General features: G+C 36.8%; 2 protein-coding genes across 2 annotated transcripts; one reads left to right on the forward strand and one right to left on the reverse strand.

Annotated features, from left to right (window-relative positions):
• Positions 1-29,103: 29,103 nt before the first annotated feature.
• NDUFA4 (NDUFA4 mitochondrial complex associated) lies at positions 29,104-32,964 on the reverse strand. The gene is made up of 4 exons (XM_055709713.1): positions 32,775-32,964; positions 32,003-32,091; positions 31,240-31,300; positions 29,104-29,324 (listed from the first exon to the last, which is right to left on the reverse strand). The coding sequence occupies exons 1-4, from the start codon at positions 32,814-32,816 to the stop codon at positions 29,268-29,270; spliced, it is 249 nt and encodes an 82-aa protein (XP_055565688.1). The 5' UTR covers positions 32,817-32,964; the 3' UTR covers positions 29,104-29,267.
• A 22,520-nt stretch (positions 32,965-55,484) lies between these two features.
• On the forward strand, positions 55,485-229,407 carry PHF14 (PHD finger protein 14). Its single transcript, XM_055706704.1, has 19 exons — positions 55,485-55,633; positions 56,156-56,266; positions 70,308-70,957; positions 75,765-75,909; positions 86,918-87,077; positions 94,533-94,644; positions 96,877-97,014; positions 98,904-99,050; positions 102,662-102,932; positions 103,488-103,594; positions 105,095-105,190; positions 106,750-106,853; positions 108,256-108,387; positions 117,307-117,475; positions 132,613-132,663; positions 132,855-132,976; positions 166,888-167,005; positions 188,996-189,109; positions 229,171-229,407. Coding segments are annotated over exons 1-19 (2,970 nt in total). The 5' UTR covers positions 55,485-55,632; the 3' UTR covers positions 229,393-229,407.
• The last annotated feature ends 14,386 nt before the right edge of the window (positions 229,408-243,793 follow it).

Raw genomic sequence — 243,793 nt, forward strand, 5'->3', positions numbered from 1 at the left:
GCTAATGTCTTTGATATCCTGAAAGACAATTCATTGTCAATGCATGACGTAGTGTAATTCTTCATGCAGTAAGAACAATACTCATTACCATTCCTGTTTGCATCAGCAATCACTCTTCGGCCCCTATTGTATCTGAATCAATCTGAGCTCATTTATATTAATCATGAATTGTTTGTATAGAAAAACCCAGTTGCAAATTGTATGCATAGGTACCATACAGCAAAGGAATATATAGAGAGCTGAGTATTAGAGAAGATAAAAAAGGGAAATGAAAAGGATGTTTTCTTTTTTTAGGTTTATAAAGCAAATAAATAGATTAAACAAACAGCATATAATTAAATTTTGAGAAATAAAATGTTCAGGAAATCTAATGTGAAAATGCAGATAAACTCATTTAAAAAAAATTGGCTAAGAACTTTCAAACTGTCAGATTTTAAAATTCCCTTCCAATCTGCACTTTTGAAGAACTGCAATACAAATACTATGAGATATTGCATATACCTTTTCAATGGTATGGTCTCTAAGCTATAGCTCTGAAACAAGTTCAATGCATTTGCACTGAGATTTATCAACCTCCTCTTGGAAGCTGGACATTTATTTATTTTCATTTCCATTATTAAAGGTTTCTTATGTTATACATTAGCTACTGGGATGAATGCGGTATTCTGTTGCTTATAAAAGAAGATTAGTTGTGACTCTTTGGTTTGTAATTAAAACTAAATATAAAGGCTCCTTGCATTTATGTGTTACAAAATGCATATGCCTAATTTTAAATAAAAAAATAATTTTACATCCAAAATAGTAACATTGAAATTAAGTGTTCCATCAGAAGCGAGCTATATCCTTAAATAATTCTCTGACTCATGGCTATTGCAGTTTTCCATGGATATAATGTCATAAACCAGTGTATTTTAAAGATGATAGTACAAAATAACCCTACATAATATTTCATACGAACATTTCTCAAGGCATAGTATAACACCAGGGTGTAAAAGGTGCTATATCATTTAGAATTAACTGAGTCAAGAATTCTTATTTTTCTTATTAGCTTTTAATATTTATTAACCTGCCAACTCGGAAGCAAACCAAGGCTGATTTCCATATTTCTACTAATGACTTAGAAATTTTCTTTTCCAGTCCTAAACCTTATAATGGAGTAGCTCATAAAGAGCAGTTTCAGACAAAAATAAGAGTAATCTAAAAGTACAGTTCAGCTACAACCATACTTTTTACATTGTCAGTCCCATTTCAGTTCCCACAGAGTATTCATAAAATCCCTTGTATGGTTAATTCCCATTAAATATTAGGAAACCAAGGGGAGAATGTAAGCAACCTTAATATCAAGGCAATATTTATCAGTAAGCTAGTTTAATATATAGCAGAATATTAGCGTTAAAATAATTGCAGGCAACAGAAGAATGAAAACACACTGGTTTAAGTTAAGTCATTGGCTGACAGTTTGGTAACCAGAGCCAGTAACAGTGCCACTTTAAGTGCCATGAGGATGCCTTTATTCTCTTCAGTTTTTATTCACCAAATACTCACAAGATACAGCACCTTCAAAGACATTCAAGTCATACATTTCTACGTGCTAATGCCCAAATGCAAGTTGCAGCTGAGGAAAGGACTCAGACTGGGGAAACAATCAGAACCTATTCACACTGAAAAACTCCTAGTACTGCAAGGCTTGTATCATTATGCAAACTTTTCAATGAATTTTTCATCATTTTTCTATTTGTTTGTTTTCAGTAGTTTTTAACACAGAAAGAAAGAGGTTGTCCCATTACTTTCATATGTGAGAAACTGAAAATATTGCACTGGCAGCTGCCCTCAGAGGTAAATAAAGGTGGTTTCACTATAGTAGTGTGGTTACACTGGACTTGGATTTCAGACTGAAAGTTTCAGTAAAGTAGTAATAAAGGCATTTAAGGCACAGCAATAGTCTCACCTAAACATTTCCAGGCATGACTTAGAGTATCAGACTGTTACGAGCACTGGGTTTTCTTAGGAATAGCACATAGAAAAATTTTATCAAGGTTGAAGTGAAAAAGGCTTGGCCTGAAAGGCATCAGTACTAATAGGAATTATTGAATGGATAGGCAAACCATTAGATTATTACAAGATACAAAAATGTCTTTAAAGATCCGATCCATCTGAAACAGGATTGGAAAAATATTACTGAAGACATTCTCTTTGAGCTGTATATATGTTCTGCAATGTGATTTATGAAATAGGAATTCCATCATCCTCTTTTTTGTTCTGCTAGCTAAAAAATAAGACTTTGAAATGTCAGCTTTCTTCTAAAATTAAGATTTATTGAAGAGATAATCAGAAAGATTAGACTTGTCAATGTCTCCTGGATGTAGGGTCTGAACAACTCATTTTTCATTTTGCCAACAATTTTTTTAAGCCCATAACAAGTTTTCTCAAAAACACCCTTCTTTGCATGAAGCATTATTTCAGTAACAAGGTAGCCACCAGATTTTTAAGACATCCAAAATAATCCAAGACTCCTAACAATTCTTACATTGCTTCCAGGACTATAAGGCGAAAAACCAGTGCCTTATTCGGTTTTGTTTCTATTTATTCCTTTATTCAATAGCTTTAAATAAATGTATATAAGAGAAGCCTTGATAAAAGCACATTATGTTTCTCAAATAGAAAGAAATTCTACTTGTATCTTCACTATTTCATTCACTGTATTAATTAATAAGTTTAGTCACATAATAGCAGCCCTGAAACATGACAGGGAAGTAAATTGCTCCATGTTGTAAGTGGTAGGGTATTTACATATTTGTCCAATTTTTCCACTGATGTGGAAACATCAATACAAATAATATAAACATATTAGTGCTTTACATGAATTTTTTACTTTGCAACTTGCACATAAGGTTTCTACCTGAATATCATGTAAAAGCTTACAGCAAGGCTTGGTGTTTTAAAGGAAAACTTTTCTCACTTAGCAACAATTCAGCAACCAAGCCTAAGACCTCCTGAAAACAGCTGTAAAGAAAAGAGTGGATATTCTGGTTTTTTCACTTGCTTTCTGGCTGTCATTTAGCAACACTATGGGGACCAATTATAACAAGAATAAACAAGATATCTATTCGGGGTTTTCATTATTTGACTACTGCAGCTCCTTTTCCCCTGTTAGAGGTTTTGAGCTGAAAACACCCTGTGGTTTTGCCTATAAACAGGATTTTGGAAGCATACCTAGAGTCTTCACTGGTGCAGAATAAATTCAATCATAATGTTAAAATGAAGTCTTTGAGTTTGTTTCTGCACAACTGCGAGCTTAAGTGTGAATTACAGTCTGGCTGCACCTTACACTACCTTTAAAAGAGTAATAGCAGTGCTGCCCTCTTTCAAAGACTTTTCCAGAGAAGAACAGCTTTAGCCAGTGGTCTCCCACAGACCATTCAGGAGATGTACTTCAATTAAATAATAGCTATGCCTATGCATTCAGGTCAATGTTGTCGAATTTACAACCTCTGTCAAAGGCAAGGCCAAGTCTAGGCTTTGTTGGCCTATGACTTATGACTTAACTTGTATATCCTTATGGCTTACAGTATTTGTCCTGCTAGCATAACCTTAGAGCACTACAAAGAGAAAATTTTGCCTATGCTACAGCTGCTTAGCATTGATTCACTGACACATTTAGACTTAAGTCTGTTGATTCTTTTGAGTCAGCATGGAGGATCTTTGTGGGTTTTTAAAAAAAGAACGTAAAAGATGTTGCACTCAGCCTGCCAAATAAAGTAATTTATACCATAGCGAGCCTTTAGCTAGTGGTTGGGCATAAAAATTTGGTGAAAGGACCATAAAAATTAATATTTTTTTTCTTTTTCCTTTGATACTCCAAACGCAGGCTGGATGCAACCCCAAGGTTTGGCCCTGCCAGAGTTATTTTTGATGATTGTGATCCTGGCCATAATTTTCTATTAAAGTCCAACAATTTAATACAATCTGGACAAGAACTCAGAATAAAGGAAACTATTCATACATCTGTTCACGCTAATTAACACTTACAAGATCTGTGAGAATCTTTGTGTAAAACTTTGCATTCTTGCTTTCATCTTTTTTTTTATTATTTTATTTTGTATGAAGTTTTCCTGTCTTTAATGTTTATATACTTCCAAGTTAATTTGTCTCACAGCTGCCCCATGTTTTTCTAAGTCTGTGAAATACCTCCTTCCTTGTCACCATATGTGGAATTCTTCTAGAAGACCAAAAAACCACCAGCCTACCTATCATCTCATTATCAGAAACCAGTGATAACATTCATATTAACTATCAGTAATCACGTAATAGGATGAGTTACTGTCTTTGTTAAATGTCATTTCTTATCCCCCATATGTATTTTATATAGAACATAAATCTTCCAGACAAGAGCCCTTCCTCTGTCTGAAAAAGAATGAATAGTTGTAGCTGTATGTTTTGAATAAAAGTAGGGCAAGGACAATAGTAAGGATGATGTCGTGGTTTGCACATCACAGTTTTTGAGTATAACTTCATGGCTGCTGGTTTTGTGATGATGTGTACGTTAGTCTGAAGCCTCATACGCACACAGTGCTATCAAAGTAGGTTGCCAGATTCTGTGCCGAAAATTGTATATGTAAAGATGATGTCCTTGGGGTATTTCAGCCTACTTAACTTTGAACTTTGCACTTGCTTGAAAATATCTGTTTCTTATTAGAAACCAACTAAAAATACTATTTCTTCATATAAGCTTCAATACAAACAATTTTGTTTCTATATTGTTTAATTTTGTTAAATTAACTTCACATTTATATTGCACAGACAGTATCTCTACACTTGACAAAAAGCCTAAAAGAGTACAATGATTCCATTTCATGTGATTATTACTACAATTTTACTTCCCTAGAGAATAAAGTGCAAAGAAATTTATGAACTCTGTTCCAGGTTCAGAAAAAAATATAAAGGATGATCTTCACCCAGTGAATTTATCAGATCTATGATGATTAACTATAGGTGAGGTTCTAGCTTAGGGTGTTGGAGCAGAAGGTAGGAAATACACCACTGGAATTTCAATTTGGCTTTGGATTTCACCCAGTATCACTTACTAAGTTTATGAGGGTGCTTAGGGAGTTAAAACCAATCTGATTGTGGTATTACGACACATGTTTATGAAGCCTATCCTTCATGACTGACTAAAACTAATAGAGAAACATGAGCTTCTTATTGATGAGATTGATACTAATGATTCTCAAGAAGTTAAGCAGCCAGTTCCACATAAACAAGCACAACATTTTGCTAAATAAGTCTTCCTCACCTATTAACAATCTCACCAGCTGTCATTCCTTCTTGAACTTGGCAGGAGTATAGAAGTCACAAGGTCTCTGTTCGGCTATATTTTTGTTGCACACATTTATGTTGTTTCTCCTAATCTAAGTTTGTAACTTCATAAAAGACTCCAATGACTAGATATTTATGACTCATAAATACTTATTAGTCACAAATCAGAGATATCTATGAATATCTATGCAAGCTGTACTGTTGACCACTACCAATTCACTGCAAGACCTTACAGAAGTAAATAGAAAGGCTCATTAAGGAGTTCATTTATCACTCCTGAAAAGGCCCTGAGGTTAATACTGTAGAACTGCTTTTCTTCATCTGGGTCTGTGTATGCTTTGCTCTTTATAATCATGTCCATCTTGTCATCTTTCTCCTTCACTATAAAGGTGAATCCTAGATACAGCTCTCAGAAACCTTTCCAAGTGCCTTACAAAGAGAAGAAACTAGATTAAAACAGCTGTACGCATTTTAACAAAACACAGACATGCAAGTTAATACAAAAAATATGTACTATACCCTGAAGAGATCACAACGATTGTAGATAAAATCCATTAGAACTATTGCAAAACCTGGATTCACACCACCAATAGCTTACACGGTATGTGGCCATCTGGGAGATGATGTCTGTCCAGTGAATACCTCACAGTGACCACCTACACCTTTGTCACACAGCATCTTCTTACTAGAACGAGAAGGGTATTTTGAAATCTGACTTGTAGGCCCACGTCAAGCAGCACTGCTATTCCCATAACTTAAGTGGTATTAATTTGTAATGCATCTACTTAATGCTATCTCTTGCGGTTCCTGTTTATTCTTGCTTTGATTTATGCATTTGGCTGTGCTTTTTAAAATCCTCAGGTTTCAATGAATCTTCTTACACTTTTTACTACTTTTCTAAAGAAAAGCAGAAAGCTTAACTTGGCATAGATGACACAAGGTGTTCAGTTTTGAGCCCCTCACTACAAGAAAGACATTGAGGTGCTGGAGCACATCCCAAGAAGAGCAACAAAGCTGGTAAAGGACTGTATAGTGTTTGCATGGCAAGGTTTTGGTAGTGCAGTGTGGGCTACAGAGGTGGCTTCTCTAAGAAGCTGCTAGAAGCTTCCCCTATACCTGATAGAGCTAACACCAGCCAGCTCCAGGACAGGCCTATCACTGCCAAGCCCATCAGCAGTTATGGTAGCACCTCTGGGATAACACATTTAAGAAGGATTAAAAAAACTGTGTAATTGCAGCTGGGAGAGAGGAGTGAGAATATGTAAGAGCAACAAGTCTGCTGACACCAGGGTCAGCAAGGAAGGAAGGCAGGAGGTGCTTCAGGCACCAGAACAGAGATTCTCTTGCAGCCCCTGGTGAAACCCATGGAGAGGCAGGCAGGCTGTGCCCCTGCAGCACATGGAGGTCCACAGTGGAGCAGGTGGTTGCCCAAAGGAGGCTGTAACCCCACAGGAAGCCCATGCTGGAGCAGGCTCCTTCCAGGACCTGTGGCCCCATGGAGAGACGAGCCCATGCTGGAGCAGACTGTTCCTGAGGGACAGCACCCCATGGAAGGGACTTCCGCTGGAGCAGTCTGTGCAGAACTGCAGCCCATGGGAAGAACTTGTGTTGAAGAAGTTCATGGAGAACTGTCTCCTGTGGGAGGGACTCCACAATGGAGCAGGGAAGGAGTGTGAGGAGCCCTCCCACTCGGGAGGAAGGGGCAGCAGAGACAGTGTGTGATGAACAGACTGAAACTTCCATTCCCCACCCCCCTGCACCACTCAGAGGGACAAACTAGAGAATTCAGGAGTAAAGTTAAGCCTGGGAATAAGGGAAGGGCAGGAGAAAAGTGTGTTAAGATTTGATTATATTTCTCATTATCCTACTTCGATTTGATTGGTCATAAATTAAACTAATTTCTGCATGTCAAATCTGTTTTGCCCACAATGGTAATTGCTGAGCAATCTCCCTGTCTTTACCTTGAGCCACAAGCCTTTCCGTATGTTTTCTCTCCCCTGTCCAGCTGAAGAGATGGAAGGATAGAGCAGCTTTAGTGGGCACCTGGCATCCAGCCAGGATCAACCCACCACAGGGGTCTACAGAAAAACTCTTACAAGGAGCAGCTGAGGGAACTGAGGTTGTTTAGTCTGGAGAAAAGGAAGCTCAAGGGAGACCTTGTTGCTCTCTACAGCTACCTGAAAGGAGGTTGTACTTAGGTGGTTGTTGGGCTTTCCTCCCACTTAACAAGTGGTAAGGCAAGAGGAAACAGCCTCAAGTTGTTCCACGGGAGGTTTAGGTTGGATATTAGGAAAAAAGTCTTCACTGAAAGTTTTATCAAGCATTGGAACAGGCTGCCCAGGGAAGTGGTTGAGTCACCATCCCTGGAGGTATTTAAAAGACATGTAGATGTGGCACGTAGGGACATGGTATAGTGGAGCTTGGCAGTGCTAGGTTAAACAGTTGGACTCAATGACATCAAAGGTCTTTTCCAATCTAAATGGTTCTATGAATTTTTCCCATTCCTTGGTTGACTTCAACTGCTCCTTTAGCTGAGGGCTCCTACCTCTGAAAATAGACTTTTTAGACCTTTATAGAGAGACTCTTAGGCTTGAGGCAAAATGTTTATTTCCTTTAGAATTTAATGCTTTTGTTTCTGTAATTTCCATACTTCTTATTACTTTCATACTTAACAATTGCTACAGCAAAAGCAAATGAACAGTGTTTGATTTGATTGAGAAACCGCAGTGCTTGAGGCTTATTATTTGCAAGTTAGAGCAACACAGCCAAACAAAGCTGCTTCTTTTCAGCCTGTTTCCCTAGAATTTCCATATGGAGTCCTTACTCTCAGTGCAAGGATTTATCTAGATAATAATGACATTAAGAGAAATTCTTTATTGGGTTTTGGTGCATCTTTGGACAGTTTTTGTCAACGTTATCTTACAGAAGGAGAAGGATCAGTCATTCTCAGGATGCAAAGGTCAAAGACAGCAAAAGCTGCAGTGCACTGGTGGAAAACTAGCAAAATCCAAAACTATAATATAAAGAACTAAAGACAGTAAATGCTAATTAATTAATCTAGTTTAATTAGTCTATACAGATCATAACCTTATCAAGTTTTTTGACTTGATTATGCCAAGCTTCCTGAGTCTACATTATTTTTCTCTTATTCTGTGCACTGAGTTTCCAATGTTCTATCTGGAAGCCTACTGTAGTAGAAGTAATGATAGAGTCATGCTTGCTTTATTTCATCCTAATTTAGTGGCTAGGAAAAAGGTTTCATATGGCCCATATAATAAATCCAAAATACTACAGATCTAAATTACACTTTTTCCCCATGTTTTTCAGTATTTCTTGAAAGAAGGATGAGGTTAGGAGGAGTAAAATCTCTGTGCTGTAGCGAGAATTAGATTTTGCAGTTCTTCCTCCTGCAAAACTGCACAACTTATACATTGTACTGAAAGAGGAGACTTTTATACAAAGCATTAATAAAGAAATTCCCTGAACAACAACAGATCTCTATTTGTAGTTTGGGCACAGGCTAAACATTGATATTTTGGTAAAGTAATTAAAATAATTAAAATAATAATTATCTCAGTACTACTTTGACATGGAATAGAGCACTCAATAGTAATGAGCAGTCACAAGCCAATGAAGACAATTTCAGTCATGTAGGAACTATTTTTCTCTGATAAAACTTTTCTAGATTTATTGGTCTGATGCCTCATATATGGCAGCAATTAGAATCAGGGGTCTCCAGGAAAACAGCTAATAGATTATGAGCAGTATAATGGTACACCTAATCCTGAAAGATGAATGAATGACATAAACAGTTCCAGATAAAGGTTTGTTGGGGCAGAGAACTCTGCAAAACATTGAGTTATCCTCCAGTAAAGCCATTTCCACACAGCAGTAGGCTCTTAATGCTATTCCAACTTTATAATCCAAATCTAGTAGTCTCTCTCCATTGCTGAGAAACATTTTGATAGGTGTACAATGCTTAAGAATTATCATTATGATTGATTAAACTTATACTGTGCCAAAATAAATAAAATGTATGTAGTGACTGATTTTCTAATCAGCTTTTGAAAGTAAATATAAGTTTCTTATAAAAAATATGACTTTGTTTCTATACCTGCCCATCTCTCCTTCCCTACCAACATGTAAATCTCTTGATCCACTTTTACAAGACAGAAGACAGTGGTTTAAGTTTCTACAATTACTAGTTTACTACAAGTGTCACAAAAATTGGAAGAAAGAGGCCCAAATATGCCTCTCTGATGTGAAGGGAGACAGAAATTCAGAAGTCAGTGGCTGTGGTTGGAATCAGCCAAATGGCCATGCAGGCACGTGTCTAGCACTCTGACTAGCCACAGCATGTACTTCTGGTGGATGTCATGAGATGACGGAAAACTTGAGCTTACTTTTCTTGGAAGAGTTAGGGGACAAAGATAAAATCTGTAGGCAATGAGGCATTAATAATTCTACTACTCCCAAAATATTCACTTTTATTGTGTTTATACATGTACTTGGTAGTTCAAAAATGTTAGGGAGTTTTGTATTTATATGTGAATATTTATTACTAACATATAAAAAACAAACAAATTGCTCCTGGAATAAGTGGACTTTAATGGGGTACTCTCAGAATCACAGAAAAAGTAATTTCTAACAGTGAGTAGAGAATTGTATAAGAGAAAAAAAGTGTTATTTTCCCAGAAACTAATTCTCCATCTCCCTGCCTCACTGCAGAGATTCTGACTGTAACCTTTCCCACACCTCCTTCTCCCTAGTTCCTTACAACATCTTAACAGAGGGAGCCTGTCTGATCCTATTGTTTCACATGCAAATCTTTTGAAAGAAATACTACATTTGAGAGAAGAAGGAAGAATCTTTTGTCTAGCAAATTTGTTTAGTTATTATTTATACTATTTACTCTTATAGCTGCTTCATGCTATTTAAGAGATAAACAAATAGTAAAATAACTTCTAGAGGAATGTAATAGCTGCAGAAGGACTGAGAAAATATTCAGCATTGTGTATTAAATGTGTTTTTTAAAAATTATTATACCATTTCTTATGTGGCTCTAACATCAATACATATGGAACATATATCTACTTACATAGAACCCTGGAATTTTTCTATGTGTTGCAATTCTGCTTTTTCTTCCTTCCAAAATGCTGAGATTTACTATGAAGCTACCACTGTCTCGCTAATGTGTTCCAGTACAATCGTCCTCAGTACCAAAAACTGAGGATTTCTGGCATAACTGCTAAACTTCCAAGGAGTTGCTTGGGATTTACAAACACTGCTTTCATTGACTTTAACAAGATTAGTGAGACCCCATTGCATGCAAAGCTTTGAAAATTTAGGTGGAACCATTAAACATTAATGACTGCAATGGTTAGACTTAAATAAACTAAAACAATTGAACTAATAATACCATAGTGTCTCAGCAGAATTTTATGATAGTTTCTCATAAAATAAAGAATAATTCATCAAGGAATTTTATTTTGTCCTTCCTTCAAATATTACTTTTTGATGTTTCCTGTCAGCCGTGACAAATAATTCCCACAATAGTGCTGTTTACTGTACTGGTGCTGTAGAACTGGGTAAGCTCTTCTTTGTTTTCTGTTGTTTATAGATAATTAGAAGTATTTTAGAGCTCTTAGGAGACATTGCTTAAGTATTTGCCATTGTGGTATTACATCAGTTCCAGAATATATATATGTATATAGAGAGAGACACACACACATACATCTTAAACTTTGAGGAAACAGAAAAATACAAAAGGAAAAACGGAAAGTGGTGAACTAGTTCTGAAAAACAATATTTGTGTTAAAGTGCATCTAAGTGATAGGAATGGGGAAAGTGGTGGAGAAATAGTACTAAATTTCATTGTGGCTTGAAAAAAGGAAATAACAACAACAAAAAAAAATCAGGGGTGAAAAGCCGAAGTGTACAAACGTATTAACAAATAAATGGCAGGCTTTACTATGATAACTGAGGGAAGAAAGGACCGTAGCCACTAGGAAGACTGGAGTGAGAGAGTTTGTATACAGGGGAATGTGAATTCTGCAGCAAGATGCACACATCCAGCTGCATCACGGACGGAAGTAATGTGGACCTCACACACAGAGCTAGCTAGTGAGGAAAGCATTAAAACAGAGGAAATGTCCATCTTCTTTTCTGCTCATCTCTGCCTGCTCTTGTCCCTGACATATCTCTCTAATAGCCTGTCTGCAGATACTTTCCAAGAGACCTGTAGCTACCTGCTGAAAGCCTTCAGAAGTGGAGAACAGGAAGGCTGCTGTGATTGCTCAGTGGAAGAGGGTTTTGTATGACATTGAGGAAGCCTCAACAACAGAAGAAGACCATGACTGCTGTGCTGGTGTTTGCTGAGGTCTCTGCTCTCTGTTGAAAGTACAGTGAGCTCCGAAGTGTTGATCCTCCAGAAAGCTTTACACAGAACAGGACTGACTTGTCTGGGACACCAGACAAATCTGACCAAGCACAGCTCCATCTGCCATGAAACAATGGGACTGTGAATTTCACATGTGAAGCAGCTGGGAGAGAGTGCAGTCAAAGTATTTTTTTCTTGGTCAATGGCCCAGACATCTGGAAGCAGAAAAAATATGCACATTGCATTATCACCCAAATAAATTCTGTATCTGTTGTTTTCTGAGCTTTCCTAAGAAGGCATTTTATTAGCACCAGCTTTTAAAGTAACCATAGCATGTGACACAGATAAAGTGCTTTAAGTCCATGTCTTCTGGAGGGTACAATGAAGGGCAGTTAAAGAAGACAATTTTGTGTGAGTAAACAACAGTGAGTTCCATCCCATCTTAAGTTTCCATACCAAACAATCATGTTCCCTAGCCTGCAATTCACCACAAACCTCTACAAATACTTGGGGTGCTGCTGATTTGCCCCTGAGATTTATAGAGTGAATGATGGGATTCATGGGCTACATTGTGCTTCATGATAAAAGACAATTTTGTCAAATAGCCACATTAAATTTGTAACTGGCACTAACTGTGCAGTAGCTAGACTTAATGGGTTGGATCCTGTGAAAACATATGAAAGCAAATAACTTGCCTATTGATATATGGGTGCATGCCTTCATTTCGGAGAGGCTAGTCATGTAACTCAAGCTGTGTACGCTGTTTTACATATATTAAGTTGGATCACATTGTTATCTCAGTTATTTCTGTATTCGGGCAACATATTTATTATTCTTAAATAATCCTCCTGGTTAAACCACAAGAAAAGAAGTCACTTAAGACAATAAAGCTCTCCATATATTTTTTTGTAATTCACCTAAGTTTAAAGTAGCCGACTTCCCTCCTCCTTTTCTATATTTGTCATTCAAATAAACAAATAATTAAACAGAAAGTATTGCTTCTGGACTTAATTTTTTTGTCATTTTTCATCTTGAGACATTTTTTTACAAATGCATTAAAAGCTCCTCAAAGGTCTTCTAACGAAAGTGCTGATGTAGTTTGGTAAAAGCTTTGGTAGGAGGATGCTTTAATTGGTGCAGATGGATAGCTACAAAACTGTCAGTTTAGCTCCACAGCAGTCACTAAACAAAGGAGTTTATGTATAAACTATATTGTTTCCTCCTGAGTTAGTTTCATTCTGACATTTATTTCCACTTGTATTCATTTTGCTTCTCACTGATTAAATTATTTCCCAAATCACTTTGGTTTTCCCATCATTCCTTATGGTTAAGCACTACAACCAAATTGGTTTTGCTCAATTTACGTATTAAATACAGTAAAATGTGTTACCACAGAAATACATGCCTTAGAATGTGGCAACCTGGAAACACATAATTTTCTGTGTTAAAGTGGGTTCAAAACCTGTGAAATGTATGAGTTTTCTTCTTGCTAGGCAGCTAAATTTGCTCTGTTTCTAGTCTGCCCTGGTCAATTCTTAAAGTAATTTCTAAGCATTTAGCTCGCAGTAAGAGAAATGCTTTATTTTATAAAAAATAAGTTTATATTTTTAAATTTGAAGTTTATAATCTTGGCCTAATTAGGTAGTTATTCAAAATATTCTGAGGGTAAGTCAAACCTACACTAACAGCACTGGTGAAATTGCACTGATGAGAAAGCAACTATGTTTTAATTTGGTCAGAAACCTGAGTGGAAACAGTAGCTTCACTATAGACTTTAATGCAAACTCTGATTGTTAAGTAAAAATTCCCAATATTTCAATGCAAGTTAGCTAATTTGAGTTAATCAGATATGTTTGAAATATACAAAGATTACAGTCCTTTTAACTGTAGGCACACCCTCACTGGGCTCCTTAGGTCACTCATCACCACATTTTTATGGTGCTCATTCTCAGTCCTTCTCTGCCATGCTTTACACCAGAAGGATGTGTCTGTTCCTGCTTGGTTATAAACTGCAATACAGGAGTGTTTTAGGGCTTTACAGCATCTCTGAACCCTTTATGCTGATCCTTAACAGCACACTGATTCCTCTGGATCTGTTAGGCTTAAGAGAAGGAAGCTCTGAGTGCATCATCTGGGCAGAGTTAAGCATTTGCTACAGTTTGCAGGGAAAAGAAATTATACTGAGACAGAACCAAAGTGAAGAAGGATGAGTTGTGTTAATCCAAGTACCTATGTTAAAGAAGGAAGATAATATTTCATATTAAATAGGTACCGGCTTGTTCAATTTAAGGACATGTTCTCCCTTTAGACAGTATGCTATTAGCTCTACCCATTTCTAGAACAGAGGCTCACCTGCACCTCAGGTACCTGCACTTATCCAGGATCCTAAATGTTGTATACACACTATATTCATTAATAGCAATAATTCCATATACATTTTCTATCATGACAGCATTCTAAATTGAGAGTTAAAAGGATATTTTTGGCATTTTCATAAATGCTATTCCTAGTATCAGAATGGAAATTGATAAGGATAATTCCTTTCACTGATTCCACTGACCTTGGAGGTATTCAGTAGATCAGCAAATCTGTAAGTTTGTGTGCTACAGTTATTTTAGTTCCTTTTGTCTTATGCATGTATAAAAAGAAGTGCTTTAAAATATCAAAAGAAATTCTCAAAAGTTCAAGTTTTATATTCCTTTAAACCAATGTTCCTTAGTTTATCAGGAAGAAGTTTACCTAAAAGTACAGTTTAATTAAAATCCAGAATATGATTCCTTGGGGTTTCACTGAAAGGAGTGAAAACTCACCAAGCAGTTTCCCATTTCTCTCACAAAGAGAAAGCATCATTGAAAAAAATTTATTGCCTTTTTTCCTCCCCACCTTGGTAGCCACAGGAGATGGAAAGCAAGCCCTTGATCCTGGCCAGGTATCCAACAGTACTTATCCTGAAGTTTTCTTCTTAGTTCCCCCTTCTAACAGCAGATAAGTGCAAAGACTATCTGCATGCAATTACCAAGTTTGGGGGTTTCTTATAGTGACTTTGGTTTTATGTACCTTGGTTAAGGTACATAAGGCTAATGGAAAAATAATCAACTTCCTATTTCTGCTCGACCTTTGACAAATGATTCTCAGCTTTTCCTACAATTTACTAGCTACTCCAGTTTATACCCAGCAATGACACAGATGCTACAAGAAATGCTTTGAATCTTTTTCTTAGCCAGAAGGCTTTTATCCAACTTCATATTCAAGGACCATGGTTTGCATTTTTTCTGCAATAGGAACCACATTGCTCTATAATGTAACAATGCCTAGAAGGAAAATTAAGTTCTTGTAAGTGCCTGAACATTTTGTGCTGAACTATATATAATAGTTCTCTTTTTCCTTGTAGAAGGACTTGCTCAGGATAGGCAATAATACACCAGAAAAGCAAGTCTGTATGAGCTTTGGGGGCAGATATTCATGTATTCCTTGATAAGGAGTGATGGCTGCATGGTTAGGTATCTCTGGCTAACAAAATGCTTGCTCTCATTTGACCTTCCGTTTCTTAGGTCAATTAATTACATTCATTTTACAAAGTCATTTCAGCTTTGGCTTCCCTCACTAATGCCACCATCAGTAGTTAACTTCACTTAATGAGGCAAAGAGACAAGAACTCCAGGTACATGCAAACCTTTCTCTTGAATTATGTGTTTAAGCTTCAGTTTGAGAGACAATGGCATCTTCACAGAGATGTCCATGTTTAATTCCATACTCTTCAGTATTTTCAGAGGAACGGCCATTTGGAGTGTTGGTAGGTATATACAGAAATTAAATGAGTATTCTTAACTGAAACTTGATTATGTTTCACAGAACCAGAAAAACAGGAATGAGGGGTCATGTCTGGATGATTCTAAGGACATCTGGACTTACTTTGCATCAGGACTAACCTACAGGACATGTGGGTCTTATGAGTGTACAGGGCATGATATATATGACACACATCGGGCAAGACTTAGCACTGGATAGGGTTTCTGCTGAGCCTAGCCTTCATGAGAAAGTGCTTTATGCAGCATATGTGTATGTATATGTTTATGATATAGCTGTAGATGTAGATGTACATACAAATAGTATCCCTTTTTAATTCCTTGGCTGGTCTAGAAACATTGTTCCATATCTATGCTATCTGCTGTATTTTGGTTGTCTGGTCATTCCGAACCTACTTAAAAACAAGTACAAAACAATAAAATATTTACTGGTTTCTTCCTTTTTTTATTTCCTTCCCTTCACCATGCTGGTCTGTATATAAATTGAGTGGATGTTTCTTTCCTGCTCTTTTCATCCCCAGTGTAGCCGCAATGCTGAGTTTAGGGTTGAGGTAATTTTAAAAATATTTATCAGTTCCAATGTTAAAAATAAATTGGACCAACTTGGTGTTTTCAGCTCTTAGAGTTCAAAAGTGAGAATTATAACCAGCTATGCTGGGAACCAGAGATTCAGTGAACTCTAAGCTTTTCTTCAGGCAGAGGAAGCTACACTCATGCTTGTCAAGGAGATTAACAAGAAATCTGATTTAGTCTGGAAGACTATTGCTGCAGTGGATTACAAGTCTGATCTTCTCTTTTTTCAGGGATAAACAACCTCAAGGGCTAGGACACTGGCACTGAAAAGCAGATAATATCACTGGCTATGAAGAAAAAGTGTGGCCATATGGCAGGCCCAATAAATGAAAGTAAATGAAAGTGAAGAAATCCATTCAATCAAAGCATGGTTATGTACTTGTTGTTATGTATCTGTTGTACAAAATCATTACTTTTATTTTTGAATTCATAGATTAACATGTACTCTTTCTCCAGCTCCTTTCTATCTTCTTTATTCAGACTGCATATTCTTTGGGAAAGGCTGATCTAGTATCAGGAGCATGCATTGGATACTGGAGCTATCATAGTGCAAATGTTTAAAACTGAGTATTTGAATAATCAGCTTAGAATAAACACAGGGATAAAGATTTATAGCTTCTGGTGGAGTGTGGAATTTCTAAAACCACATAGTACACTACATAATAAGGAGGGAAATTGAGGAGAACTTAGCAGCTGACAAAAGAGATGTATCCCCTAACTCTTTGATCTCAAGGACTACAAGAGTATTCAGAGAACACTTAACAAATAAAAAAAATTATATAGAAAATAAAGAATGTCATAACTGATCATTTCCCTCTAAACTGTGTATGTTTCTGTTTCTTAAACAGGCCATATACCTGAATATAAAACCAAAAAGCCCCCAAACGGCAGAGCAAAAAAAAAGATAATGGCAAGAAAAGTAGGATTTCAAAGTTCTCCTTTGTAATTTTTTATTGTATTCAAAAGCTATCACAAGACAAATCATCACATACATATTCTAGCTACACTTATTTGCAAAAATAGGGCTGCCTGCCTACCCTAGAATAACACCCAAACAGTAAATCAGAGTAACAGCAAAAGCATTAATTTCAATGATAGCACATCTGCACTAAATGCAGCTTTCTCACTTCTCAGTGAATGCTTTAGGAGTAAGATCAAGAAAAGGATTCTGATCGTTTTAACTCTATCTAAAAGCAAGATGATCACTGAATCAGATAAACTATTAATCTGTTTAAAGCTTGTTACTTCTATTTTGCCAAGGCTGAGACGCTTTGCAGAGAAAAGCAGCCAGGACATTTTCTGCCAAGAACCAGATATCTCATGCATGTTTCATAAATATGCTTCTCCACTGAAAACACAAGGATTAAGCAAACACTAGTTCAGTTTGCAAAAGCTTCCACTAATGATTTTTAAATAACTCCAAAAGAAATCTTGGCTCTATTTAAATCAACAGTAAATTCTCATTGCATTCAGTATGTCCGACATTTTACCTTTAATTTTTAGCCACAACACAACCCCCTTCAATTTTAAAGGACAATAACAATAAATCATACCAGTGGATTGAATATGATGATGCCTATTTTTAGTACACTTGAATAACTTCTAAATAACCCAATGGATGCCTTTTTAGTATTAAGTGAAATCTTCTTAAAATTTAGATAGATAAATCCAAGCTTATGCCTGCATTAAATATTCATAGTAAATATTAACTGAAAGAGGCCAAGATTTCATAACATAGCTCTTCCATTTATAAGTAAGAACACCACACACCAAAATTTTGAATTAAATGGATCAGTTCTCAAGGAAGCACCTTTTATAGCAAGAAGAAAGACATTTCAACAAAATAGCAAGGCTATGTTTAAAATAATGTTGATAAAGAGTCCTCCTTTACTTCAAAAATCATAAACTTTGGGCAAGAATGGAGAAATAAATATAAACAACAGCAAGGTTTGCTTTTCAAGAATGATGGGATACGAACATGGAATATTAAAATGCACTAAGAAATAGCCTTATTGCCTGATACGCATTATGAGCATAATGACTACCACAGCACCTCACACACCTGGGAACCTAGTAGAGAGAAGATAAAGAGAATTTTTCTTTTTGAGGCAGTAAAATGGTGAGAAAGTTGTTCACAAACAGCCACTGGGTGAGTGCAGTAGCCTCCGCTGCTCTAATGATGCACAGATGTAAGTGCAGCTGGAAGGGCTTGGTGGGCTAGCGCAGCACACCGTGTGGTGGCCCGCTTCCAATCCTGGCAACACACAGCTCAGCCCTAGAAATCCTGCCTGCTGCTTGCCCAGCGTGACCTCTCTCAAGAACTGACATCCCCATACAGATTCAGCTGCAAAAGGACACTCCCTGGTCATGAAGGAATGAACAGCATATGCCATTTAAGTGCCACAGGAGATGAATGCCCTGTATCAGGTGCATGCCATATTAATATGTAACTTATCACCTGAAGCGCAAATATTAACATATTTCATGTGCATACTATATCTATATATAAGGCATGTATTGTGTGTGCATATGTGCACACTTTAGTAGGAAGTAGAAGTATACTTACAGCTGTACAAAAAAATTCACGTATTTATAACGCACGTTCTTCGTCCTGTTTGTATTTTGTAGTTCACAAACACACACACACACAAAAATCCTTGTGGCTCCGTTTTCTTCCAATCAAAAACCATCATAGAAATAGTCTAAATCATTAAGTATGTTCTAGACTGCAAACATTCAGAAGGCAGAGAGCAGTGCTGCACAGCGGTAATTGAGACAGCTCTTAACAAAGTGGCCTGGAGACCAGCAGCCGTGGCCTTACAGACGTGTTAGGCAGCTCTGGCCTGAGCAGGTGGAGTGTGCTATGCTCATGTGGCTAGGCTGCTGCTAGTGTGAAAAACCACGCTTGCTTTCCCAAAGTCAGACTGCTGCAGAGCACAGCATTTTGCTGAATAGGTTCCTTTAAGGCTTAGAGCATACTTGAAAGTGAACCGTATGGTCCCTTAACTGGCAGCGTTAGCCAGAACACATAAGCACACCTCCCACCAGAAATCAGAACTTAATTTTTCTTCTCTGTTGGAAGTTGCATGTGCTAATTAGTCCTAAGAAAATTAATATAGACAAGATTGCTTAAAAAAAGGAAAGTTTATTTGGCTTACAAAGCAGAGATAAAATCCAAAATAGTATACAATCTACAGAATTCATGTTGTTGAGTCAAAAATTTATGCGAACACTGACCTTGCTAAAGTTAAATGTGTGCATATGCAAAATAGTAAATATACAAAGTAGCTCTAGAAGTCACCTCTGACACCTTGGATTGGTAAAGCAGGTTTTGTGAACCATCTCTACCCACTGTGGTTTAACCCCAGCCAGCAACTCAGCACCACACAGCCACTTGCTCACTCCCCTCCAGAGGGACAGGGGGGAGAACTAGAAGGATAAGAATGAAAGAACTCATGGGCTGAGCTAAAGACAGTTTAATAAGTAAAGCAAAACCCATGGACACAAGTAATGCAAAACAAGGAATTCATTCACCACTTCCCATGGGCAGGCAGGGGTTCAGCCATCTCCAGGAAAGCCGGGCTCCATTATATGTAATGGGTACTTAAAAGAGAAAATGCCGTAACTCTCAGCATTCCCAACTTTGTTCTTCTTCCCCCAGCTTTATACACTAAGCATGACACCACAGAGTATGGAATATGCCTTTGGTCAGCTGGGGTCACCTGTCCCGGCTGTGTCCCCTCCCAGCCGCTGTGCCCCCCCAGCCCACCCACCGGTGGGTGGGTTGAGGAGCAGAGAAGCCCCTGGCTCTGTGTGAGCGCTGCTCTGCAGGGACTGGAACATCCCTGAATTACCAACCCTGTTTCCAGCACAAATCCAAAACATGGCCCCATACTGGCTACTATGAAGAAAATCAATCCTATCCCAGCCAAAACCAGCACACTACCCAACTGAAAATCCTATCCTAAAGGGTAATGTTGGTCTCATTCAAAGTAGTCACTATACTCCATTTCACTACAGGGACATGAAAATACCACCCTGGATACTCCTTCCTTCCACCCTGACCCTAAAATAGTCAATAGGCTCTTAATACAAAGCCAGTGGGGAAGCTGATGAGGAACTGTCTTCTAATTTCAAGAGGTTTTGTGTCACTCCTTGCACAACATTACACATACTGGTTAAAAGCAAGTAACATTGTATAACTCACGCCTGAATCTACAAAGGTATCTGCTTGGAATTAACAGTCTGTCAGTAGAAAACAAACCAAAACAGAATACAAATACTTTTGTGTCCTTTACAGATGCACTTTTAAGTCAAATTATATTTTATTATATTACTTGTATATCTGGTACTAACTCTTTTTGGTTTTAAGGTGCTAAGTCCCATATTCATACAAACTTGAAACAGCTAATAATCTTCTAGCTATTAATGTACAGTTAATTCACTTTTTCAGATATTGTTTTGGCCATGATATGATATCCCTTCTTTTTCAGGGAGTTCAGGCTTCCAACAATGATCCTCAGTTTGTTGGTAGATATTTTTGTTTCAAGCCAGTTTTCTGTCACGAGTTCTGCAAAGTTTTACTTGGTTGGCTTAACTTTCCTGCTTACTCAGAAAGTTGGTGTTACATCTGTAATGAGATGTTGATGGCAAAAGGTGTATTTCTTTTAAACACAAAAGTAGCCAGTGATTCTAGCATGTCAGGAAATAGCATAGCCTAACGGAAGGAAGGCTCCTGACAAGCAGAAGATACATGAGTGAAGAGGATTTCTCAGGCTAGTAAGCAGAAACCCTGGCTATCTAGCTGAGGAAAGGATGAAAATAAAAACTGAAGACAAGAAAAATTGAGATCTTAGGCAACATATCTGTACACATTCATATACTGCTGTCACTAAGCTTTTTTCACTTTCAATAAATGAAATATACAAACAAACAGAAAAAACATCCAATTTTCTATGTCAAAATTCATGTACAAAAACATTTCCCTGTGACAATAATTTGTAATGGAGGAATTCATTACACTTCCGCTGCACATTTTACATCCTCTACTTTCTATGCCTGAGTGAGTAGGCCACTTGTTTCTGTCTCTCCATTCTCCTTGCTTTGGATGTCACAAATCTCTTTCTGGGGTCTCAAAAAGCTCATTCTTCTTTCCCATAAAAGCTCTCTGTAATGACTAAGAAACACAGCAAAATACATCCAAGTAGAATTTCAGATTCACTACTCAACTGTTTATTTTGCATTTGATGTGCACACAGGTGGATAATGGAATATTAAGCTTCATCCAGAAGAGCTCCACTGTTGCTGAAGCACACTGTTTAAGCTACATGAGCCGGTGAATGCAGCTACATGACTCTTTTGACTGCTGGGGCAAGCACCTAGGCTTCAGGATTAGGATGTCTATTGCTATGTACAATATACATCATACCTAGCTGCCTGACCACTGCATGCTGTGCTTGGTGGTGGAAATATTTATTTGGCAAGATACTCTAAATTTGAGGATCCCATTTTAATTTTGTCCTGTATCCCCTACTCATTGTCAGCGCAAGTTCAGGTTATTAAATTGTAGAAGATGTAAAAACTTGAGAATTCTTTACTCCAGCTGCCAGGCCAGCTATGAAAGATTTAATGGGAATCAGGTGAGGTTTGAGTCTTTTTTATCCTCACCGTGTAAATGTTGCATGGCACTCTAGATCACCTTTAAACATGCAGCTGTTGTAGCCTGGGCCATTAGTCAGCTCCCAACCTTATTCCCCTCTTCCTGGGGAGAATATAAAATGATAAATTGTATATTGAATGATATTGAATAATAAAAGCAAACAATTGCCGGGGCCCTGGATAAAGAGCAGGTCAGGTGGTGGTTCTTCACTACCTGTCCATGCATCCATGCAAAAGACTTTTTTCATATTCAGATGTGTCACCAGCATAAAACAGCTCCCGGAAATTTTGTCTCTCCTTATTTAGGGGAGAGAGATATTAAAATGCTTACTTTGTTACATTGCATAACACAAAAAGTGCCAGGGTCCCTTCTCCAATGCTGAATAACAATTTGTCAAACAACTCTTTCCAGTGATGCAGGCCTTTAATTCTCATACATCAAAATTAAATTAGATTTAAGATGGGACATCTTCTGAAACCCTTTTCCTGTCTGAAGGTGTAAGACAAGCTTTGTTCAGGTACAATAATGTGAGGTGAGATATAAAATATTATGAACTTAAACTAATATAAACAGTTACTGACACTGAAATCATTAAGAGAAAGCATATCAAATTAAAATACATACAGTTCAAAAATGATTCATATTTGTAAAACATTCAAATAATGAAAAATATATATGTTAATCTTTAAAGAATGCCATTATGAGGCTATGTAGAAAGAAGGAATGCTATTTTCAAAATTAATCATAAACTTGTTTTTATTTCACACTACTGCACTAATTCAAACTTGTCATGAATAGTCTAAATGCAGAACAGGGTGCATCAGACCTTCTTCTGCAGTTATGCTGCTAATGCTTTTTTATTTTGAGTAATAATTTAAACCAACTGGAATAGCATGCTTTTGTTTTTACTCTCAGCTTAATTCTCACTGCATCCTAATAGGCCAAGCAGCCACGGTGTGTGTAATGAACAACTTCATTTGTCAAATACATGTAGAAACTGATGAACATAAACAGAGAAAGCTCCTGAACTAAAACCAAGAATGTGATGTAACTGATGTAAAAATTGATGCAGCTCCATGTGCCTATTCTGTCACATGTATATTGCTCATTTTTTTCTGGAATAATTCCCAAACCTACCTGGGCTTTTATAAAAGGGAGGGAGAGATATGATCTGCATGCGCAGAAAACTGCTTCGGTGATTCCTGGTCATTTTAAGCACACTGTCTCCATTGCAGGGATAAATTTTCCTCCCTTCAGCTTCCAGAACGCTAGGAAGTTAAATCAGTTTGATGCATCATGAAGACAAGAACATCTGAAGCAAATTATCCCCTTAATTTTCTATGAAAATTCCACAGACTACCACGAGATGTAAGTGGTACTAAAGTAGGAAGTTTGAAATTTGGATGAAATTCCATTTTCTTCCTGTTGATGAGTTCTGCTATTCTCCTGCTCTCAGTCTAGAAAAAAAAAAAAGAAAAAGGAAAAAAGAAAAAAGAAAAAAAAAAATAAAAAAAAAATGAGGAAGTCATATAAGAATCAACCCTATTTTTAAACAGCTGGGACCAAAATCTTTATTCAGACACACTTGTGTCACCCCATTAAATTCCAGCAGTGACACCACTGGTAAAGAAAGAATGGCACTCAGATTTTTCACCATTAAGTAATCTGTTTTCATTACCTTCTCAGCAGTTTGTTTCATTTGCCTGCAGTAGGGAAACTAAAATTAGAAAACATTTCATGTTCATAGTTAGTTTGCTTCCAATGTGAAAAAAAACAAGTCTATAAATTTGTTTATTGGGTTGTGTCTTATGCAGTTCCCTTGTAAAGTTGTCTTTACATTATAGTGATGAACTGTAAATGGCGTAGTGCATTATTTTGTCCAAAGTAATTTAAATTAATGACCCTAGAAATATTATTTGAGGTGTCTAAGTTATAAAGCATCGCCAATAGTCATATTACCAGCAAAAATTCTCCTCTCCTTTGTAATGTATGCATTGCCATGTGTTAATAAACTATTTTCTGATCATCTTCAGAACTTGCTGTCTATTGCAGAAATTCCACATGCCAGTCTTGTATCAGCTGCAGTAGCAAATGCACATCAGGTAAATGCTGATAGCAAACCATCAAAAGTTTGAATGCATTGGTTTTGCCTTTACTTGCATACTGAAGTTCTCATTTCACATCACCTAAAGTAATACTGATTCTGACTGAAAAGAAAATCGAAAAAAAAAAAAAAGAGCAAGTCGAAGTATGGTGATCTCATTGGCTCTTCAGCTTGTAACTGTGAGAATAACAATAGCTTAGAAAATTTACAAATTACTTTTTAGTTTCATTTACACGAAACTTTAAAAAAGGAGAAAAGGAAAAAAATTTAGAAAACTTTTCTAGTTTCAATAAATGTTGCTCTGGATGCTAAAAATAGATTTGCTGTTCAAGAGTGGAAGGGGGTGTATTTTCTTGCATTGTGCTGGCTCATGTCACTCTTACTAAGAAAGCGTTAAGCTTTACAAACCCTAGATAGTAGTATTTTGAAATTATTAAAAAAACCACACCAAAGTTCATCCAAGCCAGATGGCACGAGAATTAACACACATTTGGAAAACATGCCATCATACTGGTATCCAGAGACATGATTAAGAAGCTTAGAGATCAGAGAAGGAGATAAAATGATTTGAGCTTCATAGGAACTTTGCATGACTAAATACTGACGCCAAGACCACTTCTAAAGAAAAGTGGATGGATTGTGAAATCATGAAAGCATGAAGTCAATCAACTTCTGGATTTCAAAAGAGGGGACTGAAGAGTATTCTTCTGTATGAAGTAATACAAAAAACCTACTGTAGCAATGATGCAAGTAAACACCTATTTTTTTGAGTTCTCACAGACTTGCTGTGCTTCACTTTGTCCTGGAGAAGGGGTTTCCTACCTCATACAGCTGCTTTCATAGTAAGGCTGGCCAATGAGTAGAAACAATAACTTCGTGTGTGCTTGCACATATTTAATCTTTTCCAAAAACTCATTTTCTGTTCTAAATACCTTTTTAAAATCCCTGTAATAACTTTTCAACCTCTTCTTCTGACAAAGTATTACAGTTCAATCAGCATTAAACATACATTTGCTTAGTTTTAAAGGTCATTCAATAGTCACACACCAAACTAGCTTTAAAAGTAAAGCACAGCTTGAAAATAGATCTGGAATGTATTTTGCCAGATGACATTTGGCTATAAATCCTATGCAAAATTTAAATTATTCTTTTAATATCAGGCACACCCTTCTAATTTCTTAAAGGCAGTTAGATATTTTATACTCATGAGGAACATTCTTTATTGCATGCAACTAACATAAATCCTACTTACTGGCTATACTAAAAACACAACCGAAAGAAATACATTACAACATGCTGCAAGGAGTGTACGTTCACGTGCTAAAACTATGGAAGCATGTAATTCTATCCTAGCTAGGCAGAATTAATTTCAGATTTGATCATTCTGCTGCGTATCAGGATCACTGATAAGGAGTCACAGAATAACTGCATTAACAGAAATCTGACAGTGGCAAGCACAAAGCTGTATTGCAAAAAATACCAGACAATTCTGTACGTGGCTTGAGAGGTGGGCCCATGTGAACCTCATGAGGTTCAACAAGGCCAAGTGCAAGGTCCCACACCTGGGTCAGGGCAATCCCAAGCACAAATACAGGCTGGGCAGAGAATGGATTGAGAGCAACACTGAGGAGAAAGACTTTGGAGTGTATTGGAGTATCAACACGGCCCAGCAATGTGCGCTTACAGCCCAGAGAGCCAACGGAATCCTGGGCTGCATCAAAAGAAGCGTGGCCAGCAGGTCAAGGGAGGTGATTCTGCCCCTCTGCTCTGCTCTGGTGAGACCCCACCTGGAGTGCTGCGTTCAGCTCTGGGGCCCCCAACATAAGGAGGACATGGACCTGTTGGACCTAGTCCAGAGGGGAGGTCCATGAAGATGCTCAGAGGGTTCGAGCACCTCTCCTGTGAAGACCGGCTGAGAAAGCTGGGGTTGTTCAGCCTGGAGAAGAGAAGACTCTGGGGAGGCCTTCTAGCAGCCTTCCAGTACCTAAAGGGGGTCTACAAGAAAGCTGGAGAGGGACTTTTTACAAGGGCACGTGGTGATAGGATGAGTGTAATGGCTTTAAACTGAAAGAGGGTAGATTTAGATTGGGTATTAGGAAGACATACTCTACTGTGAGGGGGCTGAGGCACTGGAACAGGTTGCCCAGAGGAGCTGTGGATGCCCCATCCCTGGAAGTGTTCAGGGCCAGGCTGGATGGGGCTTTGAGCAACCTGGTGTAGTGGAAGGTGTCCCTGCCCATGGCAGGGGCCCTGGAACTAGTTGATCTTTAAGGTCCCTTCCAACCCAAAGAATTCTATGATTCTGTGATCATTGGGGGGGGGGGGGGGGGGGGGGGGGGGGGGAAACCAAAACCAAAAACCACAACACCAAAAAAACCAACCAGAAAAACCTGTCACAAACTGGGACATAGCAGCTTTATCTATCCTAGTTGAAACGTGAGCCAGCAGAGTATCAGTCTCTTGCAGATAACACCTGCTCAAGAAAAATCACATGCCATGCTGCTAATGAAGGGCCTCAGTTTTCCTGTTAATGATGGAATTTTGTTGTTTCATAAAAGTTAACAGCCAAAGATGAACAATAGAAGCTAAAATCCTAAAAAATCCAGACTCCAATTGTTCTTCATGCTGTCTTCAGGGAATACCATCTTTGACTTCATGAAGAACAAAGAGGTAGAAGACTGAAAGAAGCTTTAAAGATGGTTGAATATTTTAATACAGATAGAACACTGTCAAGCTGCAAAAACAGTTCCCTTTCAGAAACAGTAAAGTACAAAACTGCAAAGAAACGTACTGGATACTGATAGACCACTACCAAGCAGTCCTAAACTAGGGGCAGGCATATGCTTTGGTTTTACGTGGGGAAAATGGTTGCTCTGTCCCTGAGGAAAACTCACAGTAGAAAAAAGTAAGCAGCAATTTAAGGCCTTGTAGAACTGGAATTTTAAGAAGAAAACCAATATATGTGATAACGAAAAAAGAAGCCACGTACTAACAAAGTGCATTTGTATGTTAAATGAAAAAAAAAAAAACCCAACCAAAAAAACCCCAAACAAACAGAAAAAAACCCCTAACTACTGAGGAAATAGCAACAGATCACAGAACTGAATTAGTATGACAGGTCTATCAACCCTTAATTATAAAATATCAAAAATCATGGAACTTGTAAGAGATTTGAACACACACTGTCATACTACCAATAAAGTTGGGGCATTTCAATGCTTCTATCTCACAAAGCTGAAGATTTAAGCAAGTGCTTAATTTTTGCCCACCGAATAATTTAAGATTTACAGTAAGTTGGCCTAAAGTCTGTATAGGTGTGAAGGTTCAAAACCAAGAAAAACATCTGCAGTTAGAAATTAGTCCCATGGAACCAAAAAATAGGATAGTACGTTTGTATGTTACTGGTTGAGTTGCTAAGTCATACAAAATATGCAGGTATTCTTCATTTGACTCAGGTTCTTTTTGGAAATTATGTAATATTTTCCAATCACCGAATATTTCAAACATTAAAGATTGAGAAAAACCCAAAATCTTATGACATTTATTAGCTTTAAGTTTGGCAGGTAACAGCGACTATTGTCTGTTAACATTTAAAATAGGACAGATGCATACCCCTAAAAGGAGCAAGCATCCCCTCAAGATAATGGCCTCTATAAAGAAGTAAGATGGTTTTAACATGAAAAACTCAAAAGTTTTGTGTATTTTCTGCAGCAAGTTATGCTGCTCATATTTAAAGCTTTAAATAGCTTAAGTACTTGTTAAATATATTTTGAAGTATATCAAGGGCACACTTTTTCCTTTAGCTTAAGTACCTTACATTAAAAAAACCATGAGCCTATACCCTCTTCAGCTGTGACCAAAAGGAATAACCTCGTCTCCCTTATGAGGAATCACATTTATTTCCTGGATATTGGCCTTTCTTAATGTCCAAGGAAATGATCTGCATTTGAAGACCATGGTAACCGTGGTCCTTTTGGATTTTACTGCTAACTAGCAAGTTATAACACTTCCCATTTTTTTACACTACATACTTTTTAAAACTGAAGAACAAAATGTTCTACTTCCTAAAAATATTTGGATCCAGAAAGCAACCACAGTCCCCAAGGACACTTTCAGACTTTGCCCACCATTGTAATCATCTCTGTCCAAACCCATTTTCTTCTTCAGAATCTGTGAAAGCCTCCCAAACAAGTGAAAACTTTAAGTCCACAACTTCAATATTTAATGATCTGAACTGCCACCAAATAACACCCATACAGTTGACCTGTAAGACTCCTGTAAGACCCTATAAAATATGAAGCCTTTGCAAATGTTTGTTATTTTGCAATTACCACAGAATATTTTTCTTCTCCAACAAAAGTTCTTGCTGCTCAGTTTCTTTGACTTTATTCCTTACTATTTATAACAACAGCTATGATTATCTACATTCAGAGTCCACTTGGACTGAAATGTATCAAGATAGGAACAGCTGTACTGTCAGGCCAGAATTATATCCCTTACCCAAAGAAACACCAGATCTTCACAGAAAAGAAGAAAGAACCTACCATAAGTTATAAACTTATAAAGATATTTTCTTTTCTGTGTCCCCATAACAAGACTCTTACCACGTCCTGAAGGATGAGAATTTGCCCTTCCTGACAGCTATTTTTGTTCTTACATGAAAATCTGATTGTTTCCTAAATCCTGTACCCTATTCTGCTTACTGTGTGCTTCCATTCCTTAGAAGGGTGATCCACAGGAAATCTTGAATGTTTCTGGAATTTTATTTTTTAAAATATTTAAGATTTTCTTTTTGTTTATTAACAAACTGCTTATGACAAAAAAGAAAAAAAAAGACAAAAAACCCACCCAAACCAAACAAAACCATTTGCAGAGAGCTTGGCTTTCCCTCCTCAACCCCCACTCCCTCCAGCAACATATGGCAACATCTGCTGCCTTCGTGTCAGACAATGACTTGTTAGCATTGACTTTTCTGCTACCAGAACTTCTTAAAGTGGCAAGCAGAAAAATTCACGTGCAAGTAAAAAAATTATATATGTATATTTACACGTATATAAATACATGCTTTCAAGTTATTGCAGTTTGGTATAGCATGTGAATATCCAATTGTTTCTCTAAAGTTGACAGACTGAGTATAAAGCCCACCAAGACAACTTGCTTTCTTGTTGAGGAAACATGAATTGGCTTTTGCTTACTGTTTTACTGACCATACAACAAACTGTTAATAGGAGGATATTCTCTTTTTGCAAAATTAGAGAGTAGACACTTCAAGTTTCAGACATTTATTAAGCCTCCTCAAAACACTTTCAAACAGAAGACCAAGTGCAGCGTGAGGCAAGTTTGATTATTTCCTGGATGATTAAGCATGACAATTGTGCGGACGGCTTCCGGAAGACCTTTCTGTGCAGCTTACAGAGATGAGTGTGTTGTTCAGAAGTCAGGACGGTCCTTTTTCAGTCTACTGTAGTCTACATTAACCGAGTAGAACTAGGAAAGACAGATGAAAAAAATGAGTAAGAAGCTCAACTATCCGTTTTCCATGGTAGTTACAAAAAAACATGGATCATTTGAACCCACATCTGGAAACTGAAACCATAGTTTGAGCCTGTACACTAGACAGTAATAATTAAAGTTACTGCTCTTCAAAGTTTTTTTTGTTATTACCTTCATTCTGCATACAGCATTAGAAGCTATGCATTTTAAGCAAGGCAGTGCTTGTGTCTACAACTAGAGAAAACCCCCAGTACCTCTTCTTTAATCCCCAGAATTAAAGGTCCATTCACAGCAAGTTCTTACAGTACTGCTGAGTTTATCCTTTTTGCCCTAAATCTATGTGCTCCTGTATACCAAAGGCAACCTAACTTGCCAAGTGACACAAAGTGTGGTGTATGTGAACAGACAGTGTCACAAGGGAATGTTTTGAGCAATGCTGTAAAAGCCAAGTTTGGTTTCAGCAGCTACATTTAGAACTGCAAGGTGTAACAAGGAGGAAGGAAAATAAGAACAGATCCTTTCACATTCTCATTTTGTATCAATAAAGTTGGATCCCATTAAAAGCAATTCAAAACAGCCTAAATAGTCACTGAGGACAATGAAGCATACTTTGGCATTTCAGCCTGACATCAGGCATGAGATGCTAGTATTTCTTAATAAAAGCTTGATTATTTTATTTATGCCCAAATTTAACTTTTTTAACTTCCTCAGATAAAACAAAACAGCCTACAGCACATTCAAATGACAGGTCTCTGTGCAGCTCCTATAGCAATGACCAAGTCTTCAACTCTTTGGGAAAACTGAGGAAGTTGATATGACAAAGACAAGTTTACCAAAAAACCTATTTCATCAAAAGCTAAACTTTGTTATATCAAAGCTTTTTATTAAACAGACTCCCTCAATTTAAGAGTATCTGCCTTTCCAATTGCCACAGTGCAGACCTGGAAAAAAAACAAACCCCAATGATACACACACCCAAATATGGTAAAGCCCGAGACTGTTTTCATGCTAAGACAGAAGGGGAATGCTACACAAGGCATGCACTCTTTAAAAGAATTTCTGCTGCACATTAACGTTGAATTTGCTTTTTAGATATTTAAGAAACAGCAACATTCCAGAAGCAGCAATGAAAACAGAGTATTATGTTTCTTCTGGACCTTTAAGGGAACCACAACATATTTTAGTTTGGACTATGGGGTTTTTTTGCTTATTTCAATGATTGGAATAGTAAGATATGGTACTAAACAGACACTGCCTTTGAAAACACAGTAGACTGGCTTTTTTAGTAGCCTGAGGATAACCTTAAAATATTCTTCACAGGAATCTACTAAAATACCACTTTAGTAAAACGTGATTTCTGTAAACTACTAACCTTTGTATGCTTCCTTATTAGTTCAATGAAATAACTTGAATATTACTTAAAGAACATTTCTATTGCATCCAGTTACTTACAACTGGTTTGTTTTCAAACAATTAACTGTAGAACTGAATTAGTGTTTAACACTGACGTTTTCCTTTCCTGCTTTGCTTCTCATGAGTAAAGGCCAACAGTTTAGAGCTTAAAAAGCTTTAGTTCAGAACTTAGAAGGTTTTGTTCTTCTCCCTGTAGTTTATTTCCGAGTTTTATGAGCAAGTATATTCTTTCTTTCACATACAATTCCTCTTTTCCTCACAGTGCAATATTAAGTGACTGCTTCTACAGATTCCTTTCACCCCATTATCAAGCAACTCTAGGAAAGTTTTAAATCTCCAGCTTGATGCTCTCCGCTCTGAGTTCTAGAGACAAACAAATGTTCCACAGAAGAGGAAATACATCACTCAGCTACTTTCTAATATATTCAAACATCCTAAACCAGTAGGCTACACCTTTGATACTATGTTTCCTAAAAATCTGTATTTTTCATTTTACCTTGTACTGGTCGCTGGGAGACAGTTTGTTCCAAGGTTCTGGATTATTCGTCTTGTCCCAGCTATTGAAAGAAATGCAAGAGATGAGACATATCAGCAGATTAACAGAGTCATGCTATCTTTAAAATGAATAAAATCTGTATGTGTACTGTGGTGGTTAGGCCATGGAAAGTCACCCAATCAAGTAAGTTTCCCCAGAAAGACACAGCCCTTTGTTGGAAATCTCCAAATCAAGGAAATCTCCAAATCAAGGAAATCTCCAAATCAAGGAAATCTCCAAATCAAGGAAATCTCCAAATCAAGGAAATCTCCAAATCAAGGAAATCTCCAAATCAAGGAAATCTCCAAATCAAGGAAATCTCCAAATCAAGGAAATCTCCAAATCAAGGAAATCTCCAAATCAAGGAAATCTCCAAATCAAGGAAATCTCCAAATCAAGGAAATCTCCAAATCAAGGAAATCTCCAAATCAAGGAAATCTCCAAATCAAGGAAATCTCCAAATCAAGGAAATCTCCAAATCAAGGAAATCTCCAAATCAAGGAAATCTCCAAATCAAGGAAATCTCCAAATCAAGGAAATCTCCAAATCAAGGAAATCTCCAAATCAAGGAAATCTCCAAATCAAGGAAATCTCCACACGCTCAGTGCCAGTGATACTGGAGGAAGACATTAAGGCCTCCAGAAACATAAAGACCAGGGCAGCAAAGTTTACTTTAATATAGGCAGAAAGAGAACTGGGTGCCGTGAATTATTTTTATACATACCAGACATCAGGGTTGAACATTGCCAAACGCATGAGGTACAGGCCTGCGCCAACACCTCCAGACCCAATGATCAAAAAAAGAGGTATCAACTAGAACAAAGTAAAAATTACACGTCACACCACAATATAACAAAGCAGCATAGTTACATAGCACTTCTGACTACAGCGATGACAAACCAAAGAACACACTCACATACTTTGAGCCACAATGCATGGCACTCTCAAACCCTGACACAAGCTCCCTGTGTGCGGGACATCCCTGGGGTCTGAGAGGGACTAGCAGCTACGAAGAGACAGATATGAAAAAAATATTGCTGCATGCACAGCAACCAAACGTCCTGTAACATCATGTTTCTGAAAAACAAACATCAATCACTCCGCTGCCCAAAACAGCCCCTACCACCCGTACCCCTGATCATAAAGTAAGAAAGTGGGAGTGGGGGCCTGTAAGGAAAGAGATGAGCAAGAAGGAAAGAGACGCCTTGAGCCTTGCTGCTGCGGCAAGAGACAGCGCCGCACGTCCTAGCGGCGAGGGACCTGACCGTGCCTCGCCCACCACCCCGAGCCGCCCACACGCCGACAGCCCCGGCCCCAGGGGCCAGGCAGCCAAAGGCAAAAGAAAACGAAAAGCGATGAGGGGGGCGACCGGCGGGGCCGGGGTCACCGGCCGCCCGCAGGGGAAGACGCGAAAGAGGGGGGTGGGGGGGTACGGCCCGCCAGGGCCGAGGCACAGCAGCCCCCGCGCCGCCGGGGCACAGCTGCCGGGTACTCACGCTGGGGTGCTTCCTGGCGTGGCTGACCATAACGCGAAACATGGCGGCAGCGGGCAAAGCTCTCGCTCTCTACCAAGCTCCCCAGCCCGTCCTCCCCCTTCGGCTGCCGAGGCCCAATGTCACTGAGGCCCCCGGCGCGGCAGGTGCCCGCCGCCGCAGCCCGGATGTAGCAGCTCCTGCGTTCGCCTGTTCGCCCTCCGCCGCCGCAGCCCCACCCGGCGCCCCGCCGCGGCGCCGAGCGCCGACACCGCCGAGCACCCGGGCGTCGCAGCTGCTGCGTTACCGCGGCCCGCGGCCGGCCCGCCGCTCGGGGAGCAGGCACCTGGCGGGGCAGCCCGGCCCGCTGCGCTCGGGCAGCTGAGCAGGCGCCAACGCCGCCTCGCCCCGCCTGCGGCTGAGGGCGGCGGGTGGCGCGGCTGCGGGCAGGGCGCGAGGGCTGAGGGCGGCCGGCGCCTCAGGGCCGCCTGCCCGCGCCGGGGCCGTGCTGGCACCGGGCCCTCCTGGCACGCCGCCTTCGGGCCTCTGCCAGGCAGGCGGGGGGCAGAAGCCGCCGCAGCCTTCCCGAGAGGCGCCTGCCCCCTGCGCTGCGGCACTGGCACCGGCACTGCCGCGAGGGTGTGCGGCCGCCTGTCGCCCGCGGCCGCCATCTTCTCCTCCAACGAGGGAGGCCTCCTTGTGGAGGTCTGGCTTTACCATTGCCCCGGTTAGAGTTGAGGGGGTGGTTTAAAAGTGAGGTGAGAGTCAGGGTTTCATTGTCTTGGAAAAGAGTGGAAAGGGTTGAAATTCATCATAAAACAGCCAAGTGATTTTCAGCTACAGTCAGGATGGCAAAAGTTGGGTGCTTACGCAGGGTTGAGAGACACCTTTGATTCCCAGTTTCAATGAACACATGACATGCAGTGAAAAATCGGCTTTGGCAGAGAGGTTTGTAATGAAATGTTACATATTTTGGCCAAGGTTGGATTGGATTTCATTATTTTTCTTGTTAGGTAGCTCTAAATAAGTAATGGGGCACTTAAACTCTTTAATACTAAGCGTGACCAAGTGCTGCCCAGGTTTGGTCTCCATTGCTGTGTGTGCTGTTCCATACACAATGGGGAACCTCATGCCAGCTGTTGGGTAGGGTCACCAGCAACTTAGGTGCATGATTTCTTTCACAAAAGGTGACCCAGAAAGTAAGTTTGTACCCAATCATGAAGAAATCCATTTTTGGGTAGAGGGAATATCAGCATGCTACTAATGTAAGACAAAAGAGTCCCTTTCCTAGACTGGAAGCAGAATAGATTTACATGTATGCTAATGGTCTCTGTGGATGTATATCAAAGGAAAAATCTGAAGTAAAAGATAAATGGCAGAGAATACATGTATGTAAGCAAACAGATGTCTTTTATTTCCTTACCAGTTCAGACTGGATTCTGCTTGTTTTCAAGAACTGTCTCAAATTGGCCCTGTCACAATAAATTCTAAAAAGATCATATTCCTTGCTTATCATTCCATAATCCAGCCTGTTTCAGTTTGTCAGAGCCAGTTTAATCTGGCTAACAGATAGGTAACCATGGACAAGACAAAAATGCTGGCAGTTGACCGTATTCAGTAATCTGTACAGATATACCTGACAAGTCATAGGATGACACCAGAAAAATAGTAACACTCTTTTCTTTGGAGCAATGCAGTTGTTCAAGAATCTGTTAACCATTTCAGTATACACTATATGGTGGGGACAGTATTTTTCCATTTTTTCTAAATGAAAAGAACAATTTGCCCATGCAGTTAAAGGTATTGAAAATAATAGTATTGCTGCCATTTCTTTTATGAGAGAGAAATAACTGAAACCTCCATGAATGACTTGGTAGGTTGCACTGCTCACTCTCTACAAGTACAATAGTTGAACTTTTCACCATATGTTTGGATCGCAGGAAATCCTCGTTGCTGAAACGGCTGTACGATAACCAGGAAGAGACCGAAGGGTAGATGGATAGCCAGTAACCATGTGGGGACGCTCAGCAGAACCTGCCTCAGACCAAAACAGTTTGCTTTCTTCTGTGCAGCCAACACAAAACTAAGTGGCAGAAATTCAGAGACTTTGAGCAGCCTGTTTCTACAATACTAAAGGAAGACCATCAGGGATAAATTATTTCCACTATGTGGGTCTTGGGCACCGGTTTTTAGGAAACACATCATGTTTTTTTAATTCTTCTCAATCTATATATTTATTTCCTGGCTTCTTGTGCTTTTATTAATTTAAACAGAGGAATAGTACCGCATCAATTTGCAAAATCTGTCACACATTTTAAGGACTTTCATTAATTTTACCCATCAGCTTGTATTGCCTGGGCCTGTATGGCTCAGCTGGTTCTTTGTTCATATACATGCCTTATTATTTATGTTACTTGGATTTGTGTGTGTATTAATGAATTTTACAGTCAAAAAAAATTAAGGTCTGAAAACAAGCAGAAAACAGTCTTTTTTCATTATAGTTTTAGAGATCAGGAGTTAATAGTCTTCAAGTACACCCGGTGCAAGCATTGCTAAAAATGCAATCACTCCATTTCTTGGCTTGGTGGAATTCTGTGTATAGACTCCAGTTACCTCATGGTGTCTTGATGGTGGATCCATGCTTCCTGGAAACACCTACTTAGCTGCCATGTTTGTGTGCTTAAACTATGCTATAGTTGTATAAATTGTATATGTTAATTTATAGTAATGTTGTCAATATGTTAGCCATACTTGAAAACTTAACATTTTTCTGTTACTCATTAAGAATCCATCCATTCCCTTAAAGAGAGTGAACACTAGGTAAAAGTAGAGAATTTTACCACTCTTTTATCTGTCGCTTAGCTGCTCAGGCTGAAAGTAAACACATTTATTTCCTCTTAAAGTTTGGTGTCTTTGTGTTCACACCTGACAATTAAATTTATGATGCTTTAGTTGTACTAGTCACTTCTTTTATTCTGAGTAAAGTTATTTTTGTGTAGTTTTCTGCTTTTTAAATAAGTGAATCCATAAATCCTTCAGGTATTTTTGCAAGGTTTTGTGATGAACCGATCCATTAAGAAGTAAGGGGATAGATTTGCAGTAGTGCTCAGCACTGCTGCAAATCAAGTCCTCAGGTTATTCCAGTGCTTTATCATTTATTTTTTCCTCTTTCATTTTGTTCTCCTGTACAGCCTTACCTTGTGCCTTATGTCTCTCACTTGCCCTTCTTTGATTGCTATCATACCTTGTTCCTATCCTTGGGCTTATTTGAGCTTTTGGTTTCAGAATAATTTCTTCTATTCCAGATGCTTTGTTTTTGTATGTGGTGGCCTTCCTGTTTCCAAAGCCTTTCTTCCCTAAACCTTTCCTGTTATTATGAATCGTATATCCACAGATTTCTAGTCTGCTTAACATCATTTATGGTGTGCTTCATTTGATATAATCATGCCTGATCTCCTTGAAGGAATAAAAAGTCATCATAAAATCAGAGGTTATCTGAAGAATTGCATTCTTAAGGTTTGACAGAATCAGTTGATTAAAAAAATAAATAAATAACAGAGACATAATTAGTTACTTTGAAGTTACATATTTTGATTGGAGGAAAATAGGAAGGAAAGACTCCTTGGTTTGGAGGTGTTCCAATTGGTCACAGATCAAGGAACTAAATTCATTGTGAATTGTTGTATACCATCAGGACATGTCTCTGTTAATCAGAGAAATGTATAAGCTGAGGATTTTCTGTAGAACATACCAGTTTTGATAAAAGACAAAGACTTCTACAAGTAATTCTTAGCAGAGAAAATGAATTCTAGGAGAGCAAAATGTATTCAAAAACTTTGAAAAAAAATAAAAATGGAAATATAAACACTGGCTTACATGCAACAAATACACAGGGATATTTGTGATTTTAATTTTTTTTCAATTTCTTCTTGTTCCCATTTGTATGTCTGTTCCCTGTGTTCTAAGTCCTTCTATTCCTTTCTCTGCACTTTTTTTTTTTTTTTTTTTTTTTCGGGGGTGAGGAGGGGAGGGCCAACAGCAGAACAGTATATATGTATGCATACTTCTGCCAAACCCATTCGGAGTAGTCCATTCACATCTTCTTTAGAGTCTGACTTACATTTGGTTTTAACACTTGAAATGGAGTGGCTGCATACTCTATTCTTGCATCCCTGGCCTAAGAGCATTAAGGGAATTTAGGAGATTGAGGTGCATGTGTAGGGAGGGGCAGTAACATTGCCATACAGCATCTTGTGATAGAATCTTCCATTAAGTGTAAACACTGTAAATACTGTAACAGTTCTGGAAAGAATATCTAGGACTTTCAATATGTTACAGTTAGTTAAGTCAAATCTTAGGTTTACAAATAAAAAATCTGAAAGACAAAATTATGGCTGTAGACCAGGGGTGTTTATAAACTGCAACAAAATATGTGAAGCATTTAAAAGGTGAAAGGAAAACAGTTACTGGAAGTCTTGGATACTAATAAATAACACAAGCTATGACAAAGAAGAAATTAATAACAAATGGTACCGAAATATACTTCTCATTTATGCCTATCAAAAGTTTGGGTTGATAAAGGTTCTTTTCTCCATACATCAATCAAAAATGTACAATAATCTTAGTGTTATAAATAGATCATTATTTTATTAAAAAATATGGGATTTCAGTTGGAATGAGTTTATATAAAGACACATTATGCAGCATAAGCTGCTAAGCAACCATACAAGCAAAATTTGTTAAATAGGGGTGCTAGTGGTATGGAAAAGAAAAAACTTGGCAACAGTGGTTGTATGTCCTATTACTAAGGAAAGAATAATTTTCTAGAGCAGGGTTCCTCAAACTTTTTAACCAGGGGTCCGGCGTGCAGATGCAGTGGCAGGCAGTCATCTGCGGTTGCTTGGTTTCCCCCCCCAGACCCCGGGGGGGGGGGGGGAGGGGCGAGGAGCCAGGGGTTTCTGTAAATATGAGGGGCCAGTTTGAGGACCCTGGGGGGCCGTAGTTTGAGGACCCCTCTTCTAGAGTCTATAGTCTGCTCAGCAAGTCAGTAATATTCTATCAAGGCAGAAAAAGGGGGGGTTAGATCATTTGCATTTTTATATATATATATATATATATATATATGTATGTATGTATATTATGTATATATAACTGATGATTATTCATTTATATTACAAATACAAATTGTATCCTGGGTTTTTACAGTGCTATTTATACACTTAAATATACTAGCCCTAATGTACAGAACTTCTGTAATATTACACTTTTTATTAAGTGTAGTTACATAGAGTGCTGTAGCATTAAATTAATGATAATGACTTTAAAGCAAGTAAATTGTTACTTTAAAATAAAGGTTTTTATTTTAAAATAAAAATAAATACACTTTTTACACATAGATAGTGAATATGTGAGAATGTGCTATTTAGCAAAAATTAAATTACCAGTAATAAAATGAACCAAGGATTTTCTTAATCTTTCTTTCCTTAAGCATCTTCTGGCAAAATGTGGATATATGTACAATTATTTTAAATTTTTTCCTTGAACATAATTTTTATAAAATCCCAGTTCCTCAACTGTCATAAATTGTTATTGGGGAAACTACATAAAAAAATCTAGAGAGATGTTCTTTGTGTATATAGAGTATAAGAAGAATCATTGGGCAGGACATTTCTTAGCATAAAAATGCTCTTACGCATTCCTTGCATATAAAACCTGTTGAAGTGTATATTTCACAGGGAAGCAGGTGGCTATATGGGTTGTTCATAATGGAATATTGATGATTTTTACCTGTCAGTTAACAGATTCAAATCTGGCTCAGTTCAATCTATTTAGAGATTTTGGAGCAGCATGAGCTGAGACAGTAGGAAGCACCTCAGGTAACAGATCCCACAGGAGCAAACAGTAAAGCAGCTGTCAACAGCAAGAGTTCTTCTTAGTCTATTGAAAATAAAACATTTCAGTTGAAAGACTTCTGTTGTTATGGGAGAAAACCAGAAATAGAGATGTGTAAGAGTAATATGACATTCCAAAATACATGAAAATATTCAGGTTTTAAGTACCAACATTTATAAAATGTATGTTTTTTGTTAAAATGCAGTATCATTCCGTGACTATTAGAACAGAAAAGAAAGAGAATGACATGGCAAAAGCTGAAAATCAGATACTTCAAAGGAACTAAATAGTGGTCCCTGCTTACTGTTTAGGTTCCAGAGTGCAAATAAAACAGCTGGTCTTTATCTTAAAAATATATTTTATTTTAAATTATATAATCTGCCAAAAGTTACAGTGCAGAAGTACAGGCTCCACACAGCTTGCACCTGACTGGAAGGCTTGAACCTAACCAGAAAACCACAAGAAGTTGCTGGAACGTTCCCCCTAAAAACTACGCTGATTCAGTACCCTTCTACTTACCATGTCTTTCCTGTGATTGCATCCATAAATGGTAAGCTGCTCTTGTGTCTGATTTGAAAAAACATCTGAACTCTATAAATAACAGTTTAACGGCTCAATAGGAAGTCAAAATCTTCACTAAAAATAAACAGGACTAGTACCTGGCACTATTTCTAACTAGGTGCTGCTTCAACTATTTAACAATTTGTTAGACACAAAACTACTTCTGTTTCTTATGCCTGTAATTGTCTTAAGGTTTTTGATCTTTCATCTTAATATGGGAGGTTAAAGAATGCTTTTTAGGTTTTGCTATGGAGTAAGGAGAAGCACACTTGAATAATGCTTTCGACCGTTCTGTGCTGTTTCTTTTACATATGCTGGGGAAGAAATAGATAGTCCTTACAAGTCCTCTGTTCTGATGTTCAAAATTTAAGTTAGCCTTTGATTAATCTTTTGTTTGCTTATAGTTTATCTAAGTTTACTCAAATCTCAGCAGGTATTTTTTATGCTGGGAGTCTACACCGAGACGAGTAATGAATTTCCAGGGCTGGCATGACAATCAGATTCATGCTACCATAAAATGATTGTATTTCACCAGCTGTTGGCTAGTTATTTATAAAAAATTTGATCAGAGTTTGCTCTCTGAATAAAGCTGTTCTCCTATACAGGAAAAGGATAATTTGGTATTGACAGCCCTTTCCAGGACATACTGATGCTTAGGAGGAACTGATACAGCTGCTGCAGGAGTGACTCAAGCAGACAGTCTGGAACAGAGCAAGCTGCTTATAAGCAGCTTCTGAAATGTAAAAAGAGAAGGTAAAAAAAAAGGTATAATTGACTGTGCAACAGTTGTAAGGAATGATGTATGAGACCTCACATTCGCTATGTATTCCAAACATTTAAGAGAACAATATAATGTTAACAAAGAAATATGAAAACAGCATATGTTTACAAAGTATAGTCTTATTGCTGCGGCGTTATCTGCACACACTGTGCCAACAAAGGATTACACAGTTAGAAAACTATAAATAGATTTTGTATTCTAATTTATTTTCCCGTATTTTTTCTTTAATACAGAATGTCAGTATTTTAATGGACACACAATTTACAGAAAGAATAAGGCTCCAAATCTAACCCTATCAATAAGCCAAAACTTGTTCTCATTTAAGACAGTGATAGAGCCTTTAGAGGACAGGATGAGACATAATTCTGATCAAGCTATTTTCCACAAACCTAGGTTGGAGAAAATCTCATCTGTCTTCCACTAATGTGAGTCGTACACTTTTGTTGTCTTCATGGAAAGGGTAAAGAGTGATTCTTGCAGTTTATGAACAGGACAGATACTGCTATTTTGGAAGTAAGAATGTCATTCATGTACTTTCCAGAGAAAACATTATTTGCCTCTCTTTTCCACTGTAGTTTTTGGAGGAAGGTTAATGCTTGCAAAGTAGAAAGGTTTACCAAATAGAAATTGCAAAAGAGTGTTTTGCAGGTACTTTAGAAATCCAGTATGTTTTATGCATTGCAGCATGAAGAGACACATCAATCCAGCTCCTAATACCAGATGACAGAACTATTATTGGTTACTTTAGGAGTCTTTGAATTATGTTGCCGATCCTGACACTGTTGGGTAAAAGAGCTATCTGAAAAGCATGAATGCAGAGTACGCTTTGCTTGTGTTTCAGTGAATGACAGTGTAGGGTGGCAGTACATTTCACAAAACTTTAGAAATGCAGAAGTTGGGTTTAGTTTAAGCAAGTCTCCCTTCTGAAATCAGTAGAAAGATACAGGCGTCTCCCAGAGGCAATCTAAAATAGAGCTAGAATAAATCACTCTTTCAGGATGTCATTGTTGGCCCTTGCCAAAATCTCTGGAGATACCAGCTGATGCACAGGGCTAGACTTCAGCTGCATTTCAGAAGATCTTACTGGATAAACCTCATGCTTTCATTATCCTTCAGAGCAAACCCAAGATACCTGCAGTATCCTGGTATGAACCTGGTAAGACCTGAACAGCTTGTGCAGAACATCTAATAATACCTGTTTCTTGGTATTCTCGCATGGTTCACACTGTGCAAAAACATTAGTCTTAGGGTTCCTCCTACATGGACTACAATGTCAGACACTGCAAGGGCTGATCAGTTTTGTAAGCAGCCTGATTATGCAGACAGTGGCATTTGTAATAGAGGATAAACTACTGATATCTTGGCAGTGCTTTAAACATTTCAAGGCTTTGCCTCCTGAAGTACAATTTAGGCATAAACAAAATCTGCGTGGAATAGCATAGTGCCAGGTTCTTGTGAAGAAGCAAGTAGTGGATCTCCAAACCATCACCCTTTTACAATTACAGTATCTCCAATTATAACATTCACTTGAATCATTAGTACTTGGTGCAAATAATTTCTAGCACAGCAGAATATGAAATTCAGTCACAGCTTGCCTCCTTTCTGAGTATTGGCCACTAAACATATATACTATACTCACTCTGCTTGGGAGCAAGAAGACCGTGTTTCAGCCTGGATGCAGATTAAGTGCTGCATAGTACTCCAACTCATCTGTGACGCATTTTGAGAAATGCCATTTTTTGTCTGTACATGCATTTTCCTAGAATAGTACAAAACTCAGCATTCTAAGAATACAAGTGTCCCATGAACTCTCATAAATAAATCACAAAATCTTTATCAAAAAGTGCATGAAAAAGTAATTGCTTTGGCTACTCTATAGAGTTCTACTTGTGGGTTTTTTTGGAAACTTCTGCTCTGTTAAAAATGGTGTGATGTACCACCTATCAAAAAGTAGTATTCCCATATGATCCTTTCTTTACAGTTTCATTTAAATGTAGGGAATTCTATTACTGAATTTATGGGAGAATGATAATATGTTTTGATGTGTGACTGAGCCCATTCTTGTCCTTTGAAGGGTATACACAGGCTATCTTTAAGACTTACATTGTGTGATTGCATTAAGTGCATACCTGTAATAAGACTTCTGAGCAGGAATTTCTTCTTTTATTTGAACAACAGAAGCTAGACTGAAGTGAAAATTATGTCAAGGAGAATATCTTGACATTTTTTCTTGTATCTACTAAGACATCAAAAATTTTATTTGAGAACCAGCAGAACATAAGGTTTAATACATTTAATTTTATTAAATTAAAAGCTTCATAAAGTATTTTAATTTTTTTCTGTGAAATACTGTTTTCATCTTACATAGTACAAGAAATCAGATTAAAGACAACAGAATGTTCTGTTTGTTTACTTGTTTCAAAACATCCTTTGTCCAAAAAAGTTGACTACCGACTTTCCCTAACCCATTTATCTGACTGCCTTACAAGCTTATATATTTTGAGATGTTACTCCATTGATGCTGTCTCTGCCTATCTGTTTTTCCTCTTTGGGTTGCCCTGAAGAAACACCTCCCTCAGGCTGCCATCCCTATTTACGATGACATAAGCAGAACACTAACATTTGTGTGAAAGAGCTGTCTTAAGGAACACGTGTAGTACTACTAAAGTGTTCAGGCACCCAATACTCGTCTTTTCTCTATGGAATGCAGAACAGATGTAGATAAAATGAATAAATCTTAAAATTGTTATCTTTTGCAAGCATAATTTCAAATGCTGGAGCTCTGAAAAGCAATAGCCATAACAAAAATATGTCTTATAGGGGATACGTTTCACACAAGCAGTCCACAGCAGAATCATTGCTTATTAAAAAAAAAATAAAAATCCTGTAAGGAGACCAGTCTAGAGCTGAACTTTTTTTAAAAAAAAATAGTAAAATAAAGTGTGTTTAAAAGAACAATGACTTATCAAATGTGGATTCAGTATATTTGTTTGTAGGGTAAAGTGAGCTTTGATTACAACTTGGCCAAACTGAAATGACTCATGATTTAAAATCAGGAAATTCCAGTGCAGTGAGGTTTAAATGGAGTAATCCACACTGCATTTTCTAAAGAAACAGATGAGGACGGTGGGAATTTTTGCTTCCTGTCTCTTCCTCTCTGCTCCTCCATTTAATCTGGGAGGGGAGGAAGCATGATTTTCAAGGTCTTAGTTCTTTTAAATCACCTTGCTGGTATACTGTTTCATGGCCACAGAATCTGGAAGAGAGAGAAGAGTCATTTAAGGGGCAACTGAAGAGACTCTGTACTGTGGATTCCCCGAATCTTTTTTTCTTTAAAGCCACCTTGAGTCACAGAATACAAGTAATAGTAGTGAGAACACAGGTATGGTTTTATTACATGGAACAGTAAAGGATGTAGTGATTTACTAAGGCCAAGGTTACACAGTCATTTTAATTCACCGTAAGTCAAACGTGCTACTGGGAGAGACAGTTTTATCCCATAGCCCTTGGCTACTCGTGTGCCAGCACCAGGTCACCTAAAGCTGTGGAAAAGAGACGAAACAAAAAAAAAATATCTGGCTCAATTCCAGCTTATTGCTAATGCTAATTGCTACAGGATGTGATTGCAAAAAGCAACCAGGAGAAGCAAATGGGAGATGGGCGATGGGGCCGTAACCTCTCAGTGCAGGCCTCACTTATCTGATCGCGTAGCCACAACTGGCTCCATGTTCACGCCTGATCTGCCATGGACTGCTGGTGGGCTGGGCAGTCATGCCTGCTTTTTCCTCTCCCCATGTATTCCTGTCCCGGTGTCCCTGCCCCTGGTTTGCACTGCATCAATTGGTCTTAGAGCCACAGGGCTTCTTGGCAGGGTAGATTTCTGTTAGATCAGAATCTGGCTCACTGTATAGTTGGGTAATGGCAAAATTTGATACAGGTATTGAGAACGGAAGATGGCAGATTTCATGTGAAACTGCACCCTACCATCACAGTGATAGGGAGACATCATTGTGGTCAGACATTCTCATTAAAAATAGAAAAGAGTATAATCACGTCAACATAATTGAAAAGAACTTTTCTATTTTAATTTTTACAGCATTTCCCAAGTTTTAAAAATATTTAAAGCAATCTGGAAATTGATTCCATTCAGTGTTTGCAGAGAAAAATCCCAATTGCCTCATGTTTTTGTTTGTGTTTTCTTTCCCTTTCCAGTATAAGTATTGAAGGGACTGCATTTAATCCAGGGTCTCTTATTTGTCCCCTTCTCCTCATCTGGGAGCGGGAAGAGGAGGGGAATGAAGAAGGGGATACCAGTCCTTTCACAATGAACTAAAAAAGAAAAATAAAGCTTTTGAGACGTTTAAGAGGGCAAAGAAAGGTACAACTTCAACACCAGAATGTTGTTCCTGCTAAATTTTGGAGACTGTAACAAAAAAGATCTTCTCAAAGCTCCTCTATTATTTTCTAAAATTAGGCTATTTTCTGTTGAATAATTTAAACAGGGGGTTTCTGCTGTTTCTCCCTATAATTGTCACAGCTTAATACACGTACTTAATCTGTATAAGCATAAAAATGATCATTGCTATAGGATGATATTTAATGTCCAAATAGCTTCTTGGAAGATGGAGTAGAATCTTGTAGCTAGAAGTCTATTCCATGTTTGGGACTGGTGATGCTCATGTTTCTTGAGGATTTCTGGTGTACGGACCATCAAAATTACAGTAGGTTCCCTCTCCACTCACTGCCACTAAACCCTCCAAAAATGAGTACTGGCAAGCTAGATTTTGAATAATGTAGAAATAAGAATAATAAAAAAAAAGTCAAGTGTTTCTCTTTTTCACATGGAACAGGTCATCACTCTGAATGTTTGGCTCAGCAATATGACAACATGGAAGAAAATCTGCTTATTTTTCAGAAGTCCTGCAGGTGCAGGATTTTATTCCAGTTCTTAAGAAATACTTGAAATTGAGACTGACCTGTAAAATATTAAATTAGCACTATTATTTCTTAAACATGTATACCTTGAAATATTAATTTCACAGCAGCATATAAACCAGAATTACACAGAGACTTCTGAAGGTCCAGCTCTAACAGGGACTGTTCTGGAGGCTCTACCATCACTTAGGAAGGTAAAATCTCTTTCCCTGACCTGCAAAACCAGTTTGCCTCACCACAGCTGTTTTCAGGAACTTGTGCTTCTTGCTTCTTGCCACACAATTGACAGTCGCAGGCCATAAGACTGGCCTTAACTGTAGTCGATTTTCTCCCCAGCCACAGAATGAGATTAGATCTATCAGTTCTTACTGCACTTTCCAGGCAAGGTGCCAATATTTTTGCCATACGCCACCAGCAGGGTACGTTAACAAAGACATGTCTTAGCAATTGCTTTTCTCTTTTAAAAAACAAAGAAGACTGTGTATATATGTCTTGATGAAGTGGAGCTCTAACATAACTGAATGCCTTTTCTTTTGCAATGAATAGGGCCTTATATCAGCTCAAATTCTTAAAATACAGTTTTTCAAGAAAAAAAACTGCATAATTCAGCAAAAACAGATTAAAACCAGAGTAGTTTCTATAAAATCTGTGATAAAAGACATCTGTGTCTTTGCTACACGTTGTGCTAATTAGTGAAATAATGAATATTAGAAAAAGAAGCAACTTAATTCTTAAATGTCACAATTACATTTAACAGAGAACATTAAAAGCAGTTATTTCCTTTATTTATTTATTGCTTACTGGTTTTATTATTTCATTATAATTTTTCATACAAATCCAAACCAGGCCAGCTCAGCTTCTTTTGTTTACAGATAATAACTAAATAGAATTTAAAAGGAAGCTATAAAAAACCCTTCAGTAGAATTTATTTTATAGCAATTCACAAAGATTTTTGTCAGTATAGCTGAAGCATCTTTTGTCCTCAGCGAGACCAAAACAAGTTTCTATTGGAAAAGCTTTATGTGAAAAGGGTCATTGGCACTCACATTCAAAGTAATTATTCTTGTAAAATTAATTAACTTTAAAAAAAAAAAAAATCCAAGCCCTTAGAATACTTCCCATTAGTAACAGCAGGTCTGTGCTTTTTATGTTCGTTGTGGCAGATGTTCTTTACATCCCAGATTTTTTCAGAACAACAGAATGGTTTGATGGATGAAAGACTGCGTCTGGAAAAAGCGTATCAGTCAGAGTCATTAAAAGCCTGAGCCAGAGCCCACTGAAATCAGTGGGAATCACTGGCTTATGTTCACATTTTTCATATCTTGTTAAAAGAGAGTAAGTCTTGATTATTAAAAAAGAATGGAGTGACATTCTTTACTTATATTGCATGTAATTTCTTTCTCCAACAGTGAGGAAGAGAACGATTCTGTCGGTGGAAGAATCTGTCATTGCACCTATAGATGGCTGGGACAGTGATCCCTGAGGCTTGCAGGCTTGCACAGTGACTACCAGGTGGCAAACCCCCTTGGGAAGTCTGGCAGGCTCCTAAGAAGTGCTGGGAATTGGTAACTGGTTGTGGTGCACCAGTACTACTGACAAAGGGAAGAACATTTAATCACTTAAGGAAGTTAAAGACTAAGGTTTCTGTGACAGTATTTTGTAAAATGTTTCCTGCCCTCTTTGGGACCATGGGAAGAGGTAGAAATGCAGATTTTTTTACTGTCTTGGTCAGATAATATGTGTAGGAAGAATGCACATTCATCATGAATCAATAACAGTTTCAGAATAAAGGGGACACTTTATCTGAAATTCATCTGAATGAGGTGTCAGGGAGCTGCAAAAGGGAGTTGCTCCATAAGGGAAGGTGAACAAGGAGCTGGTGCTGACAGCAGGGCAGAGAGGGCACGGTGCCAAGGCCCAAAGAAAAAGAGCAGAGCAGTTCTGGTGATAGTAACCAGGGTCAGCCAGTGGTTTGATGGCTGCTAGCCAGGTACATAGTGATGAGGCAAGCTTATGGTCAAGCCAGGATGAGGCAAGATCCTGGTAAGAGCAGGCAAGGCAATACAGTGTTGTTCAGGCATGGACCACATGTAAGACCAGAGCTTAAATGCAGCTCCAGAGCTGCAGAACCTGCGCCCCCAGCAAGGCTTCTCCTGGCACTTATTCAAGCAGCTCTTCCTCCAGAGTCTGATCCAAGGTCACAGGGCTGTATCACTTCACTGCTGGTCTTCAGAACTGGCAGCCAAAGTGCCCTAGGAGGGAGAAGGGCCTGTTGGTCCACGTCCCCAACAAAGAGTGACACTGTGTGATTTTAAGTGTGACACTTAAAATCTAGAAAGTCATAGCTGAGCATTTAAACTGGAGACTGTTGAAGAGCTCACAAACACAAGAACACATGGCTCTGAAATGGCAATGCTGCTAAAAAGAAAAACTTGGAAGTTCTGCATCTTCTGGTAAAGGATTGGCCAAAGGATGTAAATACTCAGGTAGGAAATGGGAAACTAAGTGTTATTTAAATAAGTTTCCAAGATGGGAACAAAACAGAGGTACACATGCTTAGAGGCAAATGCTAGAAGTTCAAGAAATGAGATTGCGGAACAGGAATGTCCGCCCTTACTTAAAAAAATGACATAAACATCAGAAACTTGGTTGGAAGAAGACAATCAGTGGTGCAGTGTAGTATCAAGACAGAAAATATACATGAGATGATAGAATAAACCATGCCCAGGGCAAAGACATAGTATACATTCAAGAAATCAGAATCAAATAAAATCAACAAATTAATTACCTCACTGAAATTGTATGGATTGAAATTCCAGGCCTGAGTTGGACAGAGGTAGTACTGGGTCTCTCTTAATAACCATCCAGAAAGGATGACAACACAGACTGCAATGTTCTGAGACAAATCGGGAAGGCAGCAGCTGCACTGTACCACCCTTTAGACTGAATGAACGAGATACTGAGATATAAGCAGACATGAAAATGTTAGATGTTATGAATGACTCTTTCATGGAATAATTAGTGAGCCCACATCCAAATCTACAAACCTTGACTTCGTACTGAATAACTAGCAGGATCTAATAAAAATCTTATTGCTGAACTGCTCTTCTCTAACAGTGACGAAGTACTTTATTCAGCATTCCTACCAAGGTGGCAAATCTCAGAAAACCCACACTACTTCTCTACTTAAAAAGGGACAAATAGAAAAATGAGGATGCTTCTTAACAAGATATCTGAAAGGGATAGTCCAAGGAATTAAATTCCCGTAGGCATGTAAGCTACTGGAGAACACTGTATTGGAATCACAGCATTAGTGCTTATGACCTATGGAAATCACAGAGAAAATATAAAAGGAAGCTGAAATCACTTTCCAGCAAAGTCAAGGCTACTATAAACAGGCATGAATGCTTCAAACTGTATTTAAAACAAAAGTGTCATAAGTTCTAATAGATTAAATGTAAAAATACTATCAATTAGGCAGAATAGAAAAGTTTGAGAATCAACAAGATGCAAGAATCATAATTAGTACTAAGTCATATTCCAAACACAGCAAAAAACACGCCAGCATACACTGAACCAGAAGATGATTTGTATGAAATGTGTACTTAGGGAGATGATTTTTTTCCATTGGTATTTTCCGAAATTTTCTGGAAAAGAAATGAAGTTACTCCCATGCTTTAGTGGTATTCTCTGGGGGAAGAGGGCTCAGCAGACGATCTGTCTGAATTTGAAGTTATTGTGGAAGCAGCTACAGGTAAAATATTAAGAAAAAAAGATGAAATGCTCTGATAAAATACTAGGAAACCACCACTATTAGAAAACACCTGAAAGAACTCAGGTATGAAACAGTTCAACTACTAATCATGTAAACTCTTATTCGACTGGGCAGTAAAGAAGATAGCAGATGACATTCAATCTAAATAAATGCAAAGGAAGTGAAACACAGCATAGATAAATGCAAAGAAATCTGAGGAAAAACAATCCTAGCCTCACAAATAAAATTATAGACTCCTGAGCTGACTATTTCCACTTAGGAACAAGACCTTGGGATTATGATATTTTTATCAAAATGTCAGTTCAGTGCAGTCAATGCTCACTCCACGTCCCAAGAAAAAAAATCATAAAAATTACTAGGAAAGGAATAGAGAACAAACCAGAATTCATTATTGTTCAGATGAAGAAATGCACTATTTGCCTGCATTTGAGTGCTGTCCTTTCATTATAGAAAAGCTATATATAAAGATTGGAAAAGATTCATGGAAGGAAAACAAGAGTCATTGGAGAAACAGAAGTCTATCTCAGTCACACAATCAGAAATGACTGTGTTGGCTGGGATTCTTCAGCCTGGGAAAGAGGTGACTTGGGAGATATAGCAGAAGATGACAGGAGCCAGGTTAAAAACAAGCAAAGCAAGGTTGTTTTCATATATAAGGTAGTAGATCTGTGGCATTCCGCGCCACATAATGTTACAATACAAAATCTGCATGGGTTACAAAGGAGAATAGACAAGCTCTTAGAAGAAAGATTCATCACAGGCTACTAAATGGACAAACCACATCAGGATCAAGAAAGTCCCATAGCTGAAAATAATTGAAGTTGGGAAATCAGTAGACAGTACCATATATACTTGTTCTGTTCCTGCTTTTCTCTGGCTGTCCACTTAGGCTAGATAGACACTTAATTTGAACCAGTACACCTTTGTAGACTAATACTTTCATAATTCTTGATTATTATTAAGTATTTTTATTTTTTATACAGTGGTGCAAATTATATGTACCTTACAAACAAAAAGAACATGGCTTACTTGATGAGCTCACTATCTGAAAGCCACATGATAAAAAATATTAATATCGGTTCTATAGCTTTTATGCCTAGGAGCTTTAAGCATGACTCAAAATTCTGCTATGCATGAAATAAATCATAGACAGCAAAAAATACAATAATGGAAATACTAAGTCTGCCCCAAATGGATTGGAAAGACAAGCACAGAACAAGAAACAGAAACAGACAGCTGTAGCAGGGAAACACAAACTGAAACAATGTAAGAGACAGTATCCATTGGACCGTAACACAGTTTTTGGGAGCGTGGTGGTAGAAGGCTGTTCTGAGGGGAAAAATGAACTGGGTTCGCAGGTATTTACATGGGACACATTTTAAGTATGAAGGATGCTTGGGAAAAAGACCCACAGACTTGGCTGAAAATTGAACAGAGAACAGAGAATGTTGTGTTAAACAAATCTGTATGGCAAATGTCATCTGTAAAGAAATGGCAGATGAAAGAAAGAGTAATCTGTCAAGTGTACTGAAATCAAACCCAAGAAATTTATGACTGATGCAGCAAAGGCATATTCACTGGAGGGATAAAAATGGAAAAAAACCCCGAACCACAAACATGGTACTAGCTGAGAAGAATCATTACAATCGATAAGGCAACACTAGAATGACATTTTTGAAAACCAGAGAAAGGAATATTGATGTAAATGAGAAGGGAAATGATCCCAGACGAGAATTTTAGCTGAATGGGCAGATAGGAAAGCTGCATGTAAGGTATGTTTCGCATTGAATCTTTCAGACAACTTCAGTGCCAGGATCTCCATTGAGGTCTGGGTTGAGGATGGTGTCCTTTGTATGGGCATGAGTGATGGCTGATCTCATAGTGGCTGGGAAGGAGGTAGGCATATAGAGCCAGGGTAAAGGTGGGAAGATCTGTTTTAGCTCTGTCAAGCTTGAGCTGACAAAAATCTACACAATGAGTTTTTTTCCCTAAGTTAGAACAGCTGTTTAAGGGGTTTGCAGGACTCTAACTTAACACAGAGTAGGGAAGAGAGGGTATGGAAGGCAGGAGTCTGCTGCCTGTGACGATCTGTTTGAGCACAGATACCTTATGGGGGACTTGACTGCAACAAAAAGACATAGATCCATCTTTCCCAGTCCTTGGGTTTCACACCTGCATCATGTATCAGCAAGTAAAAGAGGGAGTACAGCCCATCTCTACCTAATCCTAAAAGACACACATTGGTTAGCATGACAGTTCACACAGAAATAAAGATACAGGAAGTGCTAATTCTAGTATTTCTTAACCTTTGCAATCTTTATATATATATCTAAATATATATTTTGTGAATTCAGAAAGCTCTTCTGTTGAAGATATATACTGGTTTTACTTTTCCTGGACTCTTCTACAACACATGTACCAGATAATGAAAAATCCTCATAATTAATGGACTGAGGCTGAGCATGGCTCAAGGAGTGCAAGAAATATCTTAGTATCTGATGAGAACATTCCCTGGAAGCATTTGACTGCAGTAGACCTCGTAGCAATCTGTAGTTTGTTATTACAAAGTCTTATTGTTCAGAAACTATTGATACTGAATTTCCTCCTTTTGTAATTTAAAACAGCAAGGACATCTGATTGAGTCTTTTTCTCTTTATACTTTACCATATAATACTAGACAAAAAGCAGAGATCACTGAGAGAGGTGCTTGCTCTAATGGCACAGTTAAAGAGTGAAAGCTGGAACGATTCTCTTTCGAAAGATATTTGAAGAAGTCAGCCTCCCTACTACAGATGGTGATGTTTTGATGGACACAAATAAAAAAAAAAAAGTTTGCTCTGTGGATTCAGACAGGTAGGTCATGGCTTTAACTGTCTGCTCACTGACAGGAAAAAAAACATACAAAGTTTCATACTATTATTTCTCTATTTACAGTTGGTGAGTGACTTAAAAACATACTTAGTCTTGAGTTTATTCCCTTTGTAAGGAAATGTTGTATTATTGTATTTCTTTCTTTGAAAACACTTTCATTAAAATAGGAATATTTTTAAAGTCATTTATGTTAGTGTGACTGTATTCTTTGCTGACTTGCTATTGTGTAACTCCTTCAAAAATGGTCTTTACAGAACCACAACAAAGATTCTTTTTTTCTTAGGGCAGAAGTACAGTCAGAAGATATTATTTTCTCTCTTTCTCCAGCAGCTGAAGAGCAGCATTGAAATGGAGATTCAGACACCTACTCTTGCAACAGGCTGTGCACTGAAGGCTCGATCTGAAGAGAACCACTGGAGTGCTGAGATAATTGACAGACCTGATGTGCTTGACATGACCTGATATACTGAAATATTTCTAGGCATTTTTTTAGGTATTATGTTAGTGATGGAGCTGCCATGACATTTTCATACTAGATGTACTATTTCACCTCTTCATAATTTTGCTCTAAAAATGACCTTTTAAGATAAATTTTTGTATGCATATGAGGGTAGTACTTAAAGGTGCTAAACTGACAACACTTACAACGTATTTAATAGATATAGCAATGTTGGTATTCTGCTCCCAGCAGTATGCCAGTAATACCTCATTTCTTCAACCAAAAAGGCAACTGAACATTTCAACATCCTTGATTATCTGCTGAGATCGGCAAAGACCTTGCAGAAATAAGGGGATCAGACATTCTCTCTGAAGGCTTCTTTCATTTGGAGCATGAATTTTCCCTTCCTTTCTCCCTATTAGAAATAGTCTGACTCTACAAAAGGAGGTTAGCATCTACCTAGGGGGACTTATCTTTTAATAGATGTTTTAATAGCCAGAAACTTCCAAAGAATAATGATCAAAAGATAAACTGGTAGTTCTAGTTAATTTCTATGCTGTATGTTTTATTAACTTTTAATTACTAAATTTGGAGGATTTGTTGGTAAGCCCTGTGTTTGGAATGCCTAGATGTTTAGGGAAACTGAATAAATTTTAGTTACTTCTCAGTTCTTTTCATTTTATTGATGTGTTTTTTCTCATGAGGAATGAGGGTGAAGTATGCAAGCTGACTACAGAAGATAACAAAGAATGTGTGCATGCTATTTTCAGAAATAAAAGTAATTGTGAATAATCCTTTGGAGAGGGAAAAATACAGAGGAAGAATAAAAAGGAAGATTTGGGACAAGGAAGAGTTAAGACAGAAGGGCTGAGAGGGCTAGAGTCATGGGACAGAGTACAGAGAGAAGGAGAATGGAGTGGCTGGGTGATGTGAGATGCTGCTGAGGAGCAGGGGCAGGCAGCTATTACTTAACTTCTGCTTGATCAACTATTCTTGCCAGAACTGTGTAGGCAGAGACTGGAATGATCCTAGCATTGCAGGCTGCCCCAGAGGGCTGAACTGAGAGCCAGACGGTCCATACATCTGCTTTGACTTTCATGTTTAAAGGAATCCAAAGTTCCTCCACTGCTCTACAGGGTGCTCCCCTCTCCTTGTCTGTGTTATGTGCTGAAAGCCCTCATTCTTCAAAGTTGTCTGCGTCCCTCAGTCTGCTCTTCTACATAAAGCCAAATGTGGGGTCAGTTCTGTTTCCTTTTCTTTCCCCTTACATGTGACACTTGAGTTGTCCTGTCAGTCACTGTGATTTGGACAAGATCAGGGGCTTGTCCATGTGCAGGCAGGGGGTTCCGCAGAACCTGGTGCTGCCCATGTCAGCATGGATCTGCAGAGTCTAAATGAAGGGATCTGAGACCTGCTGCTTGTCCTATTAAGCCTGAAATTCTATGTGAAGAGGAAGTAGGATGGCAATGCCAGTTAAAGGGGGAAAAAAAACCAAACCCTGAAGGAGTGAAAAGCTAAGACATATGCAACTTCTACTGGAACAGGTAAGCCGATCAGTTTTGAAGGAAAGACTAGACTGCACAGACCAACAGCGTATTTAGGTAGGGCTGGCAAAACCAAATTCAGGAAAGGAGTTCATTTACAGTTAAGCTACTGTTTGGTTTAACCCTGGCTGGTAATTAAGCACCATGTAGCTGCTCACTCACTCCCCCCTCACCCAGAGGGATGGGGAGAAGAGATGGAAAGGAATGTAAAACTCAGGGGTTGAGATAAGAACAATTTAGTAATTGAAATAGAATAAAAATGAAAGAACAATAGTAACAGTGATGACAATAAGTTATAATAAAAAGGAGAAGGGAAAGAATAACATCCAGAGGGAAGGGAAGAAAGGAACACGTGGTGCACAACACAACTGCTCACCACCCGCTGACCGATGCCCAGCCAGCCCCTGAGAAATGGATCTGCCCGCCCCGGCCAACCCCTTGGGTATATATACCAGGCGTGCCGTCCCATGGTATGGAATACCGCTTTGGCTAGTTCGCGTCTGCTGCCCTGGCTGTGTCCCCTCCCAATTCCTTGTGCCCCTCCAGCCTTTTGACAAACAAGGCCTGAGGAACTGAAAAGTCTCACATCAAAACCAAAACACAGCACCGTACTAGCTCCTGAGAAGGTAATTAACTCCATCCCAGCTGAAACCAGGACAGCTACCTATGTAGCCAAAGAACTGGTGGTCAAAACAGGAGGTACCAGTGTGAACACAACTATGGATGTGACAGTGTGCTAAAAAAAAAAAAAAAAACCACAAAAAAACCAACTAGGAAATTCAAGCACAGAATGAACATAGAATTCACATTTTTCTTTGGATTTTCAGCCCTTCCAAAATACTTAAAATCTGAAACACAGAAAATTATTATTGAAAGTATTTCAGATCTATAATTACATCATCTGCCAATCAGTCATCTCTGTGCTCTATTTAAAAAAAGATGACTAATACACCCATAACATACTACCTCTGCAATACCAAGAGGAGTTTTGGCTATGGGAAGGCTTGTGTGGGTAGCGCAGGCAGCGCTGTGCTAAACATACCACAGGCTCTTATGGACTGTGTAATTGCCAAACTTTATGTTCCCTCCACACTTCATCATTGAACTAGTTTGACCCTACTTGCATTTGTTCGTGATTAAACACACAACTTCCAATAACGCTCTTACAATTCTGTTGCAGGCGTTCATGTTTAGCACTGTTCTTGATCCTCAAGCTTTTGAAGCCATACCAGTGTGTGAGAGCACCAATTCTTTAGGATGTTCCCACTCTCCCAATTACAGAAACAAGTTCGGAGAAAAAGCCAATAAACGGATTATTCCCTCAGATTTTTTAAAGTACTTTATAAAGGTTTGCGAGGCTGGGAGGGAACTGGCCGTGCACAGGGGCCGTGGTGGCTCTTGTGATGGAGGCGGCATTGGGACTCTTTGCTAAAGGCAAGGGCCCTGCCGTGCTCTCCCTTGCCATCCACCTCTCCCCGCTGGGTTCTGCCCTTGGCTCCTGGACTCGTGTTGATGTGGTCAAACAAAAATCCCTGGCGTGCCTCCCCCCCGCTCCTCCAAATGAAATGGCTTGCTATTTTTCAAGACTGCAAGAATGAACTTCACAATGCAACGAAGCCCACACGGAACTCGGCGCTCAGAACTGGGGTTAAATAAAGCAGTTTCACACGGCTCCGCTCCCGCACAGGGAACCGCGGCGGTGCCAGACGGGGCGCTCAGCTGGCTCTCCTAACGGAGATCCGGAGCAGGCACCCCTGGGAGGGAACCGGCCTGCGCAAACGCCGCGCATCCCGAGCCCCTGCCCGCGGGAGGGGCCGCTCCGTGCCGCCGGGGCGGCGGGCGGCGGCGGCGGCGGGGGACGAGCGCTGCCCCCTCCTGGCTTCACCTGGCGCGGCGCAGGCGCGCTCAGGCCGCGCAGGCGCGGCGGGCCCGGCGGCGCAGGCGCAGCAGCGGGACCGGCCGCCGCGGGCGGGCGGGCGCGGGTCTGCATCCGGGTCGCCGCCGTGCCCATTGTCTGGGGAAGGGGCCCGGCGGCTCTTCACCCCAGGGCCCCTGCCCGCCCGCTGCTCACCTGCGCAGGCTTTAGTAAGTGATCCCCGGCGGCGCCTCCCGCCCCTGCCCCGGGGAGACGCCGGGGTGCCCGCGGAGCGCCCCCGCCGCGCTCCCGCCCCCTCCTCAGGGCGGCCCGCCGCGTCGCCGTGCCTCTGGCGGCCCTGGCTGCTCTCTCCCCGCGCCTCTCGCCGCTGGCGCTGATGGGTCACGCCAGGCTGCTGCGTCTGGCGGTGCCGGTGGCTCAGGGGGCCTCAGGCCACCCCTGTGTCCGCCCAGCCCCCCGGGGTTCCCGCCGGTGCCCGTTCCCCGGCACGACGGGAGCAGCGCGGCCCCGCTGTGGGCCCGCCCGCGCCGGTGTGCCGGCCGCCGCTCCCGCCCGCGCCGGCTGCGGGACCCCCGCCACTCGCACCTGCCGCCCGCGCTTCGGGCGCCGTGGCCGAGGCTGCCCCAGCCTGTCACGGCCCTTCTGCCTTTCCTTTTAATTTAAATACCTTCAGCGACGCCGAGTTCTCATTATGCCACAAAGTAACAATACTATGGTTTTTTTCCCTGCAGTGGACCGCAGTTCGAAGAGGAGACAAGTGAAGCCTTTGGCAGCTTCGCTGCTGGAAGCTTTAGATTATGATAGCTCTGATGACAGTGATTTTAAAGTTGGAGATGCTTCAGGTAAATATGCTTCTTCATCTCCTTGGTTAAGAACTACCTCGGTTTTGTTTTATGGTTGCTCATTTAATATCATACGGGAGACAGAATGCTGTAAGTGAACTGTTGGGACTTGGAACCACTTGAAGTTCGTTGACTGGATTGGATAACTTGCAATTCCTATGCTGTGGATAAGAAACAACTGATTAAACAAAACATCCATACAGTATTTCAATTGCAGTTAATTTTTTCTTAACAGAATTTTCATGATTTCCAAGTTTTGGCAGCAGCATTTGAATAGCTTCTGTGCTGACTGTCTCAGCTATATTTACTGATTTTTATTTCTTCAAAGAAGAGATAATTTTTGAAATATTCACTGCATTTAGTATTAAAATAACATTCTAAAGCCATTCTGTTTTGAATCAGTCTGGGTAATAGTTTGTTTTGGGCTTAAGAACTTGCCTCTTTCTCAAGGTTAGTTCCACTTGGTGAGTCAGAAGCTTAAGCGGAAAGATAATCTTTTCAGGTTTTTACTGTTTGTTACTGTAGACAAGGTGTCCACTCAGATAGCTATGCATAAAGGTGTTCACATTTCATACTAGAAGGAATGCCTTGCTTCAGACTCTTTTTGTTCTGCAGGCTTTTCTGTGTGTACAGGTTCCTGTATCTGCAGTGAACATCCACAGAAACCAAAAGTAAACAAGATGCCAAAAAAAAAAAAGAATAAATTCAAATATATTGGAAGGAAGGGAAAGAAAGGGCAGGAACATGTTTGTGAATAAACTGCACATGATGTTCAGTGGCATATGCTCAGGGAAATAAGCAAAGAGATCCAAGATGTGTAAGATTTAAGGGAACCATTATGACAGCTCGTCAAATAACTTCACTTTGTTATTCCTGCACTGGGGTTGCTGATCTATGCTTTCATGTGGCTGTATCATGCAAAAATATTCCCAATCTCCATTTAAAGGCTTATTTTTTAACATCTGGCAAACTCCTGCTTATTAATGAACCTAAAAACGCTTAATAATTTCTGCAGTGCCAGTTTTAAGATAAGTCCTAATGCTTTTTGTTTTCTTCCCCCCAAGCCTAGGCATATTTCCCTTGATTTGTCTGCTAGAAGCAGGCTGCGGTGACTTGAGAGAGTAAGACTGATGTTATCTTACCGATCTCATGCTAAGATTTTTGGGGGCCTGTTTAATTTACCTTTTAAACCTTGTTTTAGGGTTTTTTGATCTTTCTTTTGAGTAAGGCCATTGCCTGTTGAAAAGAAAGTTTGCCATAAAAAGTAATGATTTTTAGTTCCCAAAGAAAATCTCTCTATTCTGGAACAGTGGTGTAAGCAGGATTTAAGGTAAAAGGAAAACTGGAAATGGAGTATGGGAGAACGGACACATAATTCAGACCAATATATTATTTGATTAAAAGACAATCAGTAATTAATAAAACATAAGGGATAAAGCTTCCTGACTCAACTATGTCTAAATGGAGAGGATTCACTTGTAATTGATGCCCTTTTTGACTTTTAGGGTATGGTATGTGCATGTGGGGGGTGGTCAGTGTCCAGTCTGACAGTATTTTAATGTCAGTTTCACTTTGAGGAAGTTGGCTGGGTTTTCCCTTAAAAAAACAACATTGAATTGAAACAAGCATATGAGTTAACCCACAAGTTTTTATGAATATGAGATGCAGTAAGAATTTGAGAAGTAAGTACCTTAGGAAAGAGTCGGCATTTCTGAATTTTTGTATTCAGTCTCCTGATGCCTTGGTAAATTTTTTTCATTACATACAAAATGTTTTTATAATTGCTGTTTGGTGTTCATATATCTCATCTTGCACTGTTTTAACGTTTCAGAAGCTGTATCTATCACTTACAGTAGAAATTAATGTTCTGTTTAATAAAATTTAAAATTTGGTGAAAACACTTTGAAATAGCAGCAGAGTTTGGCATTTTACACTTCATTCAAAGATTTTCAGTATGACAGGAGAAAGTTGTGATGGTTTGGAGAACCTGGGGAATAGAAAGTTATTAAACATGTAACCTCTTAAGTTGAAAGAAAAAAGAAACATTTCTTATTTGTATTACAAAGTTCTGTTTCAAATATTCTACAAGTGTTTATTTAACATCTGTGCTGATTTAAAATGAAGCTGTTACAACATAGCCTTGAATTTGGTTGTACCTAGTCCATTTAGATTTGGATGAAAGAAGTGGTAAAACAAAAAAACCTTTTTTTACACACACACATGTATATAAATAAAAATAATTTTGAAGTTTTATATATATATATATATAAATGTGTGTAGATGCACAAACAAACCTACTAGACAAATTCTGGATTGTTGCTAATGGAAAACAGGTTTTCCTTTTTTGCACTGTGGATTCTGCCTTCAAAGCATAATGTTTATTTCTCCAGTACAGGCAGGGCTGTTGCTCTTTTTCTTCTTTCAATGGCTGTAGAGGTCTCTCCACACGCAGCCTGTTGCAAATCAGTGTTTAGTATTTGTTTGAATTCAGAATTTCATTGCATAGTTTGCTTACAAAGGGAAACAGTTGTGACAGAAGGAAGAAGCAGTCTTTCTGCATTGAAAATGACCATAACTTCCACTCATGCACTCAGAAAAGTCCTGTAAGTATGGTGATTTCACAGCTCTGCAATGTATATTTGATTCACAAATGCACATATAGGTGTTTAAAAAAACAGAACCAATTTGAAAATTGAAAGTTAAATTTAAAGGACTTTAAATACTGAATTAAAAGAATTCTGAAGTTGTTTACTCTCTGTTGAATATGTTGCATCGATGTGTATGAGCTTCAGGATGTTAACTGATATGTGCTGGTAGGTGATAGTGTGGAGGTCTAGGAGGACTGAGCCTTGAACATTTTAAGCTTTTACGCATGTTCATTGTTCTGTCAGATTTCTGGGAATATGAGATGGAGTGAGGATTTGAGAAGTTGCTATTAAGTACTTTAGGAAGGAGTCGGCATTTCTCAATTTTTGTATTCAGAGTCCTGATGCCTTGGTAAAATTTTCATTACAGAAAACATTTATAACCACCTAACCACCATTTCCAACAAAAAAAAAGAAAATATCCATAGGAGATATGGCCTTTGCTTACAGTGTAGTTAGTTTCTTTTCTTTTGGATTTAGGTCACCAACAGGCAATTACTGCCTTTTCCATTTTAAAGATCTTATCATTCTGACATCTCTTTAGGGAAACTGATTTTAGAACTGTTATAGTCTTTTAAATTTACTTTACATAAATAGTTTTCAGGCCTGTGGGCTTTTCATTATATAATACTGAATGAAGTAATTTTTTAATGGCTTCTCTGTTTCTGCATAATAGAAAGTATTAATGCCATATTTTGAAGTACTGTATTTTTCTGGGTTTTATAAACATCTTGAAAATTTGTTCCTTGAGTAAGAATGTCATGTAATCTTTATGTGGGATCAGTCAAAACCCCTGCCCCTTTGGAATCAGAACGTACAAATACAGGTGCTGTAATATACTCAACTGAAATTTTTAAATAATATGTTTCACAGTACGGATCAGTTATTTGAAGTTTTGCTTTTAAGTTAACGAGAGCATACTTTGGGTATTTTGTTGGTGGTTTTTTTTTTCCTTTAATGAGAGCAGCTGGAGGTATACTGATGTCAGAAAACAGTGTAGAATAATTCGCAGCAGGATTCCAAAGCAAGGATTTACCACTTTCTTTTCTCTATTTGGTGGAGTTGGTCAGTTTTGGCAGCTCATATCTGAAATTGAAATGATGCAGAGAAATGTTGTGTGGTCCCTGAACAATAACGATGTGTGACTTTAAAGACTGGCTTTCTATCTCAGTGTAGCTAAGAAGAGCATAGCTGAATGCGGCCTTGAAGAACTGGGTTCTGTCACTACTGGTGCAAGTCTTGTAGACTCAAATTTTTAGAGACATTTGTAAATGTTTGGGGTTTTGGTGTTGAGTGTGGAGCCTGACTTGCATAACTACTATGTACTGTTACTGCAAATGAGGTCAGTAGGAGCTCTGTTTAAAATACGTAATGATCTATATAAATGCATATATTAGGTATTCTGAAAAAAATGTGACTTGATCTAGAAATAAAAAGTTGCAATTATCTTTCTGTAATTCGTTTTCTCTTAGCACAATGGAGATTCCACTTTTGCTTTCCTGTACAGGATATTGTAATATAAAGGTTTGTGAAGCAGCAAAATACTGTAGTGGTAAACGCTACTGAAATATTGATGAAAAAACTCATACATTTGCTTTTGAGAATAAACTGAAGTGATATGCCGTAGAAGAGCTGTAGGGTGTTTCAATAGACAGCAAAGGTAAGATAAATTATCATAAAGCTAATAATTAGTAAATTATCACATAATTGCACTCTCTTAATTGTTACGATTATTTAAAAACTTGACTTTGCTGCTGTAATGTGTAGTCCCTCAGAGTGGAATTCCCAAGGGCTTTTCCCCATTGAGAAAATGGAAAATACGGGCATTATGTTCTCTTGCGTTATCTTCATCCCAAGTGAGATCTTTTATCTGTACAGATGTCTGCCACTTGAAGTAACACTTTGGAGTGACTGACGAGCATTTTGAACTTGCATTCTCTTTGGAAACACCCGAGTTTTTGGTTCTTCCATGTGTTTACTGACAGGAGTAATGTAACAGAAATCTAGGCTTTCATTCCAGTGTCCGGGCAGGGTGGATTTAGTGATGGGATGACATTATTTTTTGTTGTTTTCCTCTTATTGTGACTCTGTGCCTTGTCTTTACAGTCTCTGTCCCTTACCAGAACCCTTGCTCACCAGTTCAGTGTCATTCTACTTGTTCAGTCAGCCTTGAACAGCATTTTCATGGTCTCCTACTTTACTACTCTGTCTTGCATCTCCTCTTTTTTGTGCGTATGTCCATCTCTTGTTATTTCCTGCCACATGGAGAAGATTCTTCTGTGCTTTGTTACCTGCAGTGTGGTGGATGGTCTGTTTGCAGCCTGGCTACTTCTGAGAGTCTAGACATGATCAGTGAGGATGGAATGTTTCAGGTGTTCCTTGAGCATATGCTTGTTACAGTGTCTCAGAGACTTAGACTTAGCATGTCCAACCTACATGTTCAGCAGTCTCCCAGATGTCACTTTCTTTGTATAAGATGTGAAGCTCTTACGAGTTTCTTGGAAAAAATATATATTCTAGCTCACTATTCAATAATTTGTATTGGAATCAATTTTTTTGGATTATTTAGGACTGCAGCTTTGCTGAGGGAAGACATGGGATATGGACTACTTCATCCCAAAGAAGTAAAGTTTGGTAACATTAAAAATGAAGAAGGTGAGAAATGTCAAGCAAATTCAAGACATAGGATAGCCAGTTCCATCTGTGTTATCTAACATTGGATATAAGGCAGTTCACAACAACTGAAGTCAAAAGTTGGCAACCTTTAGTTTTGAGTGCTTTTATGGCTTGAATAGACATCTACTGAAACACTGTGTGATATAATTAATGCTAGTGATACCATTATTCACTAATGCAGAAATGAGGAAACGGCTTACTAAACTTCCATTTATGTTTCTCTTCCATCCTTTTTTTTTTGTTAAATTAAACACTTCTGAAACAAGTGTAATCACAGATCAGTGTTCAGTTTCATTTCCTACTCTGCCCAGTCTACATCTGCAGGTAATACGGATTAGATACTTTCTTTCAAAACATGATTTGAGAAGTGAATTTCACTCCTTAGATCAGTAATATTGTAATCTGTATTGGTTTTGTTTTGTATGTTCTTAATCATGTTAACTTTGGATGGTTCCATTTGGTTTTAACTGCCAGCATTACCAGTGTTGAATTTCCACTAGTCTACCGATGTTTAATCTTTATACTTGGCAAAATAGCTTAGAAAGCCAGTGGTGTATATCTAACTGATGTTAGATTCTCTTTGAAGTTATGTTTTAAGTGAAGCATTAAGCCTTCTCAGTTCTTACTTTCAGTATAGTTATGTCAGTCTTAACATAATGGACCTCTGTGGCTTTAGTCTAATAGACAATTGTGATCAGGATTTTGCTGGTTATGTGACTCTGCCTTTAACAATCTAAAAGTTCATATTTTCCATTTATGATCTAGGTTTTCCTGCCTTATTTTTACATTCGGTTATTAATATCAGAAGTTTTAAGCATTTCCTTAAGGTATTTTTGAGTCTTTAGAATTATTTGCAATTTCTAGATCAGATGTACAGGAAGTCCAGCTCCTTTTACACATATGGTGTAGCACATGCGCAAAGGAGTTTTTGTGACTTGAGCTGTTCCTGCAAGGAGATTTATGGGCAGAGGTTGTTGCCAAAAAACACTTTCTGCAACGCTTTCCACTTTCCCTGTCTGTCAGGATGCAGACATGTCTGGGTGAGGGATTGTCTATGGTGTTTAACATGTGTTTTAGGAGACATGCCTGCGTAATTTCATGTTGTCATGTCAAAGACTTTTTTTGTCTGCCTTGTGACTGGGAGAAAGGAGGCTAAGGGATCACTAGACGGGGTGATGGTGATGGAATGGATTTAACCTCCAAAAGAATGAAACTCACTTGTATCCTGTTTTTTGTTACCACCCTCGAAAAGAGGGTACTGTGAAGCATGCTGTGGGCTGGATAACTTGTTACAACGGTTCCTGTAGATTATTATTGAACAATATTATTTAGTAGAAGTAACTTAAGGCATGGTAGTTGTTTTCTGTATTGCATGCTTAGTTTTTCATTTTTTTTACTCCTTTTCAATGTTCCAGAATCCTAGATTGTATTCTTCATATGTAGCTTTGAGCACCTGGGTAAAGGCTTAACCAGATGAGACTCAGTGGAAAAAACCACAGCTTTCTAAAATTATTCCAGATGCTTCTCTTCTGCTATCTAGAGTTGGTTAGGCTTTGTTAGTGGAAGAGGCAAGCCCAAGATTGAGTCTGTGATTCCCTGTAAGTAGGTTATTCTTCAGAGTTCACTTATAAACAAGCAATAAAGCTGCTTTTACAGAGTTACTTGTTAAGCTTAATACTGCATGGACATGGAAGAATCAGGCAGTCTTCTGTGAGTGGGTGGCCATGTACCTGTGTAGCATTTACTGTCTATATACATGAATTCTGTTAGAATTTAAAAAAAAAAATAAAAATCATGAGGTACCATGTTTAAACTTGCTTGTAAAATGGTCCTGAAAAACTCTGGGAGGATTTTTTTTAACTGCTGTAGTGATTTGGGTTTTGAAGTCTTTTGCATAATACATATTATACAAGACTTAGCTGATGTGGAGATTAGTAGTTACTTTTGTTTATCTTTATTACTCTTTTTCTTATGTTAATTCTGGAGCATAATGTTCCATCCTGGAGAATTCCTCTCAGAATTATCCTCTTTGGATTTGACTGCCACCTGCTGTTGTGCTTGGTAAAGCTAAAGATCCAAAGTGTACAGGAATAAATGATGCCTGTCTTACAACTGTTCTCTCATATTTGTTCACAGTGGAACTCTATCTTCTTCACTGTTTGATGGCATATCTGGCCCCATCTTTCATTGAGAGTAGCTTGACTTCTCTCCCATAGGGAATAACAAGATACGGTTGCCAATTTGAAAGAGTAATTTTTTAGAAATTTCTTTCAAGGAGAAAATTGTATACTACAGCCTCTTCCTAACTGAAAGTGCATCTGACAGAACACCACCTGCAAAAATAGCTGTTATCACAGAATAGCTCCTTCTAGAAAAGCACCTATCACAGCGGATGCATTCAGACAGAAGAGCGATATCCCTTACTATAGGTGTCTCTGGTGTGTACATGCATGTAGAAAAGAGTACAAAGCATTATGTGCAGGCAGAAGGCAAAGAGAATTTGAAGAAGTGAATTAAACTATGTTTATTTGTCCTCTGCTTTATATTGTTTGCATGGCATAAAGCAGTTAGTATTCTCAGTGCTGTAGTATTGATGTACCATAATCACTGTTGGTAGAGTGGTGCTAAAGGTTAAACTATACACAGACTAAGATTCCCCCCAAAAATGACATGCAGACTTAAATTTACAAGAAAACTAAGCATATTTAGAAATGGAACAGCACAGTTAAAGCATCCAAACAAAATGCTGTAATGGAGTTATGGTGGGAAAGTGAAACAAAACGGTATAAGGTAACTTAAAAATCCAGTTAAATTAATTTCAACATGGTAAAACCATATACTTCCTATTTACAGTGAGACAAGTAGTGCACATTGACACTCAACCTGTGAAATAAGATACAAAAATGCATTTTGCTTTTAAACATACATATGACATTTAATCTATAATATAAATGCCTAGTGTGAGAGTCTAGCTTTAGGAGTTGTAAAGTGTTTATGAGAGCTGCCAAACATCATAGAATCATAGAATCATTTAGGTTGGAAAAGACCTTTGAGATCAAGTCCAACTGTTAAGCTAGCACTGCCAAGTGTACCATTAAACCGTGTCCGCAAGTGCTATGCTATGTTAAATACGTCCAGGGATGGTGACAGAACTGCTTCCCTGGGTGGCCTGTTCCAATGCCTGACAACCTTTTCAGTGAAGAACGTTTTCCTGATATCCAATCTAAATCTCCCCTGGTGTAACTTGAGGCTGTTTCCTCTTGTCCTGTTGCTTGTTATCTGGGAGAAGAGACTGACCCCTACCTGTCTACAGCCTCCTTTCAGAGCCTTCCCTGAGCCTCCTTTTCTCCAGTTCCCACAGCTGCTCCTCATAAGAACTGTTCTCTAGACCCCTCACCAGCTTTGTTACCATTCTTTGGATACACTCCAGCACCTCAGTGTCATGTAGTGAGGCACCCGAAACTGAACAAAGTATTTGAGGTGCAGCCTCACCAGTACCGAATACAGAGGGATGATCACTTCCCTAGTCCTGCTGACCACACTATTTCTGATACCAGCCAGGATGCTACTGACCTTCTTGGCCACCTCAAGCACACTGCTGGCTCATACTCGGCCAACTGTCAACCAATACCTCCAGGTCCTTTTCCACCGAGCAGCTTTCCAGCCACTCTTCCCCAAGCCTGTAGAGTTGCATGGGGTTGTTGTGACCCACCTGACACTTCTCCTTGTTGTACATCATACAGTTGGCTTTGGCCTGTTAATCCAGCCTGTCCAGATCCTCCTATAGAGCTTTCCTACCTTCAAGCAGATCAATGCTCCTGCCCAGCTTGGTGTTGTCTGCAATCTTACTGTGGGTGCACTCGATCCCCTTGTCCACGCTATTGATAAAGATATTAAACAGAACTGGCCCTAGTACTGAGCCCTGGGAACACCACTTGTGACTGGCCACCAACTGGATGTATCTCTGTTCACCACCCCTCTTTGTGCTTGGCCATCCAGCCAGTTTGTAACCCAGCAAAGAGTACCCATCCAAACCGTGAGCAGCCAGTTTCTTCAGGAGAATGCTGTTCTGGAAATGGTGTCAAAGGCTTTGCTAAAGCCTAGGTAGACAACATCCACAACCTTTCCCTCCTCATCCACTAGGCAGGACACCTTGTCTTAGAATGAGGTCAGGTTAGTCAAGCAGGACTTGCCTTTCATAAAACTTTCATAAAACTGACTTGGCCTGATCACCTGGTTGTCCTGTATGTGCTGTGTGGTGGCACTCTGGATGGTTTGCTCTGTAACCTTCCCCGGCACCAAGGTCAGGCTGACAGGCCTGTAGTTCCCCAGATCCTCTTTCCAGCCCTTCTTGTAGATGGGCATCACATTGGCTAACTTCCAGTCTTCTGGGACCCCGCTAGTTACCCAGGACTGTTGATAAATGACAGAAAGTGGCTTAGTGTGTGATGTGGAGCCTGAATCAGGTGCAGCTTTGTGCCTTCTTAACTCAACCTGAACAGCCTTTCCACACATCCTGCCAAGGGCCCTACAATGGATGATAGGCATGGCCTTTTTGGTTAAAAACAAAATGGGGGAATTGTAGAGGAATGAAGGCAGTGGGTTGATTTGCATTGATAATATGCAGCTGTGGCCTTGCCTCAGCGGCAGTGGGTTGATTGAGATGGATGATGTGCAGCTGTAGCTTGTTCTGATAAGTAGTTTAATAACACTGAGGATTGTGGGAGAGGTGGTTGAATGTAGGAGGAGCAGTGTGGTCTGACCTTTGGAGGAAGAAGAAACAGCATGGGTAGTGGGATCTGACTGATGGTGAAACCCTTGTTGCAGCCTCCTAGTTTGTTTTTGCTGCAACAGGTGAGCACTTCCACCAGCTCCCTCAGTACCCCTGGGTGGATTCTGTCTGGTCCCATAGGCTTGTGTGTGTCTTAGTGGTGCAGCAGGTTGCTAATCATTTCCCCTTGGATTATGGAGGCTTCATTCTGCTCCCCATCCCTGTCTTCCAGCTCAGGGGGCTGGGTAGCCAGGGAACAGCTGATCTTACTATTGAGACTGAGGCAAAGGTGGTATTAAGTTCCTCAGCCTTTTCCTCATTCTTTGTCACTGTGTTTCCTCCCACATTCAATAAAGGATGGAGGGTCTCCTTGGCACTCCTTTTGTTGCTGATGTATTTGTAGTAACATATTGTATTGTCTTTTATGGCAGTAGCCAGATTAAGTTCTAGTTGGGCTTTGTCCCTTCTAATTTTCTCCCTATGTAACCTTAAGACATCCTTATGTTAATCTGGAGTTGCCTGCCCCTTCTTCCAAAGGTCATAAACTCTCCTGTTGTTTCCTGAGTTCCAGCCAAAGCTCTCTGTTCAACCAGGCTGGTCTTCTTCCCTGCCAGCTTGTCTTTTGGCACATGGGAATGGCCTCCCTTTAAGATTTTCTTCTTGAAGAATGCCCACCCTCCTTGGACTCTTTTGCCCTTCAGAACTGTGTCCCAAGGGACTCTGCCAACCAGGCTGTTAAACAGGCCAAAGTTGGCCCTCTGGAAATCCAAGGTAGCGGTTCTGCTGACCCCCATCCTTACTTCTTTGAGAACTGAAAACTATAATTTTTTGGTCGCTGTGCCTAAGACAACCTCCAACCATCATATCACCTACGTGTCCTTCTCTGTTCACAAACAGCAGGTCCAGCGAGGCGCCTTCCCTAGTTGGCTTCTCACCAGCTCTGTCAAGAAGGTATGTTCCACACATTCCAGGAACCTCCTAGGCTGTTTCCTCTCCGCTGTATTGCATTTCCAGCAGACGCCTGGTAAGTTGAGGTGCCCCATGAGAACAAGGGCTAGCAACTGTGAGACTTCTCCCAGCTGCTTACAGACTATTTCATCTGCCTCTTCATCCTGGTTGGGTGATCTATAACAGATGGCCACCAGGATATCGGCCTTGTTGGCCTTCCACTTGATTCTTACCCACAAACACTCAGCCCTGTCGTCACCATCATTAAACTCTAGACAATCAAAATGCTCTCTAACGTAGGGGGTTACCCCACCGCCTTTCCTTCCTTGCTTGTGCCTCCTGAGGAGTTTATAGCCATCCATTGCAGCACTCCAGTTGTGCGAGTCATCCCACAGTGTGTCTGTGATGGCGACTATGTCGTGGTTTCCCTGCTGCACAATGGCTTCCATGTCCTGCTTGTTGCCCAGTGGTGTTGATGCACATCAGCTGGGCTACTGATCCGACCGCCTTTTTTGGATGTAGAAGCCCTAATTGCTGTGTGACCATTCTCCGGCACTTCCATGGTTTCTAACACATCAATAACCTTTGCGTCTTTGCTGCCACATGGATCTTCATTCCCTACCTCCACGGCAGACAGAAGAACCTTGCTAGCACACTGTCCCTCAAACACTGGCATGCTGCTCCCAGGTTTTATTACTTTCCCCCTTCAAATCAAATTTAAAACTCTTTCAGTGAGCCCTGCTATCTTGTGTGCAAAGATCCTTTTCATGCTTTGAGGCAGGTGTACCCTGTCTCTTGCCAGCGGGCCTGCTGACCCACAATCAAGACCCCCAAAATTCTGCCAGTGACACCAGATTTGGACAGAATGGTTTTGGTTGCAAAGGACCTTTAAAGATCATCTAGGCCAAGCCCCTGCTGTGAACTGGAACATCTGTCACTAGATCAGGTTGCTCAAAGCCCCATCCAACCTGATCTTGAACGCTCCTAGTGATAGGGAATCCACATCGTCTCTGGGCAACCTCTTCCAGGGTTTCACCACTCTTATTGTAAAAGGTTTCTTCCTTGTGTACAATCTAAACCTTGCCGTCTTTCAGGTTAAAACCGGTCTTCCTTTATCTGTCAGTACAGGCCTTGGTAGAAAGTCTCTTTCTTATAAGCCTCCTTTATATACCATAAGGCTGTGATAAGGTCTCCCTGGAGCCTTGTCTTCAATAAGCAGAACAACCCAAGTCTCTCAGCCTTTCTTCATAGGAAAGGTGTTTCAGCTATCTGTCCATTTTCGTGGCCTTTCTCTGGACCCCGTGTAACAGGCCTATGAATACATATCCAAACAAAGCTACTGTAATGTTAAAAGAATTTTTCAGTTTGCATAGTAGTTAATATTTGTTTTTATTTCCTAGGCATGCCTGAAGAGTGTTCTGATATTTCAAAACTTCAGTGAATGATGTTGTACTTCCATTACTACCATTAAGGCCGGTAGGCGTAGGGAAATGACTGATTTACTCTCTTCTCAAAAGACTGTACAGTAACTTATGTTACTGCATTCTCTCTCCCCTCCCTCCCTCTCCCCCTCCCCCTGGCTCTATAAAGTTTAGAACATTTGCAGGAAACTTTTACTTTCTATTAGCTTGTAAGAGGACTGTTAACTTTACTGTCCTCATCAGTAGTAGTAGTGGTGATGGATTTATTTTTTTGTGGATAATTATGTGGTCTCCTCATCAGATATTTCCACATACAGGTATACGCAGAGAAAGACAAAACTGACCATTATGTCAAAGTAACAAGTGAGTTACTGGCTAGTCATAGTGTTCTGTGGGATGGAAATAAATGCCATGTGAAGTGTGTTAGCACACTGGCCCCATTGTTTATTTAGCTGTGTACAGAGATGGATGTCCAAAGAAATTCTTTATGTAAGGTAAAAGAGTTGTGGGGTTTTGTGTGGTGACTGAATTAAGAATTTTTTAAAAAATTTTCAAGTCTGAACGTGTTTCTTCTTTATATCTATGTGACAGTGTGCCTCAAGAACTTGGTGATGGCTCTGGACAAAATGAAAACTAGGCATAGCCTTACTGATCCCTGTGTTGGATCAAGCAACCTTGTATTTTCTTGTTAATTTTAAAAAATATTTTCAGAGGTTTTCTTCATTAAAACTAATACTGTAAATGAAAGGTAGTAGGTGAATATAAGTTGAAAGATAGTAAAGGTGGATGAGGTTTATAAAATTTAACAAGTTCACTTGCCATTTTTTTCAGTATTTTTTTGCATGTACTTAATAGTACAGTTGCCTTATTTTTGTAATTGTTTTTTCATACAAATCCTCTTCTGCTCTTTTCTATTGCACAGATTGGCCTGTGCTAATGGAAGTAGTGACTACATAGAGAACAGTACCTACCTTGTGAGTGGTATAAGGTTAGAATTCGTGCATTTGTTGTGCAGCTGCAACACTGAATGAGTCATAGTTTATGTGGGATTAATAAGTGAAATGAAAAATTAAAAGAGCCCCCAAATCTAGAAAGACAAACGTATATTAAAAATGAAGGTGTGGGATTATTCATACTATTGGTAGTACTTGTTACATAAACTCTTCATTTTGTAATTTCAAACCTCTTCTATTGGATAGCTATTTTATTTTGAAGATTTAGAAAGCAACTCCAAAAATTAAAAACTGGAATGCTCTTTCTTTAAGATGTGACTTCACATGGAAATTATTCTGTGCTACTGCTTATTGTTAATATGAGCTGCAGTTCAAAGGAACATTTAACCTTCATTTAATAAATTCTGCCATCTTTTTTTTGCCATCTTAAAATGCACTCATGTTTAACAGATTCTCAACATACCACTCGAAATAGCAGTGTTTGGACACCAGCTGAAAAAATAGGTGGAATACCTTATGAGGGAGGAACATGCATCATTCTTTTGTTTAGCAACTTGCTTCAACAGATTTTATTTTTGGGGGTACATTTGTGTCGGAACTTTTTTTAAATTTTCATATGCTCAACAGATTCTGAAGGAAGTGGTCATGGGAGTGAAGATGCATCAAAGGACAGTGGTGAAGGTTCCTGTTCTGAATCAGAAGAAAATATCTTGGAGGAGGAACCAGCAGAAGAGAAAGTAGAAGAACAACAGCCAAAAAGCTCCACTGAAGAAGAAGTGCCAACAGCAGATAAAGAGGTGATTAAAACTGAAAAGAAAGAGCAAGAAGATGAAGAAGAAAAGCCAAAAAAGAAGAAAGAGAAGGAGAAAGCAGCTGAACCTGATGCTGTGGCTGATGAGCAAACAAATGAGCCAAAAAAATGGAATTTGCGCAGGAACCGACCTTTGCTGGATTTTGTGTCAATGGAAGAACTAAATGATATGGATGACTATGATAGTGAAGATGACAATGACTGGCGGCCTACTGCTGAGAAAAAAAAAGGAAAAAATGCACTGCGAAAAGAGGGGAGTGATGGAGATAACGAGGACGATGAAGATGATGGGAGCGGAAGTGATGAGGATGACAATGATGAGGAAGGTAATGAAGAAGATAATAGCAGCACGGCTAGTGATGGAGGATCAAAGAAGAAGAAGACTAAAGTTCTTAACAGGAATAATGCAGATGATGAGGAATTGACAAATGATAGCCTGGCTCTTTCACAAAGCAAGAGTAATGAGGTAGTGCAACCAACTTTCTATAATATATCTGTTGACAAAATGGAAACTACTCCCCAGTAGCTATTCTGTTAATTTGAAAGGTTAAACTGATTGGCTGGAATTGTGTTTACAGGGATAAGCGAAGCAGCAAAATCGTGCTAAATGAGCACTGCATATTGAGTAATCTTGCTTGGACCATTTGGCCAATCTAATGCCACTAAAGGCAATAGAGAGACTTCTCTTGGGTTTAGAGGGGGTTGGATTAGTTTTAACACAAATAGGAGGTCCAATATGCAAATCAACATGTATTAGTGAGACTTTGAGTTCTCTTTTAGCGTAATTGTTGCATATCTGTAATGTCGTAAAAGTTAAAAGCATCTGTGACATATTCATAATATAGCTAAATGATAGATTATTCTTTATCTTAGCCCTTCTTTTGTGACAAACAGCAAAGTCTGAACACTAAGTATTCACTGACGGAAGAATCCTAAGTTAAGAAATGTGCACACTGGGTTTAAAATCAAATAGGATAATTGTGATAATTTATGTTGGGCTTGCTTTTAATGCTCACAAATGAAGTAATTTCTTACAGTACTAAACCACATTTGGGAACTAATATTATATTAAATATCTTCTGATTGCAGAATATGAAAATTATCCAAGTGTTTGGTAATGCCATTTTTTTTCCCCTGTGCACAATTACAGTTGCCTTGAAGGTTGTGCCTGTGGAAGAATTAAGATATTAGGCTGTCAAGGTGGTTGACTTCATATCCTGCAGTAGCAAAATTCTGAACAAAGTAAAAAGAGTTGCTGTAAAATCTACATTCAATTTTCAGGAAATAATTGCAATGTCAACATAACATTTGAAAAATGCTAGTGGTATGACACTATTTAAAGTTTTGCTGTTCCTTTTAATCTTTATTTTAACGTGTAAAATGGCAGGAAGCTAAACATTATTCAGAGGAATCAGTTGTCTCTGTTTCAGATACTTTGTTTTTTATTTTATATATATGTACACATATATATGATTACAAATGAACTGTGCTGTTTTAATTACTAGTAATAATTGTGACTGGAAAAAAATATAAATCTGTTGGGTTTTTAAAAAAAATTTTGCATAGGCATCTTCTTTTACTGTCTAGCTCTGTAATTCTAGTATTGTTACCCGTATTCTCTTGGCTCAGGAGCTGAAAGTGTTCTGCCAGTCCTGATGATCAGACCTTCAAACAGAGATAGGCAATTTTCTTTCAGTGTTTCCCATATCAGAATGGGGGTGTGAGTCTGCATTCTTAGGGATGTGTTCTTGAATATGTCCATAATTTCTATTGGCTTGAAAAGTTAGGCCTGTTTCAGAAATCCAGAGCGCTCTCTGATGTGTCTTTTGCGAAGTTTCTTAATATGCATGGGCCTCAGATTCTGTTCTTGCCTTGGATTTAGGACATTGATCAAAAGATAAAAACAAAGTTTGAAAATTTGAAGTTCAAATTATAATTTTGTACCTGATAATTTATCTTTACTGCATGTAAAGCAAAGTACTGATTATGAACAGGACTGTAACAAGGAGTCTTTCAACAGTGAGTATCTTAGAGTGGATTATAGATTAATTTTTAGATTGATACTCAACTGTGTGAGTATAGCAGTAGTATTTCCACTACTACAATATTTTAAAATAGTTTAAAAAAAAAAGTAAAAAGTCTTGTCTAGTAGACAAATCTCACAAAATCTCATTACACTGCAGAAGTTAAGTTCTAAGAAAGCCAAATGTCTGAATGTATAATTAATTTATGAAATAATGTTCCAAGTAATTAACTCTGAACATGTTGTCATATCCTTAATATGCATTCTTCCTTTATTTACTTTTTGGGGGTGGGTGTTGGAGTGGGTTATTTGTTGGGGTTTTTTTCTGTGTGATTTTTATTTTATTTTTTCTACAATTTACAAAAATATTTTGAGGTTTGCATATACACTATTTTAACCTGTGCTGTAATGAAATACTATGTGCTTTTCTGCTGTATTAAGCACAGAATGTAAACTTAGATTTCTTTTCTAGGGTCAGGCATCATTAGTAGATAAATGGTGCTTTTCTGTTTTTATAATTGCTACCACTTTATGGGATTCTTCTGTTCTCAGTGTGGTTGTGTTTTGTTTTTTTTTTAATTATTCCTTTAAACTTCAAAGTATATAGGCATATAGTTTGAAATGCTCACTTTCTTCATTAACACCACAGAAATGGAAATTATGTAGTGATTCAGCTAAAATCCTTTCTCTCACTTGGGTAGGGAACAGGACTTGTTCAGGAGTTGGCAGCAGTCATCACCTCTATGTAGAAGTTCCCATGCTTTAGACAAGTAGGGTCAGCTTCTGGGATAGGGTCTTTCAGGTGCTTACATGGACTAAGTAAGGGAGGGCAGCATGTTCAGATCACTCCCTTTCCATGTCTGCATAGAAATAGTTACTGTACTGTCCTGTTTGACCTGTTGGCTGTCTTCACACAAGGTAAACAATAATGGATGGGGATCCTAACATTAGATCCAAATTTGTTGCCCTTCCATCATTGCCTGGTGTGGGGTTTTTTTTTTTGCCCATGTTTGCATATGTTCGCACTGCCTAAATAGCTAGCCTTATTTCAGTGTGGCTTTTACAGTGCAACTTTGTTTATTTAATTTAAAGTAATAGTTTGTTTTTTGGTTTCTTGGTTTTTTTTCTTCTTTTTTTTTTCATTACCAGACCTTGGGCTTCTGTAACAGTAGAAGTAGCAGATTTCTTTTACACTTCTCTTAGTGAAGACAAATAACAGTTAAAGTTGAAGGTATTGTCAGAAAAAAGCTGACTGCTGTAGAGTTGTGAGGTGCATCTGAGAAGCCTATGACGTTGCACAATTAATCTGCCAGAGTTAGGCACTGTAATGCCATTTTCCTGTCTATAATGTGAATGGTAAGCTACACATGGGTATTTTGAATTATGATGGGGCACAGTATTTTTGAAAAAAATGTGCAGGTTTCTTGCTTTCCTCAAAATGCTTTGCAACTTTGTCCTAAAAGGAGGATATTGGAAGAAATGCTCCATAAATCTGATCTCTGTAGTAGAGAATCTTGTATTTTTCACATTAGTTGCCTTCCTGTAAGCTAGCATGACCATGTAAATGGTGGTATAATCTTTCATTTTCAGTTCTAGATGAGTGTTTTGTTCTTTTATACATCATGTTTCCTTACATTGTTTAGAGAAAATGGATGGGAGATCCAGAAGCGTTTCCTAAGCTATAAGTATGTGTTTGACCTTTCCTGGGTCAAAAACATTGTAAGAAGCCACTTCTGTTAATTCAGGTAAAGTATTTGAGCCCAGCTGTAGGTGGTAAGGATTTTTTACCCCTTTATCTTGCTGTACCCTCTAAATACCTGCCCAGATAAACCTAAAGTACAAAGAAACTTTGCAAATGATTTACTGAAAAATCAGCGTAGAGACTTACTATAACAGATTGAGAGCCTATCATGAAATAATTCCATAGATTGATGTGAGAATAGAAGAACGTTGAGGAAGAACATCCACTTGAGGTAGCATTCCTGATATTTTTATCTGCTTATGCTACACAGGCATAGTATTGGTTCTGTGTTTTATGGCATAAATGGGGGGGGGGGGGGGTTAGAATGAGAAAAACATGCTTGAGAGCGCATCTTCCACCTTAATTTAGTTAGTTTTTTTTTTTTTTCCCTCGTAGGATACCACAGCAGTTTTGGAATATTCTGAGATCTCTGACCCTTTGAATGGATGCCATTTAGGCTTGAACTGTTAGCCTCTGCTCTAAAAATATTACTATTTCTTTATACTGCAATGATCATTTTTCACTAGTATGCCTGATTTCACGCTTCCCTATATGCCTTCCTATCACCAGTGAAAGTAGTTTAAGCTCAGTGTTTGCTTTTAGTATAAAAACAAAAGAAAATGTATGGAAGCCGTGAAACTTTGCAGAAGAGACAGTGGCTGTATCTCAATGAAAATAATAAGAAACCTCAGTGGTGTTTCTGAAAATACTTAAATTTACATACAGATTTATTTGGTTTGTGAAACACTTTTCTGTGTTTCCTTAGAGAAATTCCCTATTAAAAGCCACATTCTTCTTTGGTGATGTAGTTCATATTGAAGGTTGCCAAAACAGAGCAATGTACTTGTTCTGCAGATCATTACTCCTGTATATAATCACAAGAAATAAGTTGTTACAGTTTTAATAATTCATATGGTTTTGCATAAAGACATGTAAATTTGCATTACAAAAAACCCAGAATCAGGTTGAAAATTTGTTGTATTTTATGTAGGTGAAAACTTGGCAGGCTTCTGTTAGTAGCTTATTTTCAGATTTTTCAGATCCATGTGACTTATTTTTGGAAGGCGCAAATTGAGGAAAATTAAGCAACTTTTCTGAATATTGGGACATTTGAAGATCATCTTTGGCCTTGGTGGTGGTTGGGTTTTTGGTTTTTTTTTTGCTTTTGAATGGTTTCTAAGGTGTGTTTTCCTTTTTGTAGAACATAAATGGTTTAAAGACATGTATGTTTCTGTCTGAGGAAATAAGACCCTTCTCTGGCCTTTGGATATTAACAGATCTGTAGGTATACTGAGATCAGATTGTATCCATCCTTTCTCCCAGTTCTTATATTTATGTATAAAGTTTTTTAATGTCTTGACAACAAAGAAGCTTTTAGTCTTGTGAAAATAATTTTCCATCTTTTTTTGTTTGTTGTTCAAAATTTGAACAAATAACAGATCTTGTGTTTGTTTTAAATAAAACTGAAGTTCCTGGCATAATCCATGTGTCTTCATTTTTCAATATTAGGATTCACTGATCCTTGAGAAGTCTCAAAATTGGAGTTCGCAGAAAATGGACCATATTTTGATTTGTTGCGTTTGTCTTGGCGATAACAGTGAAGATGCTGATGAAATAATCCAGTGTGACAACTGTGGAATAACAGTGCATGAAGGTAATACAACCCTTCATTCTCATTGTGGGAGGAAAGCATATACTTTGCTTTTAATAAAATTTTGACTTGCTGTCTTCAAAAAAAACAAAGCCTTTTTTTTTATAATACTACATAAATCATTTTTAGCTGTGAAACATCCATTTTCTACTTTAGCGAAACAAATATAAGCAATTACAGGACTGGATGCGGTCTACAGATACCTATATAATGAATTACAGTCTGCAAGTATTGGAGCTATACATTGTATTTTCAGGGCTTTAGGATATTATATCAAATGTATTTTTGTCTTATCTGTTTCAGTATATGAATTTGATTGCATAACTGGGCTACAAGATCATGAGAATGGGAGGCCTTCTAAAAGGAAAGGTTTTTTTTACATATATTTTTGCTGCATCAAAAAGGCAGAGAGAAGGGGAGGAGCAACAACAGGAATTGTCTGTGGCATTTAGTTACAAGTGAAAATAGCTCGTCTTGGGCTTTCTCATGATTTTCACTGACAATTTGAAATGGAGAAATTTTAAAGTTAAAGCATACTCAAATCGTTGTTTTGCTAATTCCTTCAAAATCTAATCTGTGTGTATGTTACAAATGTAGGAGGTCTGGTTTTAAAGAAACATTTCTGGAATAATTCTTAGGTGAGCATATGGAATTTTAACAGCCATGTATGAAAGATGAGTCTATTGTGTATTGCTGCTCTTTCTCTTAAGGATGGAAGGTAGGGTAGATACTAACACAAGGAGACATACCTTATTCTTTTTTTTTTTTTTAGCATTTCTGATATCCTTTACCTTTTTAGAGCTTTGCTTTTTTTTTAAAGGTTTCCCAGGAAAATGAGATATGCTATTTCAATCCTTGAAATTTAAAGAAAGTAGGCTTTCTTTCTTCAAAAGCATGGAAGGCATTTATTTAATTTATATGACTCTCTTAAAATTTTTTGGAGCTGTTTAGCATGCCTTTTCAGGCTGGAAGTTCTTTTATTAATACCCTATTCCCCTTTTGCTTCCTTATACTAGACTGAAAATTGTTTCACAACAGTATTTTTTATGCACGGAACTGTAATTCAGTTCTTTGCTTAACATCAGTTAGGAAACTGAGGATGGAATTTCCATTTTGTGCATTGTGGTGCATTATGTTAAGTGTCAACATGGAACTCCTGAAATCTTCTTGCAGTCCTTTGAAGAGCTAATCAGTACTGTCAATGGAGCTTAGAGAGCAGTTTTTAGTTGATCTAATTTATGATGAGCTGGATCACACTCTAGGTGCCTTTGAGGGCATTACAAGTGTTAGACTTCTAAATTTAGGTGTCTTGGTACTCTTGCAGAATTCCTTCCTCTGTGTCCATGAAGTTTTTGGAAATAACGTGCAGAGCATGTACAATTTGAGATGCAGTAAGCTACTAAAAGTTAGTTTTATAGAATCTTGATAGATTATTTTTTTTACCATAGCATAGCCTAACATTAACTAATGAGAAAAGAAAACCTGAATGAAAATGCCTCGTCCTGATAGTTGTAAGTGCCTATTTGAGAACTCTCCAAAAGTTTCATACAGTCAACACATCTAAACTCTAAAGCCCTGGAGCTCCCTGAAAATTCTTCTGTAAGATTTATTTAGTAATTGTACAGCTAGTTACGTTAAAGTGCAGAACGATTGTGATAGAAAAATTATCTGCCTTTTTGGAATAAAATGATGGCAAATTTGGTTTTATTCCCATGGAGTGCCTTAAAAATCACCAAAATAACACTTCCTCATTTTGTTTAGTTTACTAAACTTTTGTCCCTACAAGAAGTAAGATTATAGATGGTTTTCCTCCACAGGAAATAGTTCCATGGTTCAAAACTCACTTGAATTCTCATAGCTGACGATCTGCCTAAGAGTCATTGTTGCCATTCTTCTTTTTTAAACCGTTATAGACAAAGATTCCCTATACTGTCAGTGATACAGAGAGTACAATGTATGTATGTTTATTTTGTTGTTACTGCAACAAAGTAAAATGGATGAATTCAGAAAATTTAAATTGCTAGTTTGTTCTCATAAGTTCTACAGTATGTACAAGCTAATTGACTATGGATGTTGGTTAATTTTTCACACTTACAGTTGAATGTTTGGCTCTTTACAGTGTATTTTAATAATAAGTACTTAAATGCAATTTGGAAGTCTACTTGATGTTTTGAGTGTATGTTTCATTCCTAGATATGTATATCAATTTGTAAAGACATGAATATAGTTTTAAGTAGAAATAAGCATTTATTTTGGTGGGGTTTTTTCTGTATTTTGGTATTTCAATGGTAATAGCAGGTACTATTTTAAATTGGAGCTTTTTTCAATAATTTGTTTAAATAATTGCTTGCAGCAAAGCAGAATTCTATAAAAACACGTGGAACTTTTGAAGCTTTAGTTTGATTCGGTGATCTTGCATGTTCACTGTATATGTTCAAGTTACATGTTCAGTAACTTGGAGGTTTCTGCACTCCTGACTGGTGGTCATTGATTCATTGTATTACTTCTGAACGCATGAGTAATGAAGACACAGACTATTATAAAGAAGTTGCAGTTTAAACTAAAATGTGATGTAACAATTACTTTTAGTTCCTGTTGGCTTCATCATTCAACTTGGGTGATTTCTAAAAATAAATTAAGAAGTAGTTAAAGAGAGAATTACTGTCTAATCATATAAACATGGCTTATAACCTTCAGAATTATTTTTTTAATGTTAGTATAGGAAGGTTTACTCTTAATATCATTAGCTTTAATCTTACCTTTTAACTACGTGCTCAGATCATGGACATAGGTTGTATTGTGCTCTTATACGCAGCTGCTTTGTGATTTGAAAAATAAGTTCCAGTAATAAGTGAGTCTGTTTTGTAAACATACTGGAATCCGAGAATTTGTTCTTATTTTTGCAGGTTTCCTTTAGTAGGTAGATTGCTGTGACTGCAGGCACCATGCTGTGTCTTAAAATTTGTTCTAATATTTGAGCTGCTGGGTTTTTCAGAAAATGCAGTTTCTAGCACAGTATTGAGTGAAGAGGCTTCTATTTATGAATCGGATAGAAATTGATGCAGTGATGTTTACCTGTGTTTGCCTGCAGTTGGGAAGAATAATACGCTCATTTCCTGTGAAGTAATTTTGATATTTAGCAGTTGTCTTTTCCCTAGAATCTCAAACCCAAGATGCCTATTATCCTGAAGCATCCAAAGAAAGCTGCTGGAATACTGCAGGGTTTCTCTTCATAGTTTTCGTATGCATTTTCAACTTGTATTATAAATATGTTTTTTCTACTTTTCTATAGCATTGTAGATATTTATTTGGAAGGAAGTACACTGTTTTCACACCCTACTGGTGCCCCACGCAGGGACCCACATAATGATGATATTGGTGATTTGATTGTTCTGTCCCTGAAGACCTTAATTTTTCTTTCTTGTAGATTATTACAGAAACTGTTTTACTTCACAGGAAGGGATCTTGCACCGCTGGCTTGTGCCTTTGTGCTCTGCTGAAGTGGAAGTTTCAGTCTACCATAGAACCTTTCAGGTGACTGGAAAAGGCTTTTCTATGGTGGCTGTCTCTGTATTTAATGTGAAGTTACTCACTAGCCATGAAAATGCTGCCCTTGAGTCGAGCCTATTTCTTCTGGACAACAGGGCTCCCTTCCTTCCTTGAGTGGGGGCTTTTGATCTACTTGTACCTACTGGTCAAAGGGCAGGTGCCACATAGTAGTGCGGCCCCTTCATGTGAAGGTGAGCCTTCCAGTTGCCATCCCCGAGTGGCTGCATGCTGGCATAGTTGTTGGCAAGAATCTGTTACCCTCTTTCAGAGTGTAAGCTAGTGCTGCCTTGTGTTTCAAGTTAGGCATGGTCTAGAACTCCATTCTTTCCTGTTTCAGAATGTTTTGGCTTTTCTAGCACAAGGTAGCTTGCCACTGTGCATACTGCTCCATTACTCGTGTACCTGGGTACTTGGTAACTAGCACCTTTTCCTTTTTAGTACCTGGTGCAGTGGGTGCCTCTTCAGTCATGATTTATATTCCTTTTGGTTTGCTTGCTTGCATTAATCAACTATTACATGAGGTCTTCCGTGGGTAAAGAGGGGTGATAACTCATCTGGGAGCAACTCTGCCAGTGCTCATGTGAAATACAGCAACAAGCCAGGAGTTAGACAAGGGTTCTGATTCAGACCTAGAATCATGGCCCCTTAATAAACATTTATATTTGTCTTACTGACAAGTTTTGAGATTGCTAGAAATTCAGTTTCCTTTCCAGTGCAACTATTTGCTGCATAATGTCCGTATCACCTGCATGGCTAGCATCACTTGTCCAAAAGCTATCTTTGCTCTGCAGAGACATGTCCAAAACTCTGTAAACTTTGTGGAGCAAATAACTGGTTCAAAAATGACAGAAATCTGTAACTGCCTCTAAACCTGCCTAAGTAGCATACACATAATGCTAACTTAAGACCCACTCTTACACTTTACATTCACCTTTTATGTCTAAATGGCCTGTAATTCATTAAGTCCATCAATTAAAATTTCGTTCTTATTTCATGTATCAACTTTTTTTTATTATTATTAAAGGAAAAACGTTTGCATTGCTAGGGTTTCTTACTGAATTTGTAGAAGTACAGTTGCTTTTTGGAGTGTTCACTTCTGTGCAGAATAATCCTCATTTCTTTTTATAAAAATCTTCTTGCAGCAGTAATCTGTCATTTTGGATAAATGCTTTTTTGGTAAGATCTTTCTTCTAATAGCAGGACACCCCCAACTGTGATGTCAGTTTTTTTGACATGTTGATTGCAGCATGACTGAAGAAAACGTCTAGTGCATATCATAGCATGTGCCGTAACTGTAGGTAGTACACTTGCCAGCTATTGCCCTTGGGTTAGTTGTTGTGAATTAAATGAGTGAAGTTCTACATTTTTCCAGCTGTTTCTTTCCATCTCCTCTATTTGTTTCTTACTTTACTGTGATGTGTGTGGCAGGGAATAAAATTTCTCTTGCTAAAAGCAATAGTGTAGTCACCATATGCTTTACAGTGTAGTAAAACATTTTTGCATTTTAACTGCTTACACTGGTACACTCCTGTCTGGTACAAAAATTCATTTTGCAAAATCATGTACTTTAGTGCTCTTCATTTACTAAATAAAAATACTGTTCTGAATTTATGATGCGTGAACTGATCAATGTCTTTAAACTGGTGGTCCAATTGAGGATTGAATGTAATGTATTTTGAATACTATGATCTCACAGCATTTGATTTTTCAAATGTATGGTTTACCTTGCAGATCATGTTTTCATGATTTTTATAATAAAATCATGCTTCAGAGTATATGTAGATGTAGTTAGCAAATGCAGATCTCCTGTTTGACTAGCAAAAATTTGCCCTGCCAGAGAAATGGAGGAAAAGATGCAACCAAGGCAAGAATTAGGTCTCTCTTCCCGTTTGCCTCAGTGATATAAATTTCAGAACAATTGCTTTAATGGTAGCATTTTAAAGTGTTTGCAATTTCATTTTAATGTCAATCACATTAAATAAAAGCTATTGACAGGGTACAAGGACTTTAAAATCAGGGAATATTTTTTTTTTTCCCCTCTGTATGAAATGATATACATTCAATAGACAACTTGGCTGTAATTGTAATACATATATATGCTGTTAGTGGAACAGTAAATGCTGTGAGAGTTTTAACTTCTTGACTTTCATAGGTTAATACTATACTAAACCAGTTTTATTGTTTAGTGTAAGAGGTATTCAAGGAGGTGGCAGACATGGAATTGTGATACAGTTATCTTAAGAATATACAAATATGAGTATTTAATGAACTTTAGTTGAAAAGGGACTCTTAGGTATTCTAAAGATCCAAAATTCAGAATTTTTGTGAACATTGAAGAAAGGCAGCATCATTTTAAGCAAAGTGTTTAAAAGTAGTTTTATTTTCTTCAACATATTTTCCAGTCAAAGGGGTGTGTGGTTGACTAAATGCCGAACAGGTCACAGGTGCAGTGATAATAACTGAAACCAAATACATCGTTTACAATATGTATATCCTTTCCTCTGTTGCCCTTTCAGTCCTTAAGTAGTCACAGCCTTTACACAACTGCAGTGCTTTTAGAGAGAACCTGAAGATTACCTCCTGATGTTGCTTGGGAGATTTGCTTGCAGCGTGGCCTTAAATTTCTTTCTGTTCCAACACCAGCAGTTCCCAACAATTCATACAAGGAAATTAGGTTGGACTTTTTCTTGGTCATTAGCTTAACTATTTAATACTAGGATGGAATGATTTATCAAGCAGCAGCTTCGTCTCTCCATGTCTCTGCATTTTAAAGAGTCATTTAAAAAAGTAAAAAAAGTAAAAATTTTAAAAATTTTTGTAATGGGACCAAAATAATTCTTTCTGCATAGGAAAAGAAGGCAGACAGCAATAAGTTGAATTTTAGTTGTGCTTGGCAGTTTTAAGGATCCTAAAATGATATATATAAAAAGGTAATTGCCTGTTACAGATAAAATAATATTACCATGGTAAAAATATGAAGATTTTTAGAACGTGTTTTTAAAAATTCTGAACTCTTGATCTCTACATTGTAACTTTTTAGACAGATTTAGACAAAGGTGCATTTAGATTTTTTATCAAGTGCATTTTGTGCTTCAGGTTTGATTCAATTAAAAAAAAATCAATTATAGCCATGCAGTAGAAAACACTTCCCCCGCCGCCCCCCCCCCCCTCCCCCTGGTTTCAAATTATTAAGGGATATACGAATCCCTTAGCCATGACTATTATGAAGTTACTTGAAATTGGAAAGTGGAAGCTGCTGAAAATGTGGTCTAGAACTGCAAGTTCATCTTTTTCATTAGTGTTAATTAATTGTGTTTATCCACAATTCTACATTTTGACAAGGTGTGTATAACATTCTGTTGTTTAAAAATGTGATGTTAATCTGACCAAATGAATTTTTCTGTTGGCAGTTAGTATTACAACTTGTGATAACAAAAGAAGAAATAAAATCAGTATATTGAGGAATTTTGAAAATTTATGAGTTTAATTTTGACACTACAGATGTTTACTAGATGAGCAGCATTCCTCAGCTTTGCCAGGGTTTTCATTATGGTTTCTAGTTAATAACCGGAAAGTAGATAACTATTTCTTGAAAAACTGTAAGGTATAGAAGTTTTTTTGTTTCTTACTGGGTTGGAGCAATTTTGACCTGCTGCAGTTAGGCTGCAGAATTAGTAAACATCTAGTACAATAAATACTGTGATTTTTATGTATATGAAGTGGAGCAACTCACAGAAGAGACTGAGGTATTTATTCTGGAATAACTACCACGTGATCGGAGCATTGGTTATGGGAGAGCAGATTAATATCCTTGTTCTGGTTTGGACTGGGCAGAGATTTCAGATTCTTTCACATCCCAGATGAATGCTATAATTATCTTAGCTTTTCATCGTTTCAAATACACTTACTTGGACTGAAATTTAAAGTTATAGCAAACCTGATATTTCTACAGTAGGATTTTTTTCTGAAACTGCTTTTGCCTTCATATCTCAATTGAAGTGTTAAAGAGTGGATTTTGGTTCCTTGTACATTTGAAAAACAAACATTGTATCTGCTCCTGACGTATCTGGCATCTTAATGTCAGATGACATCATCATTGTGTTATCTGTCGTTCTTTAAATTGGGGCAAATATATTTTGGGACAAATACATTTTGTCATTGATTATATTTTGTTCTGAGTTATTTCACTGTTTTTGAATCATGTAAGTTTATTATTTAAAAATGGAACTACTGGTATTATTTTGCTTCATATATATTTTTGGCCTGCCAAGGTACTTTCACTGCTTTTTTTTTTTTTTTTCCCCCAAAGGAATTTAAATCTCTTCATATGGATATTGGTTTGTGGTGTCAAAACCACATGCCACGTTTGTCATATTTCTTACAATTTGTAGCTTTACAGACATTTGATGAATACAGCTGTTGAACAGATTTGTATTATCCATATGAATATTCTATTGACAAAATTTGATCTCTCCTTTGATTTCTGTTATCACTTAACAACCCAGAAGCAGACAATGACTTTATAGCATACATAAGAAAAAATCTGGGTTAAAATACTTGCGTATCCTTAACAAAAAATACAGCTTAGCAAGCAGTTCCTAATTAATTTTGGGACTCAGTTCTTAATTTTGTTAAGTATTATTAGATCATATTTAAACTTAAGCTGTTGGGTAATGATTTATGGTGCATTACCTTATTACCTATTTAAAAGTATTATTCTTAAAGCTGAGTTTTGTTTCACTATTTATATATATTAGTCCTAACTCCTCCTGGAAAGTAAACTTTCCAGACATGTTACGTAGAGTTCAGGCTTACTATGGAGCATGCTGAAAATTGCCCATGCCACTCCTCAGTCAAGAACAATTACAAAGTACCTTCGCTGAAACCTTGCAATGAATTTTTTTCCCCCATGGGGTTAAAGGTAACGATCTGATGTATGTGTGTAGAAAACGCTACCAACAGCCTTTTTGTTGCTTACATGGATGGCTTCATAGCAAACAAGGCTTTGTCTTGCAGCTTTCATTCTGTAGTTTCATTTGGCAGTGTACATCAAATCGACAACAGTCTTATGGGCTGGATTTCCTTTTCTTCAGCTGTGTTGTGGACAAGACTGTTTTGATACAGTTATCAGCAATGCTTAATGGTAGTGTAGCCTACTTTCTCCAGCTAATGACCACCCCTTTCACTGGGTGTAACAGTATGGTGTTTAGCTTTTGCTAAATGGCCGTTAAGGAAAAAGAGTAAATGCCTTCTTGTCTGTTAGAAATCTTAAACTCTTTAAACTCTAAGACTTACGCACAAATTGGGACAAAAAACTTGGGTTAAAAATCCAGACTATTTTTTTTTAATCTACCTTCAGAAAGGACCTAGATTTGTATTGTTATAGAAACAATGTTTAATGTAAACACATATGATAAGAATGGAAATAATTACAGCACATGTATCATTTTCTAGGAATAAAGATAAAAAAATAATAATCAGGTATAAATGACTGATAAGTATAATAAGGCAGCTATTTTAGAGTAAAGGTAAGACAGTTTGGGGAAGTCACCATTCTAATTTTTGCAGACTGATGACACTTAGGTTAGTAAAGCAAAGCTAATTACCTTCAATTAGTGAAGAAGCATCAGTGTTTGAAAGAAACTAATTTTATTTTGCCATATGAATTGATGACAATATTACTGCTTCCATAGTGTTAGGTAATTTTTGATAAGTACATTTAGGAATATATTGATATGTTAAGAAGTCTGAAGGATTTCTAAAAATTATAATTATTCATCAGCTTCATGATACCAATGGACTGTGTGTTTGTACATTAATGTAATTGCTTAAAAGTAGCTTTACTATCATGTATTCAAGATTCTGTTATTAGAACTTAAAAAACTCCTTTCTGGAATACTAGTTAAAGCTGATACCACATTATAAAGAAAATGGAGTTATCTTATGTGTGAGATATATGATCTTTTATATACCCAATGAAACGTTTCTGTGAACGCATTTCTGCACATTACTTTTTGTTTGATTCTGGAATACTTTTATAATGAAAAGAAACAGTCTGCCTTCTTATTTTAATTCTTATTGATGAGCTTCATTCTGTAATGGAAGACTATAGTTCTTAAATGGTTCCTAGAGTGTGATTGCTTATTTCCTGAATGTAGTTAGTCTATTATGCAGACCTCTGTTTCTGTCACAAGGGGAGTTAGAGCACTGTTGATATTTTATTACAGTCAGTGGGTAATGAACCAAAGTAACAAATCATGTTGCTATTTAATTGCAGAATTCGATAATTTAACTGTTCCGCAAGCACAAATGTTGACTTGATCGCTGTATTTGACAAATAGCTGAATTTAAACTGTTAATAAAACCTCTACTGTGTTTTAAGTGTTGACAATGAAATTATGTTTTTCTCGTATTAAAGAAGAGATACAGATAAAGTTTCAAAATGTGGCATACACAGAAATAGTTTTATGGTGATGAGCTTTGAGATTTTTGTCATTTGCAGTGCTAATAATGCTGCTCTTATTCTTGTGCAAAATTTAAATAGCAAGCTTCTAAATCACTTCAGAAATACTGTTTTCCTAAATTTGTGGTGTTTAAGCATGCATAGACACCTTAACAATCATGAAGAATGTAGTGGATACAGCAAAGAAGAATCGAGAAACTGAATGAGTGAGTCTAGTCATAATTTAAAACTGTAAAAATGAGAATGATTAAAAAAAATAATATACTTCATCAATCACCAGTGTGGTGTCTCAAAACAGTTAATCTGTGCTCTGCAAACTATACTTCAGTTTTGAAGTTACAGAAGGTCCTTTAAGCTCAGTCCTACAACCCCTAAATTATGCAAATAGTCTTTTTATTTCATGTGTATATTCTCTTTTAGTAGATTTGGATGCTTATTGCAAATTGGAAAACTAGAATGCATATTTGTTGACTATTATAATAAATCTCTAAAAAACCTGCAAAAACTAACCCCCTGCCCCCCAGTAACGTTCATTTTCAGAGTAGGGAGAAGGAGAAAGATAGGAGTATCCAAGAGAAGCCTGAGATGCTCACAAATTCCACAGCTTGTTGCATTTAACTTGAAATACATTTGAAAAAATCCTTTGATTTTTTTCCTCACGTCTTTGTTGTTTGCTTTTAGTCTTGGTTTTTTACTTTCCTTCTTAATGGATAGTCTGGAAGAATACCAAGTGTTACTAAAATAAAGTAAAACAGCCTTTTTCTTGTTTTTCAGTTGTGATCTTAAGAGAATCACATAAAGTAGATCACTTCTCAGAATTACAGTCTCTAATGTAAATTTGCACTAAAGATAATCTTTGCCAATACATTGCAAGTGTTCTCAGAATCATTCCTCTGAATGTGTATGCATGTATGTTTCCTGCTGAAATTGTAACTGACCACTTGTCTACATCTACAATTATCTTTTCTTATATTGGTCTTCCATCTTTTGTGTGCATAGGTTGCTATGGTGTTGATGGAGAGAGTGACTCTATCATGAGCTCAGCTTCAGAAAATTCCACAGAACCTTGGTTTTGTGATGCATGCAAGTGTGGTGTCACACCCAGTTGTGAATTGTGTCCTAACCAGGATGGGATCTTCAAGGAGACTGATGCAGGCAGGTAAGACTGAAGAAGTGGTGTTTTGAACTTGATGACATCTTGCATTTAAAAGATGTGGGTTTGTTTCTGTAGGAGCTAATGTCACAAATTAAGCTTTCTTCTTGATGTCCTCTCTCTGTCACCTCACGTTTGATTTGGGTGCTCTTTGGATAGTCAATCACCTGATTTTTTTGTGTGCTCCAAATATTCTTCATGCCCACTATAATATTAGGAAGATGTTGTCTTAAGGTGAGTTAGAGCATGAAGATTTATGGACCTGTGAACAAAAGATGTACCTAGGTGAAACAAAGATCACCATTTACTTCATGGATAAATCTTCATGATAAATCCTGTTCTTCAGTATAAAGTCACCATGTATTTTTATATATATATAGATGTTTTAGTAGCTATATAGAAGACCTTTATTTGTTCCCTTGAACCGCTTGTGTGATGCATCTTTTTAAAGAAAGAAAACATACTAGTGAAGGTGATGGGAGTCCTTTAAAGAAACAGGTTTTTTTGTTTGCATAAGGAATGCAGTCTACATTTAAACAAAAAGGGTTTCCTGTGTAGAAGAAATTAAGATCATGTAAACTCCTACTCAGTGTTCAGATATCTGCAAGGATAATGACGTGAAAGGCTTCCCTCACTTAACCAATGGCTTGAACTACTGACAGCAGGGACCGGGGATCAGAGACTTGGAGAAAAAACTGTGTACTTGTTTTGGGTTTGCTCAGACTTGGAGGTTGCACTGAGAAAAGCAGGGTTTGAGTCCCTTGAGTCTCACTGCTGAACAGTAGATGTAAGTTCTAGCAAGCACAGCTGGTGTGGCTGGTCACTGGTTCTCTGATGGTGGCTGAGCTTGTAGTGTTCAGTATCTGCTGTCAGTCACTGTAGAATCTGAGCATGTGTTCTCCTAGTTCAATTTAATCAGCTGCCAGAAAGCTGCAATTTATGGCTTGCTAGTATTGTGCTTCTTTCATGGTTAATCCTAAAGAGTAGCAAAACACTGAAGTGCTCTTCTTTAGTTAATAATGCCACTAAAAAGAATGGCAAAAGGGGAAAACACTTTCCAGACTAATCATATTGGACTGGAAGTATGTAGCCATTGGGAAAATCAAAGCATCTGCTCCATTTCAAGGAAGAAAAAGTAGATTTTATTCTTTCAGTAGTATTCTGCTTCATGCAAGGTAACACCACTGCAGCCTTATATGGGCTCTGCTCAAGTCTGTTGACTTTCAAGTATGATGGGAGGGGGAGCATTTCGTGCTGCTTCTAGAAGAGCAAAGGACTGGGTGTTGGTAATGTCAGGTAATGGAAAAAAGTAACAAAACTATATTGAAGTTGTGCTAAAGGTATTCAGACAGACCTAGTATATTATGATTATTTTGTATTATGAAAATCATAGTCTTGATTTTGAGTGACTTTTGATAATTTTCAGCTAGAGATGAGCTTTTTAGGATGGAGTTCAAGTCTAATTTGAGACTAAGGAGGTTAATTTTCATTGATGTCTTCTACTCCTGTCACATTTGGAACATAAATTAAGAGGGAGATATTAACAGTAATTACCAGTGATGTCTGATTTACGGTCAGTGTTACTGGTTTTTGGTGGGTGGTTGGCTTTTTTGGGTGGTTTTAGACCACGACAGTTATGTTCTTTTTCCATACATTTTACAGCCATAGAAATTGCAGGTGTGTGGTAATATACAAAGCTTTCAGATGCTGGGCCTGTCATAAGCTTTCCATTGATCTTGCTAACAAGGGAAGGCAGTAATTAGTTGGTAATGCTGCTCAGAGGAAAGAGGAGCTTTCTTAATCCTGTTTGAACATATCTGTTAGAGATAAAGAAATATAAAAGTCTGCAGATGTATCTCACTGATGATGATGGATGAGTTGGAAAGAATCCAGTTAAATATTCAGTATTGGTACATATACTTTAAGTACTTTAAAATTTAGAAATGTCAACATGTGTTACTGTAAAACCTTTTGTGTTTTTTAATATGAATTCATAAACACATTACTATTTACACTTAGCTATATATTTTAAAGCAATGTCTTCTGTACTAACAAATCACAAAATACAACCATGTGCTCACTCTTTCTTCACCCACTGGTTTGTAGTGGTCTTCATGGTTTTTCCTACTCATTGTGAAGGGTTCCCTAATTAGATTTGCACAAAAGCTAGGAACTGAGTTAAAATGAAGTAAAAGTTTAATCTTACCATCTGTGTTAGTAAGCTCTTGTATATGTTATCACTTCAGTATACGGCTGTCTTGGAATGTGTGTGTAAGCATATCCATATTTGTCGTTTTCCCCTTGCTTTTTTCCCCTAGTTCCTTTGTGTTCGCCGTATTTTTATTTTATTATTTTTACTTTTTCAGTCTTACAGACTTTACTGTTGCTAATCCTGTAACGATCTGGTCCTGCCATCATTAAAAGCTCAGCTGAGCTGAAGATGATGTTTAGGAAAGCTTTTTTTGATATACTGAGTTGTCTGTCTTCAGAAAATTAAATATGGTATTAAAATGTCGTAAGTTGATTCAGGTTGTGTGAATTAAATTGTACATCCCCTTGCGTTGCATTTCTCCCTTAGTTTGTATTTTTTCCTGATAGCAAAAACATTTTGAGTTTGTGTTGGGAATAAAGAGATAATGAGGGTATTCATAACACTGAACTTTGATCATTGAATGCAGGTGCCAGCAGTAACCTTTGGAGGCATCTACCTTTCTCCACTGAATGTACACTGAGCTGAACTTCTCAGTTTGTAGCTGAGATGCATTTTAAAGATACACATAGAGCCTGCAAAAACAGATCTTTTTGTCCCTTCATGTCTTCCACATGCATCTTTTAGAGGGGAAACAATGAAAGTAGAGGAAAATACTGTGCTGTTTTTAAAATAAACAAGTAACACAAGTGAGTCAGGATTTGTAGTGAGTGATGTTGAACCCGTAGGAGCAGTTACTCTTTTTAAATACTTCCAGGATTCAGATTCTCAGTTCCTGGTCTGTCTTAGGTTCAATAGTATCTGTGCGTCTCCCTTATAAAGCTGTTAAACAGTTAAATTGTACTTTTCAGTTCTGTTTTCTATTTTAATAATAATGCTGCTATATGGAAAAAAATGTTTTTAAAGACTAAAGTCAATTGTCTAACAGGAAATGTGAGAATCAGTATCACCTGGCAAATTTTATTTCAATCTTTTTATTCCTGTGTTCTGTAAGTAAGTTTAAGTGTTGCATATGTCATTTCCTGTATAACCATAATAGAAACTACAGTCAACATTTTAAAAATTGCTTAAATTTCTTCTTGTAAAGTGGTGGTATGCTTTTTGGGTAATGTAGAGGTGTTTTCTCTGTGACACTGATTCTCTGTGCAGGAGCACATGCTTGCTTTGGTGATTGTAGGCTTTAACACAATAAATTGTTATGATTATTATTTTATTTTTACTTGCTAGATAATGTGATGACTATTGTAAATAAGTGTATTCTGCCAAATAAATAGAGGTTATGTAATAGGAAAAACAAATACTAACTATCATGTGAAAATTCCTGTGCTCTCGTTCTTTCTACCATGTATTTACAAATTTGAATTCCCCAGGGTAATGGGGCAATATAGGCTAAGAGTAGGGTCTTGGGGCAGGCAACGTCCATTATGTTTTGATTGTACTCGGTAAACTGCAACCCAGTTCAGTTCTTCTCTTGAAATACTAACAGAGAGCCACTACTGAATAACAGAATCCTTGAACTCACCATTGTTCTCCATCCCCTTACCACCTTTAAAAATAAATTCTTCATGTGCATCAGTACTGGAAATTACACAAACCAAACCTATTCAGTTTCTCTTCATAATCGAGTTGGAATAATTTCTCTGTTCCTATGTGAAAGGTGAATCATTAGCATAATGAGGTGCTTAATTTCTCACCACAAGCCTCTGTACATTAACCTCTCAGACTCACAAGCATAAATGTGAATTTATGAAATTTTATTTCTCAAAATACTATTATCCAAGAATATGAATTCTGTCCCTGTTTCGGTATGGAATTTTTCTTCTTTAATCAACATCTGTCATCATTGCTCCAAGCTAAATGGATGGTAGAGTAACAAGGAAGATTATTCTTCTTTGATTATCCAATTTGTCTTAATTACAAGCTTCTAAAACATGTGCAGCTAAACAAATGAGCAGGAAAATATTTAGAACTGGTATTAAAAGCAGCTGAAATTGCTTCAGCTGTGAACTTGACTAACTTGTGTATTTTTTTTAATAAAGATTCAGGTCTGAGTTCATGTATAGGTGGTTAAAGAAATGAGGCACTTGTGTGCCAATCACACTGAAATGGCAGTTTAAATCTGTAATACTCTAATACTTGGGTGACATGTACTAGCACATTTTGAGAAGGTCAGTATGAAGCAAGCAGCCAGCTGTTGGGTTTATCATAGATAAACTCCTACAGAGTGCAGCAACATTTAATACACCAGTGGAGCATGAAGAAAACTGTGCAAATTAAATTGAGAAGCAGCTGCTTGTAGAAGATGTGTATCTTTATATTGAACTTTGGAGGGTACATTTAGGAGGCTGCATTAAAACTTGCTATCAAAAATCTCCAACCAGAACCTTGGATTTTCGTTAAGAATAGTAATTATGGAGATATATTACTTCTGTTTATACAAATTTGTTCTATGTAATACATTTTGAATCAATAGAAGAGTATTGAAAAGAAGCCCTACAGAATTCAGATGGTTTTTGTTTACAAACAGGCAGTCTCTTTATCTCAAGATTACAGGTCTCATTCTCTGTGTGTGGTATTTGCTTTTTTAAAAAAGAATTTTGATTCCTTTTGAAAATGAGTAGAATATGCTCATTTAAATGAGGTATTTATTTTGGTAAATGCATACTTACCAAAATACACATTCATATATGCACATAGGCACTTTTTGTAGAAGATCATTTCATAAATATGTGGTAGTGATTTAGGCTAAACTATTGCCAGTTCTGGATATAGTGTGGAGGGGCAGAGATGGTACCAGATGCTCTATTGCTGCCTCGCAGGAATTTCTTGTGCCTCCATTGCTTTTGTGGGGAGGCAGACAGAAGATGTGCTTTTTATATACTAATGAGGAGAACCTTATTTTTTGCATATAACATTGTATTAAGTTAGAGGGTTGTGCTGGCATGCTGGAGTGTTTATGCTGAAGTAAGTACAGTGATGAGCTTTATTCCCTGTCTGAGCAGCAAGAAGTTTGGCAGAACACTCGAGTATCTCAGCTTGTTCTCTGGCAGATAGCATGGTGTCATGTTTGTACCATCTTTTTTAAAGACAAGGTTGTAACTAGTTTTTAAAATTAAAATTTTCTTTGAGTCTTCTAGTAGTTACAGTGCTGTGACCAAACTATTTTGTGGATGTGGAGAACCCTAGTAAAATCTGTAAAGGCAAAGCAATGCAGTTGTTGCATGTAAGTGTGTATTTGGGATATACGTTATTCTCTTTGGTTTTAAATTTTTATGTTTTAAAGGGAATATACCATTTAGCCTCTCAAGCCTGATTGTTTTAGCAATAGGGTAAAAAAATTATTTTCAAATACACTGATCTTGTCATATATGACACTGGATCAGTCAGTGCTGTGGCTTATGTTAGATTTAATGAGAAATTTCTTATAGAGTGAAGTGAGTTAATGGCTTTCTAAGTAGTTTCTAACTTACTGGGATTTTCCTGTTATTCAGTTCTTATTATGGACTATTTTGGGGGAAAGGGCTAAATAAATAGTCTGTCCACCAATTTTGTATATTACAAGGTCATTGTTTTCTATTGTAAAGACTAAAATGTATATGTATTTTTGAGCTTGCTACTGAACCTTTCAGATCTTGCTTTTTTTGAATTTCTGTTTAGACATATGAGTAATATATAATTAAAATGAAACTTAATACTACTGAATGTGGTAAATTCCACCTTTGTAGGTCAAAGGACCACTGATGAGAAACATGCAGATTTGGGAAACATGGGAAATCAAGGTTACATGTAGCTCCTGATTAGTATAACCATCAGTTTCAGTATTTCTCTCATCTGTAGACGGCCAGTTAATAACAGGTTAATAAACATGCTGTTTAAGTGCAGCTGAAACCAGGAACATATTGCTCTGGTCCCAACTGAGTTTTTTTTAATTTACACACAAACAAGCAAGAGGGAGAAGAGAGAGGTGAAACAGTTGTAGAAGATTGGGAAAAATGGCACAGCAGCATGGATGCAAATTTAAGTAGATGGTAACGGGTCTTTGCTGAACCTCTGATATTTAAGGAGATTGGAAAATTGCAGTATGTGAGTAATGAATGAGCTAAGGGAAGAAGTGTTTCAGAAGTGCATCACGAGTCTTCTTGAATACAGAGAGTAGATTCTGTAATTCTATTAAAACAGAACAGAAGTTTTAGTCTTCACTAGTGATATATTTACTGTTAAAAGTTAATGACTGGGAAGATCATAAAATGCCAAAGTAACGTGCTTGCTAGGGGTCAAACACAGCTCAGTTACGCTTGAAGTCTCTAGTTCTATCCCGTGTCACCTGGGAGCTTGTAGGTTCGAAGTGGTATCTACACACCTCTGCAATTGAAAGGCTTTTTTCTTGAATATTATAAGATAATAGAAAGTAGCAATCTTGACCTGTCTATGACAATTTACTCCCCCCTAGTGACTTACGGAGGGTTAGCAAATAGTTTCAGGAATTTTGATAAAACAGAAAGATTATTTTGGGGAGGAACACTTTGGTTTTTGGAGTAGTTTGTCTCAGGTGATTTGAGTCATGCATGCTGTGTAGAGCAGATTTTGAGTTTGTCACTAACTGATGGTTTGTGGCAATGAGAGTTGAATCTTTTAGAAAGCATTCATTGTGTAAGAAGAAAATTTATCTTCTGCTAGCAGGCAGAGTTTCAGGAAGTTTATGAAGATGTCTGTCAAAGGCAAACTTGAGGCTGAAGCCTTTACCACCATCGTGTTATATTTAATTACTAGACACTGAAGTCCAGCTTCATGCTGTCTCTCATTTTATGCCCCTCAGGCTAGAGCTTAGTGTTGCTGTGACTACCTGTATGATTTTGTACCTCCCCTTTCCACCCTCTGCCTCATCATGAAAGTATCTGTCTGCCTTAGCTTTATAAGTAATACCAACACCTTCATGTACGTTTCATGCTATGTGAAAAGTGGTGTGGAGCCCCACATGAGAGCCATCAGAACAGAAAGGTGGTGCCAGCCCTTGATCCAGACAGGCAGAGCCATCCCAGTGGCTTTGAAAGGCCTTACTCTATGATTCAGTGTGTGAGCTGCCGAATTCCAAATGTGCCTTCTTTCCCTCCTTCTAATGTACTTAGCGTCAGACGCGTTGCTTCTAGTTTCTGTAACATTTATTCACAAGGCACTTTGAAATCTGCAAATGGTGAGTATAATATAAGATCAAAATGTTGATAACAGTAACCTAATTTTATCTGCTGTTTTAGGTGGGTCCATATTGTTTGTGCCCTCTATGTTCCAGGAGTGGCATTTGGAGATATTGACAAACTGCGGCCAGTAACACTTACGGAAATGAATTATTCAAAGTACGGTGCCAAGGTAAGTTTAGAAGAGATGTACTGCCAACAAGTAGATTTATTTTACATTTTTACATACGATAGAATAACACATATCTTCAGCTTTATTTTTCTTGTTTATACCAATTGCAGTGAGGCTCAGGACTAAAAAATGAGATTAACTTTGTTCGTGTTTGTTATACCATTGCTCTGTCCTCTCTCTTTCTTTGCATTTTTCTTAACCCCTGTTCTCCATAATTTCTGTCACTGTTTTCCCCCTAATTTCCTTTATGTTTTACACAGGTGCTAATTACTTTCTTTTAACATTAGTTAGTAGCAGATTGCCAAAATATGGATGGAAAGTGAAGAGGATTACATGGAGAAATGGAAGGTTAGGTTGATTAGGATAGCAACAGATGTACATTCAGTAAGAATTACTTTAGGGTCTATATAATTACAAGCTAGAATGCATACAAGAAGGTTGCTACAAAGCAGTATTTAAAAAAATCCACAACATGAGGCCTCAGCTTGTACAGAAAAATGGCTTTAAAATTAAAATGGTTTTACATTTAAATGTTTTCAATCCATATGAAAAATGATCATGCACAAACCATACAGAAAACCATTGCAATGGGCAGAGGACAGCACTCAGCAATTTGCTCAATACTGTTTCTGTAGCTAATGGAAGCGGTGTGGAGAAGCCGTATCTATGAGGTTCATGTGAGGGAAGGCAGTTGTACTACTGCTCTAAGGCTTCATTTTTGCATAGTTAATTTCATTTTCTGGAATGTCAGTTTGTCAGGTTGAATACTAAATGAAAATACGTAGTGCATTTAAAAAAAACACATATAATATAAAAAATAATTTAAAACTTACTGGTTTGCCTGTGTACAACATACCTGTATCCAGGAGCATGTTCATCCTGGGTCTGCTGAGGTATTCAGCATTGTTTAGAAATGTTTGTATAAAAAAGTCAGAGCTGACTCCCAAAACCTTACAGACTCTTGTTGCAATGAATCTTTTTTTTTAATTTTTTTTTTATTAATGAGTGTTGTATAGGAGCAGGGCTAAGAATTTGCGTGTATTTTCTTACTGTGAGTAAGATGAAAGTGAAGTGCACAGAGGAGGACTCGTTACTCTCACAGAGCTGTAAACAAACACTGTTTGCTGTATCAGGTGCGAAAGTTACAGCTTACATAGCTAAATTTCACCCTGCAAAACCAGCTTAACATAATATTCTTTTCCACTTCATTTGTTATCTGTTACCTGCTGCTGTTACACAGCTAAAGGGTGCCCTTCTACTGTAGTGCATGTAGCATTCTGAGATACTTCAATCACTGAGTTTTCTTTGCCAGTCTTTTGTGTTGCTGTTAAACTTTCTGGATGGAAATATTTTCTGTAGGTGATACAGAGCTTTGCTCTATGTTCATTGTGTGAGAGATTAAGAAATGCGTGCCTGTATAGTTTTAGATCATTATGCACTGGATAGCAGCACTGCTTAAACAGCCCGTGTTCCCATTTGCTTGTTCCTGCTTATGTACTCATCATTCTAGGTTGCTGGCACAGCTGTTTGTTATGGATTTGTGGTGAAACAGACTGAGGAATTGATCTGGCTGAAAAATAAGTTTGGTTTTTTTTCCAGGCCACATTAGGGGATGTCAGTATACTGTGTGGCAAACAGCTTTGCCTAGAATGCATGTAGCTGAAACCATGGTGCAGTAATTAAGTGAATCACAACCTTCTTTATTGATATTTACAGTTCTTGAGTATTTCTTTCTGCGTTATCACGTTTACTCCTCAGTTGCTGCTTATCAGAGGACATCTATGTAATTATCTATGGGTTTCAGCTATCCAGAGCACTGCTCTTGTTGTTTGTCCTCTAAACTTGTTGAACAAGCAAACATTTGCTGAGCAGTAGTGGTGTTTCATGATACCGTACTCTATATAATTACTTGTGCATCAGTTCCTTGGGTGGTACTTAGTTGTTGCTCTGAAGGGGAATAGGAGACATCAAAGTTCATATCAAAATTCATCTGACATACTGTTTAGGTTGTTAAAGTACTTTTCTATTATTTGTTGAAAATGAAATTAATAGTGGGGGTTGGGAATGGGTGAAGTTTTAAGTAGTGTCAACTGCCAGCAGCATACTTGATTTCTGTACCACATGAGTTAAACCTACCTGTTTGGTTTTTATATGTAAGATATAAATTATCAAATATTAGGAAAAATGCACCTGAAATACTTACTGTGGTATTTTCCACTCTTCTTTATAAAGGAATGCAGTTTTTGTGAAGATCCTCGTTTTGCCAGAACTGGTGTATGCATTAGTTGTGATGCTGGGATGTGCAGAGCTTATTTCCATGTGACTTGCGCTCAAAAGGAAGGTCTCCTCTCGGAAGCGGCAGCAGAAGAGGTAGCTATGGAAAGGGTAGAATAAAAGAGTTGTATCAGAAGCTTGTGAAGACTATCTGAGATTGTGCCTTTTTTGCTCAGTAACTCTGAGCAAACCTTTTGTAAATCAGTAGCCAGTCATAGGTTGGGTAAAAGGACTGTCCAGGGAAGGCTCTGTGTTCATCAGATCACTCTGAGCACCTTTTGAAATAGTCTGGAAAAAGGCATAGAGAGGGTTAATACGAAAGTTGGCTTAATTGACCGACAGTCAATACAGACATGAATTGTAACTCTAATTCTTGAAGTTCACCTAAACTGACATGCTTTACCTAGCTGTTTGTGCAGTCTGGTAATCTCTGTTTCTTACCCAATAGGAGTGTCTTGAGAAATTAACTACATTTCTAATGCCATTTTTTCATGCATGATTTCCAGTATTTTGTTGAAATTGCAGTACAGGTATATGACATCCCTTGTGGTAACATTAGTCTTGGGAATCAGAATTAAAAGCAAATATTTATAACGTACTGGTAACTTTTTAATATCACCAGTTTCCTTCCTGTAATAATATTAAAACGATTTAGATTTGAAATTCCTACTTCCAAATTCATTTTTATGATAGAAGTACTTGCATATTGCCAAAATTCTTCCTGATACATTTGGATTAAGCCTGTCATGTTCATAGCTGCACAGTTTAACTTCTCATTACCTTAGGAAGTACAACAGGTAACACACAAACAAGCATTACTTCTGCTTCTGTTTCTGAAAACAGTGGACCACTAAGTGATTCTTAAAGGAATCACAAAAATAATTTCTTCTGTGAGAAATAGAACTAGGAACTAGGAAGATAGCCCAATTACCTCGTTGTTGTCCCTAATAAATTATGTGTAATATCAATTCTTCAAATGCTCTGTATGGATTTCTTCTAGGCATATGCATTTACTTGCCTTTCCACCTTAACATTTTTTTACATGTTTTCTGTAACCAAATATTTTTAATCAAGGCCTAGCACAATCTGATTTTAGAGTGCTGCTAGTTTTTGGAAGTTGTCACATGCTATGAAAATCTAAGTAAAAATAAAGTATGTTTTTAGGGAAAGCCTGTGTAGATTTTATTGATCTGTGTGTTATAGGTGGAGTAAAGGAAAATTTGATAGGCAAATTATTAATATTTTTATTACTGTATGAAGGAAAACTGCTGTAAGTTTTTCTTCTTAGTATACAGATTTATGATGATGTTTTTACGATTTTGAAAATACACTGTCAATGAATTATACTTCTCAAACTGTATCTCCTCATGGCACGATATTTGTAGTCTGCTTGCAGGGTTTGCAAGTGCTAAAAGTTGCTGTAAACTTACAGCCATGATAACAGGCAGATCTGATGGAGGGAAGAATGAAATATAGGGGAAAAAAAACATATGAGAGATGATAAATCACGTGGAGGTATAGCCACCAAAAACATTTGGAAAATCATTTGAGAAATCCAAATATATTGCCTTTTGTATTATTCAGAATTGTTAACCCCTTGTAGGAAGTAACGCAAGAGACAGCGAAGCAACAGGAAGTTAACGATACATGTTACATGTTAAAGAGATTTGTAGTTAGGAATTTCTTCTGTGTTTTTTTCTGGGAATGAGAAAATAGTGCAAAGATTGAACAGTAAAGAGTTAAATAGTTAATGCCTTTAAAAAGTGTTTATGATCATGCAGTGAAAACAATGGAAAACCCCTTTATATGGTAAATTACATCAACATGACAAAATTGATTTAGAAACAGTCATATTAGTTGTTTTTAAAAACATGTCTATTTCAACATGTGAACTGATTGCCAGAATGTTTGTGCTGTTCAGAGCCTTTTGGCCTTGTGTGTCTTACTCTATTTTTGTTCCTTCCCCTTTGTTTTCTCTGAAACAGGATATAGCTGACCCTTTTTTTGCTTACTGTAAACAGCATGCGGACAGGTTAGACAGAAAATGGAAGCGGAAGAATTATTTGGCATTACAGTCTTACTGTAAAATGTCCTTGCAGGAAAGAGAAAAACAGCTCTCACCAGAAGCTCAGGTATTGTGTTAATAATGCAAATCCGTCTGTGTTAATCATCCATGTTAAACAAGGAAGAAATGGAAAAGATGGGAAATTGTTAGTATAGTAGGAAATGAAATGTGAAATACGTTGATAATGCATGGTTATTTAACATAGCATTGTAGGTTTTTCTCAATAAACTAATTATCAAATAGGCATACCTATCTATGCCTGTCTGAATTGAAAAATCTTGCTTTGGTTTTGTGGCAAAAAGTTGATAATTATATTTTCAGTGTGATTCATAGATTTTTTTTTTAAACATTTCCTTCAAGATTCTTAACAAAAATGACAGCCTGACAAGAAACTGAGCATAATTCTACTTCAAAGTTCAGTAAAAATCCACTTTTTCCCCTTACTAATATCTTGAACTTGGCAGAAGAGTTTAACTTCCCTAAGTCTTTTTCTTGTTAGATACTTTTTCACTTTTTGTAGGCCTAAGTAGAATTCTGTGTGCTGGGTTTTTTCATAGTAAAGATTTCCTAGAAGAATAACTACGTAGGTAGAGAAAATGGGTCTGTGCTGCTGAGTGGGAGTCATCTGAGAATCTCAGGTAACATCTCTATCACTGTCTAGTGGCAGATCCATGTAAAAACTATTACTGCAAAAGCTCAACTGCTATATGTCCTGTTGATACAGAGGTTTCAATCTTCAGGAATCTGTGTACTTTGGTATGTTTTAATGCCTGTACTTTATGATTTTTTCTGATTCTGAGGAATTTATGGCAGACTTTGCTTTCACTGCTTAGTTAGTACTTTATTCTGTGGAAAAATCATACCTGTGTAGAAAAGCAACTTGTTAACTGAATCCTGCCTAATTTGTTGTAGAAGGTAGCAGATGCTGTAAATAATGGAAGACAGTTATGGGAGAGAAATAACTTTTTTTCTGAAAGGACAACTGTAGTGTAATGATTAGAAAACAAATCTTCATATCATCAAACCTTTTATTTTTAAAAAAAAAATCATACCTTCCAAGTTCTTCAGAGACCTTTGAATAGGAGTAGAGAATATTAATTTAAAATGGCTTGTGCAGTTGAGAATGAGTATGAGCAAACTCTATCGTACAAGAATTTTGAATAAAATATTTCTGTAGGGTATTGAACTCTGTGTAACTTGATTTAAACCTGGTTACATAATTCTTGTTGAATACACTCAGCTCTCAAATATGTGAAATGCACCTGTGTAGTGGAGAAATAACAATAATAGGAATACTACCTAATATAATGGTAGGTGCTGGTTGTGCAAAATCAGCTTGAGTCCAACAGGGCTTATTAGCTTTGTTTTCAGTCATTTGTTATGTGGTGCTGGTAATGCTGGTAAGTTCCCAGCATTTCAGTCTCTTACCCTTCTTTCCCCTAAACCAAGACGCTTTAGATTTTTTAATCTAAATTATTCGGACTAAATGTTTGGAAACTGAAAGAATGAATGATGAAAACTGCAGGTGGAGTTACTTGGTATGGTGTCATAAGTGCCTTGATACAAATTTGATGACTTTCATACTTTTTGTCAAACCACTTGATTTCACTGTTGATGGCTCTGGTGATGTAGGAGTGTGCATTAGTATTTTGTGTGTTTCTGGATTTACATGGATGGAAACAGATTGGATTCTTGAAAAATACATTTCCGTGTTCATTTGTATGTATTGGGATTTTATGAACTAATTGTTTGTCTTTGAGTGGTTTCTGTGCCTTTTTAGAAATGCAGAACTGTAAGGGGTGCTTAATACATACTAGAATTGCCTGGGGAGTTGACACAAAAGTATGTATAAATTCACGCTTTACCTTACCATATGTTGTCTGTAGGAGGAAATCAAAATCCCACTGGTAAATTCAACCATCTTTGTTAAATTGGGATTTTGTCTGAGAAATAAGAATCTTGAGACAGCTTAGTCTGGAAAAAATACTTAAGAAAAAAAAATATATTTCTACACATATATATACTGTGTATATATGAATGCATACAAAAGCTCACTTCCAGGGGAGTTTGTAGGCTTAATTAAGGTTTGCAAACATTGAACTAACATAAATAAGCATGCAGTCATACAAGTAATTTATCTGATATTGTGAAAATGTTTTTTTTGAGGTGATCTTTTGAAGGAAAAAAAAAAAAAAAAAAGATATTTGGTGCTTTGTAGCCCAGACAGGAATAACTGAGCCAATAATCTGGCAAGTCATGTGGCCCAAGAAAGTAAATCCCTCTGAAGAGTATAATATAGAAATCTCTCTAAGATTGTTACTGATTGTTGGAAGATTTTCTACATTGAAATACTTTTTTTCTATCAATAAAGAAAAATTACATTCCTTGAGTAAAGTATATACTTGCAAATTACTTAAATGCAAGTAACTTGAGTTCAGGTTTCTATTTAGACATTAATCATTCCAATCTGTCATCTGTTTCTGGAATAAGACTCTGAGTATACAGTTGTGTGACGTCTTAAATGACCCCAAGGGTTTCAGAACTGAGCATGTAATCAGTAAAGAAGCATCTTAGCTGAGGAAGCTATAAACCATCCTTCCAGTGGACAAAAAACGAGATGGTGGCTATAGGTGGATCTGTTGCTGCTGTGGGTCCAAGACAAAAGCCCTTGGGGTTGGAGCTGGCTTCCAAGCCACATTTGCTGTGTTTCTTGGTCATTAATGTTCAAGACCTAGTAAGGTAGCATGTGTTAAACTCTTTGTAACATGACCTTCAATGATTCTGTTTGTAATCAGGGAAGTTCCTTAACCATAGCATGTATATATATGCATGCTTTTTTGCTTTTGTCAGGAGTATCTCATACCATATGGTGGGGCAGTTGGATTAGTTTAGTTTCTTCTTTTTGCAGGCAAGTAAACAGCTTCTAAGTGATAGATGGAGTTTTGCCTTTGAAGATTTGTATGTTGATGTAATTTTCTGCCAGAATTACCACTACATAGAGTTCCTGCAAGACAGTGTTTTCCAACTGTCAGTAACAACTTGATCTTCTGGTGTAGAGCTCCCAGATGGTCACAAATATACAGATGTCATCAACAATACATATTGTGAGCTTCTCTTGGCTACTTCACTTCTGTTTGGGTTGTGGGTTTGGCACATAATCAGCTAGTTTAACATCTATAAAGAGATACGGAGTTAAGAAAGGAGTTCCTACGAAAGGATGTCAAATAATGCAAAAATGCTTTTCATCAATTTTTATTGCTCTCATAGATACCAATTAAAGTGTATCTAAATGTATTGTTGATAGGTCAGCCAAGGCTTTTCCCAGTAGTGAGTTTTCACAGTCCCATCAAATCATCATTAGTAGAAGGGGCTGTCTGAAAGCCAGCAGTCATTTGTGTTACTTTCATTGGCAGGGAAACCTCATCAAGAATCCTGTGCATAGCTCCAAAACCCAGTGAAAGGATAATATTATTTGGGTATGTGTTTTGAGGTAAAATGAAATGTCTGTATCAGTAGCAGTTTCTGGAGTTGTAGAGTTCCGGAATGAAAATAGCATTGATTAGATCATGTGGTTTTTAAAATGAAAATAAAATGCTGGTATGTTCCAAAAGGATGTAACTCAATACCAATCATGAAATGTTTCCTCGTGTTTTTAATATATGGAATTCTTTGTTGCAGGCTCGAATCAATGCCAGGCTGCAGCAGTACCGTGCCAAGGCGGAGCTGGCCCGCACCACCAGGCCTCAGGCCTGGGTTCCCAGGGAGAAGCTGCCACGACCACTTACTAGCAGTGCCTCAGCCATACGTAAGCTTATGCGCAAAGCCGAATTAATGGGAATTAGTACAGACATTTTTCCGGTGGATACTTCAGATACTAGTTCCAGTGTTGATGGAAGAAGAAAACATAAACAACCAGCTCTCACTGCTGATTTTGTGAATTACTATCTTGGTAAGGATGAAAACTGCGTATTTTTCTCAACGAAGAATCATAACTTTGCTGTATTTGTACTGTGCTAATTCATTGGCTTGTTTATTTTACTTGTATTTCATTGTTATTAATAGATAAATATGAGTGATGGCTTCATTTTAGGTCAGGTATATTATTGCTTGGTATCTCTGTTTACACAGAAAGTTAGTTACATGTTAGAAAAGAAGAAAATCTGTCCAATATAAACAGGAGGCTTAACTTTGCTAAGAAGGGAGTGGAAGTTTAGGTACCTTTTTGGTATCAGGTTTTTTTCTTATGTTTTCCTCCATTTCTATGTGGAATTGTGTGACTTTGGGACTGTTTGCCAGTGGCTGATCAAAGCTCACCATTTAAATAACTACTATTTGTGCAGCAAAATGTAAATGTCTTGACTGTTCATTCTACTTAGTCTGTGTAATCAACCTACAGGCTGTAGTTTTGTTGTTGTTTTGTTGTTTATTGCTTCTGTTTTTTTCAGTGCATAAAACTTGAGAATATATCCAAGGATTGGAAATAATGCAGTTTTCTTTTAAATAGAGAGAAATATGCGCATGATTCAAATCCAGGAGAATATGGCTGAACAGAAGAATATCAAGGATAAATTAGAAAATGAGCAAGAAAAGCTTCATGTGGAGTATAATAAGGTGAAGAAAAAGGGATAATAAGCTGTTGAACTGTTTTAATATTGCTACTGTTAACCTCGATGGCTTTTTTCTTTCCAAACAAAATGACTTGGAAAGAAAGTCACAAACTATTCTTTCTTTAAAAGTAACATTTTAAAAATACATTTCTTCTTTTAAAAATATTCTATGGTCTGCAGCCCCCCACACAAATAGAATTTACATCTAAAGTGTCATATGTTGGCTAGGCACAAGTTCTTTAACTGACCTCACCACAAGCTGCAGTAACAAATTGCACATGAACAGACAGGTCCCTCATGAACGAACTGTGTCTTAAGGCCCTTCTGGTTTTCATTCTTTATATGCATTTAATTTGAGACTTTGAGACAACAGATTTTGTCACCACACCAATCACCCCTTATTTTGCTTTGCTTTGCTTGTGTGTAGTTCTAGGTTCTTTTTAGACTTGCTTGGTTCTCTGGAACCCTACTTGATAATTGGGAATGTAGGGTTGTCAGGAGTGTTGACAAGACTTTTTATTTATGTTAATTCCAACTCCACTTGTGTTCATCCTAGATTTAATGATTTGGCTAATTTTTCAGGCTGAAATAGTGAGTATTCACACATCCATAGTGTCCCTTGCTGGTTTTGTTTGAGCTTAGGGAATTTGAGGCCCACAAATGATGGCATTGTTCCCCCAAATGCTTAATTTTTTTTTTTTATTAACTCGTTGTCATGGTTAAAAAATAATTTTAATTCCATTTTGATTCCATTTTTACTAAATATTATTTATTTTTATTTTTAAATATTTTAAAATGCAACATAGGAATTCTGTATTTTTTGTGATGGATGACATGCTGCAATTATTGCTGAATTCAGCAACCTGTCATGTTGTTGTTAGTGGTGACAGAAAATAGGGTTGCTACTAATTCTGGGGGTGTGTTGAGAACACATGGAAATGAAGCAACAGGTCCTTGTGAACTGCCCAAACATGGTACAGGAGAAGGAGATTTGACTTTTAACCAAATTAATAGGTTGTATAAGCTGGTGTTAACCAGCAGTTCTTCTAGGAGAATAAAACCTTTTTTTCTGTGTACCTTCTTTAACAAATTGTATCTCTTTCTATGAGAGTGATTGAGTAAGTGTTCTTAGGTATTGCAATATAGAGCTTTAATTCATTTATATGGTTACTTGTTACAATCTTACTGCTTAAGTAACACAAGGATAACACGAGGAAGATGTTGCTGTATTTTATTTTCCTTTCTAATTAACTGCATGAAACCTTATTTTCAATCTGAAACACCTCAGATCTTTACAAAACAGGTGGCTGCCCATGTTTTCATCAGGTCTGTTAAACTGTGATTGCACTTGTCTCAGCTATACTGACATGAGTTCCGTTGTTTTTTTTTAATCCCACAATAAATAACATAGTCTAGATAGGTAAGAGGTTGAATGAATTTTATTAAATAAATGGATTTTCATTCCTGGCCTTATTTTTTTTCTTTTTCTTTCTTACTTTTTCAGCTTTGTGAGTCCTTGGAAGAGCTACAAAATATGAATGGAAAACTGCGAAGTGAAGGGCAAGGCATTTGGACTCTGCTGGGTAGAATCATTGGACAGGTTGGTTATTTTTTCCCCTCCAGTTCTTCATAGGCAGGCCTGGTTTTCCAATAATAGGCCTTTTTCTTTCTGTCTGTCACTTCTATGGCTGAATAAATTGATTTGATCAGACCCAGGCTTTACTCTGGGGATGTTTCCTGGTTGAAATACCTAGATTTCTGCAAACCACCTACTGGGAACCTGTAACTTTAATTTTGTTGTTGTAAAAGTGATCTTGTTTGCAGAATTCTTTCATTTGATATAACTGATTGACCTGTCATTTGTGATGAACCTTAACGTGAAGCATGAGTTAATCCCACCATTTTTGTCTCCGCATTTTTTTTTAGTTACTGTAGGCTTCAAATGATATGGTGACTCTTTGTGGCTTTTCTAAGGTATAAACCTTTAAAACTGCAGTATGTATGGGATGGCTTTTAACTGGACAGAGCAGAATATTTTGGTCAAATGAATAAAAATATCTAGGAGAGGAGAAGATTTGGATTACTTCCTGTTGCCAGCAATTATCTTTGTTCTCAGTGAAACACACAGGGAAAAGAGAAGTGTAGAGTCTTGTAGTTTCTGATATATTTTTTTATGTCAAACATATTAAATGGCAGTGGACATCTTAGATGTCAGAGCGATATTGAAATGAATTCCAATGGTGATTTTAAGGAAGATTGAAGAAACTGTTCATTGTGAAATGCAGACATAAAATTAGGTCACAATTTTGCCAGGCACTTTCATACTGCTGAGTTAGCTGTTCAGAAAATGAAACTTACCCTTTCTTTATGCAGTAGTGGTTCTTAAAGTATGCTAGCTTTTTCCAGTTCTGTTTGTCTGCCTATCTTTTCAACTTGTGAAGAAGTATTCTTACATAAGTTAGCTCTTGAATGAATGATATTTTTTTCCCTCCTTTTTAAGATGTCTTTTAGTAAGTATTCACAAATATATTTCCTGGTGCAAATGTTACTAAATTAGAAAGAAAAGAAGCAATAAAAGTTGAGTAGAATACATTTACACAGCTTGCATGACATTTTTTTTCCAGTTGGTTGAACAGATGCAGGCCCACGGGGCTGCTGAGAAATGACTTTGATAGATGGTTGCTGTCTGAGAAGCTAGCATGCTGCAGATTAGTAGAAACCCAAAGAGAATCTTGTCTGCTTTGTGGAGGGCTTGGTCCAATAAGATAATTTTTCTAATTAACCTATCGAGCACCAGTGTAGCCAGAATGTGGGGGAAAAGAAACTGCCTTAGATTCTTCTGTCAGTTTTGTGAATTTGCCTTTGCTTGTTTCAGCTGCCTAGACAAATGCATTCTTGTATTTGAAGCTTGAAGAAAAAATGTAAAAGCTTGTATTTAAATGTGGTTTCTATTTATTAAAATTAAAAAAAGAGTATATTATTTTGTTTTACAAAATCATACTGGGATAAACTTCAGTAGTTGGTCATGCCTGTAAAATAGCTAGCCAAGTAATTTCCCACTCATAATTTGAGTCTTGTTCTTCATGCACTGAGATTGGAGTGGTATTCTTTATAAAAGTCTCAAGACTCATGTGTACTGCATTTGTTCAAATCCAATAGAAATTGAACATACCAGCAATTTTACGTGCTCCTAAGGAAAGGAAACCAAGTAAAAAGGAAGGAGGAACACAAAAGACATCTACACTTCCAGCTATACTTTATAGGCAAGTAATGAAGTCTTGACAGAATAGATACAATATATAGTAAGTTACAGTTTCACAAAAGTGTTAAGAGAAAATTGTTTGCTTTAGTTTTGATTAACAAAATACTTGTGTAGTCAATTCGTCATCTTAGCACCTGTCACTAAGGGCTGGGTATTTTTGCTAATTTGAAGGCAGTGGTTTAAGGATAAAGGTGACTCTATGGTTGAAATAGAAGGGTCCTTTGTTTCTGTAATGTGAAAGTTTTTAACTGACCACCTTGTCTTTTGAATGCAATTATCTGTGTTCATGGTTTTGCAAACAGTGCTGCTGCTCTTTAGTCACAGTGGCTGGGTGCATAAAAGACTTCTCATGTAAGAATTTTTACTTTGAGCTGATGGGTTGTCAAATGCTTTGGGATATCTTGTGTTTTAAATATCCCTACTTCTATTTCTATCAGTTCCCAATAAAATAAAATGTATTCCACCTTTTGCCTCTTGTATAAGTTGTGAAGCTACTGACCGGGTTTTAACTAAGCTTAATAGTGGAACATATACTACGGTCCCAGAGTATGACTGTGCAAATTACACAGACAGTCTTGGATCTTTTTTTCTTGCCACCAGCTGAGAAGTGGCATGGTCTGTTGCTTATCTACCGAATAGAAGCCAGGCCTCCAGCTATAGCAAGTGGGCAGTATCTTGTCCAGCTAGCAAGCTAAATGAAGAAGTTTCGTTACATAAGTGAAAGTTAATTCTAGTGGTGTGAGGGGTGGAAAGCTCGAGCACACGGCGATGGGTTGAGGATTTGGCAATTTGCAAGTATACACGAACAAATTATAGGATTAATGCTTTTTACTAGTTCTGTTTCATTCAAACCCAGTAATTTAATTCCTCCCGTTTTATAATGGAATCAATGGACATCTGATCTTTTTGAAATGACTAAAATTTCAATTCCAGTAAAAAAATAGTAATAAAACAGACATTTAATTTCTTATGAGTTGATACCTTGCCCAATGTAATAGCAGCACAGACTTATTTCAAGGAGCTTGCATTATTAAAGTAAGCATATGATTGTTAAGACTGATGATAGCAGCATAATTTTCTATTTAAGCATTTGGATGGCACACATGGTGTTTTTCCTATTTGCCACTGGTAAATTTTGTTGAAGTATCAAGTGATTACTTAATGCTTAGAAGTTCTCAAAATACTAGGTTGAAAGCCATTTTATTTTTAAGTTAACTATATTAGGTGTCTTTTATGCTGTACTGTATACAAGTAAAAACTCCTTAAAAATAATTATGCATTTAAATGATGCATTCAAATTGAAGTTGCCACATGTTGGTATTGAAACTGGGAAATGTGCTGGGATGTGTCATTTATTATTTATAATTGTAATTATAATGCTTTTTTGCTACCCACATTAAAAGTTGTGGAATTTGCAAGAAGAACCATGATCAACATCTACTGCTACTGTGTGATACATGTAAACTCCATTATCATCTTGGTTGTCTGGATCCACCTCTTACAAGGATGCCGAGGAAGACCAAAAACAGTTACTGGTAAGAATGCTGTTGATGTGTTGTCTTGTGCTATCCCTGTACTTAAAGTACAACATAAACATGAATAGACTTGCACATTCTCAGTGTTTCAGAAATTGTTATAACACAATCTGAACTGAGTCATTTTATTTCCAGGTTATTACTAGTGATATTTCACAGTTAAAAAAAGAGTTGTGAAGATTTTCTCATTATTAGCCACTGTGTAGAAATAGATTATAGCTTTAATTTTCTTATCTTTTGAGTTCATTTGTGATTATTAATGCTGCTAGATAATAGGCTGCCTTCAGGAAATGGAAAGCTTGGTCTTTTCTTTCTCATAGGGCCTAGTTGTGCAACTCTGTGTCCACATTTTTAGGAAAATACTTGTAAATACTTCAAAATAAACTTGTAAGTAGTAGGTCAGTTTTTCGTGATACAGGAAGTCAGTTGGGTTTACTTCTGTCTTATTACTCAAATCTGCAATGGCAGAAGCATATGCATTACTGTATTAATTGCAGTTACATTTCCAAGGATTAAAAGTCTTTTTGTGCCAGTGGAATAAAACAAAAGCTAAGTGGAACAATGAAGAACTGATAATGTGGTAAAGGTGCTGATTTCCAAACTGTCATAAAATGAGTGTGTCACTGTGTTGTGTTAAAATTCTGCATGTTTCCAAACTGCTCTGAACTATGTTAGAAGCAGTTATTCAGAAGCAGGTTTCATTGCACAAGAGGTTAGTGTATAGCACCTCCAGGAATCATTATCCCCTTGTCTGAACATTAACTTACCAAATCAGAATAGTATAAAGCTTTTTTTATCTGAGAAATCTTGGTTTCTATTTTTATTCATATGTCTCTTAATATTTTTTTATTATTTTTTAACAAATTCCATAAAACATTTAGTTAGGTCATCTTTTTGGGTAGTTTTGATGTTTGTGAGAAGAGCACGATGGCCAGTATGAAATGAGATGTCTCTGTTTTTTAGTATCTTAAAATGACAAAACCTGGATTTACCCAAGTAAATTCAGTTAGTAGAGATTTCCTTTAAAAGCTGAAAATCTCAGAAAGGTTTTTCACCATCACTAATATTTTTCTGAACTTAATTTTGCTTTAATTATTTAATGTAGTCCATAATGTTTGGCTTTTCATTATTTCAAAGGCATTCTGAGCTCTTTGGTCAAATTTATGAAGTAATGATGTTACATGGAAGCATTTTTTTTTTTTTTTTTAATTTTTTGGTAGCTTCTGCATTTGCACAGGAGGATCTTGATTTTTGTTCTGCTTTTAAAACAAGTTGAAAAGGCTCACTAAAGCCATCCATCCAAAAGTTGTAAGACTACAGTTCTCAGCGGGTGTTAAAGGCAGAATACGTCAGGTTAGGTGGTAAAACACTTTCATTGCAAAGCTGTAACTTATCTTTGTTGAGAATTTAATGCTTCAATTATATCTCAGATCACATGCTTAGCTTTTACTTCTGATTATCTAAGGCATATTCTGGAGTGTAAGATTATAGCAGACAAATTGAGCTGTATTGATTGCATTCTTTTCATCATTGAACGTGCCTTTATGTATTCTTTTGGGATCAGTACAGAGCATATAGAATGGACTCTCAATCCAAGTTAGAGTTCTGTGGGTTTCCCCCCTTCCTCCCGCTCTTTTCATTACAATTTTAATCTTTTGATTAAGCTATGAAGAAAAGTGTATTTTATTTTTTTTTATGTGGGGCCCATGTACTCTTAAGATACTTGTATAGGATATAGTGGGAATGCAAAAAGATAAAAGTTAAGAAAATGGGTAAATGGGTATAGGTGTGAAATTCCTTCAACCGTTAGGCAGGTTGAAAGACTTCAACTAAAATGGTGAAAAATGTTGATTTTAGTCCTTTTAAAATAGTAAGCAGGAAACAGTTAAAAGTAATTGTTTCTTAGTTTTTACTTTGTATTTTATTATCACTGCTAATCATTTACACATAATTGCTAACTTGAGCCTTTACAAAATGTTTGATGATTAGTCATACACTTTATCAACATACATTTATTTAAATATTGGGTGGGTAGTTTAGCATGAGTTTATTCCATATGTTTCATATTTTATGCTGTGTTTGAGGATGCCAAATGATTCAGCTTATGTGTGTGATGCTATGTAGTTAATAGTTACAGTTTTTCTCCATTTCATGATCAGCATTTAATATAAATTTAAATTACAGTATAGAAAAAAAGATTTTGAAATCATTTAACTAAATCCACTATTACATGTAATGGTAAGAAAAAATATATTTAATATTTAAAAGTTAATATGTTAAAGAAAGCACAAATTATAATTAGTTATCTCAGTGTTTATAAAAGGAAGTAATGATTTTAGTCTTAATGAAGTCATAGGAAGAGTTTAGACCCAGTGAGCACTCATGTCTCACAGCTTATTAGAAACTGGTTTCTAGCACTTTACAATAAGAATTCCCCTCATTCAGAGGCCTGACAGTTTTCTCCAAAGTAACATTTATACATCTTGAATATTATAGAAAGAAATTGTTTGTAACATAGCAATTTAAAAGCTTGTTCTCATTTCAAATGGATTTATTTCTAGGGGAAGGGCATAATAACTATTTTAATAAAACATGAAAGCATTGATTACTATCTGTTTTACTGTGGTACTTTCACAGTAGACCAGCGGTTCTAATCATAAAGTATAATGCTGTGGCATATTTCTATTTAAAAAGCTGAAATTGTTCAGTTTCTTAGAAATCCTGTTGATTAAACACTAGAGTATTGTTCTGATTCACATGTTATCATAAAATTAAGTCTTGTAATTCTCTCTGACAACTTGTATGCTCTTATGCTCCTGCCCATTCTGGGTGGACTGCAAACTGTGTATTTTCCTGGTAGAGAATGATCTGAACTGATACAAAAACAGTGTACAAGTGCTGACAGACAATGCAATGAATCAAAATCAGATTGTGAAATACTGACATTTTCATTAAGAAAATAACTTGGCAGCTACCAACAGGGACTAGCTCTTTCTATTGAAATGAGATTGCTGAAAAACAGTGATAACTTCTGGTAGCATACGAAATGCTGGGGACTGAGATGAACCAAACAGGGACGAACAGTTATATTAGACTCGGGTATTTTTAATTTTGTTCTGGAAGGCCAAGTTCTTTAGTGGTAACACTGCTGTGGGGACTATTTGCCACTGTGCAGAATGAGCTGTGGAGTTCCTGACCACTAGTCCCATGGACACTCATTCAGTATCTGGACATTCATTCACATTCCTGACCCTACTCATTCAGTACTGGTCCAGCATGTTTTGATTCTTTTTTTCATCCTGAGTCATTGGGTAAAGATGTAAAATTATTAATTTATGTAAGTGTAAGTGCAATATAATATTGCATATAACATACACATTTTAATATATTTGTCACTTGTCCTAACTGAAGGATGTTTGGGTCATTACAGATGGCAAATTTTCAGTACCTTTGGTGTCTGAAAGATGCTCGTTGAAAATCTTTAACAAACTATTTTTGGTTTATACGTACTGTCTTTTATCTCCAGAATAAGAACAGTCCTCTTTCCCCCCGCCCCCCTCCCCCCCCCCCCTTCCAGTACACCATTCTACATGTGTGATTAATTCAAATTACCAGAGCATTGGTGTCTTAAAGTTATAGGTCCGTGTTTCTCAAGTTCAAAGTGGTTTAATTATTTGTAAATATTGCAATAAGTGATTTATCACAGAATACGTCTACAAGACCTGTTTCCTCTTAAATAAAAGCAAGCCAAACTCTTAAGTAATAACTGTATAGTTTTTCTTTTTAAACACTGAGGACAGAGCGGTTTTCTGGAAGCACTGTAGTAGTGTTCACTCAGCACAGAAGATGTAAATCTACTCTTTTCACAGTAAGCTCTGTGTGCAGAGGGTGCTGGTTTCTTCGATCCTTCCAGCATAATGCCCAGTTGTGATTATGAAAACTGTCTTGTTCAGACAGAGTCCTTTGTATTTTCATCACGCAAGCCACTCTGAAACTATGTACCATAACACAGTTAAGGCAGTCTAATTCATGTGATAATTGAAAAAAACATCAATTTTTTCCTAATTTTTGTGGTCTTACTTTTTCAATAAAATAGTTTCATGTTTTTATCTGGTTTTCTGTCTCATATAGCAAAGACGTTGTTGGCTTTGTTATTTAAATTGCAAAACCAAAAGCAGAATCATGTTAAGTTTACCAGTGTGTTGGCTTTGAGGCCTGTTTGTGAGATCTTTAACTTGGTGGCTTTCATTTATAAAAGAATGGTGTTCAGTGTTTCTTCAGCTTTTCTTATCATCATCTCACAAGTGTCCATGTGCCAGGCACATCAGTTCAGTGCATTTAGATTTTTTTTTAAGTGTAAAGCTGCGGCATAAGGAAGCATCATAATGTCATAATTTCTACTATTTTTTTTAAAGTAACAGGGTTTTCTCTTTGCAGTTCTCATTGCTGCTTTACCAAGAAAACAGCCCATGTCCAAACTATCCCTCCCCTCCTTGTTTTCTCAGTGATTCAGATGTTCACTTTTTCACTTCGTAAATTAATGTAAATTAAATTAAATGGCTCATGGCATCAGTTTCTAAAACTTCATGAACAGAAACCCCTCTTTGGTCTTTGAGTCTTACTAAAGCCCTGAAGTAAAGCCCCGTTATAGGTTCACATGTTTCTTGAAGCTGCCCATGCTCAAAAATATATTCACCACCAGGTAATGCAGAGACACGCATGATGCAGTTACACAAAGCCAGTGTTTCAGTATTAGCCTAGACCATTCATAATTTTTGAAAATTAATAATGTGTGTTCCTTTTCATTTGATGTTCTTGTCTTTTGCTAGTGATTTGAGAAGATCCATTTACTTTGTGAGATGGGAAGGGATCCCTGATGTCATTGATTCTTGTACCAAGTCAGATTGAAAACACCACAAAACGGTGCAGCTTCTGTTCTTCTGTAGGTTTTTAGCACTTAATCAGAGACTTTCTGTATACTGAAAGGTTTCAGGTCATCACTGAGATTTCTTGATGGATCAAACATTGCCAGTAATTTTTAGCAGTAGGCGTATTATTGCCTACTAGTGATTTTCTCTGTCTAGATCAGGCAAGTCCAGACTAAAAGCAAAACAAAACCTGTGTACAGAAGTTGAATCTTTGGCACCATTTCTCTTGTTAATTTGTTTGTTCTGTGTGGCAATACTTGCTAATTTGAGGGTAGTCAAAGACTGTTGGAATAGTTGGAAAGGTGACCTGTAGTGGTAGGTTGTCTATTCACTGATTGTACTTGAAGAAGTGAAAATAAATGAGCATGACTTCAGTGTAGCCAAAAGGAAGGGCAGCCATTTAGCTGCTTTCTATGAATATATTTGGAATAAACAGCAGAATGGGAAAAGAGTTCTTTAAAATTCAAGAACCACTGTAAGAAGAGCTCAAAGTTAGGCGACTGTTTCCAAGTCAGAGGAGTTTGTGTCTTTAAAAGCTTTTCTGCGGGCCCCATGGAAGCTAAGAACCAAACTACTTTATAGTTGAAACTTGCCTGCTATATAATAGGGTAGAGAAGATGTGGTTGCCTGTGATAGTAGAGGCTATTCCAGTAAGTCAAGAGGTTGCTTATAAGTACATGTTTCTAACTTCACTTTTTCCCCCTCATCTTTTGGTGTATTTATGAAGTTTTGTTTTGCGATTCACACACACACCTACACACCACCCATACTATGGTTTTGCAGCTTACTTTTTGTCTATCGTGCTCTTTTCTCATTTTGATTGCTGTGAGACTTGCATCACCTGTTTCAGAGCAAGCTTGGTCATAAAAGTGGAGTTTCAGGAACTTGCATGCAGTACCTCATCTGTTGGTGGAGGTGTTTCGTGTCTTTCTCACTAACATCAAAGTTTAAATACTTCATTGATTTATATTTAAATAGGGCCCTAATAAAACTACAGTACTTTACTGATCTACATAGTTATTTTCTGTACAACTGTCTGAACTTATGTAGCAGAAAAACAGTATCTTTCCCTTTTAAAATCACAGAGCTAAAGAACGGGAATGATTTAAATCAGGTGCAGCGTCATAGATCTGCAAGACCTGGGTTCCCAACTCCAAATACTACTGTAAAATCATACTACTATTTTTTTGTCTTATACAAACTTCAGGTTTTTAATGCAGCTCTTCAGTTGTCAAATGCTTATTTTTTTTAAATTTATACATAGTACTTATTTTTACCATAATAACAGGGAAGATAATCTTTTTGAAAAAAATGCTCATCACAATATTTTTGAACACTTTCATAGCTATTGTTTACATCTGCATAAGCAGATCTTACTAAGTGCTTTCATTTGTGTTTTCCATTACATAAATTAATGGCGTGACTGGTGCTGCACTATTATGGAGGGCTGTGCTCTCTGATGCTTACCAAACAGGAAATCTCCTTAGAGATTTGAGTTGGAGAACTTGAAGAAAATGTATCGTATAAAAGTAAAGAACACCAAGTAACCTTTAGCTAAGCAGACACATAAAATTTTGAGGGAATGCTGTTATCTCTGAAGCTTCTCTCTGCTGTTACATCATTGGAAATACTTTCTCCATAAAATCTTACAATAATATTAGTTTGGTCTGTGAGCCTTAGTTTATTTATGTAAGTGCATGTGTATACATACTTGGGTGTGTATATGCACATACATTTATGTAAACATAGAACTTTAGCCTGGAGAAGAGAAGACTCAGAGAGGATCTTAGCAATGTACACAAGTATCTTAAGAGTGAGTGTCAAAGGCGGGGGGGGGGGGGGGGGGGGGGGGCGGGTAGGGCAGGCTCTTTTCAGTAGTGACAGATAACAGGACAAGGGGCAACAGGCACAAACTGCAACATGAGAAGTTCTGTCTGAGTATGAGGAAGAACTTCTTTACTTTGAAGGTGACCGAGCACTGGAATAGGCTGCCCAGAGAGGTTGTGGAGTCTCCTTTTCTGGAGACATTCAGAACCTGCCTGGATGTGATCTTGTGCAACCTGCTCTAGAAGAACCTGCTTTGGCAGGGGGTTGGACGAGATGGTCTCCAGAGGTCCCTTCCAACCCTGACCAACCTGTGATTCTGTAACTGTAAAAAGTAGCATGATGTGAAAGTTATTATACCTTCTATTTTTCTATTGGTTTTATATTCTAATGTCCTAAAGAGGTCTAGAAATGTTAACAGGTACTGTGTCTGTGGTGAACTGAGGTTTGTAAAGAGGAGGAAAAATAGAGTATGACGCACCTGTATGCTGCCCCAAAATTGTTTGCAAAGTATAAAACCAGTATAAAATTACTTTCTTGTGTTTAGGCTACTAATAAAAGTCTTCATATGAGGGAGGAGAGACACTGTTATCTTTCCTGCAATCTACCCTGTAGTACTCCTGCTTTTCTAGACCAGCAAATAGCACTAGCATGTCCTGTTACCTGTGCCTCAAGTGCTTCAGAGATAAAAAGTGATTAATCTTCATAACATTATAATGTAGCCACAATTACCTTAATTTTACATGTGGAAAAATTGAAGGAGAAAGGTGTTGACTTAGCCAAGGTTACACTGATAAATTACACAGGGCAGGATTAGGTCCCCTCTATTTTGACTTGGTAGCCACTGCTCTGTCTAGTGGACTGTCATGACTGCTGTTGTCTTTGGCTATAACTGGGAGAGGTCTGACATTATACTACTAAGATTAGTTTAAAAGAATTAGAAAACATGGAAGGTTGATGGAGTTGATACTGTGTTAGCCATTACTGAAGTTCATAGGAGAAAAACTGTTCCTGTTGAACATGTACCTTTGAAGAAATAAGCTCAGACATAACATACATAACTGACTTGTGTTTTTGTTTAGATACAGGATGGGTATGCCTTCTCGTCACAAGCATGTATTAACATTTAACTTCAAATAATTAAAGATGTATTTTGGTTTTCTCCTTAAAAAGCAAATATACTTCTTTTTAATGTGTGTATTCCTGTTAATGCCAATTAATAGCAGAACATAATGTTGATTTTTTTTTTTTTTTTAGTTAGTATTATAAATACATACATATAAAAAGAACGTGTTTAATATGAGAACAGCATTGAATTGGATTTTGAAAGGATTTATTGTTTTTTCAATTGGAAGTGTAGTGTGAGAAGGAATTTACAAAATGGCTCTTATCAGTGGGTATAATTTTTAAATTTTCATTAACATATTTTTAGTTGACATCTGCATTTATGACTTTGCATAAGATGTATATTTTCTGCGAATAAGAATGAAACTTGATGAATTCCCATCTTGTTAATTCTGTCATGAAGCCTGTTAATAGCATTACCTTAGCATCTGTTCACTTTTGAAGTTGATTGTGATTTTGTACTTTTCCAAAAAATCAATAGGTGTTTTTTTCAACTTGGTGTTCAAAGTTTGTTAACTTTCCAGCTTTCGTATCATTAATTGTCTCTTAACTGTTTTCAGATTTAAAGCCTACTGCCTTAGAAAATACATATTAAAATTAATTTTCGTAACAGATAAGTCTTCTAAATCCCTGCCACTAAAGAGTGCTCTCACCAGAATGAATTCAGCAGCTTGTCATTGTAAAGATTAAACAGCAGCAGCAGTTACAATGATGAATAGATTACAGATCAGTGGACACCATTAAAAAAGGGGGTATGGTAGGATGCAAATGGTAAAATAGGCTGCATTTTTCTTGAAGATTAAATCCTACTTTCAAAATCTTTGTTTTTAAAGTTTGAATACTATCAGGAAAAAATCCAACAGTAAGAACGCCTTGCATGTTTTTTGCTTAGTTGCTTAAAATTAGATACATTTAATGTACTTCTTTAGGTGTCCATTTGGTTTGTTGACTTCTGAATTTATTTTAAACTCAAACACTTCAATACATTTCTTTTTCTGCTTTTGTGACTGCAGTATTAAATAGAAAATCTTCCACTTTGCAGGCAGTGCTCAGAGTGTGACCAGGCAGGTAGCAGTGACATGGAGGCTGATATTGCCATGGAAACCTTGCCAGATGGTACCAAAAGATCGAGAAGGCAGATTAAGGAACCAGTGAAATTTGTTCCTCAGGATGTGCCACCAGAACCGAAGAAAATTCCAATCAGAAACACGGTAAATGATGGTTGAGTTGTTGCTATGCAGCTTCTATTCATAATAATTTTAAGATTACTTATGTTTTGGATATTCTGAATTGTGGGATTTCAGTTTGATTGATGATCTGGGTTTTTTTTATGAATTCCCATTCCTCTGGTTAATACTTTATTACTTGTGTTAAATATGTAGTTTAGCTAAAGCAAAAAGCTGGGAAACACAGTACTGAACTGAAGAGCTGTACAAGCTTTTCCTTTTGCCTGCTTCACAAAGTCCTCTGTTAATTGCAGAAAAAGCGAAAATTAAGTTTGCACTTAAACTTAGTCTTTGCAGAATTTCTTCACCTTAATAGTAAGGACACTGTTCTTGTATGCTGATTTAAATGTATTGATATGCAAATTACAGCTATAAAGTAATTAGTCACTTCCTTATGTACAGACAACTTACTGACCGACTGCACATTTTGTGGCTATCACAAGACCCTGTTATTTCAGTCTGTTTAGCTTCCTAGTATGTATGTATGTATGTATGATTTCTTAAACTTTCCTTCTGGGTAGTTTTTAGAGAAGAGTAGCAAAAGCTCTTGCTTTCTGTACTGATGAAATATATTTAGCATCTTTCTTTCGTTTGAAAGTAGAATTTCTTTATTAATCACTGTGCTCTAATCCTTAAAATTTTGCTCTCCTACTTGCTCATAAAACAAGGTTTTTCATGTGTGATATGTCACATCACCTGTAAACTGTACATAAAAGTATCAAAGGGCTTTTAGGTCCAGTTTGGGGAATGAGTAGTGTTCCCATCACCCTTTGGACATGAGTAGTAATTATATATGAATTAGTGCTTAATCTTCCAATATACTACTTAGTATTGGGACATACTTAAACCCTTTTATGTTAGACATACTTAATCTCTCATGCAGCACAACTTCATTTTCCTCTCAGAGCTTTCCAGAATTTTTATGCTTCTACTAGCAAATACCATATTTAACTCTTCTGACTATGCTTGTATGAGTAAGCAAGTATATTCCTGACCTAACCTTAAATGTTTGCTTAAATTACATTTCAGTACATTTGGACTGTTTGGGCCACAGCTTTGATTTACCTAATGGCTTCCTTTTCCTGGTCTATGACTAAGAAGAACTTTAAGAATGACTCAAGCCAAACTGATGAACGTAGCTCAAACTGTTAAGTGTCAGTAATCCAAAATTAAATTTTGTGGATAATAGAGAAGCTTTCTGTAGAAGAGAAACTGGTTTTCCTTTCTTTTTCTCATTGAGGGAAGGTTCCCTTCTTCCCTATGTGTAAGAACACATGGGTTGTTACAGCTGTGTGGGTGGGTTGAACTGACTGTTGTCAGGCTGTTCTTCACACAGAAAGAACTTACCTGCTATTCCTGTTTACTGAACCCTTTGCATCTCCCCTTTTTCTTCTTTCTCTCTCTTCCTTCTTTTTATACCTAATGTAGTGGTGTTAGGGTGTGGGGATTAATGATTATGGGACTAAAGAGAACTAAAAGTATTGCAGGAAAGACATTCATACTAATGAAAGACAGAAGAGCGATATAAGGCATTGGTAGAGAAATCTGTAGAAAGACAAGATTCATTTGTTCGGGGTCCCATGTAATAACTGCTAAGCTTCTGTGCTGAATGGAGAGAAGTCTGATTGCTCTGAAGTGTTCCCCTCACGCTGTGACACTGTGATGTGCTACACTGGTGCTACATTGGTGATTCGGCACTTCCTTTGTTAGAAAGTATATCAACACACATTGTGGTATGTAATATGTAAAATTAAATTTACTTTGAGTGGACTTAGTATGTTGACACAGTACAGCATTGCACTAGAAAAATTACTGCTACCAGTCTCAGAAAGGCTTTGTTCTTCTGCTTGAATTTTTAGGCTGTCTTTCGGTTCTCTCCAGTTCTCTGCTTTTTGACAGCATACAGATTTGTAAGATAACATCTTTGCTGCGCTGTGGTCAGGGCTTCTCTGTCAAGTTAGCTCCACTCTTCTAGCCTTGCCATAGCTGACAGGTTGTTAGTTGGTTCTTTATTTACTTATTTCCTACTGCCTTCTACTTAACTGTGGAAGAGAAGGTTCATAACCTTGATACTTGCTGGACTTCTTTCTCTGAACTAGGTTGAATTCCTTCATTTCAACTCTTTCATGATCTTGGTGCACTTAGGCTGTATACAAAATGAAGATGATAACCTCTAGAAGACTTTATAATAGATACTTTCTGGCAGTATGGGACTCCACTCACCTTTGCTATGAACACAGGAAAGTTGTTGTTAGTTTGTGTTGCTTGTTTGTTTTGGTTTGGGTTTTTTTAGGAAGAGATTACTTTTTTATTCATTAGGTCTGGGGCTGTCTGTATATTTGAGGGGGAAAAAAATTACCTTTGAAAAACTTCTCATATGAAGCCGAGTCTGACTACACAGAGAACATCTATGTGGTGCATTTCAGTGATGACCAGATACTTGTTCTGTCCTGTGTCCTCACTTCTCAAATCCTTTAAAATAGTTTAAAATAAAGAAGCAAAAATGAGTAACTTGAAAATACACTTACTTCACAGTCATCTCTTCTCAGTGTAGTTCGTGTCTCTGGGTATGTTTTATTTAATCTCGGGTTTTTTGGGAAGGAATTGGCAAGCCTGCTTGGCTAGTAGTGTGTAATCAGCCTTGCTTACAGTTACAATCAACAAGTACAATTATAAGACTGTTGAATTGTATATCTGTTGCACTTAAGGGAATTTCCATTTTTTTTGCATAAATTTATCTTGAATTGATATAATTGAAAGAAGGTTCTTTTGCCACACACCTAAAAGAGCAGAATGCATCTTGTGTACGATGAAGACTAAAAGATTCGTTTTAAGTATTCATAATTTTACCATTCTTTCTCATCCAGTCTAATTATGGATGTGCACTTAAGTCCATTTATTTATTTATTTGTTTGTTTGTTTTTGTTTTTCTTCAAGGGGCCTGAATTCATTGATGATGCGGATTTTCTTTTCCAGGAATACATTGATTTTTAATGAGAACAGTGGTGATTTTTTTTTCTACTTTAAACGTAACCTTACAATTTCCTTTTGTATTACATTATTGCAAGAAATAATAGCTAATTTTAACTTCTGCAGCCCATACTTCTTTTTCTCCTTCATTTTCTTAGTGAACTTAACAGTTCTTTTCAGGTTTTTCTCGTCTCAAGTTTCTCAGGTACTTAGCCTTACACCTGTGTTTGGATACTGTTAGCAGAGATTTAGAGTAGGATGCTTTGTATTATTTTGAATGAGGGGCCTTTTATTCATATCTTCTGTCTGCTTGTGCAAAAAGCTTGGCTCAACTAGTTACTGGCTGGGAAGAGCTGTGAGGAATATTCATTTTCCAGCTTATTGAGAGGAGGGTGAGAGTGTTTAATGAAAACTCAGGTTTTCTTCATGGTTCTGCATTGTCAAAATCTTAATTCAATCTAATCTTATGTCAGAACAGTGATGGCCAGAGACCTGTGACAACTGGAGTACATTAGTGTTCATGCCTTCTGTGTGGTATTGGAGACTCAGTTTCCTTCTGTAATTTGGTGGTGTGAGAGTAGTAAGACTGAAGCAGGTTATTCAGAGTCAGGACAGTGCTTCTCCCTTGCACAGTTTTCTACGTTAATTGTGTGTCAGGGCAGTATTTTGCATCCTAATGCTGTATAAGCTTTTTTTAAATAACCCTGTGAGTGCTTTGTAGTGTTTGCCTCTCTTAGCTTTCACATACTTCAGAGGATATTTATATCAAGAAGAGCAGCTGTTGAAAAGAAAATTGAAGGACAAAGACAAAGTCCAGCCATTTGGACTGAATTGTTTTGGAGAGAGCACCTATCATATTGTACATGAAAATGTAACTAGAGTTTACAAGAAGACCTTTCCTGATTTTAAACTTCCTGAGAAAGATGATATAAGAATATACCTAAATAAACATACCAGAATTCTACTTTGAGTCAGGGTCTATACAAATTATAAATGAGTGTAAGTAGATAAGACATTAGGCCTTTATACTTCAATCTGTTGTATAAGGACTGTTATTTGTGGGCAGAATTTAATTCATTGTTTATGCTGATACATTTCAAGCCATATATAGGAAATTTTAAACAGTTTTTGAATGAATTTCAGTGCATAACTCTTTAAACTAGCTTTACTTAAAATCTAATCTTTATAATTACAATTTCATACTTGTATGAGCTTCAAAAATCATTTTTTCTGCTGCTAGTTAATTTCAGAGAAATTAATTGCTAATGATTAGCTAACAGAAATCAGTAGCTAATCTGTGTAAACCAGATGCCTATAAACATTTATTTTTATATTTGATGGTGCTGTTAACATTTGCTTTTCAGAACTGTACATTTTTTTCACATTGGATATTTTTATTTTAAAGATTAAAAGTGTACAATAGTTTATTTGAAAATAATCTTTGAAGAGATACGAATAGTACTTTATAGCAGCAAGTTGAGGAATAAATGTTTTCATCTACTCAGCTGTGTGTGTTCAGTTTTTTAGAGCCTTAATGAGATGATCCATATTTACAAAAAACAGCTTTTAATAACAACTTCATTTGCTATCCTTGAGTAAATGAACACACAGGTTATTGTTTATTTAAGATGTTATTGCTAAAATAATTTTGTTAGTCTGGTGCCGTATTTTTGCAAAGGAAGTGTTCTTTTATCCCTTGAAAAAAAATAATTCTCTTAGGTACTTTTCAGTGAATTTCTTTACTTTAAAATTTCATGGAGTATACTTTACCTACTGTATGTACTGTCATTTGAAAGTGTAATGGAGTTTCTGTAAGAAATGTCGCATACATGCACATCATCTAAGCAGTATTGCACAGTTGGTGGGGCTAGCTGTGTGCTGCAAGAGGTGGTAGGGGATGCTTTTTCATGTAGTTCTGGCATATCCTTTGAGGTTAAATAGTGTGTGTTATTAAATACCGTCCTCCAACAAAAATGCTGTCAGATTTTGGTACTCTTAATGAGTATATTAGAGGGTGCTATCCATTTTTACGGAGAAGGAAGTATCTTCCCAGTGTTGTAAAAGTGAAAAAGGCTTTTTGTAAGGGCATTTTGGGAAGCGAATAGTTTGTTGAGGCATTTAAATAAGGCATTCAGATCATCTGTTACCAAACTTACTTTTGTTACCTAAAACCTGAAAATCTGATAGCTTTTTTCCTATAATTAGATTGTATAAAATTCACATAAAGAGATAGCGGTTTTTCTGTTGAGCAGTAAAAAGTCTGTGTTTTGGGGAAAGCATTATTAGCCAACACTATGCTGTTATTTCTTTGGAACATGGAAGAAAACAAGCTGTGCTTGAGGGGTTATAGGCTAAGTAGATTAGTTTTAAATAATAATAATAATTAAAAAATACTGGCAGGGCATCTACAAACTGTTCTTAGCACACAGAGTTGTTGTGTATACTGCTTTTGTTTTACAAATAAATATTGTTATTTAGAATAGATTATTATTTCATGCTTTTGTTTCAAATAGGAAAAGATAGCAAAGGAGTGATTATTTGTTTTTATTACCAGTATATTAAAAGATAAACAGGGTTGTTACCTTGTAATACTAAGCGTTTCCAGCAAAGTGGTTTCCAGGCATCTATTGTGTAACTTAATCATGTGATGTCATAGATAGAATTTTTGAGTAAAAGATGCCTACAGGATGAAAACAGAACAACAGTTCCAATTTGAGTGTAAGTATCAGTGCTTCATTAAAAAAGCAAATAATTTTCAAGCATTTATCTATACTTATCAGTCATAATTTTAATGAACATTGCCAATGATTGGTCATTTAAATATGACTTCTAAATAAATACCTGGATAAATTCTTCTAAATGACTTCTAAATAAGTACCTTCTACATAAGTACCTTTAAAATGATTCTAAAGCAACTAATAGCAGTGCTTTAGACATATTCAACTTAAAAGAAATTGCTGTCATCTGAACATTAATGCTCTAGAAAAAAATAATTTGGAGTTGCTCAGCTTTCTGAAACTTAAGGTTTTCATTATAAAGAACATTGTAAAATGTTCCCCCCCATCACTGAATGTAAAAGCTCAACTGAGTTTATGACATGTCAATACAAACATAAAAGCTAGATCTGTCAGCTTGCCTGATTGCCCAAATACATGGATACATGATAATATATGACTCTTTTCTTTTGACCTGAGGTCAAATTTAGAAAGTAAGATAAATTGATAAGCATCACTTCCACAATGCTTGAAGTGAATGGAGTATAGCAGAGTTTTGCGTTTTGGGTTTTGGCAATTGTTTTGATTGGTTGGTGTTCTGTTTTTTTAAGAAAGCTGGGGAAAAAAACCTGATAGATGAAAGATCATTTCATTTTGATGTAGCAAAGGCATGAAGAGATGGACATATTCCAGATGGTATTCCAATGGTGTAAATATTGGTATCTATATAAGTAAAGGTAACTAGGTTATCTGTCACTTCTGCAAATAAGTGCATTTAAGTTCAATTTTCCAGAAAGTATCACTTGTTTTAGCATTATCTGCAAACTGACTTTTTATGGCCTTTTTGCCTTCTCACTTCCGTTTCAGTTCTCCAAACGTGTGCTTTGGAGGAGGTTAGTGTTGGAAAGGATAGAAAGCAATCCTGCTAGTTCTCAAAGTCTGTTGTATGTTTCAGTCTTAGAAACAGTAGTTTCAAATTAATTGCCAGATTCAGTGATAGTGTAGCTTGACAGCAGGAATGTTGCAAAATTTTTGCTTTTCTAGAAAATAAAAGTTCTCAAGAGAATGGAAACTAAAATAAAAAAAAAAGGGGGAAATTGTAATTCTGTGTAATTAAGCTTCATGGTCGGCTTGTTTCTCTTTATAATCATATTTTGATTTACTGCTGTTTCTTTTTGTCTGGCAGTTCCCTTTTTAGTACTGCCAGCTTTCCGGAAAATTAAATAATTATTTTAGAGATATATTTTGAATAGCAGTGATAAGTACCATTTAAGATACTCACTTTGATCGGTATTGAGCAAGTGTGCCATCTGGTGTCTATGGAGCTGTCCTTTATTTAAAATAATTTTGTGCCTATGTGGTGCCATTAGTAGAATATTTTTTCTGCCTTTTAAGAAAGCAAAGCAAGTCAAAGGGAATTTTTTTCTACAACTGGGTTGATTGTAACTTCTTCATTGGCAAGGGTTGCTTATAGCATTGAACCCTTAGCAAAGATTGGGTGATGTCATGGAATAAAAATTGCTATCTTGCAAAATGGTCATGGTTTATATTTAACAGGAGAGAGATCACATTTTCTGTGCAGCTTCAACCTGTGTGTTTTTTTAGTTTGCTTCATGCATGCTCTTGATAGCAGAGTGATTTCATTAGGTCATTTTTTTGGTATTACTGGAAGTTTTCCCAATTCTGTTTTCTGAGAGTGTTCTGCTCTGCTTATGCTTCATATCAGAGTCGTCTTCTGCTCTGTAGGAATGAAATGAGTCCTTGTCATGACCTCTTTGTTTGGAATGATTCCATAGCATTCTAATTCTGATTTCTTTTATTTTTTTGTCTTCAGATTCTCATTAATGAGCATGTGTTAAAGGCTGCATGAGTGAGAGGGTTAGGGTTAGAAGGGGTTTGATATGTGTGATAGGTATCAATGAACCATAGTTTGTTAAAAGGTAAATCTGTGGAAGTATATAATTAATATTAGTGTGTCAACTATAAGGTGACAGTAAGGTAAAAATTAAAATGCCCGAAGAATTTAGGTAGAAACAGAACTAAAACATGGTTGTAATCATATACTGGCCACCTTCATTATTTTGTGTAGCTGTGTAGTTCATATAGCTACATGTCTTTCTAGAGCAGTCACCATAGCTGCGGGTCAGTCAGGGAAACAAAAATCAAGTATGTGCTATTTCAGAGAAGGAATATGAGATTTACAGATCTACAAAAGTCAGTGTCCTAAGATTTTCACATTTGGCCCTCTAATAATTACAACACAAAACAACTTCTACAGACTTTTTAAATAGAGAAATTGTCATGGTACCAATAGCTTTTTACAAGTCAATTCAAGTGTGTCTTTAATAAATCACTCTTTTTAATGTGAAATCTCTGACTAGTGTGGAATTCTTTATATGAAATTCTCAAATGAAAATTCTCACTTTCCTAATGATACCAGGTGTGTGTCGAAACTCCAGGAGCGCTTGGAGTACCGACCAAATTTCCTGTGCTCACCTTTACAAAGAAGAGTACTATTTACTTCATGGTGCCAGTACTATTAGCTGTATTGGAAACTCAGTGCTGCAAAGAAGAGCCCTATGTATATTACAGTATTGTTTCTGTGACATCCAAGAGATGTAGAAGCACCAGCATAATAAGGATCATTTTTCCTGTCTATTAGCAGCAGCAGTACACACTATAACGTAGTGAAACCCCTGAATTTACACAGATACAAGGGCACAAGCAGGTGTGCTGGGCCTCTTTGCTGCCTCTGTGTGTCTGTGCAAACAATTAAAAGAAATTCTGACCAGTCAACATGTTAAGCAAAGGGGAAACTGGGAGTAGCAGTGCTTTCTACTGTGAAAGTTTGAAATAGTTGGCAGAATTAATATGGCTTTTTCAAATTACTGGGAATCTCTTAAGTTTGGTTAAACATCATTGTGCTATAACCCCTCAGGTTTAAATTCACTTTCTCAAGTAACTTTTTGAAGTTGCCATGCAGAAATCACCATTGGTTTTCTGAAAAAATGAAATCCAGAGCCATGCTAGTTCACTTTCTGTGGAGTGGACTTGAACTATTGTCGCTGACCAGGGATGCTTTCTGTATTTCATATTCCCTTCCATTTCTTTGTAATACTGAAAACTCCTGGATATTGTCTTGTATAGAAGAAAAAGTTAAATAGGTGACAGCATAAATTTTTATTCTTCAGGAACACTTCAGTAAATGCTCGATATTTAACAGGAGCATATACTTGTGATGTTTGGGAATTGCTTCCCCCCTTTTTGGTCCGCTGATGAGTTCTGAATTTTGTTAGTTTTCCTTTTGTTCGATCTGACAAAGCAGAACTTCTCCAAGAGAACATTCTGCTTTCTGTTGCTGTCTTTGGGTGAACTGGTTTAAGGGATGTGCCTGTGCCTTCCCAGAGGCACAGCAGTGGGGTTTGGTGACAGCCCTGGTGGGTTTGGGTCATGGAGACACCCATTCTGTTGTGTTCACCATTCTGCTTCAGGCCTGGGAACCTAAGGTATCGACTTGTTGGGAGTGACGGCAAACAGGCTGTTCCCTTTGCAGCTTGCTTTGCTACTTTGTTTCCTTTGCTGTTTTGCAGTGTTTCCTTTCAGAGAGTGTAGGGTTCGTCCTGGGCTTTACCTGTCCTTCACAGGGGTCTTTTATTTGTCTCACGTACAGACTTTCTTTTCTGAGAAAATTCAGAATCTTACAGTTAATGCATTATCTAATCTTTTTCATTTTACAGGGGTTTCATAGTGTTGTCCAGTCGTTTTTGAGTTGCTTATAAACAACCTGAATGTGAAATTTAAGCGTTTACTCCTAGCTTTTCCAAGTCCAAAATTGAGACTCCCACTTCAGTCTTTCTTCTCCCACAGCTGGGTTGACAGTTTGATCCCATTGCTGATCACATTGTCCCTCAATTGTTTTCATTCCATTTTGGACAGGTTTTTTAACTGTTTTGATTTTTTTTTTTGTTAAGTTTCTTGAGTGCACTGCTTCCATGGGTTGGAATCACATCCCCACATCTCTACTGATTTCTTGTCCGTGTATCTTCTAAAAATGTCACCCCAAATCACTCATGAATTTGATCCACATCACATATCATTTAGTGCTTCATCATTCATTTTCCATTTCTTATGTCAATATTCTGTTTTTCAGCCATTCGTGTCCTGATTCTTTCAATACCCTAAGCTGAAGGGGAAGTTCCACAACATAACAGTAGAATGCTGCACAGCACAGACACAAAACACGATGGCTGAAAGAAACCCATTTTTATCTTTCCCTTGGCTATGGAGGTGTATGCCCTAGTTCTCCTAATTTTTATTTTTTTTTAATAAAATAAAGCCATTTTCTAGCTTGCTTTCTTAACTGTGTTTTATTACTTATATATATGTATATGGAAATTAGAAAATAATATATATATTGTGGAATATTTCAGTAACTTTCAGCTTAGATTGTTACAAATTAAATTAGGGGCAAGCAAATGTTGGGGTTTTTCAAACTTATCTTTCTTTTCAGGTTTGATAGCTGTTTGCCTGTCATGTCCATCACTGTTTCTCTGCAGGTAGTTATGTACTATTTTGTGTGGATTTTTAAAACATTGGAGAGACAAGAGGCAGGGTTTTTTTTTCCCGCAGATCTTGAATGCGAAGTCAGAAAGTAATGAAATAACTCAGGAGAATGGTATATGCTGTGAGAGGGTTTTCCAATTTCCACAGATTATAAGCTTTGAAGTAAAAGACCAAAAGGGACGTTGTTAATCTTCAGGCTTCATTTACCAGAGCATTACTCTTTTTCTGAGCGAGGGCATTAAAACTGCTGTGAAGGCTAAGCCTTAGTAAGATATTCTTGGAAAAGATGGCTTGCTTTCCCCACCGTGATTTCGTTGAATCAAATGGCTCAGTCCCTTTACCTGAGGAACTTCATCTTACCAAATTTTAAGTGTAATTAGAAGCCAGTTTACTGAAATGTAGAGGTGTTTTTTTCCTTCTCAAAATGTTATGCTAAAAATGACTCAGGAAGAATTTAACCTATTTTTATATTTTATTATTTTTAACTTTTCCATCGATTTTTGTTGTTAAAAAATAATTCCGTTTTAGGCTTGTGTCTTAATTTTAATTCATTGATCTTTCTTGGTCCGTTCAGATTATTTTGGGATGTATTGCTAATGAAATAAGGCACTTTATTGCTCCCTTTCATTTCCGTTCAGTGTAAGGTACGTTCTTGGTGACACTGCACCTAGATCTTTTGACTGTTTCTTTATTTCAAAAAAGAATAGCTGTTAACTTGATTTTCTGACAGAAATAAATCACACAGTTGTCTACCATTCTAGTAGCATTGCCTTTAGTAACCTGTTGCCTCGCTATTGCGGGATTTGGTAGAGATGTATGTATGCCTAAGGTAATTAAGTCCTTTATTTTTTAGAGCAACTGGATGGGAAGGATGAGTGCTGAGTGAGGAAGAGGTTTTAGTTGTGACTTAGGTTATCCACTGCGTTTGGTCTCCTGCTGTGCAGTACAGAACATACATAGTTTGGAACCTGTCCTAGAGTGTTTTCACTTTAGTTGGGGAACTTAGGGAGAGTGTGGGGGTATGGTGGGAGACATATTCTGGATGTAGTAGAGAAGGAAAGGTTAGGAAGTCATTAGAGAAGGGGAGGAATAAGAATATAATGGTATAGTCTTAGGAAATAAAATTTTACTAGTTTGGTGGGTTTCAGCATCTATTCATTTATTATTTCAGGCCGTTAATTGTAAAAGGTTATGAAATGAAAAACAGTGTCTGCTTGTGTGTCATGATTACGACCTTGGCGTAAGTTTGTCTGATTTTCTGAGGTAGTTAAGGTTATATAGGGTCAGCCCTTAGCTATAGGCGTATAATTTATTTGCCAGTAGAAATCTCAAGTTGCCTGTGTAGTAACCAGAAGGTAGGTGCCTACATGGTGATTCCACTGATACTGTGGGATCCAGAGGTCAGTGGCTGGAATCTTCCTGTTAACAGCAGGGAAGTAGCCGAGCGTCTAGCACACTTACCTCTTATTTGAGTGCACACTGAATGATTCCAAAGTTGTGCAAGTGTAGAACTTAGGATGAGAGACACAACCAAAGACTTGCCAGTCATCTGTCAACGTTTAAATGTCAACATTTGAAATTTTCTTTTTTTCACAGAAACCTTTTACTTCTACATACAGAAAAAATTACAGTTATGTATTTTGAACCATATTCTGTTGTTGAGTACTGTTGGGTTTTTTTTTTTTTGATCCTGTCCTGAAATTTCATCTTGTGGCAGTTGCCGTGTATGGGTTGCATCTGTCTTATCCAGATCTAGCTGTGTTTTCTTCTGGACTGAGTTCTCCATTCCAAATGGTAGATATTTTAGAGCGTATCTACCTTTTGCACTGAAACAAAAAACCTGCTGGGACAGCACTGGCATTAATGGAGATTTTGCTTGGGTGCTGTTAACATTGAGTTTTTGCTTTCCTGACTTACTGTTTGAGCACTTTGGAAATGCAGGGACAAATTTCAAAAAAGCGGTTTGCCCTGTTTTATGATACAAAGAAGTCCTAAATTGAAGGTATCTCTATAGTATTGAATTGCCAAGTGTTTTGACTAAAAAATAACTGCCTTTATATGCATCTTATACTGGACTGACATCTGTGTTTCCAAGTGCATTCTGAGTATGACCAGGTTTATCTCAGTTGTAGTATTTACCATTGGACATACATAACGACACTGTTCCTTTAACCTTTTCTTTATAAGAAATCTTAATTTTTAAATTGTTTATGACAAGTACATGCAGCTCAAATATTTGATGTTTACAGTCTCTGATGTTCTGATTCTGAGCCCACTAATGACAGAAATTATTCAGAGCATTTTAAAATGCAAATACAGTACTTTGAGGCAAACAGCAATAAAAAATACTGGACAAAGTAATCCAGGTTTATCTGATTCTTTTCTATGGACCTGTAAGGTAATTTTAGTGAAAACATGCATAAAATTACAAGTGGCTAATTACTGGAAGGCTATTATTGAAAATCACAGAATATTCAGTTTTCAGTTGCAGATTTTATGTTATTTTCCATTGTGGATGCTGGCAATAGTGTAATGATTCTGAGCAGAAGTTACCATTGCAAATATGTTTGAGTGTGGAAATCAGCTTGGAAAAACATTAATGTGAAAGTCTGTTACTTTAAAAGCATATAAAATACCTTACAAATGTTTATGTCAAAGGTGTTGATTTTAATGTTTGTTTTCTTCTGATGGTCAAACACATTCATGTATGTTTGAAGGTTTAGAAATGTAATGGAAGCAAAATGCAAGTATCATTTAATGTGACATTCCTTGTCATATGCATCACACATTATATAGTGACAGCTGAAAACCAACATTTTCTTGACAAAGGTGATGCAATTATTTATAAATCTTGTATCTCAATTTTGGTGAACTTTAAATATGATTCATCACTACTTAAAATATAGTTATTAACTTGTAATCTTTTCCACTTAGGATAAAAAATAATTTTGTTGTTATCTATATTTCCAAGTTATACATCTGTTCTCCAGATGACATTACTCTTGACTGTACAAAGCATCCATTGTTGTGTCTTGCTGCTAAAACATGGAGAATGAGGACCATAACACTACGTATATTGGCATGCAACTTTACACCTACTTCTTTTTAATCTTTACACACCTGCATTCAGCAGGGCCTATGTGCTAATGTCTGATCAAATACTTTTTTTGTCTGGTTTTAATTTACAGTTAACTTGTGTTGCATAACATGTAGTTGATATGTTACATTCATACCTGTAATACTACATTGATAAATTCAGTTACCTATAATAAATAGGTTCTTCCATGTTTGGACACTTAGGTATCTGCTGTGTGGCTTGTGAAAGGTAGAACACCTCAATTATGACTGTATTATGAAATGTGTAGTAAATGTTGTTATGTATTAAATAAATAAGGTTTTACAATTTTTTGAAAATCATCTTTGGGGAAATGTGGAAGAGAACCTCAATGGTAACTGGAGTACTCTAAAGAGACACAGAATAGGTTATTGTTTTCCATTCTGCTACATTCCTTTCTACTACAGAGTTGACTCTTGCCTAAAACCAAAAATCCTTCCCAAACAGTATGTTACTAACATGCCCATATCAAAGTCTGCACAGGGAGAAAGGTATAGATGTGTTGAATGGCAGTTTTATTGACAGTATAACCATATTTAAATGTTTAAAACAGTTTGAAATAGCACACAATCTTAATTTGAAACTAGTATAAAACCTCCCCAAAGAGGATCCCAAACAGGAGAAACAATGATATTACTGTCGTCTTTGGAACTAGATTTATGAATGCTTTTGATTCTAGACTGGCTTAAGATTTTTTGATCAGCTGGTTTTTACTTTTTCTGAGATGAACGCTAGTTGCTTCAAAAAAAGTTTTAAAAAATCACATAGTAGGCAGTGGTTTTTTTATCATATGACAAATGATTTTTTTCTTCCAGAGAAACAAGCATTTTTAATTTTATTTATTAATTTATGTATTTATGTTATTAGTGTTGATGTATCGGACATTACGTTAATGGAATAGTCTGATGTTTTGCATTTCCTTCTGCATCCCTTCTAATTTTCTTTCCCCATTAAACAAGGAGGAAAGAGGGTGATTTTGGCAGTTATTTAATGCATGCAGATTATAATGCTGCTATTTCTGAGAAACATAATAACTGAAACTGGACTTGTGTGAGCTTGTGTAGTTAGAGCTGCTTGTAAACCTTTGGTGTTTGCTGTTACAGTCCATGGAAACCTCTTCTCCTCCACACTGTTGGTATTTAGATTTTTTGGCCCACTGCAATACTGAAATAATTTCTATTTCTTATATTACCCATTCCATCTGTTGTGTACCAGTCATATGTTGGTATATGCTACAGCTTTATGAGCATCTGCCATATACCCATTTTGAAAGCTTTAATTCCTGCTTACTCCTCAAAAGGTGTATAAATTTTCTTTTTCTGTTTTGATGAAGTTTTTTTAGTTTTGATCATTTTTTTTAATCTGATCGCTTGGCTTACAAATAGAGCACTTCTAAGTGCTCAAGAAATTTACTGTAATATACTGTTCATATCAATTTTCAAATTATGTGTTTTAGTACTGGGAGGTTTGTGCAAAGTCTGTAAGATTTGTAATTCTGGCAGCAGTGTTTTTTAAAATAAAACTGCACATGCTCAGGTCAACAAATTATTTATATTTACTTGTCGGCTATTTCTGTGGAATTATATTCAGAATCTGAAGCTGTTGTTCTAACATCAGTTATTGTAGTTGTCTTGCAGTGATTCTGTAGTTAATGCTTTGAATTATTTCCTGCGGTATATCTTGTTGTTATTATGAATAATAAATAAATAGCAAAACCATTCTGTTAACTAATACTGAATTTTAAATATATTTTCTTATAGAGAACTAGAGGACGAAAAAGAAGCTTTGTGCCTGAAGAAGAAAAACCTGAGGTTGGAATATAGTGTTTTGTTTGGTTGTTGTTTTTGGTTTTTTTGGGTTTTGTTTGGTTTTTTTTTTTAACAGTTTCACAAAAATATTGAACTTTGGCCTGAAGTTTTACTTTCAGTGCTATAATTGAAAATATTTGCTTTCCTTTCCTCCTTTCCCCTCCATTCCTTTCTTTTGCCTTCTGCTATGACAGGAACGGATTCCCAGAGAAAGAAGACAACGACAGTCAGTTCTACAAAAGAAGCCCAAGTCAGAGGATCTAAGGACAGAATGTGCTACCTGCAAAGGGACTGGAGACAATGAAAATCTAGTCAGGTAGGTTTGATGCTCTGACCTTATGAGGAATATAAAGTTCCATGTTCATTGCTTCGTCATCATGATTATAGTGAAGAAAATGTGCTTTAAAAAAACCACAAAACAAACAAAAACTTATTTAGGGGAAACATTACATCAGAAATATTGACTTGATTCACTTATTTACCTGCCAAACACATTTACAGTGTGGATTAAGATGTAAATAACCAAGATAATCTGGTTTTCTAACACAAGAGAATTAATTTTCTCTTGTCAGGGTGAATTGTCAATGTTTTAGAGCAGGTCAGAAAGATAAAACACAGCAATTTAATTATATTAAAGCTACAGGAGCATCCTAAAAGGAATTAAATTAGCATCATTAACAATTTTATAAGTTGAAATGTAGATTATGAGGAATTTATCCTTTTTAAAATGTATTCATGCAGGTCATGAAAGGGTTTGATAATCATGTTTCTTACCTGAAACAGAAGTGGAAAAACTATGTGTTGAATGGTGTTTTAGTAGGTGCAGAAATCTAATTAAGTGTAGAATAACTGCCATTGAATAGCTACTGTTGACCACAACTTCTGCTGATTTTGACTTCATAGCTGGCATTGTGGCCTCTTTGCGAAACTGTAGAAGCTGCTCACAGTTCTTGAAAGGAGAATAAATGGAGCTTAGCAACCAGAAAGTGGATTTTAATTTAATCTACTAAGCTTTCATTAAAATGATCTCATAATAAGTTCAGATAAAAAATACTGTTGTATTTAGGTCTTATATGCTTTAACTAGTTTTTTCTGGACAAGCTCTCCTCTTTAGGTCAGATATAATTGTTGTTTTTAACTGGAAGGATTATTCCAAAATATGTATTCTAATTTATTTCAAGGAATCAGAGTTATGAGAAAATTCAGAATGGATGTTCTATACAAGCAACACATAGCTTTAGAATCAGTAGTGTCCCAGGTACAGATGTCTTGTTCTCAGAATAGCTGATTTTAGTATCAATTGCAACATATGATTTACTGTAGAATTTGATATAATTTCAAGGGCTGTGTGCATTACTGTGTTTTTATTTCCAAATTGGAGGCAGAGTGTATATACGAGCTCATCAGTAACTGTATGCCTCTCTCATACATAGACAAGCTAGTACTGCTAGATACTCCTAGATCCTGCTTGGTCCCAGACTGTGAAATAGAGGTGGGATGTAACAGTCATTGCCAATACAGTTATACTGATGAGAATAATGGCAACAGTTTATAACTGCCCAAGAGAAGACAAAGGGCTTTCCTCAGCCCTATTGTTTGCAAGAAATAAAAGATGCTGGATGACCATTTTGTTGTGGGAAGTAATCCTGTGAACAACATGTGCTATGTATTACTGCAAAAAAGAAGGTGAATTAGTTTTCTTCTTCAGGCTTTTTCTAGAAGTGTTAGGTACCACATCTGAGGACATAAAGGGTAAGATGAGACAGTGCTGTGAAGAACTGTATTTTTAAGTTGCAATTAAAAAATATGTAGAAACTTAGTGGTATGTCTTGTTTAATACATGAAAAAATTGTAGTAGTAGTTTAGATGGGCCAGAAAAAAGCATACTACATGCCAAAATCCAGGAAATTCTGTCATAAACCATCCTCATAATTGGACTTGGAAACTGAATAGTAATCCTGCATGGGAAGAGAGGAGATTCTTATGCTTTAATCCTTTGTTCATAATTCTGTGGAAAATGTTTTCTTAAATCTTCTGTATTAGTTTCCATATTAGTTTTTAAAAACAATAATGAATTTAAAACTTGCTTTTCCTCAGATAATTCCTATAAATAACTGCACTTCTATCCAAGTTAGGTGACCACTGCTTCTAAAGTGCTTTGGAGGTTTATTTTTGATAATTACTAAATGATGGTAAAGTATTTAGTAAATTCGAATTATTTCGGTATCATTTTGGCTCTTAAATCTGTATTTCTTTTGATGAGACTAAATTGAGGGACTGTAATAAGATGTTAGCTGCCAGATAGGCTTTCTGCTACACAGCCAAAGCTGTGTAGGGGTTTGATCCACAGGGTGTTGCTATGTCAGAAAAGGTTTTCAGAGTCCTTTTTTCTTTTATGTTGTCAGAAAGTAAGAGAAGTGAACTTCTGCCTGCACCGCTTCTTTCTCCTGCCTGTACTGTCATGTAAGGACTCCTTTGTGGTAGTACAAATAGAGTGTTACTTTAAATGCAAGTTGGTGGGACTTCTTGTAAGCAAGAGATGTTTAGAGGGGAAAACAAATTATTTTTTCAATATTCATTTTGTTTGGCACTGTGTGTTATTGAAGCAAAAACTTTTTCAGAAAACCAGTGATCTTTGTCATCATCTTTGCTCAACAAATGTTTTATAATTACTGGATTTTATTTTCACCCTTCCCTGCCCATCTGCAACTAAGAAAAGGGTTTGTGGGGATGAAGAGATTTTTCTGAATGTGAAAGTTGATCACTAAGTTAAATGGAAATGTGCAACTGCTGAAACTGCAGATTTAAGGAGTAATCATGATAGGCCTTCTAGCTTTTCCTGCTGTGTGTTACCTCAAACACGGCTGGGTACATGACTCTTGAACAATCTACTTTTTTAAAAATGCAGGTTTTTCTAAAATTTATGTGGTGCTTTTACTTTGGGGTTGCTAATGGGGTAAGGGTTAGAGGACGATGTGCAATTATTATCTCAAAGAATGCAGCAGATTATTTAGTAATCTATCTGGAATAAAGCATTAAATTGTTTAACTAGTTATTACTGTTTGACTGATGGACATTTATTTTTTTTTTCAATCTCCGTTTTAGGTGCTTGTGTGTAGCACTGGATGACTGAGGGATTATTTGTTATATGTGCAAGTGTTGATACTTAACCTGTTGACCATACGGTTTAAAATCTTTAAATAACTGCCTGTGAAAGGATTTAAAATTCTTCCTAAAAAAGTATGTTTTATTCTGATGAATTATAAAGGTTCGTTAATTGGCTGAAGCTTGCCTTAGTGACAGTAGTTTTGTACCAAAAAAAAAGTGATTAAAGTTAGAATATCTTTAATTATTAACTTTTGTCTAAAACATATTGGAATGTTTTCTACTTTTATATATGCTAGTAGTTGCCATATGTATATGTGTTATAGACATGCCAAGACAATACTTTTTTAATCACTGATGTCAGATTATACAGATAGACTATTCCACTACGGTAGCATGCACTAGAGCTGAAAGTTTGGGGTTTGTGGTTTTGTCCACAAAAAAGGATCAGTCTCATGATTCTTTTGTGCTATGCTTTTAATATCTTTTTTTTTTTTTAGAATTTACAAAGAATTTACTTTATAAATTCTTCTATATACATTTATGTAAGTTTTCTTGAACTAAATATTTCTGCACTTTTACAAGATTGCAAGTAAAAACTTACTAGTGAATGGCACAGTCAAGATTTACAAAATAGTCAAACTTTGAAAAGTTAATTGAAATTATTTACCCAATGAGGCAATGTTTCATCTGTGACATTATAAATGACAGTAAGGAAGCTATATCTGTAATTAGAGAAAAGTGTGGGGTTTTAATACCTTTTTACTCAAATGAATTGTAATTGAGTTTTGAGATGAGTAATAGTAATATACAGAGGGTTTTTTAGTATTTTATATTTTAGGCATTTAGGTTTGGTGTAAGGCACGGAGACACAGCACTTTTTAAAAAAAGAGGTAAGAGTTCAGTGACAGGAGTTATAATGTGCTCTTGAAACTAAATATTGTGAAATCAAAGCATGAGCAGACTTAGTACACCAAAAGGTCGGCACTTGTCGCTTGGAAAAGGATAAATTTTTATAGAGTGGGAAAACAGAAAGCTGCTACCCATTGATGTCATACAGGAGCTTGTCTGCATCTAAAGTAATACGTGTAAGAATGCTTGGACAGAAAAATTACTGTCCAAAATGTCGTTCATGCATCCTTTGGCAGCTTTTGATTTCCTGTTTCAGAACTGATGAAGAGCCTTGCTTGTCTCTAGCACAGTATACAGTTTTATCTTTGAAAAACACAGCTTTTCCTTTTGTTTTCTTAAGGATCTATGAAGTTTTCTTGGCACCTCAATTTATTTTATCCTTCTCCCATCCAGTTTTAATGTGTAGGATGATGGTTGCTATCATTGTAAGCCATTCTGTTGCCCTCAGGCGGCATCCAAATATGAATAAAATATTTTAGTTTGGAGTCTTTGGAAATAAACATAGTTTCAGTTGTAAAGTAACTTACTTGAGAGAAAATGTTTATATATTGGAACATGTTTACCATCACATTTTTTATTGGTTGGTCAATAAGGCATGCTGGCTTTGGCAAATTCAAAATTATCTTAAGTTCTGGGTAGAGAAGCTCTGTTGTAATTAAAGTATGTGTAGTTACAAGTGAACACAGACTACTAACTCCCTACTTTTCCTGAAAGCTAATGTGTACAATTCGGTTTTAAGGGTAGGGTGTGTCTTAAGAAAACTGTGGGGCATCTGATGGCACACCTTCAGGACTTTATGAAAGCTTCAGCATCCCACATATGTTAAAACAGTTTTGATGAGTTGTCTGTGTTTTTGAGAGGAAGCTGAAATGGTAGTGATAGCCAAAGGTGAATATGGTACCAATACTTGAAGTGCCACTCAGTTTTAGCTTAAGTAGAGGGAAGTAAATACAAGTATAATTCAGTGATAGTAGTGAACTGATAGCTAACTTAGTAAATTCTAAAAAATAATGTACTAATAAAGGCTAAAATAATTGTAAAAATCCTAATGGCAGTAACCTAAACGATACAATTAGTTAACATGTATTTGACCATAATATGTAAACAATAATTTCAGAGCTGTTTCTTACAAAAGGCTATTAAAAATGAAATAGATATGACGAAGTTGTTTTGGCAGCCTTTAGCTGTTTGCTAACAATTTAATACAGCAATAAAAGCTAGCAATAGCAGCACCAAAATTGCGTAGCAGAAACTTGATTATAATTTGGTAGGAAAATATTGTATGAATAAAAGCGTAAACTGCAGCCAAGGTTTATCCTTGGGTTTAAAAATCTCATAAATTTGAAGAGCTTTCTAAAGTGTTCCTGTTACTAAAAGTCAGAGACAAATTATGCCTTGTGCTGATGTTGCTACCTAGGGAAATAGAGGAGTGGAGTTAAATCTTGTCTTCTATAAGTATGCCTGTATTAAGTCTTCCCAGGCCTCAAAATGGAAGTCTCTTTGGACCTTGTGATATGGACTGCTTATTTAAGTATTCCCATCTCTGCTCAGTGATCCAGGCAAATAAAAGAGAATGGATGAGACTGCTGCCTGCATTTTTGCAACTAATGGAGAGCATGCTGATAACCACAACCAAGTGGGAGCACAGACTTGTGGTTTATGCCTGGTAAAAGGCAATTAAAATAAATAAATAAATAAAAATAATGTTTAAACTCTGTCTTTATGAAATCATGAAGTCCATTGAAATAGTGAATTTGATGTAGTTTCCTTTGTAGGGCCATTTTTGAAGTAATGAATTCTGTATACATTTCTGAATTGGCTGTTCTTTAGCTTGCGTGTACAAACTCAGACTATGTGAGACGGCGTGTGGAAGAATTTTCTGGAAGTAAAATGTGTTTTATTATAGTGCTTATTGAGCTAGACATTGTCGGTGCAACAAAATACATAGATTGTTTAATTGGCAAGTGTCCATGCAAGTCTAGAGCAATTTTTATTTGGGAACATCAGCTGGTTTTGAGAGATTTAAGATGCTTATTCATTATACTTGTTGAAGTATTTTGAGGAAAAGGTGAAAATATGGAAATGCTGCTCAAGAGGGAATTTTTGGGAAACTGAGAAAAGAAAGTGAGACAAAAGAATAGGTAGGTAGGCAGAGAGGAATGTGAATGAGTAATGAATGGAGGAGAAATCAGATTCTTTATGCCTCAAAGTAGTGAACAAAGACCTGAAATTTCACATGGAGGCTAGAAATGATCTGGCTTAGAAATTGTTGGGGACATAACTTCCTTACAGTTTATATTTTGTATTACCATTTGATGATGCAGAAATTGAGAAAGGGAGAGATGAAGTTATTTGAGGATGGTAAAAAATGTGACCAAAAAACCAGCACTGAAGAGGAATAGTTGATTTTTGAAGATATTCAGGAAGAATAACAAAAGGGATTCAGTAACAGCATGAGAAATTGTGGCAGTGTTAACCTTTTTTATAAAGCTGTTTCCTTCATTGTTGAAGACCATTTTGTAATAAATGACAGAGAAGGAGAGCAACTTTTAGATTTTTCTGGCTTGATGAAGATTATTTGTAACTGCCAATGTATGAGTCTGTGGAGGGTTGCTAAGAAAAGCACTTGAGGAAAAAATACTTAACATGTCCTTTTTTGAAAGTAGATGTAATATCTGTTAAGATTTTAGGTTTGCATAAGTAAAATCAATACTGCTAGTTTTAGTAGTCCAATTGTGTGATGTGAATCAATCCAGTAATGTTTAATTAAGTTTTTCTACATTTTGGAGGGCTTGTACAAGTACTGGTATATAAAAAGTGGGAAAGCAGCAGTTTAGTATTTTAAAATGCAGAACAGATGAGAAGAAAAAAAAAATAGTGTTACTTTGTAACCAGTCTTAGTAAAAATTGTTTAAATTTACATAAAAACAGCCTGTCATCGGCTGGTACCTACTGATAGTTCTTTTAATAACACTTGCTGTGAAAAAGCGATAAGAAAACCAGCAGGCTTTTAAAACTCCAGTGATAATCTTAGTTTTTCACATTAAAGAACAATAAGTAAACTGCAGGACTTTAATTTTCTTTAATTTTGAAAGGCTTTCTAAACCTTATGCTTTTATTAAAGGCAGAATCACAGAATAGTTGAGATTGGAAGAGACCTTTAGCGCTGGTCTAGTCCTCAGCCCCCTTACTCAAAACAAGGTCAGATAGAGCATGGTACTCAGGGCAGTATGTAGTTGGGTTTTGAATATCTCCAGAGGTGGAGTCTCTGCAACCTCTCTGGGCAGCTTGTCCTGTTTGTCCCTCCTCACAGTAAAAAAAGATTCTTCTTATGTTTTTTTTTTTTTTAAATAATGATTTTTTTTTCAGTTTTTGCCTACTGCCTCTTGTTTTTTCACTGGACACCACTAAGAAGTCTGGCTCTGTTTTCTCCCCCCATCAGGTATTTATACACACTGAGGAGACTCCCTCTGAGCCTTCTCTTCTCCAGACTAAATAATCCCAGCCCTCAAGGCCTCTCCTTGTATGACGGATACTCCAGTCCCTTCATCATCTTCATGGTCCCTTTGCTGGACTTGCTCCAGTAACTCCATTATCTTTTTTTTTTTTATACTGGGGAGCCCAGAACTGGACACAGTGCTCCAGATGTGGTTTCACTGGTACTGAGTGGAGGGAAAAAGCATATTTATTGTCAATAAAAAACTTAAACCATAAAAAAATAATAATTCTTCTATTGTGTATAACAGGCAAAATTTAGTTTCTTATAAAGAAACATTTTCCTGGAGTAAACATAGTGAGTCATTAAGGACACTACTTAAGGATGAGAAAGTAATTCAGGTATTTTGCTTATTAAATCCATGTCTTGGGAAAACTCCGTCATAGTTGTAGTTTGTAGTTGTAGTTTAAAAGGTTACTTCATTGAACAACATAATGGAGAACTACCAGGACTAATGCTTACAGTTTTCCATTAAAAGTTATATCTCTTAGTGGAGGGCTCCACTATGTAAGTTAAGACAAGACATCCACAGATCCAGCCTCTTCCTCTGATCTCTTTGAAAAGTGCCTTTTCCAAATGCTTTTCCAAATTCAGTCCATTAGAGTATGATCCCATCTAACAATAGCTTTCAGTGAGCGCTTGTCAAATTGCATTAAAAGAGCTGTATCTTCTAACGTAGCAGAGGACCGAGACACAGAAAAATCCCAAAACTCAGCTGTGAAGGGCTGTTTACTAATTATTCTTAATCCTAGAAAATAATTAACGACATCCTAGCTAAAACTCCATGCTTTTTCTTAGTTACAAATAAGGGGTTAGAAGTGCTAGGACAGAAGGTCTAGCAGGTTATGCTAGGAGAGTAGTGTCCCATTCCTGACAGATGGATAATTTGAGGGCAGGAGGACTGTCAGCCTGTAAGTTAGCCTTTGCATCCTTTCTGACGGGTAGTGGGGTACGCCACAGAGTGGGGTAGTGGGTGCAGGTGTTACAAATGCTCAGTTAAGATTCTCCCTTTCATTCCAAACTAAAGTGGGAATTACAAGAGCCAGCTTTCTTTGGAGTGATAGGAAAGCATTAAAGGTAAGGGGTTTTTTTCTTGAGTTCATTGAAGTTCCTTGAAGACTTGATCTGAATAATTTGTGGGAGTTAGCCATTAATGTCTAAGTTCTACCAAAACCATTGTGGCCTGTTTCCCACCTTGTAGGTAGTAGCTCATATCTGTGTGTAGGCTGTTAAGTATATCTGTGTGTGCACATTTGTCTGTTTGTTATCTGTTTGGAGTGGTCAGCGTGATAGCAAACAGTGTTAGGCATGTCCTATGCTCCTGTTCACTGTCATTTCCTCCAGATTCTTCTCTGAAAAAATAATGACACCTTAAAAAAAATCATTAGCCTATGCTAGCCCATTTGATTGATGGGTATTTATAACAGCATGTGTTTTTCATCCTGTGGGAAAGGAAATGTGAATTAAGTTTACAGTATATAATACTCGATACTTAAACATTTTTTCTTTTTTCAGTTGGTCCTGCTTACAATAGAAAACTCACAAGATTTTATTTTTGAAAGATCTCAGACTTTCATTTTGCAACTTGCGTTAACAGTATATGTATTTAGTTCTACTTAAATCTCTTATTGTCTCATTCCAGTTATGAATATACCGCAATATTTCATTCAAATCTAGTTTCACAGCTCCGTGAGATGCTTCAGAAAAAATTCCATGCTCCCTTCATTTTTGCATTTAAATTTTGTATTAAGCCATGTGTATGAGGTGATAATTAACTTTTTTAGTAAAGAAGAGTGATAAAATTTTGAAATTAAGCAGCACAATATTTTCAGTATAGATTAATCCATATTACAGATTTTTAAAGTACCTTTTCTCTGACAAATATATGTAGAAATGTTCATGTGAAGCTGGTGGGTTTTATAAGTTAAAGTGATAAGGTTGAAAACTTAACTCTTTTCACCTTAAGCAAAATTTATCAATTGACAATGAGCTTATAGCATATATTTAACAATTTTCTTGAAGAAAAGGAAAAAAATGTATCTGCTTAAATATTGCTGCAGTTGCCTTTTTCAGTAGCTTCAGTGTATTTAATGTTCTCTGCCACCCCCAGAAATGAGAATGTTTTTATATTGTTATTTTTCGTTTTGCTTTTTCATAAGACGTATGTAACATTTTCATTGTTCAAACAGAATTTCTTCTGTCTTGGGCACCAGAGCTTTGGAAAAAATAGTGCATAGCTTCTGTTGGTCAGTGTATTTGAGGCTTTGTGTCTCTTGTTATTGTCAACAAGGGAAAATTTTTTCTGGAATTCATTAGAAGTCATTGCTAAATAAGCTAAAAGGTAGTGTTTGATTATATTTCCTTTTTCAGAAGCATTTTCTTACGAAAGTTTGTTTCTTCTTTTAGAATGTAGTTTTCAGTGCATTTATTTCAAATTCTGTTTTTTTTTTTTTGTTTCTGAAGTAGTGGAAACTAAACACTCCATCAAGAATCATGAAGCGTAATCTCATCAATGATTGTATTATGAAATGCTGACTTACAGGCAGTGAAAGGAGAAATGGTGAAATGATCAAACAAAATGTCCATGACTGAAACTTAGCAAAGCTTACTCGCTGAAAGTTTTTAACTGGCAGTGGTATAGATGAAAGTTAGATATGCTGGGCAGTGGCAATTATTGTAGTACTAGAACCCATTTCTAGTTTCCTATTAGTAACTTTACTTACTTGGACTCAAAATTCTCCGTCTCTTGTGTATCTTTATTAGGCTGGATGTTTTCAGGCAAGATTCTTAATTTTAAATTAACTAAAATTCTTAATTAAAGATTTGGGTAAGTGTATTGTCTTGCCAGGTGTCGTGTTGTGTCCGTATCTCCCCCCTGCCCCGCTGTTGGCCTTTAAGAAGAAAATGAATTAAAGTCTTTGATCAGTGAATTGAATTTTGGCAAAGACCTCCTTTTCTTTCCCAGGCAGGGACAGCAAAGAAATATATCCATGTCAATTTGGTGAAATCTGGAAAATTGGAAGCCTTTAAGAATATTGTAAGAGGAATAGTTTCCTCGTAGCTACCAGTCATGGTTACAGCAGTTTTTAGATCTTTTGTCATTTGTGCTTTGAGCGTGCTGTGGGCCAGCTGAGCATGCTTTTATCCCTGCAGTTGGAGCACAGAGTTGCTACAGGACCTCCAAAGAACTGTGGCTTGAGAACAAAAAGTTCAGCAATGGTGTCAGTGACTAATAATTTGAAGTCTGTTTGATTCAGATGCAGAGTGGACAAATGCTAGATGAGAATAATAAAATGGGGCAGTGAATGTGGGCAGATGTGTAACTCCTTCTGGGTTACTTCAGCCAGCTGTCATTCACAGACTGTTGCGAGCAGGATGTACATAACTCGAGTACACAGGAATTACATACTTGTGGTGAGGACTAGAATGTTTCATTAACATTGTTTATATAATTACAGTGACAGTGTATTAATTTTGCACACTTAGAAATACTATTCTAAATGCAGAAGAATGTTGAGTATATGACTTAACTAATCAGATATATATTGATTAGTAATCCTCCATAAACAAATTTTTGATGAAATTCCATGTTTTAAGTTTTCTCATATTTTCTTTGATGTTATCTATCTTGACCAATTCATTAAAAAAATAGATAAAATAGTCAAGGCCTCATTTGGACTAATTTCATTTTCCTCTGTTCTTCAAGAATAAGTGGCAAAGGAGAGATTTGAGAAATGAGTTAATCACAGTCACAGATTCAGGCACTTTGTAATTTTCTCGAAATCAAATTCTTTAACTTCTTCTATCCATCATTTTAACCATTTGTATGTCTATCATTCCAGCGGGTTGATGCATTCACATTCTGTGTTGTTTTCTTCTTGAGAGGAAAAAAAGTAGGGGGGGGGGGGGGGGGGGGCGGGGGGGGAGGTACTAGGGCCTTTCAAAATGACCATGACCATTATTAAGGCAAAAGGCCACATGTATTATCTGTAGTTCCAAAGTCATGCAGAATGACATACAGCCTTATTTCATATTTTTATCCCAAAATTAATGCTCTGAAGACATAAGTGTATATAGTCGCATTGTTTGAAATGCATTTAAAGCTTTTTACTAATTGCTTTTAAAAGCAGTGTCATTTCTGCCTGGTCTAAATGCAGAGTTTGTTGCTGTGTTGCAGAAGGAACTGTAATGTGGAACAGATCTGGCTGGAAGTGCCCAACAACAGCAGTAACAAACGTTTAAGAAACTGGTAAAATTGAAAAATAATTTGATTCACCTTATATCCATCGTGGCATAGGGTGAGTCATCAGTTCACCCTACTGGTTTGTTTTGCTTTAGGTTTGCTTCATATAAATTTTACTGCCAAATTGTGATATAATGAGAAGATATATATTCCAAATAAAATATTATTTTCCTATGTAAAAAATATACTGCATCTTCTGATTCAGTTGAAACAAACCACACTTCACACTTCATCTGCACTATGTTGTTGATATATGTGCTAGAAGTAATATACACAATAGAGAAGTAATAAAACGTACAGTTTTGTGGTAATGACATTGTGAAAAATCTGCAAAAGCTCCTTTACTTCCATTTTTGTCATAATGAAATAATTTTGTTGAGGGATCTTTTTTATATTATGTGAGAAAAATCTTAAGTAAATAAGTTACAATGTACATGATGGTATTATTTTGCTGATTTATTCTTTTTTTAGTTCTCATGGAAATGATTTATATAATACTTAGCACAGAGTTCCACAAATAGAGCATCTTCTTAATAAACTTCTATCAAACTTCTGGCATTGCCTTAAATGCTATTAATTGACAGATTTTTTTCTGTAAAATACAACTTTTTTTTTGTCATTGCTTATAAGATTTGTTTATGAGATCTTAATTTTATCTGCATGCATGCACGTTTTCAGCTGTGGCAAGAACAAACATGTTATAAAAACTGTTTTTCTAAAAATATTTTTTCGGAGGTGCTGTACGATGCTTTTTGTGTATAGCTTGATTGTGATACAAATGTAAATGTATCTGGTGTTTATACATATTGGTTAACTTCTGGCTTAATTTGAAAAAACTATTACTAAATATTGCATGCTCCAGAACTAGCTTGAAAGAAAACTGTAATTCCTGGTTTGGCGTATGTCAGATTTATTTTTTAATTAGTCCTTTTCCACTTAGAGACCTGTCATTTTTGGTTTAGAAAATTTTAAAAATGAAGACTGAAAATGAATTATGAAATTATAATGGAATATATGAAATGTTTGCTTTGTAACTTAAGCAAATATATTTTGAAACATTTATTTCCAGCCTTTCTATATCTATCAATCAGTTTGAAAAACTTTCTGGCTTTAAAACAAACAATGGTCTGTGCAAGTGAATGCATTACATTTTCTGTACTTCTCTGACTTTATATTTTGTTTGTAAACTCATCTGGGAACTTTTTACTTAGGCCATTTCATGTGTAAAGTTTTTTATTGCAAAGTTGTAAATATCCATGAATAATACTAGTTTTCTGTTGGTTTTTTTTTTTGATGGTTACAGATATGCTTTAGATATGCTCACAGATATAAAACTTACCCACATAACCTTTCCTGACTTTTACTTGGTGAAATGTTTATAGTGTCTAGGTTTCAGTTGAATACAAAATCATGTTTCAGTTAAGAGAGCCTTTATTGTGACAAATACCATTGAATTTTAGGATGGTGTCAGGGGCACAATGTTTTACTATCTGTGCAGAACAAAATTGATTATAAATTAGTCTTGGACACTACTTAGAAATTGGGTATTGGCATGTGAACAGTCAGATGCTGTCTGTAGGAGAGCTGGGAAGCAAATTTCCTCTTCCTTGTAACTGACAGAAATCCACTACTGACCCAGGCACTGGACATTGCAGGTTTTTTTTCAACATAGCTGCTTGCCATCCTGATCATAGGATTCAGCAATACTTAAAAATAATGGCTGACGTAGGGATTTCTAGTACCTGGAATGTAAGCTTTTAAACTATCAAGAACAAATTATCATACTTCTTACTTGACTGTTTACATACAGCTGAGTCCTGCGTAGCCACTGAACACACTGCATCACTCGTTGTAATGAAGAAGCACCTGCTCACGTCCCCTCTGAGCCTGCCAAGCTGCAGGTGGCGGCTGTGAGCCCATGGGATGTCACCAGTCATGAGTGAGCAGTTTGGCTGTGCTGCTGGTGTGGCTCAGTCCCTCACCTCGCCCCGTGGCGTCCTGTTTCCCAGACTAAATGAGGCCAACTTGCTCAGCCTCCCTTACAGGCTATACGCTGGCTGCGAAGCAGACTTTTTTTCTCATGTCTTGAATTTGGTGGCCTGAAACAGGCTATGGGGCTTTAAGCACAGTGTCATTAGCTCTGAGGAGAGAGGAATAACAGCCTCCCTTGATTTGCCAGTCCTGCCTTCATTCAATCATACGGAGTTTCACATTCATTTTAACCCCCAGGTCCTTTAAGCAGAGCCAAGAGGAACTCGGCCAGTTGCTTCTCGGTCTGCACTGATGGAGTTATCTCCCCTCCATGCAAAATTTCACTCTTCTTTGTGATGAACTCCATGATTCTCTGGTGGGCTAGTCCTCAACTTTCTCAAGCAAATTTTGGATTGGAGTTGTACTGTTCAATGTGTCAGGCACCCTTTCTAACCTAGTATCACTCTGAAAGTTGTAGAGCGTGAATTTTGTCTCATTATGATGATTTTTTATAAACTTTAGTAGCCCCAAAATCACCTCTTGTGGTACTTCGGCTGTTGTTGGACACCATCTAGATCTCAGTCTGTTGTCTGCTGCTCTTTGAGTCCAGCTGGCTTTTAACCAACCCATTCATCCGGCCTTGTACTTCGCTTGGTAAGGAGAATGCTGTACGGGACTGTTTGAAAAGCCTTATGCTGAATACAGTTTGGTATGTTACCACCGCTGCTCTTCTCTGTTTCACATAGCCAGTCATTTCATCGTGGTAATTTCAAACAAGACCAACTTGTCTACCCTTGCTAAATCTTTGCTGAGTGCTCTGGGTTACTTTCTTGTCCTTCATGTGTTTGAAAATGGTTACTGAGAGGACATTCCCCTTGATCTTGCCTGGGGCAGGGGTGAGGCTGGCCAGCCTGTGATTTCCTAGGTCCTACTTGCTACCTTTTTTTTAATGGGCATGTCTTAACGCACTAAGATGGGCTTGTCTTGGCATTGTTCAGTTGTTGAGCTGCCTTGGTTGTCAAGATATTTCTTGGATTTTACACAGGACCCTGGCAGAAGTAACAAGCACCCCTTTCAGAACCATCGGATAATCCCCATGGATTGGAATATATTCAAATAGAGTAGACTCTGACTTGTTGCTTTCCTTCCTGCTGTTGGCTGTCCTTTTTCCCATCTCATGCTGGTAGGCATGGAAGCCTGAGAGCAAGTGTTCACTGTGCAGACTGAGGCATTGAACACAAAGGCACCAAGTACATCAGCTCCTTCTGTGTTATCAGTTGAAATCAAATCCATATTTTCTGTGAACTTCCTTTCACTGCTAACATTCTTGTGAAATTACTCCTGTTTCTCATTGGATCTGTCTGGCGTCTGCCTTCTGAATTTTACCATCAATCATTTTGTATATTTAGTTCAGTAAGAAACTTCTTGCTTTACCAAACAGACCTTCTGCTGGATTTGTCGTGTCCTGTACAATGAGATGATATGTTCCTCTGAGCTCTGAGTAAATTTTCTTTTAAAAATCATACCTCTCACATTTGATAACCTTCCCTTTCATGATAGCCACCTGCAGGATTCTGCCTAGCAGTTCCTTTGACACAGGCCAAGGTTTCCTCTTCCAAAGCTGTCATACAGCTTTTTGCAGTCTTCGTTATGAAGCAGTAGTACATTCTTCTGTAATTTTTAAACTGTAGCAGTGATAAGCGACTGTACTTATTACACCTCCCTTTGTTCTCTGAACACAATGTTCCAATAAGCAATAAAGTTTCAGTAGTGCCATTAATCTTCTCAATCTAAACTATAAATAAAACCTAATCTTAATTTATTTCTGCGTTTCTCAGTCTTAGCAGTAATTGTACCACAGATTTTGACCTGGGCTATGATATACAGCAGCTTGGTAAAGAGGTTCCACATGATGCTGTAGAGGCTTGAATGGCTCACAGTAGAACCATTGCAGTGTTAAGGTTTCCAGGAGTGGGAGTTTTGGGAGGAAAAAAACCCTTATAAATGTCTTGAAGAAGAGATTGCATTAAAAGGGAAGAAAAAATACCCATCTGTTAGCCCTGAATCTGTGTTAGACTGAGCAGACTAATACAGTTACATGAAGCCTGTTACATATAGCAAGACATCACACGCTTATTATTAGAGGTGTGCTTGGCAGAGCAGCTGAACGGGAGACCAGAGTTCCTACTGTGGCTGGTTTTGTAGCACTCAGATAGTCATTCTTAGATTTTAACATATTGAAGTCACACGGAAGGTTCTAAATGCTTTGTAGATATCAATAAACCATCAATAACTGATGGCTAACTTAGTGGCTTAGGCCTGCATTTTCATTAACAGGAGTGTGAAAACCATGCAGACCAGTGACTTTGCAGCTCCTTTAGAACCTGCTGGTGATGGTGAAGTGTTTAAAAAAAAAGAAAAAAAAAGACACTGGGGTGAAATTGAGATTTTCCTGTCAGAACTCACCTGTCCTCAGGGATAAAGAGCCAGCCCACAAAAATAACTTCATCTACTTCCTTGTAAAAAACAAAGAGTAGTAATAATAGTAGTAACAACAACAATAGCTTTAGACTTTATTTAACATACTGTAAGGGAAAAACTTTACATCCCACCATTTTTGATTAAAAAAGACTCCTCTATTAATTTTTTAGTATCAAGTGAATCTTAGTCTATTGTATTATATAACTGTGCTAATTAAACTATTTCTCATAATTAAAATATTTCTCACAGTATATCATAATAATGAGCAGTCAATGCCAGTTCTGTATTTGAAAGAAGTTTAGATTTTTATTTCCAATAAAAGGTTTGATCTGAAAGATTAATAGTATGTTAATATATTTATATAGTACTTAAGGAGTACACAGTTCTCACAGTAACAGAAACAATTACAGTGACAGACAGTACCCATAATGAAAAGAAATTGTATGATATGTAGAATATTTTTATTGAGTTCGTGCCGTTGACTGACTTTACTGATAAAGTTTTAATTACACACAGTTTATGCAAGAGACAGTTTTACTGGGAAGATACCGTGTAATTGTTTTCCTCAACAGAATCCAAAGCCCTTTTAGGCTGCTTTGGGAACAGGCAGGCAAAGCGGCTGCTGCTGAGGGCTGGGTTTTGGTGTCTCTGCAGGTATTTCTACAGGCATGTCTGGGGTGCATGCTGCTTTGGAGCAGCCTGGACGTTCCTGTCACTATAGATACATCAGAACTCTTAAAACTTTGAAGTATATAGACCAAACCTAAAAAAATGAATTACAGCAGAACTTGTATCATCTTCTATGATACAAGAAGTTGGGAAGGCACTGACCAGCAGTTGATTTGTAGCTCCATTTTCATTGTTAGGTTATCAGAGGAAAGCTCATGGTTTTGTCTTCGAGCCAGCTAGTCATGTTTAGTTGGTCAAGCATGTTTTGTGTGCACAGACAGCCTAAGACTAAGGCTGGGTGAGTAAATGCCAGCTTAGTTCTGCAGTGAAAGTGTTTTCCTATTTTTTTGTCTCACTGCATTCCACCTACATGAAATAGAAACAAAAACAACGGGGAAATAAACCCCAGTCTGTGTGAGGAAATACCGTGTGGCTTTTTTGCAAGGCAAAGTTTTACTTTACAGATCATATGTATACTTATGTAGAGTTTCAGAAGTATTTTCAAAATGACATTTCAGTTAAGAAGAATGAAGTTTTTCTTTAAAAGACCAGCTTTTACATAATTCAAAATCAAAATATTCTGTCCTTAAATTGTTGTATACTTCTGTAGATAAAATAGCTTTTTTGATTTCTGTGCTTATATTGTCTTTCCCTTTTTCTTTTGTTACTTTGACATTTTTGCATGTTAAATCCGTCTTGTTGGGTGAAATAATTGAACATATTGTGTAACTTTGCTGTCAGGATAGATGTGCATTTAATAAGACTTCCCACCTGTTTGCTTTCAAAACCAAAGTAGTGTACAAACTGAGAAAAACTAAGCATGTGGTAAAGGCATTACACTGGAGATGGTGCATTACGCTGCTGAACTGCACTGTTTCAGGTCAATTTTAGTTGTATTTTGTCTTGCTGACTTTTGGCTTATTTCTACTAATGTTCCATTGATAAATTTGCCCTGCATCACACTATGCTAAGGATGACTTTTAGTCTTTTAAACAGGAGAGTGAAAAGCAGTTTAGTGTGCTAATTATTTTTTTTAAGTATAAAATTCTGGTTTACATTGAAACTGCAGGCTTCATTTCTTTTTTGCATCTTCACAAAAAGCTTCTTTGTGAAGCAGTGGCTTTTTTCAGGCAGCAGTTAGGCCTTACATTTAGATTTTATATTCCAGTTACTAGTCATTCATTCATTAAACTGAGAGACCTTTCATGAAAATCTGTTTTGTAATCTTAAAAAAGTTGACCTTCCAGCTACATGATGCCACATCCTGATTCAGCTATCATTTATCTTGTAATGCTGATTACATTATTCATCAATATTCAGTTATCCAAGTATCTGAAAAAGATCACTTCCTCAATGAGAGACAAAGTGACTCAAGTTGAAGCAGTTGTACTGAATTTTGGAGAAAATATCTTTGTTAAAGAATACACTGATACATGTAAATCAGTTGGAGTTTGAGGTGCACATCAGTGTCAGTGTTCCCCTTAATTCTGCTGAAATGTAAACAAAGTGTCCGATGTTGTTAGTGCAGCAACCTACATGAAAAGGAGCCAGGGATGGTGGCCCACTCATTTCCCTTCGAGGCTTTTTTAACACCCCAACTATGCCAAGGTTTTTTTCTTTAAAGTTTATGCTGCTTGAAATTAAATTTAATTGTGACGCTCCTACTGGTACACATCTTTTCTGTTAAAACTATTGTAAACCAGACTTGTATGGAAAGATACAGACATCATCATATCCGTGTTTATAAATTTATTATGCTCATTGTGTAGCAAGCAGGGTTTTTCTTCTTTCAAACTCATCTAAGTACTCAACTGTAAAGAAGTACACTCTGTTACAGTGTAGATTACGTGATATTGTGCAGTTGGGATTGAAAATTAGTTTTGTACTGTCATGTGACCTTGTGTTATACAAGCCCTAATGCAGCATTTTTGTTATTAATAATAATCGTAATAATAATTATGTTCTACGACCTGTTTTTCTAACTCCATAATGAGTACGCTAACAGCCACAAGATTGGTTGAATTCATGGGTTGGCATTCAGTTGAGTGTATTTTTTGTTACAGTGAATACAGAGATTAAATTTGAAAATGCTTTCCTTGTGCTCATTCAGAATAGCAGGAGGAAGGAACAGTTTTGCTTTAAGTGGAAAGGGATAGTCACTCTTTGCACTTGCACACTGAATCAGATAGAGACAGCTGCAGAGGGAAGATATGCATTGCAAAAACCAGATCAATTGGATTCAGTCACATCCAAATGAAATTACATCAGTCAATAACCTTCCTTTCAAGTTACTGAAATCTTCCTGGCCCAAATTTCTCTTGTCAGGTTACTGAGTTTTGCCAATGATTAAAGTATCTTGAAATTGCTTCGATAACATCAAGGACCTTGTTGTGACAAGGTCTGTAAAGGCAGTCTCTTAAAAGAGAAAGCTGGGTTTCATGTAGAGTATTGAGTGTATTGACTAAATTTTTTTCATGGGTTCTCAGAAGCATGTATTCACAAAGACAGTGCAGAATGAAGGAAAATGACACTTAATGAAACCATTTCACGTATGTGATACCAGTATTTTATTTAATCTTTTGTATAGGATATGTCATTTCTTCTAGGCTTTGAAATAGTTTGAAAATGTCTTCTTGTTCTGAAGTGGGCATAGTAGTACTTGGAGAACGGAATTCTGTAAATCTAGACTACTGTTAGTCTTATTTGTTTACCTCAGTCAACACATTTGTGCAGTGACTTAATTGTTGCTGTTTATACTCCGGTGTGCCAGTTATTAAAATGAAGCAGGGCTTTTCTATTCCAGTGGTACCTCTGGTTCTGTGATGTTTTGTCCTGCAGATAACTTTTTAACAGACTAATCAGTGTGTATATTAGCAAATAGAAACCTGTAACCATTCAAGAAGCGTTTATTAATATTTATGACTTGATCAATACTGAGAAGGATGGAAGTAATTAACAGTGTCTAGAAGACACATTGCTCATAATTGTTTTGGGGGTCTGGGTTTTTTTCCCCCTACTAAAGAGCTCTGTAACTCTTATCCACTTAATGGAGCTGTGGGTACACATTAATTCCTGGGACCAAGAGGTGTATCTTGAGCAGCCTGAGTTTTAAAAATATATATTATGTACGTCACCTTCAGATGGTTTAGTGTTTACTGCAGATACGGTTCCTTGCCTTCTGAAATTGGTCTTTGTCAGCACTTCATCTGTAATTAAATAGCTCCATTTTCCCTCTCTTTCATTACCATCTTACCTCATTAAAGTTTTTCCCAAATACCTTTTCAGGCTTGACAAACCTACCCTGGTGGGAGAGTTCTAATGTTTCAGAATTGGTAAGATATGCTGAAGCATCTTCCTACCTTCAGACCTTAGAAGATAAACTGAGCTTACATTATGGTTGCAAATGTATCTCACTTATGCCCATTTAGCCGCCAGAAACATTGTTCTCACAACAAGTATTTAACCTGATGAAAGCAAGTATTAAAATGGCTAAAAAAGAACAATGACCAATCCTGCTAACATAAGCATTATGTTTGGCTGCATTTTGCACTTTCGGTAACTGTTACACAAATGAAGAGGGCCTTTGGCAATTCCAGTAGAAAATGTTGAAATAATTTGTGGGGTTTCTTGTGCTTTAAATTTCTCTGAAAAGGAAATTTGCACTTATTCATAGACACTCCAATTACATAAAATCTTCTTAACTGAGGAAGCAGATTACAGCCATATGTGTTCAGGGAGGAGGGTGAGAGAAGTTGATGTGTTTCTCTCCCTTTGTACCAAAACTTGAGAGGAAGTGCTTTCATAGCTATTTTTGTCCTGGAATGGAAGAGAGCTGGGAGAGAACAGCTAAGGACCAAATCTGTAACTGAGAACCTTCCTGTTGAAAGCATCTATTACAGCATTACCCGTGATGCTTTTTTCTATCTGATATTTGTTCCATCGATAGAATGATGGTGAGAAAGGAAAGCAAATCTGTTTTGCTCACTGTCATTTCAGATTTTTGTGATCAGTAAATCCTTTTCCCATCTAAGGCTGACAATGCAATTTCAGATGTTGCAGGCAGCTCTGGGTACTTCAGTCAGTAGAAACTGGAGTGGATGTGTAAGAATGGGAGCAGTTCTTTGGATGAGAGAGTGTTGGGAAGTGCTGTGTAGGGGTGGGAGAAAAGCAAAAGCCGAGAATAGAACAGGAAAAATGTCTTCAGTGTGGGAGGTCCCAGGAAAAATTTTAGTAAGTAGTTCTCCAAAATCAATAGTCAGTTATCAGATGAGTTTGTAAGTTAAAAGCTTAAAAAACCCTATTCTATTTATCCATTTATATTCTTTTGTCTTTTACCAATCTGTTGCTAATTAGAACTGTGTTTAAACAGTCAGTAGTGATTCTTAAACTAAATAATGCTTCAGAGAAGAGAGGGGTGAAGATAATCCTTGTAAAATGACTCTTGTAAAATAAATCATGTCAAGGTAAATTTTAAAAACAGTAGTAATGAAAAAAAATTCCAACCATTTAAAAAGCATATTCCCTTTAATGTATCAAAAAAAAAATCTTTAAAATTTCTTGATACATTATCAAGAAAAATGCAATACAGGGAAATAAAATAGAAATCGCCAGTGCAGGTATTGGTTACTTACGCTTCCCTGGATGCCTGTGTTCTTAGAGCCTTACCTAAAGTACTACAAAAAATTAGGATCATGGCTTTCCTCTGTAGTCACAAGTTTCCTCTGTGAGCCTTGTTTGTCTTTTTTGGGTTTTTGTTGTTTTTTTTTTTTTTTTTTTTTTTTTATTTGTGAGCTTATTGTTAAAATGCAACTTACTATTTTATGACTTCAATAGTGCAGGTTGTTTCATACATAAAAGCATATTTTTACATAAATACCACTTTAATATAAAACCATTTATAAATACAAATTTCTAAGTACAATTATAAGTACATATACATAGATGTGTGTACATATATGCAAAAGCTCATTTTGAGAAGCAGAAATAAAAACTTGTATTGAAAGTATGGATAACTGTATTCGTGTCCAAACCTTGCTAGCCCAGAGAGGGCATAGCCCGTCACGTTCTGATGATCTGACTCTGATGGTACGGTTCCAGCTACTCATACTGTTGCTGAGAGGATAGAAGTGGCACAAAGACCCTGAGCTTATCTCGAATTGTTCGCTGATGCTACCCTTCATGTTTCAGCACTTGATTGTGTGTCCATGTCAACCTCACCCACCCTGGGGTGATCAGAACAAAACCAGTTGCACTCACTAAGGGAAGGGGATTGATTATTAAAAGTAGTTTATTGAACAGCTCAGCTTATCTTTGGTTTTCTTATACAGTCCATTTTTGAACTTTTTTATTGTGGTTAAGGATACGTGATTTGAAATTCTAATCATGTTCTGAGTAAGAGATGAAGTGAGAATTGCAGTGGATTTGCATATACTGCTTCCTTTTTGTCCCTCTAATTCTTAGGCTCAAAATCCTTACACTCAACATTAAAAATAGTTTGCAAAGAGCTGTTGTTGGTATGTGGGGCAGCACTATGGCTCCTGTTCATCAGATTGTTATTTTTTTTATTTTATGAAAGTATGACAGCAGTTTAAATTTTGTTTTTATTTACAATTCTACTTTAATACATTTTAAAGTAGAAAACAAAACAAATGCAGTGGAGACTTTATGTAGGTCTTTTTTAAAAAAAAACTGATATGTATTTGATATGCCAGCACAGCTTAAAGACAACATGGATTATTTTTTTCTACTTAAAATCTCACAACGCTATCAGTGACATTAATTTATTGTATTTCAAGTAGTTTTGAAGAGTTTAAATGTAGGGAATCTAGACTTTAAAATTGTATTTATTTGGGGGAAAAAAAGCATCCTTGAATAGTATGTATGTCATGAGAGTGTCAAAAGACAGGAAGTACAAGTAGGAAAAAAAGCTGTGAAGACTTTTGAATTACTGCCTCAAAGACATTGTTTCAGAAGTGACTAAAGCTTTCTGTGTACTGAATTACTACACTGCATTATGAAAAAAGCCCTCCCATACTTACTGCTTCCCAAATCCTAAGATTTACTTTTTCTCAAATGCTGTTCTATAAAACAAGCATCTTTTTAAGGTTGTAACACACAGCACAACAGTACATGTTGTTTGTGCTTGTCATGTAGGCAGTCCCATGGCTGCATTTGTGTGGGTTTCAAATCTGAAGAAAATGCTAGCTTCACAATCAAGCCTACTTGTATTAAATTGTTGCTTTTATGATTAAAAAAGAAGAAAATTTTCTAGGCCTTTGTTCTTTGAGCTGTATCGAGAACAAGTTTAAAGGATGCTATACTTAGTTTAATACTTTAACACATAGAGACTTGGAAGTTTGGTATGAGTATCTTTAACTATTTGGATCTGAGCGTACATATTGCTTGAATTTAGTGTGATATTAAAATGTTTCATAAGACAGAGCAGAGTTGCTATGATCTTTCAATGTTAATATTTTTTTCTTATCACTTTACTGTGTAGATACCCTTCATGAGACACAACTCTGCCACAACTCATCCTCGGAGGCAATCGTGGAAACCTTTTATAATATGATTTTTAAATGTGGATAAAGCTCTCAATAGAGTACCTAAAGTAAAGGAGAACAGCTACCTTGTCTCTACTATAAGCTTATTATGACAAAAAGTTGAGTTTTCTTGTCAGGCTTGGATAGAATGTAATGGATTGGTTTGTTATTTGGACTGACAAGGTAGTTAATTTGCCTGATTTTTTTTTTTTGCACTAATCAGGAACATTTCGTTTGTGCATTGTTGAAAAATCCCGGATAAATGTCTTGTCAGAATTGTCCTATTAAGTAATGTCTTTTTCCCCTGTGCTTCCGTTGGCAAATGATGTTACACAATGCTTGGATTCACTGAAGAGTGACAGAAGCCTGTGGGACTTAAATATTGTGCATTCCTCTATGGTGATACCGAATGAAATAAGCAACGGTTTGCCATCCATCTGCCACTCTACCTATACACAGTTTAATAAGAACATTTCTATAAAGAACACCATGTTGTATATAGACCTTAGTGCAAAAAGGATTGTTTCCTAAGGGGTGGGGGGTGGGGGTGGGGAATGTTCAGTGATAATGAGACCTGTAAAACACTTGAGACTTACTATTCTGAAGGAATAGATTTGCCACGGAAAAATTGATTTTATGCTTATTAGTATGAACTAATTGTTTCTGACTTCAGACACTTGAGTGAATACTATACCTATATTGCTTTCTGAAAAATTTTTAAGATAAAGAAAAATTTGAGTATATGCAGACATTTGTTTTATTTGGCTTACTTCTGTGGCAGTGTTGAGGACAAGCTTATCTCCTCACAATACAAATATGAAATTGTTATGTAGATTGGGGAAGGAATGAAGAAATGATCACACAGCGTGACAGCTGAGATCTTCATCTTCGTCCGTATATATCCTGGTATATGCAGACATAGTATTTTGATCTACAAATGGTACTGATCCAGTTCTTAAATCTACAGTAGCAGTGTGTTGACATCTTCATTGTTTTCATCTTGAACTTGCTTGGAAAAATTCTGCTCAAATGCAATCACACTTGTAACTTTATGGCATATAATCTTTGAATTTCTTGAGATATGGTGGTTTTTGTCATCTATCAAGGCACATTTCCATTTGAAAATATTTTTTAAACTTAAGAAAGAAATTAAATGCTGTAATAAGTAATAGGAGAAATATACAAATTTGTGTATACTTATCTACAAGTCATAACTTACCAGGGCATTTCATGTTTGGATATTATATTAAATAAAATTAACCTGATGTCTAACACGTCGTTTTGTTTTAAAAAGGGGGTGGGATGAAATCATAGTAAGATTTTTGTCTGAACTATCATAAATGCTTACCATTCTGTATTGGCAGGGCACACAAAGACACCTTAAAAATAAAGAAATTTGCACCAGGAAATAGACATTAATGCAGGAATCTGATCTTTAAGGTCCATTAATCTGTTTTAGGAGGAAAAGACCAAGTTTAGTATCCACTTGTCCAGAATTCTGAAAGTAAAATGCTATATCCAAACACTGTTCTAATGAGGGGTAAAAAAAGGTGTTTGACTGTACATCATGGTGTGTTTAGGGGGTAAAAAAAAAAAAGGCAATGTTTACTGTGACTTATGATCAGTTATTAAACTAACACACACAGGTTAGGTATTGTGAGTAGGAGAGAATGATAAACGTAGCATAGCTTGGCTTTACAAAGAATTTTAAAATATTGCTGTTTTGTGACATTGTGCTAAATAAGCTAGAGAAATACTCTGTTAATTAAACTGCAATAAAATACGTAGCTGATTAGAAAAGTGGACTAGTTACCATGGACTCGCTGTCAAATGATATTCCACTCATTGGGTTCCACTCAGGACTCTCCTGGATTAGGTATTGTATTTTTGTGTATTAGGTGCTGGAATAAAATGTTTGGTTACGTTTACAGGTGATGCCAGTATGATGTGAGGGACTACAGTGTTAGAATTAAAAATGAAATTTTAAGAAAAGCGTGCAGTGCAGTAATGGAAAAGGCATATCACTGTTTAGTGCATGATTATGATACAAAGAGTAACTATTTAGAAGACATAACTTCACAAAAGAAGGTATAGGAGACTCTGGATCACAAACCGATCATACCTGAGACGTACAGAGAGGTGTTACATTTACCACATGAAAGTACTCCTGAATATTCAGAAGACTGGTGTCCCACCTTTGGAAAAGCCTCAGCTAGCATATTCTGTCCACTTTGTTGAGAAATAATATAGAGAAAGTCCAAAGCAAACTGAATTGAATGATAAGAAGACTACAGGAGACATAAATGAACAAAAAAGCTTGAAATAGTTGGATTTCTTTAATTTAGAGAAGACTGGGGAATCTGTCTTCAAACAGCCTAAATTGATACACAGATGATGAAGAGAGAAGTTGCTGCAAAGAGGGGGAAAAGTTGTTCTGCAAATCCAGTCAGACCAAAAATAAGCTAGATTGTAGCAAGATGATTTGGGTTAGGCAACAGAAAGTTTGTTTCTAACAAGAGTAATGGCACTAGAGAAGTTTGTTAGGAAAGTTGAGTAATCTCTGCTCTTGGATGATTTTAAGGGAAGACTAACGTGTGTTAAAAACTGGTTTTGTTGGTACTCTCTTGGGCTTGTCTGATACCCTAAGCCAGGGGTCCTCAAACTACGGCCCACGGGCCGGATACAGCCCCCCAGGGTCCTCAATCCGGCCCCCGGTATTTACAGACCCCCCCGCCGGGGGTTGGGGGGTGAAACCAAGCAGCCGCAGATGACTGCCTGCCACTGCATCCGTGTGCCGGCCCCCTGGTTAAAAGGTTTGAGGACCCCTGGCCTAAGGTGATTTCCTGCTGTATTTTGTAGGCTTTTTTGCTAGTACAGCTTCTTTGTAGGATTTTGTTCCTTGGCACTTTTGACATCAGGTATTAGTTTAGTGTTCAGGCTCTCACCTGCCCCGTATGAATCCTTATGTCACGTGCCTCTCTCTGGAAAGGCAGATGTTAATACTTGATTTTTCACCTTTTGAAAGAAGTTTGAAGGCAAGATTCAGAATCGTAATGGACTTCTCTAGTAGTTCACAATACACCATTCAGTATAGTTATTAGTCTGAATGCCTGAGAATGGCGCTATAGATGCAATCGTGTTACATCTAGAATGTACTTCAGAAAAAACTAACGCAGCATTTGGTAATAGCTTTCTTAAATTTTATACTCTTCAGTTTGTCAAGGGGGTTATCCTGGTTCTTTCAGAATTTCCTGGTTTTCCCAAGAAAGAAAATATTTTGGACTTTTTGGGGGACTGTAATTTGTGTAGCATAATCTTAATACATGTCTTGGAGGCATTGTCTTCACAGAAATACTTAATTTAAACTTAAAAATACTGTAAATATAAGCTTTATACAGTAGCTGTGTAATATTAATGAAAACAAACACATTTGACATAGCGTTTACATCAGTGTATTCCCCTTATATATGTGGGCCCTTAATGAATTTTGCAAAATAATTTATCAAAGCCATGTGTTTTATAGTTTTGAAGTACTATGAGAGAGACAGACAGAAGTGAACACTTCTTGCTGAAAGGAAGCTGTTCACATACAATATATATATAAAAAATAAAGTTTCTTTATAGTGTTCTTATTGTGTACATGCAAACTAAATTTCATGAAACAGATGACTAGCAGACCATTCAGAAAAGATCTGGATTGCATAGGAACGTCACATAATGATAGCCAGTTCAGATTCTTCCTTATCCATAAATAATGAGTGTTAGGTGTTTGGATCTGGGGGGATTGTTTGTTTGTTTTAGTATTAAAAAACATGAATTAAGGAGGAGAAGTGACAGTTTTGGGTTTAGAATAGTAAATGTAGTTACACAAATGTCTGCCAGATTATTGTTTATTTTCTTTTGCTCATTTGTGGCATAATGGATTGACACTATTTGTCAGTTTTGTTAAAATTAAGTATTCAATATTTAGGTTACATGATGATAAGCATCTTGGGTGGGGTGGGGAGTAGAAGCTACATAAAGTTGTTTTTTTGCTTTAGAATTTATAGGTAAAATGTTTTGTTTACCCTTTTGCTTTAACGTAGAACTTCCTAGAGGTCAAAGCAATAGAAATCCATGCTACATACGGGATTTTTAAACTTACTTCATGTAGCAGATGCTGGAAGTGTAGCATAGATCCTCTGAGTGAATGAAGGCTTTTCCTCAGGATTATTGTACACTAAAGAGAAAAAACCAGTAAATTTAATAATGCACTTGAGTTTAGACAGAAATTTGAGTAAGTTAGAGGCTGTACAGTTTCCCACATCCAAAACCGTATAGGTACTTTATCATAAAACTACTGTTAGCTAAAGAACATTAAGCTTATCCTGCTCTGTCAGGACATATGTCCATCTTGCCCATACACTTGTCATCATGAGTAATAGGTAGATGTAAAAAACAGAATGTAATAATCATCCTATGTCTGGTATATTCTCTCACGTTTCAGCAATAGCCATGCACCCCTCTCTTCCAGGCATAACAGAAGAGAGTACTAGTCTACTGTCTCATCTAACATTGTAAACTATGGAAGTCAGGGAATTCCTTTTGTATGCTTGCATTGTACCTGGCGTAATAGAAACCTGAATGTGGCTTTTAATTACTTGTGTAATACCGTAATCGTTATCCATCCCAGAAAGAGTGTTTCATTTACTTACATCAAAATAACGAAAATATCAGAACCCAGAAAGATGGAGGTTGGAAGGAACCTCTGGAGGACATCTGTTCCAGCCAGCCACTCAAAGCAGGACTGACTGCAAAGTAAGATTGAACTTTGAAATTAGATCAAGTTCCGTAGAGTTACATGCAGTTGAATTTTGAGCATCTTTGGAGATAGAGGGCCGTTCAGGATATCCAGTACCTGTGTTTGAAGAGGCTATATAATTGGGCTATATCCTGATTTATATTCAGTATTATATGCATGTGCAGTCACATAAGAATTTTAGTGCTGGAATCTGCCACGGTCCTGATGGTGAAGTCACCTAAAACTTAGCTAACCTATGTGTAAAGACTATTATCCTAGTGCTGTGTTTCTTAAAACTGTTCTGTAAAACAGAAACTCCCAAGATTACTTTACCATCCATTTTTAGTTGTTATGCCACTTCCAGGAAAGTGTAGATACTGGGAAGCGAAAAACGAGCTTTTTCCATTTTATTCTTAGTATGTTTTTCTCTTTTGACAATATTCTGCCTAAAAACAGGAGTTACTAAGGAGCTAGACCTTATATTTTAAATTAGAGCCCAAATACAGTACTGCATCGCTTCTGGTTTGTGCTGAGCCTGTGATTTATCACAGCAAAATGAAAGCAATTTCTGTTGGAATCTGTGGGGCTAAATTGGAGGGTTCTGGTGTGGAATGGCAGGATAAGATACAAAGATGTATCTTCACTTATCTTTACTTTGTTCCAAGAGATGTCAGAAGAGAAAGCTAAAAAGAAAAATATTTCTTCCACATATTCCATAATGAAAAAGTACTATGGTTTTGGGCTCCTCCCTCAGTAAGTAGAATAAATGTACTTTTTGGACATCATTAATAACAGCACACTAAATATATGATTATGCAGTTATTTCACCATTAGATCTTTAATTAATTTTATTCTTTAAATAAGGTCACAGGACAGTGCCTTCTTTGACATTAAGAGTTGCTGATATAACCCATCCCATAGTATTCATTTCTTTCACCAGTAATTTATCACTTCTGTGGTCTGGTTGCAATTAAGGCACCACAGGAGCACTCCTCACCTTCTCCAGTCCAAAGTCAGTGAGTTTGCTTCTGCCGTTTGAATTCATTTGAACTACATCAGCTTTCTCTGTGGTTTTTTTGGGGGGAATGTTTAAATGCTCTTTTCCATTGGATCTATCACGCAGCCACTAACAAGAAGCAAAATAACGATAGTGCCTTAGACTTAGGTGTTAAGTTGTTCATCTGAATGCAAGAATGTGCTGCAATTTCAAATGAACCCCCACATATATCTCCAGCTGCTTGCAGTTTCAGAGTGGCCCAGCACTTGGACGCTGAGGGATTAAAGGGGAGAGGGATCAGTGCCTGAGAAGAAACACCTGTTCCTCAGGTGTTAAGAGCCTTTAGTCAGGAATGGGGTCCAAAACAAGGCAACACGGAAGGATGCATATCGAGAATTAAATCCACACAGATGCTGGAATAGCCATCGTGTTGCATCCCCCCAGCTAATGGGTGAGTGAATGCACACCCATCCCACTGCAGTTCTGAGAGTTTAAAAGTTCTGAATTAGATTACTTCTGGTTTTGTTCTAATTATTTCAAAGTTTGCCAGAGTAAGGCTTATATTACAAGTTCTCTGATTTTAATGGTGAAGATGATTTGGCAATATGTATCAAAGTCTTATCTTTTTTTCCATTAAAGTAAATCTTTCTAAGCTGTTGTGGTGAATAGGGAGTAGTGTGTGTATATATAAATATATATATATTTTGCAATTTTTAATTTTGCTCAACATGGTACCTTTTGGCATGACACTGCAGACAGTGTGCAATGATGTGTACATAAGTGAGAGATTTTCTGTAGTCTCTGAAGCATATTTGGAAAGTTGTATTTAAAGATTAGCTTATTAATGTTGTGTTTCAGGGACATGTAGGTAATTACTTCTACAGCTATAGATGGGTGGTGCCGTCTTGTGAATGCAAAATAGGTTTCTTCGCTCCGGCTGAATCAGCTCTTTGTGGTTTTCAGTGATATTAACCAGTGACTTACAAATATGCCAGTGACGAGCAGGCTTTGCATTCACTGTTCCTCTGTAAAAGCACAGGTCCTTTTCCCCAGTGCTTGCAGGAAGGCTTCTGCAGGCCAACTGATAAGACTCCCTCCTGTGCAGGTAGATGCAATGTAATGAAATTGGATGTGTGTGCTGGGCTTTGTAAATAAAATGAGATTGACCCCAGCCATTATCTCATTTATCTCATTTACATTGTAAAATCAGTATCTACACTATTGATTAGAGCATAATTAGTTAATTATGAACAGGCAAATGCAGAGTTATGTAGGGCTTGAGCACAGCCAGCTGTACTGCTAAAAAACTAATAAAAACAATCCAAGGGCATGAGCAGATGGAGATCACTTTATTAAAGAACAAAGCAGACGTATTTCAGGTATGGAAATGCCTAATCAAGCTTTCTTGCTGTGAAGATGAGCTGACCTGCATTCTGTACTTTTATAAGTGAAAAATGTTTTGGTTTACTGTTTTTTAATTTATTAACCAACTCCCTTCAGAATTCACCTTTCTTTTTCACACCCCATTTTCTCCGTGTATAGTGGGTATATATCTATCCTCATTAATTGCTGGAATGAGGAACACAGTAATTTCTAATTTTGATGCATAAAGTAATTTCAGGCTTGTTAAAACTTTGATAGTAAGCAATTAACTGTCAGAGGTAATTTAGGAGGTTAGGTTAACTTGTCTTTTTGTGGAGCTCTGTTTTTATTTTCGCAAAGTTTTTGGTACAACTGCTGGCCAGGCCACTGAAGATGGTGCTGCGATTAATTGCATTTGTAAATCATGTACTTAACCATGAAAAAAGTTACCCACAAATAACAGCAAGATAAAATATTTGTTAGTTTAAGGACTGGTTTGAGCATGTGACCTTGAATCCATGACCATAAAAATTTTAACTGAACCTTTAAAATGGAGGAAGCAGTTCCTTTCCCTTTCCCCCTCCCCAACCCAATAGATTAACTTATACTATTAAGCCATCTTTGGGATGGAAGTGGGTGATATTTGTAAATGACAGTGCTGTGTGACTCCTTTGCTCTGCAAATGTCCATATTGTGATTGATCTGTGAGTGCATTTACTGAAAGGCTGCGAGACTGTCAGCATGACACCTTTTGTGACCCAACAATTTCTTTCTCTAATTAAGTTGAAAGTACTCCTTATTTTGTGTGGTTCGCTTATTTTCTGACAGTGGGTTTTCTATCATGTTGCTAGACAAAATAACACAAGTAATAGCATACACTTGAGGGCTTAATCTCATTTTACTAGTCCCATTTTAACCTAAGTATAAGGTTTTTCTTTCAGAATTAGGAATTAAGAATGCCAGTTCTGGTTTCTGTACTGTGATGTGTGTAAGCTTCACTTTTTGTCCCAAGTCAGTCTCAGCAGACAGAATTTCCAGACAGCTAGGGCATCGTCTTTAGCCAAGGTACAGTGTATATTTATCAGTTTTCCCAGCATCATGCTCTGGGAACTTCAGAATCAATGAATTTGTGTTCCACAGTACAGAATTTGTATTCCAGTAAAAAGCAGTGTGAAGGAGGTGTTTAGTATAGTTTCATTTTTATCACTATGCAGCTTTTTATGTTTTGATAGATGAAAATACACTTTTGTTACTTTCATTTTTTCAGCTGTGCAGATGCAGATAGAAGCTATTAGTATCTGAAAGGTTTCATGTAGGTATTTTTAACTCATGCTAAGAAAATGCAATTTTTCGTCCACCAAACTAAACAGCTTTGAAGTGATAAAAATTAATGACAATAAATATTAAAAACATGCAGCTTTAGAACGGCGCCTCCAGATCTGTATTTAATTTCATAATGTTCTGGTTATTTCAACTCAGCCTTGCAAACTCCCTCAGCATACTTCTGAAACGTGGCTGAAGGTACAGTCAGGAAATACTGCATTCTGGATACAAAATGGACAAGATGTAAGAAGAGATGGCAAAGCATAAATTAAAAGGAGAAACATTTTCTTCTGAACGTGTAAACACTTGTGTTTATAGACAATCACTTCAGAAAAAATCTAAATACTGTGTAAAGTCAGGTGTAGATCTTAGGATTAAGCTCTGAAAATACACTAAAACAGTCAGAAATAGTGTGATGCTTTATTTTGTGTTACTTAGAGGATCCCAAACAGTTTACAGGAAGGCAGTTCTGATAAGCACTGCTCAAATGCAAGCACTTACGTGAATAAGATTCTAGATACAGAAATAGGTTAGTAAAAATATATTCCTTTACAGATGAGAACGTTGAGTCTCAAAGGAGGCTTAATCTTTTGCTGAAGGTCATATACACTGTTGGGATGTAGGAGGGTAACCTATTTCATCTTGCCCGCTCAACCTTTTTATTATTTTAATATGCCTTTCACAAGAAATAAAATGGCATATATTCCTGATTGTAAGTAATATATTTCTACTTTATAATTAGTCTGCCTTTAAAAAGGGATAGTGTTTTCCTTTTTTTAAGTATTTTCTTTGTCCTGGAATTAGATCGAGTTATTACTAAACAAGCCCAAGGATGTAGATTGGAAGATGGTATATCCCATTTTGTAAAAATACCAAAACCATGTCAGTTCAGGGTTGCATACTGTGGACAGGTAGATTATTGCTTTTAATTTCTAATTAGCAGAAGGCAGTACATGCCATACCCTTACCAGTGCTCATGTCTTGCATACAGTTGCTAAAACCAGAAGGCTTCCCTAGCAAGCACAGCCTTGACAGCAAGGACAAAACTATTTACTTGGGTTGAACAATCACAATCGGAACATGGTTGCTTCTTTTTATTTCAAGATTAATCCTTGAAGAAAAGTCACATGAACATTTTCTTCTGTTTAAAACAGCAGGGTGTTCTGTTAGTTGAACCCTCTTTCTGTGATTCACTGTGTGTTCTCTTGATAAGTTACATCCTTCTGTCTTTGATCTGATGATGTCTGTGCCATGCTATTATTGCAATTTTTGGACATATTTGTGTTTGTGTGTTTTATGGAAGTGAAAATAAATGGCCAGGGAAGCAGAGAAAGAAAGTGTACAGGTTTTCTTAGAAATTTTGATTTTTAAACATCTACTCTATTTCTTATTTTTGGATCATTTATATTGGCTTTCATTCAGAGTTTAAGGGCATTTAAAGAAGAAAATACTGCAAAGTAAATTTGAAAAAAGTTCTGGTTTTTCATATAAAAGAATAGGAGGGGATGTGCAAATAAAGTGAAGTTCAGTAGGATATATGAAAATCTCTTATTTGTTTCTAAAAATCTCTTTACGATTTTAAGCATGTTATTGTACTAATTTAAAAAATCCTTTCATGAAGCACTTGTATTTAGCATTGCCCCAATGACGGTATATTAAGAATAGGTGAACAATATCTATGCTATATGTTTTGAGCTCTTTATGGGGACCATACATAGTAGAAAACACTAATGAAGGGTTTATTAAAAAAGAACATAAAATTGTGTGTATGTAGGGCAGTTTTGTAAGTTAAATATCACAGTGAAATCCTTTTAAGTTAATACCCCTTTCCAGAAAATTAAAAGTGAATCAGAAAATATTTTTTGCATTTTTTTATTGACTTCGTAGTCCTTGTGTAAAAAATATATTTGATAGCTTTAAATTATACTTGTTATTGAATATAAGCAAATATTTCACAGTTTTTCTTGAAAAAGTAGATGCAAAAGGGGTGTCCTAAAACTATGAAAAATAGATATTGTCATTGTCTAAAAAAAATCACAAATTTTTGAAAATAAATGGCAATGAATGACATTAAAGTATCTAAAAAATTGAGCTGGTTATGTTTTTTCTTTAATTTGTAAGTCTCTGAAATAATGTCATGTATATATGGTGACAAAGCTGATGGATGAGTGTCTGCCTCAGAATATTCCAAATTAGGCAGAACCTACGTGAAGTGATCGTGTTTGAAAATATCCCTTAACAGAAAATGTATTTTCTCTATCATGATAATGGATCAGGGAAGCTCAATCTAAAATAATATAGAGGTACCTTTTATATAAGTAAACATATTTTGGTTTCTTGTCGCAGGTGTGATGAATGCAGGCTTTGCTACCATTTTGGCTGTCTAGACCCTCCGTTGAAAAAGTCTCCTAAACAGACTGGCTATGGATGGATTTGTCAGGAATGTGACTCTACATCCTCCAAAGTAAGTTAATTCATCCTGTGAAATAGTTGAGGTATTCTGGTTTTAGCAGTCTTACTAAGCATCTGAAGTTTTTGTTGAAATGCTATGCATAGGACTGCTCTGAAAAACAGTAGAAGGTCATAAAATAATGATTTCAGTTTTACTCTGTAAAACAGGTAAAAAACAGAATGTATACAAAATGGAAATACTCTCAATCAATAAAGAGAATGTTATTATCCCAATTAAATGCTTTCTTTTCACATTGTGGATACTATTCAGGATTGGTGACATTATTGACAAGTGAAAGTATTTCAGGAGTAGTACAAAATACAAACCTCTAAAGACAAGAGGAAGAAAATGCATGTTTTTTCTATATGAATGAAGATTATTTGAATTGCAAAACCTGTTTTTTTAAATGGAAAATTGTGTGAAGGTTGTTAATACTTCATATTGATTGGTATGCCTTGGTCAAATATAACACTGTAAAACTAGGACTAAATTTTTTACATGGATTAAAACTCGCTTTAATAATACTGACAGTAATAGTATGCTTCTGTAGTACTGACTTTTCAAAAAAAATAAAGATTTTGATTCTTTGTCTACACAGAAGCTTCTTTAGTACTGGCATTCTTTTCTATCATCACCATAACCTCTGAAGAGACACTTTCCAATTGATCTTCAAAATCAGATTTATAAATGCATCGGATACCTCAGGGTTAAAATAACAGAGCATTCTAAAAGTCTTTTAAAATTTTACAGGTTATTCTGCCAGTTTCCTTGTATTTCATGAATGTTTTAACTAGTAAAGAAGTGACTTTAGTATTTGGATACACAGGGACACAGCTATGCAGATGTTGTCATAAATCAGCCATTAGCGTACTTGGATACTTAAACTCTTCCATTATGTTACTTCTAAGAATGGAAGATAGAAGATGTTCAGAGAGAGGTATAATTTTTTGCCTTGCTGGTGTCCCTATCCAACTGGAAAAATACGGTATTCAGCTTCACCCTGGGGGGTTAATCAAATTGTTCTTCTGTAAGAAGATATGAAGACAGACACTGGAAATTGTCTGTCTGCTACAGTTTGGGCATCAAGCAATCTTTCTTGAATACCACTTACATGCAACGGATGTTCCAAGAGTGAATTAAAATTGTTATTGAATTTCTGTCACCTGCTTAAACTAAAAGGGGTTCTTGATACCGTTTGTAAAAATCTTCCGTCTCCTGTTTTCTTGGCTTCTTCTGAGTAAACAAAAAATCCAGGGTTTGTAATTTCTGAATGTGTTTTCCAGGAGATTAGCACAGTGTGTACCAGATAAAATTTTTAAAAATACTATAATGAAGTATGACTGACTTCACTTAGTGCAGGGTGTGTATTATTTTTAAGGTATGAGTTGAAAAATACCATGTTCAGAAAAGTAAGCAAATTTTATCATTAGAATGATTATATATTTTATGTTACCTTAGTGATTATTAAAAATGAAAAAAAAAAGCTTGTTATTGTGTCTAATTTTGTTCATAAAGATTTTGAATGACTAAATTTAAATAAAGTTTTTTTGCACTTTCAAGCGCAGGCAGTTTGAATTGTATTTGCCTGAATATGTGATGAATATGAAAGATACTGAAAAATTGTCTTATGGGGACTCCTTGTGGTTTTGTTTAGTCACTTTCCCACAGCTTTTCCACAGCTGTGCAGAGAAATTTCTCTGAAAAAGCTATATTGCTCTCTGTTTTAAAAAGTCATTTTTGTAGCTTTTTTTGTGTTGTTTTATTCTGTACTGCGTAACAAATTGAAACAATACAGTGTTGAGTTAAACTCCTTGCAGCCTCAATGTGAATGTAGTTTTAAAAGGATTAGGGCTGTTTATGTACTTAATTGTTTTCAGATTCAATATTCTTTGTGGCTTTAGGATTGTGTATTATATGCCTGTGATTTTGCACAGCTTTTCACAGCCAGGAGGAACAGATAAGGCTTTTTCTACCCCTCACTAGAGGGGGTAGTCTCGCAAATGTGTACTTAGAGCTCAGAAGAGGAAAACTGTAGAGAAAGTAGTGTTGTTTGCTGCACTCTGTGTGACCTGTGGATGAATTGCAAGCCTGAGCTACCAGCAATTTCAGTCTCAGTCACTCACTAAATCCAATTTTTGGTGTGTCACAGTGAAGTTTCTTGTACGGATTATAGCAGCAAAATGGGATTGAATTTCCAGTTTTGGCCAAGGAGACTATTGTTTCGTTTTCATTCCTTCAACTTTGTTCATCTGTTTTGATCCAATTTAAATCACTGTTACAGTACACATTTTAAAATTCCCCAACAATATCTTCTGTAGCAGTATTGGGCTTTGAGAACAAGTGGTAGGTAAATTACACTGTTTTGGTGATGAGAGATTGTAGTGCATAGCATATAATGGTCAGTCAGTTTTTATTTCTAATTATGAATTTCAGTTTTAGATGTTTAGGAAAAGTTGCATACTGCTGACAAGGAATAATGTGATTTTATTTTCAGATTTTGCTAAGCATTTGCAGGTGTCAGCAGTACAAGGGATGTAATTTAGCAGTAATAAACATATGCTTTAAATTGTTAGCTATCACAAATGTTGGACATGCTGCTTCCATTTTGCTCATACTAGTCACAGGACTCTCCAGCAACTGTGTCAGTTTTTCCACCAGCGTAACATATTCCCATATTACCCTGCCTGTCAAATAATAGACAGACAGTGACTTTGCTGTAGGGCATGAGGGCAACAGCTTCTCTGCTGGTAATACTCGCTGTCACTCACGACTAAGGTCTGACAAGCTCTCTCATCTCAAAAACATTGTAGATTTTGTTACATCACATGAAAGCTGAAGTAAACCTATAAGCTCTCCGTTTCTGTAACATTATCCATCTACCCTACAAAAGGATTACAGTGTGCTTTCAGGATTGCCAAACAGTACTCTACAAGATAAATTTCCTGATAGTTTGAAATAGTGATATTCAGAATGAATATAGAAGCTTGTTTTAGCTGAATTTAATAAAAATAAAATAAACAAAATTATTCGATATTATGATGTGGTAATATTCAGTAGAAATAAATGTGGCCTGGGCATTTGTTCATTATGGGTGACAAAGGTCTCATTATGAGGTCTCATTATTACTAGATGTGGCTTCCCTTCGGTTGCCTTCCATTTAAAAGTATTGTTTAAAGTATCTCCTGCAATTTTAAAATTTTGCAAAGGGCCAGGGCAGCAAAGAGTTTAAAGATATATCATGGTGGTTACAATGACCGTGCTAGTTTAGGTTTCTGTCCGCTCATCTTTGTGTGCAATCTGTTTTGCAAAACGCTGCAGAGTCTACATGTCAGGTCATTATTTGAGTGCTGCAAAATCAGCTGCCTTGTCTCTAGACTTCTGTTTAGTTTGCTTTTATTTCATCTTTTTACTGTATTGCATTTTTTGAGTGGAAATAAATTGTCGGTATATATGCATAGAATTCTCATATAAACCCCTCAGGTAATATTTTATGGAACTACAAATACATGACACGCCAACCCTGGCAAGTATTATATTTTGTACACCTTTTGTGCTGGAAAGCAATCATGGATAGCTTTGCTTGTAATCCAAGTAGAAGCATTTTGGATATAACTCGCGTTTACATAGTGAATAAGCAAATATTGGACACTGTGATATTAAAATATCAAATATAATGTTTTAAATATTTTAAATTATATATTTTTTTAATTTGTTTCAAACCTTTTTATTTGGTCAGATTAAAAAAAATGTAAGCAATTCAATTTAATTGCTGTAGGCAATGGAATTTTATTCTTGTAAAAAAATAAGTTAATGCGCAAGAAGACCCATGAGGAGTGCAGAAGTTTCTGATCTACTCATGAGTTGTGCGGGTGACAGTCTCATCATGGTTTATGGAATTTAATCTTTTTCATTATGACTTTTTTTCAAACTTGGGGAGCATTTCCTCACATGTGTTTTAAAGAATAAACAGTGAAACCAAAAAATCCTGCTGTCAAGCTCTCACAATTCAGAAAATACCAAAATTAAGGTGGCATGCAGCGCTTTAAGTCCTTTTGTGGCTATGCATGAATTTGCAGCCTTTAAATCGCTTCATGGTGCGATATTATTTTTTTTTTGCTATAAGACCCCTGCCTTCTGTGATTTAGCTGTCAGGTGTCGCTAAAAGGGATTAATTTGGGCTGAATATTAGAAGAAGGTACTGTCTTTAGGTTTTGCAAGGCATGAAAACTGAAGCAGTGATTTCAGGAACAGGAAAAAAAAAAGGGGAAGCTTGACCTTATGTTTGAAGTAGTTGAGTTGTGTCCAGAAAATTGAATTTTATGGTTTTTTCACCCCAAAGCTCCTGTGAGTTCTACACAAATTAAATTTTTCAAATATTTAGTAATCTTTCCTCCTTGTTTACTGTTTCCCAGCCTGGATCCCTTTGCCCAACATGCAAAAATGAATTCTCTGACCTGCAGCAGGTTATAGTGTAAGCTGTGTTTTGAAAGTACTAAGTCTCCATAATGATGTGGTCTGGGCTACCACAAACTTAACTAATTTCACAGAAACTTTAATTCTTACTTTCCCTGTGTCTTGGCTTCCGTTTTGCAAAATGTTGATACTGCTCCCTTATTTTAGACATTTTCTGTAGATTTGGATGGGTTGTGCTCAGCAGCTGCCTTTTCCTGTCCACTGACTGTAAGAGGGATCCGAGACAGCTAGTTTAGATTAGTGAGGGTTATAGTTTGGGTGGGATTCTCCTTGCCTGAGTACACACAGAAGATGATTGAATCAGCGTTGCATGGACAAGCTTTATCTGGGCATTTACTCAACATTTGGAACAAAACATTTTCAATAGTAGCCAATATCTTTAACATTATATATATATATATATATAAAAGAAAACACTGTTTAAATATAATATGAGGGTGGCACAAGGTGGTAGTATATCTGCGTGCTTAGTTATGTCTTGAATATGTGTTATATACATTCTATTATTCAATACAATGTGATTTTAAGTAGTTACATTTAAAATACATCTTGCAAAAAAAATAAACCAAAACATACTTAAAGGTATTTTGTATTAATTTAGACTTTTTCCAGTTGCATATTCTGACAAAGGGTGACTGCAACTGCAAAGAAACTGTGAGCCTGATTTAGTCAGTTTCCATCAGAGTGTTGCATCAGAGCACCTTCTTTGGAGGACCCAACATACAAGCAAAGGTACTGCCACCATGGCAAACAGCATTGCAGCTGAAAAATTAGAAAAGAATACTGCTAACAAATCTGCTTGCCGATACAAGCAGAACATACTAGAATAGAAAGTTAGTTCAATTTTTATGCAACATTTTTCAGCCAGAGCTTAGGAGTATTTCAAGGTCACTTACAGAATAACAAACTATATAATGTAATTGACTGAATGCATTTCTAAAGGTAGAATCTCCACTTTTACTAGGTATGAATATTATGATCTATTTTGTCATATAGTCATCAAGAACAATAGAATTAAACATTTTTGTGTGTATTTGTATATTTTAAAGTTGGTTGAAAGTTAAATTATGCTACATAAATCAGATTAGGACTTTTGTTTCTTGCGTGACATTACAAAAAATGTTTTTTATATAGCAGTTGGAAAATATGTGTTTATTTTGAAGTCATTGTTTTCTTCCTAGGTTTGTGAGGAGCAGTCAAACATTGGCACTATAATGATTTCTTTAAAATTGAACAAGAGAAAATTATCCAGATCTGTGTGAATATTTAACACAAGTCTTTACATCACTCCTACACTGTTTTAAAAAGTTCAGTAATGCCAAACCTTGGTCCAGAAAATAATTTAACTGTTGAGATGGTAAAAAAAAAAAAAAAAAAAAGCATGAAATTGCGGTGTACAGTAATTCTTATCAGTTGGTTGGAATATTGCCAGCTGTGTTTAAATATTTGTTCCCCAGGTATCTTATTTAAAAAAATGAGTTGGCACAGCCTCTGTTATTTTCTGGCAAACAGGTATAATACATCTATGTAATGAATAATTTATACCATAAAACGTTCCAAAAATAATCAGCCTTGAAATTAACTTAAGATGGGATTTGATTTATGAATACTGGATAAGCTCAGCATAAAGTTAGTTGGTATTAAATCCCCAAATTAATCCAAATAATCAGATACACTTAGTTGGCAGAAGAAGATTCCCATAGTGTAGGTGGGAAGCTTGGGTTTTAATGAAGGGGGGGGAAAAAAAAGTTTAAGCACTGTAAAATGTTTCTGTAACGGATGCTTATTTAAAATATTTTAATTCTTCTTCATATCAAAATCAATACTACCAGTTCCAGTACCCCATGGTACTACTGACTGACTGCCAGATCCTCTTCATGGACTTCTAGTGCTCGTACTTCTTCTTAGGTGCAGCTTAACTCTATCAAAAAGGTATAATAAAAAATGGACAACACAGTACAGCATTGTCTTTCACGTAACATCATCTGAACAAGTCTTTTTGACTGGTTAAACAGATGATAGTACAACTAATGCCAGACAGAAGTTTAAAGAGATTGCAACACAGAGATCTTTTTCTAAATGAGGTATTGTTGTTCCAAATGCAAAACTGGATTCAAATAAAGTACCAATTAGTTTCTTTCTTGTGTTAAACTTTGTCAAAAAACAGCAGTTACAATAAACCTGATAAGAGTCTGTTTTCCCAGTGGTATATTCTTAGAAAATCAAGATTTAAACTATGCACAGCATTTTTAAATGAGTATTTTTGTCAGAAAAGCCCCATTTTAATGGTACTTGGTCCAAAAATTGTCTGGTTTGCAAGATCAGTTTTCTTCCCTGTATTTTTTTTATCCAGGATACTGATGAAATCCCTTGCTTCTTAACTTCATTCACTCATTGTCGTAAGCAGCCCAGCAATGAAGAATTTTTTCCAAAGCTGAAATTTTGCACTGTTATAAATTCTTTTTCTTAATGGGAGAGCAGTAGCATCATTTAATGCCTTCCGTAATGCTGAATATTTTCTGACAAAAGCAGGAGGGAAAAAGTGTTCTGAATGCTGCCGAAAAGAGTGTTTCATTCTGATGTCATTTGACAGACACACCTTATACTACCAGTTGCCCACCAAAGCTGCTCTGCACTCCCCTTCTCAGCTGGATGGGGGAGAGAAAATATGATTGAAAGGCTTGTGGTCAGGGTGAGGACAGGGAGAGCACTCAGCAGTTACCATCGTGGGCAAAAGAGACTCAACTCAGGGAAAAAATAATTTAATTTTTTACCAATCAGATTGGAGTAGGATAATGAGAAGTAAAACCAAATTTTAAAACAACCCCTTTCCCCCTGCCCCCAACCCACCCACCCCTTCCTTCTTCCCAGGTTTTGCTTCACACCTGATTTTCTCTGCCTCCTCCCCCCAGGTGGAGCAGGGCAACGTGGGTTGCAGTCAGTCCATCACACGCTGTCTCTGCCGCTCCTTCCTCCTCACAGGAAGGGCTCCTCACACTCTTCCTCTGCTCCAGCGTGGGGTCCCTCCCACACGGTGCTGTCCTTCAGGCACAGACTGCTCCAGCGTGGGTACCCCATAGGCTCACAAATGCGGCCAGCAAACCGGCTCCAGCCTGGGCTCCTCTTCCCCACGGGGCCGCAGGTCCTGCCAGGAGCTGCTCCAGCATGGGCTGCCCAGAGGTCACCACCTCCTTTGGGCACCCACCGGCTGCACCATGGACCTCCATGGGCTGCAGGGCCACAGCCTGCCTCTCCAGGTGTTTCACCAGGGGAATCTCTGCCCCAGCGCCCAGAGCACCTCCTCTCCCTCCTTCTCTGGCCTTGGTGTCTGCAGAGCTGTTGCTCTCATGTATTCTCACTTCTCCCTTGGGCTGCAATTGCTCTTGCACAGTAACTTTCCCCTTCTTAAATACACTGTCACAGAGGCGCTACCATCGCTGCTGACGGGCTCGGCCTTGACCAGAAGTGGGTCCATCTTGGAGTCAGCTGGCATTGGCTCCGTTGGGCATGGGGGACGTTTCTGGCATCATCTTACAGAAGCCAACTCTGTAGCAGCCCACCACTGCCAAAACCTTGCTACACAAACCCCATACAAAAAAATGAAGCAAATTATTTTTTCAAGAGGCTTTGTGAGTGTCTCGTGAATCATATTAATACTGAGGTATTCCTGCTTTTAATAAGTTGTCTCACCAGTTTTGCTTTTTTATAACTAAAAATGTGTTGCTGAAGTAAAAACAAACAAGGATGGCTGAAATTAGGGAAAAGCCTGGTCATTAATTATCACTTTGGTTAAAATACACACCCAGGTCTAATTTCCAGTGAAACACTTAAGAGGTACCTCATTATTAAAGTACTAGACTTAAAAACAATTAAATCATGAACACAGTGTGTTGAATATACATTTTTAATGCATTTAATCTGAATATACACAATCTAATATTTAAATGACTAAACCTGTAGTTTAGGTGTGGTTTAGTTTAGATAGAGTAACTATTGCCTACTCTACGGCAGTGGTTAAGGGAGCAAAATCTCTTCATGGGCAGCTGTTAGAAATGCCACTGCTACTCTGTACCTTCTTTAGGTTATGCTTCTAACAAAATCTGCTTACAATTACGGTTTATCTGGGAAATAGCTCTTCTAGTGAATCGCGAGTTACACTTCCTAAACCATGACAAAATGAATTTACAGCCTACGTTGTCCGCTACTGTAGTGCTAAGCGGCAAGGAATCTCGTCTGGGACCTATCTGCAATTGGAAAATTCCAAATAGCAGCTAGCATCGTGTTTGAAGTAAAGCTACCAAATGTGGTTTTATGCTAGCACAGCGTGAGAGAATAAAAACCGAGAGCACTTTTTCAGCCCTAAGCCGCACCCTGCAACAGGAAGATTTTATACCTCTGCTTTGGTGTACGGCTGTGCCCACTCAAAGAATGTGAGAAGGCTGAAAGAGAAGTAGAGTCTAGGAAGGACAGGGGGAGTGCCTGCGCCTTAAAGAACTGGAGGCTTTCCCTTTTGAAAATCAGTTTCTAGATATTTACAATATTGAGCAGTGTTGTGACAGTGAATTTTGCATATTGAAGATGCTGTATAGAATTGTAGAAGGCATGCAGATAGCAGTTTTAACCTGTTTTCTCTTTTTTATGTTGCTTTTTAAGTGATGTCCCCAAAGGAAGATATATGTGTCTGAAAGTCACCAAATTGTAGCTGCCAAAGCATCATAGCTCACACCAGTGGTACACATTCAGATCTATTTCATCAATACAGTTGTCTTCCTACTTCTAGAGTTCCTAAAATAATGAGTCTTTTGAGTATTGATAATTAGGGGCTTCATGCTGACAGTGGAGCCATAAACAAATTTACCGATAACTTCTAATTGACCATTACTACTTTCTGTTAACAGCCCTACCGGAAATTTTGATTGTTATTTACCTAATTAGTAGAACACATGTTGGTTTTGAAAGCATCTGAAAATAAGTGTGCATGAAAAGCTTGTAACTGACTTTTGAATTTTTTAAGCTTCTGAGCCTTCATTAAATTCTTGGTTTAGATGATACAAGGTGCCAGGAGGACAGGAGTAAAAAACATTTCCATTGTGCATAACCTTTTCTAGTTGAATATTCATGAAGAATTGAGGAGCCAACTGAAAACAGCAATAACTATGTGCTTTACGGGGAATCCTGAGAGGTGCAAAGGTATATCTGGAGTCTGATGGCATCCCGTTCCACTCTAATTTTGCAGAGTAGTGTTCTATTGCTACCAAATTCCTGAAATAAACTTCTTAACCCAGAAATGTATTTCTAGCCTTATGTTTTATATAGAACTAGGAGGTATGTAATTAAAGAATTATATATCTTAATACCTCGCTAGTCCAACTTTATTACCCTGCAAATAATCTTAGCACATCACCTGTAATCATATTCTGTATGACAGAAAAATAATTTGATCTTTAATTGTTAGTCTCTGAATGAGATCTAAAGACATCATAGTTGCCTAATTACCTGCTTGTGTTTGCTCTCAAGGTTGGTTTTATTATAGTCTTCCAAAGAAATGCAACCATATATGTCACTTTAAGTAATGTGTCACTCATCAGTATAAATTACTAACGCTGCCTGAGCAAAATGTATTCATATTGAACCAGGAGAGAGAAAGGAGACAGGGGAAGAAACAAAGAAAGGGCCGCTTTGTGATGGGCTAAGCAAGTAATGAATTTTAGCAGAGTCAAGATTTGCTTTTCGTTGTCATCTTAGATAGGGGTGCTGAGGTTTTGTCACCATTCTCAAATAGAGATTCTCTTAGTGCCAGCCACATTTAATCACATTTTGCAGAAGACAGCTGGGCATTGCCGATTTGTGCTGTGTCAGGCACTTTCTGTGAAAGGAGTGTCTCATCGCTTGGATTTCAGCATTCTGTAGCAGAAAAGTTCCCTCTTCTTAAAATTGGCTCAGCAAATAGCTTGTGTGGGAATATAACTATAAGAGCATTACAATCAGTTCTACCAAGAAAAAGCACAAATATTACGTGGAATTTTAAGATGGCTTTTGAAAAGATTTTCACAAAACCTTTAAAATGTATAGTGTATTGTTAAATTCTGATAGCAATTAAATTAATCTTAGATTTTTCAGTAAATGTATTTGGGTAACAGTTGAAAATTATTATCTGGTTCAGTGGCTTGAGACACATTTGGGCATGTTTGGAAAGTCTTAAGTGTATTTCAGCTGCATCAAACAGTACCAAAAGATTTCATATGTGGAAAACCTTGGAATCTGTAGATATCAAGATTTCTTCAAGCTACTAATCTCATGAAGACTGAAGGGCAGATGGTATCCTTCAGATGTGGTATAAATAGCCAAAGAAGTGTCAGAAAGGAAGTAGCAAGATAACTCGGTATTTATGGAAGGTACACACAAGTGTACTTAGGGTGGGTTAATCACATCACATTTATTTTTGGAAATAGAAGGGCATCAGCAGATTGATACAGTCATTCGCATAATGGATATTAAATGTGTAACCAGTCCTGTACAATAAATAAGGATATACATATCAGGTATTAATATTTGCCACTATATTGTGTATTAAATGAATATGCAGTTTGTCCAACCATTTTCATCTAGTGCATGATGTCTCCACTGCTTGTTTAGGTTGAAAGTGTTGCATAAAGCAGAGAAATTTCAGACAAAAATTTTTAATTGCTGGTGGTAAGGAACTTTTTGAAGGTTATTATAAGATGTCTGTATTCATGTAAGGATAGCTTCAAGTATCTTGCATTTAAACGGTAATTATGAGAAAGTATAAAAGGTTTGACATTTGGGAGCTGTGATTTATTAATCTGTTATTAATTCTTTCACTGGAATGACCTGTAGACCTATTGTTGTTTATGTGCTTTCTGGGTACAGCATAGACAGAGAGTGAAAAGCTCCTTGCTACAAAATAGTAAAACATTCAGAAGACAATTTGTACCCTTTCTCAGGTACCCTGGTTAATACACAATGAACCTTTTTACCTACTGACTCATTCTTCCTTGCAAAGTGACCTGCTTCAGCTAAAGAATAGTAAGATGGCTTAATCAGTCCCTTGGGAAATGCAGTTTTGAACCCCCTTAAAGAAGAAGAAGACAGAAGTGAACCAGGATCTTCCCTATAATGGTTGAATGTGATCACCAATTAATTTAGGGCAGCAATCAAAACATCGTCTGAAAGTAAGGCACTAAGTGTGTCTGTCTCTCTTTTTTTCTAATTTTTTTTGGGAGGGACTGGGCGGGAGGAAGGGGGAGTTGTTTGACCCCAGAGAGCTTTCATTGTAGTGAATCTCAGGAGGACAAAGGGAACTTTTGATAATCCATGGTAACACTACTGAATTCTGAATAAAGCTGCTATTTAAAATGCCCTGTTATTTTGAACATTTCCTATTGATTAGTGAAATGGTTCTACATTCTGGTACACTCATTTTCTTGGCTCTTAATGTGAGGTGTCTTAGTGTGTATTTATCTTAACATTTTGGTTAAGGTTGGGAATGCATTTTTTAAAGGAATCACCGGGCTGCCACCCATCGCTATACTCTGTTTCAAATTATAGAGTGGTCTCAAGAGTGTTCAAACGGGGTTCCTGTCAAGGGATGCTAAAGCTGAGGATGTATTCTGCTAATGGGTGTGCTGTCTCTCTGACCGAACTAGTCATAGCTTTGAAACACGTATAGCACATCTGGCTGATCCTCAATACCAACTGCCTTGTTCTTTACAGCTCTTCCTGTCGCACCACAATAGTTCCTGGCATGAAGTGACTATTAAAACCCCTCTTATGTTTGCTGTATCAAAGGCATATTTGTGTTTTAGTTTCATTGACTACAAAAGTTACTTCATTCCTGTTTGATAAGAGAATTTTTAGAATGCCAGTAGTCTCAAGGTCAAAAGCCTAAAAAATAATACGCAGATATATACTGCTAGGGTATTAAATCATATCATTTGTGTGTTTGCATAAGTACTGTATGCATATACTTTTAACTGAACAAATCCGGACCACAATGTTATTAAGCAACTATATTGAAGAGTAAATGACTCGGGGTGTGTTTCCTACTACAAATGAGAAACATAAAAGGGAGTTTTGTCTGGTAGATGTAATCTTTTTAAAAAAAAATCACAAAAAAGGCACAGGGAAAATATTCATGCCTGCTGAAACAAGGCAGTAAAGTTGACATTTCAAGTTCATTTAGCCTCATTATTCCATGTATCATTTACAGTGTTCTTAATTAGGGAAGAATGAGGAATTTCCAGGCCTTTCTGAGGATGCTTTAAAACAGCCGCAGTAGTTGTGACCTTTCAGTTCCTGTGGGCTCAGCAAAAGATGGCTGATTAATGTCACATCTTAAACTGTGTCAACTGGGCTTTTCATTCCCTTTTAGGTAAACAGCCCATTGTCAGTGCAGCTCAGTTTGACAGAATAAAATATCCTTGTGGTTTAGCTAGCTACTTTACATTAATGAGTATGTATCTCTATTTAGTAGTATGAAGTTATATGGAAATTTCTTTACTTAAAGAGAATTTAATTACTCTAGTGACTAGCATGAATGAATAAATCAAAGGCACCCACAAAATAAGTGTTCTTAACATTTGTTTGAGGCTTCTTAAAGGATGTCCAAGATTTTTTTTCATTTGGCACATTCAAATGTTACAGCGATCTGAAAAGGAAGATATAAAAAACATTTTTATAGAAAGCCTTTCTATAGATAGATTCATTCTTTAAAAATATTTCTATATTCTTGAATTAACATTTTACTTTTTCTGCTTTATCAGTTGAAAATAGTACTTCTTAAGAAGAGAGAGAGGGAGAGGAAGAGAAGGAAAGAGAGAAAATCAAGATGGGGAAAAATAACAGGACTGCAAGAAATGCCCTTGGCATAGAAAGGGAAATGTGAGCACACATGCATTCATAAGAATGAGAAAATCTGACCTGGAGAAATAAACAGAAACCCTTATAGGGGAGAATAGGATGAATTAATAAATAAGGCCATGGCAAGGTAGAAAGAAGGATGTGGAGGGCACACAGAGAGCCTTCCCCCAGAGCAGGGTAGAGTGTTTATAGAAAACCTCTGAAGCACAGGCAGATAAGTGGGTGCCATGCAAGGAAAGTTTAAGGAGCTATAAAACTTGCATAATAAACTTGGACTGCAAAAAATTATGTACTGTACAATCCCTTTCTTTATTTCATCTTGTTACTGGAAAAAAATCGGGAAGTGAGGAGAGAGGAAAACCAGTCTTGATTTAATAAGTAGCCTTTGAAGATTCTGTGATGCTTTTGGTGATCACATATTTTAATATTACTCTGTTTTGCATTATGTTGGGAAAATGTGGATTTCAAGGAGTTGAAAAGCAAGAATCACTGCTGATGAAGATGTAAGGAGCTAAATAAATACTACTTAAAGGACTTCTCAAAGGGGAAAAATAAACCAACCCTATGAATGTGCTGACCCTGTCTTGAGAATTAAGTTAGATGGTACAATTTAAAGCTTTGTTCCAACATCTGACAGACACACTCTGCATGCTGATGCATAATATCTGAAGATTGTGTACTTGAAAGAAAGCCTTTTCTGAGCTACGTTCTATTTTTGTTAGAATAAAGCAGCTGCTTTTTGGAGCAGAGATCTCAAGTGCTCAATCTTCTAGTTCAAGTTAAGTGTTAGCCAAGTATTGTGAGCAAATTTTGTGTATGCTTTCTCCCAAGCTGCTGAAGTGGAGTAAAGCAAACTACTTTGACCATAAATTGTGCAAATCTGCAGCTTGACCCTGAGAGGTGGAAGTAAGTTTGCTGCTGTACCTTACTCCCAAGTTGTTGCTGCCTCTGCAATCCAAGAGCGCGGAAAGTTTGGGGCAATTTAAGTATGATTTGAAAAGAAATACACATGAAGTGAAACTGTCTCTTAGAAAGACAGTATGGATGGATTGCTGTGGCCTGCCCTGATCATTTCTGAATGAAAATAACATTGCTTAAGGAAAAAGACAACTAGAAACCCAAATGTACCCTTACTAATGGAGCACTTGTACCTGTGGCACTGCCTTCCACAAGTAATAGCAGGTGACTTTGCGCATTTGTTGTTTAGAACACCTTGTTTTAAATACTAGGTGTAAGGTGCCTGTATCATTCCATAAATATTTTGAAATCAACAATTACAGTTACATGCTTACTGTGGGTGTAGATGCTTGTGATGTGTTTGAGAATTTATTTTGCAACTTTTGATTGTGGTTTTTTTGGTTTTTTAAATGGGGGAGGGGAAAGAATTGGAGAGATCAGAGCTGTACAAAATGGGTACAGGGAAGATGAAACATCCTGATCCAGCAGTAGTAAATTATGTGTATTGTCTTAAAGAGATTTTAGAACTCTGTAAAATAACTTATAAAACTCCTTAAAACATAAAAACAGCACAAAAATAACTTTATAGGCTGTAGTATATGCCTGTGATCTAATGATAAGAAAAAAATAGCAGAACCATATATAGGAAGAAAGTGGTGTGGACAAAAAGAAAAAATACTGAGTTACTCTTATATGCCATGATAGTAGCATAGTACAGCAGACTTGCCAGAATATTAATATCCTGCAAAAGGATATTCATATAAAATCTGTTGCTCTGGTGCACCAGATAATTGCCAAATTATGCAAGACGCAGGAGATTTAGAATAAAAAGGATAGATAGTGGCTTTTTCCCTTTGTTGAAGAAATTCTAAGAACTCCTGGTGATGATGCTCATGTTTGTACAGAAATTTTTGCCAACAGTTTGAGCCATGCAGTAGCTGTGACAATGGCATTAACCCATGACAGTAACAGGAAAGATGGATTCCTTTGCATTATGCATATGAGATGAGATTAGCGTGGTGAATTCTGAAGTGTAATTCCAGTTTTTGTATTCTAATGTGGTTTTATTAATTAGTGTTTTAAGACTGGATTTTGAATACAGGTCAGAGAGTTCTAAGGTCAGAAAAAGCAGCTATTGAAAGGGTAGCTAAAAGAACAGTTTTTGAATGTTGGCAAGTAATGAATGATGAGAAAGTAAAAGGGAAATACGATAATCTGGGAGAGTTTGATTTGAAAGGTGGTGAATTCAGTCCAAAGAGAGATAGGATTAGTACACCGAGTAATGGAAATGTAGAAAATATGTGACTTAGAAAGGGGAAACTAATTCAGGTTCCAGAGGTCAGTGAATGATAATACCTTCAAGCGGTAAAATGTTCTCCTGTTTGCTGTTTCTATTTGCATGTGCTAAAGGTGGAAGAAAAATACGAAAAGCATTATTTTGAGAGTGCTCTTTCTAGCTTTAAATATATGTATTTTTTTTCTTTTTGCCATTTGAAGAAAGCATCTGGAGAGAACGCATGACCCTGTTTCTTTTCATACTTTGTTCAAACACTTTTAGTAAAATATTAGCAATAGCAGCATACTTGTTTTAAAACAACTGTAAGAGTGGGAATTCACCCTTTGACACCTGGAAATGTAGGTAAATTTCAAAGATGCAAGCTTGCTTTGACAGCATAGTTTATTGAAAGATAGAGGGATAATAAACAAACAGATGGGTATTTATTGGAAACTTCTAGTAACTATTAGCTCCTTCATATTGCACAGTGTGTTTGAAGAAAAAAGTTGGAGGCTAAAGACAAATTAAGTTTCTATTTTTTCTAATTACATTCAAATTAAGTAAGTTTCTATATTTGGAAAACAGAGGATTATAAATGTTTTTTCTTTGTTTCTGTCTTTAAAAGAAAGCAGAGTTTTTAGAGCTAGGTTAGGGTTTATTACCTGAACCGAGGTAGTTTCAGAGTCAGCTGAGAATGAGACCCTGTTGTGTTAACAACGAATAAACATAGAAGTTGTCGTGCCCTTCTCAAGAGAGAGAAAAAACAACCAAGGACGTAACAACAGCCTTGCCTCTGCGACTGGCAGTGTAGGAGGTTAGCACGTGTACAGTAAAGGTTGCATTTGTAATTTCCTATCTTTGGAGAGGGCAGAGGAAGAGAGGAGATTGTCAGGTGTTAAATAAAATCGTTGTGAGGAGAGTGACAAAGGCAGAATAGAAAAAGGAAGGGAATTTTTACGACTGTGGAGCGTGAGTTAAAAGTTGAAAGCCCATGTTCTTACCTCATTAAGTAACACAGGGTAAAATCCTTGCAATGGCAATGTGATTGATCTCACAGGTAAGTAGATTAAGATAAACTCCACATTTCTCCTGGGGTTTTAGTTTGGCTGCCTGTGAACTGTGGGAGAGCTACAGATGTCTCATCTTCACTAGATTTTACCAAATTCTAGCTAAGATGTTGTGAACACTTTCAAAATCTGCCCCTGGGGAGAGAGAGGGGACGGCTGGCAGCGGCTGGGAGCTGGGGGCACCTTCTGTGGTCTGGGCCGGGGAGGTGCCTTGGGTCTGACCCAGGAAGGCTTTGCCTGTGCAGCACTGGCAATGGTGCTCTGTGAGGCTACAAGCACGTCAATAAAAATGTGCTCTGATTTCTCCCCATACTCCTTCAGCCTTAAGAAGCTGCCTTCATGTTTCAGAAAAGGCTTTTTTTTTCTTTTTCTTTTTTTTCCTTGTGTAAGTCTAAAGGGGGACAAATATTTCTACTTTGTTACTGTTAGAAGTCTTTGTTAGTAACTTTGGCTTCCAATTCATTACTGCAGTCATGTTTTCACAGCCTGGTGTGAGAGATAAACCCTTTGCAAATGAAGACAGCATCCATTTTCATTCTACCTCAGGCCACACAGAATTGATTGGGGTAATAAAATGACAGTACCATGTAATATCCTGACGGCTCTTTAATTTGAAAACTAGTTCCAGGCTGATTCAAAACTTGTTTAAAGCTAATTTATGACTTGTGTAATTTTCAACTGGACCAAGGTAAAGGATGATTTATGAAAACCGATGCAGAGTTAACATAATATATTCAAACCTTTCAGCTTGAAATCATCTATAAAGGGTTTGTGCGTTTGTGCATTGATTTGTTTCAATTATTTTTTAGTTTTGTTTTGTTTTAAAGTAGCAATAGCAGAAAAGATAGTCGATGCTTGGCTTGTATAAATACGATTGTAAGACACTATTTTTGCATTGTCTTTTTCTCAAATACATTTCTTACGCTTTCTAGTAAAATATGTTATGCATACTTTTCAACTGTACATCAGTCTCCATTTTCTTCAGAATCAGAAGCTGTGTAGAGGTTTGATTCTGTGTGAGTCAACATTTGTGCTGACGATAACATGGATTGGTAAACAAGTACAGTATTTTGTTACCATAGTGTTCACAGTAAACATTCCCTATGAATGTACATGTCTGTATATACGTGTCTGTGTCAGACTTACACATATACAAAACATATCTGTATATGTGTCCTGATCTCAAATGTAATGGTCTGGTTTTTAAAGAACAAAAATTAAAAACAGCGAATTCCTCAAATTAAGCCACAGTATCAGCATAGCATAAAACATAAATGTTTTCCTCTAAAATCTATCACTTTTACATAGCTGACAAATGAAATCCACATCTGTTCTGTATGCACTATTGATTTTTCAGCATACTGTATCAGTGATACTTCTGCACAGAAGAGGACAAAGCTAGAAGCACAGTGTACTGCTACTGCAGTAGATGCAAATAGCAAATAAGGCAAATGGGATGAAGGGAGAAAAGAACTGAATGCTTTGAGGGAAGTGCTACAGCTGAAGCACCTTTGATTTCTCATCTCCTACCAGTCATTCTCTCCTTTGATCTCTGCTGACCTGAATTATTATCATTATTACAATTACTATTATTATTACTATTGTTATTATTTCTAGTGTTATTAATATTATTATTGCTACTATTGTTACTATTATTATTGGATTATATTTTAGTAATTCTAAAATTAATAATGATGATGATGATGATAATAGTAATATGCTGAAGGTCCAAGACTCGGAATTTAACTAGCTACAGTTTTGTATCTGCTGTCAAGATTAGCAAGCAAGTTCCATCCCAGAACTGGAATATCTGATTTGTTATGTAATGATGTCAACATGTAATTAAAATACTATTTTTTGCAGAACTGTGATTGATTCAAGCCAGTACTGTTGTGGTAACTTAAACTGCATGAACATATAGGTCATAGGAAAAGAGGCATAGTTCAAAGCAGGGCTGGCTGTCTTGCATAAAGGTAGGAGAATGTCTACACATTTCATGTTTCCTCTTCAAGGTTTCTGAAGTCCAAGAGGGATCATGTTCTGAGGAGCTTTGATTAAAATCTGCATTTTGCAGGAAAAAAAAATAATTACTAGACATTCTGAATGTATTTGTTTATAATGCACTTATATTTCCATAAATAATTTCTATATTTTCAGGAAACTGGAAGTACTACTTATTAGTGGTTTTCTCCCATAATTTATTAATTGATATAGTTAAATATTAATATCCATTAGAAAGGTATCTGTTGATCTGTCTGACATGAAAATGCAGATATGTGAGCTTTTAGAAAACATAGTATTTTAATGAAGCGGGAAGGGCTTAAGCACCAGAAAAGACATATACCAAGTTACTTATTGTCAATTAGTTGTCCATGAACAGTCGTGTCCATACTGCTACCCCTGAGGCTTACAGATCCATGAGAAGTACCATTGACATGGTTTTCATCATACAAGGCCTTGAAAAAAGAAGGAAGAGACTTTTTGCAAAGTCAGCCCACTATATTGGAATGTAAATAATAATTAGGAAGGGCAATAAATGAGTTTTAATTATTTTTGAGGTACTTTTTTCCTTTTAACACCTCCTTAGCAAAACCATTGTTTTAGGTCAGCAATACAGATTTTTGCCTTTCCTTTACAAAACTAAACAATGCTAATACTTTTTCAAGTTTTTTTTATTTGCCTGAGTACAAGTAAAAGTACCAGGATTTGTTACGAGAATTGTTGCTCACTTGGCCATGTACTCATAACACACGGAGAAGAAGCTTTATGGAAGTTCTCACTTGCACCTTGCAACATTTTTGTCATTGAACCTTACATGAAAGGATCTCATTCCACTTACTATGTTTATTTCTGAAAGCTGTACTTCACGTGTTGCCGAACTAGTTCAGAACAACATTGATTGCCTTTCTTACATATGTTCGGGCTCTTTGCAGTTTTCCTAAGAAGTGGCAGCAGTGCAAATAGAAACAATAAAACCAGTTTAATTGAAAAGGGAGACACATTTTCTCATGTTGGTTTCTGAAAAATGAAGTAAATTTGATTTCCATCCATCTCCCTAAAAATGGAAGTATTATGTTAGCCAGCTGGTTCTTAGGAGAGCTATTGAGAAGGATGGGCAAGTTGCTCGGGACGAAGGTATTTGAGACTTGATGGTGGAAAAGAATCCATGGTCCTGTTGAGGCAAAAGGAATGTAACAGGAAAATATGTTTACCAAATTACAGTTGCTCGGATCATTTTTGAAAACCGCTTTTTATTACTTTCAGAAAATGTAAATAACAAATAATGGTTGCCACTACTACCTGGCCACACATAATAGCAGCATCGTAAAAGTTTGTTTAGGCACAAAAGACAGGCAGAATTCAAGGAGGGAAATTACTGAACCAAAGAATTCAGGCAAGTACATCATTTTCTTGCAGCAGATGCAGTCGTTACTTTTGGTTTTGTAAGTACCACAGAAGAGCTTCTGGAAATGTATTGAGCTGATAAACTGCATAGTGATGATTTAACTTCCCAGTTCTCAAGGAGGAAACAAAACTCTGCTGTCCAGTACTCAAAAGTCAGTTCATGGCTAGCTGGGTCAACAAAAAGAGATAGTTTCATTGTCATAGTTTACTGAGTCAGCCTTTGAGAGAGAGGATGTTTGCCTGTGCAAGTCCAGATCTACTAGGGAAAACAGCGAGCTGTCAGATGAACATGATGCAAGGTTTATTTTGATGGCATGTAGAGCATGTGGCTTTTGTACAGTCAGTAAAGGAAAATCAGACTTTCATTATTAGAATGCTAGAGATTATTCTTCTTGTAGTTCACTGTGTTTAGCTATGTTGTTAATATTCTTTTGAGGAACTGAGAAAGCTGAAAAATAGTGTTTTCTTATTCCTGTCATGGAAATACTCAGGATGGTAGCTCTGGCAAGGTATCCCATTTTTTTCCTGTTCTTCTGCAGTTCCAGTGCTTATGCTCATAAAACAGTTCACTGCAATGGCAGTTGGATGTCTTTGTTAACAATTTAATTGATGGTATTCTTTAGTCTTCACTGAAAGCTGATGTTTCCTAAAATGTCTTCCTCATACCAAACCATAAACTTAAGGTGGTAAGCCACAGAATGGGCCAGACTATCCTTACTCTAAGTCAGAGAGAGGTGGTGCAGCGAGAAAAGCATATAAAGCTTTATCTGAAATATTTAAGCTCAGAAGCTATTTTAAAGGGATTCACCTGAAAAGGTGTATGAAATAGATATTCCCGCTCCAGGCTCACAGAGATTCTTCCAACTTTTTGACCTCCAGCAACCCCCTCCATGTATTAATTCTTTTACAGAATCTGGTCTTACCTGTGATTCTCCATGTGATTCAGTAACGTTGTTGAACCACAGTGTCCACTTTTGCCCTTCCAACAGTCAAACACACATTGGGCTAAACTGCAAATGCTGAATATTACCGTTATGAAAATTTAATTTACTTTTTAGAGGTTGTTATGTTGAAAAACTTAATAATGAGCTTTGCAGCTTGCAGTTTCCAAAGTATAATCTTGACTTCCTTGCAATTAATGACTGTAGAAAGAAAGTGATATATCAAAAGCACATATTCTGCTTTCTAAGTGATGACATCTAAAATATCTTCTGTAATGAGCATTGCAGCGAGCAGAGTAAAGATAGTACTGATTAATGGATTTTTCCTCTGTAGTAAAATATCTCAATCTATGCAGTTATCAAAACCACTGTGTGAAGCAGTGAAGGTATTAAAGTGGGTTTTGTTTTGACAGATCTAGTCATACTGCATTGCAAAATCAAGTTAATTTGAAAAATAGAATGTAAACTACTTAAGAAATTTTATTTATTTTACTGTAGCATTAAAGTTACTAATAGACAGCCAATTCTACTAAATTTTATAACTCTACCAGATTGCATGCTGTATTGGTTTGCAGTGACTGGTAAAATACATTTGTGTGGGGTTGTTCTAGCACGATCCCTGCTGTTATGCAGAAACCTCTGTCTTGAATAAGGGGATGAAATGTAATATTCCCTTCCTTGCAGTTGAGGAGAGGGGTAGGTATGGGCAAAACAAGCATGCTTGTCCAGAACTTCGGAATTCTGAAATGCTATATAACTACTTAATAAGTCTTATAATGCTCTTGTGAAGAAATTATTACTATTTTAAGAGAAAATATATGACAGATGTTTTTGACTCTGGGGTAAAAAAAAGTTGCCCAGGGTAAAAAGGGTGGAGTTTTAGACCTCAAGGATTTTTCATTTCTCTGTCTGTGCTTAGAGCACAGTTCCTCTGAAAAGTCTCATTTTCTTGGCGTGCCACCAACACGCTGCTGAGGGGTCTATTTGTCTCTGTTGCCCTCAGGACTCCGAGCCGTCAAATGAGGTGGTCTCAGAGGCCCCAGGTAATGTGGTACCCTCCACCTCAAGAAGTAGCTCTGAAGAGCTGGTATCGGTGGCACAGAAACGTCCAGAAGAGGTAGGACATTCTGTGTCTATTCTTTTTCAAGATTAACTGTTGGGGGATACACGTTTGCCTCTGTTTTTCATGCCTAGTGTTGTTTTGCTCATAGTAGAGACTTTTGATAGTTAAATCTCAATCTTACCCTCCCACCAACAACATGCAAGACCAAGCTAAATCTCAGGACCTTGATTCAAAGTACCTGTAAGCCAGGTACGTTCCATCTGCGACCTTTTTAATACTATTTCTTATTATCAGTGATATCGAAAATACTTTTCCTTGTTCCTTTCTTTCATGCCATGACAGTAACAGGAGTCTTGTTAGATTCTGGCAGATTAAGCTTTATGACACTAATGAGTCAGAAGTAGAATCTGTACGTAGCTATATAGGTAGATGTCAAGCTTTTGTCATCCTTCACTAAATTTAAATACAGCTAACTGCTCCATTGTGCAAAAGAAAGACCCGTGTAGATGTTGTGCCTTTTTTTGTGCCCTTTTCCAAAAAAATGGTATTAGATGCTAATGATGTAGTATGATCATAAGTCTGTGCTCCCTGTTTTTATAATAAGAGGTGCTGGCTTGTAAGATAGTTCCACAATGTAGCAAATGACTTCTTTTATGTTCCTGCAATGCGTACTTGTCACCATACACCATGGCTGGAGGAGAGGTTGTCTGCAGAATTCAGACTCACAACTTCATTTTGTGGTGGCAATCATCCTTTCAGAGAGCCATTATTATCCTTAAATTCACCATTCCTGTGAGAGAGAAGTCCTTCATTTGGAGTAACCTTAACATTCTTAGTTTTGGCTTCTTCAAACAGTTTAGTTGTTGTTATTATTATTAAAGATATTCCAGGTACCAGATAATATAAAGACTCAGCTTTCCTGCTTTTTTCTCAAATTTCTTTTGACTATAACATTGCCAGTAAAGGACAGTATGAAATACTAGTCATAGAAAATACAGTGCCATTTATTAGTTCTTTAGTGCAGCCTTTAGATAATTATCAAATACCTTCTTGAATTTTTCCTTTCCTCTGATAGTCTTGACACTTTGTCTGAAGAAGAGGGAACTCCGCAGTACAGGGCCAGGAGAATTCTTAAGAGTGTCTTCTGGATTAAGACCAAATAGGTACTTCACTTATTTCGGAGTATCACGATATATTCTAAGATAGAAAGTCAGATATCACGTCTAGGCAGTCCTAAGGATAGAGTAATAGAAACTTTTAGTATTACTTTTGTATATATTCTTGAGTAGCAAAGGGACATTAGGCTATGGAGGGCCATGAGTTCTGCCTCTAAAGTCTCAGCTTTGCCAGCTTGTCTCACTCTACTGGAGAAATTAAAATTGAGAGCAGAGATGTTATTTACAAATAAAAATAGAGGAAAAGTGCTGCAGAAAGAGGAATGAGACATGGTTATTTAGTAAAAGGCGATGGAGAGGAAGATGGATATACAGTTTTTTGCCTTTGTGGAATAAATACCGCTAAACTGGGGGAAAGGAAACTCCAGAGAACTGAAAGATGGAAATACACCTTTTGGATTTTACTAAATATCTCAGTAATAGTTTATGTTGAAGGTGTTTTACTGAATGGGGGGGTCATAAAGTATTATATGTGTTTTGTAAGGGAACGAGACTTTCTCCAATCATATTTACTGCAATTTATGTGAAAACAGAGAGGTGAGTCAGAAAGAGTTTTGTGGTTGGATTTGCAGGGAACCTTGAGAGGGGAGCAGCAGTATGCTGAATTTCCAAATTCAGAACCCACCATGAAACAACCCATCTAAGTTACACATGGGTAAGTCAGCACAGTAAACAAATATTTGTGCATTACACCTTAAATAACAAGTAAAAAAAAAAAGTGTTTGCAGAATTTACTTCAACTAATGCCTTTTTTATTTCTTGTTTTATTTGAAGTCTCCTGGTACATCACTCCCTTATATTCTTTCAGTGTCTGCTTAATTACAGCTGCTGACTGATGCATTATTTGTATAATAATTTATGTCTCATCTGAATTCAACCCATTAGTATTGGTGAGAAGGCAGTTGTTAAGGAAAAGTTCAAATGCAGCCATGGAAAAGAGATAGGAGAAAAGTTTAAAGAAGGCAAAATGGCTAATAGCTACAGATTTTAGGAACGTGGTGGAGAATTAAGAAGGATGTGGAAAGTGATGTTTAAAAAGAGTCTCAGACTTGCAAATGTGAAGGAGAGACAGCTTCTAGTAGGAGAAAGTAATGAATATCCCATGATTTGCCACATTAATTTGTATAAAGTGTAGGTTTTTTTCCTGCTTGCAAAATATTTCCACTTAGATAGGCCGTACTGAATGTAACTCGCAGTTACGTGTCATTGGTTTTATCTTTGTGGGATGTCATTGATTACTCAGATGAGGCTTTCTTTTGCTTGTCCAGTTGTTCTTCCTAGTAGAAATGATGTTTGAATTTTGAGTTTGTTGTGGTTTAACCCCAGCCGGCAACCAGGCACCATGCAGCTGCTCACTCACTTCCCCCACGGTGGGATCAGGGAGAGAATCAGAAGAGTAAAAGTGAGGAGACTCATGAGTTGAGATAAATGCAGTTTAACAGGTAACACAAAAGCCGTGCACACAAGCAAAGCAAACCAAGGAATTCATTCACCACTTCCCATGGGCATGCAGGTGCTCAGCCATCCCCAGGAAAGCCGGGCTCCATCACACAGAATGGTTACTCGGGAAGACAAACGCCATAATGCCAAATCTTCCCCCCTTCTTCCCCCAGCTTACATATACTCAGCATGATGTCATATGGTATGGGCTATCCCTCAGGAAAGTGTGTGTATTCATCAGTGTATTTCAGATGCAGAAACAGTTTGGGTTAAAAAATAACCAAACTGTGTTTGAAGTTAGAAAGATACCTTATTTTATGCTTTCAAAAGCTGTGCAAACTTCAATAAAATTTACGTTTTATAGATTTGAATGCTTGAATGATTTTAATTAGTATCTCTCCTAAAATAGGGAAGTTTCCTGTGTGATTGATGAGTGAATATTGTATATATGTATTGCCTTTTTTTAAGAATTGGAACTGAGAAATTGGAATTGAAAGAAAAATTTGATGCTTTTGAAAGGAGACAGATGTGTGCCATCCTAATTTCAGTGTCATTTTGTTAGACCTTCCTAGCAGTTTCTTAGGAAACTGTAGAGTAACACTGTGTTTCATAGAATGTTATACTAAATTACATAGTTTTGGTAGTTTCTCTCTAATAGTAATGCTTAAAACAGGAATTTTGTTCCCACAACCCTTTCAAAATCCAGAAGCACGCTATTTTTGGTATGCCCTGAGTCAAAACATTAAATTATGTCTCTGTTATCACACATTCTTTACCATGAACTGATGAAAGAAAATTCTCTGGACGTGTTGATTAGTTAAGATGTTAAAATGTTTTAAATGTACACAACCACTTACTTGAATAACACTGTAGGTGTTTGATAAAATTGAAAGGCTGATGGATTAGATTTTATGACTCTTACTCAGTTTTCTGGGTCACTTTCATTGTGCATCTGGCAGTTGCTGGATATTTAGTAAATGTATTTATGTAGTTTTTAAGATTAATATACAGTGATGTTGAAGAAAGTGAAGGTTTGTTAAAGTAGTTTTGCTTTCTCTTTTTCATGTGGTGGCTAAAGAGCAAGGCGGGTGGGCTGTAGCATTTCTCATAAGCAGCACTTTGATCCACAGGGAGTGATGGTGTCTGTGGTTGGTTATCTAAGTAAGAAGAGACTAGTTTTGACAGTTTCCTTAAACCCGAATCTCATAAGAGGCATATCCTCTTCTTTAATTAGAAGTAAAATAGAAATACATGAGTTATATGTATTAATTTCCTTTGCCGATCCTGTGGCAAATCAATTAATCATGTTTTAATAGTGTATCCCTAGAGGCTAACAGAGCTGTTCTTTCTGAATGGCTGCATTGCCAGAGCAGTACAGATACAGATTAAATGCTATGCCATTCTCTATTTTGGATAAAAAATTGAATTAACCAACCAACCAACCCCCTACTTTACCCTGTAAAAAAGCATATATGTATATGTTCTGGAGCATTTTAGGGTAAAATATGAATGGCATGATGGTAGCATATGAACATGAATAACTTATGTATCTGTGGTGCTTTCGGAGTGCTGTATTGAAGCTATAAAAGCAGTGTGAAATGTGATTCTCAACTAAAGAAAGATTAAGATAGATAGGTACCCATTAATCTGTTGCTGAACTATTAGACATGCAGTGCTTGCAGTTTATCTGGAGAGAGCACAGACTTTTTTTTCCATCAGTAATGCACAGCTGAGGAATAGTGTTTTGTTTTATAGGAGGAGATGTGTCCCACACTTAAGTCGTCTGCCATTAGTCAGAAGTATGGTACAAGCAGCTTAAAAGGTTTATAGAATTCAGTGTTAAAATCATTGCAATATTCTTAGAAAATCTAGGGGAGCCATCTGCATTATTTCATATACAAGCAAAGGGAGCATTTCTTAATTTTTATGAACACAATTGGCAGCTGATCCTACCTTTTGTTTCTTGAGTTACCTTCCTTCCTTGATCTCTGGATAAAACCTTTCCTGACAAGTCCCATTGACTCTTCCAAGTTAATACAAAAAGAGGGTTTTTTTAAAACCTGAAGCTATAAACTTCGTCAGCAAAGCGTGCAATCCATCCTTATGATATTTTATTACACTGAGGTGTTGGCTTTTTAAAAACCTGTGATGTAACATGTTCTGAAAAAGTTGAATAATAAATAATTCCATGGCAAAGGATGTAATAATGCTCATGTGATATTTTATCTATCTGCTATAATTAGAAGTCTGTTAAATAACTGATTTTCCATTACTGACATCTTTCAGTTGAGAAAATATCTCAATCGTCACGTTGAATAAGCATTGGCAAGAAGCAGAAAGTTGATATGCACTATTAAGGAACACAAGAAAATATCAGAGAAAATATAAATTTGTGTGTCTATCTGTATGTATAAATGCAAAGCTTTTATGCTTGTGCTTGTGAAAAGGCTGTGCATTCTCTTCTAAACTTCATAGGCGTAATATTTTCTCTCTGCTTTGTGTAGCTGCTAGCTTGAACTCAACAGAAGAATTGTGTCAGACTGTTGTTGCTATCAATGTGTTGGTCATCCTGACACAGTTAATTGGAAAAAAAATACAGTTACCCACATAGAGTGGGTTGAGCTGCATATTTACTCTTGAACACTTAATTTTTTTGTTTAACTTCCGAAGAGCTTTCCCACTTAGAAAAGTCATTGGAAACTTCCATGCTGTGTGGACCTAGCAGACTGTCTTCTGAAATCATAAGCAATAATTCACTACTTATTCTGTATCATAGATAAATAATCACCCTTTATATCAGAAGTTGAAAGACTGTGATTTTGGAACAGAGGTTGATTTTTACTCTGAACCGGCTGCTACACTTAAATCAGGGTGTTCATTTTGTGCAACACCACAAACACTACATGGCATAGTTTAAGAATGAGAAGAAAATATGTTAGGTCATCTGTGTCATCCATGCCCTTGTAGACATAGGACTGATCCCTCTGGTGCATTTGGTAGTAATTTATTCTAGTTTTAAAACTCTAAGCGATGATGGTTTTCACACTTTCAGAGCCTTTTCTTTTACACTCTCGTTCAAAGCACCTTACAGAATGTTTATTGGACTCCTCCTCTTTGTTTTCTTTGAATGGCAATGAAGAATTGCAACAGATTACAGATCAGAAATTGCTATGCATTTAGGAGATCTTCTGACCTAAGTCAGATTTATTGTAGAGAAGACTGAAATTTGGTTACTTGGCTGAAATTTGGTGCTTTGGCCCATAATCCAGCTCCTCCTTTTAGGGTATGGGTTCCAACCATCAGACTCATTTATCAAAATAAAAGAGTTGATTCATGTATTCAGATCATTTGGCACTCAGGACATTTCTTTGATTTTACTTTTTATGCTTCTACAAGTAATTATTATGGTTACTGTAGGTCCCATTAATATTTCATAACAAATGTGCTAAGCCACATGCCTAAAAAGACTTAGAGTCAGTGTTAAAAGTGAATTAATAATGAACAAAGAAGTGAACATAATACCTTTGACTACTGAAGTGATCCCTCTGAAAAACAAACTGGGAAATACAGTAAGCATGGAAGTGTGCTGTCGTTAGGAATTCATATTTTCCATCTGATCTCTTCATATGACTGTTTTATGTAATCTTCTTAATAAGAAAACATAAAGGTTGCAAGATGGCTGGAAAATGCTGTCATGCAGTTCTGCTTTTGAAGTCAAAATTTATTTATGTATATTTAAGCTGTAAATGGCCTTACGGAATGAATGCTCCTCCTAGAAGAACATTATTAATTTTAAAAATGAATTAGGTCTGTTTAAAACTTCCACAAATCCTAGACATTTTTCTTTATTTAACCTTTTCACAGTCTCTGCCCTTCTTTAAAGTACATTCAGTCCTGTATCATCTGTTACTCAGGAAGGTATTTAATACATGACTTGGCATCATTTGCATTATACAAGAAGATTAACTTTACAAGCTCTGCTATTAATCTGAGTAGCTCTACATATTGACCTATGAAAGAACATAATTAAGTTAGCTTAATTAAGTTAATTAATTGTTACACTCTGATGAACTTACTATTGAGAGGAAATTAAAGGCAAATAGAAAATGGCATTCATTGGTTTGAAATCATATTTTAAAGGATTTTACAAAGCTACATTATATTTAGATGACGAAAATATCTATTGTATAATAACCAAAGCAGAGGTAATTAAAAATGTCAAAAGCTAAGACTCCCTGCAGTAGTCTCTCTTATTGCCTGACATTGAGCCATATTTCTAAAAGCAATTAAAAAAGCATGCTAGAAATTTAGAGAATAACTGTTGTGGGTTTTTTTTCCCCAATACCCAAATAATTGAATTTAGAAACTGACCCCACTGCCTACACAGGAACTGTAGAAAAAGCACACTATCAAAGTTAAGGTAAGTGTTAACATCTGATATCACTCTCCTTTGGGGGAGAGGAAAGGGTGAAGGATTGAAAGACAGCACAGGGCAGGGAACAGTACCCAGTCAAAAGTATGTACTCACACATCAGCATAAGAATGCCTTTCTCATGCAGTGATGGAGGGGAAGAGACCCAGGCTCCTGGAATTTCCTCTGTCAGCTGCATTTTGCTTGTCAGGAGTGCCTGTAAGTTCGCTGCAGGAAAATATTCCGAGTTCAGCACAGATCCTGTGTGTGGACAGACCCTCCGCATGACTTCAGCATCAGGCTTGATATGCTCTGATGTGTACCCTGGAGATCATCAATTCCGAGTAGGCATAATTAATAAAAAGTAAGAGAAAAATGACCAAACATGCAAAAAACGTGCCACAATAAATGCTGCCAAACGAGCAATTTATTAATCGGTGACATTCATTAATTTTAATTTAGCTTTTGTTTGAAATTTATCTGTGTGAGCAATTATTAGTCCTCTATTACTTTTATCACACACCACACCACATACACACACACACACACACACACACACGTGCACGCACACACACTCTCTCTCTCTCTCTCTGCTATATAGATTTTCTGGATGGCATCCTCAGATTTTAGGATTTCATGCTTTCTTTCTGTTGTAAAAATGAGTGGTTTAAATCAAATGAAAATAGTATTTTCCCTGTGGTATTATTCTTTGGCATTTCCAGATCACATGAAAGGGTCATTGATATGTGGATACATTCTCTGGAAAAATAGCAGCATTGAAAATGGGAAGCCAGTGGCATTTAGAATCACTTGTGTACAAATTTGTATTCATACTCTGAAAACAGATAAGTTGGAATTTCATTCCTTCAAAGAGGAAAAAAGAATCTTTCCTTCAATTATACTAGATTCTTTTTCAGTTGAAAAAAAAAAAAAAAAGATCTGAAACACCCTTTAAAATGGGTAGGATCACAAGAAACAATTCAATTACAGCTACTGTATATTTAATAAGACACGTTGTTCAACACTTTGCCCACAAAAAAAAAAAAGTTTTAGTTTTTGTAAATTCAGTTTGAAATGAACATGTTATATTTGGCTACTTTAAAGTGTTATGGACCGTTAAACAACTTGTTATGTTTGAAGAAGAAAGAACAGCTTTTACTTCAGTTTAAATGGCATGCTTTAAATCATTAAAAAAAAAAATTGGCTAGAGGAAGAGAGTGGAAAATGAAATGAAACATTTGAATTTAGCAAGCTTTAGGTGGGCAAATAGCAGTAACTTGTACAAGTTGAAGGCCGTTTCCCACCCGCTGTATATTTCAATAGCTGAACTGATGTCAGTGGACTTCAGTGTACCTGTGTCCTCTGTCTGGTTAGCTGTGACTGGATTGTTTTGAAATGTTCATGCCGTGGCATGGTACAATGTCCTGCAAGCTACTGTTGTCATTTGCTCTGTGGCACGTGATACACAATGGAAATTGTTTTCTGGAGGAAAGTAACCGTAACACTTTTCTTCAATATGTTATGTACACACTCTTAATGTTATTTTTTCTTTCGTTTCTGAGGGATTTGTTATCTTCTGTCTTATCTGTTATATTTGAATGAAAAATTAAGCAAAAAACATTCTCTGGTCCTTGTATGCAGTGTAAATATTAGACTTCACATTGGCCTATGTGAATAAAGCAATTATACTTTTTCTAAGTGATATATAATGTCAGAAATTTTCTGGTTTGTTTTAATATGACAGGTTGAAAATATCATCAGAACCCTTTTAAGTTATTATAGTCTAGATTTAAGATAATGAAGCTTGAGCACAATTGAAAATTTCAATGTCACCTTTAAGGTAATGAAGATAAGCAGAGGTCAGTCAGTAGTCATTAATAACGTAGGTTATATAGATTTTTCCCTACCCAGTTGTTTCAGGGTTATCTCTGAACCATGGTGCAATCCCAATAGTGTTGCAATGCTGCTTCATCAAAGTGTTGTTTCTCTAAATTTCTCTACATGTTAAGTAGAATATTTAGACATTGAAGAGTTTGTATTACCTAAATATTTTAGCACAGTAGGATCAGTGATGTGTTATTTATTAGAAAAACTCTTTTTGCTATTAATGCATGGGGTTTGTGATATTCATATATGCATTACTCTACACTGGTTAACAGTAATTTAAAACTAAATTTATGTTCACACCAAGTATGTATTTTCTGAAGATTATGAAGTAGATTAGCACACATCATTATCTTTCATAGCCCTCATTGACCTGCTAAATCCTTCTGAAGTGAACTGTTTTCCTCTAATTATTCTTTTATTTTTTAAAAGTGGCCACTCAGCTATCTTAGTCTCCAAAAGACTCTAGATTACCTGGCATGCCTAGAGCTACGTATTCTATGCTATAGTTGTGGGCTTTATTTTATTCAGACACTGTGAAAAAGTCACTGAAATACAGTTACATTCAGAGACTTGGACTCTGATGAGGATTGGTGTCTCTGGGAGTCTGGTTCTCCATTATCCAGTCCTGATGTGTTTTACTCTGGTAAGATTGTTGTTTAAATTGATTGAAGTCAGCACAGGAAATTAGCACACCCCTTCTGTCAATAAAGATACTTTTCTGTCCTCTCATAAGGACTGCTTTGGTATTATTCCGTATTCCCCATATACACAAAAGAGGTGGAGATACACCTACTGCACAAGTTAGCTGGCCAAAATTGTTTGTCTAAACCTCCATAGACTGTGCCAGTGTTCACTGAGAAAGATGCTTGCAGAGGGCTTTTCAGGGCATCCAGAGTAGGCTTTAACCTAGGGGACTGTGTTTCACTGTTGGCTAAGACAGGGTTCCTGAGATGCTCTGACAATTCAGTGGCCAGCGGAGCAAGTCCTCAGTCAGTTTACATCAGCCCAAGCCCACGCTTCTGCTGAAAGGGCAATCTGTTCGTGCAGCCTGCCCACTGGTGTTGTTGGACCAGAAGATGACCGTGCCGGGTTGGTGGGCTGATCTGGCAGACCATGGGGTGACATCCGTAGGGAGCAGAAGGGGTGCATAGCTGTGGACAACAACTTCCCTCTTCAGTGGCAGCTTGCAGTTACGTGGTCCAGAACTGACAGTGAGACTGCACTGTAATTTTGGTGCTCTAGAAAAATCAAATGAAAATAACCCTCAAATTACTTGTTAGTGTTTCTGGCTTTAATGTATTGGCCAGTTCTTCTGTATTTATTCATTTACAAGGAGCACTTTTTCCACATTTTACAGCTCTCCTCTCAGTTTACCCCACAAAATCAGGCTCGTCGTATTTGGGTTATTCAGGAGACTGACTACAATTAAGAGCTACTGCTTAATGTGACTAATGTCAATCCTGCTCTTCTTTCTGCAAATTAGGATCAATTACTACTTATAAGATTTTCCAACAGGTGATTAGTTACACAAAATTTAGTGTGATTTGGTATCTAGAACCACAGGCAATAGAATGCACAGAAAGTCGTATATATGTGCTTGCGTCCTTATGAATATTTTTTGCTATCTTTCTCAGAAAAAATCTTTTCAGACTATTAGTGCATGGAGGCATATCCACGCCTTGCTTGTGGAAAACTACCACTGTTAATTTGGATTCAGCAAGGTTTAGGGAACCATGTTCGAATCTAGAACGCAAACCTGAGCATCTTCCATCCAAAAACAGAGTAAATTTAAGTAGTAGGTTCTAGCTGGGGGGAAATTTACAACCAGAATTCCAAAATGACCAGTCAGTGTAGAAAGTTGCCTTAAAGCCGTACCATTGAATGACAATAGAATTGTTCCCTGTGTGCTTTCCAAACTTTTGACTGTGCTTTGCTCCAGTTACCCCCATAATTTCAATAGGCTTTTTGTGTATAGGTGCTTACTACAGGTAAACTCAGTCCAATATGGATCACACAGGGTGGGTATTATGAAGATAAATATCCATAGTTTAAGAAGATAAAGACAAGCCTTTAGAAAATGCCGCCTTGGAGAAGTATAGAAAAATAAATGAAAAGTCAAAATAAGGGCATACTTTTTCTAATGTACCTCTGAATTTGGGAGGTCAAATACTCAAAATGGAGGATGAGATGTGAAAAAGTAGGAAGCATGAGGAAAGAAAACAAAGGAGCGGATATTTTTTCTCCATTTTAGATGCTTATTTTTATTCTCATTTTCTGACAGTCTTCATATATATAGTTAGCTCTGGGAAGAAGATCTGGTGTAAGTCAGCATTTAAAAATGGAGTCATCCATAGAATATAATTTTTGTGTGTGTGCATGCTGTGCAAAATTTTAGATGCTTCTTTCTGCAAAATGTTGCTTGTTTTAAAAGCCTCTTTGTAGTTTCAGTGGTGGTATTTGAAATGGGGGTAGAGGCAAAAATGATGCAGTGTCATTCAGAGCCCGCAGATAATCCAAAAGTCACCATTGTTCATATTTTCGCCTGATAAGCAGCAGAGTAAAAATAACCCAGTTTTGACGTTATATTGTTATTTGGGAATATTTTGGGTGTCTGCAAAGGCACCAAGTTGCTCAAAAAGAGGAAGCACATTAAAAGGTTACAAAAAAACCAAACCCAACCACTGTTCTTGTAAGAAAGACTGGGCAGAGGAAACTTTGTTCTTCACCACAGGCATGATGCCCACCCTGCAAGATCTCTCCTTATGCCATGGAGGGAAATACATTTGATCCCTCCATCCCTGCCTCAGGATCTCATGTAGAAACACCAAACACTTAGAGAAGAATTGAAAATAACCTTCTATTTGAATTACTTTATCTGAGATCAAAAGGTGGAAGAATTCATATTGTTATTTAAAATAATATTACTCTTCTGAAAATCTATATTTTCTAAATTCCTCCTATGATACTAACTATTTCAGTGAAATTTCTTTATCTCAAAGGTTATTTGTTTTAGTAATAACATTTAATTTGGGAAACTAATAGGGATAAATTTCATTTGTTCTTGGCTTCATGTTGCAGTCTTCCCTGGGCATCTGCCTGTGGCCGTTGAAGGTGACAAGAAACTCAGCTAGATAAACATTTGTTATTACCTAATTAATGAAGCTCCTTATTCCTTTATGCCCAAAGTTAACTTGCCAGTGTCCAAGTGGAGTGATAAAGCCAAGAAATAATGTCAAAAATTAAAACTGTTCGGATGCAATATTGCATATGTGCTGTGGTTTCCGGTTTTTTTTTTCTTTTCTCCCAAGTCAGCATCTATGAATTGTGTTTTACAGCTCACTGTTATATATGAATGTAGCACATTTAGAAGATGGATTAGCCGTTTTTTTCCAGAGTATTATAACTTTAGAACTTCCTAAATTTTATTTAATGGATTAATGCTAGTTTATTTGTATTTAAATCAGTATGCATTTTAATTTGTATTTGATAAGCAAGGGGTCTTTATGTTACAGTCTGTGAAGCTCCCATAACACAAATTAGCAAATGATTCTGTGCAATTATATATTATACCTTTCTCGTGGCAATATTACCCCAAGAGCTTGTCATTTTGAGTATTTTTTTTTAACTAGATAATTTGTATTGTGTATACATTTCAGTTTTGCAATCAGGGCTATATGGTTAAAAACACTGAATAAAAAAAAATAAAAAATCCTTACCTCAATGAGCTTCCATTTCTGGTATAAAACCAGCCATTGTAGATATTTTTTTAAAAAAAAAACACATGTATTAGTTCTGTTTACTACCTTTTGGCTCAGATTTGCACTTAGTAAGAGATGGTTTATTTTTTAAAAAGCAAAGGCTGATAATAAGACTGATAATACTGTTTCAGATATTCAGAAATTTCACTGTTTTTTTTCCTACAGAGTTTATTATTCAGTGGGTTATAATAGCCTCTACTTCACTGCATAATATAGAAACTTAAGTTAGTAATAGAAACCAGATTAAAGACAGTGAACAGATCCATGCAATGGAACAAATGAATTCCTAGTCTTATTAATTGGTAAGCTTAAGCTAGACAAGTATTGCACATACAAACTGGGAAAATGGAAGGCTGTTTGCATAAATACTTTTCCATTCTTAAAGCACGTCATTAATAGACTCTATCAAATCAGACCAAGGATCTGTATCGAGCAGCTTCATCATCAATGTATGTAGTCAAGAAATGAATGTCATCAGAAATCACTCGGCTTAAATGGGAAAAAATGTCTGTGTTTTTATTTACACAATAACCTCAAATGCTCATCCTCAAAGTGGCAAATTTTTTTGCCCTTTGCTGTTCTAAGTGTCACACATGTAACAATTATTCTTCATTCCATAATGGATCATTTTTATCAGAATCCTGTGTCTCTTCTGTATACATAGAATAAATATTTATGTTTTCTTATTTTTCTGAACTAGAAGATACTGATAGAATAGGTTTGAAGTGTCAACTATAATTCATTGCCTGCAAAGAAAAGCTTTATACTGATACTGTGTGAAAGGAAAAGAATATCTAAATCATTTCAGCAGCAAGCTTATAACCAAGATAATATCAGCATTTTCCTTGAAAATATATCTGCCATAAATTAAAGGAGGTCTTCAGTATTTTACTAAAATGCTTCTGACAAGTTTAACCCCATCTTCAACAGGAATGTATGTATGAATACAAAAACCTTTTTTTTAAAAAAAAAGAAGTGAAGGTCAAGTGTAAGTTAAAACAAGCTTGCAGTAAACTTCATAGTAATTCTGCAAATATTTTGTTTAGAACGTGTTAACAAATTATGATGCTTATTTAGTATCAGTCTATAGGTACACATTTTATTGTTATAGAAAGCTTAATGTATATGAAGCGCTTTTCTATTTTGTACAACAGTAATACAGTTTGCAAAAAAAACCATGAAATATATGTACACTGAGTATGTTTGAGTTAACTCTTAATTTAGTTAAAATTAGCCTTAGCAGTAAACGTAATAGAGGGGAGGTGCATATCACAGTATGTAATAATGTTTAAATATATACATAGCAAACTAATTGGGTTAATAAGATTATAATTAGAATTCTAAATATGTTTGTAATGAAGCATTTTACACACAAATACTATGGTTCAGTATCTTGACACATTTTCAGCTATGCTTCGTTTCTTGAACAAGAAAATGCAGGAAAGTGTTGGTACTATTTGTAATGAAGTAATAGCACAAGAGAAGAGTTGTACGTGGTGAAGCCCTGCACCTGTTTTGCAGAATTCATAGCTGTCCCTTTATTATTTCATGAAACTGTTTGAAGTACTTTAACAGGTCCTATACTGCCTTTCTTTATCAAGGGGAGAAATGTACCCGGTTCCCAATCAAAAGCAAGTGGTTAAGTTTTGTGCTTGCTTTGTGAGTGCTCTTTCCCCAGGCCCTGAGCTGCAGCAGCAGCAGCGCACCTCCCACATTTACAGCCACTTGCTCTGGAGAGCACACATCTGCTGAGAGTTCTCCAAGGCATATGGTCAGGAAAGACGTTTCTTTTCTGGAGCCAGTCACACCCACAAAAGACCCAAAGTATCTGTCCCAGGCTGGAACAGCTTTTTGCAAATAAGTAGAAAGCTGAAACCAAGTCTCAGGGTTTTTGATGTATGTGACGATTTTACTTTGAACTCCAAGTGGTTTTTTTCCTGCAATAAATTTAACTTTAATCACTGATTGCACTGATGTTGAAACAAGCTGGAAGATCTAGTGAAATCATGTGTTTACTAGCAAACATGTGAAAATACAATTTTAGGGGGTATACCCAACGTTTGGGTTTAGAACTGCCTAGAAACTTGAATATTTTTTTTCTTTAAAAGTATTAAATATTAAAAGAAAATGTGAAAATGCACCCTTCCTTTCCATGACAAAACCACAGGAGCAGTCCTTCATTTTGGAAGCAATTAGTGTGTTAGGAAGGTCATTAATGCAAGGCTATGCATTTGTCCCTGCTAGTGACATGAATAAGCTAAATGATCTTATGGTATTTGCTGTTGTCAAATTGCATTAGCATCCTAGGCATAAGAATGTCATTAACGTGAAACCAAAATTAATTACTATGATAAGGCAATAAAACTTGTTTAATACTGCATGATCGGTAGCTTGAAAGAAACTTGCAATTTCAATTTTAATTCTTTCTGTAAATATTTCCAGTTCCTACAGACTTTGAATCATTACCTTTTGTGATTATTTACAGATGGAGTGGAATTTATTCCTGGATGGGCACTCTGCAGAGTGTTAAGGGTGACTCTGCTTGCCATCATGTTTTTCGCATATGTATTACGGAATTGCTGCACTATCCCATCCTAAAATCAATGTGGAAGATAAGCATGATGAGTTATGTTCTGGGCATTGCTTGTACTGTCCACTGAGTGCATCTTGTGTAAGCAAAATATCTAACTTTCAGAGAGCTTAAATGCAGGAAAGATGAGTCTAAGTCACAGTCACTATAATTAACTTCAGTTCTATATCAAACCACATAGAAATTAAATTATTAGCTTTGGTCGTATTTCACTCAGGTTCTTGAGCATCTTTTTTAAGTTTATGCTGTTTATGTATGCTGAATTTTGGTCAGCCACCTCAAGAGGCTTCAAAATAACACAGTACTTGAACCCAAACAGCTGCCTACACGCAGGATGAGAACCACCTTTATTTGGTAGGTTCCACTGTTTATTAGAGAGAAGCAATGGCATTGATCACGTTTGTATCTATTAGTGCTACACATTTGATTTATAAGCAGAATCATACTGGAAGTATTGTTGTTTTCTGGACAGCAGCCAGCCATTTGTATTTGGTCTTGTCCTGCATATTCACTGGGTCCTCTCACCTTGTGAAGACTGAGTAAGTTAATAGTAATAAAGGCAGGAAGTCAATCGAATCATTCCATTTCCACCGACTACACTAAGTAAAATCTAAACTTTTTTTTAGGGTAAAAGCTTTTCTTTCAATGTTGTTGTACTCAGACCAAAGACATTTGGTGTCAAAAATAAACCTTGTCTAGGTGGACAAAATGCAATTCAGAATCAATAAAACTCAGCATTTCATTCAAAAAACTTATCTGTCTGCATCTGTATGGGTCTGCTTCTGCAGAACTATCTAGAGCTTTCAGTTTATTGCATACAATCAAATGTATGCTAAAGAGTTCACAACAGCCCATTGTTATTTCTTTACAATATCTATTTCTGTTTCAGTATAAGAGAGATACTATATGAGGATATGTCTGTATTGAAATATGAGGTCATACTTTTTGGAAATCGGGCATTTCTGTTAAGCTGGCACATGCTTTTGGCCATGAAGAGGCATGCTAGGAACTTTGCATTCAAAACTCATTTTTCAAAGAATTGGCTTCTGGTGTACTGTGGAACAAGTTCATCAGACAAAAACTGTATTAGGCTACCAATGCGTATAGTTGCATATAGCAGAGGTTGTTCTCACTCTGGAAAAGCCTCGGTATCTTCTGTTCCAGGAAAGTGGGTACATTACAAGTCAGGTTTTTGTGCTTTGAAATGGAAATACTGAGAAATACCCGGGTGTCTTCATCCCTTCCTGTACCTGCCTACGTTGCAGAACAAGTACGATGCCTTCATGGCAGATTGAGCGGGCACACTAACTGCTACTTCATACTTTTCAAACATAGAGTAATAATTCTGAGGCAAACAAACTCCAGGATCATGCAATCTGGTAGACGTCAATTGACTGATGGTGACTTCTGCATTTCAGCATGAGAATTTGCATCTTCGCAATGCTCTTTGAGGAGCTTGCTTCACATCTTCCAGAAGCCAAAAACTTCATTAGGGAAGCCTACCATTTGTCAGAAATAGTCATGTATTGCTCTTTCCATAATAGTGTTCCAGCTAGCTCTAAGTGCATGTCTTGCTTAGAAATTTCAGCAAGTCAGCAAATCTTGCATTTGAAAATGGTATTTCAGTGGAGACACTCAGGAGGAATACACCTAGGGCTTTTTGAAGCACTAATTTCTTAAACCACGTAGGCTTGATTGTGCCTTTCAGAGAGGATAAAAAAATTTGTTAACTGCAGAGTATCTGCTGCTTGATTTTGCAGGGCTTGATAGATCACTGGTTCATAAACATTATTGTAGAAAGCAGGAGAATGATGCACAAACCAACCTATTAAGGAGATCTAGCCTTTCATTTGTTTGGACAGGCATGACATTTTGTTGTCAATTGACTGTTTCTATCCTTTCCTGCCATGGGTTACAAAATAATATGCCCTGAGGAAATGAAATTCAGTTATGCATTTAATATTTTTGGATTAGTGGGGAACATGCATCTGGCATGGTGAAAGTAGGATGGGTTTATCTATAAAAGTTAGTTAGAAAAATTATCTCAGTTGATATAAATATGATCACAACCTGCTGTATTCCTCAGAAAATTTGTAACACTTGAGACAAAGGCTGCTGTCGTCACTGTTAGAATCTAAATCTTTTTTCAGGCTGATGAAATATTAATGTGAAGGGAGTTCTAAAATATTAAAAAGTTTGGCTTATGAAAGTGATGATAGAAATCTGACACTGTGTCCAAAAAGGATTTAGGGGCAATGGCTGACATAAGAGCTTACCAGCAAGCAGACCAGTGCAATGCAACCAGTTCTCCGCTCAACTCCAGCCCAGCCCCACTAAAATTTTTCGTTTTGAAAATTCCTTTTTCATTAAAAGACTGGAAGTTTAATTTTCCACATACAGAATAAGAATGAAATGAAATACTGGAATGAGTAGTGACTGGATGCTAAGTGAGGACTAGTGATTTAGTCACAGAGTAGTACACTCCCCAAAGGCGAGAATAAGGTCTGAAATCTGGCAATTTTTGTTATTGGCTTTGGAATAGATAGGTGGACTGTTATTTAAAACAAACAAGCTGAACACATAGTTGGAAAATTAATTTCTGTGTTGTATGCTTTCATCTGAAATGTTTAATTTTTAGACTCCCAGTCACTCCTGGTGAGGTGGATAAAGTATGCTGCTCAACAGGATAAACCTCAGGTTAAATATTACTTCATATCTTCCCTATCAGGAAATGGGAATCCTGGCTTAGAAGGTTTTATGATAGATGAATGAGTTGAAAATTACGTTTATCAGTGAAATATTCAGTGCCTGTCAGCATTACAAAACAGACACCATAAGTGGTGGTTTTCTGGTTGGAACACATTGCCATAGTCCCCAAACATGTTTCTAATTTTTTTAGAGAGACTGGTGCCTGTTTCAGTTTTTCCTCTTGGATTCCCTTAAATGACAGATTAGAGATAAGATTATGATTCAGAACTTAAAGAAGGCAGTTCAACTGCCAGGTATTTTCTTTCTAGGAAAATCTCCTCAGTTTCCCTACCTTGAACATATCTGTAAGTGGTAAGTTGTTATTTCTACCTTATCCTTGTACCAAGAGATGTTGTTTAAAGGAAGTAGATAGAGAACAGCAATCAAAAAAAGAAGGGCTTGTGTCTGAAGGATAGGATGCCAAGAAGATTTTAAGTGTTATCCTAAGGATCTTCAGGAACTTTCCTGATTAAAAAGATGATAATTTTGTAAAGTAAACTGTGAAAGGTAGAAGAAAACAAGCCTCAAGATGGCGAAACATCCACCAAAGGGTGAAGTTCTACACAGGTTGAGAGGGCAGCCAAAGGAAGTAGTTTATGGGAGGAAGGTGGTACAACCTTAAGACATATTATTTTCACTGGCTTTTGTCTAAAAGCTATCAGCTCAAACAAAACAACAAAATGGGCATGGAGAAAATTCCCTTTTATTCTTTGTATCAACAGATAAGACCTTGAAAGTGAAAGAATGTATTTGGGATTTTACCCAAGGAGCAGGGAAGGGCTGCCTTGCATTTAGTGAAACTATTCAGACAAAAATCTTAGATCTCAACCTGGATCACTCAGAGAAACTGGAAAAAGAGAATCACAGATGCAGCCTGAATTTTTACATAGGCCAGGAATGCAAATCCTTTCCATTAAGCAAGAATGCTAGCTTATTGCTGAGAGCCAGTGCAGGCAAAATGCAGCTCAAATCACCTTGGAAAGAATATTACCAGGAAATATATCTTCCATTTTCTTGGGTCTTCTTCCTTCTTCCTGCACAATTTTTTTTGATTCTGCAGCTTAACTTTGAAATATCCTGTATAAAGAAAATCCTTATATCTTGTGAGAAATTGTGGAAATTAAGGGAACAATTTACCTTTCTGGAGGGAAGTGTGTAAAACTGACAAGTTTGGCTATGCAAAAGACACTCCACTAAGGAGGTGTTTGCTTCAGAAATGGTAGAAAATCCCATTTTGTTTTCGCCAGCGGTAGCCGGTTGAGAATTTAGCATGGATCCCTAGACTACAGAATTAACTTGGGTTGCCTGCTCTTGGCTTATATTTGTTGTGTTTACCCACTGTGAAGGGAAATAGGAGAGCCACAGTTAGGTACTCGAGGTCATTAAAGTGAGCTGCCAGTGAGCTCTGGCACTGGGTTCACTCGCTTTGTGCTTTCTGCACATTCTGAGTTCTAGGACTGTAATCCTTTTACTTATTCTTTATTTTTTAAAAAAAAAAATTTATTTTATTGACATCTGCTTTTAATTTGGGTAGGTACCATTTTCTTTCTACTGCTTCTGCTCAAGGCGTAAGTTAAAGAGAGACCTCTATGAACAGATACTATTTTGGCTAGGATAAAAAGGTATGTGGCACTGAATATTGTGATGGGAATATCATAGTGGTATGCTTTCATCAGGCTCAAGCTACTTGAAGATTGTTGGGGTTTTATTTTTGATTTAAATATCTGGTGAACCTCACTGTGCTGACAGGTCTGACATCGTATCCACAAGCAGTGAGCGGCAGCGCTGTGTTGCCTTTGAGCCATCAGTGGACCTTTGCAGAGCTTCTGTAAAGGAGACAGAGTGATGCTGGTTTTCTGGCCCTTCCTTGCCACGACACGTAGATGGCAAGCCGCTGGCACCCAGAAGTGTCTGTCATTTTCAGGACATTGTCCGCGTTGCTCCCTGTTAATCTGTCTAGGAAAAAACAACAGTAGAGATGTTCATTGACTAGGAAATTATTGTTTTCCATGGCAATAAATTTTGAGTAAGGGTTTTCTGAAGGGGCTTCTGTCTCCTGGGGTGGGGTGGGATGTTTAAGGTATGCATGGGTGCTTTGGCCTACAGAAAAGAGGGGATAAGACCCGCTAATGAGGAAGCTGTTGCTGGGTAGGGTAGCTTATACACTTAGGGGCTACACCAGCAAAGTACCTAATGCTGTAATAACCTACAAATCTGAGCTATTTAAATTGGGATAAGTGTTACAATCAATTATTGTTGCTTTCAATAGGGTGCCTGTTCCTCTTCTTTTTCTCAGACTCAGCTTCTTACCTGCCTTGTTGAGTCATGTCTTCATGTGTGATAATTATATCCAGTCATAATTAGTACTGAACGCTGATTTCTACAAGCTGTCTGCGGGTTAAACTTCTCAGTTAACGATGAGCTGACTGTGTGGCACTGGATTACCACCTGGATTCGATTTCTAACACACTTCATTTCCAGGCATCCTCTTTCAGTATTTTCACTACACTTTAGTCTATATTAAGGTGGAAATTGGATTAAAAAGACAAAGTGTGAAATCATTTGCTGAAGCAAACAGAGTGTTAGTGCCAAATTTTGTATAAAAGGACGCTACTGAAAGGATTGTGGGTTGCTCTTCTAATCCACAGAGAATCCCTCCACCTCTGAGTTTTAAGAACTTCATTTCCAAATACAAGGCACAGGGGGTACATAAACCCCTGTTAAACAGTTCATTTTGTGCAGTCTTCTCTTGTTTGTTTATGGTACTAAACATGTTGTTTTCAGCCTGGAACAATCTCACTCATGCAGAAATCACTTTGTAAATTTAAATACTGTATTAGTGACAGCTCTGTTCAGAGCAAGCATTTTAATCTGTTGGGCAGTACCTATAGCTGTCCTCCTGTAATTAAAGTTTTTAATATACAAAAGAAAATTTTGCTATTTATTTTTCTCAATGAAATAAAGATTTTCAAGAGCAAAAATTGGTTATATGTAGACGCAATGCTCGCTGTGTCTGAAAATGTTGTGTTGCTAGGGCAAATGAATTACTGCTGTTCTTGGATGAAGAGAATATTGTGTGTGAAACTCCCACTGTCTCTTGAGTAAACAACAAAATTTGAAATGTAAGCACAAGACAGGACATAAACAATATGTTTTAAAAATCCAGAATCAGAAACTGATGTAATTCTGGGCCATAACCTTAACAATTACCATCACGCAATGCAAGACAGCCCAAATATGAAAGTATATTCACTTAGAAAAAAAATTATCTAACTCAAGCTGACCACTGCAGCTTTCACAGAGAGGATATTGACTACCACTTAAATGCTGTTAGGATGTGGTCTTCCTTTGACAGCAGGTACTTGTCCTTCTGAAAAAGAGGACTACACACATCATCTCCATTTTATCCTGCTGGCTGATGTACTAGCGCTGACTTGGTAGTTGCTTCCTTATTTAATTATGTTTTAAAATTTGACTCCGTTCTCTTTTCATCATTCCAAACCGGACACCTTTTTTTATGCATTGCCTTCTGATTGCTCTCAAAGCATCTTTCCAATTAAATAATTTCCTGATAAAAACAAGTTTATGTGAAGTAGAACTGTTTTCATATGCTTTATAGCTTGCTGCATATTATACCATATTGAATATCATAAAATCCCTGCTATTAATGGTTGTTTACTTTTCCTAGAGACAAAAGATATGCATCAGAATTTAAACCCAGACAATATCTTGCGATAACTGCACTCATTTTATGTCTTCTTTACTGGTTTCAGAAAGAACAGGTGATGCTCTGCACTAGAAAAGTTAATGCTTTTAAAGCCTTCTGTACTTTCTGAATCTAATAACAATGACAGCACTTAGCACTTATATAAATCTTTTCATGCATAGACCTCCATCCTGACTTTGGAAGTAGTATTATTCACATTTTGAGGATAAGTTCTTTAATGTAGCAGTGAGTTCAATTTCCACACCCTCCAGGCCAAATACATATTATAGTAGGGGGACAAATGTCAGAGATTTTTGCTGAGAAATTCCTCATCTGAACCTCAGACTTTGCTTTACTATAGACTCATGCATTAGCTTTATCCTCATTTCTGTTAGTGACCCTCCTCTAGATTAAATCCTATTATGTACCACTCTTCCATTTCTTCCTCTTTTCCAGTGACATCTGCCAGCTCTCTATCCAGAAGTTCTCTTCAGCTTTCTCCATACACCGTGCTTCATATGGGGAGTTCTCCCTTGACCTCAACTCTGTTTTCCCCACAGAAGCACACCTCTACAGACTGACTTCTCAAGGCCCAGTGCTGTTTTGATAAAATATCTGCAATAACTGTCTGATTTTTGCTGTCTCTACTGTATAATCTGTATAAATTAAATATAAAAATAATATACATATAATATAAAAAATAGACATGTAAGATATTTTTATATATGTCTATATGAACTAGTTTTATATACTTTTTGATAATAACAAATTTTTAATCATTCTTCATTTATTAGCCATGCTTGGCACAAAAATGTGGTTGAGATGCATGCCCATTATCCTGACACAGTTAGCTTTTATGGTGTTTTACTACTTGTCCTTCTCTTCTTTCATTTTTTTTCATAACTGATTTTAGACTCTGCAAGATCAGACTCTCCAGATGTGTCTGTACAGTATGTGGCATGATATGACTTGGCCAAGATTCAAATTATTAATTAATATTATAGTTAAATAAATATTATATCAATATATTACTATGTATAAAACTGAACAGCAAAATCTTGACATGAGCTAGAGACCTTTCTGTATCTAGGTTTTAAAAGGCATCATTTTTAGGATTTGGAATGAACAGGGGAAGCAACATCTAACAAAATTTTTCACGTTTCACTTTTTTGAGAACTTACTCCTCAAAGGTTTCTTTGAATTTAAATGAAAAGGAAATACTTCAGTCCAAGTCACAAATGATTAATGCCAGTAACTTCTACTGACGTTAAGGACAGTACTGAGAGGCAAAGGGAAGCATCAATTAATACGGGAAGAGTAAGATCCTTGATTTGTGGTCTACCAAAATAGACAGCATTTGCTGTATTTTCTTTATAGTCTTCATATTCTTAATAATAATATTTTAAAATTATGTTGGCAGATGAAATAGTGTAGTTACATATTTGTTTCTAAATTTAAATGCTGATTTAAATGTCAGTGCTGTCTAGGGTCTAAGGTCCATGTAGGTGAAAGGAGGCAGGCAAAATGAGTTGTAGCAAATACTAGGTATTATTTGCAACAGAACGTGAGCCTGGTTTTCCCACATAATTTTTTTTTTTCCACTACCTGTTCTGTGGTTAAAGGAGACAAAGGATGATTATCTTAAATCATCAGTAAACAGAAAATAATGAAGTCGTCACTGGCTGTTAACTCTTAGAGTCATGATATCCAATTGCTGGAGCTCCTGAATGTACAGAAAGAGAACAGCCAACGAATAAAACCAAACAGATTGCAACTAAGTAAAATGAATGAATATGTAAGCTTTTGCTTGATTTTGTTAGGTAGCACTGACAGTTACGAGAGCGGCTGTTGTACAAGAGCAGACAGCAGCAGTAACTACTGAACATTGCTGCGGGGCCATTGCTGACCCTGTGTAAGGTGCTGGGCAGAAACTCTTTAGAGGCAGCTGACTGGCAGCACTTGGATTTCAGCAAAAAATAGTCCTCTGAAAATAGCTTCCTTTTAAATACCGATAATTTAAATGCCATGCTTGTTCCAGGGCCTGTTTAAATTCAGTATTCCATTCTAGACAAGCCTGGTTCTACAATATATTTTCGTACACAGCCCCAGTAAATAGTACCGTTCAGTTCAGTGATCAGATGAGTGTAATATAACTGTGCATGTATACCTGTTTGCAAGTGGACCCTTAATGATTTTGGAGAATATTATCTCTTGGAAGCATTGTGATACAACAGAATGGGAGGCAAAAAAACGGAGTGAGTAGTCTTCTGAGGAGTGGAGTTCAGTGAGCTTCAAAATTATATGAAGTGGCTTCAGTGTTTTAAGGAAAAAATAGATAAATAATGGTTCATAATATCAGCTCTGTAATGAGCTCTTCTACCGTAAAAGCCAAGCAGTAATTGGTTATAGCCAGAGTTCCCTAGCTTGGGAATCTTTTAGAATATAGCTTTTCAATAACTGAATCACATTGAAGTATTTTTTCTCTTCTAACAAAGTAATGTGTGATTTGTTGGAGGGTGGGCAGAGATGGGAAGCAAGCTGTTCACAAACCAGAAGATGACTTTGATGTAGTACAGTGAAACAGTAACTTCTAAATTTATCAGAAAGAAATGAACCGCGAACCTATAAGGAAACCTGTTTGTGGTGACTACCTGCACCAAGGCAAGGTCTGTCAATTACTTTGATTCTAAGTTTCTGAAAGGCAACTAATATATATTTTTTTACAAAGTAAAATACATCTCATAAATTATAAATATTGTTAGAGAAAAAGTTTGGGGGGGTATCAGACTATATTTGGAGGCAGAAGCAGCTTTTACAGGGCAGGTTTTTGCAAACTTCCTTTGGATGATCCTTTAAATGTTTGGACATTGCATTATTTCCAGTTGAAAGATTTCATCAGATTCTGACTTCAAAAAATTACAGCGAAGCAACATCACTATCATGACAAATGACCAAAACATCCCTCAGTATACCCACTGAATTAACTAACATTTGGCTTTAGAACCTCACTTGGAAATGGAGAAACACAGATGAGTGGAGGAGGCTGAGGAGAATTAATTGTACTATTACACCTAATACATTCATTTTTTAATGTAGAAGCTGATCAACTTGAAACTATTGAAACCTCGGTATATGAAATTTTACAATTTTGTTTCCAAATTGACTGTGTTTATTACCAATACACCCTTGATGCTTCACATACAGCTGAGCTGATCTGTTGTAGAAACAGGACTATTCAGGCATCATTACAGGATCAGAACAGTAATTGCTATCTTCAAATGAGAAATAAAGTCAAAATATAAACCCAAACAAATCTACAAGCCTTCCTTTGCTATCAAGCCAACTGAATTCCAAGTTCTAAAGCAGTAGCTTTCTTGTCTTGTTTGATTTCCGGTCCATAGCCAAATCTTTGGGTTATATCATCATATTAAAAGTATGTTTATACAGCTTGTAAAGGAATGATTTTGACTTCTGGGTAGGTCTGCAGTGCTAGTTTTAATTTAGATTAAATGAATCATAACAGCAGCGGAGATGTAGGTCTTCCATGAGAGACTGTACCTTAGTTGTTAGCATGAAGGTGTGGATCTGGTCCTAGCCTAGAATGCTCTTTTGGGGATTTTATTTAATGGATGTTGAAATCATTGGAACATCTGTCTGTAGTTGTTGTACTCTGAATTTAAATATCAGTATGTGTTTTGGAGGACCTACTGAAAGGAATTTTGTTTTTTTAGAAATAAAAAGCAAAAGTCTCTTCCATCTCTTGATTTCTTCAGCAGCACAGGTTCTATTGGCTGTCACAGTCTATCCTCTGTCTACTTCTACAGCTCCATCCATTTATATCAGTTGTGTTTGCAACTTTGTGGATTGTGGCTAAATATAGGCATTCAGTATTACAACAACTATAAAGCCATTTTTACAGCATTCACTTATCTCACATTTTGGAAAATAGGGGGCTAAAATAAAGGCCTTTGCTGTGTTGTTCAGACTCCTATGTCATCATAATAACTCTATTGAAAGATCCATCTTTTATGCCTTGCACCTGAACAGAATTTCATGGCTGTACTCATGTGAAATGTTCTGATGAAATATAAGAGAAAAGAGAGAAAAGCTTTCTGAATTGTTAGCTCTCACGTTTTAGCAATATTTTCATGAATTCCCAAGTTATTAAATTTAAAATACTGCAATACACTTTTTCTAATTAAATGTGCATTTTCTTTTGTCATAAGGAAAGAAAAAACTTTGGTTATGCTTTTTACAGTAATTTAATTAAGCATTTTCTGTAAGTTCATTTAAGTATCTATCATGGCTCACTAAAGTTGGAATTCAGTATAGAATGGTAGATTAATTGCCCTTTGTCTTAGATGAAATAAGAATCCTAAATATGCAGAGTCATGAAATTTAATTGTGTTCCTCAATTGCTTATTCAATGCTTTGGAAACCTGAATCAAGAAATACTTAAGAAGAGGGCCAAAGGTTGTTAAATGTAGCGAGTAACACAGATTTTGAACTTTACTTAATGAACCAAGTGTTTATTACTATGAAATAAATGCACCATTTAAAGAATTATGCTAGAAATGTAAAACATTAAAACTCTAATTAATTTTGGTCAGAAGCATGCAATGCACTCATTTTTCCTAAAACATTTTCATTAAGGTCTAGATTTTCTCTGTTATTGAGATGAATTTATTCCTTTCATATGGTGGTACTGTCTTATTCCATTAAAAACATGTACTTCAGTATTGTTTAGAGTGATGTTCTTCAGCTGCCTTCGACTGCAAGCAGCATGTCTTGATTGTAGCTTACAGAAGCATTTTTCGATAATTCAGTTGTGCCTCTTTTTCTATTTAATGTTATTAATCATTTTGGAAACAAAGAATGTTCGGACCTTTTGATAAAAGGCTGTCTATAGCCAAACATATTTGTGAAAACAGTTAAAGCATGGAAAAAAAACTTCAGCCGTCATTTAGTAACTACCAAGATGCATGTATAGCCTAACATCTGAGAAGTTTTGTGTTTGGTTTTGTTTTTTTATTTTATTAGGCAAGAGCTATCAATTCCTTATTGTTGGCCTGATTACCTTTTGTTGTCATGTAGCTATTGTAAGAAAAAGCTATTTTATTTCTTAGCATCAAGAATACAAACATGAAGTTTTGCTGCTTATAATTTAGTAAATGTATAGTGTAAATATGGTGGGAGTATAACCATGAATATTTAAAATCATCTTGATTTGATTAGAATATGCATTTCTAGGCTATGCAATACTATTCTATATATGAAGTGGAACTTTCTGTTTTCATTTATAATTCATAAAAATAATGATTCTGTTCCCACATACTAGAAAATGCTATTGTGGTTTCCATATATATGTTTATATATGCACTGACCTAAGTATTATAATTGAGTGACAAAGTTGCCTTAGAAAGGATCTTAATCAGGACAGTGTCGGACTTGAAGGCTTGCAAACTAACGCCATTGTGCACTCTGAGACCAGAGTGGAAATTAAGGAGGCGCGTCCCATACACGCAGAGTACAATGCCATTAAAGTTGCTTTTCAACTGTTTCTTAGTTAATGTTTCAGGTTTGTGATATCTAAGCATCCACAGATACAGTCTAAAGTTCACAAACCTAAACCTTTAAAGACTCAGTGTTAAAGAGGAAGCATTTTCCTCTGCTTTCTTCAAGGAGAACCAGCTGATCTTGTAAAACAATGTTTGGGTTTCAAGCACCACCTGCCCTGAAGAGCATCCCAACTGTAGTGGCAGGCAGCCAGAAAGGCCACTCAATGGAATGGCTGCCTCCTAAAAAGGAGAGAAACAGATGGAAGATTTGAAATCTGGCATGAAAATCCACTTCTGTACTAAACGTTAAATGAAATTTGACTGTAAGGGCTCTTGCGATGGTACATTTATCTGTATAATCAGAATTAGAAACAAGGAAATAGAGAATACAGAACACTGACAAACATTTCAGAAAGACTTAAAAAGTTCTTGTACCAGTGGAAGTTAAAGGAAAGCGTTTGTGATAAACATGCAGCTGCTTGTAGCTTCATAAGAGGAGCTCGACTGTAGAAATACTTCTCGCAGTCTTGCATTGCCACCTAGAGCAGATGCCACGTACTGCATTGGTGAAGGAAAAAAAAACAGTTAAACGTTGCTCTTTTTACTGAACAAAATGGGGTGGAGAGCTGCTTCCAGTTAATTGATGTCATGTTTACTTACATTATAATGTTTAGTTCATTCATAGCCTCCATTTTTTAATGTAGCAGATCAGCAGAGATTTCGCTGTAGGATTTTGGTGGGCTTTGACAGTAAGAATTAATGGAGATGCACATTAAAAGGTACGACTGTCAGCTTGCCAGTGGTCCCAGAGGGGGCATTTTCTTGATGGCTGCTTCAGAATACTTCATGAAGAAAATGTCAAACTTGTCAAGACTGTCACTATGAAAATGATCCATGTAGCAAGGGTCTCCTTTTCTTGGGAAACAAACAGCAGCCTTATCGCTGCAGAGCTACGGTGACAGAAAACTGTCATCTATCACAAGAAATGTATATTTGCTTCTAATATCTATTGGTAAAGAACTCTTTCAGTTGTAGTCTGTATTTTCACACCACTCTTCATTATAAGGGTTGTCAGTAACACATTTGAAGAAGATAGCATGGGCTTTGGGGAAAAAAAAATATACTGGATTTTAGTAGTGGATGCTTACCTCTTGCTGATTTAACAGAGACTGATTTAACTCCCAGTTTTTGACTAAAACTCATTTTCCTCCAAATTTGGCTTATGAGATTAGAAAGCTAGACTTTAAACATATGGAAAGAAAAGCTCTTATAGTTTCTAGAGTCCCTTTTTCCTGATATATTTTTGAAAAGTATTAAAAATATTTCTACCTACTTCCAACTCATGTTTTGCTAGCTAGAATCTGTGAGGCGGGAGGTGAAATACTAGCTGGACACCCTCACAGGACCTTACTATATTGGTCATATTACAGCTCTTTTGGGTTAAGATACTATAGGAAGTAATAGTATCTGAATTTGGTCCTGAGTAGTTTTGAGATGATTTCTAGATTATGTGATAGCATAGAGAACCCTTTAGTCATTCCTCTTCATAGTAAGATATTTTTGTGGTTTGCGTACTTTCTTATTAACCAGATATATAGCTGTTTATTTAGAATATGGTTTACAGTTTGCAAAGTGCACAAAAGCAGGTTTATTTTATCAAGTATACCTTTCTAATGCAACTTTTGAAATGACAGGTGTGGTGTAATGCACAGATCTGTGGATTGGTGTGTTTCCTAGCACAGTTAATTGAGGTGTGATCTGTTCTACATACAGATTAGTGTCAGATTCCCTGACAGAGTTAAGAATTGTCTACTTCACTGTCATCTTACAGCTTTCATTTCATTAACTAATGGAATAAAAAGAAATTATTAGATGTTTTGAATTAAATCATTTGGAGGAGGGAAAGTGAAAGGGACACCCAAAGCCCTATTTCTAGGCTTTTTTCTTGCTTTCTTTTTTTGGTGGTGTTGGGTTTTTTTTGTTTTTTTTTTTTTTTAATGCCATAATTTGTTTACAGGGGAGCATTCTGGAATAAAAACTACAAAATTAACTTTCCACATCGGACCTGTTATTCTCTATTCAGAGCACTATTTGTAGTTGACCTTAAACATGCTTTCAGAAGAGATGAGGTTATATGACAGTCTCTCTCAACTGTCAGATCAACATTTTCAGAAACAGGATCATATAAGTCAGCTTCTCAATTTTAGTTTTTGGCACGTAAAAACATCTAAATAGCGAAGTATTCCCTTTAACTTCAGCAAAGCTTTTGAATGCTCCATAGTTCAGTGATAATTCACAACACTTATTTACATTTTGGGGTCTCAGTTTTACGTTCTTGGCCTCGTTCTGTTATTGTGACCCATAGATGCTCAGCTACCAAGTGTAGACGAAGTAGTTTGAAAGAAGAGATATCCATAGGACATTTGAAGAGATCCAGAGAACATCCAAAGGACCCTTTAATCCCATATGTTGTTTCCATCAGGGAAGAGGAGTGATGCCTGGGGAAAGGATGTAGGAAAAAAGCTGATGGGGAAGATCCATCAGGCCATCAGGATGCTGATGAGATGTCTAGTCATCAATGGCTTAAGGAGCTCCTGAGCTGACATTTCCATTCAGGGTGTTGGGTTTAACAGCACTTTATAACACCCTTTGTACTTCTCCTTACCACTTGGCTTTGAAAATCTGAAAGAATGACAATTCCAGACTAGTAAACTTTATTCATTTCAACATGAAAATAATCTCTGGGCTGTTAAATGCTCTTTTCCAGTAAGAATAGTAATGCAGTCTTGAGGGATTCACTTCCCTCTGCTGCTTTTACAAGTCACCAGATCTGTGCTGAGGCATCTTTTTGGTGAGCGTGTTCAAAATTGCATAATATTTGAGTCTATGGTGGTCTGTAGCCAGAAAAGATACTGAGAGAAGTTTGATTTTGACTTATGCTAGAAAAAACTACTTTGAAAGTTGAACATTTTAACACCAAAATGACTGTTCTCTATTTCAGGATTTTTAGGACAGGAAGCATTAGACAGTAAAATCATAGGTGACTGGAAGCAAAATAAATAATAACATAAAATGGAAATATGAGTCATTTACAGAAATAGTGTGAACTGAATTTTTGTGAAACAGAAACTCAAATTCAGTATTGCATCTGCTGTGTAACCACTGGTAATAGCAACTTTACACACTGCCATCATGGGCTGTTTTTTAACAGATAACGTGAAAAAAAGGTTTTCCTTTGCTATCCATCAGAATTAAAAGCATTATAATGATGGTAATGATAGATGTTAATTAGTAAAACAAATATATTAAATATATTTAATCTGTATTCTGTTTAGCATAATTTCTTGTAAATTAGGCTAGATAGGCTATTTAGCTGAAAATTCAAACATTATTAATGACATTAGAAACTCTAACCAATTCAGTATTGCGATGCCTCTTGGGCTATTAAAAAAAAAAGATAAAAAAATTTCATAGAAATTTGTCATTGTCAGCAAACTGAAAGAACAGTGAATCTTCACATCTTGGAGTATGTTTAATATGTGTGCTCTAAATTGCCAGTTCAAATCTTTCCCAAATATGCTGGCAGTGATACTCCACTTCTTATGATTTACAGGAGTTCACATCTCAAAAATTTCTGATGATTTTCAGCCATTGCTGAGTCTGCCATTCTCAGGCCACCGCTGTCACTTCTTTTCTGGCAGAAAGCTGCATGAGTGCCAGAACTGGTTGTTCATACTTTCCCATGTCCCCTGCCAATCGTTTCTGCCATCTCTTTTGTGCTAGCACAGTTGTTCATGTGGCAATGCACAGGTCTGGGAACTGATGTGGCTGAAGGTGTGTCTGACAAAAAAAAAAAAGGTTTCTTGCTTTGGTAATTCATACTTTGGGAAAGATCAACCGTCATTACTCTGTGTTTTGCACAGCAGTCACCCATGCTCAGAGATAATAAACTTAGATTTCTGATTCAAGATGAAATGGAAGTTTCTGTTTGTGGAAAACAGATGGAGTAAAAGTGCCTACAAAATTAAGATGCCTTATGTGGAGCATAATTCAGAAAGCTTTTGTGCATGAGAATGTCAAAATAACAAAAAATAATGTGGGAATTTGCCCACATAAGTCCAATTTATACTCTGCCGGTAGATTTTACCTGTTTGAGTATGTTTTACCTGGTTGAAGCAACAAGAGATGAACAAAGGAAAGAGTATTGGTACTGCAAAATGTCCCAGTGGGGATGCTTCCATCTTGAATATTCACACAGAGAAAATCCTGGCCCTGCTGTAGCCACTCAGCTATCATTTCTGCATCTTAGAAAATACTAATCACTGCAACTGCTGCTGTAACCTAGGAAATCTGCCAGAGAGTAAGCATGACCTTATGAGCACAGAATTAAAACATTTCGAGTCTACACAAAGCCAGACAATTCTGTTTTACTCTTAAAAAAAAAAAACAAACACCAAAACAACCTCTTTTACTGGATAAAACCTTTTTGTCCACAAAAAGTTGACTTAGGAGGCTGATACTGAGTATTGAGCCTAATATCCCTTCACCCGCTTTTGCTCCTTAGTGAAGGTATTGGCCCTGTCATCTCTGAAATGTCTGCATGCACCCTCTCTGAGGGGAGGAAGCCCTGAGCAGAATGTCGAGTGTGCTGGGAAAAGAATGTGTAGAGCTTATATTTGCTGTATGAGGGAGTACAAGTCAGGACGTTGGAATAATGGCAGATTGTATGCTATGGAAGTGGATTAGTTGACACTGAGGTCAATAGGGATACAGCTTCTGTAGGTAAGGACCTTCAGAAACATGTAGATTTGCTGTTCTTTTATTAACAAGTCCTTCATGAAAGAAGCCAAAAGTTTCAGGGGGTGGCTTTTTCACTCAGCGATATTCTTTGTCACCTGTAAGCAGTATATCTAAGCTTAGTTACACACCGCTCCTTTGTTGTTTCCCATTCTGCCTTGCCATTGTTCTCTTTAGAAGTTTGACCTTTGTATGTGTACTGTACATTACACTCTTGAATATATGCTAGACTTGTAATTTCAACAAATCAACAGTCTGGTTTCACATACATGCGCAGACATGTTTTCTCACCTGAACTAAAAGAGCCACAGGGCTCCCTACACGTTTTAAAGGCGATTGAAGAGATGACAGTCCAGAAAGATAAGAAAAATGCTTTTAGCCTTTAGTGGTCAGTCATGTAAATATTTCTCAGTGCCTAGCCTGTCCCCAGAAGGGGGGAGGATTTAGAAGCACAATAGTTGGGAGTGTGTGTTTCTTTAATAGAACAACTAGCTTTTCCATTTTATTTTAGTGTGTAACATAACACGAGACCACATTTTTTAATGAGATTTTCCATTGTTATTCTATGTTGTGCTGCCCATGTGATCTCCCTATGTATTTTGTATCTCTAAATCTATTGTGATTAGCCTTACAAAACACCCTTTGATGGTGAAAGGAGGACTAGGATGCAAAAAGATAAAGTTATTTTCCTAGAAGAATGAAAGTGCTGTTTCAAAGCAGGAAACTGCACCCTGGGTTCCTGGGTCCCATGACATTTCATTTGCCCCCTCTGTTGACTTATGATGAGTGGTGTTATAGCAACCAGGACACTTCTTCATTCCCAAATATCTGTTCATTTCTTCTTTGTGTTTTTGGAAAAAAGGAAGATTCTTTGTATCTTGAATTAAAATTCAGGCAGGAAAACTGGCCATACTTCTAATGTGTGATAAGGACTGTTCATGATGCGATGGGTTACAAGTTGCTTTATAAAACAGTTTTCTCCATCTTCCATAATTTATACTTTGGAGGTCACGATTTTGTGCTGGACACAAAATAGTATCCATTCCTATGGAAACGGCATTATGATGTCACTTCATTTTTTCTGTGAGATCCAGAGAAACCTGTAGTGAATTATGAGCCCTACTCTTGGAACTGAAGGTGTAGAATATTGTAAGCATGCTGCTGCCTGACATGCTCATGTTTCCTATTTTAGACCTGACTGATCTTCAGATAACATATGGTGGTACAAGTAATTGGAAAATTGGCAGACCTGTCAAGAAAATATGCTAGATGGGACAAAAATACGATGCTGCAGCACATAAAGTGTCTCTGAAGTTAAATTTATTGTCTTTTATCAAATGGTGAAGCAAACGTATCTGGTCTCAAAAAAATGAAACATTTTTCAGTGGCAGATGCTTTTCAAAAGTAATTTTTAGAACAATGATGAAAGTTCTTGCATTCAAAAGTAATTTAGTGGAAACCTTTGGTCAAGAACAAAGGAAAGGTATATAATACTGTCTGCTGCAGATGTTTGAATATCTTGTCATCCGTGTATGGTTTAGTAATTTCTTTATGTAACCATGCGGTAAATTGATCAGTGAAATATTTACTCATTAAATTATTCTTCTACTATAAATGTAGGTGATTAAGCTTTTTAAAATCTCTTATCATTTTTATTTCAATTCTTGAGCAAAATCAAATGCATGAATAAATGATCTTTTTTTGCTTATTTTTATGCTTATTGGTTAGGCAAAAGATAGAAAAAGTCTGTACAGAATTCTATACATATGCATAAGTACAAAAAGTGTACTTCTTCAATAAGTTGATTAATGTTCAGGTTTTCATTTTTTTTTACAGGAAGATGAAAATGAAGCTGAGGCAGAAAATTCATCTCAGGAGCTGAATTTGGAACAGAAAAAATCAAAAAAATAGGAGATTGCTGTCTTGTTTGAAATATTTGCAAGTTGTGTAACAGTGAATAGAGTTTCTCATTGTAAAATTAACAAAAAAAGTTCTCAATAAAGTCATTGAAAATTAAATTCATGCTGCAGAGGGGAATTAATTAAGTAGCTCCTGGTGATATTCTTGATTGCATTAAAAGCTGAATTATCAGAACTGAGCACCATACCAATAAAATTCTAAAAGCTTTTTGAACACGGTATAGAGAGCTGATGGGTTATTCACTACTAATAGCATTTACTAAGCAAACAGGTCAATTTTTTCTTTTATTCTACAAAGCAATGTTATCCTTAAAGGATAGTTATAACTCAGGCATATTTTGGTATTTCTGAACAAGAGCTTTGATTCTTTAAAGTTGGGTGAATATGTTCTACTAAATCGGTTCTGAAATTTCTTCTGATCAGTGATTAAAATAAATGTCGCTGAGGACTGGGTGGAGCAGGGATTTTTTGCTACATACAATGTTTTCATAAGTAATTAGTTTTATGTTTGCATCTCGTGTGATTTTTAATTGGTTTCATGTTGCATTATCATTTTCTTCCATGTAAACATTTTCCATCTTCACATGATCGTTGTCTTTTAATGAATGTCAAACGTTTGTCTTGATTAGGCCATCCCACCCAGGTCTAATTCCTTCTATACCATTCTTTCCATTCTAACAGAATAAAATAACTTCTTGCTGTGTCATTAGACCTTGAAGTCAGTAGTGAAAATGTAAAATAAAAACCTTTTTTTCCTATACTCATAATTATGATTTTCAGTTCACCTCTGCTTTTTTAGCCCGTGCAGGTCAGTAAATGGGAGGTTTAGTACAGGAAATTCACATGTAGATTTATAGCCCGATAGCATCACAGATTGCCGTGAAGAAACCAAAAATATTACTGATTCTGGTTTAGGATTAGAACAACACTCACTGAAGTCCCTTGAGTGAAGTTTATCTTGGTCTAGGATAAATTAATCTTCAACTGAATAAGTTCACCTCTTTTCCCACTCTTCTGTATTTTTACTGTTATTCTGTATATTAAGTGTTAAATCAGATTTGTAAATAGTATTCATCCTCAATTTTATCCTGACTGTGTAAGTTATAGTTTCAGATATTTTAAGAACAACATGCCTATGCTTAAGCAATATCTTTTACGAATTATTTTCTGGTTCATGAGGTTCAAATGTGTGTAGCTCATGAACAAATTTCAATCACAATTACTCTACAGGAGTTTAATAACACTAGATCTCATTTTAACGAATGCAGCTATCATGTAAATTAGCATATAAAATAATTCAGCACTGGTCTGTTTGATGCAGACAGATCAACCACTTGTAGCCATCTCAGGAAGGAGGGGGAATATGATTTTGACTTCTCTGCAGTGGAAGAGGCAGATGTAGAAAAGACAGAGGCATGGATTTACGACACAGGACCTTAAGGACTGTTCTCTGCACCATGGTGAATAAGATCACAGGGTAGATGGGAAGAAAGTGAAGGTTCTTCCTTTTTTTCAGGCCAACACAGAAAGCCATAGGCCTTTCTCAAAGCTTAGTCCTCACCAGGATCTGAAGGGGCAGGGTTGCCATTGGAAAGGGCTGAAAGGCCTCTGAATTTTGAAGGACAGAACAAGTAACTTAGAAGAAAAAGTGAGAGAATTAGGTTTTAGGATGGGACTTACACAAAGGTAGAGTAATGGCAGGGGGAATTACTGGCTGGGATGGATTATGGCCATGTCTTGGCCTCTCTGCCTGCCCCCATCCCCAGTGCACTTGATGTTTGGTTTTATCCACCCAAATTATCCTGTCTGAAATCAGCAGATAGGTCTCATTTGTGCAAAATAATCTGTTCCCATTGAGTCCATGGCAGCAGTTTTGTCCTTTTGCTATGAGTCTAAGCTCTGTGGCAGCCCGAGACTTCATGGCTGCATAAGATGAGAAGGGTGGTTATTTGGTGTTCAGGTTTCGTATGAAAATATATTGCTTGGCTCTCAAACACCTGAGTGTGAAAAATGGTTCAGATGTTGAAAGATACAGAGGCTTCCATTTGATGCATAATGCTGATGAGCTTAAAAGGAGTATTTCTGTGTCTTTCCTAAATTCTTTAAAATTTAACATGAAAGTATGATTACATAAATCATACTTGTATGTAACTCCTTTTTCAGAAATCCAACATATGTCACCAGAAGTCTACAGTCAGGGCTGATAAACAGAAACCTTTCCCTTGGTTTAAGTTATTTAATTCAAAAATCAAGTGCTGAAATTTAGAGATTTTCACTGCAAAGTAATGATAACCAGCACTGTTAACATGATCAGCTGTGTTTGACATGAAGTGAGACAAATGCAGCTAAATCAAAATGCACTCCTAAATTCATCCTTCCAGAAAAATGGAGACCTATTTAATGACTTGTTTGTAGACATTTTTACTAAATGGAGAGGGGTTTAACTAATAAAGATCAAATAAAGACTATACAAAAAAATACAACTGTACAAAATAGGTGACTTTATTGCCTTTATCTAATTAAAATTTGCAGCTGAATTGACTTTTTTGTATATTCTTGAGTTTTCAGACTACCAGTATAAGTTCATTTTCATTATGTCTTTTTTTTTCTGTGTCTGGAAGTTTTTTGAATACAACGCAGTGGGTAAAGCAGGAGGCTGCAACAGCCCTACATGACTATGACATGATGCATCTGAGTGTTACTCTTCATCAGAACTAAGTTGAAAACCTGATGCAGAATATTGTGGCTTATATTAAAGTCACGTGCATGCTGCAGTCAAGCACAAGCTAGCTTGGATACTGAAAACAGCTTAGCTCCTTCAGGGTGAAGCTCAAAGCTCATTTGAATATGCTCAAAGGCTAACTTAGAGATGGGATGAGCAAAAGTTTAGACAACTTTAATTCAGCTGATTACAGACATTTTGTGAAAGTGTATCTTCTTTGTGAATATACACAGTGTGAAGCAGTATATTCTTTGTATGTAAATATACACACATGCCCCTATGCACATGTGCCCAAGCAGACAGTTATGTCCCTTTTATTTTATTTTCTCCCCCTCTAAGTTATGAAAGTCATATGCTGATCTGAAAACCTAGATAGAGAACTTATTTGTTTCCCACTTCATCCTGCTCATGCATGATAGTGGTGGTCCTCCCCAGCTGGGAATTGCCATTTTCTGGTTTGCACGAGTGATAGCTATTTTAGGGTGGCTTAGGGGATAATTATGTTTTCCATGCTTGAGGAGAAGCTGTCATTTTCCTCATATTAAAGCAAATTTACCGCTTTTTGTGCAGTTTATGATGGATTACTGTTGGTTTTGGTTGAGTCCTCCATGTTTGCTCTTTCCCCCTGTGGAACGGTGGGCTATTGAGAATTCTGTAGACTCCCAACACTGTGTTTTCTATTACAGACAACCACTTCACCCTCAAGAAGAGCAAATTAGTCTATTACTATAATTTTTGTTCTTAGAAAATAATGTCTGACCTTTCCACTCCCTCATATGGGGATCAGCAATTTGAGATGTGGAAGTTCTTGTCAATCACTCACACAGTTTCTGATTTATGAGAGTATGGTTTATGCTGAACCATAGATATATCATAAATTCAGCATTATATGTGCAATTGTTTGATATTAGGGGAATTTCCTTAGTATATTACCTAATTGTTTTCATGCAAGAATTTTTATTCTGAATGCTACAAACTCATGTTTAAAGATATAAGCACGAGCCAAAGAGGCAAAGCTACTTTTGACACAGATGCTGTTAATCTCCTGTTTGTAGCTCTATAAGCATCAAAATAGTTGGTTCTAAAATGTGCAATAATAAGGATTCTGCACAAAAGCAAATATATCTTGATATTTTAATCCCAGTGTATGTGTAACTTCTTACTGGTTAAATGACAATCCATAGTATTTTCTTATTTGTTAATGAAACATTGTAATGTGTTGCTACACTGCACACTTGCTGTTCAAGTGTAGTTTTTCTCCAGAACTGCACTAGTTGTGGTGCATTATATGCACGAAATGTGACATAAACCAGCTACTCCTAACACAGTATTCATTTTCTGTTCATTAGAAAATGTTTGTATACCTTTAAATTAAGAAAATAATTTAAACGTGATTATTTCTTCTAAGGAGCTTTGATATTTGCAGTCAGAATTTTTAAAGGGAAGAAAACATGTTAACACAGAAGTGTATCACTTCAGTGCTTCTTTGTTATTGCAGTCCCATAAGCCGTCTACCTCTTGGTCGGTTGCTCTGCATCACCCTACAGAAACTTAACTCGCCCTGACATTAGGTTGGATTGGTTTTACTCTGTGAAAAGTGAAGGTTGATTAGAAACTGACTCTATTTCGCATGACCTAAAGAAAACAATTTTTACATAGCAAAGAGTAAACGACTTCTATCACCTATCTAATGCTATAGTGCAAAATCATAGCAGGTAATAAATGTTTCCCCACAGTGAATTCAATGTGGATTCTGCAGCGATGTTATCTGGAGAAGGAAGTAAAATGCTGAAGGCAACAGCATGAAAATGCATGCAGCTATGGCATAATTCTGATTTGTTTAGGAGAACTATTAATTTCCTTGTTACAAAGCCAAGTAAGAGCAACCCTTTAAAACTATTGAACCATGAAAGCCATTTCCTTAAGGGTTTTAAATTTGGGAACAGACTCATGAAATTTATAGCTTTGATGAGATATTCTTTGCCTGCAGTCAGAATGAGAGCCAGATCATTGGTTTCCCAGCATGACACCTATGTATTATTGTGTGCACTAGATACCATTAGGCTCATAATAACACAGCTATCATCACATTAACGTCGGAAAGGTTCAGTTTGATGCTTGGTTTAAGTCTCATTTATACCTACAGCATACTAAATAGCCGAATAAAAACAAAAGCTATACCATACCTATATTGTACTATTGTTCTGCACTTTAACCAAAAATACAGTCATTTTATGCCTGATCAAATTTTTATTAATTTTTTTTTTCTTGGCAAGTCAGCTTGTTTTGGAAGAGCTGCAATGATGAACTAATAGCATACCATGAATGCAGTACCAGATAATGCTACAATGAGACCATTTTTTTCTGGTTTATGCAGTAAGGACAGTAGTGATCATATACATATTGATCTAATAATTGTAATTTTTAGTATATTATTGAAAGTTTATGTACTACGGCTGCCATCTTATGGTAGAAGTGTATCCAAACAAGCCAGTAGCACCTCATTGCCTATATTGATTCAGGTAAAGCAGTACAGGCTGTAGCATTCTAGCAAAGCACCAGCAATTAGAAGTCACACAAAGAAGGAAATACAGCTGAAAGCAATTAATGTAACTACTCTGCTACATACTTCTGCTAGTTTCTATTGGAAAAAAAATAAATATATCCCTTTACAAAATAAAATTGCCACCAGGTTTTACAGTGAATGCAGAGAGAGATACTAAGAGAAATTAGTTTTTATTCTGCTATGTGACTGAACAGGTGAATAGAGTTTGGGAGAAACATCCTCATTCTCATAATTAAAAAGTTTGGAGAAGCCCCAGTATACCAAGTCTAGTAACTCATGGGTTATAGGCAAATCACTTATTACTGTGATATGAAAAGTTTTTCCCAGATCAGTGTCAGAGCTTTCATTTCTATATATGGGAGGTGATACCTGTAGGAGTTCTGGCTAGAGGTAGTCAACAGGTTGGGGCTGTGACATAAATTGAGTCAAAACCAGCCAGTTCCAGTGATCTGGGAAGAAAATACCAGGACAACAACAATCATCAGTAAATTGTGATGATATTCAATATTCAAATATTAAGTCAGCTGCGGTATTAGGAGATGCTCTGTCCCTGAAAAGAAATGCAATGTTCATTCTTAATTACAAACATCCAGCCAAGTACTTAGGTGGAAAATACCTTTTTTGGCCCTCATTTTTTCCCTAAAAGTTTCCTACCTCATTTTGAATCCAAGCATAGTGCAGATAATACATGGCACTGCTAAATGCACCCTTTAACCTGCATTGTTCATGTTATATGGTATTGTCTTTAACAGCTAACCAGGTTGCTTATCTACATCTTGGTGTGTATTTTAAGAATTTTCTTTTGCTGTGAAGTCACATTGTTAATTCCCATTTTTAGGATTTGGAGTCGAAACAAAACCAAGACTACCCTCTCTTCCTTGTGGATAAAACCAGCCAAGAGAATTGTCACCTTTCAGAGGTGTCAGTGCGATGGGAACAGCAGGGAGAGGCTGCAGCCAGCAGCGGGACAGATGGACAGAGAAAAGACTCCCATTCCCCAGAGCTTCATTTCCATTACAGATGCCAACAGCCTGGAAACCAGACTGAAGAAGAGATATAGCTCAGGTCATGTTTTTTAGCACATCCCTACATAGTCTTCTGTATTTGCTGGGCCTTTGTTAAGAGGCAAAGGAGAAGATGACTGCACTGGTGAATGCTTAAGATACATAGCAGGCCATGCTGGAGCAAAAATGGCAGATCTAGTCTCAGTCAATATCATCCTTGGGTCCAAGCAGTTACACAATTTCTTCTTTCCAGCTCATCTCCCAGGAGAAAGCTTGCAGACGCTGCTCGTTATTGCACACTTCCATTGCCTTTTAAAAAGCCACACAGATGTGAAGAAAGGACTCTTAGAATGAACTTGTAGTTTTTCGTAGGTTATCCCCACCCAGTTATTCATAATGGAGAGACTTTCAGAGACAGACCAGATCTGTTAAGTAACTTCAGCACTGCTGGTATGCAGCCATTGTTGCCTTGCAAGTGGTATCTGAGGAGTGGATGAGGCTGGTCTTTAGCCGCTTTGCTGCTCATAGGCCCAGGAGCATCTCACGTGGTGGCTGTGGGCAGTAAATCCTCTTCCTAAGAACCTGCCGAGAGCAGCGTGCCACGGTGTGACTATCTGTCCTGTCTGCAGCTTTGTTCTCCCAGTGCAGTGAGTACGTGGGGGCCAGAATGGTTGGTATGGAGCAGCCTGCTGATCAACACATTCGCTCAGTCCTTCAGCCAGAGTTTGACCCATCAGCTGTACTGAGACAAGACTAGAGAAAGACTAGTGAAAGTTTGGGGTTATCAGCTGAGAAGTTCGCAGAAGTAAAAGTACTTCTTTAGACTAAAATAAGTTTTCCATTAATAACTATAACTGACAACTAAGTCTTTAGAGCCATATTTTCTGGTCATCTCATCATTGCATTCTCTATCTGGTCAGATTTTACTGTCCACACCTGGTTAGGAAGTTACAGCTTGTTTGACATAGACATCAGGCCTGTTATTTTTCTGCTTTTTCTCAAGGCTGGAATTCTGTGTGACATTAGTCTCCAAAACTGGTTGGAATCTCAAGTAAAGGTAGTGTCTCACTAAAGAAGGAAAAATATAGAAACCTCTCATTCTTGGCCTACTTGTTGGTCTCTGGTATCAATTTAAACACAAATTTATGACCAGCCACCCTGCTTCTGACCTGTAGCCTGGAACTGTCCTTTTTTCAAAGATCTCCTCTTGCCTGGGCATGCTGCCACTGCTGAAATCATGCAGGCTCACTTGATTTAGGTTCCCTTATGAAAAAAGGCGGCAGTTCCAAGTGTTTTCTGAGAGCACACCAAGGCTGAATTAATTTCCCACCTTCTTACTGTCCAATGCTTGTTAACCTTCAGAGAACAGCAGAGTTTTGCAGTAGGGCAAAGCCCATCTTTGTTAGGACTTGAGAGGAGGCTGAATCCTTATAACAATGAAAGTAGCTGTTTCATTGGAATGATTAATTACCAAGTAATTTTTCCAAGGTAATCAATCACCTTGTATTCTTGTTTGAGCGGTTAGTCTTGGGTAGAAGTTTTTAAATTATTTTAAAAGTAAATATTTATTATACAAAACTTAAGCGTCCGGTTGCTGACTTGCAAATTCATGGCCTATTCCCTTTACTGCTTTGTTCACGAGTAAGACCTTCTTACCATAATGGCAAATACTTACGGTAAAAAGGTCTCACTCATTAATATTTGCCATTATTGTAGGGGTTTTTATTAATTACAGCAATACCCCAAAAGAAGAATTCCGTTCAAAGGAATGAGAGTCAGTCTCCATTCTATTCTGAGTTAAAACTGAAATATACCTAGTGAGGATTTGGCTCTAGCCTATGTGGTGCTTTCTGGTGGTGTGGTTAGATTTCTTTGTTTGGTGGATGTACCTTACAAAGTGTTAGAAATGTTCATAATTGGCTCTAAAAGCTGAGAGGATTGCACAGACCCTACAGGATTTGAATAAAACAGTGATAATAGTGACCATTTACTTCAGAGAAATGTTCAAGCTAATACATAAAACTTTTTAGTATTGCATTTTTAGTATTTTAACTCTTAGCAGAAGATCAAGTGGCGTATCAAATTCTAATACCAAGGCTCACCATTAACTAAGCCAATGTTTGACCTATTTAAAAATTTTGATGTCTAAGAATCTTAAAATATAGCTAAAGTGTGGAAGGCAAAAAAACCCCCCAAACCTACAACTGCTATCTCCCCGTCATTTATTCTATGTTGAACAGATCTGTGGAGCAACCTGGTCTGATCTCAAGCTGACCCTGCTTTGAGCAGAAGGCTCAGCTAAAGACCCCTTGAGCTGCTTTCCCATGTGAATTATTCTGTGATTCTGCAATAATTATTTCATGTTTATATACTTACCAGCTTATATGTGCAAATAGAAAGGTTTATAAAACACTTTGCTTAAAAACTCCCAAGTGCGTCTGTTTTCCCTCTGGAAATGTGAGGGATATCTCACTTCCAGTGCATGACCCTGAGCCTCTCGCTGCATCCAGTCTCCCAACTTTGAGCAGAATCCAGGCATTACCCTGAGCTCTGGGGGTCCAGGTGAGCTCCAGGGGCTCAGACCGACACTGCATTATAAAATAAGACTTGTAGTGGAACTGTTCAGCCTCTAAAAATGAATAGCAGATTTTAGTACTCCCTTTCAGAGTGCATGAACAATTTGGGCATACTGATTTATCGTTTATCCTTTCAGAAATATGTCATAATGGAAACAGAACTGAGGTGTTGTTTTGGGAGGGTTTTTAAGTGTTATTTTTCCCTCTTCTTAAAGTTTCAACACCTCAAACACATACAGACTTAGGTGATGCTTGCTGAGCTCAAGCCGACACAATTAAATGTCACTGAGCTCTGGTGGTGACAAGGAACTTCAGGCACTTTCCCCATTCCTTTGTGCACAAGTCCTGCTCTACTGACCACCAGTTCTGTATCTCTGGAAAGTGACTGACCTCTGGACTTATCACAAACCATATACAAGCTTAAACTTGTAAGATGATACGTATGTGGTATTTCTAAAAAGTAATGGCACTCTCCCAGATATACCTTGGAAGGGATTAATATTTTTGAGTTTATGACCAGTTTACAACAGAACATTGATAAAGGTGTATTTTTTCTTGTATTCTTATTTTGTTGTTTTACTTCCATTGAGATAATTATTTTTGCATCTCTTTATTTTATGTCTCACCATAGATGATACAGCTGATAAATACCAATTTTAGAAAAAAGGCTTATAGGTTGGAAATAATGTTTTAAGTCCATGTTTTGATCTGTTAGATAGCACTGACTGTAGCATTTCCCTTGTCTACTCTTTCTTCAAAGGGATGGCTGTAAGCGTTTGCTCTGTAAGGATCTGCCTACAGCTCTAGTAGCTGTACTGTTCTGTGCTTCTGTAGAAGTTCCTGGTCAGTATTCCATTACATCTATGTTAGCTAGATGCTCTGATAGAAATACAGTCACCCAAAGTATAATCTACAGTGTTACTGCTTTAGGGTGCACCCTGCACAGTCTCCTTTTAAACAAAGACATGTTCATCTTTTGATGATCATTCATTAGAGAGTTCATCCATGATGTACATAACATCTTAATAAAGCATAAGGGTTTAGTATTTATGAAAGAAAAGCAGTGAGGCATAAGGTGGTGATTCTCCAGTGAAGCAGTAACCTCAGGAGCTCTGATTCAGCAGAGACTTATTGACACCTTTCCCTTGGGTCAGGTCAATTGAGACCAAAAGCATTGCAAATGTCACAAATGGAGGGCCGCTGAAGACAGAAGTGACACTTATTTACAAACCTTCACTGGCTGGCTTATCTCTGAAGCTCTATTGATTACCTCATGAGGAGAAGGCTGTATATTCTTTCTCTTCTGACAAAGCACGGTAAGTTATGTGGGCACAGGTAATGGAAGCAGTGAATTTGGGGGAAAAGAGATCTATGGGTGAAGTAAAGTACAACAGACGCTCTGATGTCAAGAAAGGTGCTGTGATAAAAAAGAGGGGAACAATCAAAGCTGCCAAGAACTTGTTGGAGTTAACCTATGCTAGTATGGCAAGCAGCAGAGCCATTCCTATGGCAGATTATTACACAAGCTGTCTTGTTTTGCCTTACTGAATTATTCTGTACCCATGTCTTATGAAAAAAGCTGTTTTGCTCTGACATTTTAAGTACATCACTATGGCAGAAGGGTTCTGGGGAACTGTGGGTCGCATGTCTTTTTGCAGGCTTCACCTAGCAAACTCCTTCTTTATCACAACATGCAGGGCAACACCATTAGCAAACCCAGGCATCCTGCCTTCTCCCCACTCTCCCATTCACCTCTTTTAGTATGTAAATATCACATTCATGGGTAATCTTCCCTACCCTAACAAGCATAACCAGTCCTGGTGCATTAACCATGACGGAGACCACATGCAGGCTCCTGCTACACAGCTGGCTGCATAACACAGCTGCATTAAGCAGCTATACTATATATATACACACAGCTGTATATATATACAGCTATACAGCTGCATTAAGCATGCTAGCGTGGGTGAGGCTGGGGTGGGGCATCGCCTGAGTCTCCTCAGCCCTTTCTGCCCCTCTCCCTGCTCCAGGTGGGTCTGTTCCTGACAGAGCCCACTAACTCCTCAGATTAAAATATCGGTTTCATCATCACTCGGAAGAACACTGAGCTGACACTTCTGGGCAACACTTTTCGTCTCCAGTTAACTTAGTATTTTTAAGTAACATTGTTTAGATGAAGCATACTGACTGTGATTCAGCAGAGGCTTCACTCTTTCCCTAATCACATTACATATTTGAGGAAATCAAGTATGTCTACAGATTTAGTTAAAAAGCCATGTATAGTCATAAGTTCTTTATTTGATGACAGCCTTTTCTTTAGATCAGTATAGTGTTAGTGCCACTGTTCTGCTTGTGCTTCTGAACCTAAGCCTGGAAAGCATTTTCTGAGTTGGACTCCTCTGAAGCAGAGACAAACCTTGCTTTCATTTTTGCTGAAGTGGAAGTAGTTCGCAATGCTGATGAGTGTCTACACCGAATTAGGATGGAATTATGAACTGTTTCCTCTGACCCACAATAACATGTGTACTCATGGCCCTGCACACATAGAAACACAAATATGTGTGTATGTGACCATTTGCTTGATTTTTACTTGACTGTATGCCACAAGAAGTACTGTTTTGCTGTTAAACTATATTACAGAGTGATTTTATTTATAGTAGGACCTGGAATTTTAATTTCCACTTTGAAAAACTTCTTAGTTTATGAATAGTTTTCATGGGGACATAGGACCTTGGGGAAAAAGTCTGCTCTTGTAGACACGGTAATGTAGTCTTCTAATAGTGCGAAAAACTAGCATACTTCATGGCATCCTATCCAATGAGCATTGCCATTAAAAATACTTTAGAATGTGGTCAAATTACATTTATGTCATAAAATGAAGTTGTACTATGGTAGAACTCTAATCAGGTTACAATTATTTCCATTTGGCATAAAAAGAAATTTCAAACTCTTGCTGTTTATCAACTTAACTTTGCTAATTGAAGGAAATGGTTTCTATGTCCTTTATAGGACACGCAAAGCACATTTGTACTGCCAAATCAGCTTTTTCAAGGTTGTTGCAAGATAGAGTATAATGGCTGCTGAATGGCTGCAGGATGATTTTTCTGTATTTAAAGGTTAGGGTTTTCATTTCTTTTCTTGTCTAAAACCTAATTCAACTTGTTGATTCAACTTGTATTATAGCAAAGGCAGTGAATAAGAAACCTGACAACAATTTATTTTTGCATGATAGTTATACACAGTAAGAACAGAGGTGCATATGACAGGGCAGAACATACTGACCTTCTGGCAAATTTACGTATTTTTATTATGCCTGTCCATAGGCACTCTACAGAAAAATAGGATGACTGTAATGAGAAATGTCATTGCTGCATATTACAAATGTTCAGTTTATTTAGAATATTAATTCACAATGCAAAAGACAAAAATCTGAGAACTTTCCTTGCTTAGGAAACAGCGTGTTTCTTAATGTGATTCTGATTTTTTTTTGAAGTTCTCATCTAAATTTTTTCTTGAAGCTTCTATTTTGACATTAGACATTTCTTAATTGTGCCAGTCATCACACAAAAGAATTTTCATTCCCATGTGAGAGAATTCAGCAGAGACTGATTTTAATAGCATCAAGCGTTATAACAAAACATTTTGATTTCCATACTGCCACTTTCCCAGCAGGAAAGCACTTATTTCTGAATTCCCCATGGATCCAGCTCTTGCACTTGCTAATTACTGTGCCACTTCCCTGAAGCTTATCTTTGCTAGGGTCTAAATTTCTGGTAAAGAGCTTGACTGTAAAGGAAAGCTCAAATAAAGGGCATTTCCTACTAAAAACTGGTAAATTATAGTCCACATTATCATAATGCCTATTATCCTGTAAATATGTATACATGTACACAGACTGTAATTACAACTGAAATTACAATTAAAATGACACATTCTAGTAATGCCTTCCTACTTCCTAACTGCTTGAATGTCTGTCTAATGGCATAGCATGAAGAGCCACATTAGTGACATACACAAAGTATGTAGCCATGGCTTGAACATTAAATGATGAAAATATATGCTTGTATTTGAATGCATGCCAGGGCAAGCTATTTTTATATCAGTAACATATAACGAATCCAAACAAGTTTCCCACATGTATAAATATAAGCTGTGAAGATGATTAATGATTAATTTCTGAAGGCTTTGATGTGGGATCATGTGTTTAATATACAATATTAAATTATTTTTAAATGGGGATATTATATTAAATTATATCATATTTAGACTGTGATTGTGTCTTACAGCCCAAGTTCTTTTATATTCAAGACTATAAAAATCATGTGATGTTTTATTTTTTGATTCATTTGGTAAGTATACAGGAGATTATGTAAGGTACAAGGACACCAGACATGTTTAAGGTGAAGGATAGCAGTATGTCCTGGTTTCAGACTGGAGGCACTCTTTAAGTCAATATATCTAGAGTCAAAACAAGTCATGACTGGTTTAATTCATAGCTTACATGACTACTATGGTAAGTAAAACAAGACTTTGACTAAGAATATAATTTTTTACAAAGGAAAAAATAGGGTACAGTTTCCTGTTACAGCAAAAATAAGGTGTCTGATTCCATGTTGAAACAACTGGTAAGTCAGTATATAAAATGAAAGGATTTAGTGAACTTGCTTTCACAATCTATCCATATCAGGTGGATACAGAAATACTGCATGCACGTGGTGTGTAGTTATAACTGCTGAAGAATGCTATTGACATGGCAAGGAACTATACCACATAGTCACATTGGCTATTCATATTTATGTAAACTTTAGATATACATTTTGTCATATTTAGTAGATAAAGTGTTACTACATCAGATCTCAGATTCATCCCCAAAATGTTGTCTACATAATCATGTGTATTTTACAGCTAAAGATAAATGTTTGGGGTTTTTTTTCCTTTATCTTCTCAAAGGTTGGGATGACCAGTTGATCTGATAATAGGGGAAATCTGATGAGCTTTGTTTCTGGAATACTGCTACATTAACAGCATATCCTGTTTGAATGATTATGAGCATTGTACCAGTAGGTTAAAAAAATATTTTCTGTCCATTGTTTAAGTTTGGCAATAAACTATTCCTTGTTGAAAAATAAATAGAATTTTACTACTTCAGTACTCCTTTCACTAGAACACTGCCATCATCTTTTTGCATGTTTCACTGATCTTTAAATGGCACGCAATATTAATGAGTTTAAGGGTTATTTTCAAGGAGAGCTTTTTTGTATGTACCACCTATCTTCTGTTTAACGAGTAAGCATTTTCTGCTTTGAAGGCTGGACTTATTGTACCTTTTTTCTTTCAGCTCTTTCACTACTAATATGATCAAAAAGATGGTTAATGTGCAATTTCAAGAACAGCTATAGAAATCTTTTTCAAGTAGGTTTCATTCTTGGACTCTGGTCATCTTGTATACAAACTGCTGAATTGTGAAGTTATTTTTTGATGTATGTTGAGCATGGGCATCTTTCAGTGCAGTCATATCAAATCTTTCCTTCTCTTCTGACATTGCACTGACCCATGGCAACTTTTTTCACCCAGCCTTTGTAATTTTGAATGGGTTTGTCTGGTACTGTTTAAGCTTCCTTATATCTTGGTTGTTGCCAAGTTTCAGACTCGCTTTGAAGAACTGATGCTTATGTATCAAATAGATATATGCTTTAATAAATGCCTAAAATAGGCTGTGCTGTCATCCTCGTTTATTTCCAGGACTCACTGGAGTTCTTACTTTTGGTGTTAATTTGCTTTATTCTTAGGAGTCTTCCCTGTATAACATCTAATTCACAATACAAAACACTGTACCCTGTGCTGATGGTTATACAGAGGTATGGATTGGTTCCTTTTCTTCCCTCAGGGAATAAGTTGTAAGACATTCACTCATAGATATTTTGAGGCACGCTGTTAACACAATTTGTTTCACTTCGTGCCTTTTTTATCCAGCTCCTGGGTATGATTGTAGGTACAGATAAATTAAATTCCTCCCCTCATATATACAGCAAATTGTTCTATTATTCCACAGATTGTCACCCCAGACACTGTGGGTGTTTTAGCATGTGGCTCATCTTACTTACATAAATTTAACATATTGGGGTTTGTTTGATAACTGAACACCCAAAGTGGCTCCTGGTGCCTGAGGACATGACTAGCCCCCAGAGGAAATATATTTAGGTGATGTCTGGAGTGCTTTACCATTTGCAGGCTCCAAGCCCTTGAGGGATTTAAATGCTAAGGTTAAATAGGCAGCTAGTTAACTTAATTGCATTTTTAAAAAAATATATTAGTTTTTGCAGGGCATTGATTCTGCAGATCATCTGAATCATCTGAAGAGTCCAATTTAAGTGATCACTTGCACAGCCTTCGTAGGCTGAAGCCTTTTGAGATAACACACCTAGAAGTAAGGAGCGCTGTATTTGCAGACAGTGGTGGCACAAAGGGGTGAGGGATTACTGTGAGCAGCACTGCCAAGATCATTTCAACAGCATGAAAACTGCTGATAAATACTGTGGAAAAAACCTAAAGTCCCAGTTCATGGAGGCCTGCTTGTCCAGATAGGCTTGAACAACTGCCAGTGAGTGAATCAGATGTCACTTGGGTTTGCGCTAGAGGAGGCAATCTGTTCCAGCAACGCCACAGCCTGAAAAGATGGAATGAATCAATGTGAAGAGATTCCATACACAATGTCCTTTTCATGTTACCAGGAAAAGCAGTTTTATGCCAAATTACTCTGGGATCAGGCTTGTGCCATTTACCTTATTGGAAAGCAATAGCTCCCCTTTATCAGTCAGTACAGTACTCATTTTCATTCCCATCTTTGCATTCAAGAAAAGGATATGGTTTCTTTGACAATAGTGTTGAATTAGGTTTCATTCTCTCAGGTCATGCAACTGTTGATAAATAATTCTATTTGCCGAAATTTAAATCACTGTTGTTTTCATGATAAGGAGAACTTAGATTTTCTTTTGAATTAGCTGAAATTTTACGGGTTGCAGGTTCTGTTCTACCCCTGGGGCACTGTCTGCCCCACTTAGAAAAATGCCAAATTAAATGAGAGCAAAATAAATTAATCTCAATGTTATGATTTCAAGCTTTATTCCTCCCCCAGAAACGCAGACTTGCACGTGCGTGCGTGCGCGCGCGCACACACACACACACACACACACACACACACACACTCATTCTGAATGCTGTTTTTGGTAATTTGAAGGGCTGCAAACAGCTTGAATTATTTTAAATGCCCACTGAGGGATCCAGTAAATTTTTATATTCAGCAGTGCATATTAACTGTATTCCTGCCTTGGCTCTAACAGTCTATCTTTTCTGTTCAGGTTTGGTTTAGATGGTTTTCAGTACTCTTACCTATATTCATTAATTTTCTCCAAAACTAACCTTTAAATAATGACCACTTTCTTTCAAGCATTTTGGAAAAAAATTGCGTTGGATGCAGACAGAAGAAGACTTTGAATAATCTGCCCTGCCAATCAGTGAAAAGACATTCCCAGGTTTAAGTTTCTGAGGGGACAGATTATTGCTGAGTGATAAATTTGTATTTGATATTAACCAAGTAGTGCTTGTATAGAAGCAGCCAGGGTGGCAGCTAGTGGTTCCTGAATAGGGAGACATGACACAGCTATAATTTATGGGCTCATTGCAGTGTTCTCTTATCCATTCCCATTGCCCATCTTTCTAAATAAATTTGTTGCTTCGGGTAGCCTATTTACTAATCAGGAAAATTGCTATCAGTACAGAAGTGAACAGAATACAGAAGAGAGGAAAGCTTAATTTAGATTTACAATTAATCCTTTTAGATCTTTTGCAAAATAACTTTTTTTTGTTCACACATTGTGATTACTTTTGTGGTATCTTCATGTCTTGCCACTCTTTTAATAATTGTACCATTTTCCGTGCAGCACTTCTCCAATGTGTCTCAGGTGTCCCCTGTGCTATCTCTTCCACACATATTTTGTGTCTGTTGCCGATTTAAGCCATAAATATTTCAAAAGCTGTAAGTTAAAAAAAAAATCAATGATGACATATATGCATTGTTCATAATATATAAAGACAGTGGTTTGAAATGGCCATTTGAAAGTTCCTGAAAATTAGTCACCATAATATTTATTATAGAACTGTCTCCTTTATCAACATAATTATTATTGTTATTGATATTACTATAGGCATCCTATTATTGTCACCTTGTGCTTATTAGACAGGAGACTGTTTCATATGTGAAGGCAAAGTTTCCACAATTTTTTTTGCCAGCCATTTGAAATACTGAGATGAATTTGGACCTAGCTGCACAGAGATGTTCCCATGTCCTCCTAATAATTTTTTTCATCCACCAGCTGTACTTTCTCCTTTGGACTGGGGCAGAAGAGCCCTTCTGCAGTGTTGAACCATGGCTTACCTTCTGCTGCCCTGAACATGAAGGGTGTCACTTCAGCACTGAATAGCTGAGCGCAGCGACCACGCTGCTGTCTAGCCTGTAGGCAGACGTGCGTAAAGCAATAGAAAGCATATGCTTCTCATGGCCTCCAGCCCTGAAGTCTGAAACACATGGGTGATGTACAGGAGATGGTGTCAAAGCAGAGCTAGAGCAGTAATTGCACACTGTTTCTGGTTGCAGGGCTTTGGTGTCATGCTCATGAGTCCAAATGCTGCCATGAATAATTGAATCTCACTTAGAGTTACATCTTCCCTCTGTCATCCTGTTTTAAGTGATTATAACTTTGGAACCTCTGGGTGAAGACATATTATGTGCAAGTTAAAAATGCATATTCCTTTATTGCCTCAGCTTTTTGTTTTGTCATATCTTTTTAAAAATTTTGTAAAAAATAAGCTGCCAAGGACTATACAGGAGTTCAGAATTGAATGGCCATTAATCTTATGCCTCCAAATAGGCGTCATAATTCTGATGTATAACCAGAAATATTTATGATTGTAATCAAAGAATTACTGTGGATATAAAGTCTCATACAACTTTTTGTAGGTCAGTTTTAAAAGTTTACGTAGGAAGCAGTATCTGATAAAGGAATTCAGACCCACAGAAAGGTAAATGCTGGCTTGTTTGTGACTTTTTGTGCATGTCAATGTATTCAACTGTTGGCAGAGCTGACCAAACATGAATTTATTTCCATAAAACAGTGAGACTGGGTAATCTGTTGTACTTTCCCAATTAGTTGTAACAAGAGACATTTGACTACGTTATTGGAAAACTAATATAATTATCAGATTCTGTATTGGAAAATTCATAATGATTTGAAGCTGCTGGCAACATTTAATGAGATTTCCTGGTTTGCCTTCATTCATTCAAGTATGTCCTTTAGCAGTCAGGTTGGTAAAGGTTGAGACATTTTGGCATGAAAGAGCCTCTTAAATGCAAAATTCTTGTATAGTGGGGACTGTTCATACCCCACACCTTATCTGAACCTGATTATAATGGAGAACATGTATTGGCTTCTTTTTTGTCATTTTTTTCCATGATGAAGTTTCTGCCACAAATTATGAGAAAACTAGGTTTTTCCTGATATCAGATTGCTACTTAATCTGCACATGTATTTATGAAAGAAAAAAATAATGGTCTATTGGAAGGTTTAAATACTCAGAATGCTTTTCTTGAGTAGAAGAAAGGGCAAAATTAACAAAGAAGACTCAACAATACTTGTTATATGCACTTTTAGATTCTAAATACAGCTTGTGACTATACAACGCTGTGAGACAGACTTCAAGACTGCATTTAAATATAACTGTAACCCAACAAAAATATATTTATCATTCTCTATTTGAAAAATGACTTGTGAAGAATAAAAGCTGTCTGTAATTTTAAGTAAGCTGTATCTTTTAGTGTAACTTTGAAGTAATTATTTTTATGTTGTATAATATGACCCAAATATTGTATTTTTGTCAGCATGTCTAATAGGTTGCTCAATACCCTTGTTCTGTACAGGTCATTGAGCCCATTCATGTTCAATGATATACAGCATGAATGTTCATGGGTAGTTTGATACATCTTTAATAGAAGGTGACGGAAATGGCACAAGGTTTTTTGTGACCTTCTAGAAGTGTGTTTCCAGCCAAAGTGAATTGCACATCTAGCCTCATCAATGGAAAGAGAAATTCTGGGGTAGAAAAAGTTTAACTACTGCAGATAAACCTCTGAGAGCTGGCCAGTCATTTCCTGTGATTGCCATTATAAAGCAAATTAAAGGAACATCTTGTTTAGATAAATTACTGTACAGAGTGAAAGGTCATCACAAGCATTTTCCTCTCACTTCTGAGGTCTTGCATTAGTTTATGCTGCTTCGATGACCTCGTCTCTGCCCTCAGCACAAAACGCTGTGAGTAAGTAGTTCTGCTCTGGGCCCTTAGCCTGAGACTACATGAAAGAACTCTGAATACTCAGTCATAAGTAATATATACTAAAACTGATGTCAGCAGACATTAAAAAAAACTAAAAGTGGACAATTTACTTCTTAGAAAGTAATAATTTAATATGTGAAATCATAATGAGAATTAATATGACTATGAAAAGTCTCTCCAGTCAATAAAATGCATATTATATTGAAGAGACAGATATGAAAGGAATCCTGAAAGCCTAGTCCAAGATGACCATTAACTTTATCAATGCAGAATGAAAATTATATGTGGTCATTCTGGCCCATTTTATAATACCAAGTGGCACAAAACAAATTCATGAGGCCCAGGACAGGCAGTCCAGGCATGGATCCCAGATAACTTTGGTGAAGTCCAAGCATGGAGCTGGTAGAAGCTAGTGCTGGTTATCGGGAGGATGGAGATACTTGTACTCTCTGACTTGTCACTGAACTGATGGGTCAGAGAATTAATCGGAGCAGCATGGTGGAGTGTGACTGTGAATTGAACGAACTGGGATACAACTGTCCACATCTCGATGTAAGTGCAGGGAGGTGACACTAACCTCGTGCAATGAGAAGAAAGAGGGGTAGGTGCTCCTTCAGTGTGCCTCGTCTCTGGCAGATCACCGGGCTGTGTCTTCTTGCTCTGAAAACTGCTGGCAAAGGAGTGTAGCAAGTGTTCAGTGCCATATTACTAAGGCATTTGTAGTGTTTTGTATCAGTGTGTACACAGCATAAAAGGTTTTTAAAACTTAGTGGAGTACAACGTCATATATTCTGAAAGTCCACGTGGAGTGCTTTTGTGGTGGAGTCTGGTAGAATACTATGATGGGAAGAAGCACAAAACATGTCTTTATTTAATATGTCTTTTAACAAGATGTCTCTGGGTATAAGATCCTGTGAAAAAGAAGTTTCTCTTGCACTTGATGCCCGGTGTTCCTGCCTAACACAGAATGGGTTGATGGATGGTGGATGACAGTAATGCTTATAACTTGCATGTGGGGAGGCAGGAAAAGGTATAGGCTGCAGCAGCATGCTGCAAATTAATAGCTGAAAAGGACTGTGAAATGGGTTAACAGTGTAACTCTATATAAATGCTGACAGGCCTGAGAATTGGATTTTCTTCTTTTAGCTGGGGCAGTCTGTATTGCACACTCCTTCTAGAAAAACAGGAGTCTAGAAAAGAAAGATTAATTTTTTTTCTCTGCAGGCAACAAACCAGAGTAAGAGTGTCCATCAAATGTAGTAGCTCTGCCTTAATCTGCAGCAAACCCTGTGCCAGGCAAGCAGGGCAGAGTTCATGGAAGCAACGGGACCTTCACTCTCAGCTTGAATTTGAAAGTCTGGTGTTAGGTTCAAAGCACTGATCTCCACTGTCATCCTCCATGACCGTGACCCCAGTTTTCTCACTTTATTTAGAACACCTACGAGAATGGCATGGTCACACCACAGATAGCTTGTGGATTTTGTTTCATTACTTT

This window comes from Falco cherrug, chromosome 4 (assembly GCF_023634085.1).
Source record: "Falco cherrug isolate bFalChe1 chromosome 4, bFalChe1.pri, whole genome shotgun sequence".
Classification (NCBI taxonomy): Eukaryota; Metazoa; Chordata; class Aves; order Falconiformes; family Falconidae; genus Falco; species Falco cherrug.

Excerpts from the sequence above, each read along its gene's own strand:
- PHF14 (XM_055706704.1), top strand. Across the intron at positions 75,910-86,917 it reads TGGAATAACAGTGCATGAAG|GTTGCTATGGTGTTGATGGA; the intron begins GTAATACAACCC and ends TTGTGTGCATAG. Across the intron at positions 97,015-98,903 it reads CGGAAGCGGCAGCAGAAGAG|GATATAGCTGACCCTTTTTT; the intron begins GTAGCTATGGAA and ends TCTCTGAAACAG.
- NDUFA4 (XM_055709713.1), bottom strand. The coding sequence starts at position 32,816 with ATGTTTCGCGTTATGGTCAGCCACGCCAGGAAGCACCCCAGC. Across the intron at positions 32,092-32,774 it reads ACGCCAGGAAGCACCCCAGC|TTGATACCTCTTTTTTTGAT; the intron begins GTGAGTACCCGG and ends ACTTTGTTCTAG. Across the intron at positions 29,325-31,239 it reads CTCCCAGCGACCAGTACAAG|TTCTACTCGGTTAATGTAGA; the intron begins GTAAAATGAAAA and ends TGTCTTTCCTAG.